At 36.0% G+C, this 243,065-nt stretch overlaps 16 protein-coding genes across 30 annotated transcripts; 11 read left to right on the top strand and 5 right to left on the bottom strand.

The window, feature by feature from the left end:
* Positions 1-1,070: 1,070 nt before the first annotated feature.
* LOC128860309 (DNA/RNA-binding protein KIN17) lies at positions 1,071-2,458 on the top strand. The gene has a single exon (XM_054097757.1). The coding sequence runs from the start codon at positions 1,210-1,212 to the stop codon at positions 2,440-2,442; it is 1,233 nt and encodes a 410-aa protein (XP_053953732.1). The 5' UTR covers positions 1,071-1,209; the 3' UTR covers positions 2,443-2,458.
* Positions 2,459-4,143: 1,685 nt separating this feature from the next.
* Positions 4,144-33,085, bottom strand: LOC128860308 (toll-like receptor 3). Its single transcript, XM_054097756.1, has 5 exons — positions 31,959-33,085; positions 25,345-25,578; positions 9,763-11,324; positions 4,857-4,984; positions 4,144-4,782 (listed from the first exon to the last, which is right to left on the bottom strand). Exons 1-5 carry the CDS (start codon positions 32,941-32,943, stop codon positions 4,557-4,559), a joined length of 3,135 nt encoding a protein of 1,044 aa, XP_053953731.1. The 5' UTR covers positions 32,944-33,085; the 3' UTR covers positions 4,144-4,556.
* Positions 15,057-23,471, top strand: LOC128860310 (phospholipase A1). Its single transcript, XM_054097758.1, has 4 exons — positions 15,057-15,707; positions 15,890-16,149; positions 19,584-19,719; positions 19,792-23,471. Exons 1-4 carry the CDS (start codon positions 15,458-15,460, stop codon positions 20,373-20,375), a joined length of 1,230 nt encoding a protein of 409 aa, XP_053953733.1. The 5' UTR covers positions 15,057-15,457; the 3' UTR covers positions 20,376-23,471.
* A 13,672-nt stretch (positions 33,086-46,757) lies between the features above and the next one.
* LOC128860314 (protein inturned) lies at positions 46,758-49,968 on the top strand. The gene has a single exon (XM_054097761.1). It carries the CDS (start codon positions 46,969-46,971, stop codon positions 49,840-49,842), a length of 2,874 nt encoding a protein of 957 aa, XP_053953736.1. The 5' UTR covers positions 46,758-46,968; the 3' UTR covers positions 49,843-49,968.
* A 2,561-nt stretch (positions 49,969-52,529) lies between these two features.
* LOC128860316 (uncharacterized) lies at positions 52,530-63,251 on the top strand. The gene is made up of 5 exons (XM_054097765.1): positions 52,530-53,509; positions 58,461-58,625; positions 58,706-59,323; positions 59,411-59,595; positions 63,096-63,251. The coding sequence occupies exons 1-5, from the start codon at positions 53,137-53,139 to the stop codon at positions 63,234-63,236; spliced, it is 1,482 nt and encodes a 493-aa protein (XP_053953740.1). The 5' UTR covers positions 52,530-53,136; the 3' UTR covers positions 63,237-63,251.
* An 818-nt stretch (positions 63,252-64,069) lies between these two features.
* Positions 64,070-98,192, bottom strand: LOC128860315 (insulin-degrading enzyme). Of its 2 annotated transcripts, none has more exons than XM_054097762.1 (18): positions 97,832-98,192; positions 97,573-97,728; positions 97,262-97,396; positions 96,925-97,195; positions 96,742-96,847; positions 95,570-95,692; positions 95,303-95,505; positions 95,150-95,235; positions 94,962-95,076; positions 94,746-94,883; positions 94,483-94,689; positions 93,528-93,878; positions 93,242-93,473; positions 92,958-93,164; positions 92,714-92,871; positions 66,720-66,854; positions 66,444-66,653; positions 64,070-64,610 (listed from the first exon to the last, which is right to left on the bottom strand). In XM_054097762.1, the coding sequence occupies exons 1-18, from the start codon at positions 97,912-97,914 to the stop codon at positions 64,374-64,376; spliced, it is 3,153 nt and encodes a 1,050-aa protein (XP_053953737.1). In that variant the 5' UTR covers positions 97,915-98,192; the 3' UTR covers positions 64,070-64,373. The 2 variants fall into 2 exon arrangements, with proteins under 2 accessions (XP_053953737.1, XP_053953738.1); XM_054097763.1 differs by having other exon boundaries at positions 64,072-64,610; positions 97,797-97,888.
* Positions 72,642-73,490, top strand: LOC128860318 (uncharacterized). The gene is made up of 2 exons (XM_054097767.1): positions 72,642-72,755; positions 73,174-73,490. Exons 1-2 carry the CDS (start codon positions 72,702-72,704, stop codon positions 73,405-73,407), a joined length of 288 nt encoding a protein of 95 aa, XP_053953742.1. The 5' UTR covers positions 72,642-72,701; the 3' UTR covers positions 73,408-73,490.
* On the top strand, positions 77,496-78,301 carry LOC128860317 (uncharacterized). The gene is made up of 2 exons (XM_054097766.1): positions 77,496-77,620; positions 78,037-78,301. Exons 1-2 carry the CDS (start codon positions 77,567-77,569, stop codon positions 78,274-78,276), a joined length of 294 nt encoding a protein of 97 aa, XP_053953741.1. The 5' UTR covers positions 77,496-77,566; the 3' UTR covers positions 78,277-78,301.
* LOC128860319 (uncharacterized) lies at positions 84,305-86,345 on the top strand. Its single transcript, XM_054097768.1, has 2 exons — positions 84,305-84,396; positions 86,053-86,345. The coding sequence occupies exons 1-2, from the start codon at positions 84,343-84,345 to the stop codon at positions 86,275-86,277; spliced, it is 279 nt and encodes a 92-aa protein (XP_053953743.1). The 5' UTR covers positions 84,305-84,342; the 3' UTR covers positions 86,278-86,345.
* A 1,036-nt stretch (positions 98,193-99,228) lies between the features above and the next one.
* LOC128860320 (rho-related BTB domain-containing protein 1) lies at positions 99,229-142,445 on the top strand. Of its 7 annotated transcripts, XM_054097770.1 has the most exons (14): positions 99,229-99,709; positions 99,783-99,965; positions 127,242-127,837; positions 129,546-129,649; positions 129,778-129,975; positions 130,051-130,504; positions 131,463-131,548; positions 131,610-131,868; positions 132,000-132,113; positions 132,181-132,351; positions 132,425-132,667; positions 133,850-134,114; positions 136,530-136,734; positions 136,809-142,445. In XM_054097770.1, exons 3-13 carry the CDS (start codon positions 127,658-127,660, stop codon positions 136,709-136,711), a joined length of 2,256 nt encoding a protein of 751 aa, XP_053953745.1. In that variant the 5' UTR covers positions 99,229-99,709; positions 99,783-99,965; positions 127,242-127,657; the 3' UTR covers positions 136,712-136,734; positions 136,809-142,445. The 7 variants fall into 7 exon arrangements, with proteins under 7 accessions (XP_053953745.1, XP_053953746.1, XP_053953744.1 ...); XM_054097771.1 differs by lacking the exon at positions 99,783-99,965 and having other exon boundaries at positions 136,530-136,748; XM_054097769.1 differs by lacking the exon at positions 99,783-99,965.
* A 6,281-nt stretch (positions 142,446-148,726) lies between these two features.
* On the bottom strand, positions 148,727-150,719 carry LOC128860322 (charged multivesicular body protein 7). Its single transcript, XM_054097776.1, has 4 exons — positions 150,056-150,719; positions 149,765-149,978; positions 149,490-149,699; positions 148,727-149,426 (listed from the first exon to the last, which is right to left on the bottom strand). The coding sequence occupies exons 1-4, from the start codon at positions 150,590-150,592 to the stop codon at positions 148,924-148,926; spliced, it is 1,464 nt and encodes a 487-aa protein (XP_053953751.1). The 5' UTR covers positions 150,593-150,719; the 3' UTR covers positions 148,727-148,923.
* A 2,666-nt stretch (positions 150,720-153,385) lies between these two features.
* LOC128860324 (pantothenate kinase 3) lies at positions 153,386-203,686 on the top strand. 7 transcript variants are annotated; one of them, XR_008454239.1, is made up of 9 exons: positions 173,395-173,866; positions 190,969-191,147; positions 200,295-200,468; positions 200,548-200,666; positions 200,735-200,860; positions 202,241-202,417; positions 202,486-202,621; positions 202,747-203,506; positions 203,580-203,686. XR_008454239.1 is itself a non-coding variant. In XM_054097779.1 (8 exons), the coding sequence occupies exons 1-8, from the start codon at positions 154,124-154,126 to the stop codon at positions 203,050-203,052; spliced, it is 1,275 nt and encodes a 424-aa protein (XP_053953754.1). In that variant the 5' UTR covers positions 153,386-154,123; the 3' UTR covers positions 203,053-203,686. The 7 variants fall into 7 exon arrangements, 6 of the variants coding, with proteins under 6 accessions (XP_053953754.1, XP_053953755.1, XP_053953753.1 ...); XM_054097779.1 differs by lacking the exon at positions 173,395-173,866 and adding an exon at positions 153,386-154,181 and having other exon boundaries at positions 202,747-203,686; XM_054097780.1 differs by lacking the exon at positions 173,395-173,866 and adding an exon at positions 153,386-154,166 and having other exon boundaries at positions 202,747-203,686.
* Positions 203,687-209,203: 5,517 nt separating this feature from the next.
* LOC128860325 (F-box/WD repeat-containing protein 4) lies at positions 209,204-212,529 on the bottom strand. The gene is made up of 3 exons (XM_054097784.1): positions 212,222-212,529; positions 211,577-212,155; positions 209,204-211,507 (listed from the first exon to the last, which is right to left on the bottom strand). Exons 1-3 carry the CDS (start codon positions 212,431-212,433, stop codon positions 211,042-211,044), a joined length of 1,257 nt encoding a protein of 418 aa, XP_053953759.1. The 5' UTR covers positions 212,434-212,529; the 3' UTR covers positions 209,204-211,041.
* A 768-nt stretch (positions 212,530-213,297) lies between these two features.
* Positions 213,298-215,533, top strand: LOC128862126 (trafficking protein particle complex subunit 12). Its single transcript, XM_054100585.1, has 6 exons — positions 213,298-213,588; positions 213,644-213,903; positions 213,961-214,299; positions 214,363-214,608; positions 214,665-214,840; positions 214,898-215,533. The coding sequence occupies exons 1-6, from the start codon at positions 213,477-213,479 to the stop codon at positions 215,277-215,279; spliced, it is 1,515 nt and encodes a 504-aa protein (XP_053956560.1). The 5' UTR covers positions 213,298-213,476; the 3' UTR covers positions 215,280-215,533.
* A 9,151-nt stretch (positions 215,534-224,684) lies between these two features.
* LOC128860327 (E3 ubiquitin-protein ligase mind-bomb) lies at positions 224,685-238,009 on the bottom strand. Of its 2 annotated transcripts, none has more exons than XM_054097786.1 (9): positions 237,194-238,009; positions 230,186-230,746; positions 229,710-230,126; positions 228,092-228,199; positions 227,860-228,003; positions 226,262-227,788; positions 225,913-226,182; positions 225,563-225,847; positions 224,685-225,477 (listed from the first exon to the last, which is right to left on the bottom strand). In XM_054097786.1, the coding sequence occupies exons 1-9, from the start codon at positions 237,572-237,574 to the stop codon at positions 225,337-225,339; spliced, it is 3,834 nt and encodes a 1,277-aa protein (XP_053953761.1). In that variant the 5' UTR covers positions 237,575-238,009; the 3' UTR covers positions 224,685-225,336. The 2 variants fall into 2 exon arrangements, with proteins under 2 accessions (XP_053953761.1, XP_053953762.1); XM_054097787.1 differs by lacking the exon at positions 237,194-238,009 and adding an exon at positions 230,836-231,204.
* Positions 234,519-241,946, top strand: LOC128860329 (peroxisomal membrane protein PEX14). The gene is made up of 5 exons (XM_054097791.1): positions 234,519-234,668; positions 238,522-238,872; positions 238,932-239,237; positions 239,295-239,521; positions 241,008-241,946. Exons 2-5 carry the CDS (start codon positions 238,762-238,764, stop codon positions 241,204-241,206), a joined length of 843 nt encoding a protein of 280 aa, XP_053953766.1. The 5' UTR covers positions 234,519-234,668; positions 238,522-238,761; the 3' UTR covers positions 241,207-241,946.
* The last annotated feature ends 1,119 nt before the right edge of the window (positions 241,947-243,065 follow it).

The following is a 243,065-nucleotide window of genomic DNA, read 5'->3' on the forward strand; positions in this document are numbered from 1 at the left end:
CTGAACTAAAGCATTCACCAACAGCTTCCATTTGATACCCATATTGTACATACACGTCCGAAGGTTACCGTTACACAAAAAGTTGACTTTATTTTATATATAAGATTATACTTTAAGAAAATGCAAAAAAAATTAAATTTTTTGAAAGTTCTGACACCCCTAACACCATAAATTATAAAAAAATGTCTATGGTTTATTCCTTGGAAAACTAATTAATCGTTTAAGGGGTTATACGCAGTTATGACTTTCAAAAACATCGATTTTTTTTATTGCATTTTTGTAATGTACATATATTCAAAAGTATACGCACGAAATTTGAAGTAGATCTAAGCAATACTTTCGGAGTTATACCTAAATATGTAGAGATGCCTCGGCACGTTTTAAGGTAGGTATTGAAACTTTAAACGTGTTTTTTTCAAAACGGCATTTTTCAAGTCGGTGTACACGATATCTCGAATACGGCTTGTTTGATCGGTCAACCGTTTTAACTCAATCTTTAAAGATACATTTTCTAGTAATTAATCGTTCTTTTTGTTAATCTGATACTTATTTTCCATTTTATAATCAATTTACGGCCAAATTTTAACGTAAAAATCGAAATCATTTCTTTTAAAAGCTGCCATTTTGTGAAAATTCACTATTTTGATTAGCCGAACGATTAATTACTAGATAATCTAATATATTAACAAAATTTGTTTGTTTTTTTGATTTCAGATAATCCAATCCTGAGTTACGATGTACACCGTAAATCGCCTTTTTTTTAAGGAGGTTCCAGAAATCGCCTGCAGCGCGCTCTATAATCAACATTTTCATAAATAAAAAATTTTGCTACGTTCTTGAAGGATGCTTTTATAACCGCCAAAAATTTTCAAATTAAAATATTCTGAAGTTTCTTCAGGATAACTCCTTGACAACCCGTCTTTTATTTGCTTCATAACTGCGTATAACCCCTTAAAAGTTCAAATACTAGTGGCTCTCAAACTGAAATTATATCAATTAGTACTCCCTAAACTGCTGCTTTTTCTAAGCAACCTAAATGCAACCCTGAGTTGGCAAAATCAGCTGTTTCTTTAGACATTTCTTTATTGTTTACAAATCTTCAATAACTTCCGTGTTTAGTTCTTACCTCCAAACATTTTATACGTTTACTTTATCAATAGTGTAGAATCATTTTCATTTCATAATCGAACATTATTGAACATCTGAGCTATGGGTCGCGCAGAAGTTGGTACGCCCAAGTACCTTGCCAACAAAATGAAGGCGAAGGGTCTGCAGAAACTCCGCTGGTACTGCCAAATGTGTGAGAAACAATGTCGCGACGAGAATGGTTTCAAGTGTCACACTATGAGTGAATCCCATCAACGGCAACTGTTGCTGTTCGCCGATTCACCGGGAAAATTTTTGCACAGCTTCTCCAAAGAGTTTTCCGATGGCTATATGGAACTGCTGCGACGACGCTTTGGCACTAAGCGCACGAATGCAAACAAAGTTTATCAAGAGTACATTTCCGTAAAAGATCACATTCACATGAATGCTACGCGATGGCTTACGCTTTCCGACTATGTTAAATGGCTTGGGCGCACCGGTCAAGTGGTGGCTGACGAAACGGAAAAGGGTTGGTATGTCACCTATATTGATCGCAGTCCAGAAGCGATGGAGAGGCAAGCAAATGCTGAAAAGAAAGAGAAAATGGAGAAGGATGATGAGGAACGTATGATGGAGTTCATTGAAAAACAAATAGAAAAGACAAAAAGCAAAGACGGAGCGCAGCAGGTTGAAGCAGAAAAATTCACAGAACTCAAGCGGGATGAAGAGCAACCGCTAAAATTAGATATTAAGTTGGAAAAAAAATTTAATCCAGATACAAAGTTGGGACCATCCGCGTTATTACTAAAACGCCCTAAAAAGGAGACGCGCGAAGACGTTGACTCGGACGATGACGGAGAGACAGCAGCGGAGGAGAAAGTGTTTAAGAAACCAAAAGCGCCTAAGTTGGAAAAGCGAAAGGATGGTCACAGAGAGAGTAGTAAATCTGCGTTAGATGAACTAATCAAAGAGGAAGAGGCGAAGAAGGAACGTATGAATCGTAAAGATTATTGGCTACACACAGGCATCGTCGTCAAATTCATTAATAAATCAATGGGTGAAAAGTTCTACAAACAAAAGGCTTTGGTGCAGGAGGTAATAGGCAAATATCAGGCGAAAATCAAATTTATAGATACGGGCGATAAGCTGAAGGTGGATCAGGCACATTTGGAAACTGTCATTCCAGCGCTGGATAAGCCCATATTGGTAGTAAACGGTGCCTATCGTGGCTGTGAAGCAATATTAAAGAGTTTGGATGAGCACAACTATTGTGTTACGATAGAGATTTCTCATGGTCCTCTTAAGGGACGTATTGTGGAAAAAGTACAATACGAAGATATATCGAAAATATACTAATTATGTTTTTGTAAAATGTTTGTAAAATAATTAAATGGGGGAAAAGAAACGATTCATTTCGTTTATGGGATGGGTACAACCCAGATTTTCGGCCAGCTAAAGATTTTAGCCACACCCAACTTTTAACCATAACTGAAAAACCTACGTTTAAAACCTGATTCGCATTGATATGCATTAATGGGCTAGAGGTAGTCAGAAATTTCAAGAAAATGGATTTTTTTTGCATTTTGTTAAAGTATAATTTCATAAAAATATTGTGTGAAAATTTTAAGTGAATCCGACAAATACTTTTCGAGTTATTCAACAATTAACAAATGGCGCTCGGGCGCTCCGGAGCATTCAAGAGCCAGTAGCTAAACTTTAAATGCATTTTTCTCAAAACTATGTTTTTTTAACTGGTGATGACTGTAACTTAAAAACCGCTTGGTGAATTTCAATAAAATTTATCAAGGGTTTTCCAATAAGAGGTGTTATTTTGATAAAAGGTCAATAGTTTCGTTGCTGGTGTGGCCCAAGCGCCGTCTTGTTGAAAACAAACGTTGTCCAGATCAATACCATCTAATTCCGGTCATAAAAATCGTTAATCATATCTCGATGGCGCAATCCATTCACCGCTACTGTTGTTCCAGCTTCATTTTCGAAAAGGTAAGGTCCGATAACTCCGCCAGACCATAAACCGCACCAAACAGTCACACGTTGAGGATAGAGAGGCTTTTCAACATTAACTCTTTAGATTTTTTGAGCCCCAGAGCCGATAATTTTGCTTGTTGACGAAGCCACCGAGGTGGAAAGCACTCAAGATGATTTTTCGATGGAATTCCGGATCATTTTCATGCATTTCAAAGACCCAATCAGCAAAGACACGACTCTGTTGATGATCGGCCGGCTTGAGTTTTTGTGTTAACTGGACTTTAAAAGCCTTAAGACTCAAATCTTTATGTAAAATACATTGTAATGACGTTTGTGGAATGCCTAATTCCAAAGAACTATGAGGAATGGACAAACATGGGTTTTCTTCAACACTTTCGGCTGTTCTTGAGCGACGTACACGGGTTTTATTCTTCGCATCACTAACTTGTCCCATCCCAGCTAGAATTTTTTCAACAATTTCTGTATTGCAATGCGACAAGATGCTTCACTATGACCCAAAAATGTTCGAGTTTTACGAACCGTCTCTACCAAATTTCACAATTTTTATAGTGAATTTTAATAATTTCAATGCGTTTTTAAGCGTGTATCGTTTCCATTTTGGCGTAGTTTCTACTTGTCAAATATCAAAAAATGACAGCTGCAAAAGTTACATCTACCGAAATAGTGGGCTATACAAAATAACACCTGTTATTGGAAAACCCTTTACTACTTTTGAAAAACATAAAAAACTCGTACCTGATCGAAGGATTTTTTAACAATTAATTGTCGGTTTTTTTCGAAAATCTGAAAAATATTTACTTTCCTAATTTCTCTTGCCCGATTGATTTTAGATTAATCTCCAAGGACTTGTGATGATCACCGTAAGGGACTTCTGGAGAAACGGGCTCCACACAAACAGTGATAACTTTTACAATTATGAATTTTTTTTTTTAATTTTTCTAAAGTCAAGTCGAAACATGATGTATAATATTAATGCTAGGTTTTTATTTTTGTAAAATAAAGCAATCGACTAGCAAAAAAAAAAAATTATTGAAAATCAACATTTTTTTGGCCTCTGACTACCCCTCACCCCTTAAGAATATACTTTACCTGAGCGCTTCGCGGCATTTTTTTTTCAGTTTATAAACTGAAGCGTGTGCATTTAATTTAATCTTTGGATCATAAAATATTCAATAATTCAAAGACAACATTTATACGTAATATTTTTTTCTGTTGGTTTTCTCCTAATTCACTACTTTCAGCTTACAAATAACTATGTATAATTTAACTACAACAAATATCAAAAGAGCTATACTATCATAAATATTTAACAATAATAACTGCTATCAGGTACTCGTGCTTAGCTTTGCTTTGATAATCTTTTGATTAGTTAGCCGTATTCCAGCCCTCGTTTATTATATCTGAAATTTGCGCTTTTATACTATTTTCTGGTGTTATCAACTCTCCTCCAATCCACTTCCCAATCAGGCATCCGAATATGTTGCAGAACTGCCAATGTGATCCAAAGAACGTTGCAAACGTTTCCAAAAATATTTACGCTCTTCCGGTTTAATTGCACTACCCTTGACGCCGGGCCACTTAATGTATGTTTTCACTTCCATCAGATATTGCAGGGCCTTAGGGCGTTTGTTGCGTGGTATATCCTCAAGAAATACGATAATTAAATGTTCTTTGCTCAACTCGAATATGCTATAAAGAGTAGAATTGATTAACAGGTTTGCATAATTTTCTCCCTTTTAGACGGCATTGAAAAAGAAACCCACCGATGCTGCGCTAAATGCATCTCGAATTGACACCAGTGGCTGAGAAGAAAGTTTGAGGATATAATCAACATTAGAGCACGGGAGCGATCCATACAGGATATAATATTTTCGAGTATGGCGACTCCTATCTGCAAGGGGAAAGATAAATATTAGGACTAAAACAAATCATTTTATTGACGAATACATGAATAAAATATAGGAGGATGAAGATAAGATAAATAGTAAGATTAAGATGAATAAGATAAATCAAAAGCGGAATTTATTTGAGAAATTAAATTTCCCGTCAATTTAATTTTTTTGATGTGTTTGCCTTAATTTTTGCATATTTTTTTGCTTTCATATGAAGACGAAGTTTAGATTTGAGTTTATTGCTCATATTAATTTAATTATATTCTGTAAGGTCTCGTTTTATGCGATTTTGAAGTTATACGGTTTGTATTTCATCCAAAAATTTCTTGGACAATCATCGCAACGTTTAATTACTGATTACATTCTCAGAAAAGAAGAACCGGCCTACCAGCGGTTAGCGGACTGGGTTAAACATTGGCACATTTGGGTTGCTTTAGACGGGTCATATTTGGAAGAAGATAAAATAAATTTGCCTAAAATTTAATTCTGTTTGGTTTTATCCCGGTACTTTCCGACCATAGGGTATATTGCGGCATCTTGTAATGATGGCGGTGATTTGGAACCACTTCGCAACCGGTGCATATCATTATTAGATAGCGATAATGGTTAAAATACGTAAAACTAAGTTTGAATACAAGTTTATTTTAAGCGATTATATGAATTTCTTTCGGACATTCGAAGTCATTTATGAATCAGCCTATTTCTCTTAATTTCTGCAAACTTTTTAATGCTGTTTCAAGTTAATTTTAACCCGTTGTTTTGGTTTTATGCGATTTTAGAAAATTACGGAACGCATCTCTTCTTTTTCAAGGCAAGTAAAATCTTTTTAATGCGAATTTTTTATATGCGCCTTTCTGAAGAACGTAACCACGGCATAAAACGAGACCTTACAGTATTATATATTTTTTATCTCATTTTATTTAACATTATTTTTTTATACATTATATTTTATATTGTGTTTTTTTCTTTATTTGGTTCTATTTCATGTAGGGGCATATGCAGAAATGCAATTGAGCATAGTAAGTATGTATACTAGTAATTTTTTAGCTTTTTATGAAAAAATATATTGAAAACACAATAGTTAAACTACATATATTTCATTATATTTCCCTTTCCGGTCATAGCAGCTGATAGCAGCCTCACTAGGCGTAGATACATATATTAAAGTGTGTTCCATCTAAGCAACCAATTACAAAGGGAAACGGGTTTTCTCTGCTCTTTTCGAACTCAGTCATAATTGTTTGTTGCTCTTCAACAGATGGCCATTTCATTTCGCTTTTCAATTTACATATTGCTTTAATTGTTTTGTTGAAAAGATAATGCGCAGCTCACTAAGCGATATCAAAGCGATCCGAAAGCTGCCGAAAAGTGGCCCTGCTATTACATAACTTCCATAATGTAATGTATAAACATTTTTCTAATGATTTCCCACAATGATCGTCCTTGCAGTTAACCAAAATGGAGTTAGGGCGGCTTTTAAACACTTCATAAAATGATTTTATTAAAAACTGATTCAACTGGATATCGAAAACTTACCTCAAAAATGGACCAATATGAGAAAGAAATATATCCTCTGGAAATGATTTTATTGTTTCAAAAAAAATTTGTTTTTCGAAAATTTTCGTTCTAATAATAAACTTCTTACAAAATACGTCCTTTTAAGCTTTATGCGGTTTTTTTCTTAAATTTAATAAAAAATTATCAGTTTTTGACTTACATGCATCGTCGGCTACTAAACTTAGTAATAATTCCATTTTCCTGCAGAGCGCGTTTTTAAATGCAGCAAATTTATTTGCAAAACGTCAGCAAATCTATCAATTGCATGAATTGTCACATCGGCAGTGCTGCTAACACTGCAATTACTGCGCATTATAATGCGTTTCTGAATATACCCTAGTTTAGTTTAATTTTGTTTTATTTATTTTATTTTATTTGCTTCAAATAATATTACAGTAGGTTCTGTTTTTATGCGGTAGATACGTTCTGCAAGAAACAGCATAAAAAAACAGCATAAAAAAAGCTACTAGTTCTATAGTAAAACTATGGATACGTTTCAAAAGTGCTAAAACCGCATAAATCTGAAATAATGTAATAAAATCGCATAAAAAAGGGCACTAGTCCCATATTATAACTATAGATACGTTCCATAGACCGCATGAATCTGAAATAATTAAATAAAATCGCATGAACAAAATATTGTATTTTTGAAAATTATATCTTTATTTAAGAAACGTCAGAATCGAAAAATAAATTTAAGTCAGAAATAGAATCAGACAATACCCACATGCTGCGCGTTCGTTTAGGATTTGGCGTAAAATCACTTTCGTCACTTGAGGAAATGTACACGTCTGATCTAGATAGTTATGCAGGCGGTTCCATACTTGTAGGGTTAGCATTTCTGATGTAATCTGTGATGAGTTTTTGCTTAGCTGGTTTAGAATCTTGTTTATATGTACAATTCCCGATAGGTCGACATGCATTTTGTAATTTAAAAAAAACCGCACTATTTCAAACCCGCATAAAAAAAGCCGCATAAAAACAGAACCTACTGTATTTAATTTTAATTACGGTTATTTAACTTTGTATATTACGGTGGCCGCCGTAGCTGAATGGGTTGGTGCGCGACTACCATTCGGAATTCACAGAGAGAAGGTCGGTTCGAATCACGGTGAAAACACCAAAATTAAGAAAAACATTTTTCTAATAGCGGTCGCCCCTTGGCAGGCAATGGCAAATCTCCGAGTGTATTTCTGCCATGAAAAAGCTCCTCACAAAAATATCTGCCGTTCGGAGTCGGCTTGAAACTGTAGGTCCCTCCATTTGTGGAACAACATCAAGGCGCACAGCACAAATACGAGGAGGAGCTCGGCCAAACACCCAAAAAGGTTGTACGTGCCAATTTATATTTAATATATATATATTAGTTTATATGTATATTAATTCAATTTAACTCTTTGCTAATTATTTATTGCGTCTGATTTAATATAATTGTAACTTTTCTAATTCTTCTACAATTCTTCTCACCTGAAAATATAACCTTATTTGATTATTTTGTTTTTATATTCTTGTAATCCAAATTACTTTGACTATTTGTTTTTGTTTTAATTAGTTTTAGTTTTATTTTTATTTTATTTTACTTATTTGTTTGTTGTTTTTTTTAACAAAAGTTTTTATTTAATTTTATTTAGTTTTGTTTTATTTTTATTATATTTTATTTGATTTCTATTTAATCATATTTATTCGGTTTTATTTTTATTTTAATTGTGTTATATTTGATTGCATATTATTGTTTTAATTTATTTTATTTTTCTCATTTTATTGGGTTTTATTTCATTTTTGTTATATTCTTCTATTTTATTTATTTATTTTTTTTTTTTTTCTTGTTTTATTTCAATTTTACTTTATTTGGTTTTATTTCTATTTTTTCTTCTTTTAATTGATTTTACTTCACTTCTATTATATTCTTCTATTTTACTTTTAGTTATTCTAGTTTATTTCCTCTGTGAATGCCCTGCCCTATGGAAGGACAGAATGTTAACCCTGGGCAAACCGCTGTTCGAGAGTCTCGAACAACTGTCTGGCTTAGACGTCAGCAACCTAATAAGGTTCCTAAACCGCACAGACTGGATATAGTCCTGCTGCAAATAACTGTTAAACAATTTGGTAACGAGGATGTGGCAACAAAATGGTGCGGAAGCGCTAGTTGGATTCTGGATGAATCACCACTCTAACCAACCTATTCTAGTTTTATTTCTATTTTACTTTATTGTATTAGGTTTTTTTATTAGGTTTTATTTTATTTCTATTATATTCCTTATTTATTTTTTCTTGTTTTTTTTTCTATTTTACTTTATCTTACTTTATTGTATTATATTTTATTTCAATTTGTTATTTCATTTTATTTATATTTTTCTTTCTTTATTTGGTTTTATTACTAGTTTTTCTTATTTTATTTCATTTTATTTCATTTCTATTATATTCTTCTATTTTATTTTTAGTTTTTCTAGTTCTAGTTCTATTTTATTAGTATTTAAAAACAAATATTTGATTTCTTTTTTATTTTAATTTATTTTATTTTTTATTTCATATCTATTTTTTCTTATTTTATTTGGTTTCATTTATTATTGCATTTTATTCTTTTATTTGATTTCTATTTGTTCTTATTTAAACTTGTTTTGTTTCTGTTTTATTTTATTTATCTATTTAATTTTTAGCTGTTTATTTTGTTTCTATTTGTTTTTGTTTGATTTTATTTTATTTGATTTATATTATATTATATTATTTTTTTGAATTTGATTCTTTTTTTCTTATTTTATTTGGCTTTATTTATTATTGCATTTCATTCTTTTATTTGATTTCTATTTGTTCTTATTTAAACTTGTTTTGTTTCTGTTTTATTTTATTTAATATAATATTATTTAACTTCATATACTATATGAGCTAAATTTTAATGTTTTGTAATATCTTAATCAGTTGATTACTTTATTGTAATTTATTTTATTATATTTGAATTTTTTATAACATTGAATTTATTATCCAAAAATTTCTTGATTTTTTCTTTTATTGTATTTTATTTTGTTTCATGTTTTTATTTTTTGTATTTCATTTAATTTCATTTCATAAAATTTATCTTATTTTATTTATTTAAAATTATATTATTTCATTTTAGTTAAGTTTCTTTTACTTTATATATTTTAATTTAATGCTATTTATTTTATTAAAGTTGTGTTTCTCCTACCTGTAAATTTTTAAATTCTTCTGCAACCCTTTAGCTCACCTGAAAATCGCGTTCGTGTAAACATATCGATACATTACCCGCCTCCTCTACATTCGGTATTAATTCTTCCAGCACCCAATTGCGATCGCTCTGGCAGTAACTTATGAAAATGTCATAAATCATGTTGGGATCGCTTTCGGTCAACGCATTGAATTTGTTCACCTGATCCTTGGTAGCCACAGCCAAGAGCGCTGCGGACTTCAGCGATGAGTAGTAGTAGTAGACATGCCAACGCTTTAGGTATAAGAACACTATCAGCAACGTTACACCCACAATCGAGAAGATGGAAGCCAAAAGAATTTGTGTTAACTTGCTTATATTCTCAGTAATAATCTGATCAAAGGAGGTAAGTGGGCAATTGAGTTGGTCGAATTGCATACGAATAGTCCTATTGAAACACCAATATTGATCGTCATCATAGTCGACCAATTGGAATTTCGGTGTCGATTTATTCATTTGGCTGTAAGTTAAGTTTGCTAAGGTGCATGCATCCGTTTGATTGCCTATAGAACGTAGCATTGAATTCCATTCCAAGTTTTTAATGTAATGCTGCGTTAGGAGTGATGGTATGAGGTCATCAAATGATGTGAACGTAAACTTTAAGTCAGCCTCGTTCAGATTTGGCTCATCTTTCTGTAACACCCGCAGGCACATAGCCTTTTTGCTGTTCATCGCCGCTACTTCTACCAAATCGGACAATAGACAGTCGCATACGAAATTATTCTTACCGAGACTAAGGTAGTCGAGAGACATGAAATCCTTCAGCATTTCATAATTAATGATGTTTATATTGTTGTTGTTCAGTTCGAGCACACGCAGCTCGGTGTTATTTGTGAATACTTGTTCGTACCAATTGCCGATGTTATTCCAGCTCAGATCAAGCGCTTGTAAGTATTTCAACGAAGAAAAATAATCGGAGGATAACGAATTGATATTGTTACTGGCTAAATCAAGTATTTTCAAGTTTTTGAGATGCTTCAGCCAATCTAAATGTTTAATATCTGAATCTTCAAAGAATAAATATTTCAGGGTGCCCGCCATGGGCACGAAGTAATCTTCGATGGTGTTGAGCGGTCCGAAATGATTGCCGGACAAATCGAGGCCAATAAGATTTGTATTATTGAATAATGCATTGCTAACCATCGGAAGGGATGTATAACACAAACTCATGTACTTCATGCTTTGGCTCAGCTGTCTGAAGGCAATCGCACTGCTGTGTGTCAACTTTGTGTGCGATAAATCCAGATAAATGAGTTTATTTAGATTTTTGAAAGTATCCGCTGATAAATAGACACCAGACTTCCGAACAGTATTGAGCCTGGGTAATTCATAGTCGGGTTGGAGTAAATTGGTGAAGGACAAATCAATATACTCGAGATTGGGTAGTAGTTGGAAAGCGCCATCTGGTATTGTATGTATTCTATTATGCGACATGAAAAGTTTGATCAGTCCAGTGATGTTCTCAAAGTCATTAAGTGCTATATACTCGATATTGCAGTAGCTAATGTCCAGCTCAGTTAGGTAAGGCATCCTCGGAAAAGTGGCCCAATCGATACTTTCTTCTGTAGATAAAAGCATAAAAGAAAACCGAAAAGAAATATGTAATAAAATTTCATAGGTTAAAAACTAAATGAGTTAAGAAAATTTTATAAACTAAGGTTGGATGTGTTTAGAAGAGCGGTAAATTCCTGAAAGAGCTCCTTCACAGCTGATTTTTTTAGTACATATTTGCGAGAACGCAGAGTGCTGACAGCTAGGGTTCAACAGTCTGTCAGTCGCATCACCGGTTATGTGGAGCTGGTGCAGGTTGTTGAAGTCAAGTTTGAAAACAAAGCTTACGCCGGCGCAATGGTAGCATATGAAATTAAAGCTAGTATAGTTTGAGAAGTAACACTTTTTCTTCCTTATACCCAGATGTACATTAGGCTTTTGGCAAGAACAAAGTGCACCAGAGGAACAGTTGATGGGGTTATGCGTGTTCTATTTAAAGATGACGCCATGACCAATTACAACATTGAAGGAGCAGGCAAGATTCCACTTGTTTGATTCAAGGTGATTGCACTTCTCTTTATAAAGATATAAAATATTATTCTGGAAAAAAAAAAAAAAATTCAGTTTTCCCCCATGGCTAGAACAAAAATGAGCAGTTTACTGAACCCTTTTGTAATGAGTGATAATGATAATATGAGCACTTATATGAAAGTCAGCTATCTTGTAGGGCATGTGCTTGCTTATGAAATGTGTGTAGTGACAATGGTGGGTGTGTGAGTATATTCAAGGTTTGCATTGTTTTTTTCTGCTAATTCATATATGTATCAAATCAAAATACATAAATAATATATTGAAGTGCTGGAGAAAATTTCAGTCTAAAGTGGATAATTATAGGAAGTGGATAGGCTTGAGTAGGGTATAGATTTAAGAAAATTATATTGATATTTGAAGAAAAATCGGACTTGAATTTAAAGTTAGTGTTATTATTATTCGGCGCCTAGGAAAAATTTAAATCATTTAAAATTTCAAGACGAGAAGAAACTTAAAATTAATATTATTAAAATGATATTTTAAATGGTGAGACGAAATTCAAGGAATTCGTAAAAAGTTACAATAAATGAATTTTTATAATAAACGATCGATGATAAAACCATTTATTGGATAAATAAAAAGTTTAATACAATAAATTAGTAAAGAGATTGGTTAAAACTACTTGGAATTTAGAAAATAATTATTATACACAAAAAAGGGCAAATGTTTTTCTAATATACTGTGTTTAAATTTAAAATAAATGAAAAATTGAAATTAAATTTAAATCAAATTAAAAATTAAAATATTGCATAGATACTCGTATATAGAAATTAATAAAAATTTGTTTGAAGAATTTTAAAAGTGGAATAAAATAAAACAAAATTTATATAACTAAGCTTTATACAAAAACTCAAAAAACAAAAAAAAAATACAAATGCAGAACTGAACGAAGTGAAAAGATTAACAAAATAAAATAAATTAAAATAAAAAAAACAAAAAAAATAAAATAATAATAATTACAGTAAACGTGTTTCTTGTTTGTAAAATTGTTAACTATTTTATATAATATAGCTAAGCTGTCGCCAATTAATGTAAAACACTCCTTTTTCGGGATGCAATATATAAAAATATAAAAAAAATAAAATAAAGTGGCCGCAGCAGAAATGATCGCAGCGTGGAAGGCAAAAACAATACACGGTGCCCATCCGCATGATCTCGATATGGAATGGATAGACGCACAATCATCCAATTTATGGTTGAAAAAAGGAAAGCTATTTTCTGAAACAGAAGGTTTCGCAATCGCTATCCAAGACCGAGTTATTCCAACAAGGAATTTCCGAAGATCGATACATGGCGAGGCAATAGAAGATAGATGCCGAAGGTGCGGCATTTACGGCGAAACAATCGACCATGTAATTGCTGGATGTAGCGTACTTGCCCCCCATGAATATGTCATGAGACATAACAATATAGCACAGATCCTCCACCAACAACTTGCGATAAAACACGGTCTCTTACAAGCAGAAGTCTTGTATTTTAAATATGAACCAAAGGCAATATTGAAAAATGCGAGTTTTAAATTGTACTGGGATAGATTTATATCCACAGATCAATCAGCAGCTGCCAACAAACCTGACATTATCTTGTTCGACAAGACAAATAAAACGATCGAAGTAATCGATATAGCGGTGCGCCTTAATCGCAACATCCAAAGCACATACTCCACCAAAGTATCGAAGTATGCAGCTTTGGCCATAGAACTTAAACGGATGTACAAAGCGAGGAAAGTTAATATAGTACCAATAATTATATCTTCCACTGGATTAGTGCCTAAGCATTTAATAAAAAACTTGAAGAAGTATGACTGCCAACACCTCTTAGAAGACATGCAGAAGTCGACCATACTGGACACATAAGCAATAGCAATTGCATGGGCGTAGAACTTGAAGCAAATAGAAATACAACAAAGTAAAACAAAATTAAATTAAATTAAACTTTAATACATAAAAAAATAAAAATAAATAATAAAAAATTAGGCAAAAGTAAAATAAAATAAACTAAAATAAACAGAAAATAATAAAAAATAAAATTAAACAAAATCAAACTAAATGAAATATAATAAAAATAAAAAATAAAATAAGATAACGGAAAATAAAATTACTTAATATTGTATAAACAAAAATAATATAAAGAAAATTAAATTAAATTAAATGATATAAAAAAATTAAATAGGAACAATTTTATGTTAAAATAAATGCAGTAAAAGAAATTCAACAAAGTAAAGGAAGGTTAAATTATATTAAACTACATAAAAAAATAAAAATATGTAATGAAAAATTAGATTAAAAAAATAAAATAAACAGAAAATAATAAAAAATAAAATTAAGCAAAACTATATAACGGCAAACAAAATAACTTAATATTAAATTGAAATAACTGAAGAAAAAAGTAATACAACAAAATTAAAAAAGAATTAAATTTAATTACAATAACCTACATAAAAAAATAAATAATAAAACTAAAATAAAATAAAATAAAGTAAAATAAATAAAAATAATACAAAGAAATTTAAATGAAATGGAATGAAATAAAAAAAAAATTAAATACGAAAAGATAACGAAAAATAAAGCCACAATTAAAATAAAAGAAGTAAAAGAAATTCAACAAAATAAAAGAAGGTTAAATTATATTAACAGACATAAAAATTAAAAAAAAAAATTATATATATATATAGTTGGCGTGTACTCCCTTTTTGGGTGTTTGGCCGAGCTCCTCCTCCTATTTGTGGTGTGCGTCTTGATGTTGTTCCACAAATGGAGGGGCCTACAGTTTCAAGCCGACTCCGAACGGCAGATATTTTTTATGAGGTGCTTTTTCATGGCAGAAATACACTCGTAGGTTTACCATTGCCTGCCGAGGGGCGACCGCTATTAGAAAAAACTTTTTTATTTATTTTAGTCTTTCACCGAGATTCGATCCAACGTTCTCTCTCTGAAATTCGAATGGTAGTCACGCACCAACCCATTCGGCTACGGCGACCACCGTAAAGGTTAAAGTAGGATAAAGTAAAATAAACATAAATCAATTAAACGGAAATTAAACTAAATGAAATGAGATAAAAAATTAAATTACATAGGATAACACAAAATAAAGTAACATAAACTTAAATTAAAATAATTGAATTAAACAGAAATACATTTAAATTAAGCTACATAAAACAAAGACATAAGAGAAAATAAAATAAAATTTAATTTAATTAAATAAATAAAAATTAAGTACATGCAAGAGATTTTAATGAAAAATAATAGTTGAAATAAAATTATTTTCACTCGAGATTTATTTACAATTTTAATAAAAAATAATAATTTAAATAAAATCGTTTAGACTCGTGTTTAAAAACGTTCTGAAATTGACCTCTGTGCAATCTAATGCCGCCGACAAGTTTGAGAAATCGAAATATGCATTAAAGTTGAACACAGAATCGGCCAAGTTTTATTAAATCTCTGATAAAAAGATAAAAAATTAAATATTTGCTTTCATTAATAAGAGTACGCCATTTTAATATCATTTATCGCCTTGCTTTGTTAGAAAATTCCAACTCACAAGGGAAGGCTTTATGCAAGGAGTAATAAAAAAATCTTAGAATAAAAGATAAAAATAATTTTGCCACAAAATGCGTTTAATAATTCTACTAATTCTAAGTACAATCCTTCATAACACATACGAGACACCAAACAAAGTGAGAATCAATGCCCGCGAACCTAAAGCACCAGCCACTAAAGGTGCTTTCGACAGTATACGCAGCAGTCTACGCTTCGGGTGGTCTTTGTTCTCCAACAAATTCGCCGATATTCTGGTGGTGAAGAAGAACATCATTGCTGCATATCCATTGCAACTATTTTCCACCATAATCGATAAACTATGTAAGCCATGCAAAATCCAAATGTGTCTATGAATATGCCATAGAAAACTTTCTTATCACATTTGAGGATGCTAAAAATTTATATAATTGCACACAATTTATATTTAAAAACTTTCGTCACACACTGTATATTTAGTCCATTTGTAATTTATATGTTTCTTTCCCTTTTTCGTTTTGCTGCAGGTTCCTCCATATTGCCTATGTACCATGTGCCAGCCAAATTTACACCCGATATTAAAAAAATGCATTTTCAATACATCACTTCTTGTAAAAATTATAGTGTACCGCTGATGGAGGCGGAAAAGTTATGGCACCACATGAGCTTTAATAAGTTGCGGAAAGTTGTGATTTTAGCAACTGGTTGGACAAATACTGTAAATAATTCGTCACCGTTAGCGTTGCTTTCGAAAGCGTATCTCTGCCGGAAGGATGTGAATTTTATTGTGAGTAAAGAGATGAATTATTATATTTTAGACAGTTCTATAGTTTTAGCATCGATGCCTTGAAACACAAACGAGATTTGGTGCCTTCTTTCTTCTTCATTCTACTTATTAATGTTTCTTCTGATTTTAACTTAAACCTGGTGCCCCTCTCATTGATGAACAACATGGGTTGTTGTCTAATTTCAAGGCATTTAGATCAAATTTCAATTTCAATCTTCGCTTTATTGCCTGCATTTTCTTGATAATAGGGATATTAATAATAGCAATAGACTTACAAGTCTTTAAAAAGGAAAAAGTTGTGGGAATTAAAGAAAGAGGGTATGGAAGAAGGAGTCATCAAACATGCAGCGTGCGAAGCAAAGGATGAAACGCTAAGGCCGGCTATGGACGGCTAGGCTAATAAAAGACGTCGCTACCTGGTACAGTAGGAACTTCGATAAAGTAAATTTTGATACAACCTAAATGCTTTCGGAGCTCGGGTATTTCCAGCATTTCCAACATTACCTGTTCAAAATAGGGAAATGCGAACATTCCACATGCGATGTTGCCGAAGAGGACGCTGAACACACCTTTTTCCAATGCATGCGTTGGGAACAAGAACGTTAAACGCTGGAGAATGCAGTCGGTCACATAACCACTGAAAATGTAATCGACAAGATACAAAGTAGTGAGGAAACGTGGGAAACAATCAGTGGTTGAAAAAACGGGATAGACCTTGTAGTGAGAAAGATGGAACGCCACTCTTAAGTAATGTGAAAGTGGTTCCAGAGTGGGCGACGGATTCAGACAAGGGGAAGGGTTTTAGTCTCCGGACACACCATTTCTGCGAGGGCAGCTTTGATGATGCATTAGGCATTTTTCAAAATTTTCTTAATAATGAAAATTTTAGTTGTAGTTCTACGTATCGAGTGTGGTCTGGGAAAATAGTAAGTTCAAAACTATTTAGATGACGCAAATCACGGCTTAATTCTATTGGAAAGCCTAACCGACCATTTAAACTCCAGGTATCAGTTGGACAGGGTGTCCGGTGGCATAATTAGTTTCCAAATTTAAAGTTTCTCCCTAACTACTGAGCGTATGAGCGGTGACCGCATTAGCTTTGTTATTCGGGCGGGCTATTTATGTAGTCACGATGTCGAAGGGAATGGGTGAACAACGTACGTTCCCAATCGAAGCGTATTTCTTGGCTTATGTTTTGTGTGCAACTGCTTGTCGTAGATTTTGCACCAAGTGAAGATTTCATTCGTTAATGGGTGCGAAGTTTCCGGGCAAACAGCCCACGACCGGAACCAAGCCGGACATCTAGAACAAATGAAAAGTTTGTACGATAATCCGCGTCAGCTTGTGTGCAGGAAAGCGGTTGCCTTAGGTCTTCCAAAAACTATTGTGCATGAACTATTGGGGAAGGATCTTAGACTACACCCTTTCAAAACTCAAAACGTGCAAGCGCGTAAGCCTAACAATTTCAATTTGCGTACAAATTTCTGCGAGACAATGTTGGAGTGATTTCGTGCCCTAAACACTATCTTTTGGAGCGATGAGACTAATTTAAATGAAAGTGTAAATAAATAAAATAAATCACTGTACCCACTATGAAATCATCAACAGCCACTGAACACTACCAATTTTTTTTCAGGTAAGGAGGTGGAAAATGCCTAATGCATCATCAAAGCTGCCGTCGCACCAATGGTATGTACGGAGACTAAGAACTCCCCATCGTTTGGAACCGTCGCCCCCGAATTTCCTGCTGTTTAGCATGGCGACGTCTTTTCTAAGCCTCTTGCCATAGCCTTAGCGATTTATCTCTTATTTCGCGCGCTACAGCTTTACGCAGAGGCGATATCGTAACCAATGAGGTTCTACTACCTAGTACTGTTAGTAGAATACTTTAGCCAATACTCGGCCATGGAGGACGTGAAATTCTGGTCGCCAGGCAATTTATGGAACTGAACACTACCCAAATGACGATTTGGTGTTCATTATCAAGCAGTGAAGTGATTGGGCCATATCTTTTTGAAAATCGTCGAGGGAACGATTATTTTCTACCAATAATGAGAGAGCATCCTTCGCAATTCACCTAATTTCAGCAAGATGGTTTTTTAACAGACTGATAAACCCTTTTGGTGGCATATCCTAGCCACCTATGTCGCTCGATCTTACAACTATGGACTTTTTTCTGTGGGGGGTTCCACAAAAGTAAAGACTATAACATATATCAGCACTAAAAGAAAATATCACTCGTGAGTTTAATGGACACCCGTAATCGCGGGGAGCACGGAGTACGGAGGCATCCGACGTAACAGCCAACATTTAGAGAAAATAATTAAAAATAAATAAAATTCGCACTTATTTTCTTTATAATAGTTATTGAAATAATTATACCATCGGACATCCTGTACACCCTTATTTTTTGCCACCGCTGATCAGAGTGAACTTCTTCGCTCACGAAAACTGGATGCTATTCATTTTAAAACAGACAGTTCTATAGATCTACTACTCAACCGAGCTGCTTACTCTCAACCGAGCTAATCCTAACCTCTTACTATTTGTAACAGAAGGAGGCGTAACTTCATATTGCTTTTAATCTTAAATGTCTAGCATATTTGGCTATGACGACCACAATTATTGGGCACTCCTTTAATTTATAGGCCTCTTCGGTTTGGCCAACGTTAGCAATTGGCAAACAGATGAAGCAACTGGTATAAATAAATATGTGTTGGCAGCACTGAAAAAGAACTGCCAACACTTACATTTGTTTGGAAGCCCTTATAAAGTATTAGTAAGGCTGCGTCCATACAGGGAAGCATTTATTGCTTCTGTTCATTACTTGTGATGCTCGTGCTCTGTCAACATCCTTTGTGTTCTCGTTCTTCTCAATGTTGTTGTTGACTCTAGACTAAAAAACTACCAATTGCAAGTTTTGTGAAAACAACAGGAACTCCAAAAGAAAATTCGTAAAGTTTAAGCAACAAAAGTCTCTCTGTATGAAAGCGGTCTAATGATACTATCTTGGAAGAGAGTTGACAGTATTGAAAATAGTGAGTTATACCAGATTTATAAGGTCTAACCGTACCCGCTAGCAGCTAATCTTACTCGATAACTTTGTTGTTACTTTCGCATTCACATTTTTCTTCAATTGGGCAAAACCTAGAGATATCGAGCAAAGAAATAGCGTATCAAAGAGGCCTTTTGTTGTTGCTTTCATATGCAAATTTTTCGACATGTGGGCAAAGCCCAGAGATATCGAGCAAAGAAGTGGAAGAGGCCTTTTGTTGTTGCTTTCACATGGAAATTTTTCTTCAAGTGGGTAAAGACCAGATATTGCGAGCTTACCGAAAAACATATTTTTTTCGAAATAGTGCGCAACTCTAAATTCTGTACTCTAAGATTTTCATTTAATTATTGCACATTTTTTCTCTCATTCCCATATGCAGATTGTTGACGCTGCATTCTATGTAGATACGCTGTACAAATGGTCCGCACTGAATTCTGAAGAAATCGGTGCTTACATTGCAAAAGGTCTAACGCATTTGGTAAAAGTAATACCGTTGAAAAATATCCATCTAATAGGTAAGTGTAAATGATAGATAACTAAAGCAGAAACCTTTTAGCAAATTCCATTTTCCATCTTCAAATGTTTAGGACATAGCCTGGGTGCACATATAATGGGCACTGCTGGACGTACATTCACCAAGTTGACGGGTCTACAAATACCACGCATTACCGGTCTGGATCCGGCCAAACCATGCTTTCGCAAAAACGACACACTCAGCAGTTTACGAAAAGGTGATGCCAAATTTGTGGACGTTATACATACAAATGTCGGCATATTGGCGAAAAAGGAGCCTCTTGGCGATATCGATTTCTATCCTGGTGGCGCGAATGCGCTACCACCTGGCTGTATGACAGCAGCTTGCGCACACTCACGAGCGGTAGAATATTTTGCCGAGAGTGTGTATCCGGGAAATACAGCAAATTTTATCGGTTTCAAGTGTAAAAATTGGAAAGCGTTAGAGAAAGTTAAATGTAATCATGAAATAACCTCGCCCATGGGCTATGGAGTGAATCATCAACGAAAAGGCATATTTTATGTGCCAGTGAACCGAAAGTCACCGTATGGCAAATCGGCTACACTGAGCAGTACACGATGGGAAAATGCCAAGTGCAATAAATGTGAAGATAGTCGAAGGTTGAGGAAAGATTATCGAAAGGCTAATTTTTATTAGGTAATTAAAGATAAAAATAGTAACTATAGTATGAATATATAAGTAACACAGATTTAGAAATATTTAATGATGTTTTACTCAATGTATTATATATGTATATACATATATATAGTCACTGAGTCCGAAAATCCATATAACTTGCAAAGTTTACAAATAAAAATTTGTTTGTTTTTTAGGTTAGGTTAGGTTGAAGCGGTTGTCCTATTGGACACACTCAGGCTCATGGTCCATTGTGATGTCGCATGGGGAACTTGTGTGTGTGCTTTTTAAAAATTTTAGAAGATCCATGATTTCTGCAGAACTGAGATCTTCCTTCTCTTAAATGGTAAACCTACTTCTGGTACAGAGGGTGCGAGATCATCTCTTGCTCATCTAGACACCTTCTGCAGAGGCTATGTGTGTGCATAAATGAGATCAGTGTGCTAAGATTGTGCTTAGTTTGGCTTGGTAGAGATTCTGTGCATTTAGCATTGAGAGTCGGCCACAGTTGCCGGGCGATTTTGTAAGTGATTTTACTACGCCATCTTGCATTCGCTGCTCTTACAATTTTCTCAAAAATAAGTAGCTTACATGTCATTGGCTGTGTATTGATCAGTCAACTTGGTGCCAAACCTGCTAGTTCATAGGCTCTGCAGTTGCCTTCAATGTCGCAACGTCGCAATGGCCAGGAACCCATGTTACCTTTAGGTGAAATGACTCAGCCATCTCGTTAAGAGATGTGCAGCATTTCATCGCTATCTTGGAGTTTGTCGACTACTTTATGAGGCATTTTATCGCCGCCTGGCTATCAGTGAAAATGTAAATATCATAACCAGGTATCGCCTCACATTGTAGCAGCGTCGCGGCTTTCATTATTGCCATCAGTTTAGCCTGAAATACGTTACAGTAGTCGGGGAGCCGAAACTGAAGGAGATCCCCAGATGCTCGGAATATACATATTTACACCTTCGCCCACTCTGCCTCCATCTGCCTGCCATCTGTGTATACATGGATGGACTTGCTTTATCTTACATCGTCCCGTTCCCACTCTTCCCTTGAAGGTAGGGGGGTCGTGAACGTTGTAGTGTCAAGTGTAGGCGGGAGTGCATAGTCCGAGAAGCTCCAAAATGCCAGCCAGTTTTTTACCGTGACCGCAGTCCATGTTGGACCACTTACTTAAGGTGTTCAGCCTTATTGCCGCACATCGCGCGATATATCTTGCCTACGGATCTACCAGAAGGAAGTTTAATGTTGTTGTTGTAGCAGTAACTTAGAAGTTTAATATCGCATATAATGCTTTCAATGTTGTGGTTCACATCAAACCAGTTATAAGAACAGATGCGAGTCTTTTAAAAGTGTTTAAATAGATAAAAACAAATTTAAAAACATTCAAGCATAAACCGAAGGTAGGAATTTTTATGACCTTTAATTTGCTATGTAACTTGTTTTGAGATCGGATAACAGATGCTCTAGACATTAGAAATTTGTATTGTCTACCTTTTCTCTTTAGTCCAAAGACCAATATTTAGCGATATCTCGAAAACTACTAGATCAAAAAATTATTATGTAAATCTTTGAACTCAGCGATCGACTTTACATAAGAATTGGATGATCTGATTCTTGGAGTTTTTTGGCTGCACGGCGTTAAATAAACGGTATATTCGCCTTTCAGCATCGACCTCGACATAGATTCACAATACTAAAATACCCATTGCAAATTATATGATAGTAATATACTTATATTCACTATTGTATTATTATTGAAACAGCTGCCTGCGATTTGCTAAAAAATTTCAAAGCCACTTAAAAAATAAATATGTATGCTTCCGCCTGTGTATACAAACATATTAGGGATGCTCATACTGAGATAGGAAGTATTAATTAATATGTATACTGCGATAATTTTAACTTTTTTTTTAAGTTAAAGTGTATGAAAAAGCTGGAATAAAATATTATTGTAAGAAAGTTACATTAGGCCAAATGACAAAATTTTCACTTTTCTCCATGCAAAAAGCTGGTGTGAGTAGGCAATATTGCAAATTCAACAACAAATTCAGCGATATGCTCGTTTGCTCGAAGAACATTATACTCCAAAAAATGTGTTTTTGTTTTTTATATTGTATAAGTATGCATAAATTAGTACCAGCTCTTTTTTCTGTAAGAAAATCTTAGCGCTTTTTATTAACAGTTTCTCATTCGATGAAGATGTGTTTTTTCTTTTACTCTCCTATGTGTATTTACTTACTCTTACTCTTAGGCACGCAATTAAATAGGAAAAAGTAAATTCAAAATTTTGAAGCAGTTTTTCTCAAATTTTTGGATTTTTCAGTTATGACGTTATTCCAGCAAATGAGCAATATGCAACTCTTATTTGAAAAGTAGTGTTTTTCGTAAGAAAATGTTATGTGTAATAAATTTAGATTTCCGTAAAAGGACTCAGCTTTAGATTTTTGCTACTTTGAAAAACGCATTTAAATGTAATAAATCAAAGTTTTTCGGTTTTGTGGTCTAATATTATTGTTTTTAGCGAAAAGAGAAATTTAAAATAATAGGCGAAAATTCTTAATTTATGTAAATATGACTTTTTGATTATATGTATTGTATTATATACGATTTATTCTTGTTTGGAATGCAATAAGTGCAAGGTGGCGCAAATCATCCAATTTTGTTTCTGAATAACTTTTTCCAAAATAAAAAAAAGATTTTGAATGAAGAAAATCTTTATTTTGACCTTTATGCGCTCTATTGCTTGTCTGTTTACTATAGCTGACTAGTTCACAAGTCCCAAATATGATTGACGAACGATGCCATTTGCATAAATTATAAATCTTCAGATTGGGTGATCAATTTCGCGCCACCTTGTACTTGCATAAAGGGTTTTCCAATAACAGGTGCTACAGGTGAATGGATTGCGCTATCGAGAGATGATTAACGATTTTGTATGGCCGGAATTGGATGGTATTGGTCTGGACAACATTTATTTTCAACAATACCTCTTATTAAAAAGCCCTATGTGTATGAAAATTTCGTTTTTATAGATTTTAGTTTATACTTCCTTTAAGTTTTTCAAAATATAATTCAATACAAATTAAATAATTACTTTAAAAAATACCTTTACCTAAGCTTAGCAAATACGATTTAGAAAAATTTATTACTCGTAATCTAGAACCTAGTTCCTGTTTTGAGAATTTTTTGTTTGTTATTTTGAAATTAATAAAAAAAAAATATTTTTAAAAACTTAATTGTCTTTAGTTGCCAGTATAATTTGTTTAAAATTATAACTTATCATTAAAATGTTTCTAGTTTTATAAAAAACATTAGGTTTATTAAATCTTTACTAAATTTAGCATTCCACAATATTAAGTGCAGTTGATTTAGTTGATACAAGCGACGATTTGTTCGCGCTGATGATGTATAATTTTTTAATTGATATATATATTTTTTGGACGTGGGTGTCGTACAGGTTGGAATTAATATCCGTTGAAAGAGCAGTGATACATAAGATATAAAATTATGAAGGATAAACAAGATTAATTACTTCTAGACATAAATAAAGAATAAAATTGGTATAGTTCCTAGACATACTGCAGTAGACATACGACCGGAATAATAAAAAAGCTTTGGTGTTTGAGAGTAGACATAACACCGCAAAGGGTTAATGCTTTAAATGTTTTATGTTGATCTTTTTGAATATATTTTGAATTTAATAGTGTTTATTAATTATTAATAATTAAGTTAATTAAATATTAATTTTGTTTATAAATAATAGCTCTCATTTATTTATTTTAAAATGTTCCATGTAATAGCCTACTTTCACAGAATTTTAACTGTAGCTTGTCCTGCTTTACTGTTAAACATTACATTTTACAGCTCAAATTCCCATGCAATATTGTTGTATCAAACTCTCTTACAGAGCGAAGGGAACCGAACTTCGATAACTTAACAGAAAATGTTACGTGAACAGGGATAGCCGCATTGTATATGCTAATATTTTTGTACAGAATTTTTGTATTAGAAACTAATTTTCGTTTTATAAACATATATTGTCTGAAAAACCAAAGTAATCACTCGAATTATTTGACATCAAAAAGAAACAAAAAAGCAAACAAGAAACATCAAATTTTCAGATGTCTCCTTTAACAGAAAATTTGGACAGAAGAATTATAATTATGAGAGAACCAAATATGTATATGAGCAAGAGAACCGGTTCAGGTCGCATAATTTCGAATAAGCATTGATGTCGGACGCGCATTAGTTTTGAAATAAGTTTAAAAATGGATAAAGATTGAAATTTGTACTTTCAACCGCTCTTATCCTTCCATTCTGCTACTTTTGGCAAAGAAAACGCATTTCTATTGGGCCAAGCAACACTAAAACTAAACTACAATTCCTTTGACTTTCCATATTTATACGGAATTCATTTAAACATGTGATAACAGTAAAAAGCAATTTTGTATGCATTAGTGTTAGTTTATAGTAGTTTTTAGTGCTTTACGTATGCATATAACAAAATTCTTCGAACTGTCGTGTACAATTCAGTTTCTTAAAAATCAGGCACCTTATGCACAAAAAGCTTTAGCTTAGACTCAATTTTCTGAGTAAAAAGTTTTTTCTTAAAATAAGCGGTTAGGGAACTAGAAATTTGAAAACAATTTTAATGATTATAGATTTCTTTTTGTACCCGAACATCAAAAATAAGAAGCAAGGTCAACGTTGTTCAACGCCTGTAGCTGTTGAAGCCTTCAAACAGCTCGTTTTGGAAGTATCCCCTTCCGAGTGGCAAAAGAGTTTTGAAAATTGGTACAAGCGTATGCAGGAGTATATTGACTTTGAAGGAGAATATTTTGACAAAACAATAAAGCCATTTTCATTATTTTTTTACTGTGTTTTCATTATTGAGCGCAAAATACAAATGGTAGCCCTTGTATGTATATTAAATTAACTTGATTATAAAAAAAAATTTAAAATAAATGAGTTTTCTTCTACTCACCATCGTTTTGATCGTCGTCTTTAAAAGTTGAGAAGGAGTTGCCTTTCAACATTAGAAACCGCAAAGTTCTATTCATTGTCGCTAACGTTCGATGTGGAATTTGTGATAGATTATTGTATGCTGCTGAAAAGAAAACGATATCGCGGCCTATTCTGGTCTGCCTTTCCAAAGTTGTGTTGAAGAGTTTTTCGTCATCGGTTAAGTTGTGATAGGAGATATCTATGTGATTGCCACCTGTAGAAAAAAAATTAGAATCTATGAGTTAATGAGATTTTAAGACAAACAAAAACTTGGAACAAAACAATAGATTTTGTGGATTTTGAGAGTACTCTTTTTTTCTCATAGCTGAAATTGAATAAATATTATATTAAACGAGACCAATTGAGCTGCCGATTTCATATGGACCGTGTTAACAAGAAGCTGAGAAAATAGTCTTAAGTATATCTTAAAAGAAAACCACTTTCATCGACAAATTTACGCAGTAGTGTAATAAAATAGTGTACAGTTATTTTGGCTCCGACATCTTTCACAATCTAATCAGGACTGCTTTAGCAATGTAGGCTGCTGGCAAGTACCATCTGCTACCAGTTCTCTATAGATTTAATTTGGGTTATTGGCTATGAAAACTTTTCCGCAGCCAAGTTTTACAATAAGTGAGACTGAGATCTTTATTTGATGAACTTAGACGACAACAAGAAATTGTAAATTCAACGTAAACATCTTAAGATAGAGCTGAGTTGGCTGAGCATATATGCCTTTTTTCTCGCTGCATCTGGCCGAGACGTCTCAACCTTCTCCGTACTAAAGCGTCACATTGAAGAAGAAAATATCTTGGAGTCTTCGGGGATTGGCCGCAGAAACAATAGAAGCCAGTGCACTACATATATCCGAAACCTGTGCAGATTCGGTGCCACCTAACATCTCTTAGCCTAAGCTTCTTCTTGATTGTGTGTTGTCCCATAGCAAAGGAAGGACTCGGGCCCTATTAGTAACGAGGCTGCAGCCTCTCTAGCCAATTCATGCACTATCTTCATCCCAGTTATCTCCCTGTATCCTTGGACTCATATAAGCCGGATGCGATTGTGCGTTCCTAGTAAGTTCAATTTTTCGATGTTTGAGTACACCAGTGAGGACTTAACCTCACAGACAGGACCACTAGTTTTGCTAATAAATTTCCTCAATTTGGACCTAATTTTCTCTGCAGAGATTACCAAACTTAAGAAAATGGGTCATTAATTAATTTAGTACTTCGTAGAGCTGCAGCTGGAGAGACTGAGACATTATTTAAATGCTTATTTTAAATGCTCTCCCGTCCTTGTTCGGGTTAATTAGCCCCATAAGCCACGCGCAAGCATAATCTATGTTGACTATCTGATTAAAAAAAGAAATTGTTAACGAATATTCAACCCGTAACACCCTATCAAAGTATCAATAAAGAACTTCATAAATAATATTACAATATCAGCACAACAATAAATTACTTTGTCGACAATTATTTACAACCACCCTGAAGATAGTTGTAGAAAACAAAAACTAACAAATAAATTTTAAAAATGTTTGCCTCCAAGAATGCTAGAAAATTTATTATAAACTAATTTAAAAAGATAGTGATCTGCTTTGAGCTCAGTTATTTGCTTTGAAGTGAAGAGTAAAGCAGATTCGCTTAAATGATAGAAATATTTAAGCTTTAATTAAATTTTGGGAAAATTGGCATGACACCTTCTACTTTTGAGCAAATACCTATTGGAGCTTATCTAGCATGATTTAGAAAATTATTGAGAGCTCTGACAAAAAACACTCAAGTAAAATTCGAGATATATTAAAGAAACTTTCCATACATTTCACTTCTGATATGAAGTAAATTGACAATTAAAATGGGCGCAGTCGGTCAATAACAACGCCCACCTCGCATATAGCGGCGAATCCTAAAGTTACCAAAAAATGCAATATTTCTGTAATTAGCGAACTAGCGAAGAAAATGTGCGAAAATCTTGCATGAGTAAGGGACAAAACTTTTGAAAATGAACGCCTACTTTTAGCAAATTCGCTTTGTGTGCAAGTAAACGTGCGCCGGGAATAAAAAGTTTTGTTTCACTCGTTTAAACCCGTTATAAATTATTAAGTAATAAAAAACTAAGGGCCATGGGTTAACACGGGCAGCAAAAAGTATTCATAAAATTAGACAGGCTGCCTTATCTCGGCTAAAATAGCGTAAGCAGTTATCGCGCCAAGCAAAAACAAGAAAAAGATAAAATACACAAAGCAAAACTTAGGAACTAATACCATAGAAGTTGGTAGAAAAGTTCATTTTGTGTTTGTTACTCTTGCCTATGCTGTTTATTTAGGTTGTTCGGAGATATTTCGATAGAAAGTGAAAGCCACAAGAAATGCTATATAGTACAATGGCTAGGTTTATCGGCCACTTTCGATCGACGGTATTATGACACTTGAATACGGCCACACACTTCATAAAGTTCCACGTCATTATTCAAGTATAAAAGTTGCGGTAAGTAAACAGACCTTTCGCTCCCCCTTGACAAACCGGCATCCTTAGTAGAAGACAATAATGCTTCTTTTCGAAAATAAAGTATGGATTTTGTAATAAGTTTTCAAATAGTAATAAGAAGTTATTTTTATATTAATATTTTTTGTTAATCCTTCATATCCTTTTAGATGACATTCTCAAGATATGTATACCAATAATAGAACAAATTTCTACTTATATTAATACTAAATTATCCTAGTCGGAGCCTAGGGCGGAAACAAAGGCGCTCCAAAGATTTCTGTCAGCCGCTAAATGTATAATTTCGTACCAAGTGGCGGTGGAAGAGCTCTCATGGAAGACTATTACAAGGTGAAGTCCAAAATAAAAGCATTTTTGATGGCGCCATGTTTTTAATGAGCTCGTGCGTTGGTAGTTATATCCCTAGCTGACTTCCAGTGAAAGCTTGGTGGCATTCGATTCAATGGAAGCAAAGTTATTGCGTCTAAAGTATCAGTATGTTTGTGTCATCGGTGCAAAAATGAGTTGCGAACAAAGAGCTGATATCAAATTTTGTTTTAAAATCTTTAAAACGTTTACCGAAACATTTGATTTGATAAAAATTTTGTTTAGCGATGATTGTCTATCTCGTGCCAGAGTTCATGAGTGGTTTACACGTTTCAAAAATGGTTGTGAGGACATAAATGACAATAAACATACGGTATGCCCAAAAACTTCATCGAAATTGTCCGCAAATTTATCAAAAATGAACCGAAATCATCATTGAAATTCATTGAATCGGTGTTTAATATCTCCAAAACATAGATTTATCGCATTTTAACTGATCATTTGGGCTTACGATAGGTCTGTGCACGTTTCATTCCGCACAAGTTAACTGAGGATCATAAATTGCTCAGAATTCATTAAAGAGGCGAGAAAATACAAGAACTTCCTTTACAACATTGTAACTGGTGATGAAACGTGGTGTTTCCAACATGAAGCTGAGACTAAGTGCCGAATGGAAAGTCCCAGAAGAGCCACCACATAAAAATCGCGTTTGGAGAAGTCAAAAATTATCGATGCTCATTTGGTTTTACGATTCCAAGAGAATTGTCCACAAGGAGTTCGTGGCAATGGGTCAAACAGTCAATTCAACTTTCTGTCTTAGCGTTTTGAAGCGCTTGTTGCATCGCATTAGTCGAATTCGTCCTGAATACCGCATTTTAACCATCAATCACGTATTCGCTTGATATGGCTGCCTGTAACTTCTACCTTTTTGAAAAATTGCATTTGGCCATGAAAGGAAAACGTCCATCCAAAAGGCTTGTACCGACATTCTGAAGGACATTCCAGTCAATAACCTGTGCACGTGCTTCTCTTTCGAAAAGCTTTTAGCTTTGTTTATTTTGGACTTCACCTTGTATTATTATTATTAGGCTAATGCGCACTGCGACCAAAAGAGATCTATTGGGCAAAGCCTGTCACCAAGTTGTTGTATCCGTTTTCTGCTTATTGCCAGAAATTTGTTCTGAATTTTCAGTGCTCATTTCTCAGAATCTGCAGATGATGGTCTGAGAGCGACTAATTTGGTTTTAAGTGGCCCGTAAAGAAAACAGTTAAAATTCCTAAGTCTGCTCTGCTGAGTGAAAGAAGCTTATCAAAAAACCCCTTAGGAACTACTTCGCTTGTCGCTGTTCGTTAATTTGGACCTTTGTAAGTCAAGGCTCAGGACCAATTAGAGACATGTGCGGTCCTTTTTTAGCTAGTCGGTCCGCTATTTCATTTTTCTCATGTCCCTCCCATAACCTTAATGGTTATAGTTGATAGATAGTCGATACGGAGGCCGCGTTACTACCATTCGGTTGTACCCTGCTTTGAAACCGCAGACCGCAAACACATGATGATAGAAAAAACTTTTGTAATAGCGGCCGCCATCAGCAGGCAATTGCAAACCTGTTAGTGCACGAGTACTTCTGTCATGAAAAAGGTCCTCATGAAACCATCTACCGTTCGGAGACGGCATAAAACTGTATGCCTTGTGGGAAAACGAGCACATTATAAACAGGAGGAGGCGTTCGGCCAAACACCCAACAAAAAGTGTAAGTGTGCTGTAAAGTGTAAACAGTGCTCAAGTTTGTTGATGTCCAAATAAAAGCTGAAACAAAGTATCGAGTCGAATGCCACAACTTGATCAGAAATGTCACCAATACTAGTTAACCTAGAAACACCTAGCAATAAGGGAACGAGATTGGGAAAATAAGATTTCAAAACTCTTCTTTATATTTCAATTTAGTTTATTTGTACGACACCAAGCAAACACACAATACCTTATTGCAGATTGAATGCGGCTGAGTGACTCCTAACCATATTGTAGATTTTCAAATCATCAGCGTATAAAAGAAATTGTGTAAGGTCATTGATAAATATTACAAAAAATAAGGGACCCAGAATAAGCCAATCTTTTAAAAAATAAATTATTCTTATATATTTCATATCATTATTATAATCATCATTATTTCTGAATATATAGAAATATTTACGGCTTTTTGCAGTATAACTTTTGTGCAGGCAATACTGATATTTTTTTTAAAGACGCGGATTCGTGGGGTCGCTGTGAAAACAGTACCTATGATGATTCATGGTTTTACATTACATATAACTTCATTAAAACAACAAAACTGTGCGCAGCTACCTTTGATATGAACGTTTAAATGTCTGCTTGCGCACTTTTGTTTTCTTTTTATTTATTTATGTAGGCAGGGTCCTTCTGTTTGAAATATAAAACAAAAACTGCGACACAATAAAAATAGGTGAGGTAATTATACGGCGCTCACCCTTCACTTTTTAACATTCGGTTATCTTACAGATGCAACGCACCTTGAGAAGAAAAGTGGCACCACTAAAAGGAGAAAACAGCTTTTTTCAGTACATATAACCGCTCAAAAGTTTTTGAGCAATTCCATTTAAGTAAAATAACGAAATTAAGTGCTTACGCAATTTTGGCCATTTGATTTTATTACTATTAGTTATTACTGAAGAAATGCAAAATAATGTTGTAATCATTTGGGAAAAGTACTCTCAGTTCTTCATAGAGCCAGTTTGGTTTTTCATACACCTTTTAATTCTTAGTATCAGGTCGCGCAAAATTAATCACCCTATCGGAAGATTTATAATTCTTGCAAATGGCTGCAGTAAACAAATAATAGAGCACGCGAAGGTCAAAATTAAGTTTTTCACTCAAAAAAAACTTTTTTTTATTTAGTAAATTATTTTTTATTTATTAGTTATTTGAACACAAAACTGGATGATTAATTTTCCGCCACTCTTTATATAGAATTGGTAAACAAAATGCAGTTAACACTGGTGCTTGGCTTGTCGCAACCAATCAATGGCGTGATTTAGGGGTTGGACACTCGGCCTTAATACTCGGCCTGGGTCCAAACAACCGTGTTGTCTATTTTTGAACCATACTTTAGAAGGTTATTTAGTAATAGAAGCCAGCTAGATGTGAGTGCGTTGACAACATGCCTGGTTAGAAGAACAACCTACGGTTCTAATGGCCATTAACGGCACAAATTTTCACGATAAATTTGGTTTTGATTCTACTGTAAGAAGACAAAAGTATGCGTTTCAGCTCGTCTTTCTAATCTCTGTAGCGTCTTTTATACCACCAAAATTAAGAAAAAGATTTTTCTAATAGCGGTCGCCCCTCGGCAGGCAATGGCAAGCCTACGAGTGTATTTCTGCCATGAAAAAGCTCCTCATAAAAAATATCTGCCGTTCGGAGTCGGCTTGAAACTGTAGGTCCCTCCATTTGTGGAACAACATCAAGACACACACCACAAATAGGAGGAGGAGCTCGGCTAAACACCCAAAAAGGGTGCATGCGCCAATTATATATATGTATTTATACTTGCATTTTTTTTTCAAATATTTAGCGTAATTTTTAAGGAGTCTTAATTTGGGTTATTTTTAGTTTTAATTCCCTTGTTAAACTCGTAATGTATGAAGTTTTAACTCTGTGTGAGGTTACCAAAAAAAAAAAAATCAAGAAAAATCAGAGTGCTAATTTTTTTCGCTGATTATAATTATTAGTGGAAAATAAGAAATTATAGCATTATTCATTACTTACTTCTATCATTGACCGTCTCAAAATTCAGTGTACCATTTCCAAAGGCCCACCAAAGTATTGCACTCTTTATTACATCCATTGCGCACTGGTTATCCAATTCAGTTCTGTATTCTCGCATAAATTTTTCGACTTCAAGGGGATTCTCAATACCCATCCAATCATTAAATATATTTTTTGGGCCCATCTCAATCTCCGCTGGCGGACCTTCAAATGGATGTAAAGGGGCCTCGTCCATTTCAGGTCCTTCCAAATTGTTATTAGTATTAACATGGCCGACTTCTTTCTCTTTGTTATTATTTTCTATTAAATTGTATTGATAGTATTCCCCTGCGTTCTTAGCTGTTTTTGTTGGTGGTTCTGAGGAGTTAAAGAATTCTGTAGTCAAATTACTCTGCTGTTGATCGACTGTACGAAACGGCATTGCCGCATTATAATGCTGATTATTTACAAAATCTCCATTGTCGAAGTTTTTGGTCAAATTTGTTTTGTTGCTAAGAACGTTGCTCCTGCTGCCATAGCTGTCGGGGCTGCTATCATTCCTGTCATTATCGTAAAACGCTTTTGTCTGCGTTGGTAGTTTAGCGTTATCAGCTGCATCAAATACCACAAAATCTTCATTGCTGCTACTGTTTGCAAGTGGCAGCAAATACTTATTGTTTATTTGCCTATCATTTGTGGTATTTGTAGCTGGTGTTATTGGTCTTATGTCTGACGAGTGAGTTGCGTTATCAATTATTTCTTTTATTTCGCTGTTGTTGTTGTTATTATTATAATACTCGTGCACTACATTAAAGCTACCATTTTTGTTTATGTTGTTGTGGTGGCTGCCGCTACCGCTACTTCTACTGCTGTTCTTGCTATTGTTACTGTTGGTGATATCACTGATAGCCGTTTTATAGCGATCGTTGAGTATTGCCGTGTTTAGGCCGTGTAATTTGAAAATTATTATAAGTATTACAAGCGCCAATTTCTCCTTGAAAGCCATTTTCAGCGCCTGATAAACTTCAAATACCCGCCTCCCTCCGTAATATTGTAAGTTTGTATTGGCGTATTTTAATTAGAATGTGACGCGAATTATGCGTTTGGGGTGCTTTTTTGCCTTTTATTTTGAAATTTTTTTTTTTCAAATTTTATTTATTGGACTTGTTGTTGTTTCTTAAAATTTTTTAACCGTTACTGGTATTTTGAGTATATTTTTAGCAGTGAATCAACCATAACTGCGTATCAAGTTTTAGCGACTTTTTATAATCTAATGTAATTAATGTACCTACTTTTGTCAAAATTTCTTCTTTTTATACATTATTTTTATTGTTTGCATGCATTCAGCGTCACAAGATGTTTTCCTTTAAATTAGTTGTCTCTTTGACCTAAATTTTTAGCACTTTTTATGATCGGCTTCTACTATCCATTCTTTTTATAATTTAATATAAGGAATTTGAATTTAAATTAAGCAATTTTGAAAGATGGATTAAATTTTCAACGAAAATATGTAGAAACGATTGGGGTACAATTTTCCCAAAATCACTTTCCCAAAAAAATTTTTTCCCAAAAAATAATTTTCCCAATGCCATTTTTCCCAAACTAAAAATTTCCCAATAAATTTTCCCATAAAATATTTTTCCCAAAATATCGTTCGTCTGTAAAATATCGCATATACATTTGCAATGAATGGGCGAGTACATTTTTTATTATTTGAAAAGAAATGATTTTTTGCATTCAATTAATTCCGCCATAATTAGAAATTTTGACTTTAGGCAGCAAATTTTGGCTCATGAAATTTTGACACGAAAAGAATGACGTGAAAAAACTTGTTTATATGAGTGAAGTTGGATACATTCGTTACCTTGTCTTTTTATCCGAATTGAAAAATGTATATTGAAAAACTTTTTCGAATCTTTTTCGATTACTTAAGTATAAGATTTTTGATTATTATATACACTCATATTGTCGGAATCGTCGAAAAATGTGAAATAGTAGAATAATAAAAATTAATTTCAGTAGTATTTGTTCGGGAAAGCTATCTATTGGAAAAAAGTTATTTTGGGAAAACATGCATTCGGGAAAAAACAATAAAGCGGGAAAAAATATTTTTGGGAAAAAAAATATTGGGAAAATTATTTTTTGGGAAAAAAAAATTTGGGAAAAAATTTTTTTGGGAAAGTGATTTTGGGAAAAATGACCCCCCACCGTAGAAACTCATATTTGTTTACTAGTCCTTTTTCACGTTAATTCACTATATTTTATTATACATACATAGACATTTTCTGTTAATTTTGGGAGTGTTAAATGTTATGTAATTAGCAGTCAAAATAGTAATAACATTAATAGGAGAGCTTCTGCTCTTCTTTGCATGTGATGTGCATGTAGATGTTAAATGAACAATAAAATAAGCAGAAAACTTGTATTTGTTGTGTGTTTCCTTGATTTCTTTCAAATGGAGGAACCAACAGTGATACGAGTATATAGTAACTGTTGCCACAAGCAATAAGTTTCAAAGTCGATCATCGAAATCATTTTTAGAAAAACTGACTTATGTAGACTGTAGATTTTATGGTCTACATACAATATTCTCCCTGTGCCAGAGGCTAAAGCATTCAGCCCACATGTAGAAACTAGACACCACTCGTTATTACTAGAAAACAAGAACAGAATTCTCCCCTTGCCGTTTTTTAATACATATCTGTATTTAATGGATCGCTTAGAAATAAAGTTAAGCCTAGTATGTAGTAAGTTTTTCAATCTCAATCTTATTTAACTACTTGTTAGCCTGATAGGTGGGCTCATTTTTGTCTGCATATCTCCAGGTTAAGCGGGGCGCTTTTTTCGTTGTAGACATGATGTATCGATTGGGTGCGCGAGAGCATAAGCAAGGACATTCCGGTGAGTCTGCCATTCTTTGAGATACTTTTCACAGCTATTTCTCATCATCTACCGTCAGTAGTTGAAGATCTCTACATATGTTCGTGTTTTTGACGTACCAAGGCGCTACTGACATTGTTCTTACCCTCTTAGATTGTACCCTTTGCACGATATTGATGTTAGTAGAACAGAGAGCGATACAAAATTAGTCATCCATTTTTGTTTTTCAATAACTTTTTTAAAATTCTTCCGATATATATATATATGTATATATAATTGGCGAGAACACCCTTTTTGGGTGCTTGGCCGAGCTCCTCCTCCTATTATATCTGTGGTGTGCGTCTTGATGTTGTTCCACAAATGGAGGGACCTACAGTTTCAAGCCGATTCTGAACGGTAGATATTTTTTGTGAGGAGCTTTTTTAATAAGTAATAATAAAACGCAAAAAAATTGTCTATCGTTTTATGAAATTTATGAAATAATCTCACTTTCACCCTCAAAAAATGAGAATAGAGTTAAACGTTAGTACTTTTTGACAAAAAAAAAATATTTTCATGGAGTCGATTAACTCATTTTTCTCGGCGGATAATAATTTTTCCGCTTTTCAACTGTTTTCTATACTTTACAACTAGTTTTTATATATATTTTGACTAGTTCCGTTAATAAAAAAAAAAAAAATAAAACTGTTTCATTATTTTTCTTTTAATGTGTCTTATTTATAATTAAATAAAGCTATTTCCACCCTGAAACTTTTCTTTTTTCAACGCTTTATTAATTAATGCAGTAAAGGGTTAATGTAGATTTCCGGTTCATTAACCAATGTAAGTCCCAATTGAACAAATTGTTGAGAATATAATAAAAATAACGATTTAACTTTGACACTAAGACATAATACTGTCAAAATCCATACAAATGTCATTGCCGTGAAATATGCGTGAAATTTCGTATGTATCTCACAGCAAAGTAGTACTCAGGAAACACCGCGCAACATGTCAGCTTTTGTTATGTCACATCTATTTAATATACACATGCCATTTAAAATTGGGTGGCAGCCGAAAAACTCCGATGCTAGCGCTGCACTACTATAAGTTAATATATTGTAATAATTTTATTGTTATGAAAACCTTTTTAAAATAAAATAAAAATAAAAAATAAAAAATAAATTGAGCGAAAACTGACAGTTCATTTGCAAGTGAAATGCATGAGTTAAAATACTCCGAAGGCATGACATTTTTAAGCGAAACACCTTCGCAAATAATATAATATAAGAAAATAATTATATGTTTGTGTCAATATAAAACTACTTTTCTCACCAAAATTTGCAATTGCTTCTGGGGCGATGCTATAAATTGGACGTTTCTTCTCATTTGGGAAACAACGTGGCTAGCAACATTTCACAATAAGGCAAATGCATGTTGCAGCCAAAATTTCACGGCTGTGAACTTAGTACTGGCCTTCAGCAATTGAGTGATGACTGAATGAATAAAAAAAGCTAACTGCTGAGTAACGAACTTCTTCAGTTTTTCAATCGATAGTGTTAAAAAAAAATTAACTAAAGGCTTTCACTGGTAAACCGGATGTCTCAGAAGTCAATATCTTTTTATTCTTTATATCTTTTATTAAACTATTTGGAAGTATTCCTATGAAGCTAGGCATTTCATGTAAATACGGAATTTTCTTACTATTATAGAATACGGTGACTTATACATTTAACTTTTCCTTAAGGCCCGGAGCAGAATTACAGCGGGCTGATGGGTGGTGATCAGCTGATCCACTTCCGTCGGAAAATTCAATCGATTAAACACAATTGCGACGTGGGCGGAACGTACTATTGCGACGAACCGGTTTTCAGCTGACATTTTGTGGTTACAGTAAATTTAATTTTATTGTGAAATCTTTACGTTTGCTTTATTTGTGAAGCAACTCGCTGAAGCTCATTGTTACTTAAAAATCAACTTCTTTCTAAATTATTGAAAACTTGCAGGTTTTTTTGTGCAAATCGAATATTATTTGCTTATTAATTGCCTGTTGTCGCTTATAAACGAAAAAATTGTAATCAAGTAATCAGAAAAGTAACCCGTCGGAGAAAATAGAAAATAATTTTATTATTTCGCCGACGGCAAAAATCTTTCTCCGCCGCAATTCTGCGCAATTTCATGCAATTAAATGTGTTCTAATTTTGACAGCGGGTACGCGCTAACCCGTTACCTGCTCTTCGCTGCAGTTCTGTTCAACCGGTAAGTCGACTTATGGCTTGTAACTACAGATTGTATAGGTAGGTAGGTAGTTGAAATGGTTGAAGTACCCCACTCTAGCACTCCCCTAGTAGTGCCGCTGTGGTACCATTATGAGACTTCCAACAGGCAGATATCTATAGCCAGCAAGAAGAAGAAGATTGGCTTTGCCCCAGGCTGTCGAAGAAATGAGCGCCCAGTGATCTTAATCGTCTAGCTGCCAAACCTGGACATTTACAGAAAAAGTGCTTAACAGTCTTTTTCTCTGAAAGGACCCACAGCTTCTGCAATGAGGGTTAAATGGTAACCCTAGCTTTTCCGCGTGTGTGCCGATCGTCTAGTGACCGGTAAACACAGCTCCGAGTTTGGAAATTGAATGGCGAGGAGTGAAAAGGACTTTCCGAGTCCTCCATATAATGTATTGGGGCCAAATGGAGATCTATCTTTTCGCAGTTTCCTGAGAAATAATGTGTGCATTTTGCCTTTAACAACTGCGTATGATCGCATAGGAGGTCCCTGCGGCCAATTCAGTCCCCTTCCTGGCATGCTCATCTGCAATTTCATTTCGCAATATCTTCCCATGTCCCGGAACCCAGATTAGAGAAATGTTACCTGCACACCCAAGATATTTGATCTCCTCCTTATAGGAGTTTACTTGGTTAGGAGCCTTGTAAATTTGTAGTTAGCATTTTGATGTTGTTCTGCAAATGAAGTGCACTATTTTATGCTGCTTTTTTTATTGTTTGCCATTGCCTGCCAAAGAGCAACGGCTGTGATAGTAAACAGTGCGTTCTACAATTTTATTTTTCGCGGATACATTTTCGTAAAACTAATATACTATATGTATAATGGAACAATTTTATTGCGATCGTTAAATAAAATCGGCATCGTTTGTTTTAGTAATTTACCCCGTAAGGCACTTTTAAAAGTAAATTCCGCTGTTAAGTGGTTATTATTATTATTTCATTATTATTATGAGGGGAGTGAGCACTACTATTAACCTTAACTTTATTTCTAAGCGATCCAGTGAATAAACCATGTAATAACAAAAATGAAAAAATTGTGAAGGACAGAAAAACTGTAAAATGCACCGATTTTTTCTTTGTTGATTTCCATTGTTAACGCCCTGTAACTCACAACTGAACGGAGCAAACAGAAAACAGCAAATTATTTTTTTTTAGTGAGAAATGTCACCTTGACAATGAGCACAAACTTTAAATTGTTTGATCGATACTTTACGAGATATTGATCGCTACAGCAAACTACCGAGAAAAGAATAGATTTCCTTTTCCCTAAACTAATACATTTGAGCTAAAGTTTTAGCCTCGGGCCTATGCAAACTTGCTGTAATTTTTCTAGAAAGCATGATAATCGACTTCAACAGTTATAGCTTTTGATCACAGTTATTATAAACTCGTATCACTGTTAGTTCCTCCATTTGTAGGAAGTTAAGGAAATACAACACATATCTCTTTTTTCGCTTACTTTTTGCGCCAGTTCGTAGTGTTGGATTTGGTATGAATCATAGAAATTACTATACCATACATATTTTTACCAGTCAATATTTCTGTATCGGTAAATGCATGTCGATAATACACAAATGATAAAGAAAATGAAATTATTTTTGTTAATTTAAAACTTATCTTTTTTCAAAAAATAAACTTCCGAACACTTTTACAGGCGATTTCTTTTCATATACTGACTGACACTTATACACGTCTTTTGGGGTTCACATTACTTCCATACACGTCGACGAACTCAATTTGACGCCGTATCATCAAATATTCGTTATTTTAAAGAAATAATGCTATAGGTGTCAAATATTTATGTTCACACTACTTATACCCGAATTTTTTTATCAGTACGTCCGCCACGAAACGTTGTTGCTAAAGAACTAAATTTTGTATTGGGAAATTCGTGGAAATGTTCAATGAACACATTCGTCGATTAATTGGGTTTGAGGGTTGACTTGATGCCGATTTAGTGGCGTATCAGTAGCGAAAGGTGCGCGCTTATCAATTTTGGCAGTTACACTAGTTTACAGTAAAAAAAAAAAGTTAGACCCTGGACAGATGGTGGCGTTAATCGGGATTAACGAATTAATTCGGAATGAGCTTAGGAATTAAGTGTAACTAATGAGGATTGACAACTCATAATTTAGTGGATTAAGGAAATTTTCGATGATAACATTGCCGAAAAATGACAGTTATGATGAGCACAATAGGAGTAAGTATTTTATAACATTTTCGTTTAATATGTATTTAAATTTGAAAATGTTTATGATTATAATTATTTTTTAGTATCAGGGCAGCTAATACCCATATTTGTTACTTGCACCACATCGACCTTTCCCAAGTGTTTTTTGGTCGACCGCGACCTCTGCACCCTTGCGCGTTCCAGTCCAGTGCCATTCTCGTGATGCCTATATTCAATAAAATTGGCGAAAGTCCTTATAAGAAAATTTTCGAAAATCGATTTCTTATACATCTCGTATACAATTTTTACAAATGCCGTCGTACGTCAATCATATTTGATAAAAAAGATGTTTAAAAACAAATATGGATAATTAATCATCCGCCATCATGTATAAAATAAAAATTTTAATATTTTTGCGCAATTTTTTTTTTACCTTATAAAAATCTTGAAAACATTTAATTTTAATGAAAAATTAAGCAGCAATGAAATATTTAAATAATTATCTTCAATTCTATACATGACTTGTTTTGATTGGTTAACGGATTCCTCATGCATTACTAAGTTGTTCAATAAATTTTGCGGAAGAAAAACACAGTTTTATGGTTTGATATACTCTTTATTATTCAGTATAGTCTCAGCGGAAATACTTCATCCCCATATCACAGCCATCTGAAGCAATGAAAATCTGCCTCCGTCCTGGACAAATGGCATCATCTTGAAGCTACTCAAGAAAGGCGACTTGCGTGACTGCGGCAACTGGCGAGAAATAACCCTACTTAACACCATTTAGAAAATTGTAGCCGTGATCACACAAAGCAGGCTCAAAGATATCGAACGCTCCTTAAGTGACGAGCAAGCTGGTTTTCGCCCTCACCGAAGCTGTGTTGACCAAGCTTTAAAAAGGCGTTCTACACTATCAAACGAGATGCAATATGGTTGGCATTGAGTAGAAAGGGAGTTCCCGCCAAGATAATCCGTCTGATCAAAGCCCTCTACGAGAACTCCGAATTGGCAGTGCTTCACAAATGCGATGTCAGCGACCCATTCACTACCAACGCAGGCGTAAGGCAAGATTGTTCGCCGTCATGAGCCAACTGACCCTGCACAAAAAAGGCATCGTATGCAGTTTCACCAGATATCATGAGCACCTGGACTTCACCGATGACCATCTGCCTCCTCTCTGACATTGCAAGTGAAGGCAGATATTGGTTGAGGGATGCTCGGTGAAATTTGTCGCTTCTGCTACCTCGGATGCATCATCACGGCAGATGGTGGAGCAGATGAAGATGTCAACTGCAGGCTAAACAAAGCAAGGGCGGCAGTCGGGCGAAGCAAAGCATGGCTGGCTCTAACACCATCACACAGATGTTACAATCCTTCATCCGCATCATCTGCAGAATATTCTGGCCAAACACAATCAATAACGACGCACTGTGAAGATTAACGAACGAGGAACACATTCTTAGGAAAATCAAATGCAGAAAGTGGCGATGGATAGGTCACACATTGAGAAAACTATCAGATAGGATCGTGAGAATGGCACTGGAACCCGCAAGGGTTTGATGAAAACCCCTTCCGTGCATGATTTTTTTTTTAGGTCTGGAAACAGATGGAAGTCGCTAGTGGTAAAATTTTGCAACAATTTGAACTTTAATTCATGGATTTTTGCCATTGTCAAAATGTTCTTGTGACACGGTGCATTGTCCTGATAAAAAATAATACTTTCCGTTTGCAAACTGGACCTTTTTTCACGAATTTTTTACTTCAGCTGGTCTAACAGGTTACGAAAATATTAAGAATTTATTCTTTTACCAGTTTGCAAGTAATCGCAAACAAAATTCTTTTCCCATCCCAAAAAACTGATGCGAACAACTTCTTGGCTGATTCTTGAGGTTCGCACCACTTTTTAGCCTCATGTTTGGATTTAGGTTCATGGTGATAGACCCAAGTCTTATGCATAGTTATGAATCGACACACAAAATCCACTTTATCCTTTCGAAAACGCTCTAGGTAAATGTTGCTGAGAAAGGCTAAAGTCGCATTCGAATGTGTTTTTGTTCCATTGTTAGCGAATGCGACACCTCAACGGCAACTCAATACTTCGGTCGAAGTATTGCTTACACTGCCCAATAAGATGGCTAGGGCTTTTACTAAATCTTTTTCAGTCACTCGACGTTTTTCCAGTACGACAACCTCTATTTTTTTTACGATTTGTCGTGTTGTTGCTGTTTCTCCACGTCCTTAACGTGGAATGGGTCATCTTAAAGGCCACGTTAAATTCAGCAACCTATCTTTCTATTGTATTAATTGATGACGAAAAGTCCTTATACACTTTCAATATTCGTTCATAAAATTCTTTTGCTTTTAAACCTTTCAAAAATAGAAATTCAATTATTGCTCGATATTTGATTTTTTCCATTGTAGAAAATACTGTGACACGTCGATACTGAGTGGCTTGTAAACAAAGAATGAATTTACAGATTGAAATGAAACTTCACGTGCGTTCGTATGAAGAGTGTACTAACCCAACAACAACAACAAAAATTACGCTAGTAGCATCGGATAACGAAATTTATTGAGCAACCTAGTATACCTCTTCATGATCTACCATTTTTTATTCCAAAACCTTTATTTTAGCGACATCTCAAAAACTAAATGAGAGTAAAAGAAATTATGTGGATTTGTGTATTCAGCGACCGACTTTATCTATTATGTGGATAATCTAGTTCTTGTGTAAAAAAATCATGAATTATTTGTAAACCTGTGTTATTGTTATTTATGTGTTTTTTTACCCACCTACCTATGTAGGTATATCAGTTTGGTATACGGGGTGTTACACTATCAACCATTATCATATTTAACTATCACCATTCTTCGAGCTAATCAGCCAAAATATAATTCGTGTGTATCACCTTCCACCTGACTACCCTGCTGCCCTATCATCTAATTTATCAATGATTTGCCGTCTTAAGTTGGAGACACTTGGTAAATTATGAGGGTATTATGTGAGGGTACCTCGGGCATGTCTCGAATTTACCAGATTCGCCGTATCGTCTGGTATCGTGAGTTCCACCTGTTTGCTTAGCCAGAATATAAAAAATTAGTATGGTTTTGGATTAAGATTTCAGTATTGTTGCACTGATTGACAATTTATACCGCTATCAGCATTTTTGTCGTTTTACATGTTGTTGTTGTTTTTATTTGTTTTGCACAACTCTTTGGCGCTCAGGTGTTCTTAATAAATTAGGCGATATGTCGTTATCAGTTTCTTTTTATTTGTTCTTCTCCTAATCAATTTAAACTGTGCGCCTAAAAATTAATATTTTTCTGCAAAAACTAAATATATTAATACCCCATGCCTTCGCAGTATTTACAAAACTTTCGTTCATACATACACACACTTTCGTACAGATAAATGTATATGTATTTATGCATACTTATACAAGCCCAGCAGTGAAATTTAAATAGTTTTCAATAGCCTTCATGCGGAAGCAATGGCATGTTTAACGTTTCCTCAAGTAATCAGTTGCCTCATATTTGGCTCATATGGCTTTTGGCTCAACATTTGACAGTATGGAATAAAAATTCTAAGCATATTTCGCTCATCATATGGTTTGACAGGGAGCGGAAAAAATGGTTGAAGACCGAGTTTTGGTGCCAGGTTCGGAGAATACGGCGGATGCTGGAGTACCTCCCATTCGAGCTCTTAGATTGCGGCTTTGACGACGCGAGCAACATAGCGCCTGGCGTTGTCTTGAAGGAATATGGTTTTACCATGTCGATCAGGTCTTCTTAGTCAAATAGCCTCATTCATGCGATGTAGCTGGGCAATGCAGAGCTCTTTGTTGATCGTGGCATTCTTTTCGAGCATTTCCCAGTGCAGCATTCTCTACCAGTCCCATCAAACACATATGTATCATGATCTTCTTTGGATGAAGATCCGGCTTGACTCTCGGCTTTGGCATATCTCCTAGAGCCACCCACTCCTTTCTTTGCTTTATATTAATGTATACGCACCATTTGTCATCCCCCGTTACGATTTGGTACAATAAGCGACCGCGTGTTGTTCGAAGGCGGGCGGGATGTTGAGAACCAATTGAAGGCAACTTTCTTTGTTTTTTTTGTTGAGCTCGTGAGGCACCTAGGCTCTCAATTTTTCGATAAATCTGAGATATGGAGCACTAAAGACACCTAGCGGAAAACACTCAGATTTTTTTTACTTCCTCTAATATTGCCTGTGGAAAAAGAAATCCGTGACTGTAGCGAACGATATCTCGTAAAGTATCGATCAAACTATTTACAGTTTATGCTCGTTATCAAGGTGACATTTCACACTAAAAAAATTCTTTTGCTGTTTTTGTTTGTTTGTTTGTTCCATACATACAGGCTGTTAACAGTGGAAAGTCAACAAAGAGAAAACTCGGTACATTTTGCAGTTTTTCTAAATTAAATGTTACCATATTTTAAAGACATGAATTTGGTAAAACCTTATTAGTCTGGCACATAGCGAAAAGCAGTGCTGCTAATACGACGACTGACGTCAACCAATCATTTCTTGGCTTAAAAACTCAATCATTTCACGAAACAAGTTGCTCAATTAGTAGCTGCGATATGATCAAAAATTATTTAACCCAGATGCACCTATGCAAGGGGATATAGATTCTGCAAATACAACAATTCGGTGGAATATTGTCAACTTTTAGCTGAAGGAATAAGAGGGAAAGAAAATGCGAATACTCTCACTTTGACAATCAGGCATCAATCAGCTGATGGAATTACACCAGCAACAATAGATTCGCCTTGTTATTTATCAAAGTGTGACTGAATTTGACCCACAATCGCCAGATATTCACAATGAGCCAAGTCTAAGAAAATACCCACGATGTCCATGATGACCCGATACCCATGATGACCCAATTTGTATATTTCAAAGATGCAGTTGACAGCACGAAAAGAAGTTGCCGGTGTCTGAATTTGGTATCCCCGCAAAACTAATAGGGTTATGCAAAATGACGTTACCCAATACCAGCAGACGCTGATACCACACGAGGTTTCAGACAGGGAGACCCGCTGTCGTGTGATTTCTTTAACCTCATGCTGTAAAAGATCGTGCGAGCCGCAGAATTTAATCGCTCAGGCACAATTTTTTATAAGAGCGTACAATTGTTGGAGAAAAATTGTTGATGAAGCTATGGTCCACCACAGATTGTGAAGCTAAGAAGAAGAATTGTTAGAGTATACCGATGATATTGACATCATCCAAATAGGCATTTTCTAAACTGGATATAGAAGCAAAGCGAATCGGATCTGGTGGTGAACGAGGACAAAACGAAGTATTTTCTGTCAACAGTCGGCGCACCCGCGAATTGTGGCACCCACGTCACTGTTGCCAGTTATGATTTCAAGAAACTTCATTTACCTAGAAACCAGCATTAACACCGATAACAATGTCAGCCTTGAAATCAAATGGATAATTTCTCTTGTCAACAAGTGCTAATTTGGACTAAGTAGGGAAACGAGTAGTAAAGTCCTCTCTCGACGTACAATATTAATACTCTACAAGCCTCTCATCGTATGGCGCAGAAGCTTGGACGATGACAACATCCGATGAGGCGCCCCTCGGAGTGATTTGAGAGAAAGTTGCAAGTTGGTGACGCCGAGTATCGTAGGCGATGGAACAATGAGCTTTACGACGGCATAGACATATATATAAATATAAATATATATATATATATATATATATATAATTGACGCGTACACACGTTTTGGGTGTTTGGCCGATCTCCTCCTCCTATTTGCGTCTTGATGTTGTTACACAAATGGAAGGAATACACTCGGAGGCATCGTTCCAGTGGCATCGCTAGCGTGGTTATGTCGTCCCAATGGATACAAACGCTTCGGTTCTGAAAGTATTCGATGCGTTACCGACTGGTGGTAGCAGAGGAAGATGAAGGCCTCCTCTGTGTTGGAAAGATCAGGTGTAGAAGGACTTGGCTTCACTTGGTGTGTCCAATTGGCACCGGTTAGCACGAGAAAGAAACGACTGACGCGCGTTGTTAAACTCGACCGAAATCGCTTAAGCGGTTGTCGCGTGCAATCATAAGAAGTAATATATTTATTTGTTTTTTTATCAAACACACAACCAAAAATTATTCTACAGTGTTTGAACTTATGACTACTATTCTTAATAATAACATAGTGTAAGTACACATAAAGGTAAGTATATGGAATTAGCAGAGTGACTCAGTAGGATAATGACATATTGAAAAAAAAAAGGTTACCCATTTTAATTCATTTGCGTATATTTTTTGATATTATAGTCCCTGGCGGCCGCGGTAGCCGAATGGGTTGGTGCGTGACTAACATTTGGAATTGACAGAGAGAACATCAGCTCGAATCTCGGTAAAACATCAAAATTAAGAAAAGCTTTTTTCTAATAGCGGTCGCCGCTCGGCAGGCAATGGCAAACCTCCGAGTATATTTCTGCCATGAAAAAGCTCCTCATAAGAAATATCTGCCATTCGGAATCGGCTTAAAACTGTAGGTCCCTCCATTTGTGGAAAAACATCAACACGCACGCCACAAATAGGAAGAGGAGCTCGGCCAAACACCCAAAAAGGGTATATGCGCCAATTATATATAAATATTGTCCCTTACAGGAGATCCGCATTGAGCTTAGCCATCATCGTAGCTTTCTATTCTTTATTGGCATTCAAGTTTAGTTGACATTTAACGCCTTTCGGTGACATACTTTTTTGCACTACTATGCAGAAGATGCGTCGCCAAAACTAGGTAAGACTTGCATATCGTTCGTAGCTATTCAACTAATATCAACCAAAATATATCTAGTAATGTGGCTCAAATAAAAGAGAAATGAATTACTGTTAGATGTGCTCGTTCCACCAAGAGATATGTTTTTCAATTTTAGAGCGTAAATTCATGAGTATAGAGAGCTAAAAACGTACGCTGAGAGCGGCTAAGAGTGATAAATAAAGTTATTATTTATTTATTTGTTTTCATCTACTGTTTACATGCTGCTCCAACAACACACAACCAACTATTCAGGCTTTTGATTTGTATTGGCCAAACCTTTTTCATGTTTGCCATGCTTACTTATGGTGCCTTTTGCGGGTGATCGGTGATCATGTGCGATCAGCGGCCTGAACTGTGGGTTAACAAAAATATTTTCAAGACATTGCCAAGTTGAAGACAAGCTGCAGGCGAATGCTTAGCATTTAGGCCAAATCCATAGCAACGTTGAATGCGGACAGTTGAGTAATTATCTGGCAATGCTGAGAAGGTAAAACTAGTTGTATGGGAGTGCTAGTGAAGATCGTTGATCGGCGGCAAAGGGAACGGTGCATGTTAGGTAATATAATAGAAGGGATGGACGTTGCAGTGGCAACAATACATATATAGAGATAGACAGAGAACAAGTCATGAGAGGTTTTGCCACTTATTTACCTCAGCGCTCACACTCCGGTGTGGGAAATCGCTGTTTACAAGTCTGAGTTGCTAGTTTCGGTTAGCGCAGCCGCAGAGCATTTAGTGTTGAAGTGAATGGCGATTTGGTTACATCAGCGCTTTGACTACTAGACGGAAAGTTCTGTGCAGATGTGGCTAAAAAGTAAAACAAAATAAGATAAACGAATTGTGTGTATAAATATATGCGTGTAGATTTGTGGGCTGCGCATAATTTTGGCACCCAATATCTGAAGTGATGCGCAAATCACAACCACTGTTGCTGAATGATCAACATGAAGCTGCACGTCTAGGGCTTAACACCGGAGAAGGCGGCTCGGAAAGCTACTCTTCCGAATCCTCATTTAGTGATTCATATACGGATAGCAGTGATTTGGCCAATTGGGAGGAGTATGTGGCCGAGGATGGAACACTTTTCTATGCGGAGTATCTGCCACAGGCGCGTCGCCCGATACATGAAAAACGTATTGAATTCGCGCGCAGCAGCTCGTTGCGCATGGGTAAGAAGACGGCGCGACGTCAGCAACAACAACAGCAGCAACAGCAAGAACAAAAACAAGCGGCACAACAGCAAACGCAGCAGGGCAAATCGAACGGTGGCGGTCGTCAGCAGACGGCTGCGCAGTCACCCGCGCATGAGCACCGTTTCTCTCACATTAGCAAGTCACACGAAACACCATGCTACAAGCAATTAGAATTGGTAATAACGGCGGCAGATCGTTTTCGTTTTGGTCGACGTTCAACCGCCGTGGAATCCATACTTGGCTTCCGTGTGGTGCCTTTCCCAGACCAACCAGAGTGTTTAATGGTTGACAGCTTCGTGCATGCCATGCCCACAATGTTGCAGCAGCAACAGCAACAGCAGCAGCAGCAACCACAATCATCAACTGAGACAGCGGAAATCGAGCGTGGCGATTGGTTCAAGTCTTTGGATGACATCGAAGTGCGCACCAGCAATGTGGATGAACTGCTACTGCAGTTCGTTGAACCCACTAAAGTGTGCCTCAAGTTTCAAGGTGCCGCGTGTTCTAATGCCACTGCGGGCGGCGCAGAGCAGGCGCAGGCAAATGGCAGTGGGAGTGCCACTAGTGGCGCGGGTGAAATGCAGAAGGTGGAGAATTTCGTAATGTTCGCTCAAGTATTTGAGAAGTTACAACTGCGCGCTGTAACAGCAGACAGTGATAAGAGTTCAACTGTGCACGCAGAAGCTGCTACTGCTGCTGCTATTGCTGGCACTGATACCACGGCGGATGCTGTCTTACCTTTCGCGCTACTCATACTTCCACCTGAGTGCTATCAGAGCGATCAGCACAAAGACTCGTTGTACTATTATCCCGAGGATGTGCAAACTAATTTCCTTTACAAAGCGCGCGGAAGTTTTCTTACACTGAATGCCGTACTCACAGAGGAGCTGCAAACAAAGCCGCTCATCTCACGACTCCAAGTCAACAATGTCACCTATTTTGTGTGCTACCGCTCGCTGAATGGATTGCTTGTATTATTCGCTTATGCCGCCGCTTATCACTCACAACCAGAAGCTGCTCTACGTGCGGACGAACTTATCGGTTACATACAATTCGCTTTTCCCACGCTCAATTTGGAAAACTTCACCAATGGCAATTCGTCAACAGCAACGCTACGTACTTTTTTACACAATTTCTGTTCCATACAGCGCGTTCGTATACTCCGCACACACCGCAAGCAACCGGTACTCTTTGAGGAGCTATTGAAAGAGTCACGCCATATGCCGCTGCCGAAGGAGGCTCAGCTTCGCATTTTCGATGCGTTAAGTGAAATGGAAGCTATGGATTATAGAAATTGGAATGATGAACCTTTGAATACGCATCGCGAGTTCTTTATACATGGCAGCGCCTTGTACTATGATCATTATTTGCTCGCATCGCAAATGCCATTGGAAGTACGTGCCAACGTGGAGCTCTTTTTGCGTTGTCGCGGCATATTCGAGTTCATTAGCGAGCAAAGTGTCAAGGAATTGTATGTGTGGGAGGAGGTCTCGTTGCCACAGGCCACAGGTCGCTACTTTTTAACAATTTGCAGTCGCAGCCATTTGCTTTTGGCAGTAATTTTGAAAATTTTCGACGCACCTGACTTGTCGCCCAACGACACAGTACCGCCTTCGCTCTTCTACATCGAAGAAATTCAAGAAACACTCGATCATCTCATACAATGCGGCATTGAATCGTTGGCCATTTTCTGGTCCATATCTAATAAGCGTCCCGAAGTGTTGGAGAAAGTCGAGCAGCCCGACGAAGCCAGTGCTGAGAAAGAAACACGCAAAATAGAGAACTTTATAAAACAAAAATTCGCCGCTGCCACTTCGGTCGCCACTGGCGGCACTTCGTCGAACAACGGTAATAATCAGCGAACGCTGGCCTACGATGAGGAAACACATCTGTGCTCGTCCCTTGGTGGTTCATCCATACACAGTCTTACGCCTAGTGAAGACGATTCGAGCCGAAAGCGTCAAACCACCAGCAATACCACCACCACCACTGGTCCCGGCGGCAATAACGATGACTCCGATAGTGGTGGCTCAGATTGGGATAACTTTGGTGAACAGAATCCATTGCATTATGGCTGCGACTCCGAACTACAATCGCAAATGACCGAATCTCTTTGGAAGGAAATAAATAATGTTGTGCCAGTGAAAATCTCCGCCGGCTGGAAGAATGCAATCTTCTATTACGTCTATGTAGATAACACTAACGGTTCGGTTTTTTGTCCGCTCAAAGCGAATTCCGAAACATTCCCATTCCTGGCGGAAATGCGTAAAGCTTGCCATACGATACGCGCCGTGCTGCAGAACACAAAGCATTACAGGCGTCTATTGGCGCAGGATAACTCCAAACCGGCAGCCAGCAAGGGCATGCTGGCCATTAAAGAACATGGCGTGACGATACAGGTGCGCGAAGTGAGTGAGACAACAGTGGCTGGGACGGCTGAGACACAGAGCGTAGTAAAGGGCCGCTTTGTGGTTGTCGGGCGCCTATTTAATTCACCCTTGAAGGAGGTGTATGTTTGTCACAAGCCGGATGTGCCACAAAATATGGTGGAGATGGCTTTTCGGCTTTCATTCTTCTCAATGGGCTAAAGATCGCTCCATGAACTTGCAATATATTTTTATTTTAATGTTTAGTATTTTCCAATATAATATGTATATATTTATTTTTTTGTAAATTTTAAAATATCAGTTATAAATAAATACACGAATTTCCCAATTGCCCTAAGGAATGATTTTGTGGATGCATTTACAAGCATTTCCCATAATTTTCACTTCCCTAATTAAAGTATCTGATGTCCGGTGTGTGACCTCGATTTGGCGCGTACGCTTCTGTTACGTGAAGATGGACTTGATCTATTTGTGGTGTGCATCTTAATGCTTTTCACAAATGGAGGGGCCTACAGCTTTAAGTTGACTCCGAATAGCAGATATTTGTCATTAGGGGCTGTTTTCTGGCAGAAATGCACTCGGCGGTTTGCCATTGCCTGCTGAGGGGCGAATTTTTTCAGTTTATATATTGGCGGTAATGTAAAGGCGGTAATGTAGAGTGTTTGGCTGAGCTCCTCATCCTCCTATTTGCGGTTTGTGCGTTGATATTTTACCGCAAATAGAGGAACTTACAATTTTATGCCGCCTCTGAAGGGCAGATAGTTTTTTATGAGAAGTTTTTTCACGACAGAAATACACTCGTAGGTTTGCTATTGCCTGCTGCTCATTTGATGCTTCATCCTCGTGTGGATGGAACTGCGACACTACCTAAAGATAGTCGCGCACCAATCCATTCGGCTTCTTATTATACTCACCCCAATAAATAAATCACTTTTCAGAAGAATATAGGGGTTTCCAATAAGAGGCGTTATTTTGATATTCAAAGAAAAATGCTATTTTTTAATATAAATGATCGGATGTTTATTTCATTATAAAGAGGAAGGTATACCGTTAATAGTGAAGAATAGCCTCAGGCAAATAACGACCACGTTTACAGGACAATATCCTTTTCATGAAATTTTCCATAACCGAATTGCAAAGTGGCTGCCCTATGTCCTCGATAGCCTCACGAATTCCATCTTTGAGGCCTTGAAACAACCCTGGGCTGTTGGCGTAGACCTTATCTTTCTTGGATCATTTGACATGAAATCATTTACATACAAATGTATACAGCTCAACGTTCTATTGCTTGTCATGCAACCTTAAATCATTATCATCATCATCATAGCATTTACAGTGAAGTGAGGTGAGACTCGGGGTTTGTCAATGCTTCCTTTAATATTGCGCTCCGTACGTCTCAGTTGATTGCATGGTTTTTTCGTTGCAGGTCGTATATCACATCATCTGCCCACCTTTTTGGCGGCGACTTTCTGCTGCCGCAAGTGCGAGGGTTAAAAGTCTTCTTTGTAATCCTGTTGTCATCCATTCGAAGTATGTGTCCTAGCCATCGAAGCCCACTATGTGTTGCCCATTTATAAGCTCTTCGATCTCATTGTTATGTTTTATTCTAAAAGACCCATCAAGCTCTCGTACAAGACCAAAAATTTCCTTCAAATTTTTACGCTCAAAGCGTCCTTTATATTAAAGGGTTAGGGGTAGTCAGGGAAAAAATTATGATTTTGAAAAATTTTCTTTGCTAATCAATGGCTTTATTTTACAAAAATAAAAACATAGCATTTATATGTTATGTTTCGATTTGACTTTAGCAAAAATTTCAAAAAAAAAAAAATTATCATCACAAGTCCTTGGAGTTTCATCCAAAATCATTTGGGCAAGAGAAATTAGTTTTATTAATTGATAATCGAGTACTCGATCGAAAGTTTTTTTTCAAAATTAACAATATGGCGGCATCAAGAAATTTTTTTTAGATTTTCGAGAGAAATACCGAACATTGTTTAAAAAAATCGAAATTAAAAAAAAAAAAACCTTCGAGCAGGGACGAGTTTTTTATGTTTTTCAAAAGCAGTATGAAGTTTATTGAAATCTACCAAGCGGTTTTTACGTTACAGTGTCACCAGTTCAAAAAACATAGTTTTGAGAAAAATGCATTCAAAGTTTTGTTATCCGCTCCGGAGCGCCCGAGCGCCCTTTGTTAATTCTTGAATAACTCGAAAAGTATTAGTTGGATTCACTTCAAATTTTCACACAATATTTTCAAGATATTATACTTTAGAAAATGCAAAAAAAAATCCAATCCAAAAATTCTGACTACCCCTAACCCCTTAATAGTCAGAACCCTTGTTCCACATCCATACGTTGCTATTATGTTAGCCTTAGACCTTTTATGCTGGGCTATAATAGGTGTAAATTTATGTTTTTGTCCTGATCTGCACTTCACCTCCAGCATTGTTTAGATATGAGGAACGTCAAAGCGCGCTGGGTATCAGCTAACTTTAAATAAATACGGCTTTATCACAAAAATTTTTTTCGTCTGCAATTTCGTAACCACCCTGTACCGAATTTGTAGTAAAAATTCGATTCACCTCTAAACAAGTTCCTAAGCTGAAATTCTAAAGAACCTGTTACTTTGTCTTTGCGAAGTGTTCGACTTACCCTGTATACCCCACGAATTTTTACGAATTACTTATAAATATGAAGTATGTAAAATTCCGTTGACATTCACTCATTCCTCAGCCCATTAAATGATATGTTTGAACTATTTTTAACGTTAAGCATAAATCTCGGAAGCAGACCTAAATATCAGAAGATATGCGTGCGTGGGTGTATGCTTGTAGTACTACGCTGAGGATGATGAGGAAGATCTCAGCGATTTTAGTGTTAAAGAAGAACGCGGCGCGCGTAAAGGTGACAAACCACAGCCGGGTGAATGTAATTGCGAAGCGAAACACAAACATACACACAAGCACAATTTGTGGACACAAGAATACATCAGCACATAGCACAAGCATAGGAAATATTTGAATTATTTACAAGTATTTGCACTTAATGGCGCAGACAGTGAGTTACTTGAAACGAATATGGGAATAATGTTCGAGAATATGCTTATCTTGATTTTTTAATATTTATTTTGATGAAACGCTTTTATCGACGGAATTTGAATCAGTAACAATAAATTAAATAATTAACGAATTTCGAAATACGTGAACAAGTGAAAGTGTAAATTTGCATGACATTGCAAAACAGAGAGTGAATTTACGAATAAAAGAGTATTTAAACAAAAATAGAGCTTTAATCCAAGGTAAACTGAAATAAATAAACGGTAGGAAACGCGTCTGCGACAGCGACAGCTCAAGTAGCTCTGCAGTAATCATCGATAATAGAAGTTAATCATAAAGTAAATACATAGTTAGCGGTACATTGTGCATATTAGGCACCCATACATACATACATAGCTACCTATGTAGGTGCATTGTAGTACATGTCATCGCCACTGCAATGAGAAGTGTTGTAAAATTTGCCCGTTTATTATTATTACCATGGCTATTATTTATAGCCAGCAATTCGACCGCCAACATTGTCGCGGCAAACGGAACGCCAGTTAGTCGACCGCAGCAGCAGGAAGTGTTATTTGCACCACAACAGCAACAGCAACAACAACAACAAACACAGCAAGAGTGGTATCTTCAACAACTGCGACTCCAACAATATCAGCAACAACAACAATTACAAGAACCTCAGTTTAATCCAACATTACCCGCCATTCCGCTATCAGCACCCACAGCTGCTGTCCCCGCCGCTCAGCTGTTACCTGAGCCGGCAAAAGCAGCTACAGAGGATTTTACAACATCAACGCTACCAAATGGAGTAGGTAAAAAACGTAGCTGAGGCAAATATGAAAGTAGAAACAAAATAAAAGAATGCAATTATGCTGAAATTTTACTGTTTTTTTCGAAAGAAAAAAAAACCAAATATTTTTATGCTGCTTCATAGCTGAACTGATGACGATGTGAGCAAAATGTTCAAGTGATTATGTTTAACTTGTAGCAATGAGTTTTTCGGTGGGTTTACATGGCTTTTCACTAAAGGGTACGATTTAATTGTTGTCGAAAAAAATTAATTTAGAATTTTTAAGTTTCTCCAGAAATTGGGAAATGACCTTCCAATGAAACAAAGCCAACACAAATGAGGAAAATATAATATTAGCTTGGGGAAAAAGAAATCCATTATTTTTGCGTAGAATTTTTGCGCAAATTGTTTAAAACTGTTTTATGCATAGATGCAGCGAATAAAGATCCAGTGGCTACGTTTGCTGGGTCATGTCTTCCGAATGGAAACAAACGCTCCGGCTTTGAAAGTATTCGATGCTGGTGGTAGCAGAGGAAGAGGAAGGCCTCCTCTGCGTTGGAAATATCAGGTGGAGAAGGACTTGACTTCACTTGGTGTGTCCAATTGGCGCCGGTTAGCATGAGAAAGAAACGACTGGCGCGCTTTGTTAAACTCGGTCAAAATCGCGTAAGCGGTTATCGCACCAATTAAGAAGAAGAAGAAGACTAGATGCGAAACTGTTTTTCTAAAAAATAAAAAATTGTGTAGCAAAAAATAAAAAGTTGAAACAACGAACAGAATAAATTGAAGCAAATAACCTTTAATACTTATAAAATATCTCCAAATCAAATTCAATTCCCTTACCTCCGCGTTTCAATCATAAAATATTTACGTATTCAGGCGTCCCTCGTATAACACGGTTAATTCGTACCATGCTATATCGAAACCGTGTTGTACGAAACCTTGAAATAATATAAATAAAGGCAATGTGTACCGTGTTATATCGAAACCAAATCTTAAGGTGTAAAATTTTATGATAGCTGAAATTTCGTTCCAAATACTACATAAATGAAAAAGGAAGTTACTAGGAAGTTTTTATTAAGAGAACTTTATCAACTTCATTTACAAGGGACAAAACGCATACATATGTACTTTCACTTCTCAAAACGAAATGAGATATTTTTTTTATAGCTATGAATTTGGGGTATTCCCCTTATTGAACGGAAAAAAGTTCAAATTTAAAAGGCATATTTTTCAAAATCGTGTTATATTAATATCAATTAATTTGTACCGTGTAATATCGAAACCGTGCTTTACAAGTACCGTGTTATTCGAGGGACGCCTGTACACAAATTTGCAGACATTAAGAGTTTTCAATAAAATTATTTGTATGTATGTAAAATGTATTCATATGTGTACACAAGACTAATTAAAAGTAGAAGTCGACAAGGATGTAAGAGACTTTGGAAAATTTCAAAAACTCACTCAACTGAAATTATTACGTTTCAATTGAATTAATTTAAAGGTAAATAATTATAAATATTTCCATCGCGGTATTTTTTCATTAAGCAAACTCAGTTATTTTCGGCGCGTTTTTTCTGGCAGCCCGCCATTTCGCCCATCAGCTGTTCATCATCCCTTAATGTGTAAATTCTGCCAAGTTTTGAAACGAGCTCATGGGCGCTCTCTCGCTCAAAATGAAAGAGTCTCGCATCTTTTTATCTATGGTTTTATGGCCGATCTTTAGCTCCTGAGCGTTGCTACGACTACTAACCTGCCGCTCAACTTCGATTATTTCTGTGATTTTTTTGACGTTCGCGAAATTATCGACATTTTCTTTATCATCAAAAATGCCTGAACGGAACGACGAAACCAATAATGCAGGCAATTATCTGTTACAGCATCGGCACCAGAAACACCATTCACAATTTCAGCAGTCTGGCTTGCATTTTCGCCTTTATCAAAGAAAGACTGTAAAATATACGGAATTTTCTTTTTATTGACTTCCATTGTTAACACCCTGTAACTCACAACTGGCTGGAACAAACAAAAAATAGCAAACGAATTTTTTGGTGTGAAATGTTACCTTGATAACGAGCATAAACTTTAAATAGTTTGAACGATTCTTTACGAGATATCGATCACTACAGCCATCTTCCAAGAAAAGAATGGATTTCTTTTTCCCAAAACTAGTAATATAGTAAATTTAACTTGGACGAAAATCAATGTATACCATATTATATTAAACTACTCGTGAATACGTATGTACATACGAGTATGTACACATCATTAGTATAAAGAGTCCTTCAAACGGCTCGCCTAGATGTAGTTTTAAAATAAAACATGTAGAAATATTTATATTCTTTCAGGTTTCACAATTTTTATTCAAAATATGACTCTTAACAATTCTTCTCCTTCTTGATTGGCGCGATAATCGCTTACGCGATTTTGGCCGAGTTTATCAAAGCGCCCAGTCGTTTCTTTCTCGTGCTAACCGGCGACAGAGAAGTGAAACAACGTTCTTGTCCACCTGATCTTTCCAACGCAAAGAGGTCTTCCTCTCCTCTGCTATCACCAGCTGATACCACATCGAATATTTTCATAGCTCTGAACAATTATATGTGGAAAATTATAATATTCAAATGTCCTCCGTTCACAGGTAAAATCCGCCAAACAGTCGGTTCATGAATGCCTAATTGTTGAGAAGGTCGAGATATCGATGTTGCAGGTTATTCAGCACTTTACGCAACAGCGGCAATATTCTCAACAAAACGTCCAGTTTTTGTCTAAAGATGGCGAAGACAGTCCCATCGGCCGGACAAGTCATGGAGATAATTTTTTGGGCTGCAAACGGCACTGTCCACTTGGATTTTTTAGAGAAAGGAAGAACGATCGCTGGAGAATACCACAGTGAGTTGTTGGACCGCTTTTACAAAAAACTGAAGAAGACACGGCCGCGTTTGGGGAAAAAGAAGGTGCTGTTTAACCACCACAACGCACCAGCACATTCATCCGGCGTTGTCACCAAACTGCATGATTTTCGTTATGAATTGCTGTCGCACCCCCGTATTCTCCCGATCTGATTCCCTGCGGCTTTTTCTTGTTCCCTGACATTAGGAAATGGCTTGCGGGAAAAAAATAAAGAGAGACAGAGGCGTCCTATTTTTTGAAGGGGTTAAAAAATGGTCGGAACGTTAGGGGAAGTGTATTGTTCTAAAACGGGACCATGTTAAAAAAAAAAATGTTTGTTTTGAAAAAATTATGTCTTCATTTCTAACACGGGTACTTATTGAACCCACCTCGTACATTTTTTTATAAGTTTTAGAAAAACGCTTCAAAGTCGAGCAGGTATAAAAACCCGACTCTGAGCAACGAACGCCCAAATCCTCATAACTTCAGAAATTTTGCTCCGATTGACGTAATAATCTTGAAAGAAAGAGAAGTTTAAATAGCAAGTTTTTCAATCTTAATCAGTCCATGATTAACATGTGGACAAAATCTTGCTGAGATATTTGAATTTTACTGCAAATAACGCTTGCTCAGACGGACGCATTTCGCTGATTTCCAAATCATTGTGGGACTTAGCTTAAATTATACTTTTTTTCTCAGTCGATTTTTCACGTCTGAATATAAATATATACACGTTCCTTGAACTCCTATCTGGAGCACAGAACATCAACTGCTCATCTATGCCAACGAACACAGCCGAGAAATTTCATTTCTATATCTGTAGAGCGTCGGCAGGTGGTAAGCGGTAAACCAATTTCTCAACAGGTTTGCTGAAAAGGATTCCAGCGCAGGACCTGTTTAACAACGTTGTCGTCACTCTTTCTCAGCGTGCGGCTTACCCACTGCGATTCCCTTGGTGTATTTCGGTTGCTATATTCACCTGTGAGCCTTTCCTCAACAAATCGGCATTGCTTATTGTTCGCGGCTTCAACGATTCTCAAGATTCGGTGAAGACGACATTAATGTCTGAAGTTGGGTTATATTACCTGGGCACGTATCCTTGATTGCGGCGGCTATTCAAGTTAGAAAAAAAATGGAAAACATAAACAATGATATTTACAAAAAGGTGGTAAGCCATTGGAACCAAGCAGGTAGGGAGGTAGATAGAAGTGGCAATCAGTTTCTAAACTGTTAGGCCGTTACCAATCCATTATAAGCAGTTTATCTGCTTCTCCTCTTTAAGCCATCTTGTTTTAAGTGCAAACCCATAGATCTGGCTGACATTTTAATGCCTAAGGTCATCAGTATCATTCAAGAACGATAAGCCGACGTCTCTAAACCTAGTGGCATGCCACGCGGGACAGTAACAGAGAAGATGTCTGACAGACTCTTACTCCTCCTCATTCAAACTGCTGTCAAACCCTCTATAGTATAGATTTTGTTGAGTGGTTAGACTTTCAAGACTTTACTTGTCTTGAAAAGCAGCGTTGAAGAATGCAAAGGATTTTCCAATAACAGGTGTTATGAATGAATGGATTGCGCTATCGAGAGATTATTCACGATTTTTTATGGCCGGAATTGGATGGTATTGATCTGGACAACGTTTATTTTCAAAAAGACGGCGCTACGTGCCACAAGCAACGAAACCATCTTATGATTTAACACCTTGTTACTTTTTTCTTTGGGGCCACGTGAAAGAGAAGGTCTACGCCAACAGCTCAATACCTCAAAGATGGAATTCGTGAGGCTATCGAGGACATAGGGCAGCTACTTTGCCATTCGGTAATGAAAAATTTCATGAAAAGGATATTGTCCTGTAAGCGTGGTCGTGGTGGTTATTTGCCTGAGGTTATTCTTCACTATTAGCGGTATACCTTCCTCTTTATAATGAAATGAACATCAGACCATTGATATTAAAAACATAGCATTTTTCTTTGAATATCAAAATAACAGCTCTTATTGGAGAACCCTTTATATCTAAGCCTTTGTATCTCATCACCTTACCATTACCATCACCATACCATTAAACAGCAAATTATTTGCAGGTTTTTCTAACGAAACCCTGGGCTATACAGAAAACACTTCGAATGAAGATGATGAGAAGCAGCCCAGTGAAATTCAGAAAGCTGTCTGTACGGTGACCGCCGGTGAGGTACGCGCAAGCGCAGAAGCTGTCACTACGAAGAAGCTTAAAGGGGTATGTGGATCAGGTAAATATATGAAACAGTTGTAAAAATCTATCATCCCAGTTAATTACATTCTAATTAAATTAATTATGTGCCGTTTGAAGCTGAGTTAAAGTTAGCCTTTAGCGATTTGGAAGCTAAACTCTACAAAGAATTGCAAGACATAAAAACCCTTTTGCAATACATAGCGAAGCAGCAAGGCATAAATGTGCCACAAATGTTGACTCCGATGATTTTCACAACAACGCCGCCCGCAACGCCACATCCGCAAATGCAGACTAACACACCGTCAACCACATACGCCGCGACACGAACACCAACAAAAAAACCACCAACACCTCCATCACAGCAACATAAACCTTTGCTTAGCGTCAAACCCACAACAGCATCCAAACCGAAATTCCAACCGATTATTGAACACAGAGGAAATGCAGTGGACACATCAGCTGAAGTCAGTTATGAATACGAGGAATCTTCGGCGGGTGTGGAAGCCGAAGAGTCGTTGCCCAAAAAGGCGCCACAACTTAAGTCATTTCACTCAAAGAGTCAAATGCCGTCATCGTCCAATGAACTGTTACAAGAAGTGAGGAAATTCAATAACACTATGCTGAGTGATCGAGAGATGAAGGTATTCACTTACTACTGGAAATTGGAAAATTTCACCGAACGTATTGAGAGTGGTAGTAGTTCGATAGTGGAGAGTCCAATATTTTCAATAAAAGGTAAGCGTCTTTTGACTTTTACTTTCATAACCTTTTTCTTATTTCTATATTAATTTAATATATTTCAAAATTGTATCTCTCCAATAGGGAAACCTTTGAACTTGAAAGCATATTTTCAACATTTACATCGAGATTTTCTGTATCTACAATTGGCGGCGGCTAGCAAAAAAAGTAGCAACCGAAATAATATCATCATCGATATGGGCGGATTATTCAAAGAAATTTCCAATGAGAAAGTCAGCTATAAGCATAAAATAACTGTACTGAATCAGGTATATATTAATCTTTTATGATGAAAATTATGAACATGAATGCAAACTCAGTGAAAAGATCTTATTCTCTTGATTGGCGCTATAAGCGCTACGTAAGGATGCGCATGATGAGAGTCTTGTAGAATGTTAGTTTTGTTCGTCGAGAGAGGACTTTGCTACTCAATTGCCTATTAGTCCAAAGTAGCACTTGTTGGCAAGAGAGATTATCCGTTGCGCCGACACTTTGTTTGATGACAGGAGGGACTTCGTTTTGTCCTCTTTCCCCACCAGGCCTATTCGCCTTGCTTCTTTATCTAGTTTGAAAAATGCATAAGATTTTGATAGTATTTATTGGAGGTCTTTGTATTGAGTCACCTGGTCCGAGTGTCTCGAGGAATTATTCTATTTGAAAATGGATTTCTGTTATTAGCGCCTAAAGACTTGCCGTGCAACTGGGAGAGTCTGTGACAAAACTTATTAGAACTATTTTCCGCGGTGAGTTGTTTCGTATGTAAAATATGAAATAATATCCAAGAATATCCACATGCGTGTAGTTGTGCGCACACATAGGCGGAGCGCTTTCATGCGTATATAGAACGGTGTCAGACGATGCAATATGTGTTGTAACTGATACGGTTACCACCTGATATTCACGCAAGAGAGCTTCGCCGCCTATATAGCGAACAAGGAGCAAAACCAACGGCAACAGAAAAATCTATCGAGAGAGAGAGAGCGATCAATGTACGAGTGATGGACGTACAAGCTAATATCACATCTCGAAGAGTGAGTTGAAAGACAGCATGGTGATATCGATTAATATCTTAAGCAGATACTCTCCGGTAACGGCTGCTTAATGGAATATCTCCACGGCTTTCAGTTGGCAGATAGTCCATTTTGTCCAAGATGCCCTAATGCAATCGAAAGCGTGCAATACGTGACTTTTCATTGTGGTCGCCTCGCACGAGAACGTGCAATACTTGAAAGAATGTTGGGACGCACACCTAGTCCAACCTCACACGGAACATGCGCTCATTCAGTGCCAGGTGGGTAGCGGTTCGAGCATTTGCTGGAAAATAATGGTACGACTTCAATTCATTGAATGGATGCGCAAGGCCTAGTAGCAGCAAGTACAGTTGTGCAAGTGCGACATGGATGTGAACTGTTTTTGGACAAGACGTGCCAACGCTGACATTTACAGTGGTGGTCACGATTTTAGCACACGATAATGCAGTAACATTCATTTTGCGTTTATTGCTTTTATTCAAATAATCTAGCGGCAATATTTATCCCTGGCGGATCTTTGTAGAAAGGAGAAAGAGAGGCCTTATAATCAGAACCTTGTTTTTTTCTCCTTACTTATTGAAACTGGTTTAAATACAAGCACCCCATAATAATGGAGGACACGAATTTAGCACACATATGGATATTTCTCATTTATTTTCAAAGAACAACACATTAGTGAAAGAAAAACTTAATATTTAGTTGGATATCCACCACTCTTGAGAACAGCATCGCATCGGCGTGGTAGACTTTCCACTAGGGCAGCACATCTCGTTTGGGGTATTCCATACCAAGCAGTCTTAATCTCCGACCACAAATCGTTCAAATTCCTCGGTTTCACGGCTCGAATATGCTTCTCGACATCATTCCATAAATTCTCAATTGGATTGAGATCCGGTGATTGAGCTGGCCACTTCAAAACTCTAATTTTGTGATCCTCCAAGCAACTCTTCACCAATCGTGAAGTGTGCTTAGGATCATTTTCATGCATGAAACGCCCATATTAAGGGCATATTTTCCTCCGCATAAGGAATCATGACATCAGTTAGTATGTTTTTGCAAACATATTGATCCATAAGCGAATCTATTTTGTGTATGGGTCCAACACCTCGCCAGGAAAATGATGCCCAAACATTTAATGTGTAGCGAGGATCATGTTCCTTATTTTGCGGTCTCCAAACATATTGTTTCCCGTCATATCCGAGACGACAGAACTTCTATTCATCGCTCCATAAAATATTTTTCCAGAAATTTATTGGTTTATGGATATGTTCCCTTGCAAAGTTCAGGCTGGCCTCCAAATTTTTTTTTTTACACCAAAGGTTTGTGTTGAGCTATGCACCCACGCAACCCGTTTTCATTTAAACGCCTTCTAATGGTTTTGGAAGAAACATTTATTCCATATTCCGATAAAACTTGCGATTTTATGGCATTAGAACTCTTAAAAGGGTCTGTTCGCGAGGCTTTGCATATTAGTAAATCCTCCCTAGCTGTTGTCTTTCGGCGTCGTGGGCGTTGTTTTACCTTCTTAAATGTCTTATGGCGCTTAATATGAGCAAGAACATTATAAATCATTTTGCGTGAACACCTTAGAAGTCGGGATATCTAAGACACAGAGCTCCCAGAAGAATCCATACGTTGAATTACTTCCCGCTGCGCTTCGGAGCACCAAGAACCTTTCGCCATGTCTAACATATTTTTTTTTTCACATTAATTACAATACAATCAACATAATAGCTAAAATATAAAAACTTACCATAAAGTTCAAATACTTAGAAAAAATTTAGTGGGAGGAATTATTTATTGATATGTGCCAACTTCGTGTCCAGCTCAAACAAGCAGCTCTTGCACTCAACTGAATTTTAAGAAAAAAATTCCAAAACAAATGCTACGGATTATAACGGTTCTTGTTATTTTAATTGTAAACAACACCCAGAGAAAAATATTCGTATTGAATTGTCGAAAAGCAAAGAGGAAAGTGGGACAGTGTCAAGGTTGTGTATAGTGTGCTAAAATCGTGACCACCACTGTAAGTCAATCACTTACAATAACAACAGACAGAAGACAAGACGATAGTTAGTAAATACTGCGCTATCGTTAATTTTCCGATGTTCCACTTCCTTCAGAGCCACTTATCAAACAGTGGGAGGAGTGGATACTACTGCTGGCGTAAGATCACCATATAGTACGTCCACAAGAGAGGGACCTGGATGCAGGTACCTGGTTGTGTCAATAGATATACTATAAATGTGGCTCCACCTTAATGAAATGTTTTCAGCGGTCCCAGGATGGAAATCAGCCGAGGAAGAGGAATGTTATAGTGTTAGTAGGAGCATACCCCACATATCACTGGTGCGACGGCGCCTTTGATGATGTTTCAGACATTTTGATTTTAACCTCGTACCCTAACAAAAAAAAAAAAAAAACAACAAAAAATATTAGGCTTTATATCTCAATAATTTCGCTTAAAGCCCCGGTAGCCACAGGAAATTGCTTGCTAGACCCGCATTCAACTAGATGTGGTGCATGATTTTTGCAGAAGTTGTCGGAGATGAAGTGCACAGTCACTATTTGTAAGGAATTTGAGGCCCTTCGAAATCACATAGCTTTCCATATGTATTTTTTGTATTAATTGTTTGTTTTTTTAGGAATATTTTTGGTGTGTTCTATTTTTTTGCAGCAACTTAACCTAACCTAAAATGATTCTCTATTCTCACTTTCTTCTTGTTTCCCTTTTGCAGCACAATCAGCGCTCGAAGGATTTAATATCACAAGAATTTCATAATCTCGATACGGGCTTTCTTATACCAAACAGTGCGTTGCTCAGCAGTCCATTCATCAAAAACGATTCATTGTTAATACAAATTTTTCTTTATTTATAACTGATTTTTTCCTGCTTAATTTTGCTTTATGTAATCAAATGGTTATACATTTTTATAAGATATCTGCTGTTTTATTTAAAAACGACTACCAACATATACAGTAAAGGAGTAAAGTCAGCATACGGTACATACAGTGCGTTTGATAATTAAAGCACATAGACTCATTGGCAAGTCTTGATAATTTAATTGGTTTTTGTTTAATTGTAATTTTATAATTTGTTTAATGCCGAGCTTTCGTTAGACGGATATCTCACAAGATCTGCAGAAAAAAAATCGGCAAAAATCAACGTGATTTTCGAGCTACTTAAACTTCCACTTTATTACACTGAAATTCAATGGACAATCAAACTTTTTTGTTTTTTTCTTTTTGTTTCCTTGTTCACTCCTCTCGGGAACATAGGGCCTCGACAAGAGTCGTGTCTTGCGTTGGTTTCGTTAATCTATTTGATTTCTGACAGGGCAGGTGATTACCTTATAAAACTGCACACTCGAAATTTTTCTAAAAATTCTGATTAAGCATTTTGAAATTTAATGCAAATTTTTTGATTTTTTTTTTTTAATTTGCGCAAAGTTTAAAACTTAGATTCATGTAGTTTTTGCAGGAGAATGAGTTACATTTTCATAAAAAAAATTAAAATTATTATAATTATTATTTTAATTATAAATTGTCAATAAGTCCTTGTGGCATAATTATTAAACGCACTGTACTTGCCGTATGTAGTGTTTAGTCCTTGACTGTATGTATTTCAAACGGTTAACTTAAAGAAAATGTTCATTAAATATATATTGTAATATTTATTAATTTATAAAATTTATTTATAAGCGAATAGAAATTAGATATTCTAATCAGATGTGAACAAAATTATGAAATCCCACAACAATTAAATGTTAGTCTAAATAAAAAGTGGTCGGATGGACTCAAATTAGCTTTCTGTTGAATATGAAAATTAATAGTACATGAAAATTAATTAAAAGCAATTGTCAGATGCAATTTAAGTAGGGTATGAAAGTAGGATAGTTATTTCTGGTTAGCTTTTCGTTCCTTTTTCTTAAAAAATAAGCAAATACTAAAGCCACAAGCAGCAAAGTACAATCGTATTATACAGGAGTGCATACAATTTTTAGCTATTCAAATATTTATAATTTACTGCGCGCGCCTTTCGCTTTTATATCCAATACTGGCAAGCAAATTGGATACAATTCTTTGCTTGATTTGAAGGCTTCCAAATCGGTAATTTTCTCATGTCGTTCCATATTTGTAATAACGACTTCCTCTTCGGGTGTTTCCGTTTTGTTATCGTCTTGATTGAGCTGGGTGGAGATAATATGCACGGAGAGTACACGTCGCTCGGGGCCATCGCGCTTAATGAAGCTCTGAAATAAAGGGGAAGAAGAAGGAATTATAATTTAATTCAACAAATAAATGACGGGCACATCCTTTGTTGGTTGTTTTGGCCGAGCTTCTCCTCCAATTTGTGGTGTGCGTCTTGATGTTGTTCCACAAATGGAGAGCTTACAATTTTATGCCGCTTCTGAATAGTAGATGGTATTTTAGAGAAGCTTTTTCATGGCAGAAATATACTCAGAGCTTTGCCATTGCTTACCGAAGGGCAGCCGCTGATAGAAAAAACCTTTTCCATCATTTGGCTTTTCGTGCTCACAGCGGTTTTCGAAACCGGACCATGCAGAATTGTAGCTACACAAACACCCATTCGGCTATGGCGGTCGGCGAATATGGATGTGCATCCACTCATGGAAATGAACCATGAAAATTTTGTGCAAAATTAGTGAAAATTCTACAAACTTTCACCACGAATTTTTTAATTAGAAATTTTAGAATATTTTTTGGTATGTAGCTTTATAGTCCATTCAATTTTGGTATACTAAACTGCATGTTGCATGTGGCTACAAAGTACCGTTGATTTTTTTTTAAATTTTTGCTGACGGTGTTAGCCATTTTCTTGCATGCAAACAACGTTCGACAGTTTTTGTTTTTAATGTGCACAAATGACTTTACTACTAAATGAAAAGGTGTAGAAGGATGTCACCGGCTAAACTGATTGCTAAACCCTTAGCTACAAATAAAGGGTCTTTTAAGAACAGCACATCGTAAAATTCGAAATTTTTTGATGGAAATAATTGTTCGAATGAGTCGACAAATGAAAGTTTGGTGAACAATTTTCAAGAAACTGAACAGCAGGGATAGAAAAAGGTCTGGCAGACCACTGGACGTGCTATTGAGAATATTTCTGCTGTAGCGTTAAGTGCTGCTCAACAACCTGCAACATCGATATCTCGTCGCTATCAACAATTGGGCCGTCATAAATCGACTGTTTGGGGGATTTTATTGTACTTGTAAACGGAGGACATTTGAATGATGTAATTGTTCACATATAATTGTTAAGAGCCGGTTTTTTGATAATAAAACTAGTGAAACCCGAAATAATCTAAATTTGTACATGTTTTATTTGAACATCTAGATGGCTGCTGTTATAGCGGAAAGTAGACTAGCTTTGGTCTTGGAAGAGGATAGTAAAGATTTATTTTGGCGTTAAGCGCTTATTGAAATGTAAGAGCGACGCTGGAATGATTGCGTTGTTCTTGATGGAAATATCGTTGATGAATAAAGCTAATTTTGAACCAAAAACAAAGGTTTTTTCATTGTTAGGCTGGGTACCTTTCAGCCCATATGTTATATTCGACTACTCATTGAGTATTGGTAAGACTGCGTTCATACAAAGAAACATTTGTGGCTTCCGTTCGTTAGTTGCGATGCTCGTGCTCTGTCAAAACCCGTTGTGTTCTCGTTCTTTTAAATGATGTTGTTAACTATAAACTAAAAAACTAACAATTGCAAGGTGTGTGAGGACCAAAAGATAATTCACAAGGTTGAAGCAACAAAATTTGCTCTGTATGAACGCTGTCTAATGAAACTTGCTCAATATCTGAAGAGAGCTTTGGCAGCATTGAAAATAGCGAACTTTACCAGTTTGATGAGGTATAATCATACTCGCTAGCGGTGAATATTGCTCGATAACTTTGTTATTGAGAGCAGAGAAGTGGCGAATCGAAGGCACCTTATAACTCCTAATGGGAACGATAATGTCTCCGCTAGCCTCCAGAAGCATCATTGCATATAAATCTATTCTTCCAACATTTCTGCCACATAACAGTTTAATTTTTAAATTATTCTCATTAGAGTCTCACCTTAAAGCACTCCAAAAACTCCTCCTTGGTAATTTTGCGCAAGATAGCCACTTCCGCCTCATCGCGTTCGAAATGATATTGCGCCAAAGCAATCTCATTATAGAATTGGTGAAATTGTTGAGAAACATTTTTGGGCTTTTCCAGCTTCTTCAATGCCAGCGCTTCCTTATGGCGCTCGAATTCGTCCAAAGGCATTTCCTCCATGAGTTTCTGTGTAATGTACAATACAAGTTTTTTTATTCGAAATTAAAAGGATTTTAAGTATGTTTGGCTTACCAAATAATTTTCCAAAAAAGTTTCAATACGATCTTCGACGAACGACGGATGTTTTGAGGATTGTACAATAATGCGTATGCCATTGGCGCCATTCACTTTCCGTATGCCACTAAAGACAATATAACCAAGTTGTTCCTGAAGAAGAAAAAAAAAATACAATGAACTCGTATTTAATTCAAATGATGTCATATCATTAGGATGTAATATTTCACACTTCGGTAGATAAATTTAAAAAGGTAAAGAAAGAATAAAAAAACTTATTTGGAGAAATAGTTCATGGTTGTAGATTTTTCGAGAAATATATATATATTTATATATAGAAAAATGATTACATGCATCCTGTCAAAAAAGTTCCAGGAATTGTTCAATAAAACGCAAAATAATTGTTTAATCATCGAAATTTATTTTGTCGCCTTCAAAATAGGATCCATTCGAAGCGATACATATATGCCAACGATTAGTCCAGTTATCAAAGCACCGTTTAACGCGCTTGAAGAGATCTTCTTCAACACCTTCAGCGAATTCTTCTTAATGGCTTCTATCGACTCAAAGCGGCGTCCACGGAGTGGCAATTTAAGTTTTGGGAAAAGGAAAAAGTCACATGGGGCTAAATCCGATGAATACGGTTGTTGTTCGATGATATTTGTCGAGTTGTTTGGTCATAAAAGTGTTCACAATAGGAGCCTTGTGAGAGGGTGCGTTATCATGGTGCAAGATCTATGAGTTTCTTTCCACAAATTGGGCCGTTTCCTAGGCACATTCTCTCTAAAACGTCGCATAATTTCCAAATAATATTCTTTATTTACCGTAGAACCATTTAGAATGTATTCCGAGTGATAACCAAAGAAATCAAGTAGCATGACTTTCACTTTTGACCGACTTTGACGTGATGTTTTGGGTTTCGGCACATGCGGATAGCCGCCTGTTGATGCGATTATGCGCTGGATAAACGTTGGGTCCAAATTTACTTGCTCAAGTATGTCTTCAGCCATGCATGTTGAAAGAAACTCAACTCTGTTGCAACGAGTCGAGCAGCCACGCGTCTCATGCTCAATTGATGGTGTAAAATGTTGCGAATTGATTCGTGAGACACGCTAAGGTCTTGAGCTACATCCCTCAAACTTAAATGATTGTTTTCTAGCACCATTTTCTTGACTTTGTCGACGTTTTCATCCGTTGAAGACGCTGATGGGCGACCAGATCGGGGCAAATCTTCCACGACCTCTCGGCTCTTTCCAAAAGTCTTATACCACTCATAGACCCGTGTTTTTGATAAGGCGTACTCACCATAGGTTTAGCTGCAATATTTTCAACGATTCGGCACGCGAAATCCCGTTCAAAACACAAAATTTAAGACAAATTCTTTGATCGATATTTTAATCCATGGGAAGCATACCTGCGGTTGACTGATATAATTAAATGCATATATTCATGTATACAAATTGCATTGATTTTAGACAATTTTTTCTGCTGGCGGTGGTGGGTGTTTTCTTCCGTATAAAAAACGTGGAGTAGGCGTTAAATGGGGAAAATGCACCAGACCACGACCAAAAAAAATTCTAAAAATCAGTGTGATTTTTGATCTATTTGAACCTTGCACTTTCCAAAATTCAGTGATCTATAAAATATATTAACATACCCGACATTTTTCTAAAAATTCTGAGTAAAAAGTTTGAAATTTTGATGAAAATTTGGCAATTCTTACAAATTGTATGCAAAGTTCGAAACTTTGCTTTATGTGGTTTTTGTTGTAGTATGAACTGGGTTTAAAAAAAAAAATAAATAATAAAATAATAATTGAAATTTAAAAGTAACACGGCAAAAACAAACATTTTCAACACTTATTTTTTTTTAATATGGCTCAACTGAACTCATTTTTTATATTTATTATTTGTTACGCAATACGAGGGTTGCTGTTTATATTCTTGGCTTAACAATAGGAAAGATGAACATTGGCGGTTGAAAAAGCTTGTTTTTCATTGTTGTTGTTTTCATTATTGTTTTCAAAATATTCTGTATAATGATCAATAAATTTTTGCATTCGTTTGAACCAATTTGCCCAGTTACGTTTTTAGTGAATTTATTAAATTATGTGGGATCCAACTAGAACACACCTTTTTACCACAGGGTGAACATACAAAATCTTACTAATGCTCATCATACTAATGACCAAGGATGCTTCAATCTCACGATATTTTCTGATACAACAACTGATTTTCAGCGACCTTCACGAAATTCGTCGGTGAGCGAACAGCTATCACGAAAAAATGTATTGGACCAGTTATTTTATGGTGTTAAAGGAGAAACGTATAGGGATTTTAGTTCTTGTCTTGTTTATCCATGTTGAAAACTGTGAAAAATAATCGACCGGGAATTTTCACGATTTAATTCCATTTTTTGTCTCTGTAAATAGCACTTATATAGCTCACATATCAAAACATTCTGAGTGAATTTATGGTAAAATATGCCACACCTTCCAAAAAAAATGTCAGAAGGTGCCTAACAAGACTATAGGGGCCCAAGTTTAGAGTTTTAAATAGCTACCCTCGTATAGAGAGGTAAACATATGCAGCAGTTTTGGTGATTGTACTCAGTACAAATTGATACAAAAAATGTATAAAATAATTTTTTTTTTTAAATATGCATTTGATTTAATTTTTTAAGCTTTTACATCTTCGCATAAAATATTTTAATGATACCTATATCAAAATTTAATAAACTCAATAAACTCATATAAAATTTCATCTAAAACATTCTTAGGACCAGGGAAGCCATAGAGAGACTAGCCGTAGACAGACGGTTATACATCTATTGGGTACCCGGACATAAGGGCATTGCAGGAAACGAAATTGTAGATAAGATTGCCAAAAGCGCTGTTTACATACAATTCAAACATGAAAAAGACATACTGAAACCTTTAAATACGGTATACAATGACGTCGCTGCATGAAAACACGGATAGACAGGAGGTGGTATAATCTAGCTATTTGTAAAACCGCGAAAATCATATGAATACAAAATGCCAATAAATATGCCAGATTCGTCTAGAAAAGAAAGCAGACTATCGTAGGCATACTGACAAGCCACAATTCGTTAGCGGCACACACATACAAGATGGGAATTGCAAACAATGATAGCTGCAGATTTTGCAATGAACTAGAAGAGAGAGAAACTTTTGAATAGACCCAGGCTTATTACAAGAAGCCTACTACAAGGAAACGTGAGGGTTAAGTTCTATGTGGTACCGCTAAGGTCCAATAGATCTATGCGATGTCTTTCAGCAAACCAGGTCAACCTAACCTAACCTATATTAAAATTTGCATAAATCCATAAATTGTTTCAAATTTTTCAAAAACTATTTTTCTGATGCCGACGATAAATTTTCAATTTAACTACGTATATAAGATATTTAATACAGTTATAACCTTCATGAGTCGTCGCATTCGTTCATTGCAATCTCATCCAAAGCAATGAAATCGATATCTCTCGCTTACCGCAACAAATTGCCATTACCATTAATTTTTAGATAAAAATATTAAGCTTAATAGCGACACTCTCAAAAATAATGACTTCACGAAAACAAAAAATGTTCACATGACTTTTTGTTAACTATTTATTTACTTACAGCAAAACTCATTCACAAAATAATTGGCAACGTAATTTTTTTTATTGTTTGTTTGTTTTTTAAAAAGCTAATAGGACTATGAATAAGTTCGTTTAGGTTTTACAACAGATGGCGTAACTTGATTATTATTCCATCGATCCACATTTCCAAACATTCATTGGAGAGCTACTGTCGTAAGGCACAAACGTCAGTATAAGTTTTTTATTTGAAGCGTAAACAACAATATTTTTACCACACTTGAAAATGTCGAATTTCGTGCCAAATAATGTGTTTTTGCGGGGAATTCTTCTTCATTATTTTAATATGAAGAAAAAAGCAGCCGAAAGTCATCGTATCTTGGTGGAAGTTTATGGTGAGCATGCTCTATCTGAGCGAACGTGCCAGAAGTGGTTTGCACGCTTTAAAAGTGGTGATTTTGGCTTGGAAGACGAAGAACGCGAGGGTGCGCCGCCAAAGTTCATGGATACCGAATTGGAGGAATTGCTCGATCAAGATCCGGCTCAAACGCAAGAAGAGGTTGCAAAAACTTTGGGAGTTGATCAATCAACCATTTCCAAACGTTTAAAAGCCATGGGAATGATCCGAAAGGTAGGCCATTGGGTGCCGTATGAATTGAAGCCAAGAGACGTTGAACGCCGTTTTATGGCATGCGAACAACTGCTTCAACGGCACAAAAGAAAGGGTTTTTTGCATCGAATTGTGACTGGCGATGAAAAGTGGGTCCATTACGACAATCCAAAACGTCGGGCAACGTATGGATACCCTGGCCATGCTTCAACATCGACGTCGGCGCAGAATATTCATGGCCTGAAGGTTATGCTGTGTATCTGGTGGGACCAGCTGGGTGTTGTGTATTATGAGCTACTGAAACCGAATGAAACGATTACGGGGGATGTCTACCGACGACAATTGATGCGTTTGAGCCGAGCACTGCGAGAAAAACGGCCGCAATACGCCGATAGACACGACAAAGTTATTTTGCAACATGACAATGCTCGGCCACATGTTGCACAAGTGGTCAAAACATACTTAGAAACGCTCAAATGGGATGTCCTACCCCACCCGCCGTATAGTCCAGACCTTGCGCCATCCGATTACTATCTCTTCCGATCGATGCAACATGGCCTGGCTGACCAGCACTTCCGTAATTACGATGAAGTCAAAAAATGGATCGATTCGTGGATTGCGGCAAAACCGACCGAATTTTTCACAAAGGGAATCCGTGAATTGCCAGAAAGATGGGAAAAAGTAGTAGTAAGCGATGGACAATATTTTGAATATTAAACTTGTAACCATTTTACGTCAATAAAGTTTCAAATTTCGAAAAAAAACCGCACGAACTTATTCATAGTCCTATTATAAGAAATATTTATTCGGTTAGGGTGGTGCCCTCTTATGAGGATCTGTCTTCATCATCATCACAGCATCGCAGTTCAAGCGCAGCAATGGTTTACTGCTTTCGTTACAATTCGCATCCACATCACTCGGCCTTCAGTTTTTCGTCTCCACCTTTTTTCTCGACGGACCTTTTCTTCTGTCACCTTGTGGAGTTGTTTCAAAGATCTTTTGTACCGATGAATGTTGTGTATTGTGAGCTGCTTCAGTGATGATAGGCTAAAGGCGAGGATCAGCGCACTCGACAGGGCTAGTTTACTGCTGCGACAGCGCTTGATCGGGCAAAACTCCGATTCGGATCGGATTGTAGAACCGGTTGCCATAGGACCGACATGGGAATGTGAGTTCAATCATTGCCTTTGAGATCAAGTGCATATCCTGCGGTAGACCTAGCAATTTGCACTATTTTTGTGCATACAAAAAGTTCAGTTAATTAAGTCTGAACTTAAGTTATGGTTTTTTTTACACAAGACTTACTCTTTCAACTCATTTACTTGGGCTTTAGCGATAGACCTCCATTAAAAAGTGTATAAAAGAACCTCCGTTAAGGAATTGTTTAAAATTGATTTAATAAATTTAAATCTGTTCATTCTTCTTTTCATATGGCATTTTTTGTACACATAAGTTAAGTTGTTATTGGAATGAAAACAAAAACGACAATTCGTTAAAATTTTTCCACTAAATTTTTTATCAACTTCATCTGGACGTGAGCCAAGAAAAAACAAAAACATTAAACTCGTAGTATTGCATGTTAGTGTAGTAATTACAAATAATTATTTCTTGATTTATTACAAAATGTAAACAAAACTATGGATATCTGTATGATTGAATAAGATTACATTTGCACCATGTGAAATTTTTATTCAGAAGCAAACTATAAAACGTGTGTGCGGTGACAGAGTCGACAGGTAGTGCTGAATTGACTACAATCTAACAAACACCGAAAAGGTTCTCCTGAAAAAATGCGAAGCCTAACATTAATTGCTTTGATTTGCGGTGTCTTGACAGTTATGTTGGTAAGTGGAATTGATTGAAAACAAAAATTAAAAATGAAGACTCCAAAATTAAAGAAAAATTTTCATAAATTTAATAAAATTAAACTGTTGAACCTGACCAGAAACTATTTTATTCCTTTATTATTTTAGTTTCACATTATTTTTTATCCTTCAGTGTTACTCAAATTCAATATCGACAAATGCTAACGCTTCAAAAAAAACAAAAATAGCAAAACTCACATAAAAAATATTTAATTTAAAATATGTTCACTTCGCAATTCAATTATTCGTTTTGCAGTCACATTGTATTGCAGAATCTAACCGCTGAATATCCAATTCTTTTCCGTTTTTTTTTTTTGTTGTTAATTTATAGTTTATGCCAGCTTCGTCCAAAATTTTTATTTTCTAATTTTTAATAAAATATAACATTTTCTTCCAGCATTCGACAAATGCTCAAATGCCGCAAATGCCCCAAATGCCGGGAATGCCGCAAATGCCCGGTGGTAATAATGGTCTAGAGAGTCGCTCTCGCCGTGCTGCAGAACCTCAAGGAGGCGGCGGCGGCGGCAGCGGACAAGCTGGTGGTGGTGCCGGCGCGGGAATGGGTTTTGGCATGGGAGCTAATATGGGTGGCCAAGCAGGCGGACAAGCAGGTGGACAAGGTGGTCATTAGTAAAGCAATGTAGCTAAGAATGTTGTGAACAAAATTTTAAAGCAATAAAACAGAGAAGTACAGAAAAGATTTAGAATTTTATTATAAAATAAAAATAGCAAAACTGAGTGAATTATCTTAAGAAAGTGTTATGTGAAAAATATTTTTTAAGAGTACCACTACAGTACCGTTAAAAATAATAGCACTGTGATGAGCTACGCCTTCATACTGAAAGATCAATGTTTGAGTGATTTTGCTGTAAATGGGCGATTATACTCAATATTTGGAAATCTCCTAACGTAAGATCGATCGCCATTGCCGTCATACTAAACGATCTTGAAATCGTTTGTCCATGCCTCTTTTACTACCTCCCATAAATCTCTAGAATTGTTTGGTCTCCGTTCAGCAACACTTTTGATGTCAGTTCACATGGGGCTATGGGGCTAAAGTCGGGAGACTGAGCAGGTCAACGCATAACCTCAACCCCATTGACCCTAAACCATTATTTTGCGGATATACCCATTTCAGTGACATATTCCATGTTCCATATGATAACATTATATATATACATATAATTGCCGCTTACACCTTTTTTGGGTGTTTGACCGAGCTCCTCCTTCTATTTGTGGCGTGCGTCTTGATTTTGTTCCGCAAATGGAGGGACCTACAGTTTCAAGCCGACTCCGAACGGCAGATATTTTTACGGAGAGCTTTTTCATCGCCGAAATACACTCGGAGGCTTGCCATTGCCTCCCGAGGGGCGATCGCTATTAGAAAAAACTTTTTCTTAATTTTGGTGTTTCACCGAGATTCGAACCTACGTTCTCTCTGTTCAGCCCATTCAGCTACGGTGGCCACAACTAATATTTTCACATATGCTTTCCGATCCATGAAAGTGCCTAACAAGAGTATAAGTACCCAAGGTTAGAATTTTAAATAGCTACCCTTGTATAGAGATGTAAATATATGCAGCAGTTTTTGGTGATTGTACTCAGTACAAATTGATACAAAAAATTTATAAAATAATTTTCTTTTAAATATGTATTTGATTTAATTTTTAAACTTTTATATCTTCGCATAAAATATTTTAATGCTATCTATATCAAAATTTAATAAACTCATATAAAATTTCATCTAAAATATTCTTAGGACCAGGGAAGCCATAGAGAGACTAGCCGTAGACAGACGGTTACACATCTATTGGGTACCCGGACATAAGGGCATTGCAGGAAACGAAATTGTAGATAAGATTGCCAAAAGCGCTGTTTACATACAATTCAAACATGAAAAAGACATACTGAAACCTTTAAATACGGTATACAATGACGTCGCTGCATGAAAACACGGATAGACAGGAGGTGGTATAATCTAGCTATTTGTAAAACCGCGAAAATCATATGAATACACAATGCAGACAAATACGTCAGATTCGTCTAGAAAAGAAAGCAGAACTATCGTAGGCATACTCGTATTGATAGGCCACAATTCGTTAGCGGCACATGCATACAAGATGGGAATTGCAAACAATGATAGCTGCAGATTTTGCAATGAACTAGAAGAGAGTGAAATTTTTGAACACCTTATATGTTCTTGCCCTGCATTAGCTAGAACCCGAATGAAATGTTTAGGAGCTCTACAATATGAGAGGTTAGAATGTCACTCGGGGTTTGAGCTTCAGGGCTTATGAAGATTCGCAAAAGACGCAGGCTTATTACAAGAAGCCTACTACAAGGAAACGTAAGGATCAAGTTCCATGTGGTACCACTAAGGTCCAATAGGTCTATGTGATGGCTTTTAGCAAGCCAGGTTAACCTAACCTAACCTATATCAAAATTTGCATAAATCCATAAATTGATTAAAATTTTCAAAAACTATTTTCCTCATGACGACGATAAATTTTCAATTTAACTACGTATGTAAGATATTTAACACAATTATAACCTTCATGAGTTGTCGCATTCGTTCACCGCAATCTCATCCAAAGCAATGAAATCGATATCTCTCGCTTACCCGAACGAATTGCCATTACCATTAATTTTTAGATAAACATATTTAGTTTAATAACGACGCTCTCAAAAATAATGACTTCACGAAAACAAAAAATGTTCACATGACGTTTTGTTAACTATTTAATTACTTACAGCAAAAATCATTCATGAAATAATTGTTTGTTAAAAAGCTAATATATAAGAAATATTTATTCGGTTAGGGAGATGCCCACTTATGAGGATCTGTCTTCATCATCATCACGACATCGCAGATCAGGCGCAGCAATGGTTTACTGCTTTCGTTATAATTCGCATCCACATCACTCGGCCTTCAGTTTTTCTTTTTCTTTCAGATATACCCATAGATCTCATGTCATGTCTCCACCTTTTTTCTCGGCGGATCTTTTCTTCTGCCGCTTAGTGGATTTGTTTCAAAGAGTTTTTTTAAAGTTCTATTGTTGCTCATCGGCCGAATGTGACTGTACCATCGAAGTCTTTGGGCTTTAACGTATCTGAAGACATTTGATGTGTGTCTAAATCGTCATTGTACCAAATGCGGTAGGGTACCATCTTCAAGTCGTACAAGGCCAAGTATCTTTGTGAGAATCTTTCTTTCGAAACAAATTAATTGATCGACTTTATTGGATTTCAGCACCCAGACATCGCAACCGTGTGCAAGTGTTGGTCTCATGACGGTTTTATATATTCGAAGTTTGAGGTTTCTGGAAAGTAGTCTCGGCTTCATATGTTTTATATACGCGAAGTTAGTTTTATTTGCAGCTTGCATCCTATCGCAAAGTGCAAGGACGCCAGATCCTTCTGGCCACAGGTAGATCAAGGAGCTCGGCAGAACTTCTAAGGCTAACAAAACCACAGTTCTCGAATTTGGTAGGTAGAAGCTCATGCGGAGAGACTTGGGATCGCTTCATGTTCTTTCTGCAGAAGCTGTCTGGAGGTGAAATCAGCTAAGCACCTTCTCCTCTGCTGTCCTGCTCTCGTCTGGCTAATAATCAGGCATATGGGGTCTCACTACTTTGCTACAAATTTAAATATTACACCTGGTGAATTTCATCAGTACCTTGAAGTGGTTAATGCGAATGTGATTAGCCACTGTTTGGTAGTCATCCTCCAAAGCCCGTTCTTCCTTTTCCCCCCTTTTCCTCCTGTTTGGTTCTTCTCCCTCTGATTTTCCTCTGTATGGTATCAAAACGGACGAATTTGATTTTTTGTGCAAGTGCGCTCCTCGCGTGGACAGTCTTTTATCCTAACCTAACCTAACGCAGACCTCATGAGTCAGCTAAAGCTCTTCGTCTGCGATGGGCGGTGGTTGGACTCCGATGATGGCAGTCGGAGTCGGAAGCTGAGGACGATTATAAGAGACTGCCGGTGAATGCTGTGTATTGTGAGCAACTTTGCTGCATGGAGCTGCTCCATTGGCAATAGACCAGAGGTGAGAGCTCAACAGGGCTTGTTTACACGTGCGTTCAAGCACTGGGGCAAAACTCCGATTCGGATCGGATTGCAGAACGGTTGCCATAGGACCGACATGGCAATGTTAGTTCAATCATTGTCTTTGAGATTAAGTGTACATCCTGTGAAACATCCAGCAATTTGCACTATTTTTATGTATACAAAAAGTTCAGTGAATTGAGCCTGAGCTTAGTTAGGGTTTTTTTTTTGCACACGACCTGGTGTTTCAACACATTTACTTGGGCTTTGGCGATAGACCTCCATTAAACAAATGTCTAAAATTGACTACGTGAAAGGAACTTCGTTAAGGAATTGTCTAAAATTGATTCAATAAATTTAAATCTGTTCATTCTTCTTTTCATATGGCATTTTTTGTACACATAAGTTAAGTTGTTATTGGAATGAAAACAAAAACGACAATTCGTTAAAATTTTTCCACTAAATTTTTTATCAACTTCATCTGGACGTGAGCCAAGAAAAAACAAAAACATTAAACTCGTAGTATTGCATGTTAGTGTAGTAATTACAAATAATTATTTCTTGATTTATTACAAAATGTAAACAAAACTATGGATATCTGTATGATTGAATAAGATTACATTTGCACCATGTGAAATTTTTATTCAGAAGCAAACTATAAAACGTGTGTGCGGTGACAGAGTCGACAGGTAGTGCTGAATTGACTACAATCTAACAAACACCGAAAAGGTTCTCCTGAAAAAATGCGAAGCCTAACATTAATTGCTTTGATTTGCGGTGTCTTGACAGTTATGTTGGTAAGTGGAATTGATTGAAAACAAAAATTAAAAATGAAGACTCCAAAATTAAAGAAAAATTTTCATAAATTTAATAAAATTAAACTGTTGAACCTGACCAGAAACTATTTTATTCCTTTATTATTTTAGTTTCACATTATTTTTTATCCTTCAGTGTTACTCAAATTCAATATCGACAAATGCTAACGCTTCAAAAAAAACAAAAATAGCAAAACTCACATAAAAAATATTTAATTTAAAATATATTCACTTCGCACTTCAATTATTCACTTTGCAGTCACATTGTATTGCAGAATCTAACCGCTGAACATCCAATTTTTTTCCGTTTTTTTTTTGTTGTTAATTTATTGTTTATGCCAGCTTCATCCGAAATTTTTATTTTCTAATTTTTAATAAAATATAACATTTTCTTCCAGCATTCAACAAATGCTCAAATGCCGCAAATTCCCCAAATGCCGGGAATGCCGCAAATGCCCGGTGGTAATAATGGCCTAGAGAGTCGCTCTCGCCGTGCTGCAGAACCTCAAGGAGGCGGCGGCGGCGGACAAGGTGGCGCTGGTGGCGGTGCTGGTGCCGGCGCGGGAATGGGTTTTGGCATGGGAGCTAATATGGGTGCCCAAGGAGGTGGACAAGCAGGCGGACAAGGTGGTCATTAGTAAAGCAATGTAGCTAAGAATGTTGTGAACAAAATTTTAATGCAATAAAACAGAGAAGTACAGAAAAAATTTAGAATTTTATTATAAAATAAAAAAACCAAATAGAGCGAACTATCTTAAGAAAGAGTTATGTGAAAAATATTTTTTAAGAGTACAACTACAGTGCCCTTAAAAATAATAGCACTGTGATGAGCTACGCCTTGATACTGAAAGATCAATGTTTGAATGAGGGGATTATACTCGATATTTGGAAAGCTACTAAAGTAAGATCGACCGCCATTGCCATCAGACCAATCGTTTGTCCATGCCTCTTTTACTACTCCCATACCTACCTACATACCCTACCTCCCATAAATTGTGTGGACTCCGTTCAGCAACACTTTTGATGTTTTCACAAGTTTTCTATGGGGTTAAAGTCGAGAGACTGAGCAGGTCAGCGCATAACCTCGACCCCATTGACCCTAAACCATTATTTTGCGGATATACCCATTTCAGTGACATATTCCATGTGGCATATGATAACATTATATATATATAATTGGCGCTTTGGCCGAGCACCTCCTCCTATTTGTGGCGTGCGTCTTGATGTTGTTCCGCAAATGGAGGGACCTACAGTTTCAAGCCGACTCCGAACGGCAGATATTTTTACGAGGAGCTTTTTCATGGCCGAAATACACTCGGAGGTTTGCCATTGCCTCCCGAGGGGCGGTCGCTATTAGAAAAAACTTTTTCTTAATTTTGGTGTTTCACCGAGATTCGAACCTACGTTCTCTCTGTGAATTCCGAATGGTAGTCACGCACCAGCCCATTCGGCTACGGTGGCCTCAACTAATATTTTCACATATGCTTTTCGACCCATGAGCCCTTTAATAAAATAAACTGGGCCTACTCCGCTATATGAAAAGCTACCCCAATATTCCGCGTTAGATTGGCGTCGAACATACTCTCTGGAGCCTGTATTACCAAACAGTTCGATTTTGTTTTCATCTCACCACAATATATTTCGCCATTTACTAATGGGCCAAGACACAAACTCTGCAGAGCCGCAAACTCTAAAGGACTTTCATGTGTTTTTGTTTTTTTTGTGAGTAGCGGCACTTTTCGTAGACTTCTTGCGAATAAATTGATGCAAATTGATTACTTTTCCAGCAAAATTGTAAATATATTGCAATCGTCTTTATCGGATTCTTTGTGCTTTCGCAAGTTGCATGCTTATTTTTATAATTTAAAGCACTTGGTACCATTTGAGCAAAACATCTTATCAAATCTTAAATTTCCTTGTATGCTTTCCCGTTTCCTTAGCCTTCTGATCATTGCGCGCTCTTCCTCTGTGCGCCGTGCACTTTACCCACTAGGACCAAAAAATTATTGGGATGTTACTTGCTTTTCGTATTTTGTCTATATATTTTAAGTTATTTTGCTTAAAAAACGTTAGCACTCCTATTATTTTGTGCTAACCAATGATAAGTCTCAGAAAACAAGTGGTCTTGCTCTAAAACAACTACGGCAACGATAAAATGTTGCTTCATATTTTATTACTAGGATCCCTTTAGGTGTACCGCTGTAGTTCAGGGTCGTTTACATGTGTTAGGAAAAATTTATGTATTCAAGTACATTTTTCATGCCGGCACTCCTATTATTTTGTGAGCAACTGTACATAAATTCTTTTAGATTCAATAAACAGGCTACATTCAGGCATGTTTTTTTACATTTTTTCGTTGTTTTTTTGCAATTTTCCCCAAGTGCTAATACTTCATTTCATGCTTTAATTTTTATATTATTATTTTAAGCTTATATTCGTAGCGTTTTTCGGGCTCGTATTGTTAAAAGCACATGTCTTGACATAATTGCGGTCTGTAGCTGGTTAAGCTCCTACTTTTCCTAAATAGACATCCCGCATGACATTAACCATCTCTTGAGATGCTCGTTTAAACTTACTAATCTGACACCACCACCCTTCTTGTGGTCTCACCCTGTCAAAACCGCCCTTTTATTGGACCTATCTTTAGAGGAAATTACCGGCTGACTGATGGTTTAACGCCTCTAAGTAGGGATTTGCAAGCTGCTACAATAACATGATGAACTGTTAAAAGTATTTATTAATCAATAATATATTTTCCTTCATTATTTACAATGTATTCCCAACGCTTAGCCAAATTTTTAAAAATTTAAAAAAAATATTAAAAAATTGTTTGTCCTTGGAGCCAAAATACGCTTCGATATCCCTTTCTATAGCTTCTTTTGAGGAGTAGTTCTTATTAGTCATAGGGGATTCAAGTCCACGGAAAAGGTGATAATCACAAGGTGCAATATCCGGAGAGTATGGTGGATGCGGCATTAGCTCCCATCCGAGCTCGTTCAGCTTGCCTAATGTTTGCCTTGCGGTATGAGGTCTTGCGTTGTCGTGGTTAAACAAAACTTTGCGTCTATTCACTAAAGACGGTCAATTTTTGTTAAGTACCTCATTCAGGTTTGATAGCTGATGGAAATAATAATCAGCAGTTATCGTCTGGTTTGGTTCCAGAAGTTCATAATAAACAATACCGTCCATATCCCACCAAATAGACAGGAGAATCTTCTTGGGGTGAAGGCCATCTCTAGGGGTCGGTTCTGGTGTTTCATCTGTATCTAGCCATTGGCGTTTGTGAACAGGATTATTGTAAAGGACCCATTTTTTATCACCAGTAACTGAGAACACACATTCACTCTCTGCTGAAGGTTGGCGACGGAAAGTCTATGCGGAACCCATTTTCCCAGCTTTGAAACCTTTCGCAACTGAACCAGGTGCCTGTGAACTGTTCCATGTGATGGATTTAACCTCTGAGGTATCATATCGACTGTCAAATTTGGCTCAGCTTCCACGAGTTCGAGCAAGGCGTCGGAGTTAAAGACTTCAGGACGACCAGCGCGCGGGGCATCCTCCACGTCGCAGTTACCACTACGGAATTTTGAAAACCACTTTTGCGCGGTCCTTACACTCACGTGAATAGTGTTTATTTCTGCAGCAGCAGTTGTTGCATTTTTACCACTTTTATAAAAAAAATACAAAATATGCTCTTATACCCGTTCGAAAATTCCATTTTATTTTTTAACAACACGTGCTTCTATCCGCGATTAATATCACTTGTTGAATGCACAATGTATTAAAGAAATTATAAATAGTTCCCTTATATTCCGCGAATAATTTTGTATGCAAAAATCGTACAAAAGTGAAATTATGGGTGAAATACGCACGAACTTATGGACTGGCCTGATACATTTTATGGAAAGAGTGTGAATGGGTTGAATGGGTGACACTCGAGTTTACATAAGAGAAGAAAGAAGTTGTCGGAAGTGCTTTTTAACGCTTTTCAGTCAAAATCAATGAGCATCAACAGCACAGTTTGCATATACGAGTATAAGACCTGCGTAAGGCTAATTATGACATGCGGAATTGAAACTCGAGCGGGTACACCTACAGCAGAGCAAATAATATCCACCTTCGCAATGCAAACGCTGCGAGCGGCTAACAAGGCGCGATCTTAAACAAAACGAGGAGATACGAGAGATGTGTGAAATCACTGACGTATTAAACTGGAGCCAAAAGAGAAGAAAGTAATGAAATCAGCATGTACAGAGAATGGGAGACGCTCGGTTGGCAAAGATAGTGGTGAAAGGTCAACCTACAATACCACGGCATCCAGGAAGACCACCAAAGCGTTGAATGTGTGGATCCCGATCCGAATTATGCAATTATATATTTTTATTTAAAAAAAAAAACAGAAATCAAAAATCAGAATTTTTGTTTCAGAAAATTTAATAAATTTACAAAGCGCGCAGACTTTCGCTCGATATTTCGATAAAAGACGTAGTTAATGAATAATATTTGAATGCTTCGAAAAGTTGGCATGTGCATTACATTATCTAATAATCAACAATTTGTTTTTCTAACTTAGTTTATTTTCCGCCTAATTCATATTTAGAATTTTTAATTTTTTTTATTTTATCATAATAATATTGTTGTCCATTTATCATTCGATTTTTTAGTTGGCTTAGGGGCATAAAATGCATATTCGGCATTGCATGTTGATTGCAAAGATATAAAAACTTATTACATTAGCATGTTCGTACACATACAGTGCTCTCTTGAAAATCACGACTCTCGACTATTTCGAACGTTCGTTTTTTCTATTTGAAATAAAGATTTAGTTTTCAAAACCCACAAATTTTTTACTCATACTTCCATTATTTATTTGAAGTGCCGTCACTGTGAAAAAAAAAAATTTTTTGTAGCTCAAATTTCAAAAAAATGTAAGAAATGTCGTAATATGTATGCTTGGTCTGCTTTTCGCTGACAGGTAAGGAACATTTTTACTCTTTTTTATTCCAAAACTAACTACCAGGGTTGTTCTATATGAGGTCTGTTAAAAAATAAGGGTAATTTTCAAATTTCGCGGGCTTCGTACATTCGACTTTCGATTATTATTTCTTTTTATGTTGGTACACTCGCCTCGAAGAAATATTCTCGGTTTTAGCAATATAGCTTGTTTAGTTTGTTTGTGAGAGGCATAAATAGGACAAGTGTTTTGTGTGTTCGGCGATTTTCTGTTATCGAATAAATGGATCAAAGAAGTTTGATCAAAATTTGTGTAAAAAATAGAATTAAGTTTCTCAAAAACACTTGAAATGTTGACAGTGGCATACGGTGAGAGTACTCTGAGTCAAAAAAATGTTTATAAGTGGTACAAGCTTTCAACAGAAGGTGGAGAAGATGTGAATGACGAAACTCACTCTGGACGTCCCAGCACATCAACCGATGAACATGTTGAGAAAGAGAAGAAAATTGTTATGGATAATCGTCGAATCACAATCAGAGAAGTTGCTGAGGATATCGGATTCAGGATTCCTGTTGACTCATGCCATGCAATCTTTTCGAAAATTTTGGGCATGCAGCGTGTGGCAGCGAAGTTCGTTCGAAAATTGCTAAATTTTGACCAAAAACAACGTCGCTGAGCATTGATGAGAAATTGGTATATGGTTATGACATCCAATCGTACCAATGGAAGAGTCCAGGAGAGCCAAAACCAAAACACGTAAGCCAAGTTCAATCAAATGTCAAGGTTTTGCTCACTGTTTTCTTCGATTAAGTGAAGTTATGCGCCGTTTGCGTAAAGCAATACGAAAAAAAGCCAGGAATTGTGGGGAAAAATGCCTGGCTTTTGCATCATGATAATGCACCTACTCACTCATCTTTGCTTGTGAGAGATTATTTAGCCAAAAACAACACCGTTATTATGCCTCAGCCGCCGTATTCACCAGATTAGGCTTCCTGCGACTTTTTCCTGTTCCCAAGATTGAAGAGGCCCATGAAAGGACGGCTTTTTGTGACGATTGAAGAGATAAAAACCGAATCGCTGATAGATCTCAAGGAAATACCAAAAAGTGCATATCAGAACTGCTTCGAAGATTGGAAAAAACGCTAGTACAAATGTATTATATCTGAGGGGGACTACTTTGTAGCAGATAAACTAGAAATTGATGAATAAATAAATATTTTTTGGGAAAAATTAAAATTCGCCTTATTTTTTGAACACACCTCGTATAGTATCTTATTTCATAAGGCCCAATAGATGCATAACAACTTTATAAAATTATGGCATGTTCAGGCTGATTCAAACAAATCAAAGAGCTTTAGCGTGAACAAGAAAATGCTGTTAGAATAGTTCCCATTACATTCGGTCCTATCCGGCCATGGAATGCCACTCCAGCAGCATCAGAATCTCCAATGATAGGCATAAAAGTACATAGTTGCTTTTTTGTGTATAGATGCATTTGAAGGTTTGATCTTGAGCTTTTAAAATTTACTGGTGAAAGTGAAAACAACTCGGCTATCACAAATAGCTCTGGTGTTCATTAGTCGCAATTATCGAGGAAGCACTGTATGCATATGCAGTTTGAGATTAGATCTGCTCTTTGTGAATTGTGGGTTGAAAGCAGTACTATAAAAAGAGAGTGCGGTGAACGAATTGGTGTAGAATTAGTAGGTGAACCGAATTGATTACAGTCCAACAAATATTTTTTGGAAACATGCGAGGTCTAATACGAATTACTTTGGTTTGCTGTGCAATAGTTTTGATGTTGGTAAGTTGAATTAAAAATATTTAAATATATGAGATGGATACGCGAACAATTTCTATATTTAAATTTTAAAGTGTTATTAAATTTCGACATTTTTGAAAGTTGAGCAGGGGCCCCGATATTTACTAAATTGCTTAAAGGCGGTTTTGTTCTTTCCAAACAAGTTATCCTTTTCATTGCCCTCTATATTTTCGTGTTCCAATTTTAAAATAAGTATAATTCGACAAACAAATTCTCCGTCCAACTCTAAAAATGTCACACTCAGTGAACGAAAAGGAGGTAGAATCCTTGAGAACATTTATAGGGAAATCGGTTGCCCTGAAAATCTGGTAACTGCTTAAAAAGTCAATATTAAGAAATGTGTGTGCCAGACAAAGATAGTTACTCGCAGTGTTTTGTGCTCATTTCTGAGTAGACAAAAACACGGCTAGTTGAGTGCAATTTGTACACCGTGGAAGGACAACATTTTTTCGTAGAAACAACGTAGTACAATTAAATTAATTAATGTTCGTACTGCAAAACTGACCCTAATTGAAAAAAAAACGATGCTTCTAACATTTCCCAAATACGTGGCTTTGCTGATGGCCGGGTCATCCTCGTGAGAAATATGAGTGTTCTAAAACAAGTATTTCAAGCTCTCCAAATAAAAATAAAATTCTTTGGATGAAAGATCAATGAAAGCAAAACGAAGTAGCTCGCAAGACTTTTTGAGAAAAGCGCCAGACTTTACAGTTGGTGATCATAATTTTGAAAGTGTGGATCCAATTAAATATCTAGGACTGTTTCTTAATAGAACGGATGGTACAACGACTGCTATCCAAGACCAAACAGAGCATATTTCGCTCACGTCAAACTGTTAAAAAGGAAGCTCTTGAGTAGAAGAACAAAATCAAAATATATAAAACACTGATTCGACCTGCGGCAACATATAGATGTGAAACGTGGACATTGAAAGCAGATACAATTACACAATTAAGCATATTGGAAAGAAGAAGAAGAAGAAAATGGTCTCTATCGCATCAGATAGGGGAATTCGAGTTTCGGTTTGTTAAATCGCAGCGCATCCGAAGGCTAGGGCACATTTGTAGAATGCCAGATGAACGAATACCTCGCATTTATGGTGTGAAGCGGAGAGGGCAACCGCGGAAAATATGGTTAGACGACGTTGAGGACGATCTAAGAAGATAGGAGTGGTCGACTACCGTAGTATGGCTATGGACCGAGATATATATAGTATATATAATTGGCGCGTACACCCTTATTGGGTGTTTGGCCGAGCTCTTTCTCCTATTTGTGGCGTGCGTCTTGATGTTGTTTCACACATGGAGGGACCTACAGTTTTAAGCCGACTTCATGGCAGAAATACACTCGGAGGTTTGCCATTGCCTGCCGAAGGGCGACTCCTATTAGAAGAATGCATTGAGAAAAATTGTGGAGGAAACTAAGACTTTACACCCAGCTGAAGTGTTATGCATGATGTTGATGTTCCTAAAAATATGTAAATGAATGCTGGATTCACACGGTTTATATGAAGGCTAGCCTAAGGCTTTTATAGGCTAGAAACTATATTTTAGTAACACCGCTTTTTTCTGAATGATTTTTAATAATCAGTAATATAAAAGTCTCCAACTATGTAACTGTTAATAATTTTCTTTTCAGCACGCCACAAAGGCTCTAGCCATGCCTTATATGCAAAGTAACAGTAACGGCATAGAGTATCGCTCGCGTCGCGCTGCACAAGGACCATCGCAAGGAGGAGGTCAAGGCGGTGGTAGCGGCAGTATGGGTGGCGGTGCTGGAATGGGATTCAGTGTAGGCGCTAACATTGGTGGTCAAGCAGGCGGACAAGCAGGCGGACAAGCAGGTGGTCAAGGTGGTCAGTAGCACAAAGTTGTATTTTTGAGCGGCTAACAATGTAAAAAAATCAATGATAATAAAGCAAAGCAGTGCAACATGCAAAGTTTTTTTCTGTATTCAATGAAATAATATTATATATTGGAATTACTGTTTTTGTGATGTTTGTGAGTTAATAGCTTTCTATTGGTATGTTTATCTATCGAGATCAGTGAAAAACCCTTATGGACTGTAAGCACACAACAAATCAACGATTGGTTCCATGAGCCTGATAAGCGAGTTAGATATATTCGAGGCGAGCATAGTCCATGATGTAGCTTATATACCATGTGCAATCTCTCCTAAGGGACCCTCTATTAGGCGGACACCTTCCTTGAGCGCACTTTTTTTCTATATCTAATCTTATGTATCGGAACAATGTATCTTATGTATCTTGGACAAAAAAAAACTGACTGACGGTAAGTGCCGCTCAAGATTTTGTATGAAACCTACGTAAATTGGCAACGGCGAATATCGCAGGCGATGGAACGATGAGCTGTATGAGCTTTACGACGACATAGACATAGCGCAGCGAATAAAGGTCCAGCGGCTACGCTGGCTGAGTCATGTGGTCCGAATGAATACAAACGCTCCGGCTCTGAAAGTATTCGATGCGGTACCAGCTGGTGGTAGTAGAGGAAGAGGAAGGCCTCCTCTGCGTTGGAAGGACTTGGCTTCACTTGGTGTGTCCAATTGGCGCCAGTTAGCACGAGAAATAAACGACTGGCGCGCTTTGTTAAACTCGGCCAAAATCGCGCCAATTAAGAAGAAGAAGAAGAGAAGAGATTCATGGCGGTAGCCGTAGCCGAATAAGTGGGTGCGTGACTACCATTCAGAAGTGCACAGATTCGAAGCTCCGGGCACGAAACACAAATTGATAGAAAAACTTGTTTCTAATAGCGGTCGCTCCTCGGCAGACAATTGCAAAAGCTCCTAGTGTATTTCTGCCATGGAAGAGCTCCTGAGAAAATCATCCCGCGTGCGGAGGCGGGGTAAAACTAAAGGGCCCTCCATTTTTGGAAAACGTGAGGGTACACACCACAAATAGAAGGATAAGATTTCGACCAGTCTAATTTTTGACTACTATTGTTAATTGTGCAACAACATCAAGACGCACGCCAAAAATAGGAGGAGGAGCTCGGCCAAATATTCAGAAAAGATGTACGCACCAATTATAACATATGTATATAATATATATATATATATATATATATATATATATATATATATATATATATTGTCAATAAATCTGGCCGTATGGCATCAATGCTGGCTTGAATCTTGCAATAAATCAATTGCTAAGCGCGCTGCGTGGCTTGCTGGAATTAAATGTCATCGATGTTTAGCTGATTAATTTTTGGAAACAAAAATTCAGTCAGGATGGCTCGATAGCGTTTGTCATTCACCGTAACGGCAGCTCATTTCTCATTTCGCAGGAAATAAGGGCCGATGATGTTGCCAGTGCTCTATGAACTTCGCGAACAGAATTATTTTTTTGAAAGTTGATTTCCACAATTCTGAAGCGTTGTTCTGGCGTTAAACGATTCAGTTGCAATTCTCAGCGGACAAACCACAGCTATCGATATCGATAGTTCTGTATTGAAAGTAAATGAAGACTGAGAAATGATCCTTTAAAGTATAGTCAAATTATTTCTCAGGAAAGCGGTGTCTATACTGACGATTGTTCGATAATGGCTTCGGGCAATGTTAACGATGGCTTGTGTTCCAAAGTGAACAATTATCTCACCAGTCTTTCTCCCTTTTTCGATGTGAGGAATCTCCAACTTTCCTCCACTAAATTCACGGTACTCTCTTTACCACCTGCACTAAGGAAGTCAAACTACAGCTAAAGGTTGATGACACACAAATATGGACAGCGAAACCCCTAAAATGTTGGGCATTACCTTTGATAGTTTGCTCTCCTTTCTGGGACAAAGATAAAGAAATGTTGCTGGCGACATTTAAAGCAATTGAATTATGATGCCTGGTCGCCTGGCACCAGTGATTCGCAGTGGATAAAGCTGTCCTGAAATCAGTATACAGGCAAACACTAAACGACATTCATCGGGAGACCCTTACCGCCTTACCATTTTCCTACTTCCTAAACTCCCGACCCCTGAAGGCCGATATCGGAGTCCAAGACGAATAGCTTTAGCTGCCTCACGAGACCCGCTTAACTTTGGTTAACAGGTTAAACTCCTACTTATCCAGACTCGACCCCAACATGCCGAATATATGTCCAGCATACAACACTAACCATCTATTCACATGCCCTATCAATCCTACTCACCTCACACTGCTCTCCCTCTGGACCCAACCACACGAAACAGCAACTTTTCTGGGTCTACCGTTAGTTGAGTTAGACAAAGATTACTAGCACTGACCACTGACAGGGTTTAGTAAGCTACTACAACTAAAACAACATATCGATAGTTCTCAAGCAGCAAAAACAAAAAAAAAACCGGTAAAATTATCATTTATTTAAGCCCTTTAAGGTCGCATATGATGAAATATTTTTGCACGTCAGGAACTTAAGTCTAACTCGAAAATATGTTTAGCCAGGTTGGATTTATAGTAATAAGGCGTATGATTAGGTTATTGCCAAAACATAAGAATATGTTTATGTTTTTAAATAAAATTTATTGGCTGGTTTAAAAAAATCAAATTATTTCGATAATTACTTCCAATTTTCTCTTTTATCTAACCAATAGAACTGTAAACTAAATTTTAGCGATTTTGTGACAAAAACAATCCGTCGCACGCACAAATAACAGATACGTAATAATTCAATTAACTAATTGCTAACATTTATTTAATTGCTAACAAATTGCAGTTGGTTAACTACGAAAAAAAAATTATAAAAAATTTGAATTAAAATTATTCTTTTTTTTCGCAGTCCAGTGAAAATGAGTTAATTGATTTAATTCACACCAGTAATTTTCAATTATCAAAATTATCAAATTATCTAATTGGCAGCATTTTTATAATTTTGTTAAACTTTTTTAAAGCGTGTAAACCGCGTTAATCATACTATGGTATGGTAAATTATACAGTTCACTACCCAGACACAAATTATCAAACTGGCTTAGGTGTTAGCAAAAAAAAAAATCATAAATTTTTGTATATCATATACTCGTATATTTGGCACATCAACATTATTTAGATATACCCAAGCAGGACTATAAAGGTGCGTGTGGTAACCGATCTGGTCTGTAGTTTTGAATTATCCACAATTCAAGAAAGTGTTATCAAGGAATTTCTGGAAAAATGCGGCTTTTAGTTCTCACTGTTTTTGTTTGCTGTGTATTGACGCTGTTGTTGGTAGGTGGAATTATATGAAGTAAATTTTGGGACCATATCTTCCGTTCGTTTAGAAATTTTAACGATAGTGAAAGCTACTATTTGAATACCCAACTAACAAATCCTTTATTTTATATTGTCTCTAATAAAATATGTGATCATTCCAGCACTCTGTTCAGGCTGACAGTATGTTACAAATGTCTCCAATATCATCAGGGCAAGGAGGGCAAGGCTCACAAAGCTCAAGTGGACAAGGGTCAGGAGGACCGGGCGGAAATGGTGCAATGGGATCTGGCACGGGTGGAGGCCAGGGTAATCAGGGAAGCCAGGGAGGTCAGACGCACCAGGGCAACCAAGGCAGACAGGGAGGCAAGAAATAAAGCAAGCACTAACAATATTGTTAAAATTGTGCAATCGCAATAAAAGAGATAAATGCATGACTATTTTTATTTTTATTGACAAGGGTCTGGAGGACCGGACGGAAATGGTGGAATGGGATCTGGCATGGGTGGAGGCCGGGGTAACCAGGGAAGCCAGGGAGGCAAGAAATAAAGCAAACACTGACAATATTTTTAAAATTGTGCAATCGCAATAAAAAAGATAAATGCATGACTATTTTTATTTTTATTGACAAGGGTCTGGAGGACCGGGCGGAAATGGTGGAATGGGATCTGGCATGGGCGGAGGACAGGGTAATCAGGGAAGCCAGGGAGGCCAGACATACCAGGGCAACCAAGGCAACCAGGGAGGCAAGAAATAAAGCAAGCACTAACAATATTGTTAATATTGTGCAATCGCAATAAAAGAGTTAAATGCTTTACTATTTTTATTTTTATTTGCGTTTCTTAAAATACAGTAACATAAGTCGTCCAGGGCTAAAGCTGCAATTAGTGGTGCCGTACCTTAGCCATAGCCATAATCAAGCAATCAGCTGTTTATATGGGCATCCCTGTAAACGATTATAGGTGCCGCACCACAACGCCGTAACCATAACTGTAGCCGTATGTGTTCGTATATATTGAATTTTGGTTATTCCCCGTAACCGCAAGCAGCTGTGAAATACTTTACATTTGTTTTGATATTTAAGATAAAAATTTGTATATTAGAAATGAGCGACTAAAAATTAATTGACTTACGGAAAATTATCCGTATTTTTATGACAAAACACAAGTATTGACATTAATTCTACTTTAATATCAGCTGTTTATGATTGCGGCACGACTAATCGACAAATGCTGTAACTTTGCGGCTATGGTTATGGCTACGGCATAACTAATTGCAGCTGTAATGAGTACTACCCCGATTATAAATGGACGAAAAAATGTAAAAATCATGATTGAAGTGCCTAAAAGTATACAATAAATAATTTCTGTAAATTTTTATTCTCGTCGCTTTTTTCTCGAAATACTTTTTTTCCGCGCTTTCGAATATAACTCAAGAAGTAATCCAGATATCAACTTCAAATTTTACAGGGATATTCTTTAGCATATTGACCTTTGCATGTACCTCAAATTTTGTATTAATTATCACTAAAAATATTCTTTTGATCAATTAGTTTACGAAAACAAAGCTTAATTTTTTTTCACTTAAAAATAGGTAAGTGGACAGCGGAATAACTTATTTTAATGAAAAACTTTTGCCTGGTTGATTTCAGTTGATTACAAGAGGCTGTGCATTCCATGGCTTAAAATAAATGAGCCACGTTTGAGCAGCGCCGCCTTTTTTTATTTAAAAAAAAATTTTTGTTTATTCATTTAAGCATGAATATTAATAACCAATTTAGTTTAAGATAATAAAAAATATTAGGTGCGCAACTAAGTTCCTGCTTTGATGAAAATACAACTTTATTCTAAAAAAATGGTTACAAGTGAATCATTGAAAGTATTGCCCATCGCTGGCTACTACTTTTTCCCCATCTTTCTGGTAGATCTCGTAACCCGTCGCGGTAAAACTGTTCATCTTTTGAGGCTATCCACGAACTGGAACTGCTGATGATAATCGAACGGCGCAATATCTGGAGAATATGGCGAGTGGAGCAGGATTTCCCATTTCAGTGTTTACAGGTAGGTTTTAACGGGTTTAGCAACGTGAGTCCGACCAACTTGGTCCCACCAAATACATAGCATAACCGACGACGTAGAAGCATGACCGGATAGTTCCCATGCCTTTCTTTTCTTTGGATTGCTGTAATGAATCCATTTTTCATCACCCGTCACGATGCGATGAAGAAAACCCTTCCTTCCTTCCTTTTTTGCTGCTGGAGAGTTGTTCACAGGGGAAAAAACGACGTTCAACATCCCTTGGTGTTAACTCATAAGGAACCCAAGTCCCCTGTTTCTGAATCATTCCCAAAGCATGCAATCGCTTGGAAATGGATTGGCGGAAAACTCCTAATACTGAAGCAAGCTCTTCTTGCGTTTGACACGGATCCTAACTGATCAATGCCTCTAATTCAGCGTCTTCGAAGGTTTTTGGCCTTCCTTCACGTGGACGGTCGTCAACATTAAAATCACCGTCTTTGAAGCAACGGAACCAATTTCGGCACGTTGTTCCACTTAAAGCAGCATCTCCATACACTTTTTGTAGCTCTCAATGCGCTTCAGCCGCCGTCTTTTTCGAATGAAAGAGGAAAATCAACACTTCCCGCAAATGACGATTATTTGGCACAAAACCAGAGATTTGCACAAAACCAAAAGTAAATGATACCAAAACAAAATCACTAATGTGTCGAAGCAGTTTGTTTACCATATGTCTAAGCTTGGTTTATGACGTTTAGGTTATGTTATAATCGACAGCACACACTGCTGCTGGCACCTATTGACAAACAGCGGGAACTTAGTTGTGCACCTAATATATGTACCTAATAATAATTTTCGTAAAAAATAATTGAAAAACTCGTTGTCTGGAAAAACTGCCCCCTTAAAATAACAAAATCTTAATATTGATAACATTTCAATATTTTATCAAAACTAAAACCCAATTTGCCAAATATTTTACCAGTACCCTGGTTTTAAAATTATTAAAAGTCGATTAACAACCATATAAAATAAATATTTATATGATTACACACAGCTCCATCCGAAATGTTAACCTTTTTTGTGATTAATACAAATTTAAATTCACTCACCTTTGTACGCAGCACATCATAGCATGGCTCCGATAGAACCTGTGCAATCAAATTCAGCATAATATTGGAGCGATCCGTTTGTGAGCCATATTGGAAATACAATTGAGCACAAGAACTTTTGTGGTAATTATTCTGGTTTTCAAATAAATAGCTGTCGCCTAGAAAAATAATAAAGTGAAGTGATTTTTTAAACAGGGGCAAAAACGAATGAGATCGAAAAAGTAAGCACTTGAATTCCACTTACCGCTACACAACTTATACTCCCGTTTCTTAAGCATTTGGCGTGCCAACAGTGGCAGCAAAATAGAATCTGTCGCCTCCAAGCGTTTATTGACACGTTCTGCTACATCTAATGCTTGTACCTTAGTTACATTGCCATAAATAAAGCACTCAGTATGCAGACGATGGAAAAAGTCGCGCGCAAAATTTACCACACGATCGTAGGTGACCACTGTGCATAGGAAATAAAAAGTCGTTGGTGTTTATCATTATTATTTCAATGCTATATCAATGCAAATAAGAACCTACACTCCATCGCATCCAGTAATTCGCTGTTGGCCCACGCATTCTCGGTGAGAATTAAAGCCAAATAATAAATTGCATGTTGATACGGTTGTTCGGCCTTGAAATTCTTCAACGAACGTATGAATTCTTCTCTAAGTATGTCAAAACGTTTTTCGTCGATTTTAAAATCGAATAAATGATCCAACACCTTTTCTAATAGTACAAGCTGCTTGTCATTATAGCCTCGTATAGAAAACTACAAAAACAAAAATATATATTGCAAACCACAGTAGTCAATGTATGCACACACCTCAATTCCAGTCGACTTTGTATTCACTTGCAGTTTCAACCCCGCCAACGCCGCATCATACAAATATTCATTCAATTGATCCTTTAGTAAGGAAACCATTAGCTGATTCAGATTGCAATTGAGCGGGTCGAGGTAGGCAATTGGGTTGGACATGTCAAATGTCATGCACGCCTTTGGCTTCATAAAGTGGTCGTCTTGCTTATGCCACACACGCAAGATTGGCGTATCCTTTATAATGCTAGGATGCTTGGGCATGTCCGCATCCACCGGCATTATATCGAAATTTTGTGGTATAAAAGCATTTGGTAGAGGGAGTGCAACGTTCTCGTTGAGACCACACTTTTCCCAGCGCTAAATAAAGAAATTTAAGAAATAGTGTAAAATTTGTAATATAGAAATGCGTCGTCTATGCATACATTTCTTTATATAAAGGGTGTTCCAATAACAGGTGTTATGAATGAATGGATTGGGTTATCGAGAGATGATTAACGATTTTTTATGGCCGGAATTGGATGGTATTGATCTGGACAACGTTTATTTTCAACAAGACGGCGCTACGTGTCACACAAGCAACGAAACCATTGATCTTTTACCGGAAAAGTTTCCGAACCGTGTTATCTCTCGAAGAGGTGATCACAATTGGCCACCGAGATCTTGTGGTTTAATAGCTTGTGACTTTTTTCTTTGGGGCCACGTAAAAGAGAAGGTCTACCCCAACAGCCCAGGGTCGATTCAAGACCTCAAAGATGGAATTCGTGAGGCTATCGAGGACATAGGGCGTGGAGTAGAGCGTGGTCGTAGTGGTCATTTGCCTGATGTTATTTTCCACTATTAGCGGCATACCTTCCTCTTTATAATGAGATAAACGTCCGATCATTTATATTAAAAATAGTTTTTTTTTTTTTGAATATCAAATTAACACCTCTTATTGGAAAATCTTTTATTTAAGACATACCCTCAAAGTTTCAGCATCAATTTTACTTATGCCATATTTAGTTTTGTAATATGGTTCGCTTTCGTTACACAGTGGTTCGTAACTTTGGCCAATGAGCACTATGCGACACTTTTCCGGCACCAATTCGTCAAGCAGTTTCGTAATCAATTCAGGACGCCATTCATTGCTTAAGTAGGGCGCGGTTAGCACCTCTTCGAGTGGATAAATCTAAAAAAGTTTTAAAAAATTAATAATTTAATATCGCATCTTCTTTTAAAACTTACCTGCATGGCCGACACCGCATGCGTGACCATATTTTCCGGCTGCTCTTTGTCCTTGAAACGGAAGCGTATCTCATTTATGTTTACATATTCATCAAAGATCCACTTCTTGGGGCCCTCCTTCCGCAACATTGCTAAGTACTGGAATACAAGTATTTATTAAAATACATATAAATAACATTATTATTATTTTTTTTTTTTTTGAAAATTTGAACACACTTGGAAAATAATGTTCACAATGTCATCAACGTGCTCCATGCCATCCTGCGTTAGATCCACAACGATTTCGAAGAAACCAAAGCCGTTTAGTGTGTTCTGATGGCCGGCCATGAGGCTGTAGATACAAAAATATAATGAAAACCTCCATATTTTCAATTTTTATTTGCATATACAATTTTTGAACTTACTCGTTGCACCAGCCCAGCTTACGTAACTCCGATAAGATACTGCCTTTGCCTTCATGACCGAGTAAGTGCGATAGATAGCTGTCAGGCTAGAAAAGTTCAAACCATTTCAAATAAAAAAAAATTGCCCGAACATTATTATTTTAGGCAACAAACCGCAGATTTATAGAACTCCGTGAGGTCGGCTGTCGTGAAACTGATTGTCAACGATCGCAGATCTTTTATTGGCACAATATACACTTTTTGCGCATACTTATCCTCAGAGAATGGTTCGGGCGGAAAAGTTGGTATATCCACATTTTTATTCTCAATAGTGGAGAACTTTTCAATGACCATATCTTCAAGATCATTAAGTGATTCTGTGGGGAAATTTCAAAAGTTAACATTAGTATTTTGTTGTACACTTGAATCTCTTTTAGGTACCTTTGCCCAGCACAGCTAAGCTCATAATATTCGATGAATACCATTTCTTGTGAAATTTCAATAGCTCCTCGCGTACATCGATGTTCTTAGATTTAGGTATATCATGGAGTGTTACTTTATTACCTGGAAGGGAGTGTAATTAGAAAAAAAGAGCGTAATAAGAAACGTAATCAAGAATATCAGGTCTGTTATATTTTTTGGAAAGGCGTTAAACATTTCAATTGCTCAACCCTTTTTTAAAACCTTCGGCGTACTTAATCCGGTGTCTGACCTTTTTTCGTCCTGTTTGAGAATTCTTTTTAAAAAATTATATCCATAAATCAATAGAAATTTAAATTTTAGGAAGCTACTTAGAAGCTCAAGTATAAATATGTTAAATTTACGTCCAAAGTCGAAAAAGTCTGGCTGGACCGGGGTGCCCAACGGAGGTTTAAGGGTTTAGGGGTAGTCAGAATTTTCAAAAAAAAATTAAATTCTATTTTGCATTTTCTTAAAGTATAATATCTTAAAAATATTGTGTGAAAATTTTAAGTGAATCCGACAAAAACTTTTCGAGTCATTCAACAATTAACAAAGGGCGCTCGGGCGCTCCGAAACGTTCGAGAACAAGTAGCTAAACTTTGAATGCGTTTTTCTTAAAACTATATTTTTTGAACTGGTGATCACTGTAACTTAAAAGCCACTTGGTAGATTTCAATAAAATGTATACTTCTTTTGAAAAACATAAGAAACTCGTGCCTGATCGAAGGATTTTGTTTTTTGAAAAATTTTGATTTTTTTTTAATTAATTGTCGGTTTTTTCTCGAAAATCTGAAAAATATTTCCTGAGGCCGCCGTTGATCAGGCACAAGATTATATATTAGTAAAACTAATTTCTCTTGTCCAATTGATTTTAGATGAATCTCCAAGGACTTGTGATGATCACCGCAAGGGACTTCTGGAGAAACGGACTCCACACAAACAGCGATAACTTTTATAATTATTAATTTTTTTTTTGAAATTTTGCTAAAGTCAAGTCGAAACGGGATGCATTAATGCTATGTTTTTATTTTTGTAAAATAAAGCAATTGACTAAAAAAAATTATTGAAAATCATAAATTTTTTGTGTGTCTGACTACCCCCAACCTCTTAAGGGTATCATTTTTTTCATAATAAGAAATTCACTGACTTACCACTTCCAAATTTGCAATAGGGATGATCGTGTTTTGCCAGATGCTTGTGCACCTGCTTCACTCGCCATATATCGCTGGGTAGATTCTTTTCGTGCTCCGAATTAACCTTGAAACCAAACCAAGAAAATAGTACAAGGAGAAATTATTTGTGCATAGTTTTTGAAAACAGAAACTTCACTCTACCGCATTTATTTCACGTTCCGTGGCACTGGCCGTGAACAAAGGTCCTATAAAGAACTGCGCAAAACGATCGAGTGCGCCGTTCAGTTTATCGGGCGCCACATGAAAGTGATACTTGGTCATTAGTGGATATGTCGCTGCATTACTGCTGCCGCCACTTTGTGACAAATAAGTGGTGTAGCCATTTTCATGTGGGTACTTTTCGGTGCCCAAGAAAAGCATATGCTCGAGAAAATGTGCCAAGCCGGGCAATTCATCAGGATCGGACATATGGCTGTGTCATGGATTTATAAACATTCATTAAAAATATCGTTATAAATAAAATTTCATATACCCCTACCCAACTTGCACTGCCAATGCAGCTGCCGAAACATCCGTTTTGGGATCACTGATCAGCAACACCTTCAATCCATTTTCTAGCTGCAGCCCTCGATAGTCGCGCGTATCTTGCTCGGATTTGGCAATATCATTTAATCTGTAGAAGTAAATACATAGGAAAAATTAATCATTTGCGATTGGCATGCGTTTGCATAGCCTAACTAGAGTGCAGCGCTTTGACTGAAAAAAGTGTTCATTAATTGTTGTGATTACGCTAATACCTCCCATAATTTACACCCATTAATTAACTGTCTTAGAGTCGTGCTTACTCACCGCAATATAGACTCTAGCTCTTGTGGCTTCTTCAACGGCACCTTATTAACTCCACCCGATTCACCAGCAGCAGCTGTACTTGAAGCGCTCATTTTGCGGTGGAATATGAAGTTGGATTTTGCACGCGTCCACAATAAAGTTGAGTTATCCCAAATGCTGTAGATGTTGTGAAATACAATATAAAGGTCAATTTACAAAATATTTTCGAAGGTAGTGTGTCATACCGACTTCTTGCGTGACGGTTGTAATTAGCACATACCTTTTTGTGGTATTTGCGTTTAGTATGGATGGAGCGTAAGGTTGCTGTTTACAACATAATACTAACGCCTGTCTAATAAACATTAATCTATTTATTTTAATGTCGCCACTACACTTCCAATGCACTCTTTGTAATTCTCAAGATTTGTACTTTAGTTTCTCTATAATTAAGTTTCTTAAAAATCGTTCGGTTTTTTGCAAATTGTTTTTTTTTTTCTTCTTAACAAGCTGATGCCACAACATAAACTGTTCCAGCTCTGTCGTTTTCGGTTTCGTGCAAATTTTGCTTACTTAATCACTCTCCTCAACAAATTCTTGCAGCAACATGGAAAACGTAAATTAGTAACATGACGATGACAATTGGCTGTTTTTGAGAGCTGTCACTTTTGACACATTGAATAGTGGAATAGAAGCAAATCAGCTGATGGAATAAGAGAAACAGATGTCACACTTTGTGGCAATGAAACGATATTAAATGGAAATGAAATGTAGGAAAGTTAAGAAATAAAAAAAAAAAATATAGGGTACAGTGTTCAAGTTTTCAGAAAACATGAATAAAGTTTCTTAGTTATGAATATATAAATAATGCGCAAATTAAGTGAATTGACTGTGTTAAATCTTTCAATATATTTAGAACAAATTATAACATGAGATATTAACAACCAGCTAAAAAGCAAATCGTTGCCAGTTCAAAGTGTTGTCGGAAGTTAAAGGAAAGCGGGCTGATTTTTTATATGTGCTTTTTTACCAAACGATTAAATAATTTGTTTTTGTTGTAGCAGCATATACATTCCCTATGCATATACGAGGAATGCTGCTGAAGTGACAGTCCTTGGCCGGATATAAATAATTTGTCTTACATTTCATTGTATTAGATATATACATATATACGCATGCAGAGGCACACTGTGGCTCAAAATTAAAGTGTGTGGCTACATATCGCACCCTAAATACAAAAGGGTCACAACTCAAAATGTACTTCTGCTCAAATATGAACGAGACGTTATCAATAAAACGGTCCGCGGATGACATATGGCAAAAATAATTTTTTTAGTTTTTGGTAGGACTGTTATAAGCTTACATGGCAAATTTCAAAGTGATATGTCACATAGTTTGTTTTCTGTGCTACTGTAAACAAGTCAAGCTCAAGTGTGGAAAATTTTGAGTTGTGCCCCTTTTGTATTTAGGGTGCGATATGTGTCCACCACTATAATCCACTGTATGTACGCGCAACAACATAGATGTTCATCTCAATAGAAATGCACAATATAAAGTGTAGCCCTGTGTTTCGCACATCATCCCAACAGTCAATTCCATCAGTTTCTCTTCCGATTCCCAGGCGAACAACACCGCAACAGCAACACCGTTAACGAGCGAGCAGATTAACGTTCTCCGCTTCTCTGATTAGTATCAGTGCATCAGTCAAAAACAAAAATTCCGTGAGAGTACAAGTTATATCAACAAAAGCGGTTACTCGAAATTTAGCGGATGAAGAGGAATGAAGCAGATCCACTTAAAATTTTTTCAAGCAGTGAAAAAGTCGGCTTGTGAAAATTTAAAACCAGTCAAATAGTGGAAATATTTAAGAAGTGCATAAAAATTAAATGTAAAAGTGCATGAATTGGTGGAACGTAGAATATCGAATTTAAATGTCGGTCGGAAAAGTGCATGAAAAAAAAAAAAACAAATTAATGCAAGAGTAGCTGCAATGTGAACAAGAAAAAAGTTGGTGGAGCATAGTAGAATAGAAGAAAAAGTCTGTGTACTGTAAAAACAAAAGTGCAATAACGCAATAATGAAATGAAAAAGTGCATAACAATTTCAATAAGCGCTTAGTTTGCGAATGGAATTAAATAAATTAATAAATGTTAAGAGAGAGGTAAGAGATGTGAAACTACATAAACTGACATATTTATCTCTATTTTTTTATTACAAATTCCTCTGCTGCTTAGGTACTTGCAAATTATGCGGCAGAGATGGTTGCTGCAGCAGTATTACATTTCGAGACACCGAAATGGCACAAGAAAAATCAATTTTCAGGCGATCTCCCTACTTCTAACTGTGTCGCCTGTATGGAACGTCTCCCATTAGAGAGCGGGGTATTTAGTATTGGACCGTACACAGAACGACCTGCGGTAACCAAATATAATACAATATTAAAAAATTTAAGAAAATCACGGCAACAGAAATTTTCACTTAGGGGCGAGCCCCAATGTAAATGTTGCCAAGCCGGTTGAAAGAATTAATAATTGAAAAAAGTGTAGAGAATAAAAAAAAAATTAATTCAGTGCAGTGACGTGCTGCAATACATGTAAGCAATGGAGCGCCGCTGTAAAGGCAGTTTAAGGGTATAAAGTGGAGGCGGTATGGTGGCGTGTGTAGAAAATCAATATGCCAAGTGGCATGCAAGCCATGACAAACAGGCAAATCCAACTGCAAACATACATATGTGCATATGTATGTATATGTTAACGTACATTTGCATGTACATACATTAGCAGGTGCCGTGTAACACGAAATAATGCAATTGCAGTAGGCACAGTCGTAATCAAAGTGTTTATGAATAAATAAATATGGATTTTTGCAAATTCGTACGTTGCTTTAAACTAAATTATATAACATAAATAATTCTATTACTCATTGCATTCATTTAGATATTTACGATTATTTAACGGTTTTTTGGACCGAATTATAATTCATCAATATTTCTTTAACTACTTCTCCCCGGTCTCACCACGCCTCCGTTGGCACTGCCCACTCATGTGTACACACCTTCGGTCAATTTTTTGTTTTTTAGTCTTAACTACTTGTTGTTCGTAGAACATTATTGTGCATTCTCATTTTAAATAAGCAGCGATTATGGCACATAAAGGAAAGTAGAGAAGGCTTATTAGTTAGTAGCAGTAAAAGAACTGGCGCATACGGGAGGGGGTAAATAATGAAAGAACGATGAGGATTATTGCACTATGTTATGCCTGTGAACGAAAAACTAAAAAAAAAAATAAAAACGCGTAAATTTGATGATTGCTCAGTTGCTGGGTATGCTGCTATGAATAGCTGACACGACTTAACTACATACATATTTACGAATGCACTTGTATGCACATATGTACATATGAATGCACCTTCAATATGCAAGTCACATCCATACATGAGATTACAACAATATGGAATTGTAGCATAAAAGTGAAAACTTCGAATACCTAAAACGACATTAGCTTTTGTATCTTCTCAATAGGTCTTGTTGCTGTCGCTGTAATCTGTATGAGACTTGTTCAAATAGGAATTCCATACTACATATGTATGATGATGTGTGGTTTTGCACGTAGTCCTCCTGTAGCTGGGGGTTAGCAAGTAAGCGAATCACCATTTTCGCATGTTTGGCATTAATGCGTTTTATGCCCTGTTGTGACAGTTCTATGCATGTATGGTCTTCTTCGTATTGATGCTGGGCTGTTTTGTTGTTGATATTCATGCATTGTTGTCGTCAGCTGTATTGTAGTTAGTTGTTATTTTTAAATTTGTGCATGAATGGCCAAATGCTCTTAAAATTAAACAGGGAAATCTATTTATGGATAAAATGGTATAAATGTGAATAATAAAATTAAAGTAAAATAATTGTACGAGAGTAATTTTTGCTTGTGAGCAGTTAAGGTTCGTCAAAAAGGAAATGATAGAATAATAACGAATGATAGTTCAAACAGATGATGAACTTATAAAAAAATTTATTTTTAATATCTGATTATGTGAATAAGTAAGTTTTTGTTTAACCACATTCAGTCGGACACAAATTTTCAAAACTCAACAGATTTCGAAAGATGGTGGCAATTGTTGTTGTTGTATTAAGAAGGTAGGGGTAGTCAGAGACACGAACAAATTATGATTTTCAATATTTTTTTTTTTGCTAGTCAATTGGTTTATTTTACAAAAATAAAAACATGGCATTAATACATCATATTTCGACTTGGCTTTAGCAAATCTTCAAAAAAAAAATTAATAGTTATAAAAGTTATCGCTGTTTATGTGGAGCCCATTTCTCAAGAAGTCCTTTGCGGTGATCATCTCAAGTCCTTGGAGACTCATCTAAAATCATTCGGGCAAGAGAAATTAGTTTTATTAATAGATAATCTTAATATTGTGCCTGATCGAAGCTTTTTTTCAAAATTAACGATGTGGCGGCTTCAGGAAATATTTTTTAAATTTTCGAGAGAAAAACCGACAGTAAATTTGAAAAAAAAAGAAATTGAAATTTTTGAAATATAAAATCCTTCGATATCAGACACGAGTTTTTTATGTTTTTCAAAAGCAGTTTAAATTTTATTGAAATCTTCCAAGCTGTTTTTAAGTTACAGTGATCACCAGTTCAATGTTTTGAGAAAAACGCATTTAAAGTTTAGCTACTTGTTCTCGAACGCTCCGGAGCACCCGAGCGCCCTTTGCTAATTGTTGAATAACTCGCAAAGTATTTGTCGGATTCACTTCAAATTTTCATAAAATATTTTTAAGGTATTATACTTTAAGAAAATGAGAAAAAAAATTCAGTTTTTTGAAAATTCTGACTACCCCTAACCCCTTAAAACATTGCCCATTCATTTTAGGGGAATACTGCTCAAATAGGAGTCTAAAACTATTTTTCATTCATATTTGCTTTAAAAAATGTGGTTTTATTAATTTTTACTCTTTTTGAAATTAACTTAATTTTTATTTCGGTAAATAGAGTGTAAAAGTAATAAAATTCATTAAAAAGTAAAGAATTTTTTTTTATTATTTGCTTTTTTTTTTGTTTTTACCATACAATATACATTTTTTCCTAGGAACATCTATTATAAAGTCATTAACTCAAAACGCCCGTATACCAAATTTTGCTGAGATCGAATTTTTTTTATAATTATGTCGTCTAGAGTGATGCCTTAAGGGGTTATATACAGTTAGAAGGCCGAAAAAAAGCAAATTTCCCAGAATTTTTTCTGAGAAAACTTTTAAATTTATTGATCTAAAAATTTGTACACATTATCTTATCTTTTACCTTTGTTTTAACTGTGTACTAATACTAAATAAAAATATCGCAAACATATCGTGGCATTACCATATCGCACCCTAAATACAAAAGGGTCACAACTCAAAATTTTCCACACTCGAGCTTGACTTGTTTACAGTAGCACAGAAAACAAACTATGTGACATATCACGCTGAAATTTGCCATGTAAGCTTATAACAGTCCTACCAAAAAAAAAAAATGTATTTTTGCCATATGTCATCCGCGGACCGTTTTATTGATAACGTCTCGTTCATATTTGAGCAGAAGGAACATTTTGAGTTGTGACTCTTTTGTATTTAGGGTGCGATATCGTGCATACTGGGAGATGACCGATGAATTCGGGTGCGTCACATATGCGTAAATTATTTAGCTATCCTTTCGATATCAATAGCTCCTTTCTGATTTAGCTATATTTCATATCAATAAGATGCCATTTTTCTACAGAATAAGCATTTACACACGTGTACCTGCATCTTTAAATGAAGCAGAAATTAATTCCTTGTATTTCCAGTTCACTAACTCGCGGTGTTTTTTATTTACTCTCCCTCTTTCATAGTCTCTGTATCTTCTCTTGTCTCTGCTGTTATGGAGCTGAGCTGTTGGCAAATAAGCAAATAATGCAATCAGTTTGCAAAATTTTCCATTGCAGTAAAAACGAATTAAAGAAATGGAAAAACTTGGTGCTTTAGTTGAGCAGCATGGAATTTTAATAATTTATTTACTTGATCTACGCTACGTACGTTTGTATTAATTAGTTGAGAAGGGGCCTGGAAATGTGAATATACACGCATACTTATGTGTATGTATACGTATGCATACACATAAACGTTTTCTGTTATCTTATATGTGTGCCTAATAAATTTATTGCAAATTGTTTGTTTAAATTATGATTTATTTAACTATTTTAATTCAATTTTAAACGAAATATTTAATCCAAGGAGATTATTTGATGAGGTTTTGGTGTAGTATAATTGAGAATAGCGTACTTGGGGAGGCAGTTACAATCCTGATACGATCCCTACACTCCCCTCTGAGTTTTAATGATCGACGTACCATACGTTAGCCATATGCGAGATATGATAATTATTTTGCTTAGTCAGAAAAAGTGAGACGTAGTGAGATTTATTCTGTAAAGTCGCTGCAGACTGATGTCTGTTTACATAATACTTTACATTTCATATGAATATTTCAATCATCCTACATCGCACAGACAAAGTTTAGCACGCTGCTACAACAACAACAAATATACCTTTTACAGTCATATGACAGATCTTCCCCAACATGTTGCGGAAGCCATGAGTTTGTCCTACAAATGGAGTGACCTATAGTTTTGTGCCGCCTCCAAGTGACAAGCAGTTTTTAGGGCAAACTTTTTTATGATAGCAACGAGCTCGAAAATTTCTCAGTAACTGGCGTTAAACGACAGCTTTTACGAACAACTTTTTATATTGTTTGAGATTTTATGACAAAGTGGGCTTTGAATCTGTCATGAAGCGTACGACTTAAGACAAAATCATTAAAAGGTTGCTATGCAAAGGAGAGCAAATATTCGTGATTCTTCTTCTACTATTCTTGAGTTGTTGTTGATGTTGTTGTATCAGCATAAACATTCCCCATACATGGACGGGGAATGCTGCTGGAGTGACAATCCTTGGCCGGATATAAATCCGGGTCGTTTCGGTAACGTAAAACCGACTGTCATGGGAACGACTATTCCTGAGTCTTAAACTCCCTTACAATCAATTATGGAGTGGCTACACTCAGTACCTAAGCAGGATTTTTCAACATCTGAAATTTCGAGTGGGGAAATTGGCGTGAACAAAGATCGCTTCTGCCTATAAAAAAATGTTTGCTAAAAGATTGAGGTTATTGGATAAAGCTTTGACATAAATTATGTGTCAGTAGACGTTATGATAGGTGAACCAAGTAAATCCAGTGTTTATGAGCGATACAAAATTCTCTTTGAGAGTGGCACTTTGAAACATAATACGTGAACATCTATATCGCCGGTGAAGTAGAGATTAACAGGAAATGCTCCAGAATTTCGGTAATTTACAGAAAATTTCTATGACCGACCGATTTGCTGCAGAATAAGAAGTGTAAGTTGCTGCCTACTAGTGTAATAGAGTTGGAAAGATCAGACCGATAAAAACTTGAGGAAGAAGAAACGGTTAGATTGAATTTTTTAAAACTAGCTAAAATCGGCTAGAGAGCTTCCACGATCTTCTAAATATTTAATTTTTAATATTTTATTACGTGATTAGGAAGCATTTTTGGCTACTGCAGGGGCAAAGTTCAGTACTGTAGAGGCAGCCGTAATACTGTTAACTCATAACGCTGTTCAGCCGTAACGCTGTAACTTTACAGTATTACACAAAATGAAAGTCGAGTGAATGAAAAGAGCGATGTTTATTGGAACGTGCACTTTTTTATTTTATTTTTTTATTTTTATTTATTAATACAAAAAGGACAAAAAATGCCAATACCGTCTAGAATGATGAGATGAGATCGTTTCCATAAATATATATACATATATGTTTTTTGTCAAAAACAAGGTTATTTCGTAATGCCATAGAATCATATACAATTTTTTGTGTTTTATTATTGGCAAATATATATTTGATGGATTAAAAGAGTTTGAATTATTTTATAATACAAAATTAAATAAAAACTGCACAACCATATATGGGCCCATATGCGGTGTAGGGTTAACTGCTGGTTGTTTTGAATGTGGAAACTAAATTACATAGAAAGAAAGTTCGGTCAATTTACAAAAAGACCTTCCGTGCAATATGTGCATACAACTAGATCTAAGTATATTGGGCACAACAACACGTTTTCGCGCTCGTACGCTGGGCACAACCGAAAAAATTGCTGCTGTTGCTGAAAGTGTGCAAAAACAACCAAGCACACCACAGGCGGTTCTACGTTACCGGAACGACCCGAATTTATATGCGGCCAAGGACTGTCACTTCAGCAGCATTATCTGCACGCGTATGGGGAATGTTTATGCTGCTACAACAACAACAACAACTCGTTACCATCGTCTGAAGTTGAACATTTCACGCACATCTTTGAGGCGAATTTTGGAATAAAGACCTTGGTATGACGCCGTACAAAATTCAATTCGTACAGGAAATAAAATGGAATAGTTTTCCATTATAAGCTTCAAAGATTGTGCTTTCAAATAGACAAACTCGCATTGAAAAAATCTTTAAATTCTATTTCTATATTATAATTTAAATTTATCAAATGCCACTCTATTTTATTTATTTTACTTATTTAGATTTTTATCATCAAAATTTAACAAATTCAGAAATAACAACAAAAAAACTGATTTTGAAAGGTCGCGTGCTAATGCCTTTGTTCAGAAAATCATTCTGATTATTTTTACACTCGGCTATAAAGCGGTTCAGAATCAGTCGTTGTAAATGCGATATCAGCGGCGAACTATATTACATATTTAAATTACGCACTTCCGTCGTGCTTTGTGTCGTACTTTGCATTGAGCTTTGTGCTGCTCTTTTCATATTGCGTGTAACTAAAAATAGCCGTAGAATATGAATAATTTTTATATTCTTTCACCCGTTTTATTATTGAAGTAGAAGCCCATAATGTAAAAAAGAATTCAGTTCGGCGTTCACAATTCTTGGCACAGCAATCAGTCAAGAGATCACAAAACAAACAGCTCTAATTCGTCTTAGTCCTCGTTCTTCGGTTGCTGTATGCCTTTTTCAGCTTAATGTATTTATAAAAGTCGTACACGCAGTTACTTGAGTTCAGCGTCGACGTTGGCGGTGCACATTCGCTTTTTATTACGTATTTGTTTATTTTTGTTTTGTTGTTATTTAATTTTGTTTGTTTGTTTTTATTGTTATTCAGACTTAAATTGAAACCAATTATACTACGTCGTACTGAGTGCAACACCAAGTGAGTCTAATACGAATGAAAATGTGCCCACTGTGCATAAACGATATTACAATTACGATTGCCGGCGAATGGGATTGTGTTGTGGTCATTGAATTACAGCACCAATCGAAGAAGGAAAACTAAGGAAACAAATACATATATTAAAGACCTATATATTTTCTTTCAACTTTTAGAGCTTTTAACACTACTTCAATCTTATGTATAGAGCAGCTTCGCAATTTTTCTGAAATAGTCTCAAATATTGTATTAGTGGTTTTGTGCTTTATTGTTGTAGTAACTTACATATGTATTTCTTCTTAATGCGTGCTCATCACTCTCATTTAACGGTAGGCCCAGGAAAGGGCTATTTCGGCAGAGTGGGAAAAAAGTGGGTGAGAGGTTTGGGATGATAAGTCAGGCATGTGAAGGGGTAGTTAGTGTTGAGTTATGTTCTACATATGTTGAGTATGTCGCCCCTAATAGTGGATAAGTAGGAGTTGAACAGGCTGTGGTGATTCGTCCAAAATCCAACTAAGGCTTTCGCACCATTTTGTTGTGAACAGGCTTTAATAATGCGGATTTATTACAGTTGATGGCATCCTCCCAGCTGATTTTTTCGACGCAGTAAAGAATAAAGCTAAAATTATTTGTTTTTTTTTTACTTCTGTGTGTTTACTTTGCCATTTGTGTACATTGAATGTAGAGTGTATTGGGATTGAAAAAAGTTAAGTTAAAAGTTAAGTTAAGGACATTTTTTAGCAGTCGGACCACGACAGTCGGTTCGTCGTAACTGGAACGACCCAGATTTATATCCGGCCATCGGGTTAATTTTACTTCATAAAATTTACTTTCGTTAAGCTGATGTTTTAAATTAAATTATATGGGGGATTTTTTAAGAGCTTGAGAACTTGAAATGATATACAATACAGAAAAATTGTTGGAATGAATTTTTTTTTTATTATAATCCAGTAGATAATTTTATGACATTTTTTTGTGTGAACTTGACAGTTGCAGTACACAAAGTACGTAAAGGGCAAAATACAGATTTCCATTTTTAGTTATTTAAAATGAATTGTATAATTTTGCGCCACCTTGTATATTGATCTGGGAAATCTGTAAAAAATCGCCGTGAAAAAAGACTAGTGCTTCTAATGGAAAATATACGTTTAGGGCTTTATTTCTTGGAACTTCTCCTTTTAATACGTTATTTGCGACCTTAAAAGCTTTCCGTTGAAACCAAATAATTCTGCTCATTACTGGCAAATTCTTCGCAAATCTCAGTTATAATTACAAAGAACTATGAAATTGGCAAGCCTACAAAACAAACCATTTCATTTACATTTTGTCTAAATATGTGTACGTACATACAATAAATACATGCGCTCTTGTCAACCATTTAACTTTAGCTCTCATGCAAATTATACCGCCTAAACCTCGAAACGGGCGGGGGCTTGTCTTGCACTTAACAACCGCCCAAAAGCATTGACAGAACTGGCAGCACAGGCACCAGTCGCAGTGACTTCGATGAGGGTTGTAGGGTACTTGAACTTCAGCGAGGTCGCTGCGCTTAAGCGAGTATAAGCAAAAGAGGGAGAAGTGTCTCTCCACGACCAGAAGGAGAAACGTGTTATGCTTTTGCACTTGCAGTGCACACTTAATATCTTTTCTTTATATGTACTATGCATAAGTATGATATATGTATGTATGTATCTGCTGCTTTATATGCATGTATATGTACGAGTATTTATCTGCTTTATTGCACATGCTGCTTGCTGCAGTTCATATTTTCGTTAATTTGTACAAAAATATGTATGTTGTACGCAAAGCTTTCACACCGAAGGGTCAACGATTTTGCTTGTAATCCATTAGTATAGTACAACAGGCGTTGAATGGTTTCAAACGAGAAGGAGCCGAGGGCAAAGCAGACACTGTGAAGCAGCGTTTTCATATTGGTTTTAATTCGTTTCAGTCCATTGTTGTAATTTGCCGTCGTTTTTGGTAACTTTATTTTTACATTGCCGTTTCTTACCTTTTTTGCGCAGCAGCAACAATTCCAACTTTCTCAGTCTCTTTGTCGTAACCACATATGTATGTATGTATGTATATAAGAATGTACGCTATGTCGACGCTTTTCCCAGCTTGCAGCTAAAATCTTTAGTGTGCAGCAGCTTTTCATGAAATCATAAGCCAATCTACGCTCACCACTCATCATTCACCACTCACCACTCACTCATTTCAACTTTCTGTCCTAACATCGTTCACTCACCATTCCACCCAGTTGCACGTGCATGTGCACTTACACGACGCTGCTAATGCTGTCGACGTTTGCGTTGGCGCTTGCGTAGCTGTCATTAATGCTGACGCTTTTTCATTTCCATGAATGAATGAGTTGGCATTTTCAAAATCAGCGCTTCGTCACGTTTAAATATCCTCATTCGTTCGTACCATCTCGTTCGTTGGCTTCTTTCAGCTGTTCGTTCGCCTTTGTTCCTTGCACTTCGTAACGCATACGCCTCGTCGACCCTGCAGTCGAGCATTGCCCAAACGGTGTGTCATCCACTCGGCTGTCCCTTACCTTTCCTCAACTATTCAACTACCAGTGAGTACACATATTCAGTTACTCCTCGTGTACGTGTATGTATGTAGAAATATTTCTTTGTTAGTTATGCCATACGTGTGTTTGAGAGAGGTCGAGACAGAGAGAGAGAGAGAGGGCTTAAGAGGGCATACATTTTGTTGGCATGCTATTTTTTGTTATATTGATTTTATTTTTATATTCTCTTTTATATCATGTTTTCAATTCATGTTTTTGACGCATTTGCCAAATTGCCAAGCTACTGCCGCTGCCTCTTTCATAGCCGTTGTTAGTTTTGCTGTTGTTTATGGTTTTTTAGGGGTTCTTCCCATGTGAGTTGCCACCTCTAAAACGGTTAAAGTCTCCTTTTGTCTCAGCTGTCTTTTAATGCTGCTATTCAATTGCTCTTCAACTAGTCCATAGATGGAAACACTCCGCTTCAGCTTGATCCCCAGTGGTTGTTGGAACTTTTCATCTAAATAAGCGCACATCATATATAGTATGCATATGTGAAACGGGTGGTTGTTTAGAAGTTTGATTTGTTTAAAAGAAACATAAGAATATTATACATTAAAAATTGACAAATTGTATGAGAGTCAATAAGGTGCATTGAATAGGTAGTAGTATCAGTAGAGCAGCTTATTTCATTTTTACTATCTATTTGGTCTCAAAATTATAAAATTTTGTTTATATGTATACATATGCATGTAGATTTTGACATTTTAGGGACCAAAAGCAAAAACAACATATATTGCTCTTTTTTGTTTTTATGTTTTGCTCCATTGCACCTGTTCAATGTGCATTTGTAGTTAGCTTTTGATTAGCTTACGGAGAGTAAGAAAGAGAGGATAAAAAGAAAAAGAGCGTAAGGTGTGTTCGTTTTTTTGGAGAACACAACAAAGTAGTGTGGCTAAATACCATTTTTCAAATTTATTGAGCCTTGCAGCTCAAGGGACTTATGTTTATGGGGAAAAGCATGTGGTAAAGCATAGTTTTAGAGTGTAAGCAATCCATTGGAGAGGTGCAGATACATATATGTTTGACAAGTAGAATGAGCGGAGCTGGCTGCATCCTCAGCGGAGAAAATTGAAACACAACTCACTTAAGGGGTAAGGGGTAGTCAGAGGCACGAAAAATTGATGATTTTCAAAAAAGAAATTTTTTGCTAGTCAATTGCGCCCTTTGTTAATTGTTGATAACTCGAAAAATATTTGTCGGATTTTGGAAACTTTCCAAACCATAAGCGGTCTTATCTCGCTTATCGCGCCATCAGTGAGTATCAATGGAGCAAAATTTACCAAGATAGCACAATAATGACTCATTCCCATGGTAGCTGGTTCTACGTTACCGGAATGACTCGGGGCTTTTCCCGACCAAGGGCTGCGGCCCCAGTAAACTAGTCATGTCTAGTGTACCGTACCGTACCTACCCCACTAATTTCTTGGTTTTGATCCATTCAGAGAAAGTTTCCGCCATAAAGTGTTGTTGATTTTTTCGCGTGCTGTTTGAAAAGCTTCATCATCTTGCTAGAACCAGTTTGGCATTTAGTTGATTGGTATTGATGCCGGGAACGAAAAAACCGCATATAATCTGCTAATGTCAATACTTTGTCCCATCTTTGAAAAGTATGAACCAATCGAAAATTCTTTCGGTACTATGTGCCCAAAGCTAGCGCGACAGCAACTATTTTTACATATACATATATACTTATATATGTATATATAATTGGCGCGTACACCCTTTTTGGGGGCTTGTCCGAGCTCATCCTCCTGTTTGTGGTATGCGTCTTGATGTTGTCCACATGATGATGATGCCCACAAATGTTTTTTAAGCCGACTTCGAACGGCAGATATTTTTTTATGAGGAGCTTTTTCATGGCAGAAATACACTCGGAGGTTTGCCATTGCTTGCCGAGCGGCGACCGCAATTAATAATAGTAATAATCGAAAATTTTGTGCATATAAAAAAACACCCATTATATTTAATAATAAATCATATGTTATTTTTATTGTTGCTTGGCTTGTTTCATATATCCGCGTTTTCATATTCTCTAAAGCAAGAGTGGCATAAATCCTTAAAATTTGTTTTGGCCGAAACTCTGCTCCTATTTCTTGTATGCAGCTTAGTGTTGTCCCATAGATAGAGAAACCTTCAGTTTCAAACCACTTCCGAATTGCGGGTGATTTTTATGGAAAACTCTTTCGGGGCGCGCACTTGTAAATATACTCTAAGGTTTGCCATTGCCTGCCGAGTTGCGACGACTTAAAACAAAAATCCACAGTGGTATCGAACGTAGGACCTACTGCTGGGCTAGCACGTACTAATACAGTAGATGGGGCGACACACTAATCGTCATCTTCCTGTGTTTACAAGTACACTTGCATGAAAAGTTCATTCTTGGTTGTTTATTTATACAGGCAGCGATTCCTTCGCAAGTCACTGCTTTACCGTTCTTCAATTACTCGTATCTCTTGCGTACTTACATAATACGTTATTTCAGATCTTTTTTCTTCAAAGTTATTTCTCATACACTTACATATGTATATATGTGTATCTTACTTTTATCTATTACCTTATTTTTCATGTTGTGAGCTAAATTAATTTCCTACATCTCAATTTGTTTCATCTCTTTATTGTGCCGGTAATAGCCACCCTCGCTGCCTTTTATGCACTAATTAAGTGGTATTTATTGGTAGCTGATTCAGAAAAATTATATCAAATGCATATTTTTCAATTAAAGCTAAATACTGTGAGGCATATTCCAGAAGGCCTTCAGCAAGGCATTAAGGAATGTACTCGTATACTCGTATACGAATATTGGAAATTTACTTCAAGATTTGCTGACGTAAGCACGCCCTAAGCAATTGTGCATATATTAAAGATGAGCCGCCACAATAGAATAAAACCGGTTTATAGTCGTCGCTTGTGTTATTATAAAATGAAGAAAATTCGAATTATTGTAAAACATTGAGTAATTCTAATTAAGATTCTATTTTGTTTTGAAACTCAATAACTTTGAATAGCAGCTTGTCAATAAATAATGAAATTCAACTTATATCCATTTGTGCTCATTTTGTATATTTATATGTAAACTAACTTAAACTTAATACACACTAGACATTACGACTTATAGGATCAGTAGGGGGAAAAATATATTGCATGTTTGTGTAATGATTGTAAATATCCATTTAACCGCGACAGATAAAATTGTTGACGAATATAATCTCTAATGGCGCCATATAGCGGTTGGCGGGCAGCAAAAGTGTGTAAATATTTTGCATTTTCTACTAAATAAGTTAAAGATATGCTAATCAAAGTGTAAATGCTCAAAGTTCAGTCGGCATATTATTTGTACTTACTTCTTTTCTCACCTCTATACTTTCATGGGCATGAGTACATATACCATATGTAGGTATGTAAATATGTGTAGGTACGTATTTATATGTATCATTGTGTTGTTGTCATTTCACTGGTTTAATGCATTTCTCAAATGAAATTTAATACGCTATTCTTCTAACGTCTTAATAACAATAAATAAGCTTCTTAAAGCTTATACATTTTTTAATAAATAAATATTTAAACTGAACTCATGCACTTATAATTGTTTTTTTTCAACATTTTCATTACCTCTTTTCATTGTTGTTACTTTGTATGCGCTGACGCGCAAGACTCGTGTAATACTCCTCATTTCAGTAACTGTTCTCCAAGTTTTCATAATATATTTTTGTTGCATAATGTTATTGATAAACCTGTTTTCTCTCCCTCTCATAAAAGTTATAACAGAAAAACTAATAGACAAACAGAATATAAAACAAGAACAATTATAGATTTTCGCTCACATTTTTATCTTTTAAAAATTGTTTAGTTTCTGTATGCATTTGGGCGTACTGATGTACGATCATATCTCCGCATAAACTCTGCAGACATAGCCTTCCACGCATTCGTAAACCACTCATCCAGTTCATTCACTACATGGGTCGAATTTGGATATTTAGCAAGCTGCGATTTGACATGGCTCAACACACTTTCGAATTCGACAACATATGCGGTTAGCTTGCTGAGAGAGTCATGCTGAAAAATTGCTTTTACAGCAGCAATATTAATTTTTGTTTCAATATAACTCGAATATTTTGTAGCAAAATAATCAAGTACTGCTTCTTACGCATAATAGTGTTAATGCACATGAAGGAACCAACATTATTTTTGGAAAAAGAATCTGAAACCATTACTGACCTACCACCATTTTTTACGATTTACATAAGATTGCACATATGTATGTATGTATGGAGAGACCCTTGTTCTAATACCAGAGCCGACCAGCTGTTTGAAATGATTGTTTTCAGTCTCACCAGTGGAACTGACATAAAATTAAAACAAAATAATTAAAATTCGAATTCTTCATATCCGAATCGCAAACAGTTTCGCTACGACACAACAAAGCCCTACCTTGAGCGCACATTTTTTGTTCTGCATTGGTATTTTCTTCCTAATCCCTATTTGGAAATGTATCTCCGAGTTGTATACTGATGCGCAATGAGATGCTGCGTGAGCAGCAAAAAAGTTTGCAAGATGGCAGCCATCGCGATCACTAATATTTCCCCTGACCTAATGCTTCAGTCCCCAAGAACACTTTGGCCTACATTTTTTCAAGTCTTTACATAACATAACAGGTTGCTAGCATAAAATGCAATATTCACGTTACTCGAATTTTTATTCTTTGATCGAGGAATATCGAATAAATTTGCTGATTATTACTTCAAAATGAACAATAGATAACGGTAAACCACATTTGAGATTGTCATACCCGATATAAATCCGGGTCGTTCCGGTTACAAAGAACCTACTCCCCTGGAAGCGAAGAGGAAAAAAGGGTCACAAAGGGCGCATGATCGTTGCGGCTAATTGATTTCTTCACTACCAGAATTGATTTCTTCTTTACGCCGTCTTGTTGGAGCCACAGCTCGGATCTAACGGCATTTTTGCTTGGCATAAACGGCATAGCTGCTAAACCAAAAATTGGGCCTCAACGAGAAGATGATTTTGCACCGAATTTACATACGTATTTATGTAATTTATAATGAAACTACTAAATTTTGCTGAATATTTTGACTGCTAGATGCACCAATGACATCTGTGGCAATCGCTGTGACAACCACTCGGCTAAAACATAATTGCAAGAAACTATCTCTATTTATACTTAATTCAAATTCGGGCTCGGATGTACTTTATAAAGTTGTTAATAGTGATGATATTATGAAGTGAAATTTTTTAACAATTTAACCCAGTTCTTGCTCAGGTAATGATTTCTGGCGTCTAAAAAAAGGGGGCGATCCTGGAATATATGGTTTAAAGAGAGAGCTTCTCCGCAGCGTGCGCAGACTGTAAGTGGCTCCCCAGTCAAGGTGTGTTGATGTGTGTCAATAGTGTGGCCAAGACGTAGCCGAGAGAAATGTTTTATTTGTGTTTTCCCTACGCCGGTGAGGTATTGGTGGGGTATATGGTCTCGGTTTATGGTAGTGTAGTGGTGGTGGGTGTAGTTTAGCCACTCTAGTTCCATTCTGGTGTTGAGATATCGTTAAATTTTTGAAAGAATATCTCTCTTTTTGCATGTGGGATCTTTTGTTATCGGTGCTGAGGAGGCTTGTTTGGCCGTACTGTCTGCCATCTCGTTCACGTGAATTCCTATCTATTTTTTAATATATTAATTTTCGCCTCTCGTATTTATTTCTCTATTAATTTAGACCTTTGCACTAAATGGCTTATAAGAAAACACTCACATAAACACTCATTGAATGCAAATACAAAACCTTATAAATGATTACCATATTGTAGAGCAATAAATGATTCCTATGTATATTTCTACACTTAAGTAAATAAATATATAAATGTGTGCATTTGTCTGTATGTATGTATGACGTTTTAACTCATGGAAGCAAAAGAAATGCTAGGTGCACAACGCACAAAATAAAAAAAAAGGTGGTCAATAATGCAATGCAGCTCAATTGGGTAAGGCATAAAGGCGGAATGTGGCAGTCATTTATTATGGTCTTTTCGCCAGTTGACCACTAAAAGCGTTCACAAAGCGCATAAATAATGCACTTTATGAATATTGCAGTGAATTGTAGTTCATTTTAAATGAGGTTGACACTGCAGAAAGAAAGACATCGACGTGGAATTGTGAAAAGTAAAAATATCGCCGTCCTATATTTTCCACATTATTTTGGCTATAAAGCGAAAAGTGCGTACACACGGGATATATGTAAATATATTTGTACTATACATGTATATGTGTGTGTGTGTGTGTATTGCCAAAAAATTAGGTTACACGCGCGATTACTTGCATAGAGGCAGATATACATACATATGTATGTATGTATGCATGTGCCAACTTTCAGAAGATACAAGCAAATGTGTGTCTCACTTAATTTTATATAGCACATGAAGATGTTTTTAGTTAATGTGCAAAAACTACTACTTCTTGACTCGAAATTTGTATTTTTCTTATTCTTTAATTCCTTTAATTTCATATAGAATTTGGGGCATGAACAACACTTACACTGATTGTTGTTGTATAGTCAGCCTTGTAGAAATTTCGCAAAGTGCCTTAGGCTGCTGCCAGCGAGTTTCTTATCTTAAACTTCTTTGTGATGGCAACGCCACTCCATGAAATGAACGGTGTCAGATTCTAGGTGGGGAGTGGCTAGCTGCGAGTGGAGACCACAGTCCGCTAGTTATGGCTTATTCTTTCGCAGATACGGCAACGCCATTTGGCGTTATCAAGTGAAGCCAATTGCTTATCTATTTAAATTTTGCAATATTTTCCTCTAGCATTACCGCTGTGATTTCTTAATGGTTGTATTATTTGATTTATTTGTGATAATTTGGTTTAGTCTCGTATGCGGCGCATAAAATGTCATCCACGTTATCGTTTCCTCTAGGTTAGGCTGTGTTAAACGACAGCCCTAGCTTGGAGCCCACTTGGACATATATTAAAAATTCGTCCGTTGCGACGCCATACAGGGGAAGAAGAAACGAGAAGGGAAGGAAGAAGGAGCCTTGAGATTAGAGAATGATGACCATGCACCATCGACAACGCCGACGGTGGCTGATTCACGTTCGTAATTAGCTGCAACAAGCTACTGATGAACTTCACTAGATTTGTGATATTTAGACCCGCTATATCCGCAGGCGTAGCGAAGGAAATGAAAGGCCAGATGTCTAAATCTTTGCCAGGAGAGAGCAGGGCAGCTGAGAAGAACGTGTTGAGATGATTCCACCTCGTCCTCAAGACAACTTCTGCGAAACGGACAATCCCAAGTTTCACCGCATGGATACCTAACGGACAATGTCCGGTAAGGATACCCATCAAACTCGATAGCTGGGGCTTTGTTAGCCTTTAAAGTTCCCTTTAGCGTCCCCGATCTACCCGTGGCCAGAAGGACCTCGCGACCTTGCCCGTTTGCGCACTAGCCCAGCGCTTGCTGAGTTGACTCGAGGTCCATCTTTCCAGGACCAGACCACAGGTTCTTAAGGGAACCACAATCGTGTCATATTTACTTCCTTAGCGGTAATTACCGAAGTAAGCAACCAATCCACTGCTTCCTTAATTGCAGCTACCTCCGCTACAGTGGTCCGCAAGCCTAAATTTGAGCTTGACGGCGATCTCCTTACAGAATACTTCGCCACCAACTCTTCCGTCCAACATCGAGCCATCCGGGAACATTTTTGCCATGCCTTGCCGCCAAATGTTACACCCCACCCACTCATCCCTTGAGGGAATATGAGTGGAAAAGGTGCGTGATTATCATTCGGAATTCACAGAGAGAACGTAGGTTCGAATCTCGGTGAAACATTTTTCTAATAGCGGTCGCGCCCCGGCAGGCAATGGCAAACCTCCGAGTGTATTTCTGTCATGAAAAAGCTCCTCATAAAAATATCTGCCGCTCAGAGTCGGCTTGAAACCGTAGGTCCCTCCATTGGTGGAACAACATAAAGACGCACGCCACAAATAGGAGGAGGAGCTCGGTCGAACACCCAAAACGGGTGTATGCGCCAATTATATATATATACAATATATATATTAGGTTAATAAATTAAACCTAAGCGAAATCAACTAGGCCTTCGGATGTTTTCTTTGTCAATGCTTCCCGGTCTTAGAATAAGTCAGACTTGATAAGAGACTGCTTGTACACCTTACTATTTAAGCTCATTATATCCAATGACGGTGTTTGCTAATTTTTTCGCCAATATACCTGTCCGGCTCCTAATTCAAGTAATTGCTCTTTATTGCGTCTTTGGGATTGATTCTTATTGAGCTGCTTATTGAAAAATTGAAGCAACGATTTGATATGAATCGCGAAACCCTCGTTCACCGGCACCGCCATGAAAATTTAGTCAAAAGGTGCAACGAGCGCCGGCACAATGCGAAGAAGCCATCAAAAATTTCGTCAAAAAAATATTGTAAATAAAACCTATGTACTTTGTATAGAACAAAAAGTTTCATCACAAGAAAGTCTCTCTTTCTTCAAATTAAATTTAAATTCTTAAATATTCAGTACATTACTTATGCCAAAGTCCAGTTTGTTGCTTTCCCTTTGCACAAGTATATGTACATACATGCACATATATGCACATCCAAATGCAACGCAGCAAGCACATTACCCATGCAAATGACCTTGACCGTCAAATTGAGTAACCCAATTTTCTGCAATTAAATCACAGAACTATTTATTCACGACATCTGAGATGCATTCCTTCAAGCAGAACGAGTGAGCTCGGCAAAAACAAAAATTCCAACAATACAATGTAAAACAGTTCATACAAACAATAATACTATATAAATAAATAAAACAATTTGCACAATAACAGCAAGAAAAACAATCAACTCAATATGCACGAACATTGCAAAAAAAAAAATAAAATCAAAAAAAAAGTAAAAGCAATAGAAAAACTAAATGAAACGACAAAGAACAATTTGCGCACGCAATTCTATACTTGCCATTATTTTGCTCTCAGCACAACACTTTGGCGTCGCTCTCGCGCACCTCCACCCCCGTTCCTCATTGTGATGTCAAACTGAGCGCGGCACGTGAATAATTATGCCTACATGTGTACATACATACATACATACATACGTACATACATACATACAATATATGAATAAGTATGCATGTGAAAGTACGTATAATATATCATGAAATGAATGAATCGACAACAACACAAGTAAAATAAACCCGACCACCATATTCCAAACAATAATAAATATTGCATGGAAAAAGCAAAAAATAAAATACACAGCACGAACGACATAAATTGCAAAAACAAATAACGACATGCAGAACAACAAAAATTAAAGTTTTAATAAATAATTTGAAATATGTATAAAGCACCCTCTATTCCAAAATAAAACGAACAAATAGAAACAGAAAATATATACATATTTTGTGAGAAATATTTTTTATTAATTAACTGACTGATAATGCGAACGAGTTACCGAATCCGAGTTTTCATCGTGCACGTCTATGTATGTTTCTACTGTAATACATACATACCACTTTAGTTAATCAAAAAGTTCATGATATATTTAGAAAAAAAGTGATTTGTCGCCTTCAAAGTACTCCCCATCAACTGCAGCACACTTATGCCAGTATTGGCTGTTGAAACATTTCTGGAACTCTATGTTCGGTATAGCCATCGGAACCGTCCTCGATTTTTCCATTACTTCCTTTCAGCTATCAAAACGCATTCTCCGTAGTGGTTTTTTTGACTCGATCAAACAGAAAAAAAGCGTAAGTAACCATAGCAGGTGAATTGCATGGCTGTTGGATGGTATTCGCTTCGTTCTTGGTCAAAAAGCACGGATAATGTTGGACTGTGCGACGGTGCGTTATCGTGGTACAAAATCCTTTTTTTCTTGGCGAGTTGCTTCACGTCTCTTAATGTCCAAAGAATAGTTTTTATTAACTGTTTGCCCTTCTGGTAAAAAATACAATGCCGTTGTAATCCATAAAAACTGTGAGCGTCGCTTTATTTGCAACTAAAAAATCCGAGATCAAGGTTGTATTTCATAGTACGACAATGCTTTAATATAGTAGTCTAGGCTATTGAAATGAAAATTTTCCAAAAGATAATACCATAAGTTCTTTTTTATTTGTAAATAGTACGGTTTCTTGGAGAAGAGAGTACAGTACTAGTGTGCGTTTTTGTGAAAGCAAATCCCAGAAAAATACATTTCTCATTACAGTTTGCTTAAGATGGTTTGTACCTAACTATCCGGCTGGGATAGCATTTATGTAGATTTTGTTCTCTCAAAGCTGTACATATTTACGATGCGCTACAATGATTTTTCAGTCGAATCAAAGGGTATGAGTGTTAAAAATTAAGTCTACATACATATTTGCTGGGCTCAACAAAAATAATGAAAACACATAAATACACCAACAAATAAAGTGAAATGCACATCAAAGCATCTACATACATTTACATATGTATATAAAAAGTACTCACGTTTATATTTATAAAATCAATGAGGGGAAATGTATGCTTTTATGTGAATGGTTGTTGAAAATAGCTTTGAGTATGGATTCAGAGTGCACAAACGATGTCAAATTAACATGTTTTTAGGTAGGTGATGGTGAGTAATACAGTAAGTAATAGTTTATGAATGACTTTTTTCCTAAATAAACAAAAACTCAGTATGATGGAAATGTATGTATGTGTAATATAAAATTCCAAATTTTAAAGTAATATAATATTTTGCTAACTTTAGCTCTAATTTCGCGAAGGGTGTCATTTTTGTGATGTAAAATTAAAAAATTTATTTTTATCACATTCGCTCTTTTTTATGATTCGGCACAAAAAAAATTTTTCGTCCATGTGTCAGAAGTCCGAGGGCTTCAGTGTCCGCGCGACTGTATTTAAATCTTAATGGATTTTTTTTGCTATCGTTTATCTTATCATTTAACACGTAAATATTCCATGGATATTTCAGTCAATAGATAAAAAATGATACTCGGGGAATGTCGTCCAATACTCATTGCATTTCGAGACGGTCTCTGACAACGTCGGTTGATTAAAGGGTTTTAAGAAAAGTATTGTATGTAAACTATTTAAGGATGCAATAGTGAAAATCAAAATAAGCAAAAGTCGTAATAAACATGTGGCCACAAACTAAAGGTTTTAGAGATCGGCAAGTTATTCGTTTTTTAGCTCCTTTTTTACTTGGATATCATTATCATCTTTGGGTAATGTTTTGTGAAATTACTTTTGTTGAATTCGAAAAAATGTATCCATTATTAAATTTGTACAGAAAGATTTTCATGAATATCGACGACTATGAGTTTTATATGCTCTTCAAGTAGTCTATTTACCATTCAAAACATAAATTTCAAATTCAAAAATTTTACATGATTTCCTTTACTGTGACATTTTTTTCAAAGGCTGTATTGGCCATCTTGCATGTATGGTCGGTCGTGCTAATGGGATGTTATTTTGATTTCTTGCATTTATTTCAAGTTTAAAGCATAATAATAGCTTTTACAGACCTCTTGAAGCTAATATAAGTTAAATTACAAAATAGAGTTAAATAAATTGAAAAAGAAGTTTAAAAAAATTTATAAAATTTCTTCTTTGACACCGAAAAACGTCAATCGAACTCGAGTTCTCATTAAATTGCTTTCATTAGCAGTATTACGAGTATAATTCGTTTTAAGCAATTCAAGATGAAATGGGCAAGATAAAGTAGGGATATGAAAGTGAATACCCATAACAGAAATAACAATCAATTTCTCCTTAATTACAATAAATACAAAAGACAGTGAGAGTATACACCTTCTACTCTCTACAGACTTAAATTAATTAAAATCAAACGGGAATTATAGAAAGAGATAGAGGTTTTGAGAATTTTAGCGAACTGAGAGCATATTTAAGGAACACTTTCTGTACACGTTTAATTCTCTCAATTGCAAATTGCCACCAAAGCACAACGTTTTTACGCTGAAGCATATCCAAATCGCCAGATCTCTTTTATATCGTATGTGTGGCAGTATTCACGATTGACTTCTTGATACCGCTTCATTGAACAAGCAATGCTATTTATCCGGAAGATAAAGTTCGTTGGTTACTCTTAGAGCAAATTATGGGAATAAACCAGGTATAGGGAATAAACCAGGGATGTGTTCATTTTAGGGTTTTTTCACATATGTAAAGAAAATTTCTGCAGCAAATAAAAATTGTATTTTAGATGGCTTTTAGTTGGATCCAATAGAATAGAGACAGATTTAAATAATTTACATTTTGTAATTTCTAATTTTCTAATTACATTTAAGAGTTGTAGGATCTAACAAATATGGTGAGGAACACGAGTGTCGCTGGTGAAACGAAAGTCTTAAATATTTTACATTCTTCTCTTAACACCCTGTCTACCAGTAAATTTAAAAGAGCTCAAAAAAGTTTTCTAATAAATTTCGAAGGCGTTTGATTTTTGCGTTTAGCGACCCAAAATTGCTCTAGAAATCCGGCTTGCTTTGCACGTGCGTTCGATTTGCACAAAATTTGTAAACTAGTGTAAACTTTGTAAACATATGCATGTATCTGTGTACGTACGAGTATAAATATTGGTACGCAATAACTCTGAGCTTGCTAAAAATACGTTAGTTATGGAGAGTTCATACTTGTACATACATACACACATACATATGCACTTTAAATAATTCTTTATACAGGGTGGCTGATGAAAGCCGCTACCAAAAAAAAAATTTAATAACTTTTTTTCTTTTTAAGTTATCTGTTCCATTTTTGTTTTAATTTGCAGATTGATCTTTAAAATTTATTAAAATGGATAACTGGGGCACGCAAACAAGAATTTGGATAGTCCGCCGCTATCACGCACTGGAGTCCGTAGTTTTGGTACAGAGAGAGTACAGGCGGATGTTTGGCGGCGATCCCCCGAGCAGATGGACCATAATGAGACTGGTGAATAATTTTGCTGAGCAAGGAACAGTCGCAAGAAGGCCTTGTCATCGAAACCCACCAGTTCAGACGGAGGAAACGATCGCTGCTGTAGCTGCAGCTATACAAAGCAATCCAAGGGTTTCAACAAGAAGCTTATCTGCTCAACTTGGTGTCAGCCGACAGTCTTTGCAAACAATAATGCACAAAGATTTAGACTTATTTCCCTACAAAATTCAAATGGTTAACAAACTGAATGCAGCAGACTTGCCGATTCGCTTGGAATTTTGCCAGAAGATCCTGCAAATGGTGGAAGAAGACCAAAACATGTTAAACTGCCTTTTCATGTCTGATGAGGCCCATTTCGATTTAAACGGCAATGTGAACAAACAAAATTGTCGAATATGGAGTACTTCTAACCCACAGATACTCCACGAGACGGAATTGCATCCTCTTCGCGTGACAGTGTGGTGTGCGGTTTCTTCACGCTGTATTGTCGGGCCTTATTTTTTTGAAGAAAATGGTCACACCGTTACGGTTACTGGAGACCGTTATTTGAAAATGCCGAAAGAATTTTTCTATCCAGAACTACGCCGAAAGAGAATTCCTTTCAACTCTGTGTGGTTTCAACAAGATGGGGCAACGTCTCACATAGCCCAGACTGTTATGACAGAGTTGCGACGAAAATTTCCCAATAAACTGATTTCAAGAAACTCCGAATTTCGTTGGCCCCTCAGGTCGCCTGACCTTACTGCACCTGACTTTTTCTTGTGGGGTTTATGTAAACAAGAAGTTTATAAAACAAAGCCAACAAATTTGGATGAACTAAAACAATCCATTCGGGCAACAATTGCGGCTATTCCTGTCGCAACTCTCAAAGCAGCAATGAACAACTTTTTACTAAGATGCCGCACTTGTGTCAACGAGCATGGGGGGCATTTAAATTCAATTATTTTTAAAACTAGTCAAGCTACATTTAATAAAATTTAATGACCTTCAACTTTAAAAAAAAATAAAATGAATTCCATACACTAAAAAAAAAGTTATTTGAGTTTCTTAATGTAGCAAAATTCATCAGCCACCCTGTACATATGTATGTATGTACCTACAAACTTCGAATAGCCTAAATAGGTATGTGGTGCAAAAAATATTATATATTCCCCAGTCCAAGCGTCGGTACTATTTATTTCAAATACATGTACTATACATATACATACATATGAATATGTGTAAATTATATGTACATATATCTGTATATTACCTGATATTTATTAACATTTGGATAGTTTATATTGCATAACATAGTGATGTTATGTACGATAGAGGATGTTCTCTAAATTTTATTGTAGTAACAGTATTCTGTATGACGTCCGAACAAATGCATACATAAACTAAGTATAATAAAAGACGTACATGTACTCCTATAACATATTCGTGAATTGAATTGTATTGAATGGAGACATGCATGGGGGAGCTAGCTTTGGCATAAGCAATAAATTCACTTGATTTTTGTAAGAACATAGTGTTAGTCAATTGATTTCTTATTTTTAGTTTGGAGTTTATTTATATTGCATATGTACATATACCTGTAGTAACTGGAAGTTTTTGAAGAAAAGACATCACTACATATGTATGATTGTGTGATTGTGTGTTTAAGACGGTATCTCATAACGGAAAATTTTCAGCTTTTATTGCTGATATTTTAGTAACGGGCAAATTCTTGTTCTGTGCAAAACGAAATAATTATAAGATCAAAAGTGTTTGCTTTTAATTGGAAAGTGTAAAATGTAATTGATTATATTATAAGTGCTTTTGAACGCTTTATCTCATTTTCATATTTATGTGGGTGTTTTGATTTTGGTTTTATCTGAATTTGAACAGAGAGAAATTTTAGTATGGAGAGAGAAGTCTTACAATGCGAGAGATTGTATCAAAATCAAAAAGAAGCAAAATTGTACAGTTTTGCCTTACTTCTATTTGAAAGAAAAGTACAGATGCGTCAAGAAAAATTGTTAAGCTTTAATCATAATCATATAAAATCAAATTGCCCTGCTGAAATCAAACACATTCTTAATTTGGGAGTTACTACCCGTCTGTGCAATAAATTTTGCAAGCAGATTCTAGTCTAGAATATGTAAAACGATAACTTAAAACTAAGTTAACCACACTGCACAAACAGACCAAACAACAGCTTTCCAATGAACAAAAAAAATTCAATCTGGACGGACCAGATGGTTCCCAAATATGGATGTATATTGGCATGATAAACGGAATCGAAAGCGGGAGAGAATGGATCGTAATTTCGGAGGGGGTTCTGTCATGGTTTTGGGTGGCCATTAGTGTCAAGGGCAAAACGTCCATATGTTTTATATCCACAAAAATGAATAGTGTCAAGTATATGGAACTTCTAGACGAAGTACTTATTACTATTTTTGATGATAATTTCGATGAGAAGTTGATTTTCCAGCATAACAACGCAGCTGTTTATGCTTCCAAAACATCAAAAGAGTTTTTGGCAGGGAAAAAATACAAACTTCAGAATGGCCTGCATGCAGCCCTGACTTTAACCCAATCGAAAATCTATGGGAAATATTTCTCAATCGGTTTTCAAAAATGGAAGACAGTTTAATAGCGTCAAAAGTAAAGTGCGAAATGGGATTAAGGGGTCCCTTACGTTTCCACGACAGTCGGTTCTACGTTACCGAAACGACCCGGATTTATATCCGGCCAAGGACTGTCACTCCAGCAGCATTCCTCGTATGTAAGTATGGGGAATGTTTATGCTGCTACAGCAACAACAACAACATTAAGGGGTCCCGGTGGTCTAGAGCTCGAAAATTTAGGGTATTTTCAGGAACTAAAAAAAATGAAAAACGATGTTCAAATTCTTTAGGTTTTTTATTCAACTTCTTTTAGATACAAAATGAAAAAGAAATTTAATTTTAATAATTTTAAAAATGGCTCTGAAGTTAACCCTACCGAATAATTGGACCTAGACGGCGTTGTCCATTTGGGCTCTTCTATTTATCTGAAACACTAAAACCAAAAAAATTATTAATCAGTATGACTGTAGCTATGTCCCGCTACTAGAATAAAAAAAAATTAACAAAATAGCGCGGTGTTGAATTTGACACGCTGAAAATCGGGTCCTTTCAGTTTTTAATAAAAAAAACACGAAATAATTGAAATAATAAAAAGATAAACTACCGAAAATAACTTACCCTGCTGACTTTATCTTCTTAGTCTTACTCTTCTTCTTCTTCTTGATTGGCGCGTTAACCGCTTAAGCAATTTTGGTCGAGTTTAACAATGCGCGCCAGTCGAGCCCAAGTCGAAGCCAAGTTCTTCTCGATCTCATCTTTCCAACGCAGAAGAGGCCTTCCTCTTCCTCTGCTACCACCAGCTAGTACCTCATCGAATACTTTCCATGCTGACTATAAAAATGATAAAAACCATAAAGATAATAGAGCGGCAGGCTAAACACCTGCCCCGTCAGAAATCAAAATATATTAACGAAACCAGCGCAAGATTGAGTCTTGTCGAGGCCCTATGCTCTCGAAAAAAAAATATTAATATATAATAAAAAGATTTCGGGTATACAGTAGACACTCAGATGTTTGAGAATTTTGTTTGGTCGCGGTCTTTTGGATTTTCTCCATTTAACGCCTACTCCAGATTTTTGTATACAGAAAAAAACACCCAACACCGTCAACAAAAAATAATTGCCAAAAATCAAGGCAATTTGAACCACTTGAAAATTGCACTTTCCAAAATTATCAAAATTCAATGGTCTATAAAACTACATACGCAAAATTTTTCTGAAAAGTCTGAGTAAAAAGTTTGGTATTTTGATGATGAATTTTTACAACTTTTATACAAAATTCGAAACTTTGCTTTATATGTTTTTTGTTGTAGTATGAATTATATTTTTATAAGAAAATATTTTAAACTACAAAATTAATAAATAAATAATCAAAACTTTTTAATATGTGGTGTACACTTTCTTTCGACACTGAACGTACGCTGGGTATATTAAACGTGCATGTACTCGGCTTTCCTATACTACTTTTTACTGAATATATGCCTTTTGGCATGGAAAAGCATTTATTTGCACACGAATGTTGATAGAATCCACGGCAAACAGATTCTATTTAGCTACATAATAAAATTTCAGCAAAGCGAGACCAAACTTTGTTAAAACAAAAAACAACTGCAAAAAAGCAAAAATGCAATGGCACTGACTGGCGCCATACGTAAGCGGATTTTCGGCTGTCAGACCGAAAATTAAACACCTGATAAACAAACACAAAACAAAGAGCCATAAAATCAACTGGCGAAGTCATATATGCCATCCCACTTTAAATTGCCTAGGAAGGAGGGTGATTTTAACCTTTCATAAAAAATGCTATAAAAATTCACTGCAAAGTTTAATTATAGGCAATAATTGCATACACACAACAATTTAGGTACTAATTGCATACTGAAATGCAAAAGTAAATGCACACTTCTGGAATTGCTTTGTGAGTTTCAACTTAAAACAATGTAATGAAATTTAATAAATAACCCGCGCTCACAAATCTGCGCACACTCACGCCCACACATATTATCAAACGCCTACCTGTTCACGACACCAGCGCCCCACATTCTGTAGTTTGCAATGGCATACCACAGAAATGTCTGCCTACTTTACATATGACTTTCAACTGGGCGTATGATTGCATATTATGAAATTTTTGATTGCCACTAAATTGTTACTCATACGTCATGTGGTGCCGGTTGTTGATCACAAGCGAGCGCATAATTCCACTAATGCGCGCATTTATTTCACTAATGATGACAATATTTGCATACATTTCATTTCTATTTTACTTGTCACAACTGAATTTAATCGTTTTTTTTTTTGTTTTTTTTTTCTTGTCTTCTTTTTTCTTCTCGTTACAGCTTTGCTAATTACTCAACTACTTTGTAATCGCATACGTTCGCCATCCTGCCTGCCCGTTATAGCCTGCCTACAATTACAAGAAAAATAAACAAACATAAAACTGATATAAATAGTAGTCAAATAACTACTCAGCCAACAACAACAACAACAACTACAACCGACTTAGAAGCGCTTCAATCAATTCAATTCAGCCATCAATTCATCTATTCATAGCGGCATGCTATAGTGCACGCCGAGTACGGACTGTCGTCATTCGTGGGCATATTCATAGAAATATAGCTACGAGTGGCATCCGCTGAGTGCTTGCTGCTTCTTCTACTCTCTCTTACTACCTTCATGTTGCAGACCTTTGGCTTTTATAATCATTAGCCAGTTTTTTTTGTGTACGGCTCGTCTTTAAACGTGCAATGGCAACATGGATAACGAACAGCCACATCAGGAATTAGTAAAGTGCGTTCTAGTTGGTGATACTGCCGTGGGGAAAACGCGTTTAATTTGCGCACGCGCATGCAATAAACATGTTTCGCTGTCACAGCTGCTCTCGACACATGTGCCCACAGTTTGGGCTATCGATCAGTATCGAATCTATAAGGACGTAAGTACAGAAATTTCATATAAACAAAAATGTATGTACTTAAATTGTTTTTGAAGAAAATTCACCTTGGCTAGTCTTGAACAAATTTCTATTTAAATATTTCTAAGCGTAACAGTAAGCTATTTTAGACTTTGCGCTGTTTAATGGCAATGGTAAAAACACTGTGCAAGCTCAAAATTTGCGCAAAGGTTTTAATAGCCGATTTTACTTGATTGGGGCATTCTAAATTCAATGACGAGGCCTGTTTTGTAAAATTGACTGCAGCTTATGGATAACGGAATCTAAAAATTGCATTATAAATTTAGAAATAGAAAATAGTTTAAGCCTTAATATATAATCTGACTAAACGGGGGACGCCATTGAATTTAAAAGACAAAATTTATGCTAGTTCCGCTATCAAAACCTATCCCCCCGAAAAAAATTAAAAATCCAACCATAGTGTATTTAGTATAGTATAGTGTTTACAGTGTGTTATTGAGTATTTTATAGTAAGAATGTGGTAGTAGCAACAGTGAATGAAAGTGGGAACAGTTTTTTGGTGTATGTATAATCGAATTTCTTTGTTAAAGAACACGCGCATTACGTGCAGCATTGAACACCTGGGAACCGTTAACGAAGCTGGGGGCAGTTAACGAAACTGGGAACAGCTAACAAAACTGGGAACAGTTAATGAAATTGGGAACCCTTCATTATTGCCAAATTGCCTTTCTGGACAACTAACCAACTCAAAACTATAATTATGAATACATGTTTACTGAATATAAGCTTAATTTATATCTGTGCATAGTTACTGAGATTGTAAACAGTTCATTGTGGTGCACATTAAAAGTGTAATCGGTTGTTAACTAGATTTTGTATTAGCACATCAGCAACATTTCGACTACCACAAAACAACAATCATCTTTAGTGCAATCCCAATTAGGACTCTTTGCAAAATGCTCTGAACAAAGCTCTTTGGAGTACAATTTATGCAAGTCCAGCCATTAAAACATTTCCTCCCGGAAAAAAGTTAAGGCATAGTGTAGTGTTAGTAATTGTACTATTATTGAGAGTGAGAACAGATTACTACACGGTTTACAATATGTTCTTCAATGTTTTTAAATGAGAACTTGACACTAGAAACCATCAATGAAAGTGGGAACAGTTTTCTGTATTGTACAATCAACCTGGGAACAGTTTATGAAACTGGGAACAGTTCATTATTGCCATTAAACTACCTTGCTGTACAGCTAATAATCTCAAAACTATAATTATGGGTACATACACCTATATATCTATTTCTCCGGATATACATCACGATGCACCAGTTAGCGCTATGCTCACACGCTCTGAAGGTGAAATGATTGCGTAAAATGTCTTGTGCATATACTTTTATTTCCAATAGTCATGTTTTTATGTTCAAATGGTTGAGTTTAAATGAAGAAATTAGGACAAGTTATATTTTTCTGCGAAGGAAGCAGAAAAAGAAGATATAATACCTGAGAAAAGTTAAAAGTTTTATGCAAAGCTGGCAATAGTTCCTTCAGCGATACTAAATATTGTAAAGCTTAAAAACAGCACAAAAGTTAATGCGAGTACCGTCGGAATGCTTTGATTTCATTGCAAATATAGGCCTCAAATGATAATCAAATGAGAGGTGAAACAAATTAGGGAAGCTGTTTATATTTGTGCGATTTAAATATTCTAAATGTCACATTTATTTTTCCAGGTGCTTGAGCGATCTTGGGAGGTAGTGGATGGTGTAAATGTGTCGTTACGACTCTGGGATACATTTGGTGACCATGACAAGGATCGAAGATTTGCTTATGGACGGTAAGTTTAAAACTGTTTTTTCATCACATTGCCGCAATATAATATTTTCAGAAATTATTTAATACATTTTTATACAATTTTAACAGATATTCTAATTAACTGTTCCCACTTCGCTTTCACACTTATAGATCTGATGTCGTACTTCTATGCTTCTCTATTGCCAGCCCCATATCGTTGCGCAATTGTAAAGCCATGTGGTATCCAGAGATACGCCGTTTCTGTCCAGATGTGCCGGTCATATTGGTAGGATGTAAGAACGATTTACGCTATATGTATCGTGACGAAACCTATCTGTCGTACTTTGGCGAACGAAGTACTTTCGTGCGGTAAATAAAATACCTTTGAGACGTGTTACTCGTACTCTCTTGTATGTACTAAAATACTTCAATTCTCATCAACAGTGCTGCGCTCAAGAGTGATCTCGTAATGCCCGATGAAGCACGTGCCGTTGCAAAGGAGCTAGGCGTAGCCTACTACGAAACCAGCGTATTCACCTACTTCGGAGTGAATGAAGTATTCGAGAATGCCATACGTTCGGCGTTGATTGCACGCCGACAGCAACGTTTCTGGATGACGAATTTGAAAAAAGTGCAAAAACCGTTGCTGCAGGCACCATTCCGACCGCCCAAACCGCCACCACCAGAAGTCACCGTAGTGGTGGGCAATTACAGACAAGACATGTACAACATGTTAATTTCGCAAACCCACACGGATCTCATACTGGTGGTGGGTACGAGTAAATTTCCGGTGCATCGGTTTATGTTAGCGGCTGCGTCGAACGTCTTTTATCGGCTATTGAATACGGAGCTAACGGATATGGGTGGAAGGAGTAGTAGTGAGTCGAGTATGGTGAGTGTGAGTAACATTTCTTAACAAAATAATTAGTTAGCGCTCGTTGTAATTATTGCATGGGAACAGTTCAATGATTTGGTAAAAGTTTATTTAGTGCACGAGTCTGGATGTCAATAGATGAATAATACTTTTGAAACGTTTAAATTGGATGGGAACAAGTGAATTGACTGGGAACAATTAAAGTGAAACGAAATTTTCCTATCGGCATGAGTAAATATTTATAAATACGTTTTGCAAATTTTGGAACTAAAATATTTCATACAAACATATGTACACGGTGGCGCAAAATTAATCACCCTATTGGAAGATTTATAATTTTTGCAAATGGCGTCGTACGTCAATCACATTTAACTTTTGTGAACTAGACAGTTACGGCATACAACCAGACAAGTAATAGAGCGCATTAAGGCTAAAAGAAAGATTCCCATCACCCAAAACTCTTCTTTTTTTTATTTGGTAAGAAAGTTATTCAAAAACAAAAGTGGTGAATAGTTTTGTGCCACCCTGTATATAATATAAAAGTTAAAAATAAGTAAATTAATATTAAAAGTGTCGTTGATAGCTGTGTAGGCCGAACTTCTGCTCCAATTTATGGTATCCGTATTAATTTTTTCCTGCAAATGGAATTAAAATTTATTTTCTTAAATAATTTCAACTGAAAGATTCGTGCGGATGTGACTTTGTGTATTTGTGTGCAACACACAGACAACAGATTCTTAATTTGATTCTAACTAAGCAAATTAAAAATGAAACAACTTTTTCTAACACACAAACAACCGGGTGTATTTTTATCACGAAAAATTTCTCATAAAAATATAGAACTTTCCATTTGAGAAGCAGCATCAAAACGCAAGCAACAAATTGAAAGAGCAGCTTGGCCTAAACACCTATTTTGGCTATATACAAAAAATTAATTTTAGTAAAAGTTGAACGTATGTACTGAATTCCACCCTTCCCTTAGGTGAGTTCCACATTTGGCGAAGCGACCACGGCGGATTTTAATGACGATACTGAGTGCTTGATACGGCACGAATCACGTACCCAGAGGTATACCCAGTTGTTAAGCTACTTAGACTGAGTTATTAAAATATAGGAATATTAATTCCAGAATGTGGGAACAGCTGAAGCGTCGTTCCAGCTATCAGGCCTTACCGCTAATCGAAACCAAAAAGCCCAGTGATCTCTATAAGGACCTGCATCATCCCATTTTCCAAAATATGCGCTTAGTGCAGATCGAAAATATGCGTGGCATTAATGTAACACAAACGATTGTCACACTGACAAAGCTCATAACACCGCAAGCGCTGCAACAGTGTCTGCAATTCATATATACCGGCACAATTGAAAGAGAATTTCACAATTTGCAGGTGCGTAGACATGAGCCAAGTACATCTATTGTTTTGACGGTGATTGTTGTTGTTGTGTTTGTAACAGCACAAACCACTCTCCAAACGCCTTAAACATTTTTTAATTGCCATTTTCCTTTTGTCACACACAGGAAATTAAACAAGCTGCTGATTTCTTAGAACTGCCTCAATTGACTTTATTACTTTCCAAGCCACAAACTATTCTAGCCAGTCTAAATGATGAACCAAATCAACATTTTTGTTTTGTACGTATACCATAAATTATTTTCGTTTCTCGAAAACTAACAGTGCGAAAATTCTTTCTTTATTTAGAGTATTAAAGAGAATATGGAGAAGCATTGTATTGGCGATGGTTGCTTCAGTGATGTCACCTTCGAGCTGGACGATGGTCAAATGAAGGCACATCGCGCTATTTTAGTTGCACGCTGTGATGTTATGCGCGCCATGTTGGCTGGAGATTTTCGTGAGGCGCACTCAAGTGTAGTGAGTATAGAAATGAGTGGGGAAAATATCAAACTTTTCAACTAAAAAACAAACAAATAAAATATTTTTTCAGATCGTCTTTCCGGGCGTTACGATTTATACGTTTCATAAGCTGCTCTGCTATTTGTACACAGATGAAATACCTCCAATTTCCGCAGACAAATGTTTAAATCTTTTAGAATTGGCCAATCGTTTGTGTTTGCCACGGCTATTAAACTTGGTAGAATGTCGTGTCATTGAAGATTTGACAATGATTTCGCAGAATGAAACAAATGAAACGGTCGATCATTGTTTAAAGTTACTGGAACCAGTAAAGGTGAGAAGAAATAAATATTGTATTATATTGTGAGGTTATGTTGTGGGTCTTGGTAAGAGTTGATGAATTGAATTGATAAAATAAATTTAAGCAAATACAAGTCAAACTAAATTTATTTAATATAATTGAAGTAAATCTCAAAAAATTAAACTAAAATTGGTTTAACCAAAATCAATTCAAACTAATTTTAATTAAATTAAATGAAATTAAGTCTCATAAAATAGAATCAAAATGAAATAAGAACTAATTCAATCAAATCCAATACAAAATAAGTTTAATTAAGTTAATTTAAGCCTCATAAAATAAAATCAAAATTAAATAAAAAATTACTTCAATCTAATTCAATTCTAACTAATTTTAATTAAATTAAAGTAAACCTCATTAAAGTAAATTAAAATTAAATAAAAAATTAGTTCAACTAAATACAATTCAAACTAATTTTAATCCAATTAAAGTAAATGTCATAAAATAAAATCAAAATTAAATAAAAATTTATTCAAATAAAATTCAAATCATACCAATTTTAATTAAATTAAAGTTAAATAAAATAAAACAGAATTAAAATGAAATAAATATTAATTAAAAGTTAATTTAAAGAAATTCAATTCAAACTAGTTTCAATTACAATAAAGGAAACCTCATTAAACTAATTAAATAAAAATTAGCTTAACCAAATTCAATTCTAACTAATTTTAAGAAAATCCTATAAAATTAAATACAAATTAATTCCACCAAATTAGATGCAAACTAATTTAAATTAAATTAAATTGAATTCAAAACTATTTTAATTAAATTAAATTAAACCTCATAAAATAAAATTAAAATTATAGAAAAAGTTAATTTAACCAAATTCAATTCAAAATAATTTCAATTGAAACAAAGTAAACCTCATAAAGACGAATTAAAATTAAATAAAAATCAATTTAATCAAATTAAATTCAGAGTAATTTTAAATAATTAAAACTTAGCCTCATAATTAATTCAACCAAATTCAATGCAAACTAGTTTTAATTAAATAAATAAATCAAAAAAAGAAAAAACATTAATAAGTATTTATAAAAAATAATTTAAAGTAAATTATATTAAATTATAACTACCATTACCAACTAAACCTTACCTCAAAATTGTCTCCAATAATTTGCATTATTACTTACTAATTATTCGCTCCTCTCTCACCTTTAGCTGCACAATGCTCATCAATTGGCCGAATGGTGTATGTCATACCTGTGTGTCAATTACAATATAATTTGTAAATTCTCACTCAAAGGCCTCAAAGCGCTGCATCAGGATAATCAAGAGTACTTGCGTGAGCATCGCTGGCCGCCAGTATGGTATTTGAAGGATTACGATTACTACCAGCGTTGTATAAATGAAATGAATAAGGAGCTAAAGAATTCACGGCGTGATTCACGTAGTGATGATGAAGGTTGCCTCTGCTTTACGGGTGGTAAGTGTTCAAGAAATGTTGTTAACAACAATAATATTTGACTGACCATCAACAAATGAAATGGAAAGTGACTAAAGCAGCAACTGAAGCAAAGCGCTGTACTTTGAGAGAGGGGCGCAGCAACGAAAAATAATAAATAAACAATTATTTTATGCGCTCAGAAACGCACACTAAAAATGTGTTAAATAATTAAAATACATATATGTATGTGTTTTTTAGCAGTAGTTTACATTTAGTTTTTAGCAAAAGCGCACATTAGATTACTTTTCAAAAAAAAAAAATTATAAAAAATTTCTTTTTTATTACATAGTTCCATACTGCATTTGCAGGTTATATCTACAGTTTTTAATTTCTCTACTTCCATACTCGTGTAGCTTGGGTTTGTATTTGCCATAGTTCAGTCATGAAAAAACCTCCCACTACACACAGTCAATAAAACCTCGCTGCGAATGAAAGCACATTTTTCTACTCCACTCGAATCTGCATTACTTGTACATGCATCCTGCTTTGTAAGCCTTTTCCGTTACTCTCACTATTATATAGATTCAATCAAATACTTCCTCTTCTTTTGTTTTCTTTCAGTATTACTGCAGATAAAATATATTCTAAAATATCTTGGTTTTTTTTCTTTGAATAGTTTTTAGCCGTTTAATATAATTATTATTTTCTTTTTTAATTAAACAATTTTAATGCAATTTTTATTTTACACTTTTTATTTTTATAAATTATTTATTTTTGCTTTTTTTGCGAATTATTTGTTTACATTGTTTTAGTTTCAGTTAAATATTTCTTTGTTCTCTAAAATATTTTTTTTTAGTTTAAATTTGTTTGAATAGTTTGTTAGTCATTTAATATGGCTATTACTCTGTTCTTTCTCTTTTAATTAATTTTTTTAGTGCAATTTTTATTTAACATTTTTATTTTTTTAATGCGGTTTTTTTAGTTTTTTATTTATTTTTGTTTTTTGTGACTTATTTTTTTACACTATTTTAGTTTCAATTAAGTACTTCCTCTTCTTTTATTTTCTTTCATTAATACCGCAGAGAAAGAATTTGTTTTCTAAAGTATATACATTTTTTTAAGTTAAAATTTATTTGAATAGTTTGTTAGTCGTTTAATATTATTATTATTCTGTTCTTTCTTTATTGATTAAATTTTTTTAATGCAATTTTCATTTTACTTTTTTATTTTTTTTCATTTATTTTTGTTTTTTGTCCTTTTTTTACATTCTTTTAGTTTAAATTAAATACTTCCTCTTTGTTTTGTTTTCTTTCATTATTACTGCAGAGAGAGTTTGTTCTCTAAAATATTTTTTTTTTAAGTTTAAATTTATTTGAATAGTTTGTTAGTTGTTTAAATTATTATTATTCTATTCTTTCTTTTTTCATACACATTTTTTTATGTAATTTTTATTTTATTTTTCTATTATTATTTATTTTAAATGCAATTTTTTTTATTTTTATTTTTTATTTATTTTGGTTGTTTTTTTTTGTCATTATTTTAGTTTCAATTAAATATTCCTTTTCTTCTCTTTTCTTTCATTGTTACTGCAGAGAGAGAGTTTGTTCTCTAAAATATTTTTTTAAGTTTAAATTTATTTGAATAGTTTGTTAGTTGTTTAAATTATTATTATTCTGTTCTTTGTTTTTAATAAACATTTTTTTCATGTACCTGTTATTTTACTTTTTTATTATTATTTATTTTTAATTTACTTTTTATTTCTATTTTACTTTTTTATTTTTGTTTTTTGTGACTTATTTTTACATTATTTTAGTTTCAATTTGTTTTCTTTCATTGGAAAGAAAGAATTTGTTATCTAAAATATTTTTTTCTTCGAATAGTTTTTAGCCGTTTTATATAATTATTGCTATGTTCTTTCTTTTTTAATTAAACTTTTTTTAATGTAATTTTTATTTCCATTTTATTGTTTTATTATTACTTTTTTTTTACACATATTTTTTACATTTTATATATTTGTTCTTTATTGTTATATTTTGCTTTTTTTTCGAATAGTTTTTAGCCGTTTGATATAATTATTGTCCTTTTCTTTCTTTTTTAATTAATTTTTTTTTTTCATTTTATTTTTTTTTTTTTTTTTTTGTGATTTTTTACATTTTATATATTTGTTTATGATTTATTATTATTTTTTACTTTTTTTTATTTCACTAACGTTTGCCAATCAGTTTTCTTTCTTTCACTCTCAAAATCATGCGCAGTTTCATAAAAGCCAAGCTTGATCTAATAGCGTGCGGCACTCTGCAACCACTATCCGAAGACCCGTTACTCTAGACACACTCTCAAGTACATACCTACATTCAGCTTCTTAACACACTCATATACATACATACAAACCTACATACCCCACTACGCCCACAAATCATGCACTGTTTTATTAATATTGAAATTTGGACAAAGTGTTCTCTTGGATATTAGGCAGCAGCAGTGGTGGCAAATCGAAGCGGGGCAACGATCCCAATAGCAATGGTGGCGGTGGTACCGGTGAGCATAGCACAACAGATAATCAAATTTTCAACAGCACAGCGAATTCGATGAATCACATTGACTTGGAGGCGGCTGAGGTGGACTTGAATCTCTGACATCCAGCCATCGGGCAAAGGAGGTAGGTGCTTCGAGGTGATTAATTATAATCTATTATTATACTTACTTACTTTTTTATACATTTTTTCATTGCAGATCACTGCGTTTCATTGTGATTTTGCCCGTGCTGATTTGTTTTATTTGTACAATTTTAAGTATTTTAATACTATTTCAAATTTATACATAACAATACCAAAATTGTTATATACCGAATGCAGAGTATGCTAATAGCAGCATAAGGTACGGAAACCAGCAGCAGCAGCAAGAGCAATTCGTCAGCGTGCAGCAAAGGGCGCAACAGCATACAGAGCAAGGGCAGAAGCAACTGCAAAATGCAAAAACAGAAGCAGTCAAAAACGAAAAAATATGACCAAAATATGTAATTAAACAAGAGCAAGAGCAAGTAATAATAACATTTGCAAAATATAATTCAAGCCTAAACCGTTCAGATAAATAAAAAACAAAAACCAATAAAACCAAGTCGAGCAGTCGTACGTTATCAAATTTTTGAATAAGATGCAACCACATTCAATTTACACACTGACAAAAATCTTTTTAAAGCTATGCGCTGATTAGCAGCTGATACCAAATAATCTTCTCAAAATGTATACAATATTTAAATCAATTACCAAAAACACCAGCAAACTATGAGCAATATAAATGTCTACAAAAAGGAAATAATACAAGCATACGCATACATTCGCAAAACTTAAACCAGCAATAGTTCAATTCTGAGTGTAACCCAGTAAGAATAGCAAAAAATGGGAATATGAAAAGCGCTATAAATAGGGAAACTATTGTCTAGCCATTAGCCATGTAAGCGATACACAAATATCTAACCGAGGAAGATAATAAATACTTGAATGCATATATAAAAGTATTTGAGAAAAAAACAGTACTAATTGTAATTGTAATCCATAACGTAGCAACTAAAAATGGCAAAACCAAAAAAAATGCAAAAAAAAAGAAACAGAAAACTAATTTTAGTGCCAGCTAGCCTAATATATATTAAAACGGAGCAATTCTCTACTTTAGATGCCAGAAAATAGGTACAATAAAAATATGTAAGCAAACATTTTTATTATAACTTAAAAATTCATATGTTAGGGGTTTCCTTAGTTATAAGCGCTGCTAAGCGATAAGTTTGGTGAAATAATCGAAAAGGAACACAAATGCCGTGTGATATAACATATGCACAAAATAGATCAATTTAAAAAAAAAAAAAAAAATTTCGCTTCGCTAAAGAACTCTTAATAAATAATATACCCGAAACTCGTCAACATCAGGAGCATTGTGATCCATAGGTATCTATTTATATAAAAAAATGTTTTGATTTTGTAACGAATATATTTCTTGAGAGGCATTAGCCACCTTTTCAACTCGCTTAAATAGCTCTGAATAAGTTAAAATAAGCAACTCAGCAAATACAAATGGGAAATATTGTAATTTCAACGAAAGTCAGAGCGTGCTACCAGATCGACCAAGGCTACGGCCAAATTTTATATTACAGCAGTAGGGTTCTCCAGAAATATTTGAAAACGCACTAATAAGCTCTACAACAATAATAAGTACGAGTGTACGAATTAAATATTTCCTTAACCCTCCGTTGGACACCTTTTTTAAAACCTTCGATTGAGCACCCGGGTCTGGTTTTTTTTCGTCCTGTCCGAGTATCCTTTTTAAAAGGTCATATCCTTAAATCGATTGAAAATTAAATTTTAGGAAGCTACCTGGAAGCTCATGTCGTTAGTTATTATAGAAATATGTTAAATTCACTACAAAAGTTCGGCCAGACTCGGGTGCCCAACGTAGGTTTAAATAAGTAGTGAACGCATGCACTTACTAAGGATAACCAAAGCACTAACAGAACACCGGACTATCAGCCATTTTGCCGTCAAGTTCGGAAGATCGAAAAAAAGGAAAGAGTCATATGTCCATGCGAATACCTTGCACTTTGCAGAATACGTCTTAAATTCCTTGGGAACAATTGCGGCCGCCGTAGCCGAATGGGTTGGTGCGTGACTACCATTCGGAATTCAGAGATAATGTAGGTTCGAAACTCGGTGAAACACCAAAATGAAGAAAAACATTTTTCTAATAGCAGTCGCCCCTCGACAGGCAATGACAAACCTCCGAGTGTATTTTTGCCATGAAAAAGCTCCTCATAAAAAATATTTGCCGTTCGTAGTCGACTTAAAACTGTAGGTCCCTCCATTTTTGGAACAACTTGCGGCATTTAAACCGTTTCAATACATTTCCTTTGGAGGGGCTGATTGGACTTACCAAAAGTTCGGAATGGTTCATGGTCCTATAATAAAACAACTAGAGAAATATTGCCGTTTCAACTCAGTTCTTTTGGAAGGGCTAATTGGACTTATCAAAAGTTCGGCATGGTTCAAGAACCTGTAGTGAAAGGACTAGAAAAATATTTTCTGTGCGTCATCATTGGCTCCTGTGGCCACCGAGCGAACTCTTTTTTTCTTTTTGAGAGCAGCCAGTCTAACCTAACCTAATGTATGTTAGACAAAATCTCTACTAGCTTTTGGACTAAATTAAACTAATCTTCATATATTCACAGTACTCGTGCTTCTTGCATACGTCGCTTATTTTTAGGTGTACTACATATTTATTACTTCATACAACAACAATTTTATAGATTAATTTTTAGCGAAGCAATTTTCACAATCCGACTAGATAAATAAGTTCGATTAATGGGTTTATTAAGACAGTTGCAAAGGCACCTATGTACTTTTAGTTTGTGCTCTTGAGGTTTACCTCCTTGCTTTTGTTAAAAATGGGCTCAAATCTCAAGAAGTAGGCCTATATTCAGCTGCATTGACTGAGTTGGAGTTCTACTCCATTAAGCACGCCCATCGAAATGAAATAAGGTTTAGTTCCCAAGAACAGCTGCAAAAGTTATCCAAGTTATTGATTGCGTCTCGTTAAAAGTTATTTCAAAACTGCTATGAGTAGAACATTGAACGGCTTAAATATTTTAAATAATTTGTAAGGAAGTTACTTAAAACGGCTATTATGTTTTATTGTTGTTGTAACGGTGTAAAACATTTCACAAAAATTATTGGAAAAGGCTAAGGCTACGGACTCGAGCGATTTTTGTGAAAGCCTGTAATGCCAAGTTGAAGTCTGTATGTTACCATCCACAATCTACTGGGTCTCAGGGGAAATAATACTTGTTGTACCACTTGTTTCGAACACCAGAGGGTTATTATAATATCTCTCCGTAATATGGGATTCACTACTATGAATGGGTGTAACCTACATAGAGACAAACAACAATATAATGACACGTCGCTGTAATGGACTCACAAGCGCTCACCTAGGGAAAACTTATTTCCTACTTGTGGACATGCAACATAATTTTTTTATCAAGCCAAACTCTTTTTGAATTTTATTAATAATCTTTCAATTCAATAGCCTCTGTCTTAAATTCTAGTTAATCGAATGCCTAACCTTCTGATCCCTGGTTTTCTCCCAACGGCTCTGAATGCGATAGGTATAAGCAACTCGTTTTATTGCCCTTGTGGTTGGCTATCGAGCTGAGAGCCTTAGGTCTAAAATTGTATTGCAGACTATAGTAGTATGCGGCGGAAAACATGTTTTTGACGGTAACACCTAAACCTAATAACTCCTATTATTACTGATCTTCCGTTGTATAATTTTATTCACCTAGGGCTCGAAATATATGCCCTTTATAGCAAAGAAGTATCCACAAAATGTGTAAAATAAGCGACACATCTTCTCCGTGATGTTGGAAGCACAAGGCGAAGTTGCCGGAACCTCGTCAATCTGCCCAAAGAAAAATTTGAAACAACTTATGCCTATTTAGTAATATGAAAAATGTGTAATAAGAAAAATGTGTGAAACACAAAATATGCGAAAATAATGCAAATTTTAACCAAACAAAGTAGATAATTTGAAAGATAACGTCTACGTAAGTTAAATTAAAAGTAACAAAGAAAACAAATGAATACAGATAGACTGGGTAAAGCAAAATAAAATATATTTTAAAGGAAAGTAAGTAAGAAATAGAATAAAAAAAATAATATTAAAACGAAATAACTCAAATTAAAATAAAATGAAATAAGAATAAAATGAAAAGAAAAAAAAGAAAATTTAATTTAATTTAGAAAAATGAAGAAAATTAAAGGAAATGATATAAAAAAACAAAATAATTATAAAACTTAAAAAGCAAAATTAAATTAAATTGAATTAAAACTACAAATAAAAAAAGAAAAGAAAGAAAATAAAACTAATTGAATAAAATAAAATACAAGAAAATAAAACAAATTACAAAACCAAAAAAACAAAATACATTGAAATGAAGTGTAGTAAAAATAAAATATATAAAAAAATACAATAAATAAATAAAACAAATCAAAAGAAATGAAGTGAAATAAATAAACTGAAACAAATTATGAAATATAAAACAAATATAAAAATAAAATGAAATGAAATAAAATAAATAAATTGGAATGAAGTGAAATAATAACAACTAAATTTAATTTTAAAAAGTTAAGTAAAAAGATAAAGGTATTAAAATAAAGTCATAAGAAATGAAGTGTAATAGAAAAATAAAATAAATTTATATTAAATACAATAAAAATAAATTTAAAAAAATTGGAACGAATTATAAAAAAATCAAAAATAAAATAAATCAAAATGGAAGGAAATAAAATAAATTTAAATTGAGTGAAATAAAAAAAATAAAACGAATTAAAAAATAGTTTAAATAAATATAAAATTAAATAAAACAAACTCTAAAATAAAATTTAATTTAGTTTAAAAAAAGGAAATGAAAATTAAAGAAACTAAAAAAAAAATTAAGTGAAATAAAAAGTTAAACAAATTAAAAAAAAACCGCCGCCAGTTAATGTGAATTACTCCTTTTTTAGGATGAAATAAGCTTAATAAAAATAAAATAAATTGAAATGATATGAAATAATAAAAATACCCAAATTAAAAAAATAAAATGAATAAAACTAAATAAAATTAAATTTAAAAAATTTTAATTAAATGAAGTGAAATAAATCAAAATAAAATGAAATACAAGAAAATTAACTACTACAACAACAACAACAAGGAAATGAAATAAAATTTCATTAAATGAAGTGAAATAAAAAATAAATAAAATAAATTGAAATGGATTGAAATAGTAAAAAACTAAATAAAGTAATTAAATACAGTGTATTAAAAAATAAATAAAATTAAAAAGTAAATTAATTTAAATAAAGTGAAAAAAAACAATAAAGTACATAAAGAAATTAAAAATAAATAAGATAAAACGATGTGAAATTAACTAAAATAAAGTAAAATAAAATACAATAAAATTAAATTATATTAAACGAAATGAAATAAAAACCTAAAAGAAATTCAAGTAGAATAAAATTTAATTAAAGCAAATAAAACAAGGAGGAATCAAATAATAAGAAATATACATTAAAAAATTAAATGAACTCCAATCAAATCAAATAAAAGAGATCAAAGTAATGATGTGATAAGTATTAAAATAAATTAAATGAAATATATACGCATGTAAAAGAACGACTCGCTGCTCTGTGCATAACAGGAGCGATGAAAACCACTCCAACGGCGGCGCCGGAAATGATACTCAGCATGCCACCTATTGACCTTAAGGCGGAAAACCTGGCAGCGAAATCCGCGAGGAGCTTGGTGGCTGCTGAAGTATTCACCTGCAGAACCTTCGATCACAGCTCAATAGGAAAGTGGGGCTCAGGTTGCACAGACTACATGACTCCGTACTTTAGTTGGAAAATAAGGTTTCGCATTATAATTGAAGAGGACGGATGGCACAAAGGCATGAAGTCTGGCCATAGAACTTTTCACATCTATACAGACGGCTCTAAAACTTTAGACGGAGTGGGAGCGGATATTTACTGCTCAAAACTAGGGATAAAGCAGCCTATCAAGCTGCCAGACCACAGCAGTATTTTCCAAGCGGAAGTTTTTGCTGTTGGGAAAGCCGCGGAGCTAGCCTACACTAGAACAAGAGAGAAAAGTCAAGCAGCAATAAAAGCAATAAGCTCATATTGTATTAAGTCCAAAAATGTTCGACGGAGCAGGGAGGCCATAGAAAGGCTAGCCGCAAACACTAGGCTGCATATCTAATGGGTACCTGGTCACAAAGGCATTATGGGGAACGAAATAGTAGATGAGATAGCTGTTAGACTACCTTTTGAGCAAGAGAACGACATATGAAAACCGCTAAATACAATAAACAATGAAATGGACGACTACATGAAAAGGCGAGTGGAATCTAGGTGGACTAATCTGACCACATGCAAAATAGCAAAAGTCATGTGTAGAACTAACGACAAAAAACTGACTCAATTCGGCTGAGAGAGGATGTTTAGGAAACTTTAGAACACCTTCTGTGCATTTGTCCGGCATTATTAAAAACACGTTTAAAATGCCTGGGAGCCGCATTGTTTGAGGGACTAGAGGACGTCTCGAAAACGGATCTCCCAGCGCTGCTTAGATTCGCCAAAAGCGCTGACATCCTAAATTATGTCTACTTTCGGTATTCATAGAGGTCGGTCTCCATCTGGTATCGCTAGGGACCAAAAGGGCTATGCCAGGCTAACCTAACCTATATAAAATTTAATTAAAAAGCAAAAAAAAATTTAATCAAAAATGAGATAAAATAAATTAAAATGAAATGAAATAATATAAAAAATAAAATAAAACAAATTAATATAAAATAAATAAAACAAAAAAAATAAAAATAAAGAAAAAAAAATTAAAAAACTAAATAAACTTCAATCAAATCAAATAAAATAAGGTGAAATAAACTAAAATGAAATGAAATGCAATAAAATAGAATAGAACAGAATAAAATGAAAATATAAATAAAAAATAAAATACAATAAAACTAAATAAGATAAAGCCACATAAAATATATAATATAAAATAAACGATTAATAAAACAAAATAGAATAAGTAATAAAATTAATTAGAATGAAATAAACCAATAATAAAATTATATATAAATGATAATAAAATTAAACTAAATACAATAAAATAAAAAGTATGCTAAACAAACAGCGCGAAAAGCGGCTGATTACTGACACAAATTTTATTTAATATACCCCAAAGAATTAAATAATAATAATCATTTCTTTCGCTATTCGTGCTGCTCTTGTTTTATCTAACTGGTTTGATGTTGAACAAGAAGACTGCTTTTGGCTATCTACAAGTAATTTACATAAGTAGTTGTAAAAAAACAAAAAAAATGACCTGTTTTTCTGCTTGTGTCAGCAATCAGCTGTGATCTGCAGGCGTACGTCTGCATGTATATATGTGCATACCTATGTATGCACGTGTGTGCATCCTATTCAAACAATCAATCAACACACACACCCACACACTGACACACGTACACATGGCATACCACTCATCTTGCATAGATTAATTCAATTAGCCATATGCGGATATATATACATACATACATATACTGTTGTAGCTGTAGTTTTAATATTAAACAGGATATACATACATAAATATATTTATAAATATTAAATATAAACATAGAGGTAAATATGTAATATTTAAAGTGAAGATATTTTTAGCACATATTTTTGTATTGTATAAAATTAATTCTTTTTTTGTTATTTACTACGTACGTATACATATATATATATACCTATAAACCTATATAAATTGAACTTTGAAGTCTTAAAAATAAGCAAATTAATAAAAGTAACATCCAATTGAAATTTGGCAGTATTAAATATCTCGAGTAAAATATGTACATACATATTTAGATACATACGTTTGTGTGCATGTATGTATGTGCATGTGCAACAACATAAATAAAAGGAAAATTCTTATATAAATGCTAAGAAATATTGGAGATGTTTACGTGCATTTTTAATTTTTTTTACGCCTTTTTTCTTTGCGTCTGGTCGTTTCTATTTATTTATCATCGTCATCATTCAAATGCATAAGTACGAGTAGTTGCCAGAACAGTGAACAAAATACTTTTTCTCTTACCTCTACATTATTATCATCATTTGGCAGCCCTAACGCATGGTGTGTCCATGGTGAAAATAATTCAGAAGGTGTAGTTAAGAAAAAACCGTTAACGCACCCTCGGCGAATTTGAAAGAATCAGCTGATCGGATGACGTCCCCAGAGTCATGACAGCGGCTTGTTTAAGAAAAAACTGAGATTGTGTTGGTGAACTACGAAAAGAATAAGCATAGCCATTGACTTCGTTGCTATCTGTTCAACGACTGATTGGACGAGTTTGTGTTCCCACGACAATTGGTTTTACGTTACCGGAACAACCCGAATTTATATCCGGCCAAGGACTGTCACTCTAGCAGCATTCCCGGTATATGTATAGGGAATATTTATGCTGTTACAACAACAACAACGAGTTTGTGAATACGTGTGAAATGAGTGGGCAGAAGTATGTGGTCACGTAGCAGCCGAAGTTACACTAACAATTTGGTTTTGCACCATAGCAGATTCGCCAAACCTGGTAATCTATCATCCTCGTGGTGTGTCAACAAATATCTGACTTACTTCGTTCGCAGCCTGGAAATCCATCTAGAAACTGGTGTTTCGTTTATATTGACAATTTCTACCCAAGCGTTCGTTAATTTTCCTGAGTTGATCATTCAATGTGATTGTATAGAGGTGGCTCTCTAACAGATTTGCATTTTCGAGCCATGCTCTCGCTTCAATATTTAACATTATCTTTAATATTGCTATGTCCCCATAGGATGTGACATTTAGATGACCCAGTAATATCGGCGACGCACGATGCTTCCTGATTTTCATTACTTTGGATCCTATTACCTTCAGTGCAGTGTGATTGTCAATGAAAATTGTTACGCCTTTACCCCGAATTATGCTACCTTGCGGAACATGAGCTGTGATCTCTATGGCAAATTGTCTTAAAGGCTAGACAGATGGCGACGTTAATCGGAATTAGCGGCGCAGTTCATGCTGATTAAAATTATAGTAGGACAGACGGTTGTTATGTGAATTAGTGAATAGCTGATTTGCTTATTGGATAGTTTTGTCAGTAAAAGATAGACCACAGGCAACAAATAGGGGTGTATGCCCTGATACTAAAAAATAATTATTTATTTGCAAAAATCTTAGATTGCAATTTCTTAAACTGCTCCTAAATGTCGAAACAATTAATGTAATTTCGAATATGTTAGAGCAAACTAGCATTGCGTCCAGTCAAACTTGTTGTTCTCTTTAAAAGTTTCATTATTTTTTATTCACAGTAGATATTAACTGACATTTTTCGGCAATGTTGCCATCGGAAATTCTCCCCATTCGCTTAAATTATAAGAATTAAGTCTAGTTGTCAATCCGCATTAGTTGCACTTAATTCCTGAGATAATTTCGAATTGAGTCTTTAATCCCAATTGACGCCACCTTCTATCTAGGCTATTAGAGATGACGTAGGTTCGCACGTCAATCGGTTCTACGTTACCGGCATGACCCAGCCAATGTCTGTCTCTCCAGCAGCATTCCCCAAATACATATGGGAAGTTTTTATTTTATTACACCAACAACAACAATTAATCTGCAGATCCCCAACAAGAGACCGCCTCTGATTTGGGAAGCTTAGCATCACATGATTTTATTTTATCCACAATAATTTGTTTCATTTCATAATCGCTGTCAGGAACAGAAACAGGGAAGACCATTACATTAGCAATTGTATTGTTGTGACAATCACAGGTTTCTTCATATTTTCCTTGCTTCCGTCTATGCATGTATTTATATACATATCTTGCCAAATTAGTTAATAACCAAAAAGTAGAAGCATAAAACACAAAAGATACCTTCAATGCTTTCGATTTTTATTTCGGAAACTGCAGCAGCGGTGGATGGAGGCTGTGGTTCGCAGTACTTACATACCTCCATATCATTGACTGATCCCTATCTAAAATATATTTACTTTCATTCGCCATTTCAATCACCATTTTTATTTAAATTTAGAATTTTGACTAAATTCGCAAATTTTAATTCGTGTTTATTTTTACTTTGCGATCAGCTGTTTTTCTCATTTGCAAATTCTTACAAATGAAAATTTATCCACTAAAAACTTGCAACTTCCCCTCAAAATGAAATGTCATTTTGCTCGCTCACTTTCCCCAAGTTTTTTGGATGCATGAACACCAAAACTTGATAGCTTGTAACAATTGTTATAAATTAGGCCTGTTCATGTAAAAATTATCCAGTAACCTTGTAACTTAATTTCCAAGAATTCGATCTCGAAGAGAAAAATATCAAAGAAAGTACATGAACGCAAAACCAGTAACAATTTGCAAACTTTACGAACAGCTGATAAAATTGTTGGCAGAAAAAAAAATTAAAAATTTTTCAATTGAGCTACCTCGTATTAAATTAAAAAAATAAATAAAGCAAATGTGAGTTTCGGCATCACAAGATTTTATTTTCTCCACAATAATTTGTTCCCTTTCGTCATCGCTATCAGATGAAGAATATTCCTTTAGCGATTGCAATTCACAAATTTTAATTCGTGTTTACTTTTACTTTGCGATCAGCTGTTTTTCTCATTTGCAAATTTTTACACGTAAAAATGTACCCGCTAAGAACTTGAAACTTCCCCTCAAAATGAAATGCCATTTTGCTCTCTCACTTTCTCACTTGCAAATTCATACAAGTAAAAGTGTACCCAGTAAGAACTTGGAACTTCCCCTCAAAATAAAACGTCATTTTGCTCTCTCATTTTCTCACTTGCAAATTCATACAAGTAAAAATTTACCCAGTAAGAACTTGAAACTTCCCCTCAAAATGAAATGCCATTTTGCTCTCTCACTTTCCCCTGCTTTGAGAGTTTTTTGGATACATGAACACTGAGACTTGATAGCTTGTGACAACTGTTATAAATTATTTGCTTCATAAACTTGTCTAATTACTATACGTAAACAATTTGAAAATCTCGAATAGCGCAAACTATGAACAACTTTAATTACAAAACTTGCAATTATTTCTTCTCTTTTATCAACATTTTTTACGCAAACTTTTGACGCAAAAAATGTTTAATGCAACTTTTGAATAACTCCATAACTGAATAGTGCAAATTGATGACCGATCCGCTTTGTGTCTTTAAAATGTTTTTGTTTTTTTTTTATTGTTTTGGGATTTTTCAAATTACAAATTTTACATAAACATTTTAAAAGTGCATGGAACTTAACAGAAATGAATTTTAAACGCAGCTTTGTAATCAATTTTTAATCGTATTAATCGAAATTTAAATGACAAATACAAATAAAATATTATAAATATTGACTTTGATACAACAAATATATAACCCCCTTATATTTCCGCATACAATTTCCCCTTAAAGTAAAGCTCAATAAACAGTTGTGGATATTTTGCATTAAACTTATTTACGAGCTTACGTTATGGCTACTAAATTTATTAAATTCGTCTCCTATAAATTTATTATCAATAAAGCTACGTACTTTTCAGATTATACTTGCATATTTCACTAATTTTTCCAATCAATTTAAAAGAAATTGTAAAGCACAATAAAAGTAAAATAAATAAAATACCAGTACATGCAGATAAATTTTGTATACACACCTTCCTTTTTCTCCAGAATGGGGTAATAATAAATCTTATGAAACGTTTGAAACGAGTTAAGTGCTAAAACTTAATATCCGAAGGTGGAAAATTCGATACGCAAATAATACCAAAACAAAAACATTTAAATTCATTTCTGATGTCAACCAACCAGATAAAGTGGCAAAGTAATAAAGTTGAAACATAAATTATTAAAGGTCAAATTATAAAAGAAGCATTAACGTACTCATGAAATGAAGTTTAATGGATAGGTTTTTGTATTCGTATAAAATGTAAGTATAGATTTAAAATAAACAAAGTGAAACCATAAGTAATGTAATGTATGAAATATTTTACGAGTACATTTAGAGCGAATAAATATGAAATTAAAAAATTTTGAAAACACTAACGAATTACGTTTTTATTTATGCAAACATATATTTTTTGAATTTTTTATTATTTTATTTACTAGAACACATTTAACTTAGAAAAAGAGCAAATAAATTATTTAAGTAGAAACCAACACATTTCAAAAGGCAAGAAATTGAGTTAAATTGTTTAGAAACGCACAAAAAAGCGATTAGCTCCACAAAACCAACTTCTGCGCCATTTATTCTCCCAAAACAGTGCGTGTGCTTTCTTTGCTTCTTGCCGGCGAATTATCTTCCACCTCAAGTCCCTCGAGCATAGCCAAGAGTTCCTCATCGGATATTTTCGCAGTCGATTTGCCGGCGGGCGTATCTTTAGACACCGTATTAACGTTATTATTATCTAAATTCGATTGCTTGAGCGGCGTTTGACCGGTCTGTCCGAGTATTTGCTGTAGCTCACGTTCCAATGCATCATTGTCGTTGAAATCAGCGCCACCTGCTGTAGTTTCAGCCAAATTTGCATTGGCCAATGTGTCTTGTATTTCTTGATGTGCCTCCATGGTATCGCGCACTTCTGCGATAACTTCGTCGACATTATCGTATTTGAGACCAGAATCGTTGAGCGCCTTTTGCAATGCTTTTGAACCAATCTTATAAGCATCGAGTATTTGGCCATGACTCTGTGCCTCGTCAACGCCGGTGATGAGCGACTCAATGTTGTGTAGTGCCGCGCTGCGTTTTTCTAAAATAAAGTTAAATATTTAAATATTAAATGTTTTTTAACACACATTTCAGGTCATCTCACCGTGATTCTTCTCCATCAGATGTTTCTTGCGCAAATATGTCTTCGCCAATTGACGCTTGTTTTCTTTGAGATATGTGCGCGCTTTTTCTTCGGTTAACTTAATATCTTCTTCGATGTTATCCAGTTGTTTCAGCAGGCTGGCTTGAGTCATTTTCAAGTTATGCACAGCACGGTCAGTCTCGGTGATGGCAACATTTGTATCAGTTTTGGCTGTGAGAAGGAAAATTTTTGCTCAAATTTATGTTTAGATCATTTCATTGTGCTAATAAACTCACAAGGTATTTTGATCAAATGTATTTTTGCCTCTTTATCTTCAAATTTGTACTCTAGCCCAATTTTTCGTTGACAATATAGCGCATGCAAGCACAAAAGTAAGCAGTCTTCTTTAAGATTCAACACAGCGTTTGAGATTTCAATGAAGTGATCATAATGTAACAATTCACCTTGGTGCTCTTGCAGGACACTTTGTTGCAATAGTTTACAGAATTTCTGAAAAAACACGATTTCATAGTACATAATTTAATTAGTTCTTAGATAACAACCTTTACTGCAAGAATTTAACTTACTTTCGTCACCTCCAGGTGCACATACTCTAGCAAGCCTGCATCTATTTGAGCTTGAAGTCCTATTTTGCTCTTCAGAGTCTGCCAGCCCCACTTTATCGGACGATTTACAAAGCTATTCATCACCCAACCACCCCAGGTATTCTCTGGATCATATTCATAATCGTCACGCGTGCGTATTTGCTTCGCTTTCAACATTTCTGCCAACACTGTGTCCAAACCGTAGGGAATACGGTCTTCTCGCGCAAATACCAATTGCAAGTCGCGTTTGCAAAAGCAACTAGTGCCTGTGTGCTCGCAATACTGCGCAATCATATCTTGCCAGAATTTTAATTTCGAGTCGTAATTCTCGGGATTTACTTCACGGTTACGGAACGGTGCCAGTAGCACATGCATGCGCGCATCGTCCTTCCAGCAGACAGGGTACGGAAAAGTACGGCTTCCGTCTGTCTCTGAAGCATTCGAACAGCCCGAATCGCTTTTATTGGCATTTTGATTAGATAGCGGTGACCGTTTTGGCGTTGAAGTGTTAGAAAGCATTTAATTTGTAAGTTTATTATTTTCCTAAATATTTCACACCAATATGTTACAAATTGCGTTTTGTTTTTTGTTTCTTGAAATTGCGTCCTCACTGCGTACTTTTGTTGTTATTTAACTGGCACTGTCAGTTTGAACCACTCAGGGTTGTATTTCGAAGGAGCTTTTCGTTTATATGATAAGTTTTAATGTTTTACTTACCGTTTACACGGGACAGTTTTGTAAAGACAATAGCAAACAGGAACATTTATTTACTAATGCATTCATAATTCTCTTACTATAGCGTTTTTCAATAGGTGCGCTTCAATTTCTTTCCGATAGGGAGGGCGAACGAAGCAACATTTTTTATTTTTCGCTTGTCATTTGTAAACTTCATTAGTACACATTTCATCATGCAACGCTACACACTTGAGCAACGATTGCAAATCGTGCAAATTTTTATGAAAATAATCGTTCTGTTGCTGCTACTTTAAGAGCTACTTTTTCCAAAAAATCATTTTCAGTGATGAAGCTCACTTTTGGCTCAATGGCTTTGTCAACAAGCAAAATATGCGTTAATGGGCAGAAAGCAATCCACACGTGATTCATGAGGCACCGTTGCATCCCGAAAAAATCACTGTTTGGTGCGGTTTACATGCCGGCGGCGTAATTGGCCCATATTTTTTCGTTGACGAGAACGATCGCCACGTTACTGTGAATGTCGATACCGCGACATGATAAACGATTATTTTTGGCCGCAATTGAATGGTATGGACTTAGACGACATGTGGTTTCAACAGGACGGGGCCACAAGCCACACAGCACACGCTACAATTGATTTGTTGAAGAGTAAGTTCGATGAGCGTATTATTTCCAGAAATGGACCGGTTGAATGGCCGCCGCGCTCGTGTGATATGACGCCTCTAGACTATTTTCTTTGGGGTTATGTGAAGTTATTGGTCTACAGTAAGAAGCCGGCGACGATTTGTGAGCTCAGAGCCAATATTGAACGCGAAATTGCTGGAATTTCGGCCGATTTATGCAAAAGAGTGGTCGAAAATTGGGTTCAACGATTGGACTTCGTAAAACGTGCACGCGGTGGTCATGCAAAAGAAATCGAATTTCATACTTAAATGTATATGTTCAAACTCGATAATAAAAAAAAATTAGTTAAAAAAGTCAAACCGTTTGTGTTTTATTCAAAAAAAAAGTTGAAGCGTTCTTACTGAAAAACGCTTTATCTATGACTTTTCGAAGACAGTAAATAATTCTAATGTTTTGACGTAACTGATCAATTCGGCGACATTTCGTTGTAATACGTGAATAACAGCGACACCTATTCACAAAATAGCGCGTATGAATCTTCTGTAATTTGGAGATTTTGTTAAGTTCTATTAAATTATTAATATAATCACACTTCACTGAAATATGCGAGTATGCTCAAACAAATCGAAGTCAGAACAAGTTACTTTGTACGAAACAACGGCGGTTGCTTAAAAGGGGCTGTCAAGACGGCTGGGTTTACCAAACAATTTTTTCCTTATTTGACAGGTAAAACGTAATTTCAGTTGCCTTCAAAACATTGACTTGTGTAAACCTACAGTAACAATTAAAATTTAATTAAATCCATACATACTTCTTAAGATTATAAAATACCAGCAAACATTTTTTAATATAGGGACTTTGAAGGGGACAAATTGGTAAAACCAAGAAAATCGATGAAAGGGATCAATCTATGGGTATTGGTCGCAGTAGTAAAAATAGCATTTGCCTTATTTTAACCGATCAAAAGTTATTGTCAAAAAACTATTTGAAATGGTTGCTCTTTTCTGTCACTGATTACACGTAAATAAATACTCTCAAAGAGCAAACTTCAATTTTTCTTTACGCACGGTACCATATTTGAACTACGTTTCCCACAAAATTCAGAAAATATCGCCAACAATTAAACTAAACAACGTTGTCCGCGCATCACTACGAAACGACAACACCAAATGACGTAAAAATGTTTATACATTCATATTTTCACCCAATGAAGGTTATAGCCATGTTTTTATGGTGGAACTCCCTTCCCACAGCCCCCTGGCCGCGCCACCACTCTCATTCGTCACTAATAATCGAATATTTGCTTAAATTTAATCTAAAAAATCTTAGTTTTCCCTATTTCCCACTATTTATAGCACACTCTAGACTTCATAATCCGCATAAGCTGGTAAACTATGACCCAAATGCAAAGTTCAAAAACGGTTTGAGATAGAAAATTAATAAAAATAATTTTGCTTGATATTTTTCTGATTGGTTGTTTGATTTTATTCAACGAGGCATAGCAACGGATGCCGGGTATTGTAATATTATGGTTATTTATAAAAAAATATTTTCTATGAAATTATTGTTTGTAATTCTTTTATATACATATCCTAAATCCCTCAAAACTACTCCTACGCGAGCAGGGCCGCGGGTTAAAGTTAGTTGTTAATAAAAATGAATACAAGGTTCGAGTGCCGAACGAAAAATTACCCAAACAATGCACATCGACCTTGCGTTACAAATTTTATTCTTTGAAGAACTGAGCAAAAGCAACAAAGTACAAAAATACTTTTCTGCATTCGGATTGCAGAGTGAAATTACGCATTATCTATTTCTTAAGATATTTAAAGCATGTTAATAAGCAATAATAAATAACAGACTCATACAACCCTTGGGACAACCATTTTGGCATAATGAACACTGCCATATAGAATATATAAAACAGCAAAAAACAAAACAAATCAACTGATAACTGTCAATTAAGGCGGAGAATGTCATTATGTTTTTCTTTTCGTCCGAAAATTTGTGGTCCGAATGAAAGCGACGATTTTATGTGATTTGATGTGAAAGTTTTTCGCACGGCGTTAAGAAAAACATCAAAAATTGAATAAAAAAAATTCAGAAATCGACTACTCGAAACGTGTGGTAGTATTCAGTCATTGATTCTTAACAAGGACATAACCTTGAAGAATTTTGCTTAGGTCAGCAGACCAACTGCATCCTCGTGTGTGCAATAAGCAGATAGACAACCGCCAAGCTAAAACCAGAAGCAACAAGAAAACCTGAGAACAAAATAAACGAACCAAATAAAAACTACTTGTGCATTGAATTCATGAAAGCAAAACATGCCACGGTGAATCATTGTGTTACTGTTGATAAGACTCTGGCGTCATTTGTGTGCGCAAAAGAAATTGCTAAGTGCCTCCGAAAACAATACACTCTAATTGTGCATCATATAAATAATGGCTATACACATATAAACAACTACAAGTGAATTGTGATGATGATGATTTCTTCATTTAGCTTGTGATTATTGTGATTTCTTTTCTGAAATCTGTGCTACTAATAAAGTAATACGTCAACGAATAGCGTGCGCGTCCGTTTGTGCGTTCCGTTTTAAAATTATCTTTTGGGTTAAATATTACCTACCGTGTTTTTGTATTTGCTTCAATAGCATAATTAGCCACCGGTTCGGTTTAGTTAGTAAGTAAAAGCAACAATTTCTTGATTTGCATTGGTGCCAACGATATGCAAGACGATAATAAGATGCTGAAATCTCAGTTGGCTAAAGGTAAGCTTTTAAAAAGTATGTATCAAAAACTTTCAAATTCTGCTGAACAAATTATTTTTGTTTAAATTTAAATTAACTAAAAGCGAGAAATCTTATGCTGTACATACTAAGCAGATTATTTTCTACAACGCCTAGAAATAGGCAGCGAAAAATACGAGGTAAATTTTGATCCCAATATATAATTTTGTATCTGTAGTGTGCCCAATGGCCAACAGTTCGACTTCGCCAATACGAGTTGAATATTATTAGCAGCGTTTGAACGTGATTCACGGTGGAGAGAACACAGAAGGTTGGGCATACCGCTGTGACACAATTCGATTCTCAGTGAACTTGACAGAATCAGTTGTTGGGATTGCGAAATTTTAGAGTTTTGTTTACATTTTCTTGTTTACAAACAATTGTTTTCAGTTGCCTTCAAAGTGGTGTTGTTTCATCAGCTGCTTGGTTTCTGATTGTCAGAGTTAAAATATTTGTGTATGCATTCCCTCTTCTTCCTTCAGCTAAAATTTTGTCAGTAACCCATCAAAATATTGTATTTTTAGGATCGATATCAACTTGTGTACATTTGCCTTGATCCCTCCCATTCTTTGATCAATTTAGCCTAACCTAATTAATTTTCACATTTTCCACTCGGTTCTTTGAGAGCAATAAACTCAAATTATCACGGCCTGATTACACTAAAATGTGAATTTAAATGTGCCAGATTTTTGATTTTAAGGCATATTGAACAAAAAATTTAATAAAATGAACAATTTGTTTATGGCTGTGATTGACATCGAAATCAGTGAGTAAAATACAATGGGACAAAATTCAAGAACAAATTTCGCGTGTGCATAGCAGTCCGCTAAGCCTATTGAATGCGTAGGACTTATCAAATATAAATATGTAATGTAAATCCTTAGGCGGTCAAAGTGTTAATACAGAACAATAGAAATAATCCCTTTTTTTAGTTTTACATTAGATTAATTGCAGGGGGGCATAATAGATTTTTCAGGTAGCAGTAGTAAATCCTCGCATAATAATAATAGTACGGTATTTAATGACTATAAATTAAGCGATTATACCATTCTATTGACTATTAACATGGGAGCCAACTCTTGCCATTGCTGTGGTGCTTCTCGCCTGGGGGAGCGCTCACGCTCTAGCAAGGCGTGATACCTGCGGTAATACCCTGGCAGGAACTTCTGCAGAGCATTTGACTGTACTCACGAGTGAGCTTCGAGGATACGTAGAGGTTCCACTTGTGGTGCTATGTAGTTGCACTATCTCATTTCGCGAGGTAGAGAGAGTGGATACTAAGTGCGCCTGATGGCGGGAACAACATGTGACCACACCGTTTGGAGCACTCCCTATGTGTCTTAAGGCCTGATCAGGTCTTAATGTGACACCACCCGGTACACCGATTGCATCTAACCGAAAGGAGTTTGGCCATGTAGCAAAACTGCTTCAATAACGATAAACGAGGGGTGAGGTTCAACGCACAAGACAGGGCTAGTTCAGCAGTTGGTCGGGGAAACCCCAAATCATTCCAGTACGTAGAACTGGTTATCATTGTTTTAATGAAATGCTACAACAACAGCTAATTCTTTTATGAGGTTGATCTTATAAAATTTGATATTTTGAAAGTGTAAATTTAATTTTTTGTTCCTTTTAAAGTTGTGCAAGAATATTAAATCTTCTTCTCTGAACTCTTCTTAAGATTGAAAACCTTTTTACACATTTCAAAAAGCGCTTGAATGCGAATTAAAACCATAGAGGTGTAGTCGTTTCGTCCGATCCTCAATCCTTAGTGGGGCATAGGGCATCAAGAGGTGTATTCATAGTAAAAATTTGCAAAAACAAAATCTGAAAATACAGAAGAAACCATAATGACATTTTTACAAAGACATAACTATAACACCCTTATTTAAAAAACGCACATTTTAAAGACAATTTGTCACGCATACAAAGCTCTTTAAGTAATTCAATAAAAATTTGGTGTTTCATTTTCTTTAAACGGGCATTTTCGTGCGTTTTTATATCCAAAGCTAGGCAACACTGCGGTAGCGAGAGAGAGATTTGACTGCTGAAAGCAGAAGAACACCAACAACTACTGCAATCGCGGCCAATGCTACCAGATGTTAAAAAAAGCTAAATAAAACTGAGTGAATTATTGAACTAACTTTTAAAAAATGTATATTTTACAAAATTATAAACATTACTTTTAATTAGAATAGGCTAGAAAAATGTCAAGAAGAAAAAACTAAAACTCCGAGACTAAATAACAAAAAAAAATCCTAAATCAAGTTTGGAAAACGGTAATTACTTTAAATACCTGAACTTTTAGTTTGCTACAAATATGGGCCCTGACATCATATCAGTTTGAAATTCTAGTTGCTGTAGTTTTGGTCAGCGTGATTTGTAATGGACTCATGGATTTGCCATTGCCTGCTGATGGCGACATGTATTAAAAAAAGAACATTCTATCATTTAATGTTTAATGTAGTCAGTGCCCAACAAACCGGAGATCAGGCGAGTAGAAGTCACATCACTTGAAATTTGCAAGGCAATATGAAAAAATAAATAAAGTTGTAATTCGTGTTACCTGATAAACTTTTGGTTTTATATGAACAAAAAACTGATATATTTCCAAGAAAATAACTATATACGATTTTTTTATTGAATAAAAGCCCTCTGGAAAGTTCTTATCATTTTAATAATACATTCATTGCAAAATCTCTTTGTCTTGCATGTATCTTAGCAAAAATTTCAAATAATATATATTATTAATATAAATATTAGCTTGCGACTTAAACTGCCATGTGCCCATATTTGAAGAATTTTATAAAATATGTGTAGCAATGCTTAGCGCTGCAATATGAGTAAATATTATTGCAGTTCATTGTAAACGATTTGCTTGTAATAATATTTGTAACGATTAAATACTGGTGCAAGTCAATTTACTCTGAAACCTGCATTCGAACTGCATAATTTGCAATAACAATGGCAAAAAATCGGATTGCGAAAAACTGCACATATTAACACAGCCCAATAGAAGTAAAAAAGTTCGAGCGGAAGTGACCTTTATGAAAGCGATACCCGGAAAGCATTGTAGATTTTCTTCTAAAAATTAAATAAGTGCCGTTGCTTTCTGGTGTCAATAAACGATGAGCCTACATATTGCGGCCGTTGTTGTTGTTGTTGTAGTAGCATAAACATTCCCCATACATATATGGGGAATGCTGCCGCCGAAGTCGAGTGTGATTAGGCGTTGTTGTTGTTGTTGGTTTTGTTATAGCAGCAAAAACATTCCCCATACATGCTGGCCAGATATATAGTAAATCCAGGTCGTGCCGGTAACGTAGAAACGACTGTCAGGGAAACGTGTGATTAGACGTATATTCGGTTGGCACCGGTTCCGAAGTCCCCTGTGAATATGCAGCATTAAATGACAGAAAAGAAAGTTTTTTTCTACATAATATCATTAGCCTCTCGGCAGGCACTAGCAATTCTCCGCGCGAGAAAGAAATTCACAAAAGCTTCTGTCGGGTTCGGAGTTGGTATAAAATTGTAACTTCCGCAATTTGTAGTGGAATATAAATTATAATTACCTATATATACACACTTATAATAATTTGGCGAAAAAAAATCCATTATTTTCTCGGTAGATGGCTGTAGTGATCGATATCTCGAAAAGTATCGATCAAACAATTTAAAGTTTATGTTCGTTGTCTGGGGGACATTTCACATTATAAAAAATTTGTTTGCTGTTGAAGTGAAACTTGTTAGGCGTCGATGAACGAGCGAGAATGGAGAGTAAAATTACAAGGCCATGCAACTTTTTGGGCATTTTCGTTTCGCGAAAGGAGAAAAACATATAACGTAGAGAAAAAGGAGAGAGAGAGCTATACCTTATATATAATATAATAGAGGGTGTTTTTTTTAGAGGTTAGATTTTCAAGATGAAATAAAACGTATATAATTTAATGGTTTGGCCAAGAATTTAGCTTTATTATAAAGATAAGGGTTTGCCATTATGTTTTAAAAATGATTTCGGGCAAGTGGCCGCCGCGGCTGGCTCGAATAAATTCCAGCCGAGAGGCCCAATTTTCGACCACTTTTTGCAGCAATTGGGGCCGTATGTCAGCAATAACGTGCCGAATATTCTCTTCCAAGACGTCAATCGTCTCGGGCTTATCTGCGTAGACAAGCGACTTCACATAGCCCCACAAGAAACAGTCCAGCGGTGTTATATAGCACGATCTTGGAGGCCACGCCACAGGTCCACGGCGCGAGATAATGCGCTCACCAAAAGTTTCCTTCAATAAATCGATTGTTGCGTTGGCTGTATGGCATGTAGCGCCGTCTTGTTGGAACCAAAGGTCGTCCACATCAACATCGTCCAATTCAGGCACGAAAAAGTCATTAATCTTGGCTCTATAGCGCTCTCCATTGACTGTAACATTATGGCCGGCTTCATTTTTAAAGAAATGTGGACCAATGATTCCCTCTGCCCATAGAGCACACCAAACAGTGACTTTTTGAGGATGTAACGGCGTCTCAGCAATGGCTTGTGGATTATGTTCACTCCAAATGCGACAATTTTGCTTATTGACATACCCATTCAACCAAAAGTGAGCTTCATCGCTGAACAAAATTTTCTTGTGAAAATCGGGATCGGTGGCCATCTCGTTTGGGTAATAAATTTGCACGATTTGCAAACGTTGTTCAGGTGTAAGTCTATTCATTATGAAATGGCAAACCAAACTGAGCATAAATCAAGTGACAGCTGTCAAAAAGACCATCTACGAAAAAAGTAGTGCCAACTTGAAAACCTAACCTCTAAAAAAACACCCTTTATATCTTAGATACACTTTAGGCTATTTTTTCATGAGTTTTTCCTTGTGGTTGCTAATTTCTAGTGAGAAATAACGCTGTATACTTATTGGCGCTAGTTTGTTGGTGCAAACTTGTAGGAAATATATTATTTGTGCCTACTGTTTGGGGCGTTTGTTGTTCCAAATTTTTTGGCGTTTTTTTTTGTGCCTACTTTTTGGCGCTTATTTCCGTTTCCTGGCTAGTGCTTGTGCTTGTGCCGTAGCTGCTGTCCTGGAATCGCTGCGTTTGAGCGGGTGATAAATGCTCGGAGTAGTGCGCGTTGTTGCCACGGTCTGTGTCCGGCGTGTACCTATACCGGTCGACCCTTCTCCGTTTTTTGTAAGTTTTGTCTATTTGTATTCTCTGCAAATGTTGTGAATTTGTTTAGATATATATTCTCTCTCTCGCTCTCTCTCTCTCATTTCTCCCTCTTTCTTTGTCTGCCTTGAAAGTTTCACTTCTGTTATGTGTCCTACGCTACACGCACTTTTTGTTTTTGTTTGTTCCATTAAGTTGTAAGTTCCAGGGTGTTAACAGTGGAAGTCAACAAAGAAAGAATTCCGTATATTTTACATTTCATGTCTTCATGTTTTTCACAAATGGTGTGTCTTAAAGGTTTAATCCTGCCGCTGAACAGCAGATGGTCTTGTTTTTTTGTGTGGAACTTTCTCATGACTGGAATGCACTCGGAGGTTTGCCGTGTGAGTATACTGTCTACCTTCTGAAAACTTTGAAACACGTTTTCTCAAAACCATGTTTTTGAAAATGGCGTGTAAGATTCAAAAAAAAAACGACGAAAGTTATCGTTTTAATGTTATTTAACACCTTTTTTGAAAAAGCGAAAAAAAGCACTTTTTTTCAATAATTAATTTTGTGTTCATTTTTTCATATTTTTATACAAGAGTAGTCTATTATATGCGGGAAAGCCTTCTGAATAAGACAATATTTTTCTTTTGTGATTCAGGTGAAAACTGCGACCGCAATCTTACACACCGTTGTACTAGTGCGTAACGAGAAGCTGTGCGAGATCCCTCATGTGTCCGCCATTTTGTTTTTTATTTATGATAAAAAATTGTTTATTACTCTTCAATCATGCCTTCAAATAAATGCAAAAATTGTTGCTGTGTGTCGCTTTTTTCGCCTCGAAAAAAAATTGTGAAAAAACACCTTTTTTTGAAGCCACTGATAAGATCGTTCTTAGCCACTGTACATACATATCTACATATTTCATTTGCATTAATCTGTTGCGAAGTATCGCTATGTTAATAACATAACATCATTTTAGTACACCAGGAGTGTATTGGGTATAAAAATTAATAGCTATTTACATTTCAGTTTTTAGGTGTTCTGTTGAAGCCATGACGGAAATGAAAACACTTTAGTTTATGCACCCAAAATCTGCAAATAGTCATTAGAAAAACTTACACGTAAATGTAAGCAAATAAATTTGTAAGCACTATATAACCAACACGTATGTATACAGTCAGTCAATAAAGGTTAGGTACAAAAATATTTTCCTTCATAAAACTGTAATTTTTATGTCAAAAACAGTAATATTTTTTTCTGTTACTTCGAGCAAAAATGTTTAATAAATGTATGTATGGTACATAATGTATGTATGTAAACCAATACCCATTTTTATGCAACCAAAGATAATAAATAAAAATAGCCAAATCCATGAATTCATAGTAAAAAAGTTTTAATGTAGAAATAGAATTAAATTAAAAAAAGAAAATTGGTATTGAAATTTAATTACGTTTTACAGATTAATTCAGCATTTTGTTAATCCGCCTTTGGTTGTTAATTTCAATTATTTTTTCATAAAAATATAGTTCAAACGACAACAAAAACCATGTTGTTGTTGTTGTTGAGGTGGTTGAGCATTTCTGAGCTGAATATGCTCCTAATTAGTGACCAGCACCGTTTTACTACCACTATCTCGTGTGATGATGATGATGTTTTTTTTTTTTTTGTTTTTCCAAGTCAGATCCATTTAGTGAGGTCCAAGTATAGCAGCAAATCCTTTATCTCGATGTCTGAGATCTCCTTCATTTGCTGTAGGAAAGGCTTACCGAAGGATCGGAGTCGTGCCCTAGCTAGTCCCGGACATTCACATAAATAGTGGAAAAGACTTTCCTTCGCCCCTTCCACTTGACAGCTTCTACAGATAGGATTGAAGGGTAGATTGAGTCTAGCTGCATGATCCCCTACTTTCCAATGTCCTGTAAGGGTTGCAGTGATGCGTGAAATGTTTGGCCGAGAACATCCTAGCAGGTCATTCGTCCTTTGGATTTTGTATGACGGCCATGTGTTTTTTGTTGTAATACATGTAGGTATTTGCTTCCATCTTCTTTCGGCTAAAGCATGATAGTGTGAAGCAATGGATGCTTTTAGTGTGTTCAGTGGGGTGGAGACTGCCACCGCCTCTGCTATGTCTAGTGTCGAGCCCTTTCTTGCTAGCTCATCCGCTATCTCATTGCCCCGTACGTTCCTATGACCGGGAACCCATATCAGGGTAATTTCAAGCCAATGGCTGAGCAGTTTCAGCTCCTCTCTACACTGTAGGACCAGTTTGGATGAAATGCAGTTGGAGCCTAAGGCCTTAATAGCTGCTTGACTGTCTGAGAAGATAGCTACTCTTGCACCAACTTCCTTGTAGAGTTCTAGGGATTTGCATGCTTCTCTGATCGCTAAAAGTTCTGCCTGGAACACGGTGGCATAATCAGGAAGACGAATTGATTGAGAACAAAAACCAAATATTGGAAAGTTTTAAACTGTGTAAAAAATTTGGCAAATTTTCATCAAAATTTCACACTTTTTACTAAGAATTCATAGAAAAAATATGGAAATTTAAAGGCAAAATTTAATTATTAATGATTATATTAACTTAAATTGGAATGAGTGGAAAAAAAATTTAATGAAAATAAAAGTCAAAGAATAAATTTAATCTCAAAATATCCAACTTTTTAGCCAGAATCTTTAGAAAAATTTCGAGTATGAGCCTTTATAGCTCATTTTAAGTGGATCAAAAATCACATTGATTTTTTTGATTCTTTTGCTTGTTTTGATCTACGAAAAAAATCAACGGAGTCTCCACCCATGTTGCTTCGTACCCATTTGAATAAAAACTAATGGGACAAGTGTGTGAATACGTGGGAAATGAGCGGGCAGATTTTTGCTGCCGAAGTCATACACCAAAGTTACTCTCACAATTTTCGTTCGGATGGCCAAACTTTGTAATCTATGTATCTTTCTGTCCGCAATCACTTCTTCAACGAAATGGAAAATGAGTTGCTTCAAATATATTCAAACGTTTCAAAAATTCCTCAACATGTGCCAGTAAATACAGAGGGGTCACCCATTGTTTTGCTTTCTTGGTGCTCTTTATTGACGCACCTCCCACACTTTTCTTCCATTATCCGACCCAAAAATGTTGTATTTCAATTCATTACGGGATACAACATTCTCACAAAATAAATCTAGAAGTTCTGAAAGAAAATCTCGACTTTTTATTCGCTTTTGATATAAATGGCTAACGTCGTTTTTGTATGTGAACTTTATGGATTCACTGTATGCATCTGAGCACATTCCACATCTCATAGGTATGTACGTCATAAAATCCTTGAGCGCATCATATTCGCACTTGCTTTTAAGAACAGCCATTTCCATATAGATTTCTATTTTACGTTGTAATTCTTCGTATATTTCGATGTTGCTTTTTGCAAATATTTATTATTAACATATCAGGAAAGAATGTTGAATATTACAATGCCCCATTGAGTATTCGATTGTACCAGCATCATTTGCATGCGCCCGCCTCACGTCTGTGTACCCTCTAGCTGCTTGGCAGTGCATTGCACGTAATCGATCGCCATAGCCACTTCTCCATTGAGATGCAAGTCTGGCGGCACCAGTGAAATGCCGCGAAATGGCGTGATCGTTTTTTTTTTACTATAGCTCAACTCGTTTGATAATTAAATTAGCCGACTTCTAGCACGTGTTATCCATTCAGTTTCATTACACATACATACATTTATATACTGGTATCTGGTATGTTTGTGTATGTTGTAATGCTGTTATAATGCAATATATTGCTTATTTTTACAGACATACAAGTATATGAAAAACACATAACGCATATATTACTCAAACATTTTTTTATAACGTAAACGAACTCTATTGTTTTTAACCACAGGGTGATCCATATAGTGTTTTTTTTTTTCAATCATGTTTTATATTATTATATGTATTTCTACAGTGGCAGTTCTTTCCCACTGGAAATTTTGACAGAAAGTTATCGCTTTACAATTGGGCAACGATGGAAAATATTGCAAACTTATTTTCAAAATCAATGGTATCTAGCCCAAAATAGTGCGTTTATTGAAAATGAATCAAGTTTATCTCTTTGTCTGAATTGCTGCTGGAAACCTTAGTGAAAAAAAATCAAAAGGAGTTGCCAATATCAGACCGTTAACCGGGTCTCTCGGTTTGTTTATGAAAAAGCTGAGATTGTGTTGGTGATCTACGAAAAAATCGACACAGTCTTCACTTATGTTGCTTTGTTGCCCTCTGAACAACGACTGATTGGTTGAGTGTGAGAAACCGTGTGAAATGAGAGGGCAGAATTCTGCTATAACAATTTTTTTTTCACCAAAGCTGAAGGCCAAACCTTGTAATCTATCATCCTTGGGTGCTACTACCTCCGACGCCAGTAACGAAGTGGTTCACAATTGGCGAAGTTATATTCGGCCATCAAAAATGTGTCTCAAGTTTTTCCTGCAGGGTAAGTGTAAACGTCTACTCATATGTATGGACATCGTGTGCATGTGTATCTGTCAACAAATTATGAATGTACTGCATTATCGTATGATTTTGTCACGCTACAACACACAATGACGGTACTTGAGACGAGTTAGTAAAGTAAACAAAACATTTAAGAGTCTTAGCAGTAGTAATAACTTATACATATTTAAAAGCAATAATCGGCGAAAGATACAGGTAATTTTTAAAATAATTTCGTTAAAATAGTTATACGTATGAACTTATCGGTAATCGCGTAATTACTCATACGTGAAGATCTCTATATTAAATAAATATGTAATAGATATACAAAGTGGCGCAAAATTTATCTCCCTATCGAAAGATGTTTCTTTAATTTCTGCAAATGGTAGTATGTACTCAGTACAAAAACAGACAAGCAATGGAGCGCGTACAGGTCAAAATAAGGGTTCAGAGTTGTATCGAAATAAATTCACATAAGGTATTAAAACTAGGTGTCGCTATTAAATCTAGAGCAAGGCGCTCATTACAATAATATTATATTAGAACTAGGTGTCGCTTATAACTTAAAACTTAAAAGGACACTCGTTACAATTTTTTTTATTTAGTACAAAAATTATTCAAAAACAAAAGTGGATGATTTACTTTTTATTACAAATGGCTACTCTGGAAGGCACTTGTTTACCAATCGTTTAGTATTTTCGTTCTTGCTTAAGCTAACATATCAATGGAATTTCCTCAGACAGATTTATTGCATATAAACAATAGCTCAGCATTTTATGGGACACATTTATGTTGCGTATATTTGAAAATTATTGACTGGGCGCATGATGACTGTTAAATTCCGATTATCTAGAACTCTTTCGGAAATCCGAGTTAAACATTTTTTTCTACTACTCATTGTCTTTCGCAAAGGCAAAGCTAATCAGCGACACAGCCGCTACAGATCGTCAAGTCATCATGGCACGCTTGGAGAGTAGTAACATTTACAATTGATCTCATTTTATGTGATGGTAAACAAATTTCATGCTAGAGAGTTATGGTCCTACTTATACATATGTACATGCATGCATACATACATATGTACGATATTGTTCATAACACAAGCAATTTTACGTTTCCCATTGGATAAAACGATGTAATGGAAGAGAGCAAAAATAAAGACTATTTATATATTGGATTAATATCACAGGCCGACAAAATTTAACCAACATTCAGACCCAGAAACCAGACTATATATTTCCGAAGGTTTATGATGCGCTGAATCCAAATCTGGCCTCAGAATTGCTCTATCAGCTCTGGTTTTCGAGATATCCTAACCTAAAAGTGCAAAACACCCCATTTTTGCCCATATTTGAGGTTATGTAGCCTTGCAGATGTTTTCTTTCACCAAAATTAAAGGATGGCATCTTTAAATACAATCCTTCTTTTTTCAAATGGCGTTTTGTTTGCTCAAATATCATTTTTTTCCGCAGAGATATCGCATTTTGAAATTTTCATGTTTCGAAATTTTCCTACACCTGAAAATCGATTAAGATAACATAGACATGATATAGTCGATTACTAATTTTCTTGAATTGAGTCTTATTTTTCTTAAAATTTTGTCTCACACCATAAGTGTGCTGACTCACCACATCCCTACACTATCTAACCTTTGGGTACCGAGTCACACACAGCCCTAACCCCTAGAAACCACCCCTATCATACCGCGAGCAGGCTAACCCACATAACCGCAAGCAGGCTTTCCCACAAACTCCAAATTTACATACTATTAATCCATATATTTCAGGCCCTCAAACCCAAGAAAATTAGTAAGCGACTATATCATGTCTATGTTATCTTAATCGATTTTCAGGTGTAGGAAAATTTCGAAACATGAAAATTTCAAAATGCGATATCTCTGCGAAAAAAAAATGATATTTGAGCAAACAAAACGCCATTTGAAAAAAGAAGGATTGTATTTAAAGATGCCATCCTTTAATTTTGGTGAAAGAAAACATCTGCAAGGCTACATAACCTCAAATATGGGCAAAAATGGTGTTTTTTGCACTTTTAGGTTAGGATATCTCGAAAACCAGAGCTGATAGAGCAATTCTGAGGCCAGATTTGGATTCAGCGCATCATAAACCTTCGGAAATATTTAGTCTGGTTTCTGGGTCTGAATGTTGGTTAAATTTTGTCGGCCTAGTTCCATTAAACACGAAAGATACGATTATCGTAAAAACTCAAACTAATAAATTAATTTTAGTTATCAATCCGAATTTTGCATGGACAGAGAAGCAGATATTAGTTTAAATTATTTCGGATACTTTTCCTTGTAGACTAGTGTATTTAGTGCGACATTTTCACTACTAAACACTTCGAATTCTTTTCAAATATCACCAGCAAAAAATATATGTAAACCCAAATTGAAAGAGCCTACGGCAAACCTAAGCAGATAATTTTTATGATTTTGTTTTTTTAACTTTTATTTTTAATTTGTTTTTTTTTTTTTTAATTTGTTTCTTTGTTATTAATTTTTTTTTTGTTTTTTAATTTTTTTTTCTTCTTTATTTTTTGTTTGTTTTTTTGTTCATCCCAGCTTCTACGTCGATGTGTAAATTTAAGTTTTCTTTAATTTTTATTTTTCAATCTTCCCAATTTAAAGCTTTCTGCATTCGCCCTCCTACGTTTTCATTTTCATGTGCAAACACGTGTTTGATTAATTGTTGTTTGCTTTTAGTCGTTCGTGAGTTATAGCGTCGCAAACATGGAGCAAAATAAAGAGAGAATACGGCATATTTTACAGTACTACTACGATAAAAGCAAAAATGCATCTCATGCTGCCAATAAAATTTGTGCAGTTTATGGACGCGATACAGTTTCTATTTCCACCGCACAACGATGGTTTCAACGTTTTCGTTCTGGTGCAGAGGTGATCGAATATGCGCCACGGTCCGGAAGGTCTGTCGTCGAAAATTGCGATAAAATCGCTGAATTGATCGAAAGAGACTGGCATAGTAGCAGCCGTAGCATCGGCCAAGAGCTGGGCATGAGTCATCAAACCGTTATAAACCATTTGAAGAAGCTTGGATTCAAAAAGAAGCTCGATGTATGGGTGCCACACGACTTGACGCAAAAAAACATTTTTGCCCGTATGGATGCATGCGAATCGCTTCTGAATCGCAACAAAATCGACCCGTTTTTGAAGCGGATGGTGAGTGGCGATGAAAAGTGGGTCACTTACGACAACGTGAAGCGCAAACGGTCGTGGTCGAAAAGCGGTGAAGCTGCCCAGACGGTGGCCAAGCCTGGATTGACGGCCAGGAAGGTTCTTCTGTGTGTTTGGTGGGATTGGCAGGGAATCATCCACTATGAGCTGCTCCCCTATGGCCAAACGCTCAATTCGGACCTGTACTGCCAACAACTGGACCACTTGAATGCAGCACTCATGCAGAAGAGGCCATCTTTGATCAACAGAGGCCGAATTGTCTTCCATCAGGACAACGCCAGGCCACACACATCTTTGGTGATGCGCCAGAAGCTCCGGGAGCTCGGATGGGAGGTTCTTTTGCATCCACCGTATAGTCCGGATCTCGCACTAAGTGATTACCACCTATTTCTGTCCATGGCGAACGAGCTTGGTAGTCGGAAGTTGTCCACAAGAGAGTCTCCGAATTTTTTGACAATAGGGAAGCGCGCTTCTATAAGAGGGGCATTATGAAGTTGGCATCTCGTTGGGAACTCGTCATCGAACAAAACGGCGCATATTTGACTTAAATCGCATTATTGTAACCAATTTTATGAACAATTGAAAATTCAATAAAAATACCGCAAGACTTTTTTGACAACCTTATATGAGCCACTAACGCTCTACTGTTACTCTCCGTTTTTAAACCAACTACACCAAATTGCTCTCTCACTTGTTGTCTAAAAACATAACAAATATTTTTGTATTTTGTTCACTTTCTTTTATATATCGTTGTAAAAAGTGTTGAACGATAATATTTGCTTGTCAAATAACTATAGGACTTACGCAGTTTTTGAAGAAAAGTTCATTAATTTTTTTGTTATGACTTTTTTAATGAGTTGCATTTGTTTGTTATATAGTTTTCAAACCTTGGGTCAATATGAGAAAATGCTACAGATTTTCATAAGTTAAAAATTTTGTAACCAGAATTTTTGAACAAATTTCTATTATACTGTTTGTTGCCCATTAAATTTTGATAATAAAAGTAAAGTGTATGTTTGAAACGGCTCGAAATTTGCATTGAATTTTTTACAATTTTTTTGCTGTTGGTGCTGGGTCTTTTCTTCTGTATGAAAAAAGTCGCTCATAATTTTCGGAGAATTCTGCTGAAATGATCATCTTTCGTTTCATAGTTACGGGTCGCGCCGGTTACGTAGAACAGATTGTCGTGAAACAAACTGTACTTACATATGGGTCTTAAGGATACGTAAAAAATAAATATAAATAATTGGCGCGTACATCCTTTTTGGGTGTTTGGCCGAGTTCCTCTTCCTATTTGTGGTGTGCGTTGTTCCACAAATGGAGGGACCTACAGTTTCAAGCCGACTCCGAACGGCAGATATTTTTATGAGGAGCTTTTTCATGGCAGAAATACACTCGGAGGTTTGCCATTGCCTGCCGAGGGGCGACCGCTATTAGAAAAATGTTTTTATTAATTTTGCTTTCACCGAGATTCGAACCAACGACCTCTCTGTGAATTCTGAATGGTAATCACGCACAAACCCAATCGACTACGGCGGCCGCTTAAGGATACATACATATATCTTTTATTCGGTGTTTGGCAGAGCTCCTTCTCCAATTTGTAGTTTGCGTCTTGATCTTGTTCAATAAATTGAAAGTTTTATGCTGTCTCCGAGCTGCAGTGGTTTCATGCCCGTGAAGGGGCGACCGCCTTTACTAAAAATAACTTTTCCTTCACTTGGTGTTTCATGCTCCCATTGGGTTTCGAACCCGATCCTTAACGAATGGTAGCCTTTCACAAACCATAAGGCTACTGCGGCCGTTATATACGAGTACTATAAAGTAGCAAATAAATATGGCCTTGATTTGTTAATCAAACTTCAATAAAATATTTGTGCAGAATATTTTTAGTCTTATGTGAACACTTTTAAGTCTTATTACTGGCTAGTAATTTTAATCAAGCCTGACCAAAGAGGTTAATAAATTTTAAATTTAAAAATTATTATTTCTTTATTTTAATTTGTGAAAGGTTATAAAGATCTCAAAGTTGTTGCCGGCCAACCAAGTGGTCGTATAAGCTTAGATTCTGCACCTACATCTGAATAGTATATATGTATGTATGTATATGCACATCCTGTTGATAAGCTCAATGACAAGTTGGACAAATTAATGCAACTTGGTTTTTTGCTGAGCTGCACGTGTACTTGGTGTATTGCTTGCATGAAAGCCAAAAATTTAAGCATCATTTATATTTGTATAGCATAACATGTGTACATATAGACTTATTAAGTTTGGTTGAAATTATTTTAAGCTCTTATGTAATTTTTTAAGGAATACTAACCTCTAAAAAAAGTATTCAAAGAATCCGATGTCAGTTTTGAAATTGAAGAAGTTATTCATCTCGATTTTATTTATTTATTATTTCTATCGATTGATGTTCAATTTGCTAATTAATTTTTGAATTCGTAAAATTTCAATGCCATTCAAAGCATCTATCGCAATATAACATAACAAGATAATCCTTAATCTTAGAGACGAGCTATCGAGTTGTCCCATTCGAATGCTGAAAATGATATTAGAATTAATACTCAGACTAAATATACGAGGTGTGTTCAAAAAGTATCGCGAATTTTGAATTTTCGCAGGTTACATATATTCGAATTTCGATTTTTTTGTGGCAATATGTGTGTCACTCATACCGACGAGTTCGGCCATTTTGAATATTCAGTTCATTGTTGACAGCTGCTTTGCTTGCACGTGTTTCGACTCGTCTTCGAATTTTACCTATTTAAAAAGATGGATCAAAGAACCTGTATCAAATTTTGTGTGAAAAACGAAATTAACGAAACGCGGATGCATTCCGAATGTTGACTGTGTCGGTGGTACAAAATGTTTTCAGAAGGCCGAGAAGGTGTGAACGACGAAAAGCGTGGCGGACACCCGAGCACTTCAACAACAGACGAAAAAATTGATGAAGTGACCAAGATCGAAAAAATGCGCCAAGTTCGGTCGAATGCAACAGTTTTGGTTGCCGTTTTCTTCGATTGCTGGGGCGTTGTGCATTATGAGTTCCTGCCACAGGGTAAAACGGTCAATAAGAAATATTACCTGCAAGTTATGTGCAATTTGCGTGAAGCAATCTGCCAGAAACACCCGGATTTGTGGAAGAACAAAAATTGGTTCTTACATCACGATAACGCCCCTGCTCACCTGCTCACACATCGTTGCTTGTGCTCGACTTTTTGGCCGAAAACAACACACTAATGATGCCACAGCCACCGTATTCCCCAGATCTGGCCCCCTGTGACTTTTTCTAGTTCTCGTACCTGTAGTAATAGAAATAGGAAGACCTTTCTCTTTGTACCATACTACAAATGTCAGTACTCATGCACCTTAAATTTTAGACAGCCCATTAAAAGAGTTCAAATAAATAAATATGAAAGTGCTTATTCTCAAGCTATACCTGCTGGAAAAATTAAATTGGATTAACTTGAAAAATATGAGTTTCATTGAGGAACAACGCACAAACGAACGGTGTTCGGAAATGTATTTACCTTATTAGAAACGAGGTATTTATCGCAGCTGAATAAAAATATGTTAAACAGTTTACTTATTGGGTTTATTTGCTCTCATAGAATAATAAAAAAGTAAAAGCTATGAGAAATTAGAGCAGAAAAATAGCATGAAGAATGATGGAGGAGCCCTTAGCTGTATCTTTTCTTTAATTTTTCCAAAAATGCAACAATGCCAATGTTAGGCGGTCACTGTAGCCGTTGGTGCGCGACTAACATTAGGTAGTGTCCAGGTTCTAAACCTCGTGCATGAAACACCAAATGACAAGAAGTTTTTTCTATTGTAATAGTGGTCGCCCCTCGGCAGGTAATGGCAAAGCTCCGAGTATATTTCTCCGATGAAAAAGCTACACATAAAAACCATCTTCCTTCGCCAACGTCAAGATACATTCATCTATGCATATCAAATGAATTATCTGTCTGGGCTTATTTTAACTTTTATATAAAAATTAAATTTTTTTTCCAAAAAATATCTTCAGCCCTCAGTTAAAGCTTTAAAGATCTGCGTGAAAATCTTTACAAACTGTGTCAACAGATTTTGTATGCGATTTGTTTACACGATTTTTGGAAGATAGGTTTAAGCAAAACTTGTATAGCTTAGCCAACTCTCATTGGAAATATGGAAATGATTGAAAATTTCTTTTCTCATTCTTTTCATTTTGTGGAACTCATTCTCGACCCAATTTTTTCATCATTTTCCAAACATCATTCGTTGCTCGGGCATATATAGTTTTTTCTTGAATGCCTTGTGGATTTTCAGTACGCCAAATGCGACAGTTTTGCCATTCAAAGCAGACACTGCAATCCTACGACTTTATGAACTGCACTACAGTATACCATTTGATAAATTTCGAAGCTTTCTAAAAGGGTTTCTTCCGTCGCCTTCTTTTCCCGTATACATCGCAAAGCAAATGCTCTGTATCTTATAGAGGGGAAATACGGCGAACTCTTCCTCGTATATTAACAATAAAGCAGCTCATTTTGGCATAAAAACTAAAATAATATGACTTTTTTGAGTTTAGTGAGAATGGCTTGGGGAAAACGAAGGAAGTAAATAAAGAAATTAAACAGTGTCGATCTGTAAAAATTGTATATCAAATTTACGGAAAAGTGCATTTTCTCCAAGCGGTTGCAAAGGTAATCTTCAAATTAATATTAAAATATTAAACAAACAAACAAAAATAAATAAATGTAAAAAAATAAAATAAATGAAATAAATTAAAAAAAAACAAATAAATAAAAAATAAAATAAAAAATAAAAATAAATAATAATATTAAATAAAAAAGTGCATTTTCCCCAAGCGATTTCTCAAAAGTAATCTTCAAATTAATATTGAAATATAAAAAAAAAATGAAATAAAAATAAGAAATTGATCTTATTTGTTTGGGTCAGACTGCAAATTTAGGGGATAGCATTTATAATTTTTTTTGTTTTTGCCATATATGTATATCTTAAATAGCGTCACTTCCAACGACATTCCACAGAGCTGATTCCTCCATATATCAAGTTTACGCTGGACATTGCTAACGAACTTCAATCTGAGTTCCTCCAGAACTATGCAAGCGTATTTTCGTTTGCTCACTGTGTTATTTTCTTGATAGTTGCGTTTCTACTTTTTATATTCGCTTTCTTTTACGCATGCAATGTAAATCCTCTCTACGTCTTTGCTTCACTCATGCAAATCTCGGAAATATCAAAATGATTTCTTATGCTTTACCAAACTAGCACACAATTGTGTCATTAACTCCATCATCTTCGTTGTTTATACCACAACTTTGCCAAAACTTGATCACCTCAAAGGTGAGCAAGTAGAAAAGTAAACATGCATACATGAATATGTATGATCTTGCAAATAAGCATAAATAAATGTTATAAAGTAAAACACAATTATTAAGAGAGAACGAATCGGTGAGCAGTGAATGCAGAGAGCATTTATTCATTTCAGCACATACATATGCACATACTTAAGTGATCGTCTGACTTTTGGTAGATGCTCTCTTTCAACGTCTTTTGGCTAATCTCTCGACTTTACTGCTTACTTATACATATGCATGTATTTCAAGCCTGAATATTTGAATACCTAAAAGTATACTTGCACATACATACCTAACTTTATATATTTCCATATACGTATTATGCATGCACATATATTGTTTATGTATCTACTTCTAGCATGCCCGGCTTACCCAGTCATGCCAAGATCGTTGCGCATTCAAATGTTCACCACGCGCGCTCGCGTACAGTCAGTCATCGTCTTAGCGCTTCGCCCGTTAACGATTTGTATGATCAAACGCGTTTCAAATGGTGTGATTTTGAGGGAAAGGATTTGGAAAAAGAAAACAAATTTACTATGCTTGTTTACAAGAAGGCCATACAAATGAGTATAAATGGGTTTTAAAACGCGAGAAACGCAAAATTGGAGAAAATTTATGTAAAATTCATTTAAAATTATTTTGTGAACTTTTACGTTAAGAAGTCGATCGAAAATAATGAATGCAGTTTTTAATAGGAACCAAAACCAAAAAATATCCTTTCAAAAAAGTTTGATAAATAATAAGCGAATTTAAAATTAATTAACTCAAAAATATTAATTTTTTAATAGAAAAAACCAAACAACTCTTTCGAGAGGAGTCACCCAAAAATACTCCGAGCAAAAACTAACCCATAAAAATAAAAATTAAAAATTATCACCCATAAAAATAAGTCTTAAACATTTTGACTGTGATATTTTCTGCCCAACGCTTTTCTATAGAAAAAACAACTGAGCTATTATATTTTAAGTAAATATTTAGTAAATTTTAGTGGAAATTTTTAATTTAAAGTGTGAAAAACTTAAAAACAAAAATGAAAGTGCCCGCAAGAGACTCGAAATATTCCATAAATTTGAAAATTTTTAAGCTGCACAACTACAACACTGCTCCCAAACTTACCAGCAGCGGCAGCAGCAGTAACCTTCTGGATAAGAAATCACCCTCGCCCACAAGTGTCAAACCGCCTGCCATACTAACAAAACGGAACTCTTGGCGTGCTTCATGGAAATTTTCAGCAGCAAGGCAACAACAAAAGCAGCAGCTATCCGACTCTTCTGACTTCGACGTCACCAATAACCATTGCGAGGAAGATAATGCCACTGAGAGAGTTGATAGCAAAAATTGTTTGGATAGCAACAATGACTCAGTAGCAACAGCTGATAATAGAACTCAATATTGGGCAGACGCTTTGGATCGCATCACAGCTCAAAATGCTGAGAGCAGTAGCGGTTTGTCGCAACAGCGGGTGCCCGATGCTGATGAATTTATGTGTAAGTTTTTTGCATCAAAGTTATTCAATGGCAAAGTGCCATTGGACGTGAAGGGCATTTCAAATACTCAACGTAACTTTCGCAAAAAAATTGAGATTATAATTACACAGTCCAACCGCAGTTATGGAATAAAATAGATAGAGTATAAAAAAATAGTCAAATAAAAATAAAAATAATAAAATAAAAATAAAAAATAATTTAATAAAAAAAAAAAATAATTAATTAAAAATAAAATGTAATTAAATAAAAATAAGAAGAAGCTAAATAAAAATAATTAAATAAAAAAATACAAAAGAATAAAATAAAATTAAAAAGTTAAATAAAATAAAAGTATTAAATAAAATCAAATTAAAAAAAAATATTAAAAAACAAAATAATAAAAAATAGTGATAAAAAAAATAATATTAAAAAAAATAATAATAATAATTAATAATAATAAATAAAGTAAATAAAAAATTTAATTAAATATAAAAAAATTAACTAAAAAATAATAATAAATGCTTTTTTGTAGTCTAGCTGGACTCAGTATGTCATTGTTCCCTCTCCAGTCGGTTATATGTTACCATAACGACACGTCCAAGGACTGTCATTTCAGCAAAATACATGAAATTTGTATGGGGAATGTTTTATGCTTTTACGACAATAACAACTAAGTGTGTAAAAGTTGGAAGTGAGTGGAAGAGGGAAGGTTTATATTGAGTAGAAAAAAGTTGTGCAACTTAAATTGGCGCGATGAACAGAATACCTTCGGCCAAAGTTGTATAGTAAAAAATGTTATGGAGATTATTTTTATGGATTTTTAAACTTTATAGTTTTTCTGTTTTTATATAGTTTTTTTTGTTTTTGTAATTTTTTGTTTTTAGTTTAATAAGAGAGAGAAAGAAAAATGCTAAAATATTGAAAGCCTAGTATTCGTATTACCCCAAAACCTGGGTCAAGTTTCGAAGAACTTCAACTTTTTTTTTTAATTTCATTTTTTTTTTATTTATTTAATACAAAAAAAAAATTGACTATACAGATACAATATTTTTTAGTCTCTTATAATTCATCAACTGTGGAGAAGTTACAAAATTTTCAATTAAATTATCTTCTATATATGTATAAGTAAACAAATATCGGAATAGTCTGGACACATAAATAGGAAAATACAAGATTAGGTTTAATAGTAGAAATTTGAGAGACAGAGAAATGGTAAAAGTTTAATCGCAACCCCATTCATTATACAAAATTAAAGTAATCGTGCATTACCCCTGCCGATCGCAGCCTTGACAGATTCTCGATTTGAATTCCAGAGCATCAATACATTATTGATTTTTTATTAATTTATTTTCGGTCTTTGAAACGGAATTTCTTAAAGATTATGAAAAAATGCTAACAGCTAGGTTGGGCTGTAAAATTCATTCCCTAAAAAATAATAAAATAATAGCACTTAGGTGCTTAGCATTTGTTAATATGAAAAATGTTATCGATTCGTATTAACAGATTCTGAGCTGCAATTGGCGCAAGCACAACATGAAATGTGCTAATATTCCACATTTTGTTTTATTATTGCAGCATCGGCAGTTATCACGCTTTTTTGCGAATGTGAAGTCAAAGGCTCACCGTACATTATCCGTGCGAGTGATTTTAGCTTGAAGAAGAAATAATGGTAAATAATTCCGATGTTTGAATTGGTGTTAAAACCTCTACGGAAGAGTAATCGTTCCTCGTTGGCTATATTCGTGAGCCAAATCACGTGAAAGTTTGCGTAAAAATGTCTTTGCGTAACGTCCTTATGCCACCATAAGCCCACGACAAATGGATTTTCAAAATTTCTGTGCATAAAAAGCGGGAATGCCTATGAAAAAAAGGTTTTGGGCACGGCATTGGCAAATGCCTTGATTTTTTGTTACTATAGTAGCTGATCATAGATTATAGATATGAAAAGTGCAGTAAATACTTATTATACAAGGGGTAACTATAAATAAATCAACCTTTTATTGTACTCTCGAAAAAAGTAACATCTAACCATAATCACGCACTGAAGGTCAAGAACCTTTCTAACGTACTTTCTATATACCCTTACATTATATAGATAATAAAGAGAAATACCCACCTCTTAATAAAGAGAAATACTTGCCTCTCCCAAAAAATCCGAAAAAATTCTTTCTTTAAAAATTCCCTCACTACTCAACGCGCCCTTTCAGCACTGTAAGGTCGCTATTCTGTACTTACTACATTGTTTTGTATTATTAATTAACCGATAGTACAAATTTCACTTTGCTTATCAATAAATTTCGAATTACATGCGTACACTGCATGGCACGCTTCACTGTAGGCAATGCCGCCGCAGCCACCAAAAACTTTCCCCGCTGAGCAAAGGTTGCATTCACTGATAAGGCATCAATTCGGCGTTCGCTACAAAATAATATAAATATTTCGAAAGATGCTGGCTGCATTTAGAACTTGAATTGACAACACGGATCGTGTGATCATTTGCACTAGCGGCAGCATGCATCAAGAGCACTTATGTACATGCGTGTGTACAAATGATTATTTAATCGCAAGCCTATGTAAATCATTGCTTATGCGGAAGTCTTGATTTGCTTAACGAGATTTGGTTTTTGTTTAGTGAAATTTTCCATTCTATTGCGATTTTTGTTTATAATGTTCTATTCAGCTGTAAGTTGATTTGCTATCTACGTTCCATACAAAATTGCGCAAATTATAAAGAGCTCTTAAATAGGTACACAATACATTTGTATCTAAATACGGTAATTTTTTGATAATCTGGAGATCTTAAAACGTCATTCACGATTTACGATGAAGTTCACGAACGAGCAACAGTTGGCAATTAGTTAGAGTTATTATGATTTAAGTCGGTCTAAATAATCATCACATCAAACAGGGTGTACTGTGCTTGCTATAGTGCCTAAATTCAAATGCAAATATTCGCCACTATGGAATGTTCCTCTTCCATGTGTCGTTCGAAATACTGAAGTTAGGGCGGCCGCGCTTGCGCAAAACAGTCAATTCTTTAGCGTTCGTTGAAATTAAAAATCTTTCTGTCCACATTGTGGCGAATTTTGTGCATGGATCTTGTGCAAACTACCCAAATTAACTCAAGAAGTGATTCCTTCGAAGCACTTTTGCCACTCTGAAGTGGATTATTCTAGAACGAGGTTTTTAAAACCGTTAACAAACCACGCATTTTATTTTTGTTGTTCGGAAACAAAAAGAAATAAGTAGATATCAATTAGGGATGTAAGGCTGATGACCCATTAATTCGATCTGTTGAGTGCTCAAAAATTCTCTTCTGAGCCGATACTTGAGAGGTGTAGGAATGATTTGTCTTCGGTGGTTAAATTTCCTCAATTCTCCAAAAATTTCTGGCATGGAAATGGTTGTCTCACTCTCTAGTTACTATAATTACAGTTGCGACATGACCAGATTTTTCGAAAAAAAAAGGTTTTGAGGTGCTTCTTCCACGAACACCTTTTGTTGGATTAAGCTCGTATTTGGACATTGTCGATTGCTATTTTGTTTCCGACTCATATGCATAGATCTAAAATGCGTCACCTGTCACCATGGGAGTGCTTTCAACCACCGCGATTGCATTTCTTTCAGCATTTCTCTACACCAATCGATACGCGTCCTTTTTTGAGCAATTATTAGATCTTTGCAATATTGAATGTAAGCTGATCTCCCCAGGATGCCTCTATCTCGCGATATGCCACATGACAATCTTGCATTGTCAATTGACCCACAGCATCGATTGTTTCTGGCACAACAACCCTTTTTGGACGGCCTTCAGGAAATTCGTTCTGCAAGGATCGCCAGCCACGTTGGAACTCATTGTAGTAGCGTTTCGGAGTGGCTAAATTTGGTGCTTCAACGCCAAAAGTGTAAGTAAAGTCAATCAATGCACGTTTTGCATTCCATTTAGGAATTGCCAATTGTGGTACGTTCTTAATGATTTTTTCTGTCATTTTCTACGTTTCTTAAAATTGTTAACTACCTATGACTTGCGACTGATATTACAAGTGATCTCGTCTTGCGCATCACATTTGTTTAAGATTATGCGTAAATTTCTGAAAACTCGATCCAATACCGAATGTTGGTTGCTACCAAGGCACATTGGGTACCAGGAGAGCAGCTGATTTGATTTTTTCTACTTATATTTATTTGGTCTGTTTAAATTACTCTAAACTGTCAATTTTTGCTTATCGAATTTGATATTTCAATGTATCTTTGCTCAACGTACCTTGGATGCTACATCATTTTTTAAATTACACTTTTTCCAAGGGCTATTACGAAATAAATCTAGTAAGAGCGGCAATCAAGTCATTATTCGGAATTGACTACTAGAGAATTTTATGGTAATGCCATAGAAAAATGCTTGTATAAATTAATTCGCTGGATAAATAATGAAAATTATATACGCACGGGCGCAATAATGAAAGAAAATTGCTATAAATGATATGGCCGAAAGGGCCAAAGTAACAAAGTTCAATGGAAACCGGAAAACAAATGGTTTTTCAAGTCTGTTGGCGCACTAGAAACTTCTTCCCGACCTAGTATCCAAAGATGAGGCAACTGTATAACTTCGTTTGCGAAAATTGTCTGAATTTGAGAATTTTTATCGAGAATCTTATATATAAATCTACATACATATCTCGTAACAGAGCATTATACGCAATAGAAATAATAATATCTCTGTTTTAGTGGAAGGAGGATCGATCTTTCTAATGAGTATGTACAAATTTTGAAAAAAAACAACTAAAAAATGCCACTTTGCTACTTATACAAGGTGGCACAAAATTAATCATCCAATTTTGTTTTTGAGTAACTGTTTTACTAAATAAATAAAACAGTGCTGGAAATCTTTACTTTGACCTTTATATTCTTCATTGCTTGTTTGTTTGTATACCGCAGTTATTTAGTTCAAAAATGTCAAATATGATTGACGTACAACGGCATTTACAAAAATTATAAATCTTCCAATATGGCGCCACCTTATGAAATTTGATTTTAAACCTGTTTGCCATTTTAAAAACTATTTTAAATTCAAACCTACAGTTTTAATCATTTTAATTTTGGAAAAATTACCACTTCCTGAATAATTCTCGCAAAAAATATTTAAAAATTCTTGAAAAAACACCAAATATAAGTGGTTACTTTAGAACGTGTTGGTAACTTTTGGAATAAATGCATTAACTCTCCGTTGGACACCTTTTTTAAAGTCTTCTGTTTTGCACCCGGGTCTGGCCTTTTTTTCCTCTGCGAGAGGATCCTTTTTAAAAGGTTGTACCCATAAATAGATAGAAAATTAGATTTTAGGAAGCTACCTGGATGCTCAAGTCATTAGCCGTAATAGAAATAATTTTTTCACGTCAAAAGTCGAAAAAGTCAGACTTTTCTGGCCAGACCAGGGTGCCCAACGAATGTTGAAAAAACTAAGCACGTCATTCGTTTTAGCGGATTATTTTTCATAACGTTAGAGATTTTTTTTTTTTGATACAGGGTGAATACTTTTTCTGTATCCCTACCTATCCTAAAACATGCTTTTAAATAAGTTGCAACTTTCGGTGCAGCTCATTCAGTTTTGCAAAACTGAAAATTTCTCCCCATTTCGTGTAGCTTTTATGATCCTATTTTCATATTCCGCCGCCGGAGGGAGTTTCTCAAATACTTTAAAAAAGAAGGCGTATATGTACGTATGTATGCATGTGTGAGTTTTATTAAAATATACATATAAAGAATAAAAAATAGATAAAGTAAATAATTTAAACTTCAACAGCTCTTTGTATAAACATTTATAACTTTGCAATCAAAGTCTATAGTACACGCAATTTAAGAAGGTAATTATAATTTAGTGCATTTGACTGCTTTTATAAACGACGATAAAAAGATGATAAAAAGTCTATTTGTGCTTTCATTAAAAGAAAACAACATACCCTAATTTTACTTTACTTACCCTTAAAGATATGAGTAATGGCTCCATGAAATAGCTATTAACGAATTAAAGAAGAGGCATGTCATAAAAAATAAATAAAAGGTGGCCCAAAATTAATTTCCAATTTTACTAAATAAAAAAAGACATAGATTTTGAATGATGAGAATCTTTATTCTGATCTTTTCGCGCTCCATTGCTTGTCTGGGTCCTCGAAGTTTTTAATAGAAAACTTCGCCGGTAAACTCGCTTAGGTGGTTGAAGCACCATTTCAGAAAGAAGAAGAAGTTGTAGGTACTGAATACGATCCCCGCTTTGATTTAAGGCAAGAAAATGTTGGAAAAACGTGTTTGTTTCAACGGCGGACTTGCGGGAAACGGGTTGGCAAGAATATTCTAGAGATAACCACAGTAGGCAGTAAAAAACATTATCAGGCAAAATATCGAAAAACAAGGAAGCAAATGAATCTGCGAGAGAGGCGTCTGATAGCGTAGACAGACGGTGGTGTTAATCGGGATTAACAACTTAATCGTTTCGACGACAGTCGGTTTTCTACATTACCGAAACGACCCGAACTTATATCCGGCCAAGGACTGTCACTCCAGCAGCATTCCCCGTATGTAAGTATGGAGAATGTTTATGCTGCTACAACAACAACAACAACAACAACTTAATTTGAATTATGTCGGGAATTAAGTGCAACTAATCCGGATCAATTCCTTGACTTAATTCCCATAATTAAAGCGGATTACGGAATTTTGAAGGCAACATTGCCGAATAACGGCAGTTAATATCTACTGTGAATAAAAGATAATCAAACTTTAAAAATAATCAAAAAGAAGGACAAGAAATTCTGGATGCAATGGTACTGTCCACTAACACGTTCGAAATTACAATAATTGTTTTGATATTTCGGAGCAATTTAAGATGTTGTTTAGTTTAGTAACTATCAATGCAGCTAATACCCGTATTTATTGCCTAACAAAACTATTCAATAAAAAAAAATTAGCTATACACTAATCCGCGTAACAACCGTCTGTCACGCCGTTACGCAGACGGTTTTTTTATGAGAAGCTTTTCATGCCAGAAATACACTCGGCGGCTTGCCATTGGCTGCCAAGGGGTGACCGCTATTAGAAAACACTTTTCCTATCAATTGGGGTTTCGTGCTGGGCTTCAAACCTGTACGCTTCCGAATGGTAGCCACACACCGGCACATTCGGCTACGGGCACCTCTTAATTCATAAGCAATGATCTTACGCAGATCTTTTTGGCAATCATTAATTTTGGCATTGGATAATTTGTCTCATAATCACTTATCCAACTGTTTTTAGAGATAAAGGTCCATTTAGAGTTGCCGTAACCTTAAGCACATACAGGTAAATCAGCTGATCGTATCAACCTATGAGCAACACTGTAATCGATTAGTGGTGACATGCCATTATGCCCTAGTTATAACCGTACCTGTATAGACCGATTAAATTTCGGTTTTTTCGCCTTAACCATAGCTAGCTGATTGTTGATTTGCTGCATTGTACTATATAATGCCATTATATTAATGAAGAAATCACTAATTTCCTCTTAACCGCTCGTGTAGTTATTTTTTCTTTAGTTTCTGCACTTACGAAATAGGCAAGTAAATGGCAATGTGTGTAAATATCAGCTGCTTATGGTTATGGCACCAATAATATTGTAGATGACAGTAAATATCGGTTAAGGTTATGGTATGGCACCTCCAATGTAACCTTAAAGAAGAGGCTGAGCACATTTCACCCTTGCGAGTACTGTGTGAATACCTAGCGTTTGAAAATACGCGCTTCAAATTGTTGGTGACTTGTTTTTCGTATACCTACACGGATTCCATTTCGTTAGAATGATTAACTTGTTTTGCAAAAAGATCGGGATTGCTTGGTGACAACTAGTTAAATGGGGGAAACCGGTTTAGGAGGCCGAAGTTTTGGTGTTTTTCGGCAATTTTTCGAACAATGAAGGAATAATCAGAAATTGTTTAACCTTGGAGCGTATTTTATTCATATTTTTAAGTAAACTTTTAAAAATTTTCAAGCCATTTCCATCGGAAATAGTGGCGTTCGAGCGGGCTGTCTATGGACGATCGCCATCCGAGTACGTTGCTGGTGGGCATTCCTGAAGTTGCAAATTTTCTCTTTAATCAACAGAATTTTTTTTGTCATTAACAACATGTTTCCTAAGAATATGAACCTAATTGTGATAAAATAATATTGAAAACTGCATGTTTTTGAGGTGCTTAAACACAATGCCATTTTTTCATACAATATTGGCTTATCTATTTTGCTGAAAAAAATAATTTTAAGGATAATATAATCCCAGAATTAGGTTCATATGAATTAGAATTGAATAAAGAATACTCCGAAAACATTTCATAACGATTGGTGGTTAACTATTTGAGAGAAAAACGCCGTTCTAACTACCGTGCGCTACTGTCCCGAACCGACGGGCGATCACTTAAGTCTTCAGAGAATCGGGAATAATGCGATTTTCGCCTTAACTTTTTTACCACATATTCTTGAGTAGTTATACCAACAATTTTTGCAAGAAAAAAGTCAATTTTTTGTATCAATCTAAACTGGTTTCTCCCCTAAAGAAGAGTAGTAAACATTTCATATACATACCTAAAATGTGCGCTGGGCATAAAAATTTCGGTTGTACTCTTGTGTTTTAGGAGAATGTTTTTAATTAACGTCGATATGGGTATTGGTAAAGATACTTCAATATAGTTTGTAATTTTGTTGTTTGCTTTCACACATGTATAGATACGTTTCCATATATATAAAATACCTAAATGTATACAAGTACATATTTTCCATTGATAAGATATGTATTTTATACATTTCATATAAGCCACATTGAACAAAAAAGCAAAACATATAAGTATTTGTGCATCTGCTATCACTCCAACTAAGTTCCTTTCAATTAACTTTAGCTTTCTTAAGAAACCTTTGAAATGTTCGATTATCAAAGTGCAAATTTACTTGCAATTCAATTACACGTAAATATGTGCGTACACTCACGAGCAATACTGTAACATCGTGGAGCCCCACCCCATTTCAGCAACCATTACCGTTACTCGTTTCTTGTATAATCTCAAGAATGATAGTTTACAAGATTACAACATCCGTGAGAATATTTTGTACAAAGAATAAAGAGAAGGGCGTAATACGATAAATTCACTGGTTAATGCCTTGCTTAGGCAATCAATGTGTGTGTGCGCCACAATAAAGAATTGCATGTAAATAATGAAACAAAAGACGAATAGGTTGGTGTCACGCACCTTTCGGGAGTGCATAGGTTCGGATCTCCGTGCATGAAACAGCAAAATGATGGATAAAGTTTTTTCTAATAGCGGTCGCCCCTCGGCAGGTAATGGCTGAGTGTATTTCTGCCAAGCAAAAGATCCACATAAAAAACCATTCGCCGAAAACTGAAGAGCATCCATTTGTGGAATAACATCAAGACACACGCCACAAAAAGGAGAAATAGCAGAAATGTATGCGCCAATTGTTTATATTATTTTAATAAAAATAAAACAAATTATCTGATTCTGTCAAATATACTGAGAGCGGGATAGCTGTGCGCACCTTCTGTATTCTCTCCACTGTGACATCAAGGCAGCTGCAGTTGAGCAAAAATAGCAATGGCGTTTTTTTTTTAATTCTTTCTCTATAAGATAAAAATAATTATATATAGTTTTTTCTTTTTTGTTTTTTGTAGTTCCAGCTCTACCTATTTTTGTTTTTTTGTTTTGTAATTCCAGTTTTACCTATTTTTCTTTTCTTAATATACAATATAAATTTTTTTTTTTATTTTTTTTTATTATATTTTTATAAAAGTGCAACTAATTGCTCGACAAAAGTCATATAAATCCAAGTTTCGTACTTTTCTACAAAAATTAGAAAAAATTCACAAATTTTTCGTCACAGCTCCACGCTTTTTGGTATGCAGTTTCATAGCTTATTAAATTTTTGTATAAAACAGTGCAAGTTTGATGTTGCTAAGAGATATCTTTGATGTTATATATTTTTTCTCCCTAACGGTGTAGCGTATTTTCTCCATACAACAAATCCACGATATTTTTTATACAGAATTGGGATAAACAGTTTGCGGAATTAGTAAAATATTTTTATAAAATTTTAAAATCGGATTTATATATTTACATAGTTTTTGTTAGTGAACGTGCTCTAATTTAGTACAAAAATAATAAACTTAATAATAAAAACTGGTCAAAATTCTGACCCAACATTTATTTAGATGAAATATAATGCTAAGATTATATCACACAATTAAGAGAAGAGAGCAGCAGAGACTATCGGCCTAATAGTCCAGCACACATTCTTAATTTGCTTCCATTACTCATTCACTCCATTCGGGCGATCTTGGATACTAAGCAAGCAGTGATTGATTTAATGTGGCGCCACCAATTATCGATTGGCCTTATTTCCGGTATTATAGAGGCCACTTCAAGTAACCAAATGTTGGCATTTTAACCAGTCTTTTACACTTTCGGACGTTACATAAAAAATAAAAATGACTCGAAAATGGTTTTATAAGACTATCTATGGTTGCCTTGAAGACTCTCAATCAGCAGTGACTCACATTTCGTGCGCTGCAACAAAATTCGTCCGTAATCATACATCATTAATCATTTTGGAAGGCATTGGTATTCCTTCTTTGCTGCCTTAGCGCCAAAATGGGTACGCTTTGCACTACTGGTCAACAAGTTCGCAAGAAGGCGAGCATCGCGATCACTGATCTTTCTGGGCATACCCACTTTGTGCTCAGGAGCTTTTCACGCTTTATTATTTTAATATTTGCTTTAATATTTGACTGCCATGAAATGTTTTACCGCTTTGCACCTGTTTTCAATAAATCTATAATTTGAATTTTTTGTTATCCGACCGTATTTCTTGCTGATCAAAACTTGTTGAATACGTTGGGATAGGTCCTCAAACCTGTTTCAGAAAAAGAAATTTGTACCAATAAAATGAAATTATAAAAATATGCTATTAATTAAAAACAGGAGATAATAGATAAGTGTTGCAGAAATGAATAATGATATCATGCAATATTACTCATCAGTGTAGCTACAGTAGCGGACACTGAAAAGGGATTATATTCATTTAAGGGGTTATACGCAGTTATGAAGCAAATAAAAGACGGGTTGTCAAGGATTTATCCTGAAGAAACTTCAGAATATTTTAATTTGAAAAATTTTGGCGGTTATAAAAGCATCCTTCAAGAACGTAAGAAAATTTTTTATTTATGAAAATGTTGATTATAGAGCGCGCGGCAGGCGATTTCTGGAACCTCCTTTAAAAAAAGACGATTTGGGGTGTACATCGTAACTCAGGATTGGATTATCTGAAATGAAAAAACCAAACAAATTTTGTTATATTAATATATTAGATTATCTAGTAATTAATCGTTCGGCTAATCAAAATAGTGAATTTTCACAAAATGGCAGCTTTTAAAAGAAATGATTTCGATTTTTACGTTAAAATTTGGCCGTAAATTGATTATAAAATGGAAAATAAGTATCAGATTTACAAAAGGAACGATTAATTACTAGAAAATGTATCTTTAAAGATTAAGTTAAAGCGGTTGACCGATCAAACAAGCCGTTTTCGAGATATCGTGTACACCGACTTGAAAAATGCCGTTTTGAAAAAAACACGTTTAAAGTTGCAATACCTACCTTAAAACGTGCCGAGGCATCTCTACATATTTAGGTATAACTCCGAAAGTATTGCTTAGATCTATTTCAAATTTCGTGCGTGTACTTTTGAATATATGTACATTACAAAAATGCAATAAAAAAAATCGATTTTTTTGAAAGTCATAACTGCGTATAACCCCTTAAAAGTGTAACGAAAACAGCACTTATTTTATTTACAGAATAGTACATTCTTATTATAATGAGTTTATTTTTCATGCAAATAGTTTTTAAAGTGTGACGTAATATACGAAAACCGCATTTAATTATAATTACAAAGAGGAAGACAGCGACATTTGAATTGATTTGAATTGAATTGATTTGAATTGAGTATCCTTGAGATTTATGCAAAAATTGCACTCAAAAAAATTTACCATCGAAAATATGTTTAAAAATTATGAGAGGCGAAAACGTGTTTAGAGCAGGGAACAGCGCAAACTTGGCTGAAAATAAATTAATTGAATAGGGGAAAATGGGGAGTTGTGAGACACAGGGAGTTGTGAGACATTGTTACCTTTCGGCATTATTCATTTGTTTACATTCGATTTTAAGTGTCAACAAGTGTTCTCGATGCGATCTCACTTTTCAGCTAGCATTGGTCATATTTACACGCATTCGACGCGTCTTTCCAGTTACTGTGTTTTGGAATGTCTCGGTAAGTTTTTTTCATCATTTGTTTTGCGATACATTCGATCAGTTGTTATAGTAAATTGCAAATGTCAATATATACAAATTATTAATTGTCCTATTAGCTTTGAATTTACACATTCACTTGGTCATGAACGTTCGATGTGTTTATGACTACGCGGCCATTTATAAAAAAAACGATTTGGGGAGTTGTAAGACAACAAATGTGGGGAGTTGTGAGACACCGTTTTTTTCGACGTTTTAACGCATCTTTCATAAGTACCTCGCAATATTCATGCATTATCATATATACAAATATAATATATCATGAAAATTTTCTGCAAATGCCGAAAAAGTTAAGCAGAAACAATTCCATTCATTGCAATGTATGCGATCGAGCTGTGCGCCTAAAGTGTGCCAATTTACGAACTGGTTATTATACATGTTCTCACTGCGAATCATCAGATTGATGTCATTGCATTTTTTATACACTTTTTTATAACAATTGTCTTTTCTTTTTTATTTTTCATCTTAATAAAGAACTAACAACTAAAATAAGTCATTTTTATTGATTTAAACCATGGTGTCTCACAACTCCCCACATTTTTGTATTTTGTATTATATTTCATATTATTATATACAATTTTAATTTTAAGGAAAATTGTAGTTTTGTTAAATAGGCCATACCAATAGCTTCCAGTATTCATTGACTAAAGATTCCATCGTTGACATATGCAGAATATTAAGATTTTGAGTAATACGGGTCCAAAAACAAAACCCGTCTCAAAACTCCCCATTCTCCCTTACATAAGAAACGTTCGTACCGAAATTATCGCAGGAGCCTACCTTCAAAGACTTTTGGATGATGTTTAGAAAGCACGATAACCCTCCAAAAAGTCGTTGTACACTACAAAAATTCGTCAAAAATGTCAAATTGTACTAAACTTGATCGGTAAAAGATTATTTTTTCGGAGAAGTCAAAATTCTACATTTATAGTAGCGATGGCAAGATTTCATATAAAGAAGAACCGATGGCCGAAGAAAAACTGTGAAGGCTATACATACTCAGGGAAAGGTTAACCATCGCAGATTAAACCTTTTGCATCACCGCTCAATGTACTCAAAATATCTTGCGTCCATAATACCTTGCGTAGGCAAGACTTTTACTGTTTGTTCTAATGAAAAAGAATGTTACAGCATTACCAACCTTTCCTAGAACTTTTACAAAAAAATTATTTATGGCAGATCTTAGTGATAAGAGAGAGCTATTGTTCGCGGATTATTCCGTCGAATGATGCAAAGGGTTAACGAATTAACCAAGATTCATCAAACTGCACTCATCAAGTGACACTTGAGCTAAATTTAATGTATTTACTTGAAAATCAAGCATATTTTTCAAACAAAATCTGTCTTTGCGACAAAGTATAAAAGAGAGTATAATTTTTTTTCGAATACTTACAGTTTAGACATAAGTTATTTAAAATACAATATATTAAAAATCATTCCTTCTCTTTTCTTGGATAGATGGTGCCATAAGTTCTTTAATTCTACAATTTTTTGATTTAATTTTTTTTTGTTGAAAAGAGTTTGTATAGTAGTTTCCCATCAATAGTAAAAGCGCTAATTTTCCACGATGTATAGATTTCAATGCCCGCCACTGTATATACCATATAAATATTCACTTAATTTCTTTGTTTGCATGCTTAATTTCTTTCCTATCCGTTTGTAAATTTCAACCGAGTTCTTCACCTGCTAACGGATTGGCTATTAAAATGGCAATATGTATACCTACGTGTGGTTCATATTTACTATCCATTGCCCCTATGTAGGGCCGCGACAACCACATACTCATACATATGTGTGCATGTATGTTTGTATTTAGCCGAAAGCAAGTACACTGCTTCGATCGGTTGGCAAATGCGTTTAGTCGTCAAATGTCGGTGAACGTGTGCTAAAGTTTTTTGGTGTCTGCTTATAATTCGTTACTGGAGTTTGATAGGGGAAATGTTTATAACTTTATAAAAGTTCGTTGACAAAACGAATGATGATTTGGTGGTTTTAAATATATGACGTTCGTCTAACCTCCAATATTAGTGCAATGCTTAAATTACTTGTTTATTGCCGCTTTGCTTTTATTTAACATTTATTATATTTCCATAATAAATCGGTGCATTTTTCACTCAATGTCAAATGAGCAAAAATCCCACAATTACGCCTTATAATCGCCGCTAAGATATCTCTCATACATTGATAAGTGGTTTTCGTTTACGCGCTCTCATTCTCAACAGCCGATCAAGTATTTGTGTTTGTTTGTGTCTCGAAGTGGTCGCACTGGGAAGGAAGTGTTTTTGTAATTGCCTCTAAAGTTATGTAAATAACTACTTTTTTTTGCATAAAAAACAACGCTGACACTATTATTATATTTTTTTATTTATCACAAAGTAATACAATAATTAATAACATAAGTTGAAATGCATTTGGATGCCGCTTTGGAGCTATTACGCACAGGTTAGTGCAGTTAGTGCATTATTTTTCCACTAATCAATTTCCATACCTATCATTATTTTCAATATATACCTTACATACATACAACGGAATAATTCCATTGTTCGAAACAGCGCTGTAGTAAGTCTTCTTTTACCAATTCAACTTCGGTACGCTTGGCGCTTTCTCTTTAGCAGCTACAACGGACTGAAGTTTTGCTCCTTCTAATACAGATTTCATATCAGAAAAAAGTTAGAAGTCGCACAGCGCAAGGCCCGGCCAATAAGACGGATGGTCTAACACTGTTATACTATACATAGCCGGAAACGTCTTGTCAGACAATGCGTAATGGCTCGGCGCACTGTCTTAGGTTGTCCTTCCATGGTTCGCGTAACTGTTTACCTTATTCTTTCACGGAGATCGCAAGTGTATTCATAATACTGAGGAAGTAGTGGTTTGACCTTCAAAAACTGTGAGTACAGCTCGAACCAGATTATCAATTTTTCGTTATTGTTAAGAGTTTTTGTCGTAAAAGTGCAACTTGGACGTGAATCATATTCAGCGACTTTTCAGCCATCTTGAAAACGCTAAAACCACTCAAACAAACGTACACACGATAAACATTCATTGTGATACACTACTTTCAACAATTAATTTGTTTCAATAGCGGTTTATTAAAGTTTCCTTTGATGCTTAACAACAATTTGTTGGGTTAAATTAATAACTTTAACGAAATAGGAAACAAAACACATCCTTAATACGAACGAAACCCTTGGCTATACTGATATATTTTCAGAAGCGAGAGCTACCGTATTCGAAAGAGAAGGATTCGCGCGAAACAGCTGACAGTTGCTGGCGCTGGGTGCATGCGTATTTTTGCTATAGGGGGCGTCAGACTCGTTGGTATTCTACTTACAAAACTATATGTAATATTTATATAAAATGTATATGTCTATAGAAATGTTTGTTAATAATTCATTAACAAAACCATAATTTTCAGCTATGAGCATCACTTTTGACAGTTTTGTTAGTCCCGTGAATTATGTTTCATAACATTAACATGCTAATAATTGACAAAGAGGGGAAAATAATTCAAAAATCTAAACAAAAAGAGGAAAATAATTAAGGGGGAAGTCTACTGTGACAAGGGAAAAAACAGGCTTATTTTCCGGATTTTATTTCTAACAAAATATTGCTCGTACATAAAATCTATTTAAACTCTTATCTTTATTATATATTTAAGTTTTTGAAAAAAAAAATTTTAAGTCAAAATATTCAAAATGGCCGCTGTGGCACTTCTGCAAGCGCAGGTCCGCTTTTCTTAGGTGCCTAAACGGTGTACATGAAATCTTACGTTTCGGTGATCTAAAACAAAAAAACAAAATATTGTTATATTATCATATACATAGTATTGACTCTCGTCTGACGTAGGATTATGTCGATAAAAAATTTTGGCGTTGAAAAAAAAATTCTTGAAATTTTTTTCTTTTTTTTTGCCTAAAATTGATGTTACTATTGTTTATAACAATTTAACAAATAACGATATCAAAAAAATCCTATGTCAGACGAGAGACACTATTACAGAGAATATATAATTAAATTTTTAAGCTGATTCATTTATCAGAACGCGAGATATCGTGTACACCGTATACAAAAACTTAGTTTCGAGAAAAATGCGTTTAAAGTTTCAGTATAGCAGGTACGCGCTTTGGAGCGCTTCGGGAAAAGGTCGAAATTTCAACGAAGAAAAATTTAGCCAGCTGTAACACATATTGTACCTTATTTAAGAGGGTTCAAAGTATTTTTTAAGCTAATAAAAAAAAATCGATTTTTTGAAAAATTCACAGTAGACTTCCCCCTTAAAAAAGCAAAAAGTATATGTGAAGTATTAGTTTGTTGTTCTTCTAACTGAACTTTTTAGTGTTGAAATAATCCTTGAGTCGTATGGCTGACATGCCGATGAAATAAATTATTCTTAAACCTACTTCAGTATTCCCATTATCCAGCTTGTATCCATCAGTATATCATCGTTTAAATCCTGCGCTGATTGTTGATATAATTATCTCACATTAATTAATCAAATATTTTTACATAACCTTCATTGTGTGTAAATATTTGGCTTTATTGAGAATTTCCATATGAACAAATATTTCCATAATACTAATAATAAATTTTCCCACTTTCTTATTGTTTTGCACTGCAGTTTGTATCAATATTTTCTCACATGGAAATTTTCAATATAGCCGATTATGATTTTATTAAAGTTTCGTATAAAGTTTTGAACATTATTATTATTTCTTTTACTTACAGCTATGCCTTGGTTCGGTATGGACATTGGTGGTACACTGACAAAGCTAGTCTACTTCGAGCCAAAGGATATAACGCCCGACGAACAGGATCAAGAGGCTGAAATTTTACGAAATATACGCCGTTATCTAACCAAAAATTCCGCTTATGGCAAAACAGGGCACCGAGATACCCATCTGCAGGTGAGTGACATTTTTTCAACAAAATTATAAATTAGCATACAAAAATAGTTTTAAGTGCGTATGTATGTATGTATGTACATAACTCGTATATGTTGACGATAATAATAGATGTTATATAATTTTAAACAAATATTTAGTTAAAATTTAACAGCTTGCATACACCGTACAGCAGTGTTCGCCTGCATCCGCTTTAACTTAACTCGAAATTCGATATATTTACTTAAAGTCATTGACCAAGACTACTTGGCCATTTACAAAACAATTTTTATTTGTATTCTGCGAAATTAAAAATGAGTAAATACGTATACATATACATACATTGGTTTTTAGTTTGTTTGCATAATAGTATGCATGTAAGATAAGGGTGTGTCATCGGCTTTTTGGCGCTAAAAAATACCACTACTGGCATTTTTTGAACTAAAATTGTTAATAGGTATGAATCCAAATTCAGGTTTTTAGCCTCAACTGGATGGCAAACCATGTCACGCAGCTGATCAAATATCCTATCTTTTTAGGCACTATGCGCACGGTAATTGTGTTATTATCTGTCTTGGCATTCCCAATTGGCCGCCTCGGAGCTGCGATTAGACTCTGCTTTGTATTTTTTGTGAGTTTAATCATTAGAATGTTATGCCTTTAATCCAGAAACGATGCAGACCTTTTAAATGAATATCGATCTCGGCATTCGTGATTTAGAGCCGGAAACTATCAACATATAAATAAGTATACAAGATGGCACAAAATTGATTATCCATTTTTTAATCCCTTTATTTTTATTAAATTCAAAAAAAATGACTTTGAGTAATGGATCAGCGTTTCCAAGGCGTATCCATTAAAGGTCGTATCGGTGATTTGTTTTTGCTTTCTTTCGCCGTGTACATTCGGATGTCAGCATGCCGAAAAACCGTTCTATTCGCACTATCTTCGTATGCTTCTAGCTTCAACCTCATGCCGGCTATGCAACATAGTTCGTACTTGTCTTTTTTTTTTCTTCTCTACTTTCTGCCGTTACATTTCCAATGCACAAAACGTTGTTGTTGGCCTAATACCACCACCTTTAATGAATGCGCCTTGACCTACAGTTTTAAGCCTACTCCGATCGGCATATGGTTTTTGAAGCTTTTTCATGGCAGAAATACTCGTACACTCGGACGTTTGCCATTGCCTGTCGCAGGGCGGCCGCTATTAGAAAAACTTGTTTCTATCATATTGGTGTTTCATGCACGAAGATTCGAACCCTTCGATTCGAGCACTTCCTAATAATAGTCACGCACCAGCCCATTCGGCTACGGCAGCCGCAAATATATTAGTTTGGGGAAAGAGAAATTCATTATTTTTGGTTAAAATTTTTGCGCAAATGATTTAAAACTGTTTTGTGGTCGATCTTTAGCTCCTGGGCGATGCAAGGAATATTACCTGCCGGTCAACTTCGATTATTTCTATGATTTTATCGACATTTTCTTTTACATAAAAAATGCCTGAACGGAATCGACGAAAACAAAACTGCGCGCAATTTTACACCTATTACAGCATCGGCACCATAAACACCATTCACAATTTCAGCGGCCTGGCATTCATTTTCGCCTTTATCAAAGAAAAAGTGTAAAATATACGGAATTTTCTTTTTGCATCACTTGTTAACACCCTGTATCTCACTACTAAATGGAACAAATTAAAAACAGCAAAAGAATTTTTGTAGTATGAAATATCACCTTGAAAACGACAATAAACTTTGAATTGTTTGATATCGACCTTTACGAGATATCGGTCCTGCAGTCGTTTACCAAGAAAATAATGGATTTATTTTTCCCAAAACCATTATTATAGTACCTACATAGATTTTTGCTTTCCTGCATGCAAAGTTCATTTATATTTGAATTATTTCAAATTTAAAACTCTTAACGCCAAATTTCCCTGCATTACTTTATTAAAGTTATAAGTGAAATAGGGCTCACCTTGATTTCACAAATTTTTTTTTCGCAATTCCATGTGCGAGTATATAAATTTTTCTTTTTTGTTTCTTCCGTTTGCCCTTTCCGTTTCGTTTCGCCCCCCCCCCCCCCCCCTTCATATGCTAAATTGGGCAGTCTAGTTGTTGTTTTTTATTTACTTTTGCATTATATTATTCATGTTTATGCTATTGTTGTTGTTGTTGCTTGCTTTTGACACAAACTTAAGCAAATGTTGTTATATATTTGCACCTCAAGCCATGTTCGCTCAAAGGGAACACACACCAATTTACATTTCTGCAGCTTGTTCGCATTTCAACATAAATGTATGTATGTATGTGCTTATGCGTGTGTACAAACATAGACTACATGCATTTGGCGCTTCGGGCCTCCAAACCAGCACAGATGCTTTTAAATTGTATTTATTTTTTAAACTTTGCGTTCATTTACTTTATCAAAACCCCGTTTTTTAACCCATCACTGCCAAGCGTACATATTCGAAAAATACAACATTATTACAGAAATATATATGCATGTGTATTGAAATCCATAAAATCCGAATAAGAAAGGTTTTTTCCAGTAAGCAAGTGCTGTCTTTAAATTGAAATAAAAACAAAAAATTACTTTATTTTTAATTTTGTTGTAAAGTTCACGACATGCGCTCTATAAAATCTAAATGTACACTCACTTTTTACGATCTCATTTCAAATGTGTTTGATGGCGCCATCTTTTGAATGAGTTAGTGCGTTGGAAGTTACATCACCAGCTGATTTCCAGTGAAAGATTGGCGACATTCGGTGGCGTTTAAGCGAAGTTATTGCGTTTAAAATGTCAGTATGTTTGAGTCATCGGTATAAAAATGAGTTTCGAACAAAGAGCTAATATTAAATTTTGTTTTAAAATCGGTAAAACGTTTACCGAAACAGTTGATTTGAAAAAAGTTATGGCGATGATGCCAGAGTTCATGAGTGGTTTACACGTTTCAGAGATGGTTGTGAGGACATTAATGACAAAGAACATACGGGCCAAAATCAGTAATCACCGAAAATTCCATCGAAATTGTTCATAAATTTATCAAAAATGAACCGTATATCATTTAAATTCACGAATTTGGAGTTGAATATTTCCAAAACATCGATTTATCGTATTTAAACTGATCATTTGGGCTTACGAAAGGTCTGTGCACGTTTCATTCCGCACAAGTTAACAGTGACCAAAAATTGCTCAGAATTCAACATTCAAAAGATCTCATTAAAGACAAGAACTTCCTTTACAACATTGTAACTGGGGTTTCCCACATCAACCTGAAACTAAGCGTCTAAGTGCCGAATGGAAGGCCCCAGACGAACCAGTACCCAAAAAATCGCGTTTGGAGAAGTCAAAAATCAAGCTCATTTGTTTTTACGATTCCAAGGGAATTGTCCACAAGGAATTCGTGCCAACGGACGAAACCGTCAATGCAATTTTCTATCTTGGCGTTTTGAAGCGTTTGTTGCATCGCAATCGTCGAATTCGCCCTGAATACCGCGAAGGAGGAAGCTGGCGCTAATTGCATGATAATGCACCATCTCATCGATCCACTCTTGTGACTGATTTTTCGACTAGATATCGCATTTTAACCATCAATCTCTCACCGTATTCGCGACAATCAAGACCCTGATCTTCAACACTCAAAACTGGTCGAGAAACGCCTGGCTGCACTTTCTATCACATCCGAATTCTTTGATATCAGGGTCATTTGGGTACCCGATCACAGTGACATTGCAGGGAACTGCGAGGCGGATAAGCTTGCTAGACAAGGGAAATGAGAGTATTGCGATCCTCTTGACTTCCTGTGGGGCGCTTCTGGAAGTATGGGCTGCGCGTCAACTCATCGTGTTCTATCCTACATTGTAGTAGCTGCCACATAGCCTCCACGCGCGCGCTGTTATGTCAGCCAGTCCATTATTATATCACATGAATGAGCCTCTTATCGTTAGTTTCTAGTTTTGTTAATTGAAAATGTTGAACGAAACATAGAAATCTGTGAAAGGGCTCATCTGCTTTTTTGATGACTCTTCCAAAAAAAATTAGACGGCGATAAACACATCTAAACCAATTGTAAAACCTAAGAAGAATGTAGCGGCCGTCTTAGCCGAATGGGTTGGTGAGTGGCCATCATTCGGTAAGGCCCGGATTCGGTGGCCCGTGTGGGCAATGATAGGAGGTGTATTTTCTAAGAGCGGTCCCACCTCGGCAAGCAGTGGCAAACCGCCTCCGATTGTATTTCTGCCATGAAAAAGCTTCTCATAAAAAACGATTGCCATCTGGAGTAGTTAGTAAAGGTTTAATTAAACTTTTTTATTCAATTACTACTTTTTTACTTTCTCTCTAATGTAAACCACATTTTTAAATTAATTAACTATGCAATGTAATTATTCTTATGTAATTTTATGTACATACATTCGACATGCGTCTGCTCTACATTTACATATGCGTATATAAGTATTTTTATACGAGTATATTTGCCATAGGTAATTTGCCTGTTGCTGGGCAAATTTGCGTTTTTCATAATCCTTTAGTTTCGTCTGCTCCGCCACATTTAACGTAATGAAATGTTTTAATTGACATTTTTGACTCGCGAGCTGTCGGAATGCATTCAACTACATACTCCATACAAATGTAGTAGTTAGCATGCACTAGTTGGCTTGCCAATAAAAATTTCTTATCAGTTTTGAAATCACACTTTTTCATTTAAAAGTGTGCTTATCCCATTTCCCCCAAAACAAAATTTATATGATTGCGCATGGATTTGTGGTAAGTGCACAGGTGCTTGACATATTTATTAGATTATTAATCCGAAAGTGATTTTATTAGCTGTTGCCTCTCGGCAAACAATGCCAAACCAAATAGAGTACTGAATATTGCCATGAAAACTGAAAACACTTCACTGTAAAACTTGACCGTAGGTGCTCGTCCTTCCTAAATTTGTGAAGTAAATTTCTTCTAATAGCGGTCGCTCCTCGGTCACGGTCGCGGCTCGGTCAAACAACCAATAAAGAGTGTAAAAGTCAATTTTAAAGGGGTTTCCAATTACAGGTGTTATTTAGAGATTAGACGATTTTTTTATGGCCGGAATTGGATGGCATTGATCTGGACAACAAGACGGCGCTACGTGCCACACAAGCAACGAAACCATTGATCTTTTACGGGAAAAGTTTCCGGACCGTGTTATCTCTCGAAGAGGTGATCACAATTGGCCACCGAGGCCTTGTGACTTTTTTCTTTGAGGCCACGTGAAAGAAGCTCTGCGCCAACAGTCCAGGGTCGATTCAAGACCTCAAAGATGGAATTCGTGAGGCTATCGAGGTCATTGGGCAGCCACTTTGCAATTCGATTATGGAAAATTTCATGAAAAGGATATTGTCCTGCAAGCGTGGTCGTGGAGGTCATTTGCCTGATATTATTTTCTTCTTATAACGGCATATCTTCCTCTCTATAATGAAATAAACATCCGATCATTTATATTAAAAAATAGCATTTTTCTTTGGATATCAAAATAACACCTCTTATTAGATAACCCTATTTCAACTAGCTGACCCGGCGAACTTTGTTCCGCCCTAGAGGCAATAAAAAAGCAGATTTTTGATTTTATTAAGTTAATTTTTTTTATTAATAAAGTATTTCAATGAAGCTTTAATAGATTGCACTCTTCAGTTAAGCACCTTGTGATACACGACATTTTTTGTTTTATTATCAGGTGCAAGAACAAACAACGCAGATGGTTTTCCGACCCGTGAACTGCCACATATAATTGACCATGTGAGAAACATTGATTTTCTAGATTCAGACCACAAACTTTCAAGGATTGGCCTTGTGGTTTGTTAATGGTCATGGCGAATGCAAGACGGATCGGAAATTGAAGTCTTTTAAACTCAAACGGAAGATCGGTTGGGATCATCGGGATCCTCGGAATGAGAAATTTTTCACCTTCGAATTTTCCTTTGAGTATCGTCGCGTAAATCACATTGTTCATCAATTTATATACCACCAAACGCGTACCGTTGCAAAGTTTTGGTGGGCTTATGTTTCGAAGCATGATTACTACGGAGCCAACTTTTAGGCGTAAATTGTGCGGTGGTAAGCCAGGCACATCCAAGGAGTTTAAAAATTCAATTGGTGGCTTCATCTTCATTTGTTACACTGTCAATGGATTTGAATGAATGCATTGTTCCAATGTTATCATATTGAATTATGTAGTTTACGTTTCACGGGCTGCCTCGCTTTGCTCTTGTGATTGAGAAGCACGAAGTCGAGCCATACTAGCGCGGCGCTCTTCACGGGTAATTCCTTGCGCTTCTTCAGTCGTTTAATTCGCAATGTTTCGTATCCTTCTTGCATACGGCTTTGTCGCGAAATATTCGATCGTTTGGTGCCGGCATTGATAATGATGATTCAAAGAGAATACAAATTACTGTGACTATATATTTCTAACAAAATTTATATTATCAAATTTTCTACTTAACCATAGACAAAATTACGTTTAGCTGTCATTTGCATTTTGTTATTCCATATCAGATGCGTTTTGTTATACCACATTTTATAGTGCCTTCACGGAAACGCGTTCGAATGGGTTAAAAAGTATTCTATGTCCGTCTCCTGGTTCTAAGCTACCTCTCCACCAATTTTCAGCCAAATCGGTTCAGCCTTTCTCGAGTTATAAATAGTGTAACAGGTTCAGCGAGATTAGTTTCTTTAATTTTGTTAGTCATAAATAAACATAAATTCTTAGACTAACTGCCCTCTCTGTCGTCTTCGAATACTTATGTACTTATCAAACTGAAATAAGCGCAACGTCAGAATGATGTTGCAAAAACTGTATGGTTATGGGCTGCCGAGGCAAGGCAGCTATGGTTTCTCCGAAGAAGGTAAGTGCTGTGAGTGCCCGCGAACTGCTCACAGGTCACGATTACACTGAAACGTGTAGCTAATAACCTAATATGCAATGCTACAAGATCCGCCTAGTAACGGGTGGATCAAAGGCGGTCGTGGGAGTTTCTCAGCTTAACCCAGTCGCAACAGTCGATAATGGTGGGGATGCTTAAACCGAAATTGTCCATAAGATCTATGTGATCCGCAATATTATTTCTCATGCAAGGATAGAATAAAAAGGTACTAATCTAGAATCGCTTCAGCTTCTAATCCTTGTTGTTTTAGCAGCTTACTAAACCCTGTCAGTGCAATGTAGATTAGCGGTCGTTTTTTGTCTAGCTGATCTAACGGTACGCCCGAGAAACTTGCGCTTTCCTCCGAGGTTTCAGAGGGAGAGGGGTGTTAGGTGAGTGGGTTTGATAAGGCATGTGAAAATGTGGTTAGTATCGTGGGGGGGTGCCTTTACATGCCGGACATATGTTTAGTATGTCGAAGTCAATTCTGGATAGGTAGGAGTTTAACCTGCTACAGTATCCAGTACGTAATTGTGCCAAGGTTACGCGGGTATCTCGTGGTAGCTGGAGCTCTTCATTCGTTGTAGGTGGTGGTTGATCTCCGATTATGGCATTCGAGGTTCATCTCCCGATGAATGCCGTTAAGTGTATGTCTAAACTCTGTCCGGTTGAATAGTTGTCGGTTTGTTTTGTCTTTTATCTCGTCGGAGTAGTTGAAGAGGTGCCTCCTGACGTGCCTACGAGGTGGCTCTGATTCAAGCAACTTTCTACATGCGTGAAACCTGCAGTAGTACCCTACTAAAAACTGTTTGTTGAAGAGTTTTTTGTGGTCCTTTACAGGAAGAAAGCATATGTATCTCATTATATAGGTGTTTTAGAGGGATTATCAGGAGGCATCCCGTCGCTGTCCGAATAGCAGTGTTTTGGCATGTCTGTAGTTTTGTCCACTACGTATATTCGAATATCATGATTGTTAATTATATAAACTCGCCTGGGGAGGAATCTAATCAAAGTTGATATTAGTCGCCTGCGTAAATTTTTTTTTAACTTTCTAACTAAATTTGATGACACCTAATTTATAAGAGGTCACACAGTTGGTTGTCTGCTTCTATCTGGCGTTCGCCAGACTTAAATGTTACATTTTTGGATCGGATGTATTAAAAACGGACAAGCTACATTCATAAAAGAGTGTGGGAAGCTAGCAAAGCGTCTTTCCCTATCCTTTCACTTTTTTCTCTAGGCCTTATATACAATGCGCAATGTCGCCTGAGTGCTTAGAAAATTTCGCCCTTACTCAAATCGATTCGCGTTCATTCCATGTCTTTTTCTGAAAAGCAAAGCAAGCATGATGGGGATATACATAAGTCTCCATCTGTGTAAGACATCTAATTTACCTCTGACGTAACTTTCTGAGAAGAAAAGCAAGATATTCGTGACAACCGCTATTCTAGAGACCATCCACATAAGGTTCCCTCTGCGTGAGGGGTGTCATCTCTAGCGCAGTTTCTTTGGTTTTTTCTAAAAAGAAATCAACCTATTCATGAGGGGATATATCTGACCTATTCTCAAGGCCATCCACATCCGGCTCTATCTGTGTGAGAGGTCTCATTTATTCATGATGGGAATATACCTCGAGCGAGATAAACAAGGTGTACTATATGTGCAGTATACTCTTCCCTTGTCCTCTTGCGCCCAACACTTTACTGTATGATTTCAAAATACGGATAGTTACATATACATATATTTGTATATTTTGGTATTCACCATGAGAAAATGATAAATTGAAATGTTTTAGTTTGAATAAGTTTAGAAAGTTTAGTTAAATACTCCTAATTAGGTTTTCGTAAAATTTGCATATGCATAAAATACACAAAGCGATAAAATCGTCAGATTTTTCTCTCTCACCTTGCGGCGACAAGAGTTATACTTATTTATTTATAACGTAAGAAGAAAAAACGTAGCTCTGAGCTAATAGCATTTTACAATCTTCAAAAACTTCATGTATTGCATGAATTTGAATTGAATTTTCATTACATCAAAGCCGACAAGTATACCAGGGTGATGTGATTTCCCTCAAAGCATATGTAAATTTGTAAACACGTTTGTGTTCCAATGTCAATACTTGACCTTGCACGCCGCCACTGAATGACACTTTATACATCTCTTGTAACACAAAGCAGAGAAGGAGAAAAAAAAAATACTTATCTAGATTTAACGAGCTTTTTTTACTTATAATATACATATTTATGTATATTTTTTAAAATTGTTTCCAGATGGACAATGTTGAGATACGCAAACGCCGTGGCTCACTGCATTTCATCCGCTTCCAAACCACGGACATGAGCAATTTCCTCCTATTGGCCAAACAAAAGGGCATGGCTGAATTGGTGACTACGGTTTGTGCGACCGGTGGTGGTGCATTCAAGTTTGAAAATGAATTCCGACAGGTGATAAGCAAAAACAGAAAAAGGGCGCATAACAATAAAACTAATAATTTTTCAATACTTTTCGATTTTTCCAATACAGCAAGTCAATATGAAACTCGCCAAATTTGATGAACTCGATACGCTTATCAAAGGCATACTCTTTGCAGAGGTGCAGAATCCCACAGAGTGCTATTTCTATGAGAATGCGCGTGATATAATGTGAGTATGACTTTTACGACCATTTCACCCTAAATCAAATTATTTACTTTGTGCCTTTCATTTTGCAGGAAAAGCGAAAAGCGTGCTTTTGATTTCTCCAAGCCGTATCCGTTTATTTTGGTGAATGTCGGCTCTGGTGTGTCGATACTGGCTGTCTATGGACCAGACAATTACAAGCGTGTCTCAGGCACAAGGTATGTTTTAATTTCCTTTTTCATCTAAAAGTTGAGTCAATAACCTGGAAATTTAAAATACACTGGTCTTCTATACCTAATTAGGTTAGATTAGGTTGAAGCAGTTGTCCACTGTGCCTCATAGCCCATTGTGATACCGCGTGGGGAACTTGTTCTTATCTCTCCTAAAGCCAGTGTGTATTTTTGAAAAATTTTAGAAGATCCCTGTACTGAGACAGTACTGAGATCTTTCAAATCATTAAAAAAATGTCGAGTTAAAATGGTAAATCTCTGCCGGCACAGGGCTGGACAATGACACAGGAGGTGCGAGATCGTCTCTTCCTCATCTATACAGCTTCTGCAGAAGTAACGTGTTTGCGCGCCCAATCTCTGGGCGTATCTGCCTATTACGCAGTGCCACGTTAGAACTCAAATCAGTGTGCTAAAACTGAGCTTATTTTGACTTAGCAGAGATTCTGTGCGTTTAGCATTGAGAGTCGAACACAATTGTCGAGCGATTCTGCAGGTGATTTCATTACGCCATCTTTCATTCGCTGCTCTTACAATTTCCTCAAAGATAAGTAGCTTACATGTCTATAAGGGTATGCATGTCATTGTTTGTGTACTCATCAGTCAACTTGATGCCAAGCCTCGCTAGTTCATCGGCCCTACAGTTACCCTCACAAGGGCCAGGAACCCATGGTACTTTTGGATGAAATGACTCAATCCTCTGAAGAAATGTGCGACATTTCATGATTAGCGTAGAGGTCGTCGAGGTATTTTATCGGCGCCTGGCTATCAGTGAAAGTGTAGATATCTTCATGGCGTTTATTATTGCCATCGGTTCAGCGTCGAAGACACTACAGTAGTTGGGAAACCAAAAATTAAAGGAGATCCCCCAGATGCTCGGACTATACACCTGCTACCACCCTGCCCTCGAGCTTTGAGCCTTCTGTTTATACAGGGATGGATTCACCCTGTCTTACATCGTTCCGTTCCCACTCTTCACTTGAGGGTGGGAGGGGCGTAAGCGTTGTAATGGCAATTATAGGCGACCCCTCATTAATCTTCATTAAATTTTCGAAATATTTACATTTTGAAGAGGGTTACAATTAAAAAGAAGCGAAACTGGAAATGGTTTCCTTTCTAATAATAATTTCTTTGTGTGTCGGTAAATCGTAAATTGATGTATTTGTTATTTTTGGAGCATAAATATTCTCCACACATAAACGTGGAGTGACAGTCCTTAACCGGATATAAATACGAAACATTTTTATTTAAAAGGCGGTGTAATTTATGTAGAGGCCCACACATTTTTTGTTAGAAAATAGTTCTTATTTTTATCACATAACATCTTTTAACTAAGAATACATATTTATATGAATTGCTTTCTATACATAGCTTGGGTGGCGGTACATTCCTTGGCCTCTGCTGTTTGCTAACCGGCTGCAATTCGTTTGAAGAGGCAATACAGCTCGCAACCAAAGGAGACAATCGTAAAGTGGATAAACTGGTGCGTGACATCTATGGCGGTGACTATGATCGTTTCGGCTTGACCGGCGATTTAGTGGCATCCAGGTATTTAACGTAACTAATTAACTTATTTTTATGCGATTATATACAAATATAAATTTAACTATTTGCAGTTTTGGACAAATGCACATCAAGGATAAACGCTCGTCGGTATCGCGGGAGGATTTGGCCAATGCAACCTTGGTTACAATAACTAACAATATTGGCTCAATTGCACGTATGTGTGCCTTGAATGAGAAAATGGATAAGGTAAGGAAAAATTCAAAATAGAAAATTAGAAAAACTATTTTTATATAAAATTAGTAAATTTTTAGTAACGAATTCTGCTTTAGCTTTAATAAATATGTTTTTTTTTCTTAATCTCCTAATGTTAGGTCGTCTTTGTCGGCAACTTCTTGCGCGTTAATCCCATTTCAATGAAATTGCTCGCCTACGCTATGGAGTTCTGGTCAAATGGCACGCTGAAGGCACTTTTCCTCGAACACGAGGGTTACTTTGGTGCTTTGGGTTGCCTTTTGCAGTTCAACGGTGAAATAGCGGCCGCCTTGAATGAAACCGCCGAAACTACACAAAAAACCGAACCAACAACCGCGTCCACTACCGCCGACATATTATTAACTAATAACTCAAATTCCACAACTTCGCCAACTTGTAATAGTACCAACAATAGTGATAGTTGAAGCACAGGGACTGTTTATAAAATGCACTCTTGTTAGTTCGTAGCTCAAAGAAATTACAACAACACAGAAATACTATATTACTACAATGCGCTTGTAAAGTGAAGAAGTACTAACTAAAAAGGCACGACAAAACAAAAGCAAAAGCAAAAAAAGCAAAATCAAAATTAAAATATTTAAGTAAGTAATACATTTTTTATGTGTTATAAGAAATAAGCAAAAGTATGTATGTAGTTTTTACGTATGTATAGTTAATTAATAAAAATGAAACAAAAATAAAAACTGAAAAATGAAATAAGTTGGCAAAGAGCAATCACACACACGTCCATAAACAGAATATGTTGCAGTTTGTATGTAAATGCAGGAAGCGTAACCGAAGGCGCGAGGTGTCTATAATAAACAAATTAAATATTCAACGAATATTCCTGAAAATAATTCAATATTTAATAAATCGAAGGTACAGTTAAAGTAAAGCTAATCGCTATAAAATCTATTGTTATAATGACAACCATTTTCTTTGCGATATACAGGGGCTGCAATTCAAGATAAAAACCGGAAGTTAAGCTTTGCATATTATTTTGTATTAGGTTTAATGCATATAAACAATAAAGAAACTAAAAGATTATAGCAAAACGAATTATAATTAAGAATTTAATGTAAATCCAATTTAGCTTTAGCAATAATAAAAAAAGAGGTTGTCTGTAAAGTCGGTTTACTGACGATAGTTTAACGTGATAACGTCATAAGAAAATACTGATTGAATGGTTGCATTTTTCAAAAGAAAATTTTAATTTTATTTGTTTGATAGATATTTTGTATGGATATAGGGAATGAGTTAACATTAACATAACATAATATAACATAACATAACATAACACAACACAACACAACATAACATAACATAACATAACATATCATAAAGCATTCACCAACAGCTTTCATTTGATACCCATATTGTACATACACGTCCGAAGGTTACCCGGGTCCACGTTTTGACCTATATCTCGAGACCCTATCTACCAATAGGTATTCAAACTATACGGAAATCATCTTCAATACCTACTTAACAATGTGTGTAAGTTTGGTTTAATTCGGTTCAAAGACACGGCGGGTCCACGTTTTGGCATATATTTCGAGACCCTAGTCATCAATAGATATGAAAATTACCCCGTATTAAAGCACTTATCAACAGCTTTCATTTGATATCCATATTGTACAAACACATTCTAGGGTCCACGTTTTGGTCTCTATCTCGAGACCCTAGCCACGGAGCGGATGGAAACACTCTGAACTAAAGCATTCACCAACAGCTTCCATTTGATACCCATATTGTACATACACATCCGAAGGTTACCCGGGTCCACGTTTTGACCTATATCTCGAGACCCTATCTACCAATAGGTATCCAAACTATACGGAAACCATCTTCAATACCTCCTTAACAATGTGTGTAAGTTTGGTTTAATTCGGTGCAAAGACACGGCGGGTCCACGTTTTGGCATATATTTCCAGACCCTAGTCATCAATAGGTCTGAAAATTACCCCGTATTAAAGCACTTATCAACAGCTTTCATTTGATACCCATATTGTACATACACAACCAAAGGTTACCCGGGTCCACGTTTTGTTCTATATCTCGAGACCCCAGTCACGGAGCGGCATGAAAAATACTCTGTACTAAAGCATTCACCAACAGCTTCAATTTGATATCCATATTGTACAAACACATTCTAGGGTCCACGTTTTGGTCTCTATCTCGAGACCCTAGTCACGGAGCGGCATGAAAAATACTCTGGACTAAAGCATTCACCAACAGCTTCCATTTGATACCCATATTGTACATACACATCCGAAGGGTACCCGGGTCCACGTTTTGACCTATATCTCGAGCCCTATTTCCAAAATAAAATATAATCCATGTTAGACAACATATCTTATAAGGTATATGGTAAATATTAAAATACATTTTTTCCTTCATATATGATAAAAAAATTAATAATTATAACATGAAAACAACAGGTATTATTAACAAACTTGGTTTTATTTTAAATTCTTCAAGTGAATCAAATTAATAATAATCAATAAGAAGGCATATGCAAATACAAATACGTGAATTTATATATGTACATATGCGCATATACATACATATATACGCTCACTTAAGTAGGAGAGAGCAAGATGTCGAACGTTGCCGTTCGTTTGCTTTGTTTGCTTTGTCGTTCGTTCCGCGCTTTCGCTTGCAGTTCATGCAATGCAATGAGCAAGGTAACGACAAATGAGCAAGGTAACACTAATGAGCAAGGTAACACTAATGAGCAAGGTAACACTAATGAGCAAGGTAACACTAATGAGCAAGGTAACACTAAAGAGCAAGGTAACACTAATGAGCAAGGTAACACTAAAGAGCAAGGTAACACTAATGAGCAAGGTAACTACATATGAGCAAGGTAACACTAATGAGCAAGGTAACACTAATGAGCAAGGTAACACTAAAGAGCAAGGTAACACTAATGAGCAAGGTAACACTAATGAGCAAGGTAACACTAAAGAGCAAGGTAACACTAATGAGCAAGGTAACACTAAAGAGCAAGGTAACACTAAAGAGCAAGGTAACACTAATGAGCAAGGTAACTACATATGAGCAAGGTAACGACACATTTTTTCGTGCGTGCAGCCTGTTAAATCGAATTATAAGACGTTATCACGTCAAAACATAGTGAGCGGCTAGATTTATCGATTAAAAGGACAGTCGGTTCTACGTAACCGGAACGACCCGGACTTATATCCGGCCAAGGACTGTCACTTATGCATTCAAAGGAGTTTGATTGGAAGATCATTAATATTAAAAAACAATGGATCATTATTAAAATTAAAAATTATCAAATTATTAGATTAAAAGAAATCAAAATATTTAATAAAATAAAAGAAGAAAAATGTTAAAGGGTTACGTGTACATACACTTAACAATTCATTAAGAAACTTTATAATTTTTTTTTTTTTGTGTTTTTTGTTTTTTTTTTTTTTGTTTTTTTTACATATTTATAATGCTCACCAAATTAAAACTATTGCATTAATCGTATAGAAAAAACACTTTAGAAATTTGTGTGTGATACAATTATTCTTTGTCATAAGATTTTAAAGAAATTTTTTTTTACACAATTCAAAATATTTTGGTTGAAAGAAATGAAAATGCAGCAAAATAAGTAATCGTATACAAATATTTTTTAATTTATTGTTTTTTATAAAGAAATAATAATTATTTAGTGATTTTCCTCTCCAATGTTTTCATTATTTATCGGTGGACACGTTTCGTTATTTATGAATCAGCTGCTACTATGCAGTAAAACTAGATTTCCTTTAAAAATCGGAATCGAGTTATTGTGTGTGCTTAAAAAATTCATAACAAATTATTAAAAAAAATTTAAATAGTTTTTAAATAAAATTAAAAATAGTTTTTAAATAAATTAAGAAATAATATTTCCTACGAATTAACTACTTATAAAACGATTGAAACGAATTTTACTTTTTAGTCAGTGTAGGCGTCAAAGTTCGAGATGAACATTTTATGTAGTTTATCGATAAGTATTGTTTGAAACAAACAGTTTGCAAATTCCATGTTTTTTCGCACAATTTCAAAGTTGGTTTGGTGTAAAATGTTTGATATCAAACACATTTTTTCTTAACAACTTTGTAAATGTATTTATTATTTAATATACTATTACAAATTTTATTAAGACATCAACAGTTGCAGCCCCTAATATTCCAGGAAACACACGAAAAAGCAAATACTTTAAAATGCACACCTGTCTACATTATAGGAGGGGCGGCTGATAAGTCTCAAGGTACTTGATGATGTATGATTTTTTATTTTTCAATGTAATCCCGCTCAAGAGAAATACAGTTTTCACAACGTCATGATAATGTATTTGTGACACTGAATTAATATTATTGAGATTTCTCATCAAAGTGGTTCTCTATGACCGTCTTCATATCCTTATTGACCAAATATGTTCGTCTTTTTAAGTCTTTTTTTTGTAATTTATATAAAATAAAAAGTCACTGGGAGCCAAATCCGAACTGTAGAGTAGTTGGTCGATTTCTCTTTCGTTTCCGTTATTGTTTTTTCCAGTGATAATTTTTGAGAAGCCAAATAAAAAGGAAGCAGTTATTTATACTCGTACTAACAATTAGTCACGTAATTAATGTTATCAGTAACGAGATGTTGACTCATCGTTAAGTACCGTAAAGCGTAGTATTATAAGCCACCCCTCGTATGTATATTCGATATATTAATATTCGTTCATATACTCGGGTATGTGGTGTACATTTAAGACCTTGTGATTAAATAGCAATTATTACAGTTTTTTCAGCTTAAGCACCTTCTCTTCACCTTAAATAACAGTATAACACTTTTAATCTACACATTGACACAGCCACTGTATGTGTGTACAGCAATTTAAAAGAAAAATGTATAATAAAAAAAAAACTAAAATTATATACACCTTTAATTTCTTTTTTATAAGTGGTGTAGGTTAAATATTTCTTTCATAGCGCACAAAATTTCATTTGGACAGTGTTGTTGGCGTCTTCAAATTTTGTATTTTCCAATATTTATTGTTGTGTAACTTTAAGTATAGCCTTAAATCATTTTCTGTCAAACTATTACTATAACCTCACTTATGTTGCATAGGTTCCTTTTTGAAACACCTTATAAATATGTTTATGTACAGAAATATAAATATTTATTATAAAACCAAGCTAAAAAAATCGTTTTCCATTTAATGATCGAATAGAAAAAATACATTTTTTAAAGGGGGCTGGGGGTAGTCAAAGGCACGAAAAATGATGATTTTCAATATTTTTTTTGCTTTATTTTTCAAGAATAAATACATTGCATAAATACATCATGTTTCGTCTTGACTTTAGCAAAATTAAAAAAAAAAAGTTAATATTATAATTGTAAAATTTATCGTTGTTTGTGTGGAGCCCGTTTCACTAGAAGTCTCTTGCGGTGATCATCACAAGTCCTTGGAGATTCATCTAAAACTAATCGGACAAGAGAAATTAGTTTTATTAATAGACAATCTTGTGCCTAATCGAAGCTTTTTGTCACAATGAACAATGTGACGGCCTCAGGAAATATTTTTCAGATTTTCCAGAAAAAATTGTTTAAAAAAAAAAGAAATTTTGTATGTTTTTTAAAAGCAGTATACATTTTATTGAAATCTAGCGGTTTTTAAGTTACCCGAGCGCCCTTTGTTAATTGTTGAATAACTCGGATTCACTTCAAATTTCCTCACAATATTTATAAGATATTATACTTTAAGAAAATGCAAAAAAAAATACTATTTTTTTTTTAAATTCTGACAACCCCCAACCTCTTCATGCGTGTCACTATACTATTTAGCAATAGTATTGGAGTTTGTAGTGGCAGTCAAGCTGCCCTAAGAGCACTTGTTAACCCACGCTGCTCTTCGAAATTAGTCGGTGAATGTAAAATAGAACTGAGCAGTGTTGCAAAACACAACAAAGTTTGTCTTATTTGGGTGATATTAAAGGAACGAGTCATTCCCATGGCAGCCGGTTCTACGTTACCGGAATGACTCGGGTTTTTCCCGGCCAAGAGCTACCACCCCAGTAAACTAGCCCTGTCTAGTGAACCGCTTATCACAGGAACGAATTAGCTGATAAATTGGCGAATGAAGGCTTTGCAATCATATCAGGGCCTAGGGCCCTGAACCATTTCTATGGATTGGCGACTTCATAGAAGTCATTGGTCTGCGTTGAGTTCCTGCAGAGTAGCCAAGTGCCTTGTGAAAGAACCAAACAGGAAACTAACGACTTTTCTCCTAAAACTTAGTAGGAAGGACCTGAGTACTGGTGGGTGTAATCACAAGGCACTATGGCTACCATGGGAGTCATTGACGACCGAATATGTCTATAGCGCCGCGAAACCGAGGATACTGGAGAGTATTTTCTCTATAGCAGTCTGGCATTTTCTAGAATCAGACTTAGGCTGTTGAGGTGCGATGTACTGAGTATGAATAAAGTTCATACTCTTCTGGATCTCTTAAGATTCATCAATGAATCCAAAAGATTCGCGTAAGGGTCACGGCGAACCAATTCTAAAATAGCTAAATTAAATAAAAATATGTTTAATAAAAAAAAAATTTTATTATTCATTTACATACATACATTCGATTGTTTATTAACTTATAAAATAATGACACAAAATATATGTATAACATAGCTTAAATGAACTGAAAAATCGAAATTTCGCTCGAAATATCTTGATCGATCAAATAGTGCAATGCGAAAGACTTATAAGTAGAATATTTTTTACATTCCACTTCATAATTTTAATGAAAAGTATTTGCCATTTTAGTATTTTGTACTAGAACCATGATTTTCAAAACGGCCTGATACGGTCCCACAAGGGACCCCCTACTGTGAAACATCCAAAGAAATTTCACTGATCTCTTGTGCCTATGGTTGCTTAATATTGCCATACGACAATGTCATTGATTACTTGCATACAATGGTAAAACGTTATCTCTCTCATCTTTTCCCTACACGGAACCTAACAATTTGCACTGCACTACACCCTCCCTATCTGCCAAATGGACGAAAGAGGTCAAACTTCAATTAAGAATACAAATCGATGGCACACCAATTATAACTGTGCTAACGGTCATGAAAAAACGAATATTCGCTTATTTCGGACATATAAACAGAGGCAACAAATACGATATTTTACAACTGCTGATACAAAGAAGAATTGAAAGACGGGGAGGATTTGGCAGAGAAAAAAAATAGAGTGTGGGGGTCGCAAAACAATTGGCGAACTAACAGGGAACAGCGAGAAACATACACAAATTTAATGGTATCGTTAATAATGCCAGCTTAAATCTAGCCATATAACGCCCCCTTCCTCTGATCCCTCCGTCTCAAAACAGCTTATTTATTGGGCCCACCGTTGGCTGACATTGACATAATGACTGATGTTCAACATGTTTTAAATAGGTTATAGTAAGCTGGCACAACATATGCTTTTTCATAAAAAATACTCCGAATTAGGCCATTTTTGTTCTTTACTCTTCGTAATCTGAACTAAGAAAAGCTTTTTAATCAGCAGTACTACAGCTTTCTATACTTTTATTCTCCTACTCAAGTACTTACATTTTACATTTAACAAAAACAAAAAAGTGGGCAGTCAAAACACGCCGCATTGATGAACAAAATATTTGCACAAATTGAACTGCAAATGGCAACGAAATAATCCATCCAACGACGGAGTGCATTTATTTATTTCTTTTTTGTTTGTTTCTAAAACAATACTTTTAAGGTACTGCTAGTTTAAAATATGCAGTTTTGCAATAAAAATATAAGCAACTTAAAACCGATATTTAATACGAAAGCAAGACATTGAAAATATATTCCTCTGCTTGATTTAGCTTAGATTACTTTCTATACGTAAGTGCACCTGTCAAAAAGGTTTCTGCAATTAATTTAAAAGCGATTAATAGTAAATCCTACAATTTTTAAAATCATTTAAATTTGGTGCAAGTTTTAATTCTTATATAACCTCAAAGAAATGTAAAGCTCTTCGCGTCCTCCTAACTCGTCCTTTCTATTAACCGTATAAAACGCGACAGCAGATATTTCTAGGCAGTAATTTTTACTTTGCTAATATGACTTGCGTAAAATACTTCTGTTCTCCATTAACGGAATATTAACCCTTAAGTAACATCCTGGGTAAATTTTTTACCGCAGGCGCATAAGAACCAACATTTTTTTTTCTCTAGGAATGATAGAGGCGTCTTGTGGAAAGAGAATTTACCCAGTACACTGCTCTAACATATAACATAACTTATAAACATACAACTTTTATTTTATTACCTTAAGGTATACTTTTATATATCCCTAACCCCAAACTGTTAGTTGAGTAGAAAGAAAAATAAGAATGTTACTCATGAGTTAATTAGCTCTTTTCTAAAATTTAAGTGCGGTCATACGGCGCTTGTCACTGAATATATCGCGATAGTCTCGACATTCTTCACAATTATATTTGAAATCGAAGACTCGTAAATTGTGATCCGTTGCAACGAAAAGATAACGATTATCACAGGCTAAACTATATACGGGAGAACTTTGATTTTTCGATCTTCTACTGCGACGTGGAAAGTATAATTGTTGATATTTGTTTGGCATGCGTATGTCATATAAATTCACACGACTATGGTATTTTGTGCCGCACAGAAGTGCATACAAGCCATCATATTCAATGCAATAAAAGGATGAATCGAAAGGATCTTCAAACACGGCTTCATCACGATGTGAACGTCGATCATACATGCGGCAGGTGGTATCGAAATTTCCTGTGAATAATACGTGTTCATCCTTAATAAGTAAATCGTATATAGAGAGTGTTCTGGAATTAAGTACAGTTGCTTTTCCGCTGTAATTAAAATGAAAACATAAATATTAATCAAAGCAAATACAAGACATTTGCTGATCGTCTACTCACGTTTCTACATCGTATTCACGCAGTGCGTGACTATCTACATCGGTGTACAGCCCGCCAAACAACCGTTCGCCGCCATCGGATAGCTTTAAAACTTTGTATTCTTGCGGCAAGTCCCCCACTTGTTCTAAGTACACTAATCCTAACTCGTTAGTGCGCCGCCATAACTTCGCGCACACATTCGTACTGGTTACATATAAATCATCCTCAAAATCTACGCAATGCAAATACTCCTTGGCGCTATGCAGTTGCTGCTCATTTCCATAACCATCCTCCCAAATATAACAATTTCCCGTAACGCGTCCAGCAAATATTGTGTCACGCTTTTTTGTGAAGCTTGAAATGTCACCTCGTGAACTTGTGCAGATTTCTTGTTGGCATCTCCTTTGTAACGGTTCAATATTGGACCGTCCATATACACGCAAATAATCCATATATGTCACATATAGTATATTACGTTCCAACAGCAGTTTGGTGGGAAACATTTGCGCGTGATGATAGTACTCGTACTCGCGATATCGACCTTGTAACCAATTGCGTGCTATGTTCAGGCGTGTGCCGTAGGAAATTGAATTGTAGGTCCTGCAGGTTAAAAAATGTATACTCCATAATATGACGAATGTAATTAAACTTAGGCAACCATAATACCTTCGTGATATCCTCGGACAATTTCGATGACCGCACATAAGTGAGTCCAAGGTTTTCACATAGAAAATGTTCTGCTCAATCACATTGCGTAGAGTTCGATGGACACGACAAAGATTTAACAAATCCTGTTCGCTGCAATACTCCAAGATGCGGAGAAGGCAATCTAAATTTAGATCAGTTATTCTAATCTGTTTTCTCTCGTAATTGTCCATGCTCGAAATGTTAAATACCAAACTAAAAACACATAATTTTTGTTAAGCAAAAAGAATGTTTACAGCAACAAAACGAATATTCTAATTAGGTTAGCTAACAGCTGTTTCTTGGCACACGGCTATTTCCTTAACCCTGCTTCACCAATTATATGTTTAATACGCAAAAATAATAAAGGACGATTTCCTCTGTTTTTGTCGACCTCTGTTGTAAGCACACCGCTGTCATATCCCTTATTACGTCAGAAAATCGTCTGGTTCCTTCAATTTCAATGAAAGCCTATTAATAGCCTAGACAGAATGTTAATCATAGTTAATCCGGATTAACCACTTAGGTTAAGATTTAGATTAGGAGAATTTTGTATTGACAACATTGCCGAAAAATGACACTTAATATGTATTGTGAATAAAAAATAATGAAATTTTTAAAGAGAAGAACAGGAAAGAGTGGATGTCTGTCTAGGCTATAAGGATTCGATGTTGGTCACTATTTTTATTTTGTAAATCGTGGCAACGAAATATGGCCAACTAATCTCAGTTTTTATTCAGTTTATTCAGACGAGAACGAAAAAGCATGGACTATCGATACATAACATAATTTCAGTTGCTTTCGGCACATCACTGTCAGCTGGTTCCTTCAAATTCACTGAGAGCCGATTAACGGTTTGATGTTGGCCCTATGCTAGCATTTGGTACATCGTGGCAACGAGGTATAGCCAACACATTCTCAATTTTTGCCAACCTCTGTTGCAAACAAATCGCTGCCATCTTCCTTATTACGTCAGTGCTATGGTGGAAAATGAAATGAAAAAACGCTCATTTGTAGCGAAAGTCGTAAATTTCAAATTAATCAAATGTTCATTGTGAATGCATATAATGATGGATCAGCTGCTACACAATTGAAAATAAAGCGAATTCGTACAAGTGGACTCGACTTGGTGTAAAAGTTGTTTTCATGAAAAATAAAAACAAGCAATTTTTTGCTGGAAATTGTTAAATATAGCAACTAAACTAAAATTTCTAATACATAAAGAACTTTCCGTAATATGGACTCGAAAAATTCCGCCCTAGGAAGTCCAAGTTTGAGTCAATACTTCGTTGATGATCCGCCGAGCTTTTTTGATGAACTGGCAAATAAGACAACACACAAGGAAAATGGTAAATAGAAAGATTAAAAATTTGTGAAGTCGGTTTTGTAATAATAAATTAATAGAGCCAGCTGCCAGTAACTCAGCACCCGTATCACCACCACGCTCAAACCAAAAGCCACAACCGGCGCCCAGTAATTTAACAGCAAATACCTTTAGTGGCGCTTTCAAAGCACCTGAATATGTAGAAAATCCTACAGATGGCGAAGACGATCTTAAAGTATCCGATTATGTACGTAATTTTTGGGAGCCAGCATCTTGTGAGTTTGGCGGCACACGTCCTCCATTGCTAACTACACCAGGCATACAAACCCCAAACGATTTGGTAAACTTTCAATACCAAATTTATATCTATTTTTAATTTAGTTTTTTTGTACAACAGCCTGACCTTATTGCAGAGGCAGTTGTGAAACATTTAGGCGAATCGGAGTTGGTGGAACGCAAAATTCTCGGTGTGGACAATGTCACACAAGATGAGCGTGGCATACGTACATTGATCAGTGCTGGTTGTTACCGCTCTGCGGTGAATCTAACTGGGCGTTTACTGACTATCTACGGCCAAGGCTATGGTCGAGCCGGACAACCGGCTAAACATTCACCACACTCACTGCAATTATGGTTCACACGACTAGCGCTTTTGGCTAAATTGGGTGAAATGGAATTGCTACAGGCTGAAGCAGAGCCATTTGATCAGCTCAATCGTCCTGATGTATATTATGAGGTAAAGGTTTTTTTTAGAAAATATTAAATATTATTTAATAAAGTTTATTTTTCCTATTGATAGTTTTATCCAGAAATGTATAATGGCAAAAGTGGCTCAATCGCTTGCTTCTCTTTTCGTTTGCTACTCGCCGAGTTGCCCATTTATTTGGGCAATCCACATTTGGGCTTGGATCGTCTCTCAGAGCTTTACGTGATATGTAATGAAATAAAAAAATATTTTAGTGGACGGGAGCCGAAAGAAGCGGAACAATTTTGGTGCCGACGTGAGATACGCGTACTGCATTCCATAGTGAATTGCGCGTTGATAGTAAGTTGTAAATTACATTTTTTGCTACCAATTAAATACACTTTCTTATTACATAGATGAAAAAGTTTAATTTGATTGACGATATCATACGTGGTATGATACTCGAAAGCACCGATTTAAACAAAGAAGAACGTCGTGCTTTGTACTCTGCTTGGGGACGCATTTATCTGCAAATTGGCGACATTTTTGGTGCTGAGCAAAAATTTGCAGAGGCTCGTCGTATGCGTGAAATGTAAGGAAATTTTTCTATTTACAAAGACCTAATTAAAAACTGTTTTTGGATTTGCAGAAACTCCACACCCGATCTACGTGACTTGGTTGACAAAGGGCTAATTACTGTGGCGGAAAATGATTTTCGTGGCGCTTATACCATTTTTCAAAAAGCATTGCATTTGGAATCTGGCAACACAATGATACTCAACAACATGGGCGTCTGTTTGCTTTACGAGGGAAAATTAAAAGATGCTATAAAACTATTCGAACACGCCATCAATTTGAATCCACAAAAATCACTCAATGAAAGTTTATTAGTAAATTTGTCTACACTTTATGAACTGGAATCAAATAACTCAAAACATAAGAAACTAAATTTGCTGCGATTAATCAATAAATACAAACCTGATTTAAATATTAGTTTAGAAATTTGTTTAAAACTACAAACCACAAATTGATACGATGCACACGGTAAAGAACTTAAAATATTTTTATAAAATCAGGAGTTGCATTATGTATGATTTAAAATATTTCAAAAACGAAAAGACAAAGAGGAAAGAAAAAAAAAGTATTTGTTTGGCTTTAAGTGTTTTGCTTTCAGTTAAAAAATTTCCCTCCATTAATTAATTGATATAGCTACTTATTGTATAATAATAATAGCTACTTATATTTAATTTAGTAATGTAGAAATAAGTGAGAAAATAAACGTATGTATTGTAAAAATATCCGTATTTTTATTAAATTATAATAAGAGCCAACTACCGTTATACGAACATAAAAATAAGTACGCTGCCTTTATCTATCGATTTCCTTGTGCCGCTCGAAAAAATGTATTAAGATTTCGCTTTTTTACAAATGACCACTGGTTCGACGTGAATTTAAAAGACCCGTTATATGAAGTTGCGTTATTGGTTGCACAGATTCAGTTACTTTCATAAAGTGTTAGAGTGGCCATTAAAATAGGAACTTTGTGGATAACTCTTGAATTTTAACGAATGAAGGGAAAAATATTGAATGCAACGTAAGTAGCGGATTAGATAGCTCATTTAATAACAATTAACAAAGATGGGTCATGTGCAGCAATGCACAGTGAGGAGCGGAGGCTTGTTATCAATCAAAATCAAACAAAAAAATCGTACCCTTAAGCCCTAAAAATCCACAGAACGACGGGGTAGCAAAACGAAAACGACTTGCACTACTGATCATTTAATTGTGACTCTTGCCAAGAAAGATCCTTTTAAGTCATTAAAGGCCATTGTAGCTGAAATCAACAACGTAGTATCAGCGAGTACTGTACCGCTTCAATTGTACATATAACATGAATAGCTTGTAGAGATTCTGTGCTGAAACAAGCAAATCTAAGGAAGAGGAAAAGTTTTGCTCAAGAGCAAAAGTCATGGAGTTTTTTTTTCTTTCATAGGCGTTGTGGTAGGCGCTACCCTCAAGTGGCCTTCTGAAACGAGGCTGAGCCTGTTTCTCTCCATCACCTCTCGCCGCGGGACAACCGTCAAAGGTTCATAGAGTCTTTCTTTTGCAGAACGGAAACGCGAGCATGTGAAGAGTATGTGGTGAACGTCCTCTAAAATGTTTCCATCCCAGAAGTCGCAATAAGGATTGTCGTCGTGGTTAAATCTATGCTTTGAAGCATCCATGCCCTCTCAAAAACTGGGACAGGTAAAAGTCCACTTCTCCATGTGGCCTCTTTAACCAAAGCTTTAGGTTGGAAATGCATCTGTGCGTCCAACGCCCTTTGGCCGAGTTGTCCCACCTAATTTGCCACTCGTCGATGCAATTATCTCATAACGCGGCCCGACTAGACGGAAATATAGGTCGCTGTGCTCTCGCTATTTGGGCAGTTTCCATTGCTAATATGCCTAGCGGGTACATGCCAAATATTACTAAGGCTGCATCGTCGGACACCGTTTTAAATGCGCTACATACGCGTAGTGCGTACAACCGGTAGGTAGACTATAGACCTCGAAAGTATGATATATGATCTGTTTTATTCGCCCAGATTGGAGCACCGTACAAAATTTGGCTTTTCATGACATTAGCCAGAAGCTGACGGCGATTTTGTTTTGGTCTTGGTACGTTTAACATCCGCCTCAACAGCGCCGTCGTGGTGGTGGATGCTTTTTTGTTGGCGTACTCGAAGTGTGCTTCGAAATACAGCCTTTTGTCTATCATTATTCCCAAGTATTTGATTGCGGGAGGGGTCGTTATGTTGAAGTCTCCGATTCTAAAAGAGATCTCTTCTGGCTTTTTTCTGCTGGATATATATATATAAATATATATTTTGGGCTAGCCAGGATTGCAGGCTGAAAACCGCGTGGATCGCATTGTTGAGGATATCGGCTAGATTTTTAGCTGTTACCACAACTGCAATGTCGTCGACAAAGCCAATTATCTTGGTTCTTTCTGGAATCCTGACACGGGGAACATCGTCGTACCTTATATTCCACAGCAATGGCCCGAAAACCGATCCCTGTTGAACGGCACTTGTTATTTTAACTTTTTTTCGTCCCTTTGATCTGCTGTACCATAGAATTCGACGATCGAAGTAACTGCGCAATATTCTCCTCAGGTACATGGAGACCCCAATTCACTCTAGGGCGTCTAAGGTTTTCGCCCAGTTTGTAGAGTTGAATGCATTTCTCACGTCTAGGGTGATAATCGTTGACGACGGAATTGTCGTTCCGCTACCCGATCATGACGAGGTGAGAATAGCGGGCGCCGACGGACTGCCGGCTGAGCTATTCAAACATGGCGGCGAGGAGCTGGTAAGGTGCATGCATCAGCTCCTATGCAAAATATGGTCGGATGAAAGCATGCCCGCCGATTGGAATTTAAGAGTGCTCTGCCCAATCCATAAGAAGGGCGTTCCTGCAATTTGTGCCAATTACCGCGGGATTAGTCTTCTAAATATCGCCTATAAGGTTCTAGCAAGCGTATTGTGTGAAATGCTGAAGCCCACCGTCAACCAACTGATTGGACCTTATCAGTGTGGCTTCAGACCTGGAAAGTCCACCATCGACCAAATATTCTCAATACGCCAAATCTTGGAAAAGACCCATGAAAGGAGAATCGACACACACCATCTTTTCGTCGACTTCAAAGCTGCATTCGACAGTACGGAAAAGAGTTACCTGTATGCCGCGATGTCTGAATTTGGTATCCCCGCAAAACTAATACGGCTATGTAAGATGACGTTGCTCAACACCAGCAGCGCCGTCAGAATTGGGAAGGACCTCTCCGAGCCGTTTGATACCAAACGAGGTTTCAGACAGGGTGACTCGCTGTCGTGTGACTTCCTGATGTTGGAGAGCATCGTACAAGCCGCAGAACTTAATCGCTCAGGCACAATATTTTATAACAGCGTACAATTGTTGGCGTATGCCGATGATATTGACATCATTGGCCTTAACAACCGCGCTGTTAGTTCTGCCTTTTCCAAACTGGATAAAGAGGCAAAGCGAATAGGTCTGGTGATGAACCAGGACAAAACGAAGTACCTCCTGTCTTCAAACAAACAGTCGGCGCACTCGCGTATCGGAACCCACGCCACTGTAGACAGTTATAATTTCGAGGTTGTAAAAGACTTCGTCTATTTAGGAACCAGCATTAACACCGATAACAATGTCAGCCTTGAAATCCAACGCAGAATCTCTATTGCCAACAAGTGCTACTTTGGACTAAGTAGGCAACTGAGCAGTAAAGTCCTCTCTCGACGAACAAAACTAACACTCTACAAGACTCTCATCATGCCCGTCCTAATGTATGGCGCAGAAGCTTGGACGATGACAACATCCGATGAAGCGACGCGTGGAGTGTTCGAGAGAAAGATTCTGCGTAAGATTTTTGGACCTTTGCACGTTGGCAACGGCGAATATCGCAGACGATGGAACGATGAGCTGTATGAGCTTTACGACGACATAGACATAGCGCAGCGAATAAAGATCCAGCGGCTACGTTGGCTGGGTCATGTTGTCCGAATGGATACAAACGCTCCGGCTTTGAAAGTATTCGATGCGGTACCAGCTGGTGGTAGCAGAGGAAGAGGGCGGCCTCCTCTGCGTTGGAAAGATCAGGTGGAGAAGGACTTGGCTTCACTTGGTGTGTCCAACTGGCGCCGGTTAGCACGAGAAAGAAACGACTGGCGCGCTTTGTTAAACTCGGCCAAAATCGCGTAAGCGGTTATAGCGCCAATTAAGAAGAAGAAGAAGAAGGGTGATAATCAGGCAGTACTCTTTGGTGCCATTTAGCCAGCGGGTGCCGCTGATTGCTTTCTTTGCAAGGTGGATTGCTGAAGGTACTGCTTCTATCGTTGACTTACCCTTTCTAAATCCGAATTGATTTTCGGACAGGCATCCCTTTGATCTGACTTCCGCGTCTAGTCGCTCGGATAAAATTCGTTCGAGCACCTTACCCACAGAGTCTGTTAGACATATTGGTATGTAGCTCGACGGCTCCTCCGCTGATTTACCTGGTTTTGGAAACAAAATTAAATGTTGGCGTTTCCAAATTGACGGAAAGGCGCCCTCCTCTTGAATAAGTTGCTAAACACTTTGATTTGTTGTTCGATCGCTAGATTCAAGCATTTATTTGGTTCAGGGGCTTTTGAGTCTGCTAAACTGATTGTAGCCCTTACTATTTCATCCTCTGAAATGAAGTCGAATTCGGTTAACTTGGTGTTGTTGATTGGGGACACCAAACGTTTATGTTTTGGAAATAGCGTATCCACGATTTTAGCCATGAAAGACGGGCACAGAGGCGCTGCGGATTTGCTGCTCTTAAGCTTTTTGGTTACTATCCTGTATGCGGAACCCCAAGCGTTTCTTTCGGCGTCATCGCAAAGTTCCAAAAAGCTGTTTCGCTTACTCTGTTTTATAGCGTTTTTAAAAGCTTTTCTTGCTGCTTTAAAATTTAGACCTCTAGACCTTTGGAATTTCCTTCTTGCCTTTAGGCATTCCTTACGAAGCATGGACATTTTCTCATTCCACCAGTAAACAGCACTTTGCGATTTATATGCAGTTTTTCTTTTCATCGATGCATCACAGGCCGCTGTAATACTCTTCAATACGCATTTAGCCATGTTGTTGGCGGAACCCGAACAGAAAGCTTTTTGTAGCATTATCTTAAACACTTCAGTATCAAGCGTGTTGATCTTCCAACCGATGGCTGCCGAGTGGAGACTGAATGTATGTTGCTAGTTTTTATGTCGCAAATTATCGCTGCGTGATCGCTGTGGGTGTAGGCATCTTTTATGCCCCATTGGCATAATCTAGCGATAATTGAACTAGCAAACGTTAGATCGTTGATCGACCCAAATCCGTTGCGACTAAAGGTGTGCTGCGTACCAGTATTGAAAAGGGCTACGTCGAAACATGCTATACTTTCGAAAACCATTTTCCCTCTAGGGCTTGTTCTTGGGCAAACCCAATCCTGCGCCCAGGCATTGAAGTCGCCAGCAATAAAGAATTAATTCCTACTCTCAGCGTCGATAACCATCTTCAAAACAGTCTGCGTATAGGTATCAATCGGAGCGCTGGGTGGTATATAGACACTATAAATATATAGGTCGTTTACTTTGGCGCAGATAAATCCCGGTTCCCTAATCTCGTACGTTATGGTATTTGTCTGGTTTTTGCAGCACCAAATAGCTGATTTTCCGCTGGTATCTTGCAGCCAGTTTGATGCCTTTGGCTTGTAATGCTCGCTGAGTACCGCTACATCAACGTTAAGATCCAAGACGGTTTGGCTTAGGAGATCTTGAGCTGCTTCGCAATGATTTAAGTTGAGTTGTAAAACTCTCATTATTTCCTAAGATTTTGTAAGGCTTCGAGATAAATAGGGCATTTGCTACTCCCAGTGTATTGACCAATTTGGCTAGCATTATTTTTAATGCATAATATGCATTTTGGGGAATTGGTGCACTTATTAGAAAGGTGACCTTTTTCACCGCACTTAAAACAAGTGTCTTTGAAATCGTCATTGCTCGTCCAATATCTGGAAGTGTGGCCTAGTCCAAGGCATTTGAAGCATCGTTGGAGTTGAAGTTTTTCACGTATGCGACAAACAATCCAACCTATACGTATTTTCCCGATGCTAATTAGTTTCATAGCCCAGTCCCTAGGTTGTGTCACAGAAACTGGTAGGTAGTGTCACAGAAACTGTTTTGGTGCAACCGTATGCTTTACGCAAAGATCGAATGTTTGACGGCTCCAGGTTAACATTAGCGAGGAGGTCATTAACGGCTTGACAGATTTCGTCATCTAATGTAATCTCATCAATGTCACGGATTTCCAAGTTTGTGATATCTGTGAGTTTTTTCACCTCTGCTTTTCCACCTAATACTTGCCCCACTGCAGCTTGAGTTTAGAGGTCTTTTCCTCAGAAGACTAGCTAAGTTGAAATAGCAGATCTCCCTGAGCCGTTTTTCGAATTTTTCGTACCATTGAACTCATGCCTTTTAGAGTCTCTTCATTTTTCACAATTTTGAAAATATCTGCATAGGAAACATCTCCTGATTACTTAACAACTATGGCGTCGGGCTATGTAGGCTTCCTTTTCGCACGTTTCTGCTTCACGACTTTTGTCCATTCTCCTGCCTGATTGGTCGCAGGGCCTTTAACATATGCCGGCTCAGCATTGCTATTCCTCTTAAGGACAGTGTTTTTGTTCTTCTCTATAGCCAATAGCAAGTTATCCTTCACAATTGATTTGGTGGGTGAGGAAAATATTCGTGAACGTTTTCCTATTGGCTCAGTGATCGTGTTTGTAGCTCGATCGCTCTCAGTTAGCGACCTAGCTCTTTTCGCCTTATCATTCGCAATGTTTGTGTAGCTTTGGTCACCGTTGTTTTGGTGCCGTTCATTGTTGTATATTTGCTGTCAACTGTCTTGGAGAGTTTACATACATCTGAGAGCATGCTCTTCATTTGCTGATTGACATGCCGTTTTCCGTCCATCATCTTTTTTAGCTCTCCGAGTTTTCTACTCCTGGTTTTCAGTGCTTCATTATAGCCAAGAGAATAGATTTCTGCCGATTCGTTAGTATGAGTGGGTGTTGTGCTCAAAACTTCTCTACATGATGCCGGGACTCCACCGCTTCCACTTCGCTATAGCATGCGGCTTTATCATTGGTGTCGATCTCATTGACAGTAGCCGGTTGACCTTTGCCGGGGTTTGATTGGCCGCGCACCGGGGATTGTGGGATGAGTGCACTTTTTCCAAAAGGGCACGCGGAAGCCAATGGGGATGAGGACAATTGGCGTTGTTCCTGTGCATGAGTGTAAAAGTCATGGTGTGGGCCAGAGGGTATGAAAAAATTATAAATATGAAAAAAAAAATGTATTTGGAAATGATGCTGGGCGAAATGTCAGACGCTCTAAAGGACAAGAGTTCTTACCGCGGCTCACAAAAACAAACATAACACCACGGTGGCGGCAGCATAATGATTTGAGGATGTTCCTCTAGGCACGGGATAGGACCTATTCACCTCATAAATAATAAAATGAAAAAAAATATTTACAAGGGCATACTTCAATATGCCACTTCATTGGCTTTTTATACAAGATAACGACCCAAAACACTCCTCAATGTTAATACGTGACTGATTTTTACAAAATAATGTTAAAATTATGTGTTGACCAATCCAGTCACCAGACCTAATCTTGAAAAATGTCGGGAAGATTTAAAGAAGCGAGTCGGGAAGGAAACATTCAAAAATTAGACGGATTTATGGCAAAAAATCAAAGAACTATGGTAGTCCATTCCCATATAAACCTACCGACGGTTATCAATTCTATGCCAAATCGAAAATAAAACGTCCTTGACAATCATGGTGGACCAAGTGCTTATTGATTAAACGTCGATAGTTTAAACAGCATTTTTAATAAAATCACTAAGTTCTTTTTGTACGTTTTTGTTCCTACTGTCATTAGTTTAAGTTTTAAAAAATCCTTGAATTATTGTTTATATTTATTATAAAGGGATTGGAGGTACTTTTTTAACAGGGGGTTTTTTTTGACAGATCCGCATCACTACTGTCAAACTAAATTCATAATTTTTTTTAGTATTCATTGACATTTCATCATGGAAAGAGTTGCGCCTAGACAACGTTTACAAATCGTACAATTGTATTATGCAAATCGACGCTCTGTGAAAAGTGTTTATCGCGCGCTCAGGCCAACTTGTGGTGTTCAGCGATGTGCGTCAATAAGCAAAATTTCCGTATTTGGGCTGAAGAGCAGCCCGAAGCCATTCCAGAACAGCCATTACATCCATTGAAAACAACAGTTTGATGCGGCCAATGGGCTGGAGGATTCATCGGCCCATATTTCTTCAAAGACGAGGCTGGCGCCAATTCAGCAGTGAATGGCAAACGCTATCGCGCCATGATAAACGACTTTTTGATGCCGGAAATTGAAGCGCGTAATCTCCACAACTTTAGGCGCTACTTACCATACAGCTCGCGAAACAATGGATTTACTGCGTCGTCATTTCTGTGAGCAATTTAGCTCTTGTCTCGGACCAGTGGATCGGCCACCAATATCGTGTGATATCACAGCTTTGGACTTTTATGTGTGAGGGTATGTAAAGTCTAAATGCTTTGTGCATAAACCATCGATGCTGGCAAACGGAAGTCAACATTACTAAAGTTATTCCCGAGATACCGACCGAAGTGCTCCAGGGAGTCATTCAAAATTGGTTATTACGGATGGCTGAATTATGGCCCAGTTGCGGCCAAAATTTGAAAGGGACTATCTTCAAAAAATAAATATCATGAATGGTTCTAAACAAAAATAATAAAGATTGGCCAAACAATTTGAATTTTCGTTGTTTTATTTCAATTTAAAATCCGATACCTCTAAATTGATCACCTTTTATTAATATATGAAATAAAAACCACATACAAGTGGATATCTGTTATTGTTGATTTAAAAAACTTACATTTTCTGCATGAACATGGAGGGTACCTATTTTAACCCTTCGGGGACGGGTGAGCGTCGCTGAGGACGAAAGGTATTGGAGTAAAAGTAATAAAGTAAACAGTAAAGAAAATAAATAAGTTGAACGTAGGCTTTATTTAACACAAGAAAAATGTATCAAAAAATTATTATAAACAAACTGCTATCACTGCTAATGTTGAAATGCTTAAGTGGATTCCTTATTGCACGGATTTCCCTTCCACTTGATGAAGTAATGCCGTCATCTTCCGTCTTATCAGTCACTATTTAACGTATCATCTCTAGATCGCATAGCCAACGTGCGTAGGATAAAGTATAAAAAATATAAAAAGCCTGCTGGCTCCTCTGGCAATGACACTGAGAGACTGAATCGAAGAACTGAAATTCGTTCTGACTCTACCGTCGTCGCACATCCGAAGTTTACATTATAAGGAATATAAGACTTAACCGCTAATGGCCCCTAATGTCTTTGAATGAAAACGTAACTCTTTTACTAATCCTATGCTTATCTTATCGTTCAGAATGACAGACGTTGCGAGCCTTGCAGCTACGAACTAATTTGGGCGGCTATATGCCGACACGCGTCCGGAACGGTAAAACGGCTTTGGCGGCTATGTGCCGACACTCGTCCCCAAAGGGTTAATGGCCAAATGTGTACATACCTTTTGTGTGTGTAAACTCGCAAATTTAAAACAAAACTATGCCATATTGTTGTTCTTGTAGCAACACAAAACATTCCCACTACACTTTGCGGAAGACTGTTGCAGTGACAGCCCTTAGCCATATATAAGCTGGACTGTTTTTGTTGCGAGCATAAGAAAAACAAATACTGAGTTAAAAAATAAACTATTTCAAAATTATCAGAGCAAAGTAATATAAGAAACAATATTTTTTATTATTAATGTTCAAGTTTGCTTTATTAACTACGTCAGTAATGTGTATAAAAATAATCATTGCGTATTAAAAGCTGGGCTTAAATACTATGAGCAAATAAGTGATGGATTTAATTAGTTGAAAAAAAAAAATTATATTTTGTGAAGAGGTTTTTATGTACGTTAATACATTTCATACATTTAAGCCATGCAGACGTTTGTTAACTACATTTGAGCAATTAAATGGTCAGCATCAACTGGTGCTAAACCCATTGCAATTAAGTGAGAATATATAATATTTCATAGAAACGTAAATGAAAACTTAATAAACGAATTGAGGAATGCTATGAATGTGTGCACGCGTGCATGTTAAAAATGAATATGAAATATTAGCTAATTTTGAGTATAAATTTCGATTAGGTTATTACATAAAACATATGTATATCGATATTTATTATTATTTTTTTTTTTTTCAAATCGACAAAACAGAAGATTTGAAATATACAGCAGTAGTATTTGCATACGAAATACAATTAGTTGCAGTAAAAAGTACTGGGTTACTGTAGTAGCTAAAGGACATGGTGTAAAGGAATGCAGATAGGAGAGATCGAATGCTCTTTGTAATGATGATATAAGTTTTTGTTAATTGTTGCAGGTTTTGCGCTGTATGCATTTTTAAAATAACAAAATTCGTTTCTCCACAGTTTTGCGACAAATCGGACATCCATCTATCTGATCGCCACACATTTGGCATGTGCCATGGCCGCAAAGAAATACCATATTTTTGATGCGATCAAAACAAACGGGGCACATTGTCTGTATACAGGAATAAAGACGATTTTAATGTTTATCATATGGTTTCTTTTTTGTTTTTAATATTCACTAACTCATTATTACTCACTTGCTCCTTGATATCTTGCAACTGTTGCTTGAGTTTTTGCACATCGTCCATTTGAAAGTTGTTCACATTTGATGGTGCCACCAATACACTCGACGCAGCTGTTGCAGCCGCTGCCGCATTATTAGCCAAAATATTATTCTGACTGTTCAATTGATTCGCGCTGGCAATCGGCGTACTCATTGCACCTGGCACAGTATTATTCATAGCTACGCCATGTCCTGAAGTATTAACGCAATGCATTTCCTTGGACTTATCGTCCGTCAGGCAATGACCAACGCCGTGAACCTGTCACAAAAACAAAATACATTCCGTAAAAGAAAATTGCACGCCATGGTAATGTAATAATTTACCTTTTCGGCAATGCCAGCTCCACCACAACATAAGGAAAACGGCAAGATTTCTTCAATTTGTGTGCGACAAAGCACACACTTCTTCATTAAGCCCGAACAGTTTTCGCACGCGACCATGTGGCCACAGGGGCGGAAGAATATGGAAGCACGCCGGTCCGAGCAAACCAAACATTCGTCGATTTTCTCGCGCGATGTTACTGTTTCACGGCAAATAAGACACTTTTTGACGCGCGGTGCACAAGTGTCGCAGCAGCAAACGTGACCGCATGGCTGTGCATGAAAAATATAAAAAATTTGAATATTAAATTCATTTTAAAATGCCTTTAATTTCGATATAGTCACGCTTCACCTTAAACACCGTATCGCGCTTGGCATCCGAGCACACAAGACACTCCTCCAGCGTTGACTGCTTAGCCGCATCATTAGCCCCATGCAGCGATTGTGATAGGTCTTTAGCCAGGGTGTTCAAGCCACCGCCACTACTCGTATTACTATTGCGCACATCCGCACCAACGTTAGCCACGCCAGCACTGTTGGCACCGCTACCCTTCATCATTGTGCTTAGTGGCATATTAGTCGAAACCGACTGAAGCATGCCGCCCGTAATGCCAGTAACGCCTGTATTACCACCAGCCACAACCACCGGATTGGTATTCGAGCCGCCACTGCTGTTCACACCAACACCGCCGCCTATGCCTACTGGTGTGGCCAGAGCACGTGCACGTGCATTCAAACTAGTGCCGGCTACATTACCCGGCAGTTCGGTATCATCAGTTTTACGTTCATTGTAGCATTTGACGAGAGTTTTGCAAAGATTCGGATCGGGGCATAGGTCCAATGGTGTTTGTAGTTTACGATTTTTTAAAGTCAAATCAGCGCCATTTGCCGCAAGGAAACAGGCAATCGAGGCTGAGGCCTTTTTATTATTCGGATTGCGCAGACCCATTAAAAGTTTGCCAAAGCCCTCGACATCTTGCAACTGCTTCAGTTGTGAGAGTGTGTGATGACGCAATGCCTCATGTAGCGGTGTATCGCCATCCTTGTCGGGAATGTTCAAATTGGCACCTTCCTGCACGAGTAGTTTAACGATTTGCACATGCTGCCGCTCGACTGCCAAATGTAAGGCGGTCTGCAGATTCACATTCTGGCGATCCATGTTGGCTTTGCCCATGTGTACGAGCAACTCGGCGATCTCGACGTGATTATTCAATGCTGCCAAATGCAAAGCCGTATAGCCATCATCCTTTTTCTCCTCCACAATCCAAGGACGATTGGTTTTAGTAAGTAGTATTTTCATAGCACTTGGATTGCCTTTGAGCGCTGCATGGTGTAGAGCATTGAAGCCATTGTTGTTGGTCAACGTAATGTCGGCACCATAGTCAAGTAGCAGCGAAAGCATCTCATCGTGCTCTTTTGAAATAGCGTCATGTAATGGAGTGTCGCCCTCCGAGTCTTGCAAACTGGGATGACAGCCCAACGAAAGTAAGGTTTTCACCACATTCAAGTGCCCCTTATTGACGGCGATGTGAAGTGCGGTCTGACGTCTCTTATTGCGTGCATTCAAATCGGCGCCTGCTTTAGAGAGTATCTCAATGACGGCCGGTTCATCACCGAAAGCAGCATGATGCACAGCACGATCACCATCTTTATCTTCGATTTCGACATCGACATTGTGTCGTAACAAAACTTGTATGACATCAGTGTGCCCATTTTGACTGGCTGCCTGCAGAGCGGTATGACCAGCGAATACGCCATTCACATCGGGTATTGTGGCTTGTGCGCCAGCAGCAACGGCGGCGGCAGCAGCAGCAGCAGCCCCACTAGCGGTTGAAGAAGCCGGCTGTACAGCGCCTGAAAGATACTCCTCGCAGCGGGCCTATTTGATGAGAAAAAAAGGCATGACGCTTTAGACATGAAAACTTAATCCAACATTACAAAGCAACTTACAGCATAACCGTTGGCAGCCGCTTTCACAAACTCTTCAGTGGCATCACCCGATACATTTGGTTCGAAAAGTTTCTTTAAAATAGCAGATAAGCGCTCACCGCTCGAAATAACCGGCACACAACTACCATCAGCAGAGGCAGAAGCCTGAGCCCATAAAATCAATATTAGTTAATAAGTAATAAAAATAAAAAACAATACAGTAAGTGCTTTGTAGAAGTTGCACAATACCCACCACTTTGGTCACCGCGAGTGGGTTATAAGTCCAGGAGGTGTTGCCTACTTCCACCTTCAAATCATTGTCGTGGTAGACTTGCTGTACACGACCTAGTTTGCCAAGAGTCTATAAAATAATCAAGAGTAGTTGGTAGCGAGCAAGTCAATTAACAAAAAAAAGGTTTTATAGTTGGATAAAGCATATACTTTCAAAGTGATCAAAATATCATATTAGCCCTCTTCGTTTAGCCAGTTTTCTATTCGCTTAAAGCAAAAATTTATTGGAAAGAATCAACTTACTAAGTTGTTCAATAAGTTTTGCGAACCGATAAGAGAGGGCGTCGCTACTAGCCTAAATTTTGTATGTTTGTTATGTTGGTACACTCGTCATATGAAGGCATGTGAAGTTTCATTTCAAACTGTCAATTCATTCTGTATCGACCTGTCACAGTAATTTCGTCAATGGAAAAAGTCAAGTATCGTGCAGTGATTGAATTTTTAGGTTTTGGAAGGTTTAAAAGCAAAGGAAATTTATGAGCGACTTTCTTAGCAACATTTAAAGCGTTTTGGAAAGGATAAAGTGGTTTTGTGCGCCGATTTATCACGATGGATGAGACTTGGGTCTATCACTATGATTCTAAATCAAAACAAGAGGCTAAAGAGTGGTATGAACCTGATTTTTAGCTCCGAAACGTTCGTGCACGGAAACGGCAAAGGAGTTTGCTTTTTTGGGATGCGAAAGGAATTTTGTTGGTGGATTACTTGCAAACACGTAAAACAATAAATGCTGAATATTATATATATTATTGTTACCTTTTAGACCAGATGAAGGAAAAAAATCGTGAAAAAATACCCAGTTTTGCAATGGAAAATTGATTTTTCATCAAGACCGTTTTATTTTCCATCAATGCACCGTGTCACAAGAGCATTTCGACAATGACTAAAAGCTATAAATTAAAGTTCGAATTGTTGCAGCAACCACCGTATTCACCAGATTTGGCCCTTAACGACTTCCATCTATTTCCGGACCAGAAAAAATTCATGCATGAAAAGCATTTTTCATCAAATGATGAGGTCATAAATCCTGAGGTCTCTCTTCACGGATGGAATTCATAAATTGGAATAAGTGTATTGATTTTCAGGGAAACTATTAGCGTATTTCAAAACATAAAATTGTGTTTTTCTTATCGAACCGCAAAACTTATTGAACAACCTAGTATTAAGCGAGCAGAGGCGATCTCAAGCGAGTTGTGTTATAGCTGCTTAGCGCGTAAGGAGCTTGTGTTGTATAAGCACGAGTATTGATTTTGTGAATATTTTAGTACACCATTTTGTTAATTTTTTTTTTATATTTGGTTTTTAATTTAATTTAATTTTTAAAAATTGTTTGTATATTTGCTTTTCAATTAAATTTGTTTTAATTTTTTTATATTTGTTTTTCAATTAAATTTTTTTTTTAATTTTTTACATTTGTTTTTCAATTTAATTTTTTTTTTATTTTATTTTTTTTTGTGAGCTTAGAGTTTTTTCACAAACTTTTTTTTTATCACATGTCAACGAAACAGTTTAGTGTATTAGTTAAGTGACTTATTTTGTTGTTGGCGTATCGAAAGCAGCTATTATTTCTACAAACTCACCAACTGCATGGCATCTGCCCATTCACCATGGCCGCGTTGTAGCATTTTAATACTCTCCACGTCAGAACATATCTTCACAATGTCACCTACTTGGAATTCGGGTTGCGCAGTTGTTGTTGATGATACTTTTGTCAACACCGCCGGATTGAATGTCCAACGATTGCCCGAATTGTACGCAACCACAATGTCGTGGTCCTCATCAATACCCACCACTATGCCCGGATTGTTGAGACATTCAAACATGCCATCAGTCCAACCGCCGTGTCCATGTTGCAGTGATTGTACAATTTCTAAATCCAGATCAACGGTAACTTTATCGCCAATATGAAAGCCGTGCGGTCCTTTGCCGGGCCCATTTTCGCCAAGTAATGGCAAGTGATCACGATACACCGTATTACCTTTTGCATCATTAACCACCTACAAGGAAAGTTAGATCAATTTTTTGGATCATTTTATCAATTCAAATCTACTTGTACCTTCAAATCAGCCATTCCTTCAAATCCAACACGATACAAATTCTTTGCGCCATTGTCCCAGACGACATAAGCCGCCGAGCGCGGAGATGCCGAAGACCAATCTTGTATTTCATTCACCTTGCCACGTCGACCAACACCACCATCCTGATCCTCCCATTGCCAGTCGACGCCACGCACTACACGCGCGCCCGGAAATATACCACGCACAGCTACCTTCTTCGATTTGCGTCTTGGCTCCAACATTATACGTTCTCCACCTGGTGTCGCAATGCGATAGAAGCGATGACGCAAATGATGCTTATCACCATGGTAGCAAATCGAGCAAAGATCATAATTTATGCATTCAGCACATTTCCAGCGTATCCCGAAGATCGGCTGTTGCCGGCAGGTATCGCACATGGTGCCATCATGCTTGATGCCAGTCGGTGCGCTGTCCAGTATGCGTAGATCATATGCGCCGGCACAGCGATAATTAGCGGCCGTGCCATTGTCCCAAACGACAACGACCTCCTCGGAAGATTCAAAGTTGCGTACAGTACCAACGTGACCCTCGCCGCCATCCTGAAGTGAAACAGCAAATATATGTAGAAAGTGATAATCAAGTAAACAATATATGTACGTATGTATTCATGTCAATGAGCTCAACATACAGATATGATGACGCGGTAATTGTAGTTACGCATTGAAACAACGACAACACTGAAAGGCAACACCAGATTTTTTTCGTGAATTTTTTAAATTCTAACTCAAATGCCAGTTTTAAAATGAAATTAGGCATGTGCACATATGTACATATTTATTAGCAAAACAATCGCGTTGATGCGCGCCTCATCTAATCCGAAGTCAACTGAGGAGCGCTCAATGTTGGACGATTGCAAAAATTGGAATGGAAATTTAAATGAAAATTAAATGTGTTGGAGACAAAACAAACAACCTATCAGACAGTCGGTGAGCCCGCTTATTGAGAGATAATACATGCTACTCCGATGTGAGCTACGCGTCACTGCCTGCCGGTGGCGACGTGTTTTTATTTTCGTTTTTTTTTCCCATTTTTTTTTTTTGCCGAAGCGGAATTTCAAATGCAGTGATTATTTAATATATATTAACGAGTTGAAAGTGCATAAAACAAAATAAGAAGAAATACAACAAAATAAAAAGAAATAAAAAAGATATATACAATATAAAAGTTTAAGTAAAATTTATATAAAATTAAATAAAACATGAAATGGAATTATATGAATTGTTAAGTATGCAAACAAATACACCAAATTTTAGGGAGTATTTCTAATTTTTTTATAAGTAAAAGTTAGGGTATATGAGAAGTATTTTATTTCTAGAAAATATTGGGTATGCATATACTAATTTTTGTAAGAATATTTTTAATTGCGCATTTAGATATACAAGGTGAAGTCCAAAATAAACAAGTCTGAGCTAAAATAGAAACGGCAGGAGCTTTGTTCTGATAACTTCGACTTTATTTATTCAAATTAGTCCCCTCTACCCGATCTAAAAGTTTTTCGAGAAAGTGTTTCAGGTCATTGACCGGAAGGTCCTTCAGGATGTACAAGCCTTTTGGATGGCCTCTACGGACGCAAAACGTTTTCCTTTCATGGCGAAAAGCAATTTTCCGAATAGATAGAAGTCACAGGGAGCCATAGCAGGTGAATACGATGAGGGATTGATGGTTAAAATGCGATGTATAGCCGAAAAATCAGTCATAAGAATGGATCTATGAGATGGTACATTATCATGCAATAAGCGCTAGCTTCTTCCTTCGCTGTGTTCAGGGCGAATTCGACGAATGCGCTGCAACAAACGCTTCAAAACGCTATGATATAAAATTGCATTGACGGTTTGGCACGAGCTCCTTGTGGACAATTCCCTTAGAATCGTAAAAACAAATCATCATCGACGCAAACAATCATAAATTATATTGCATTATATTATAAATTGGGTGGTGCTGGCATCTTATATGGAGATATGTTTAGATTTCTATTGGTTTTTGTTTTTGTTTAAGATCTTTAAAAGTTCAAATAATAATATAATATTATACAAAACAGAAATATTGTTGGAATGATTTTTTTGTATTATAATCTGTTAGATCATTTTACGGCATTTTCAAATAAGGGTCAGCTAGCAAGATCGAGAGATCTCCCTGGAAAAGAACTTATGTTGGACCAAGAATTATGACCAAACTAGCATTTCGGAAAATTATATGGGGACTGCGTTAAGGGTAGTCAGAAGTCCGATTTTCAATATTTTTTTTTTTGCTAGTCAATTGCTTTATTTTACAAAAATAAAAACATAGCATTAATACATCATGTTTCGACTTGACTTTAGCAAAATTTCAAACAAAAAAATTAATAATTGTTGTTATTGTTGTTGTTGTTGCGGACGGGGAATGCTGCTGGAGTGACGGTCCGAGGCCGGATATAAATCCTGGTCGTTCCGGTAACATAGACCCGACTGTCATGGGAACGAATAATTGTAAATGTTATCGCTGTTTGTGTGGAGCTCGTTTCTCCAGAAATCCCTTACGGTGATCATCACAAGTCCTTGGCGAATCTCCTAAATCAATCGGGCAAGAGAAATGAGTTTTCTTAATAGGTAATCTTTTGCCTGATCGAAGCTTTTTTTCAAAACTAATAATAATCCGGCACCAGGAAATACTTTTGAAATTTTCGATAAAAAAAACCGACAATTAATTCTTAAAAAAAATGAAATTAAAAAAAAAAATCAATTAGGCACGAGTTGTTTATGTTTTTCAAAAGCAGTATAAATTTTATTGAAATCTACCAAGCGGTTTTTATGCTACAGTGATCACCAGTTCTAAAAACATAGTTTTGAGGAAAACGCATTTAAAGTTTTGCTATCGATTTATGTAGAGCCCGAGCGCCCTTTGTTAATTGTTGAATAACTCGAAAAGTATTTGTCGGAATCACTTCAAATTTCCACACAATATTTTTAAGATATTATACTTTAGGAAAGAAAAAAAAATCAATTTTTTTGAAAATTCTGACTACCCCTAACCCCTTATGCTGTTCCAACAGCAATGATGAGTGACTTTCCCATGCGATATTCTTAGACTAGACCTGCATTACCGAGCGAATTTAGCAATAACGCTGTTTCGAAAACGGGTGGAAGGATTCACCTTTAGCGAGATCGGCCTTCATTGTATAAATTCCAATCTTAATTTTTTTTTTTTTCTGCCTAATAAACTAAGAACTCGTGGAGGTCTCGCAGCAAACGAGTGACATGCATATGTATGTGTATGTGTACTGATCATATGAATGTGAACAAGTGTGAACATACATATATTTACAAGGGAAAATCAGATGATTAAGTACATAGGTCAAAACTTAGCCCTGATAAGTTGTTTGGCTTTATTATAATAGAAAGTATTTTTATAGAAATATCTTTTTATTGTTTTACATTTCATTTTATTACTCATACAATCACCCATTTTCAGAGTAGAAATAAATTCATTCTAGTTATTGTAAATCAGATTATGAATTACACAATTTTTATTGCTTTTTAACCAACATCTTAAACAACCGGGAGTAGATAAGAATTTTTTCGATGCACGATTTAGGTTTTTATTTATTTTTTGTGTTTACTTTCCATTTAGACATAGACATACATACACCCTTTTAAACGTATATATTGATAATTTTTTTGAAAACATTTCATTTTTTCCAAACACACTTCGTAGAAATTATTTAATCCAATGTATTAGTGGAATAATATTGAAGCGGCCAACAATTCGGCACTTACGCTTTGTGTTCAACTATTGTATAATTACCGAACACCAACATTTGCAATTTCGGTGTCAGATGGGATTGTCTGTTTCAGTAACTATACTATTCAGACATACAGGCCTATTACTAATTTCATCAGAGATCCATTCGACCAACACCTTGTTTCCACGACAGTCGGTTCTACGTTACCGAAACGACCCGGATTTATATCCGGCCAAGGACTGTCACTCCAGCAGCATTCACCGTATGTAAGTATGGGGAATGTTTATGTTGCTACAACAACAACAACCAACACCTTGTGATTTATCGACATTTATGGTTGAGTTTTTGACTAAAAATTGCACTTGCAGTTTCAACCGCCCCCTTTTTCGTCTAGTTTTAAACTGAGCGGCTTTCACCTATTCGGAAAGAAATGCAATGCATTTACTAATGCAAGGGCAGCCACCAATCCATGGGACACATAAGATAAAACATAAAACAATAATTTGAATGACGTCTATTTTGAACGAAATGTAAACCTAGCATAAGCTTAAACTAATGAAATCCGGTAAATAAGAAGAACATAATTAGTAATGTTGGCAGCCTTAGTATCAATTAAACAAAATATGGCCGTTTTCCCCGTTAAGATCAACCAAAGCGAGAACAAGTAATTTTATTAACGCTTCTTAAAATCAGACACCATCTCGAGAAGAAATTGATTAAATCCCAGTATTTATCAACTGCAGGTATGGGCTATACCCCATTTAATATAATACAATAAAAACGAGGTTATTTTATGAACAGTGTCAAGATATTATATAGTGGACTTTCCACTGTCGGCCACTGCAGCTAAACTATACAACATAACCTCAATACCGACACCACCGCAGAAACAGCCGCCAACGCTTTTGCTGTCATTGCCATGAAACGATTTCACTGCCACCGTAGTTAATTCATGTCCTTCCGCTGCCCCCACAGGAGTCGAAGAATCACAATTTCGTATGCATACGATCGGCGATAAAACATAGGCCTTTAGAAAACACCCTGAAATACTAATCTGATGTAGCAGATTAATCAACTAGAAAACCGCAGCTCCGCTAAGGGCATGTAGCAACTAGACTTCGGTGCGCTGCCAAAGTTTGGTCGGATGGTGCGGACAGTCTTGGACAGCTAGTAAATAATGGAGTCAACGGCGGCTGATGAAAATTCTAAATTGCTCGCGATCTTCCGTTACTTAATAAGATAGTTCAACTTAATATGAAGAAAGAAGGACGAAACACTGCTGTGTTTTTAATAATCCAGACAATTACGAAGCGCTGAAATCTTTGGAAATTAATTTAGTTCAGTTGAAAATACTATCTGATGAGTAAACGAATTTGCCAGTTATTTTCCATTCAATGACTTCCTACATTTCTTTAACATAACTACGATAACAGATAAGAATCCATATTCGAAGTATTTGTAACTTCCCAGTGCAAATATATCAATCAAAATCAATTACAACCATGTTCGGAACGGAGGTGCACTGCGAAGCTAGTACGCTGGGATTCGGTGCTGTCCTGTTATAACGCCCAAACGATGAAAGATTTCATCTTATTTCGTTCTTTTTCAACTATCGTAAAATTAGTTCTGTGTTATGAGAATAAGGTAAAAAAATGTATTATTAATAGCTAGAGATGTCTAATATACGCGTATCCACCACTTAACCCCTAAGACCATGCCGACTGGTGTAAAAATCGTTGGAGGTAGAATATGTCATTAATAACTCTGCCCGCAGTCAGGATAGTCCTAGTCAACTCCTGTTCGGATTTGAACATTTTCAAGAAAAGCTATGTCCGACCGTTGGGCAAGACTTAGTATGCATACGTGAACATGCATCCTGCAAAGTTTGGGAGGATTATGGTTTCAGACGATAATCTGCGAAGATATGGGCAGTAAGAACTAGAAGGTAGAGGATTATACTGTGACCATTAACGTCGATACGAACGTAGCAGTTAACAAAAAATGTCTGCCTCGGTACAAAGAGTAATAAGTGGTTCATAAAGTATTAGGCAATAATCGGTACGTCATTCGTGATATTGAAAATTGACAATGAATGCCGTATGAAGTAGTAGTGGAGGCTCAGCGCATCCGAAAATGGTGGAATAGGAATGGTGGACGATGACTGAATGAAAGGAGTTGTAGGTCAAGATCCTTTAGTAATTAATTGGGCCAAATCAACTTGTGTATATAGATCGAGACCGATCAATTACTAGATTGGCTAATCTGTAAACTTTGTGTAGGCCTAAATTAATGTACCCTATAAATTAAAAAACAGAATAAGTAATGTAACTCTTGTTGGCAAATCTGGTATTAGTAAAATAAAAAATGGTCGCTCACTTCCGGTAAAAGCAAGTGATTTTATCAGCGCTCCTGAAAATCCTTCACCATCTCGAAAATGAATTGATTAAACCCCAGTGTTTTTCAGAAAATAATAAATTTTGATACAATTTAGCTTTTGGATCCAAGTTTTAAATTGATGTGTTACTATTCAATTATTCACATTTTGCAACATATTTAGCCCTATTATTGAATATATCGTAATTTCGAAATTCGTGGAGAGCCTTCATGAATCCATTCAACTTTTTAACCGCAGAGTTCCATAGAAATTTTCTACGAGGATTAACTAGCGGGAAAAAGTAAAAATTTTTGCAATCAAAGGAAAGTTGAAACAAATATAATGTGACTACATTATAACACAAACTACTTTTACTACAAGTATTGCAAAAAACTATTTAAATTTTACAGCGCAACAGCCAATCCCCCGTTTAACAGATTTACTGCAGCAGAAGCCATAAATGGCACAAGCCTCTACAAAGTGCTCAAAGCACGAACTTCATACATTTTAGGAAGATATGGACACCTGGATTTAGTGGTCGCAATATCTTCGTATTCGTAGCTTTTCTTAGATGGATTCAATAATAATACAGATTTCCATTCACCTCCTTTTAACTTTAGCGTTTTAATTTATATGCCCAATGCAAACAGCTAATTGTATGAATATATTTATATATTATAATACCTGAATACCTGACTCGAATTTAGTCAATCTTTTAGTTTATTTGGAGCGAGACTGTTTTCTCACCTATTGAAACCTCCTTAAGGTGTTGAAGGTTGCTTTGAAGGCTATGTCAAGTTTGCTTTTATTTCTTGTTTAATTGTGCACACTACTATTTCGATCGCCGAACTGTCTTCATGAAAATATTATCATGTTTCTTATGACACTACATACCTGCTTGCCCCATTTCCAATCTGGGCCACGTATTACACGCGCACCAACACCTTCCATGGCAAATCGTGCCTGTCGATTCGCATTCGAATTGCCAGTGGCACCACTAGTTGAACCGCTAGTTCCTGCAACACCACTGCCTGTGCCACCACCACCAACACCTGCCGCACCTACGGTGTTACCAGAACCACCATTCCCAGCGACCCCTGCACCTGCTGCTGCGCTTGGTACCGTACCACTGCCACCCGCACTATTAACTAATCCTGCAGCTCCTGCAGCATTTGCATTTCCAACACTGCCTGTGCCAATCACACCACTATTACTACTTGAACCATTCACTGCTGCCGTTGCTTCTTTGCCAGTAGTTGTTGCTACACAAGCCATATTTTTCACGTAGTATTTTTGCTTGTGTATCGCAATGTTTACACACGTCACCTTTGAACTCAGACACAAATTGCTCTTCCACCTCACAAATAATTATATAAAAAATAGACTGTTTTATATATTAAATACAGTTTTCCTGTAAATTTCTCTAGTGAAAATTTCTGATGCAGTTTCTCCTATCTACAATCGTTTATCAGCTTTCTCATTGATATTTCGCTGTTTTTCATTATTTCATCATTTTGCTTTGTTTTGCTTGTCAAATTAAGTGCACTATATGATAATTTCAATATTACAGATATGAGTTCGACGAAATTCGAAAATTCGCAAATAATTTATTTACAACAGTAAGAAAGCATATTACAAAGGTTAAAATGTTTAAATTAAATGTATATAAATTATATCGATCCTAGGTCTACTAATTAACTAGTCATTTTTATATGCAAAATTATCGCCCCATTAAAACATGCAACACTGTTCTGATATGCTTTTTCTAAGGCGAATTTATATAAGGTTGTATAAAGGCGAATTGAGTATTATTTTCTATCATTCTTGAGGTTTTGTCACCAAAGCAGCGGATTTGTTTTTCTTTCCTTTTTGCTTTCAAAAAGAACTGTTTTGCTTGCATTCTAATCGATATTCGCGGAATTCGTGGAAAGAAGTCACCAATTTTTGATATTCAAACCCCCAAATTGAAAAAGCAAATACATTCAGCTGCCACCTTCTATGAGTTTACCTTGCGTTGGTGTTTTGGATGTCAAGTGGCCTGTTTTTTATTGTCGTGTTTTTTATTTGCTTACAATCTGATTGAAATTTTAACATTCAAGATACCAAATCGCAAACACAAAATATTATACATTTAAATTCTTTTTTTTCTAGTATTGCTATCACCTTGTATGAATATGCACTGATTTCTTTACCACCCGTTCTGCATTCTCTTTTCCGTTTAGTCTATTTTGCTATTGTTTTTTACTTGAATTGCTTAAATATACTTGGAAGATATTTTGTGCGCCGACGTATTATCTCTTCAAACATCACTGCAATATTTCCTCAATACGACGTCCACGATTTTATTATTTATTTACCATTCTCTATCACAAATATATCTAGAGAAGGCAAATTCTTCAAAAAATAAAAATTGAAAGCCTCGTTTTCAACAGTTCTTCAAGATTAAGTTGCAAGTTGATATAATGGCTACTACCAACACGGACACTGGTGACACCACACTTCTTGCGTCAACAACAGAAATGCAAGGCGGTGAAGCAGATTCTTTGAATGTGTTGGCCCCACGGGAAGCACTTGTGAGTAAAAGAAATAATCTAGGCCAAAGTTCAATTATTCTGAAATAATTTGTGTGTAGATAACGACTGCTGTAAACTTTTTACAAAATGCTAAAGTACGGCACACAACTCTCATGCAAAAGCGGCAATTTTTACACTCAAAAGGCTTAACTCATGAAGAAATAGAACTTGCTTGCCAGCGTGCTGGTATTTTTACGAGTGATGCTAAAATGCTGCCTCAGGTGATAAATATGGGTATCAGTAGTTCGGCGCATCCGCAGTTGTCTTTACAGCCAAGACAAACCGCTTACGGTCGCATCAAAGAAGTATTGCACAACTTAGCACTCCTTGGTGGTGTAGCATACGCAATTTACTTGTTTTGGAAGGTTTGTTACAACAAATAACTTCAAACGTATGAATACTTATTGTTAGCAAATTTACAGAAATATGTAGAACCATACATTTTTGGCAAGAAAAAGAAGCCAGTTGAGGATGCGCTTGAAGATATCGACAAAAAGGTCGATTCACGCCTGGACGAGGTGACTGTAGAACTCAGTAGAATTAAGGAACAGCTACAAGACCAGCAGCGCGAACAACGTCAGAGACTAAACCAAGAATTCAATATTTTTCGAAGTGATTTAGATGCTATAAAAGGATTACTACTCAATCGGTATGTGAAAAAGTAAAGAATGAAAAAGGACAAACGTGTAAAATACTTGTTGAATGCACTAGATAGCCATCCTTTAAAGTTGGGTTATATGAATTTTGCTACATTAAGAAACTCAAATAACTTTTTTTAGTGTATGGAATTCATTTATTTTTTTTCAAGTTGAAGGTCATTAAATTTTATTAAATGTAGCTTAACTACATAGTTTTAAAAATAATTGAATTTAAATGCCCCCCATGCTCGTTGACACAAGTGCGGCATCTTAGTAAAAAGTTGTTCATTGCTGCTTTGAGAGTTGCGACAGGAATAGCCGCAATTGTTGCCCGAATGGATTGTTTTAGTTCATCCAAATTTGTTGGCTTTGTTTTATAAACTTCTTGTTTACATAAACCTCACAAGAAAAAGTCAGGTGCAGTAAGGTCAGGCGACCTGGGGGGCCAACGAAATTCGGAGTTTCTTGAAATCAGTTTATTGGGAAATTTTCGTCGCAACTCTGTCATAACAGTCTGGGCTATGTGAGACGTTGCCCCATCTTCTTGAAACCACACAGAGTTGAAAGGAATTCTCTTTCGGCGTAGTTCTGGATAGAAAAATTCTTTCAGCATTTTCAAATAACGGTATCCAGTAACCGTAACGGTGTGACCATTTTCTTCAAAAAAATAAGGCCCGACAATACAGCGTGAAGAAACCGCACACCACACTGTCACGCGAAGAGGAGGCAATTCCGTCTCGTGGAGTATCTGTGGGTTAGAAGTACTCCATATTCGACAATTTTGTTTGTTCACATTGCCGTTTAAATCGAAATGGGTCTCATCAGACATGAAAAGGCAGTTTAACATGTTTTGGTCTTCTTCCACCATTTGCAGGATCTTCTGGCAAAATTCCAAGCGAATCGGCAAGTCTGCTGCATTCAGTTTGTTAACCATTTGAATTTTGTAGGGAAATAAGTCTAAATCTTTGTGCATTATTGTTTGCAAAGACTGTCGGCTGACACCAAGTTGAGCAGACAAGCTTCTTGTTGAAACCCTTGGATTGCTTTGTATAGCTGCAGCTACAGCAGCGATCGTTTCCTCCGTCTGAACTGGTGGGTTTCGAAGACAAGGCCTTCTTGCGACTGTTCCTTGCTCAGCAAAATTATTCACCAGTCTCATTATGGTCCATCTGCTCGGGGGATCGCCGCCAAACATCCGCCTGTACTCTCTCTGTACCAAAACTACGGACTCCAGTGCGTGATAGCGGCGGACTATCCAAATTCTTGTTTGCGTGTCCCAGTTTTCCATTTTAATAAATTTTAAAGATCAATCTGCAAATTAAAACAAAAATGGAACAGATAACTTAAAAAGAAAAAAAGTTATTCAATTTTTTTTTGGTAGCGGCTTTCATCAGCCACCCTGTATTTAAGAAAAACAGTTAAATATAACTAGTGCAATATACATAAACTACCCTACTATACCTGTACTCTATACTTACTATTTTTTTATTTATTCAGCAAACAATTTGCCGTTCCCCTAGCTGCCGGCCCGCCCTCAATACCAGCTTGGCAGCTGGCTGCCACTCCACATCACCATCACACACGACTTTCACAATCAGATGATAACGAAAAAGTAGATGATGCTGGCTCCGGTTCGGGTTCATCCGAAACAGAAGTAGTCACAAAAAATAGTGATTCCAGTTTAGAAATGATGTAGAAGTATGCATTCTTCTACACTTTTTGCTGCTGCTTTGTGGAAGAAGTGCATCAGTAACACATATACCCCCAAGCTTATGTGAATAAGATTAAGTTAAAAAGATAAAAGCACTGTGTCAAAATTAATCACACACATCTCAATGACCATATATGTACATATTTACGTACATGGGCGTGTATGTATGCATTTACATTGGATAATGTTGCAATCCAATAAAGAAGCCTATGAAGATTAAAATATTTTTAAGGTATTGCTCAAGCCATGTTTTGCAGACGACGTTTCTTAGTACTAAAACTGCTTCAGCAACGTGCACAGTATATACATATATATTTGTGTACATATAATAATGAACGCAAACTATTTCAGGAGAAAATGTGATGTAAATCAGCGCGATATCGTAGTATCATTTATATAACGCTTTCAATGGCTATGGTTTAAAATTGGAAGGATGCCAAGATCGTCGTCTATACTTTCTCAAACAACACCTATTTATATATAGTGAAATAAAGAAATAACTTGTTTCCAGCGATCACAAGCTATTAGCTGCAATTATACATATTTCATTTGTAATTAGCAAACGAATTGGAGAATTGGACTTTTTTTATGATATATCTATTCATTGGTTTTATTAAAGGCAGCAAAACAGTCATTAGCTTATATTATAGTTTCACGTAAAGAGTACGGTTTTAAGCGCATTTTCAACTTAATAAACTAGTGATTGTAAGGTTAAAAAGCTCTAATTGAACATTTTCTTATTTCATTTCTTTAACAATAAATGTTAAGGTAAGTGTTACATCGGTGTTTTTGTTGTTGTAGCATCCTGATTAAACCCTGCTTCGCTTGAAGTACCATTAAGTATTGTCAATTCCCATACGTATACTGGGAATGCTGCTGAAGTGACAGTCCTTGGCCGGATATAAATCCGGGCCGTTCCGGTTATGTGGAACCGACTGTCGTGGGAACGACAGCTAACGTGGACCTCTTCATCTGCGATGGATGTTCAAAGCTTTCCAATGCATGCATTTATGCAAAACGAGAGTTTAAGAAGCTTTTAATTGCTTGTCGATGAATGTTGTTTATTGCTTGGCTGTAGTGAGCCGTTGTAGCCTCCAGGTGTCTACTGGAGTGGCCTTGGCGGCAACTACACAACAGAAAGTACTTGTTGAGCATTATGCCTGGCTTCCTACCAGGGAGTTTAAGAACCTCGCGGTAGAAGAGTTTTTTGTGTAAGGTACCGCGTGAATGCTCTGTGTGCAGAGTTTTAAGGTCCAACTTCGACTGATCTACGTTGCTTGCAGCCTACTTGTCCACGCGGTTCAATTTGGAGCTGGATAATGAAGTACAAACCAATCGACTTCTATGTTGCCAACGACAGCTGCTGGCGATTTGAGCAAATTTCCTTACTTTGGTTATGATTGCGCTGATATGAAACGAGCTATTTCACGTCATTTCTATTGTGTAGCCGCCGTAGCCGAATGGGTTTGTGCGTGACTACCATTCGGAATTCAGAGAGAGCATAGTTTCGAATCTCGCCAAATATCTTCGTCAGAAACAGCGCTCCTAGACCCATTCTCTCACATGAGCGATTCTTGGTTCAGCCCACGATTTATGGCGCTAAACACTGTGATGGTGTTACGTATTTTCCGGAATCCCTGCTCGTGTACTGCTGCGCTCGTATGATGAGTGAATGACAGAAGCAAGGAGGTATCCTTATTTCTTCAGTACCGATGAAAAGAGAGGACCCAATAATGTCCTCAGTACGTGTGAAAAGAGAGATATGGAGCGACGAAGCTCTTGTTGTTGGGTATATTCAATAACGCATTATAATGCGCAACGTACTTTTGCAGTGTTGGCAATGC

Source organism: Anastrepha ludens, chromosome 4, assembly GCF_028408465.1.
Source record: "Anastrepha ludens isolate Willacy chromosome 4, idAnaLude1.1, whole genome shotgun sequence".
Classification (NCBI taxonomy): Eukaryota; Metazoa; Arthropoda; class Insecta; order Diptera; family Tephritidae; genus Anastrepha; species Anastrepha ludens.

Excerpts from the sequence above, each read along its gene's own strand:
- LOC128860309 (XM_054097757.1), top strand. The coding sequence starts at position 1,210 with ATGGGTCGCGCAGAAGTTGGTACGCCCAAGTACCTTGCCAACAAAATG.
- LOC128860310 (XM_054097758.1), top strand. The coding sequence starts at position 15,458 with ATGCGTTTAATAATTCTACTAATTCTAAGTACAATCCTTCATAACACA. Across the intron at positions 15,708-15,889 it reads CACCATAATCGATAAACTAT|GTTCCTCCATATTGCCTATG; the intron begins GTAAGCCATGCA and ends GTTTTGCTGCAG. Across the intron at positions 16,150-19,583 it reads GGAAGGATGTGAATTTTATT|ATTGTTGACGCTGCATTCTA; the intron begins GTGAGTAAAGAG and ends TCCCATATGCAG.
- LOC128860308 (XM_054097756.1), bottom strand. The coding sequence starts at position 32,943 with ATGGCTTTCAAGGAGAAATTGGCGCTTGTAATACTTATAATAATTTTC. Across the intron at positions 4,985-9,762 it reads TACACGAACGCGATTTTCAG|ATAGGAGTCGCCATACTCGA; the intron begins GTGAGCTAAAGG and ends TTCCCCTTGCAG. Across the intron at positions 4,783-4,856 it reads ATGCATTTAGCGCAGCATCG|CATATTCGAGTTGAGCAAAG; the intron begins GTGGGTTTCTTT and ends TACTCTTTATAG.
- LOC128860314 (XM_054097761.1), top strand. The coding sequence starts at position 46,969 with ATGCGCAAATCACAACCACTGTTGCTGAATGATCAACATGAAGCTGCA.
- LOC128860316 (XM_054097765.1), top strand. The coding sequence starts at position 53,137 with ATGAGAAGTGTTGTAAAATTTGCCCGTTTATTATTATTACCATGGCTA. Across the intron at positions 53,510-58,460 it reads AACGCTACCAAATGGAGTAG|GTTTTTCTAACGAAACCCTG; the intron begins GTAAAAAACGTA and ends AATTATTTGCAG. Across the intron at positions 59,596-63,095 it reads AAATAACTGTACTGAATCAG|CACAATCAGCGCTCGAAGGA; the intron begins GTATATATTAAT and ends TCCCTTTTGCAG.
- LOC128860318 (XM_054097767.1), top strand. The coding sequence starts at position 72,702 with ATGCGAAGCCTAACATTAATTGCTTTGATTTGCGGTGTCTTGACAGTT. Across the intron at positions 72,756-73,173 it reads GTGTCTTGACAGTTATGTTG|CATTCGACAAATGCTCAAAT; the intron begins GTAAGTGGAATT and ends ATTTTCTTCCAG.
- LOC128860317 (XM_054097766.1), top strand. The coding sequence starts at position 77,567 with ATGCGAAGCCTAACATTAATTGCTTTGATTTGCGGTGTCTTGACAGTT. Across the intron at positions 77,621-78,036 it reads GTGTCTTGACAGTTATGTTG|CATTCAACAAATGCTCAAAT; the intron begins GTAAGTGGAATT and ends ATTTTCTTCCAG.
- LOC128860319 (XM_054097768.1), top strand. The coding sequence starts at position 84,343 with ATGCGAGGTCTAATACGAATTACTTTGGTTTGCTGTGCAATAGTTTTG. Across the intron at positions 84,397-86,052 it reads GTGCAATAGTTTTGATGTTG|CACGCCACAAAGGCTCTAGC; the intron begins GTAAGTTGAATT and ends TTTTCTTTTCAG.
- LOC128860315 (XM_054097762.1), bottom strand. The coding sequence starts at position 97,914 with ATGTTTATTAGACAGGCGTTAGTATTATGTTGTAAACAGCAACCTTAC. Across the intron at positions 97,397-97,572 it reads GAGCTAGAGTCTATATTGCG|ATTAAATGATATTGCCAAAT; the intron begins GTGAGTAAGCAC and ends TTACTTCTACAG. Across the intron at positions 95,693-96,741 it reads CTATTGCAAATTTGGAAGTG|GTAATAAAGTAACACTCCAT; the intron begins GTAAGTCAGTGA and ends ACTCCCTTCCAG.
- LOC128860320 (XM_054097770.1), top strand. The coding sequence starts at position 127,658 with ATGGATAACGAACAGCCACATCAGGAATTAGTAAAGTGCGTTCTAGTT. Across the intron at positions 127,838-129,545 it reads AGTATCGAATCTATAAGGAC|GTGCTTGAGCGATCTTGGGA; the intron begins GTAAGTACAGAA and ends TTATTTTTCCAG. Across the intron at positions 130,505-131,462 it reads GTGAGTCGAGTATGGTGAGT|GTGAGTTCCACATTTGGCGA; the intron begins GTGAGTAACATT and ends CCCTTCCCTTAG.
- LOC128860322 (XM_054097776.1), bottom strand. The coding sequence starts at position 150,592 with ATGCTTTCTAACACTTCAACGCCAAAACGGTCACCGCTATCTAATCAA. Across the intron at positions 149,700-149,764 it reads ACATTTGATCAAAATACCTT|CCAAAACTGATACAAATGTT; the intron begins GTGAGTTTATTA and ends TCCTTCTCACAG. Across the intron at positions 149,427-149,489 it reads TCTGATGGAGAAGAATCACG|AAAAACGCAGCGCGGCACTA; the intron begins GTGAGATGACCT and ends ACTTTATTTTAG.
- LOC128860324 (XM_054097778.1), top strand. The coding sequence starts at position 173,410 with ATGAAAGTGCCCGCAAGAGACTCGAAATATTCCATAAATTTGAAAATT. Across the intron at positions 191,148-200,294 it reads ACCGAGATACCCATCTGCAG|ATGGACAATGTTGAGATACG; the intron begins GTGAGTGACATT and ends AATTGTTTCCAG. Across the intron at positions 202,418-202,485 it reads GGCGATTTAGTGGCATCCAG|TTTTGGACAAATGCACATCA; the intron begins GTATTTAACGTA and ends AACTATTTGCAG.
- LOC128860325 (XM_054097784.1), bottom strand. The coding sequence starts at position 212,433 with ATGGACAATTACGAGAGAAAACAGATTAGAATAACTGATCTAAATTTA. Across the intron at positions 212,156-212,221 it reads TGTCCGAGGATATCACGAAG|GACCTACAATTCAATTTCCT; the intron begins GTATTATGGTTG and ends TTTAACCTGCAG. Across the intron at positions 211,508-211,576 it reads CGTGAATACGATGTAGAAAC|CGGAAAAGCAACTGTACTTA; the intron begins GTGAGTAGACGA and ends TTTTAATTACAG.
- LOC128862126 (XM_054100585.1), top strand. The coding sequence starts at position 213,477 with ATGGACTCGAAAAATTCCGCCCTAGGAAGTCCAAGTTTGAGTCAATAC. Across the intron at positions 214,609-214,664 it reads TAGTGAATTGCGCGTTGATA|ATGAAAAAGTTTAATTTGAT; the intron begins GTAAGTTGTAAA and ends CTTATTACATAG. Across the intron at positions 214,841-214,897 it reads GCTCGTCGTATGCGTGAAAT|AAACTCCACACCCGATCTAC; the intron begins GTAAGGAAATTT and ends TTGGATTTGCAG.
- LOC128860327 (XM_054097786.1), bottom strand. The coding sequence starts at position 237,574 with ATGGCTTGTGTAGCAACAACTACTGGCAAAGAAGCAACGGCAGCAGTG. Across the intron at positions 230,747-237,193 it reads ATTGGAAATGGGGCAAGCAG|GATGGCGGCGAGGGTCACGT; the intron begins GTATGTAGTGTC and ends GTTTCACTTCAG. Across the intron at positions 225,478-225,562 it reads TGCAAGATATCAAGGAGCAA|ACAATGTGCCCCGTTTGTTT; the intron begins GTGAGTAATAAT and ends TCCTGTATACAG.
- LOC128860329 (XM_054097791.1), top strand. The coding sequence starts at position 238,762 with ATGGCTACTACCAACACGGACACTGGTGACACCACACTTCTTGCGTCA. Across the intron at positions 238,873-238,931 it reads TGGCCCCACGGGAAGCACTT|ATAACGACTGCTGTAAACTT; the intron begins GTGAGTAAAAGA and ends ATTTGTGTGTAG. Across the intron at positions 239,522-241,007 it reads AAAGGATTACTACTCAATCG|CAAACAATTTGCCGTTCCCC; the intron begins GTATGTGAAAAA and ends TTATTTATTCAG.